The 288,358-nt window shown below is 42.3% G+C and overlaps 2 protein-coding genes and 1 pseudogene across 5 annotated transcripts; 1 reads left to right on the forward strand and 2 right to left on the reverse strand.

The window, feature by feature from the left end:
• Positions 1 to 91,224: 91,224 nt before the first annotated feature.
• Positions 91,225 to 92,554, forward strand: LOC117019118 (inhibitor of growth protein 3-like; annotated as a pseudogene).
• Positions 92,555 to 121,644: 29,090 nt separating this feature from the next.
• Positions 121,645 to 233,215, reverse strand: PRKCQ (protein kinase C theta). Of its 4 annotated transcripts, none has more exons than XM_033100803.1 (19): positions 233,030 to 233,215; positions 187,301 to 187,427; positions 183,588 to 183,787; positions 180,302 to 180,362; positions 177,352 to 177,450; positions 172,914 to 173,076; positions 171,733 to 171,764; positions 171,554 to 171,639; positions 167,181 to 167,310; positions 163,695 to 163,804; positions 162,830 to 162,947; positions 161,281 to 161,441; positions 157,894 to 158,067; positions 141,070 to 141,161; positions 139,447 to 139,509; positions 138,218 to 138,356; positions 132,944 to 133,132; positions 123,901 to 124,029; positions 121,645 to 122,910 (listed from the first exon to the last, which is right to left on the reverse strand). In XM_033100803.1, the coding sequence occupies exons 2-19, from the start codon at positions 187,416 to 187,418 to the stop codon at positions 122,752 to 122,754; spliced, it is 2,223 nt and encodes a 740-aa protein (XP_032956694.1). In that variant the 5' UTR covers positions 187,419 to 187,427; positions 233,030 to 233,215; the 3' UTR covers positions 121,645 to 122,751. The 4 variants fall into 4 exon arrangements, with proteins under 4 accessions (XP_032956694.1, XP_032956696.1, XP_032956695.1 ...); XM_033100805.1 differs by lacking the exon at positions 233,030 to 233,215 and adding an exon at positions 191,743 to 191,761; XM_033100804.1 differs by lacking the exon at positions 233,030 to 233,215 and adding an exon at positions 187,622 to 187,754.
• Positions 233,216 to 255,723: 22,508 nt separating this feature from the next.
• Positions 255,724 to 256,290, reverse strand: LOC117019120 (PRELI domain containing protein 3B-like). The gene has a single exon (XM_033100525.1). It carries the CDS (start codon positions 256,288 to 256,290, stop codon positions 255,724 to 255,726), a length of 567 nt encoding a protein of 188 aa, XP_032956416.1.
• Between the last annotated feature and the right edge of the window lie 32,068 nt (positions 256,291 to 288,358).

Raw genomic sequence — 288,358 nt, forward strand, 5'->3', positions numbered from 1 at the left:
GACTTCTGCTTTTCTTTATAATTTTACCTTCTAAGCATGCCTCAACACTATAGTTTATCCTGCCTGTCTTTAAAAAAAACTTTACATAAATCATATCGTATGTTTTCTTTGGTGACTTCTTTTAAACCTCAACATTAAATTCTTAAGATTCATACTTATTGCTTTATTAGTTGCAGTCGATTCTCTTTTCTGTATAGTAGTTTATAATATGAATATACCACAATTTATTTTAGATTCTACTGATTGTACTGTTTTTGGACATTTGTGGTTTTCCAGTTTGGGGCTATTATGAGAAATGCTTCTATGAACATCCTTGTATATGTCTTTCAGTGAAAAAGAGCACGCATTTAGATTGGACATGTAAACTGAAGTGAAATTGCTGGGTGGTAGGCACACGTACAGTTTTGGTAGCTACTGCTAAACAGGTTTCTGAACTGGTTGTACTAATGGTAGGCCCACCCGTAGTGTCCAGGAGTTTCTGTGGCATGTGTCTCTACAAGCACTTGACATTGCCTTTTTAATTTCAGCTTTTATGATGGTATGGAGTGATATCGCATCTTGATTTTAATTTGCATTTCATTCATGACAAATGAAGTTGAGAGACTTTTCACATATTTACTGGACATTTGGATATCATCTTTTGTAAATTACATTTTAAAGTGTTTGCTTATTTTTTTCGCTTTATTGAGGTCTAACTAACAAATAAAAATTGTATATGTTTGAGGTGTCCATTTGTCCATTGGTGTTTGTACCTTGATTTGTACCAGTCTTTGTGTCTGGTTACAAGGCTTTTTTTTGATTAAACGAATAGCAGATACCTTTTCCTGTTCTGTCACTTGCCTCTTAATCCCTTAAAATTTATCTGTTGATATTTTCAATGTAATCTAGCTTACCACACTCTTCTTTGTGGTTAGCACTTTTCATGTCCTGCATAGGAACTGTCTCCCTACCCTGAGGTTATAAGAATATTCTTGTATGTGTATTAGTCATTACTGAGTTAGGAGAGCAGAAATCACACTATGTATTTCAACATAGAGAATTTAATAAGGGGAAATGGGTACACAGGTGTCAGAGGCTGAAAGACAAGAAAGGAACCTTAGGCTGGACAGATACAATAGCTTCAGAAAACAGAAACGTGTACTGCCTCGAAGGCTAGGGGAACACAGGGAAGAGCTTGTGTCATCAGAACCTGAAAGCTCCGAGAAGGCATGGATGCTGTCCAGCTGCTGCTGCTGTCTCATGGTGGGGGTGATGAGATTGCTTCCAGGACTGCTGAAAGAAGCTGGAGGCTGGAACCAAATACTGCCAGGGTGAGAGTCTATAGGTGGAGAGGTGCTTACAGAATAACATGCAAAGCAGGCAGGAGGAAGTCTTTTCGTGTTCCTCCTGTCTCTTGGTCTTCGTCTCTCAACCCCTACTACAGACTCTACTGGGAAGCCACCTAGCAAAGGAGAAATGTGGAGTCCCAGCCCCCACATCACAAAGCAGAGAACAGAAGGTGGATTTGCAAGACAAGACAAGAGCTTAACAACTGGCACAGTTGTCTTCTAGCAGTTTTATTATTTGCCTTCTATATTTATCTACAAACTACCTGGAATTGAGTTTTGTGAATAGTGAGAGTAAGGGGTCTGGCATCCATTGTTCTCTCCCCCCACCCCCATCCTGATCTTATTAACTCAGTACCACTTATTGGAAGGTTGTCTTTTCCCTATTTCTTTCCAGTGCTATTTTGTCATAAATACAGAGAGTCAGTTTCTAGACTCTATTATATTCTATTGATTTATTTGTCTAAACTTGTACCAATGTCACCTTAATTAATGTAGCTTTGAAGTAAAGTTTGATACCTGGTAGAGCAAATCATCTCATTTTGTTCTTATACGATTGTCTTGGCTAGTCTTGGCTCATTGGATTTCCATTTGATTCTAGAATAAGCTTTTTAAGTTTCCATAATTATCTTGCTGGGATTTTTATTTAGGTTGCATTGACTCTATAGACAACTTTGGGAAGAATTGACATCTTTACAATATTGAGTTTTTCAATTCACAAGTGTGGTTTGTTTCTTTACTTATTTAGGTTTTCTTTATTTTATCTTAATATTTGACACTCTCCTGTTACATGTCTTACACATATTTTATTAGATTGATTTTTAGATATTTGAGTTTTTAACTTTTTATTTTGAAATAATTTCATAGAAAAGATGAAAGGATAGTACAGAGAAATCCCTTATTTCCAAATTCAATATCTGAAAAATATTTTGCCACATTTGCATTGTCATTTTCTCTCTTTCTCATTGTTTATAGATATATATTATTTTTCATTTTTTAAGTCATTTGAAAATAAATTACATGAATCAGGCCCCTTAATATTTCTGTATTTTCTAAGAAAAAACAGAATCTCTTATATAACCATAGTATAGTTATCAAATTTAGAAAACTTAGCCTTGATATACTTTTATCTAACATAGTCACTTCCCAATTTCATCAGTTGTCCTATTGACATCTTTCCAGCATAGAATCTAGTTCAGGGTGTTGTGCATTTAGTTCTAATTTTGTGTTACTTTAATTTGGCACAGTTCCCAGCTTTCTTTGTCTTTCATAATACTGGCAATTTTGTAGACTACAGGTCAGTTATTTTATGGGATGTTTCTCAATCTGAATTTGCCTCATTTCCTCATGATTAGACTGAGGTTTTTCATCCCTGGCTGGAATATTGCGTAAGTAATGTGTGTCTCTCAGCGTATTGCATCTGTAGGCACATGATGCCTACCTGCCTCTCACTGGTAATGATTTTGATCATCTGCCCAAGGTCATGTTCAGTTTTTCCACTGTATACATTCCATTGTCCCTCTCAAAGCTAATAAGCAGTGTGTGGGAAAACCATGAGGCCTTGAAACTATCCTGTTCCTCGTCACACTCGCCTCTTAATTTTAGCTTTCATTAATGATTCTTGCCCAAACCAATCTTTACTATAATGATTGCAAAAGGATGATATTCCAATTCTACCAGTTCTTCCACATTTATCACTTAGCATTCTACTGTCAGGAAGAGCCCTCTTTCCCCGCTAATTTATTTACTTGCTTGTTTCTCTGTTTTATGGACTCATGGATTCTGATTATATTAATGGGTTATAATCCATTACTGTCTTTTTTTTTTTTTTGATGCTCTAATTGTCCACGATTTGGCTGGTGTGAACCTCTTCAAGCTGGCTCCTATTGATATGCTGCCCTCTTTTGTTCTGAGCATTTCCTTATTTTCTGGTCCAGTAAGATAGTCTATGCTCACCTGTGTCTTCTCTGCCTCAGTCCTGGAATCAGCCAGGTCTCCCACTAGCCTTGGTCTTGGATCTGAATGGAGATGTATTCTTTGCTACTGGGGTGTCATTGCTTGTAGGCTCTTTCATCTTTTTGTTGCTCTAATTCTTAATTTTGGTTATTGTATTTTCAGTTCTAAATTTTCTATTGGTTCTTTATTAAAGAGATAATTTCCATTTCTCCACTGAAATTCTTAGTTTTGACTTTTATCTACTTAAACATATTAAGCACTTAACAGTTTGTGTTTACTAGTTGGCACCCCTGAGTCTATTTATATTATTTATTGTTTCTGCAGATTTTTTTTTTTTAAGATTTTTTTATTGGGGAAGGGAAACAGGACTTTATTGGGGAACAGTGTGTACTTCCAGGCCTTTTTTCCAAGTCAAGTTGTTGTCCTTTCAGTCTTAGTTGTGGAGGGCGCAGCTCAGCTCCAGGTCCAGTTGCCGTTTCTATTTGCAGGGGGCACAGCCCACTATCCCTTGGGGGAGTCGAACCGGCAACCTTGTGGTTGAGAGGACGCACTCCAACCAACTGAGCCATCCGGGAGCTCAGCTGCAGCTTAGCTCAAGGTGCTGTGTTCAATCTTAGTGGTAGGGGGTGGAGCCTACCACTTGCGGGACTCGAGGAGTTGAACCGACAACCTTGTGGTTGAGAGCCCCCTGGCCCATGTGGGAATCGAACCGGCAGCCTTCGGAGTTAGGAGCATGGAGCTCTAACCTGAGCCAACCGGCTGGCCCTGTTTCTGCAGATTTTTAATCACGTTGTTTTGTCTCCTCATGTGTCTTGTTAATTTTGGTTGTGTGCAGGATATTATTCTTAAAAAATCATTTGTAGAAACAATTCACGTGATGTTGTCTTCCTCCAGAGATTTATATTTGCTTCTGCTGGTTGCTTGAGGGCACCAACAATCTGTGATTACTTTAACCCAGTTTCAGTGACTGAGCTCATCTGAAACCGAGCAGCAGTTCCATAGGGTTACCCTTCCTTTTATCGTGTAGTCCTGAGAGGTTCCAATCCAAAATGAGGGATATTCACCATGTCTCACTCCTGTGTCTATCCCTGGACTCCAGTCTACAACTCCCTTTGCCAGGTGAGGCTATTAGAATCTCAGGCAACACCTCTCGAATGCACAAGCATCTCCAGGGGAAAAGCAGTTGTAAACATGCATGGGCTTGTCTTTCCTAGATGGTAATTCTTCACTATATTTTTAGCTTCCTAACATTTCCTAATACATTTTTTTTTTTTTTTTTTTTACATTTTTCAGCTGGACTAATTGTTCTGAGGAGGACCTTTGCTGGAATTACCTGTTCTCCATTTTTGGGAGCAACGGTCTTATTATTTCCATTTTATAGATGAAGCTATTGAGACTGAGAGAGCATAACTAACTTTCCCTAAGCAGATTTAAGGCTGGATAATAGACTCAGTGGTCTAGGATGATTTAGACTTGTTGTAGGGAGTAACACATTTTCTTTTTCTTTTCAAGACTTTTCAGGGTCTGTTTTACCTGTGGTGATGGGGTCATGATGAAAGAGCAGTGAACACAGCCTTTGTCACAGGCAAGACATTGCAGTTAAGAAGCTGGGAGTGAGTGAGTGTGAAGACATGGCAGGAGAAATAGGTTTAGTCTGTGGAGAGAGGACGTGTCAGGCTTAAGTATTCCTAGGGTAGACATTGTGTGGTTTGTATTTCTGGCCACTGGCTGAGTCATTTATACCCAGACAACTTCAGAAGTCAGCATTTCAGATGCATAAGTGAGGGGGGTCACCGAACGTGACTACTGGCAAATTTTTAATCTAATTTTTTGAAAATGGATGTTTAGAGACTTGGTAACATGGGACAGGAGTCCTGTGTTTCAGCTTCTAGTATGTTATGACCTGGGCAAGTTGTTTTCCTTCTCTACATGTCAGTGTTGTCATCTCTAGAGAGGATAATAGTTTATACTTTTTCCTATTTCATGAAAAGTGAGTATGGCAGATGTTACTTATTATTCTACCATGAAACTAGAACAATGTGTAACCGTTTGATTGTGTCATCCCAATGATCAATGCCCTTTAGGGGTTTCCTGTTGTTCTTGGGCTTAATGACAAACCGTAAGCGTAGCTCTCCATGTACAGGGTGGCCTGGCCCTGGTCCGCCTGCCTACCTGCCTGGCCTCGTCTTAGACCATGCTCCTCCCGTCATATTGTCTTTCGGTAGCTCCCTTGTCCTTGCCATGCTCCCTTCCCTGTAAGTCCTTCGTACTTGCTGCCTCCTCTGGTTAGAAGAGTCCCCCTTCCCTTCTAGCCCAGTTACTTCCTGATGCGTCTAGTATCATCCTCAGGGGAGTCTTCCCAATCTCACGACTAGCTCAGACCCCTGTGAAATGCACTCATCGGACCACATGCCTCTGTCCCACAGGGCTCCCAGGGTTGTATGTAGTTTTATGTTTATTGGTGTAAATGTCTGCGTCATGCCTGCTCTCTCACTAGACTTAAGTACCTGGAGGTAGGAACCGTGCTGGATTTTGCTCACCACTCTCTTTTCAGCATCTAGTCCACTGTCTGGGGATAGTAAGCACCCAACATTTGTCAAATAAATGAAGGAAGGAAATACTGTTAATTTTATTGTAACTATAGATTTTGCCAGTTTGTTAACTTATTTTCTGAAAAGTGGGTTAGGAACAGATGATTCAAACTGTGAAAAAATGAAAGATGGTCTTCAAGTGTCCTTGGCCACAAATAATTAGTATTCAGCCACTTCCACCATCTGGAACCTGGTTTCAAGTGCCAAGAGAAAACGTATGTAGAATTTAAACTGATTCTCCTGGAAACATCCGTGGCAATGTAATTGCTAAAATATCCAATGTCGGCTGTGTGGATGAGAAATCACTGTTCTTTATTTGTTCTTTTTTAAAGCTGCAGGCACTGGAGTGAGGGTCTACCAGGGAAAGAGGGGAAGGGACACTGGTGTTTTCAGGAAGTGGGGCGACCGCTCCTGCCATTTGCTAATCAGCCGAGGAAACTGACAGACTAGTTCTGGTTGCTGCTGCTTCTGGTGCACTTGAAGTGTCAGCATTGTCTCCACAACCTCAGATAAGCTAGGGTTGAGAACTGAGGAACGGTTTTGCCTTTTGGTTTATTTTCTGATGCCTGTGTGACGCGCTGAGAAGCCCGTTAGCCACTGAAAGACCCTGAAGGCAGCCTGCTGGGAGCGTGGGAGCCAAGAGGCAAGGAGTCAAACTTCAGACGTGGCCATGGAATAACAGTGCTCAGAGAAGGCCGGGAATCTAAAAGTTCTTTCCAGGTAATGACGCCGTTTCCGGGCAGATTGCACAACTAGCAGATTAAGCACAATGTTCGAGTCAGCCATCTCTGCGCTCCAACCCAGGTTCAGTGATGACCTGTTTCTCCCCACAAAGCACTTCTGACAGCAAATGGCGGGGGTTTGCCCCACACCCACACATTGTCTGACACCAGCCGGGTGTCCAGTGATTCAGTTTAATTCTGACATGACCTGCCTGGGGTTAACACAGACCCCACAGATTAAGGGCTCAGCTCAGTCCCAGATAATGTCACCACTTCAGACACCAGTGGCAAGTCCGGGTTGTCACCTGTACTTCTGACCCCACTGGCTGTCAAGTCGGGGAGTCTGCCTCCTCAGGTTTGATAAATTGCTAAACTGGCTTACAGAACTCAGGGAAAGCAGTTTACGAGCTATTACTGGTTTATTATACGGGATATAACTTGAACACTCAGATGGAAGAGATGCATAGGGCAAGGTTTGTGGGAAGGGCATGGAGCTTCCATGTTCTCTGGGAGTGCTACCCTCCCAGCACCTCCAACCTGGCAGCTCATCAAATCTCCTTGTTTAAGAGTTTTCACAGAGCTCAGCCTGCAGCGACGCTCTCCTTCCTGGAGGTTAGTGAGTGGAGCTCAAAGTTCCCACCCTCTAATCACTCGGTCTTTATAGTGACAAGCGCCATCCTGAGGCGATCTTGGGGCCCCACCTATGTCCCGTCATTAGCATAAACTCAGGTATGATCAAAGGGGCTCGGTGTGAATAACAAAAGACACACTTTTATTACTCAGGAAATTCCAACGGTTCTCCAGGGAGCTGTATCTCAGGAATGGGGACAAAGAACAAATATAGTTATTATTATGCCACAAATACCTTGTACCCTGTTTCCCCGAAAATAAGACCTAGCTAGACAATCAGCTCTAATGCATCTTTTGGAACAAAAATTAATATAAGACCTGGTATTATATTATAGTATAGTATTATTACATTATATATTATATTATATTATATTATATTATATTATATTATATTATATTATATTATTATATTATACCTGGTCTTATATTATAGTAAAATAAGACCGGGTCTTATATTAACTTTTGCTGCAAAAGATGCATTAGAGCTGATTGTCTGGCTGGGTCTTATTTTCGGGGAAACACGGTAGCTGTGTGACCTCAGACAAGATGTTCAACCTCTTAGCCAACAAGTCTCTAAATAAGGTCATTGTGTGGGGTGAACGAGGCAGTGTATCGTGAGCTCTTGATAGAAAGTGAATGTTCGGTAGAGGCAGTCGGGATACCAGTACCCCAAACAGCCACGGGGCCTCCCCCTGGGGGCGGGGTGGGGATTGTAGGGCCGGTTGCAGTGTGCTTTCTGCTCCCACACTTTGGGCATGCTTTTGTATTTTTAAAGCTAAATTTGGATGAACTTGGGCAATCTCAGAGGAAGTGCAACAGGGCAACAGAGAGGTGGTTGGGGAAGTGGGAGAAGCATTCATTTATTTGCTGAGGAAATACTGATTCGTGTCTGCCACGTGTGGGGATCTGTGCTTAGCAATGCGAATATGGTGGTGGGCAAGATACGCAACGGCTCCCTCCCTCGTGCTGCTTGTGATCTAGTCAGGAAGAGAGAGGTGAAGCAGTAATGATGTGCTTCGTGACCACTGTGGATGCCCTTAGGAGTTCGAAGTGCTCTGAGTTCGCCCGACAGAGGGGCTGTACCCGGGGTGGTTTGCTTTGGTGACTGGCTGATGGGGCTTGGCTGCTCAGAGATGACACACATCTCTGGTGTCACGTCAGGACTTGCCGGTAATAGTCTCCCTGTTCCCTCCCTTGACTTCACGCTGTCTACAGGAGGTGCCATAGGGTGATGAGTTTCTTAACTGAAGTCTGAGGGACACATCAGTTTTATGGCCAGTGTATTGAAATAGGTCTATTGGAGAGAGCCCCAGCACCTCTCTGCTTCAACTGGTTTCCGTTGGCCTTGTTCCACATCCTGGAGTTGCGGAGATTTCATTTCGGCTCCCTTGAGAACAGGGTCAGGTGGAGGAGACAGAGTTTCAGATTTGGACAACAGGCCTGAGGGCTGAGAGATTCTCAGAGAGAGAATAAGTGGTGAGAAAATATCTCCCATTCTCCTGAAGAGAGAGAAGTCAAACGTTTCCATGTAGTGAGTGCAGCCAAGGTTGCAGGTGTTTTCTTGGTGATAACAAGTGGGAATCTCTGTGTCCCATCAGCTGCCTCTTATATGTGTGATACAGATGATCATGACTGCTATAAAAGTTACAGATGAGACTGGAAGCAGCTGCCAACTGAAAGTGAAAAAAATTGGTGCCAGAAGTGTTCCCTGCTTCCCTTCAGGGGCCAAAGAACTGGCTGCCTGGTGTGTGCAAAGCTTTGCATTCTGATGGGTTGTCTCATGCTTCTCAGAACGTCTAGATGCATGTGGAGAGAGTGCTCCCCACTTTCCAAGGGCTTCCAGTCGCCATTTAACTTACAATTGTGCCTTTACGTTGTATAAGGCACTTCAAATCCTGAAGGAGGTATCAGGAAACCTGTGTTTTATTAGCAATTCTGTCCATCGCTCCACTGCGCTGGGCCTTGTGAGGACAACATGGAGACTGGACTCGAGTATGTGTCTGTTGTAGGTTGAATTGTATGCCCTCCCTGAAAAGATATGATGGAGTCCTAACCCCCAGGACCTCAGCATGTGACCTTACCTGGAGATGGGGGTCTTTGCAGAGATAATGACGTTCAAATGAGCTCATTAGCGTGCGATCTAGTCCAATGTGACTTATGTCCTTGTAAAACGGGGAAATTTGGACACAGAGGCATGCATAGAGGGAAGATGATGTGAAAAGACATAAGGAGAAGGTGGCCGTCTACATACCGAGGAGACTGGCCTCAGGAGGGACAAACCCTGCAGACACCTTGATTTTGGACTTTCAGCCTCCAGAGTGTGAGAGAATAGGTTTCTGTTGCTAGAGCTGCCTGGTCTGTGGTCCTTTGTCACAGCAGCCCTAGCAAACTAGATGATGTCCTTAAGCTTTTTCCCGTCATGGGCCCCTTTGGAAGTCTAAGGCTGACTCTGGACCCCTTCTCAGAATAACACTTAAATGTAAAAAATAAAATACATTGGATTACAAAGGAAAGAACATTTATTGAAATACAGTAATCGAAATAACAAACACAAACATTTGTGACATAGTGACATATGTGCCACTGCAATAAAGGATTACATAGCACAAGGTAGTGGCAAGTTTAAAAACAACCGAAAGTTCCGACTAAAGTTGAAGGGTGAATGATATTTCAAGATATCTGCAACAACCATAATGTGACACAAATGTACGATTTTTATTGGTGGCAGATGCAGATGTCACTAATGTGGTGTGTTGCCTACATTCATAGTTAAAATGCTGAATACCTGTTGTTGGCTATTGGAAGCCAAGGTTGTTTTCTCATCAAGTGCGTATCTTCCTGCATTCTATCCACCCCTGGACTGGACAATGTGTGGGGGCCTTTGGAGATCTGTGATTAGGTGACTCGGGATTGGTTCCCCTGACATCTGTGGCTACTTGCCTGGGTCCTCCTAACCCTCCAGCTTGGGCCTTGGGGACTTGGTGCCGGAGGCTAGTGGTCATGGCCACCCCTCCTCTTCCCAGGGTTTCTCTGTTGCCATGCCGCAGGCCTGTGTGGTTTCTGGAAGTTGCTTCCTTCTCCGTCGAAGGCACCGGAGTGGTCTTGCTGCTCCCTAAGATTTCTCTCTGTAGCTGGTCTGTGACTCCGCGAAGGACGTGCACTGAGTAGGAGCCACGAATCAGTTCCTCGAGCAGAGCCACCTCCGTTGCGACTGTGCAACTCAGCTGAGCCGTTCCTGGGGCCCTGAACAGGCAGGGAACAGCTGATTATCTCTCCCAGGAACTCCGTCCCTACCCTTGTGATGGAGCCAGCTGTCCATGAATCATGGACCTCCAGTCAGCTGGTCCCCTCTCACACATGGCCATTTCCCAGCTCCAGGCTCTCCAGGAAGACTCACAGGAGCTCATCTAGTCAATGCAAATACCCCACACTCCCTCTTCTCCACGCAGGTTCTTATCTCACAAAAAGGAAACCTTTTTCGATTCTTGCGTTTAAATGGAGGAATCACACCATAATGGAAACATTTTCTCTGTGGTGTGAGGAAGGGTCCTGTTCTTCAAATAAATACAGAGGTTATCTTATCCCAATTTGGAGGCATTTGGATGGAGCATCACAGTATTCTGTACGTTCTAAGACATGGCTTTTTCATGCTGCCATACCTCTGAAATCAGGACATCTCTGACAATTTCTGACGTCTTGTATTTGACAAAATAAGGCAAGAACAAAGAGAGCCTGCTAGGGAATTAGAGGATTTTGGTAATAACAGGACCAAAGCTTCTGCTGACCCAAGAGAAGCCTTTGATCACTTAGAGTGGACTGTCAGCAAAACACTACCTTTATTTTATGGGATTTTGGGCCTTTAAAGGAATCAGGTTCATGGGTGGCATATTATATAGATAAGGTAACAAACGCGATAATTCTTCAAAAAGAAGCATGCCATGGGAATAAAAGGTGTTGTTATTTATTTGTATGTGTGGGTCATAAATATGTTTTAGATCATAATTTAGAAAATATATGAAAGTGGAAAATACGTGTTTGTGGGTCTATTTAATAAAACGACCGAGCTTCAGAAGAAAACAAACAAAACACCCAATAAACAGAAACAACCCTCCCCCACAAACCATTTCTGTATATGAGACTGTCATTTGACTTCTGGCAGGATAGTTGCATGTTTACTGCTGACTTTATTTAACTATCAGCTATGATAAGCCATAAGCTCCATTTGGTTTCCTCCAAGGACCAATGAAATCTTTGCTTCTTCAAGGCAGGGCAACCTCAGGGCTTCTTCAACCTCAGGGCAACAGCAGAGCTGTTGGTGGGGTTAAACAGTATCCAACAAAGGAGAATACTTCATAGTAGTTATAATGTAAAAAAAAAAAAAAATTGAAATAATTGTAGATTTAAAAAATGCATAGGGAGGATCTTGTATTCTTCCGCCAGTTTCCCCCAAGGATAGCATCTGACATAGCCATTGTACATACCATCCCCAGGTGCTGACGTAAGTCCACAGAGCTTCTCCAGATTTCCTTGTTTTATGTACATTCGTGTAGGTGTGTGAATAGTTCTATGCAATATTATCACATGTATACATTCTCATAACCATTACCAAGATCAAGAACAATTCATCACCACAATCTCACTCATAGCCGTATATCCCGTCCTCCTCCCACCCCAGCCCCGGCAACCACTAACATGTTGTTATTTCAAGAATGTTACATGAATGGTATTATATAATGTGTAACCTTTTGATTGACTTTTTTCACTTGGCATAATTCCTTTGAGATCCATCCAAGATGTTGGGTGTATTAATAATTCGTTCCTTTTTAATCGATGAATGGTATTCCATGATATGGGTGTGTCACTGTTTTTTTACCATTTATCCACCGAAAAACATTTGGGGTGTTTCCTGTTTTTGGCTATTATGAATAAAGCTGCTAGCTGCATAGTAATTCTAAAGGTAAAAAGTGATACTGTTAGACCAAGGGTTTGCTGAGGGCAGACAGCATTTTATACACATTTTTATCCCCTAGTACTTAGCGTAGTGTTTGCACACGTATGCTTAATAAATGCTTGTTTAGTGAATGAATAGATGTACACCAGCCATTTCAAGGTGACAGCCATTTCAATGGTGGGGTAGTTAAAACCAAAGAGTTAGACTCGCACGGACTAGAAGTTGAGGCCTGAATTTGTCACCTCTTGATCTAATGCAAACCTCTGTCCCTTATCTGTAAAATGGGATAATAACAGCACTGCTTGTTTGAGGGCTGTTGTGAGAATTAAATGAGGAAACGCATGAAGCACTGTCTCTGTTACACAGTAATTGCACAATAAATTTCACTTGATGCTGCTATTCGTTAGTAGATCATGGATCTACATAAGATCATAATAATACAATAACTAGTAAAGCTTTATTGCTTTTATTGTGACATGCTTTATTCAAATGAAACTATTGCATTATATAGTGGATATTTATGCGTATTTGAATTCTGTGTTCGTGTATATGCAAACATTAACTATCTAAGTGCCTTCTTGTTCTCAATGACAATACTTGTTTACCATTACAATTCTATCTTATGAAAAACATCTAACATGCATCTGTACATTTCTTGACATTTGGAAGGACTGGAATGTTCTTTTCTGTGTAGCTGTTCAGGGGCACCTGTCAACCCTGGAACATGGCAGCTGCTCTATTAAAAGTGGGCTGAGCAGATTTTATTTTTTCCTTTTCATCATACTATAAATTCATTAGAATAAGCAAGTATCTTGGTTCCTTTCTTTCCCTCCTTTTCAGAAATCTGGTTGCTGGCTGAGCACTGAGAGGGGAGGGGATCTTTTCCCTTTTTGCCTGTCCACGTTCACAGCCTGTGTGCCTGTGTGTCACGTGTCTGTTCAGTGACCTCCTGGAAGGTCAGTAAAGCCCTGAGTCACACACAACCTCCCACCGGAAAGCATGAGGCAGCAATTAGAAACTATTAACTAGCTACGGGGGCAGGAGGAGGTAAGTAAAATTTCCAGCCGTTTGACAAATAAACACCAGTGATATTTACCATTCCATAAATGGAGCTGGAGTCAATTGGCTTTGACCTACCAAGGCCCTTCTGTGGGGGAGGTGTCGTGCTGGGCAATGCTGGGCTTATAAGGATTACTCTCAGTCTATGTGCTTGACCTTGGCAGGATGAGGTATCTGTAGGCAAGACTGCTAGGGAACGCTTCTTGGAGGAATCTGGCTTTGCACGTGTGTAAAATAGACAGATACGGGAGACAAACGATTCCAGAGTGTGTCCCCACTGCTACATCACACACTAGCCACACCCCACGGGTTCCCTTCCTGCTGTGGGATCTTTGCTCAGCTGCCTCTTCCTCCTAGAAATACCCTTCCCTGGAGAAATTCTGCTCATTTCTCAGGACCTACATCCAGTGTCACTTCCTCTATGATGCCTTCCTTACCTCTACCAGCGAGAATTATTTGGTTATTTTCCTCTGTGGTGACAGTCCTTTAATATATATATATGTTATATATATATATATATATATATATATATATATATGTTATTACAATATCATAGTATATTACATATAGTATATATATTATATAATAAATATATAATATGTGTGACTATTAATTTCACCAACTCATCCTAGAAAAAGTGCTACATACCTCCTTGCTGAATATCACTACGGTCACCTTCCAAGTACTCCCCTTGGGAAGCTACGCACCAATGCTGGCACCTAGTCCACCCTTCAGAGCAATTTCGGAACTCTTTTTCTGGAATGGCCATCAGAGCTGTCGTTGTATTACCCTTGATGTCCTGAATGTCATCAAAATGTCTTTCTTTGAATATTTATTTCCTTTATCTTCAGGTAAAAACAGAAATCATTGGGGGCCAGATCAGGTGAGTAGGAAGGATGTTCCAATATAGTTATTTGTTTACTGGCTAAAAACTCCCTCAAAGATGGTGCTGTGTGAGTTGGTGCATTGCCGTAATGCAAGAGCCATGAATTGTTGGTGAAAAATTCAGATCGTTTTCGTCTTTTACACGCAGCCTTTTCAGCACTTCCAAATAGTAAACTTAGTTAAGTGTTTGTCCAGTTGGTACAAATTCATAATGAATAATCCCTCTGATATCAAAAAAGGTTAGCAATATCGCTTTGGCTCTTGATTTGGATAGACGGAACTTTCTTGGTCATGGAGAATTGCCTGACTTCCATTGTGCACTTTGACGCTTTGTTTCAGGTCACATTAGTACACCTATACGTTTCAACACCAGTGATAACACGGCCCAAAACATCATCTCGCCTCTCTAAAAGTTCTCGGCAAACTTTGACTCTTCTTTGCTTTTGTTCATTGGTAAGTTCCTTCGGGACCATTTTTGCACACAACTTTCTCATGCCAAGATTTTAAGTTACGATTTTCCTGTTTCCCTACTGATGCTTACTTGGTCTGCTATGCTTCTCACAGTCAGCCGACAATTTAGACACACAATTCAATGAATTTTTGCAATGTTTTCATCAGTTCTGCTTGTTACTGGCCACCCTGACCTCTCTTCATCAGTGACGCGTTCTCTCCCCTTATAAAAATGTTTAATCCATTTGTACACTGCTGTTTTCTTCATGGAATTATCCCCATAAACTTGAGCTACATGTTCCTGATTTCACTTCCACTCGTGCCAAGTTTAACAAGAAATTTAATATTTGTTCGTTGCTCTAATTCAAGCTCAGACATTCTTGTGACGGCACACAAAAACATGCAACAACAACAATGAACGCCACTCTGCAAGACACCGCCGCATGATGACATGAACACAGCTGTGAGACCCTGATATACCAAGGTTATGAAACCTTACCGAGCTGTTCGTACAGTGCTGCCGATGTAAGCGCATGGTGGTAAGTTCTCGAACTTAATTGTCAGACCTTGTATACATTACACACACACACACACACCCACACACACAGGCAAACCTTGGAAATATTGCGGGGTCATTTCCAGACCACTGTAATAAAGCAAATGTCACAATAAAGCGAGTCACACAAATATTTTGGTTTTCCAGTGCACACAAAAGTATGTACTGTAGTCTAAGTGTGTAATAGCACCCTGTCTAAAAAAATACATACCATTATTAAAATACTTTATTGCTGTAAAAGAAAAAATGCATCATCTAGCCTGTGGAAAAAATGGTGCTGATAGGTTTGCTCAATGCACAGAAATCTTCAATTTGTAAAAAATACAATACCTGCGAAGACCAATAAACTAAAGTATGCCTGTGTAAGATATTTATAGGTAAGATTATAAGATGTATATGTATATGTATCTTCAGCCTGCTGATGAGAATGGAATATATTAATTGATTTTCGAATGTTGAACCACCCTTGTACACGTGGAATAAATCCCACTTGGTTATGGTGTATAATTCTTTTTGTACATTGTTGGATTCAATTTACTGATATTTTGTTGAGAGTTTTTTCATCTATGTTCATGAGAGATTTTTGTCTATAGATTTCTTTTCTTGTAATGTCTTCGTCTGGTTTGGGGCAATGTTGATAAAATTAGTTAGGAAATGTTCCCTCTGCTTCTATTTTTCTAGGACAGATGGCAGATAATTGGTATGATTTGCTCCTTAAAAGTTTGGTAAAATTCACCAGTGAAACTATCTGGACCTGGTGCTTTCTGTTTTAGAAGCTTATTAATATGCCCTTGGCAGGTTAATCATAGTTAATTTAAATTCCAGGTCTGATAATTCCAAAATATCTACCAAGTCTGGTTCAGATAATGGCTTTGTCTCTTCAGACTGTGAGGTTTGCCTTTGTCATGCCTTGTAATTTTTTGTTGAAAGTCAGATAAGACATATCAGGTAAAAGGAACTGCGGTAGATAAGCGTTTGATGTGAGGTTTTAGGTTTACCTGTCTGGGAGTTATGCTCTGATTGCTGTAGCTGTGGTGTCAGAAGCTAAAATTTCTCTAATGTTCTTGTTTCTGTGTCCCCTGCTATCTTAGATTTTCCTAGAGACTCCTTAAACAGGGTCTGAGGCTTGCAGTTTTTTTGTTTGTTTGTTTTTGTTTTTAGCTGTAATCCCCTGTTCTTATACTGGAGCCCTGTTGTCCTGGTGGTGAGGTGTGGGGGAGGGAAGCGTTGTCTAGTCCTGTCATTACTATCCTTACGTCTCAGTCTTTCTATGAGCCTGAATCGGGTATTTCTCTTCCCCCAGGTCACTCAGGCTTTGGTAAAGCCCCACCTGGTTAGATTCTGGTAAGAATAGTTCCCCCTCAAGGCATGCCTACTTAACAGAATGTTTTCCCTTCCTCTTGCTGGAAGCAAGGGGGGATTTCCTGGAGGTAAAACTCACAAAAGTGTGAGGAACCCTCCCCCCACACTCCCTGTCTGCCAAGACTGGGTCCTCTTAGAGTTTTAATTCTCAAGTTTGTCCACACTGAGCTTCCAGCAACTGGTCAACTATAGCGTCATGTGTTCCTACAGAGACCGCTCCAGCCTCAGGCTTCTGCTTTAGGGCTTCTGCTCCCCGTAACCTATGAGTCTCTGTTTTTGCCTGTCTGTCTCTCCAGTTTTGGGGGCAGCAGTTTGCCCTGTGACCTCAGTTCTGTGATGGATCTAACAAGAGTTGCTGGTCTTCAGTTTGTTCAACTTTTTTCTTTCTGGGAGGATGGTAGCAATGACTTCCAAGCTGTTTACATATCAGACTGGAAACCGGAAGTTGGCGTGGTTTTAGTCCATCTTAGTTTGTGGCTGAGATTTGTAGGCACTATAGGCTGATCTCTGTAAGTATTACTGGAAACTCCTTGGCAGCTACTTACTTCATAAAAGGGACCCCCAGACCTAGTTTATAGGAATCTGAGGCAAAGAAACAGTTAAAGACTAGACCTCACCTGTACATGACAAAGGTGTAGGGAGAAGAGCACACAACCTTGAAGTGGAATTTGGGTCTCCTATCACCATCCAGGCTTCCCTGGGCATAATTGGGAGGTGGTTTTTTGGGGTGTCTGATGACATTCCTTTGTGTCCCCATAAACTAAGAGTCAGAGTTTGACTGAGTTCTGGAATAGTGGCCCACTGTCCCCTCCCCCCCACCCTGACCACATCCAACAATTGCATTGGCAATTGATATGCTTGAGGGAAGAGACTTTCCCAGGAGAAATTATTTTATGATGTCTCAACCCCAGGGAGAGAGTAGGTAGAAGATGAAAAGTCTGCATTTGTGTGATCTAAGGACAGAGACAGAGCTGCTTCAGGGTCCAGGTGACAAAGTTTGAAACTCAGAATCAGGAAAAGAGGTGACAGTGAGGGGTACTTCCTATCATTGGCAGACACTTTCTGGATACAGCCAGTTGGGGTCGGGGTGTGGTGACACCACTAGGAGGGAAGCAAAATGTATTCTGGTGCAGGAGCTGTGGCAAGATGCCACCGTGAGGGGTGCATGGAGGACGCCGTATCAGCAGACGTGTTTCTGAGCACACGTGGGGACTTGTCTGAGGGAGTTGGCATTTGAGCATGAGGCTTGTTATGCGGATGAATAGTCCCTCGATGATGGCACACTGGAGGCCGTGTGAAGTGGTAGATTACCTTTGAGCAGGCAGTCCTTTCCTTCTCCTCAGAGCTCTTTCACGTCTGCTGTTATTTCTAGTTCTGCTACGCGCCTGCCCGTTTTTGTTTAACACCTTGACTTCGGTCTGTTCATCTGTGAAGAATGTGGATGAACAAACATACTCGTATAAATTGCATTTTCAAACTGAAGTGGCTCTTGATAATTGGGCTGGTACCATAAGCCACTGTGTTCTGTTTAGTTAAAGAGCTTACCAGAACAAAAAGAAGGGGAGAAGAAAGAGCCTTCTTGGGTAGCAGTCAATTTATCTTGTAAGTCACACTGATCTCTTGAGCAAAGCTAAAGGGACGTGTAGGCAGAAGCCAAGCCAAACTCACATCTGTGTTTTGGCTCCTTGAACTCGGTAGTGTTCCTTCCAGGGTAACTGTGACAGACCAGTTACCCATGGAAGCCAGCTCGAGAAAGGACGTGGCAGAATGAAGAGGCCACAGTCCATTTATTCATTGTTCCGTGCACTTTTCATTCCCAGGGACATTCTCCATCTCCGGTGAATGCTCAGGCCCGTTCCGGTTGTGAGTGACCCTGCATGACGTAGGTGGGCTTCCAGATGGATCTCTGACATGCACCTCAAAACAGATGCTCCCTGAGGTTTCCCGAATTTTTCGGTGCCGAGAAAGAAGCCAGCATTGAGTGGCTGTGCATGATTCTGATCTTCTTGAAGAGCTTATTGTGCTGTCTCCACTACATATAAATGATCTGTGTCATGTCTTATTTTCTCTGCCTCATTCTAAGCTCCTTGAGGACCTGTCTTGTTCATCACTGTGTTTGCTGTACAGCCCGAAACCCATGCTGACACATACTGATTTCAGTTCTTTCTCTGATACAGCAAAAGTACCGAAATTGTATCTATTGACGCCTCATTCACTGGACACACATGACTTTGAAAATCCGTATTTCCTGACCCTCTCTTTTGTAGGATTGAAACCTGTGGTCTTGCTAACTGGTGTGGTTAGCTCCCACCACTAGGGAGACGTGTGTTGATAACCTAAGGGATGCATTCCGCCTGTAATTTTCAGGAATGGTACGTGCTTTTAGTCATGAGGGCTATGCTGCTGCTATAGTGAACTCGCTCTCGCTCCTGCTTTTGTCTTTACTCAAAGGCATATAAGATTTATGCTGCTGTGTCCACACCCTCTGCCCTTTCTCCCTGACTATGATGTATAGGCAGGTGTGAGTCGGCTGACCACAGAGGGCGGTGGCTTTCCATATCGGGACAGAGAGAGAGACTGGCTGGCACGCACGGGTCACCTCATGGTGCCAACGTGCCCTGTGGAGGTGGCGTAACTGAGTCATGTGCAGTAAGTGAAGGGTTGTTGGAAGTGAACTTGAGCCTCTTCCCAGCACTGATCTTTCACAGTGATATGCTCTTCTTCCAAGCATGTAGGGCAGATAAAAGATTATTTATTGGCCTCAAGTTCTCTTCTCTTTGATGTCACTACTTCTGCTCCTTAAGCAGGAGTGGCTCAATCTTAGTTTCCCAAGAATGTGCCCAACTGTGGCTCTGGGTCTCTCCTTGGCTTGGACCCCCTTCCCCACTTGTTCCCCCGGCTAACTTCTGCCCTTCCTGTAAAGCTCGGGTCCTTCCTGAAACCTTCCCCGATTCCCAGGCAAGGTGCAAGCCTGAAAATATGGTAGCTTTTTTTGTTTTTGTTTTTTTAATTGTGGTAAAAAACATAAATTTACCTTCCTAACAGTTTTAAGTGTTGAGTACAGTGGAGCTAGCTATATGCACATTGTTGTACAGCAGACCTCCAGAACTTTATTATCTTGCAGGACTGAAACTATATTCCTGAACAGAAACAATGGCCCTTTTCTCCCTCCCCCCAGCATGGAATGGCAACCACCATTCTACTTGCTGTTTCTGTGACTTTGACTACTCCAGATACCTCGTATAAGTGGGATCATGCTCGTAAGTATTTGTCTCTTTGTGATTAGTTTATTTCACTTAGATGTTATGGCATATGACAGGATTTCCTTCTTTTTTAAGGCAGAATTGTATGTACACACCACATTTTCTTTATCCATTCATTCTTTGATGGATATTTAGGTTGCTTTCACCTCTTGGCTATTGTGAAAAATGCCACAGCGAACATGGGAGTATAGATATCTCTTCAAGATCTTGTTTTCTTTCTTTCTTTCTTTCTTTTTTTTTTTTTTTGAGATCTTGTTTTCAATTCTTTTGGATATATAAATAGAAGTGGGATTGCTGGATCAAATGGTAGTACTTTTTTAAATTTTTTGAGGGACCTCCATATAAACCACATGATGAATCTTTCTGTCTTTGTCTTCAAGACTCTGAACTTCTCAAAGGTGATACTGTGTTTTATGCACCTTACTTCTTCCATCATTTGACACAGTGCCTGGCACACAATAGGTGTTTAATAAATATTTGTATTTATTGAATAAGTGGTAGTAGATTCTAGAGATATGACGAGCTCAGCCCAAGATCAGTTTTACCAGTGAAGTCTTGCCCAGCATTGTTCTTTCCCTGTACATATGAAATGCGTATTAGCACATGCTAACTTGAAATGTCAAACGTGGCATTTCCAGAAAGCGACTCACCAATCCTCTCATGGGGTCAGGAAAGCTCTGAAACGAGAAAGAAACTAAACATCACATCTCATGCTGTTTTATTATTAACAGCCACCCAGAAGCCAGCACAAAACCAGTCTTGTGATGCAGAATGGAGGGCAGGTGTTGTGTGCTATTGGTTATACTTTCTCCTTGGGTTTGAGTTCTGGATTCCTTCCTGGATCTGAGTTCTCGAAGCCTTGGCTTCTTGAGGGGATTATGCCATAGGCAGTAGAGAAAAGCTATTATCGTTGAGAGAAGGGTAATGACTCAGGATTATTAAGGGCACATGACTTTTTGGGTCCCACAATTAGGGGGACCCTATTCTTCTCTCTGGCAACATCCAGAAAGGTGGGAAAACCACTGAGAGGAATGGCTGTGTGGTGCACCACAGAGGTGGGACCCTAGCAACTGAAGTGACCATCTTGTTGTAGATTCCTCTGTCTGAGCTTGGCACAGAAGCCACTGGCTGCCAGATTTCCATGGGTCATGCGAGTGTGGACAGGAGGTGAATGTTTTGCTCTGTGTGCCTTTTTTTATAACCTTGGCAAAGGGATTGAACAGGAAGAAGCATCCACAATTGGACTTTTCACTATCTCAGTGGAATGGTGACTTGGAGTTGACTTTGATTTAAGAAAATAAAGTAGTGTGATGATTCATGTACACCTAGATAGCAAGACGAAGATTTATTCCTAGAACATGTGTAAGGCATCTAGCATGGTTCCTAGATGTTTATGGGACTTGATAAAGATGATTTTCCTTCACCCTTACTTGTAGGTAATGGTCAATGCATACTCTTTAAACAGTTCAGATACATCCTTAAAAAATATTGGGAGTTGACCACATTTTTGGGAGAGTGTGTGTGGAAATTAATTTGTTTTAAATGCTCTAGGGAAGCATGTCATTTCTTAAAGTGAAGAATTCTTATTTAAACAGAATTTTGCTAATCTGGATTTTCAGATAGTTTATGACAACTTGACCCAATGGGGCACCAAGTCTGCCTTAAGGAGCTGTCCTCAAAGGTCTTGTGTGTGAATTGTCATGAGGAATCGGGGCAAACCACAGAGGAAATAGAGTTCTAATTTACCACTCACTCTATCTTGATAAGGGAAGCCAAGCTACAAATCACACCCTTTGTTATGATTAAATTCCAGGAAATGAGAGAACTGTTATTCCCGTACAAAGAGGTGGGCTGAGGGTCACTTGCTTTGCTATTTGATCTGATAAATGATTTATGACTGATCAATTGTTACAAGTTCCTTATGAGGCGGTTTAGCGATTGGATTGTTGCTTTGCTTTCTCAACTTCCTCTTGGGAGAGGGACAGAAAAGTATGCTCATTTTATTGTTTATGCAAAGCTAGCATACTTGTGATTTTTCCACACCTAACTTCCTTTCAGGAAGGAAGCCAAGGTGGGGCAGAAATCTTGGTTTTATAATGTTCTCTTTCTTGGCTTCTGAACTGAAGGAATTCTATGGAATTCAGAAAAGGCTTGGGCTGTTGGAATGGATTTTGGATATCACATTTTTCAGTACCTTCTTTAGGGATAAAAAGGAAGCTCAAGGTGGCGTGGCATTGTGACAATCCCCAGTGACATGTAGGACAGAGAATAGAATGGTCCTCCTTACAGCTGGTTCAGTGCATGTTGATGAAATCAAGCTTACGAATGGTCTGGCAAAGCACAAGTATTTTGTTTTTAAGCAGCTATTTACTCACTACCTCTTTTTTTTTTTATTAATTTATTTTTAATTTATTGGGGAGACAATTGTTAGTAAAATTACATAGATTTCAGGTGTGCAATTCTGTATCACATCATCCATAAATCACACTGTGTGTTCACCACCCAGAGTCACTACCTCTTTTTAAAGAAATCTAGCTTAATGTCTGTAAGGATAGATAGACCACTATAATCTTGTAAGAGTAATAAATATACCAGGGGCACCAAAAAATTGTATACACATTTTAAGAGATGTTATCTATGTATTACTTTTTGAAGTTGAATTGAATTACGGTAGCAATGTGTAGTATGACATTTGCTTTGCTCAAAAGATGGCGTTAATCAAATGAATGCTAGCGTCACCATACGACTGGCAGGACAGTCAAGGAAAATGAAGGAAGCACTGTTGTCGTTCGAGGCGCGCAAGATCATTTTGAAGAGGCATTTGAAATTCGAGAACGTTGTGGAAGTACAAGGACAATGGAGGCGTGAGTGTGCAACAGAACCTCCATCACACCTAACAATTGCACACATTTGTGATAAGTTTGAGACGCGTGGTGCTGAGTGTGACGTGCACAAGGGAAGATCCGGGAGGCCTCGCACAGCAACAAGTCAAGCAGTAGTTCCCGTAATCAGAAGTGCCTGGACGCTGATGGTAACCACTCTGAGCACCTCTTGTCATTGCAGAAATCAAACATGACTTGTATTCATCTTTTGTTATCGGTATATAGTATTACAATTTTAATACAGTTTTTTCCTTTCTTAAGATGTGTATACATTTTTTTGGCACCCTCTGTACGTGTATATGTATGTTTGTATGTACATACATGATATATATGCATGATGTATGCATATGCATATGTATGATACATATGCATCCTATTGGTTCTATTCTCTAGAGAACCCTGACTGATACACCCAGGATGTAGATGGCTACCAAGGTGGCCCTAAAGAAAAGACAGTTTCAATGCCCTGAGAACAGAGTGGCTTAAAATACGTAGTTCCCTCTCTCCCCTCTCCCTCCCTCCCTCCCTCCCTCCCTTCCCCTCCCTCCCTCCCTCCTCCACCACCCCCTTGCACCAGTTACATACTTGCACCATCTTGGTCATGACATAAGCTTGCATCATCCAGATCGGGAATCTGAGGTTCCACAGTCTCATGCTACAGCCTGAGAGGTGATGAAAATCCTTGCAATAGCTTTTCAGTGGAGAAAGTTCCTGAGGAAATAGCATCACATTTTGTTTCGGATCCCATTGCCTTCACAGAGAGCTCAACCTCCTTGACACACACCTCCCTAAAACTTTCAGAAAAGAAAACAACTTTGTGAATCTACCTCGTTGTAATTAAGAAAAGATTAGACATCTTTAATTTATGTGGGTGAATAAAAACAGGTCCAAAAGGTATGATCACCTTCTAAAAACAACTTGCTGTCTACAATTTGTCTTAGTTCTAAACTTCCTATTTATTGTGTTAACACTTACCCATGGCAGTAGCTTTATTATTTAATCATCGCTGTATAGGACGGTGTTTTTACCTTCCTGATCAACGTAAATCTTTCTTGTTTCTGGAATCTCCTAGAAAATCATTTTATAAACATCTTAAAAACTCTGGTCAGCCACCCCTATTTATAAGACATACAGAAAACAGGAACAAGTTAAAAACATATGGGAATACATCAGCAAAAATGCAGACTATGGGAAACTCTACAGGACAAACCACCTAACTTTTTCAACAAAATATTGCAAGTGAAAATAAAAGGTGTGGAAGAGGATGTGTTACAGAAAAGTGGCTCCAGCACTAGCAGAGCCACATACTAAACATGGAGATTGCAGTAGAGCAAGATTGGCTATTTTATTGATGAATGGGGCCATCCAGGAGAAGCCTGAGCTCCCTGATGGTGTGTAAAGTACAGATTATATAGGGAAAATCACAGGACATTATATGTTAGGGGGTTGGGGTCATGCTGGGAGCTGATTGGTGGGAGCTGATTGCTAGTCATTTCTTCAGGTCCTGAGGACAGTTCTGAGGTCTTTTCTGAGTCCCTCTGTCTGGTCTCATGGGAAAGTATCCAGGGGTTGTTCCACCTTAGGGCTCAGGAACTGAAACATAACTTGGGTCAAGATGTTACCTTTAGCCTGCCAGTGGTCCCCACTGTGTGACCATTAGTCAGGTCTGGGCTGTCTTCTGCTGCGTGGGGGTGGGGTTGCTGAATTATTGGGGAAAAGGCTAGTTCTCTGAGGAGCATGTGGGGGAGGGATATGATTTCTAGAGCCAAGATTTAAAATTACATTTAATCGAAGTCATAAGGACCCTTGGATTCACATGGGGATATGGAATATGTAGAGAGACGTAAGAGAGTCTCAATCACAATGTGAGAAACTTATTTGGAGAATGATTCAAATGAATGATAAAAAAACAACCCCCAATGTGTTTATGACATCTATGAGACAATTGGAAATTTGAACACCAACTGGGTTTTTGATGACAAAGAAACTTTTGTTACTTTTGAATTATAGGAAAGGTAGTCTGATTGTTTTATAAATAATTCTTTTTTAGAGATATATAAAAATATTTATGGATTAAATGATAGGCTGTCCGAGATCATTTTCTTTAGGATAATCCAGGAGAAGGAAGAGGACAGGTTATAGATGAAACAAGATTAGTTATGAGATGGTAATTGTTGAAACCCAGAGGTGGGTACATGAGCATTCACTCTACTATTCTGTTTTTACAAGAGTTTAAAATTTTCCTTACTAAAAGATTTTTAACATGTTCATAACTAATTTTCATAATCTACTGATGCATGAAATGAATTATTCTATATGACTTCACTTTCGTAAACGTAGTCTGCACAGCTTCAGAATGCCAGGCACTAGGGTTTTTTCCCATACGTATGTCATTTAATTCCATTTTAAAAACAGATGTTGGAATTAAGATTCAAAAAAAGTTAAGCTCTCTGCCTCATGCTACACAGTTAGTTAAATAGTGGGGTGAGTGTAAGCACATGTCTGTGACTTCACATCCTCTTTAGCTATATCGGGACCCTTTTTTATCCTGCCCTGTGTAGAAAAGGAAAGCTGCTCCTTTTCAGACCTGGAGAAGACCCCATCAATGGGGAATGTGAGTTGACTCTTTTTTTCAAGTGTCCACGTTCACTCGTCTCCCTGCACTGGCCACTATAGAAAGTCATTTACCTCTTGTATTGGAGCATCCCAATGTCCTGCTCCTGTCACCCCTGACCTTTTGCTTTTCCTTCTTTGTCTCATGGAGGTCTCTAAGGACGCCTTCTCCCCTCCCCCACTGCTTGCCCCCCAGTGGGCTGCTACAGACAGAGCCATGGGAATGCTTTGTCAAGAGCACACATTGTAGCTCAGCAGAGTCTCGGGGCCTGGGAAACGTCCCCTTCCTCTGAATCTGTCCTTCTAAAGGGTGAAGCTGCCATGTAAAGAAAGCCAGGTTCCTCGAATAGCCCCCGGAATCATATGTCCCTGCAGGCGGAGGCACGGACTCCATTTAAGCGAGGCCTTGTCTCAGAAAAGGGGGCAAGAAAATGACAAAGTAGCCCAAGTACCAGGTTGCAGGAAAGCACTGTGTGGCTGCATCTTGGCTGCAGCGACTTGGGGTTCGTTTCACTCTGGTGGCTTGTATTTGTTGTCCATTGTCATACCCTGGAGGGATTCTGGTGAGGCAGGGAAAGGCTTTGGAGGCTTCTGTGTGGCTGGGAAGCCTTAGCTAAACTTTCCCAAAGAGAACATAGAGTGAGGTGGAAGGATCCTTCTCTGTCTGTCAGGAGAGCAACATAAAACACAAATTCTTTCAAAGCTTCTTTTTGCCTGGCCTCTAGCCATCTATGGTCACCTTTCATGTGACAGATAGAGGGGCCCCTGTATCTCTAATCTGAATGTGCAACTGTAATGGAATGGCACAGTGGGGGCTGTCGGCCCTGGGCACAAGCAATGATGGGTATGTTGTCTGCAGAGACTTTAAAACATGAGACTAAAGGGACAAAATCTTGCATCTACTATCTATTATCACCATGTGCTGGCGCTTCTAAACAATGTCAGTGGCAAAATATACCTCCCAGAAAAAGATCTTTTGTCGGTATAAGTTCTAAACAATTGCTGTGGTTATGATTGGGTTTTCATAATGTAAGTTTCCTGTGAGCAGATTTTTATTACTTGTTTATTAATGCTAAATTGTTCTACACGTGGAAATTGATTAGGAGAACTCCTAGTTACAGAGTCAGCCTCTAACACTGCGGACTTTGCTACGTGCCTTCGTTTCAAGAGTAAGTGCGTGAGAGTTCAGAATCCTTCTTCTCATGTTGGATGCAGTTACTATTTCCAAGCCCTATAATATTTTACATTCTTATATTTAAACAGAAGATTCAAATAAACAGTGAGAGCTGGTGATTGCAAAGGCAGAGAAACAGAACTTGAGTTATTTCACTTTGTCATTTAATGTGACCACCTGGAATTTTTAATTAGTGTTTAAAATATAAACCAGTGAAACTGTGTGAACTGGGAGGTATAATATTTTTGTTTGGCAAGAGCACATTTTAGTGCATGTCTGAAATATTTTCCTGAATTTGATATTGCGGGAATTAAAACTTCTTTGTGATTGTCATTTCTTTGAAAACTAAAGAATGAACCAAGAAATCCAATGTCAGTGATGTGATTTAGTGGTTGCCTAAGTTATACCTTTTGCAGACGTTCTGATTTTATTGAAATCAGCTGATTGTTTTTATAACTGTACGAGTTATACAAAGTTTGAGACAAAAAAAAAAGTCATGTTCTGCATTTCTACTCTGGCCTTTATTATTATTTATTGAATTTCATGGTTATCACTAAAAATTAGTTTACAGAGGGGGGGTATAATAAATGTTTTTCTCCAGGTACAGAATATGTGTGATACCACTGTTTACGATTCCTCAGTGCGACGGCTCTCTCCTGCCTCTGCACGGAATGCCTTTCCCTGTCTTGCAAACTCCAGACCCAGACCCACGGGTCACCTTCTCTGTGAAACTTTTCTGATTTAATCATACCCAAATGATCAGTCGTCATTCCCTGTGTTTGGCTTTACTCTTCTTTGTACACTGGTTTAATCTTGCATGGAAAGCCTCGAATTGTAATGATTTATTTGTAAATTTCTCTGCTATTAGATGAGCTAATTAAGGGAAGGGATTGCAGCCCGTTCATCTGAATAGTCCAGTTCCCAGCCTAATCCCTGGCATGTTACAGGTGCTATAATCACTCTTGGAATGAAGGAAAGAAGGAAGAGAAGGAAGAATGAGGTGGCTCTTGGTAGCTACTAAATTGGGCTGGGCTTGGAGAGTGTATTCTTTATGCAACTTTTTTTCTGTCCCATGAGCTCAATAGCTCAACATCCCCCTGCACCCCAGTTTCTTCCCCCCCGCTGCCTGTCACACACAGCCCTTCCCTAAGGTGATGGGTAAGTGGGACAGGTATGGGTGAGGGTAGAGAGGAACGGGATTCCGCCATCCAGACGTCTAGAAATTAAACAGACTATGTAAAATTCTGGGTGAGGCCGTCACTCTTTATTGAGAACCTAAGTGAGGATGAGTTTACGTAGTTTCAGAGTGGAGTAACGGGAATAGTCTGCAAGGGAAAAGGGCAGAATGGTCTCCGCCAGCAACCCCTTTCCATTAACTTCATATTAGTTGACTGCTTACTGTGATCTGACAGCATTGTAGGCTCTATGGAAAATATAGGGAAAGAAGCATACATGTTCACTGTAGAAAAATTAGAAAATACAGAAGCGTGGAAATCAGAAAAAAAGGCCATAGTCCCATCACTCACAGATAATTGCCATTAGGACTTTGGTTTTTATCTTTTGTTTGTCTCATTCGTTCTGTGTCTCCGTGCATATATGTGTATGCCACACAAAGGGAACCATAATACGAGTACACCTCCTGTTTTGTGACCTAATTTTTTTTCATATAATAATGTATTGTCAGCATCTTTCCATGGTATTACATACTGGTATTACATGGTATTACATACAATATTCACAGTATTGTATTTAATAGCTGATTAGTATTGCTCTGTATGATTATAATTCGTTTAACCCATCCTATGAGTGGATATTTAAGTTTGTTTTAAACTTATTTTTAATGTGAAGAACACCACCTATGCTGTTTAAAATCATGGATGAATCACTGAGTAAATGCTTAATCATAAGGTAAAGTCTTGAAAGTGGAATTGCTAGATCAAAAGTTAAGAGTTGATAAGTTGCAAGTAGCAGAGGGCTTGACTGAGACGGTTCATGTGGGTTTGTTACCGTCATAAAAGAAGAAGCATGACGTGGAGGTAGGGGCTTCCCCGGTTGGTTCCTGCCCCAGTGAAGTCAGGAAGGATACCAGGCTCTCCCTTCCTTCTACTCTGCCATCTTTCATGTGCTCACGATACCTTCTGTCACAGGTAATGAAAGATGCCACAGCTCAAAGCAGTATGGACTCACATGGCAGAGCTCACGCAGGAAGGAAAGGGCCCGGGGCAAAGGACTCTCCCTTACAGTGTCCCCTCTGTTTTTGAGAAGAAAAAGCTGACCAAGAGGCTCCCAACAGACTTTCTCTTACGTTGCATTAACCAGACCTGGCTCACCTGCCCACTCCTAGGCCAGTCATTGGTAAGTGGGAATGGAAGTGCCCTGATTGACAGAGGTCAAGCTTGGCAAGCCTCTGGGGGCCTTGGCACAAACTGCCCAACCAAGGCGGGTTCCTTAAACAAAGGAGGCTGTGGGATAGGCTGCTGCCAGCTCCAGTAATGAATGCCTTTAGGGAATGTGCCGAAACCCAGATGTTCCCTATTTGGAAACTTCATCAGTGTACAATTCCTGCTTTCTTGTTTACCACTGCAAACAGAGTATTAACATGGAGTAGGTGCGCTTATAAAGTCTTAGTGAATGTAGGCCTTCTTGGGGCACCCTTTTAAAAAACATTCAAAAGAAGGGCTCAAGAGTTCGTCCAGAATTTCTGGGACATTCCAAAAGTTCCTGAGGCGGTGCTTAGCTTCTTCTGTAGCCTCTTACACTGAAGTCCTGCTCCACCCCAACTATTGTGAAAAATTTCAAACATGTGAAAAAGTTCAAAGAATAATATGATCACTGCATCTGTCCCTCGAATTCAGTAATCGTTAATATTTTGCCATACCTGCTTTGTCCACAAATGTATGGAATACTTACACCCGTGAATGACACTTCCCTCTTAAATACAGTTTAAATTGCAGTTTAAAAAGTTAAAATAATTGCAAAAACCGCAATTACTTTTGCACCAACCTAAGACATTTCCTAAAATACTGACATTATCCTACATAACTGCAAAACCATGATGGCATCCAAAGCAAGTAAGAATTCTTCAGTATCTTCTTAGAGTCAGCTATATTCAAATTTGCCCACTCATCCTCCAAATATATATAATATATCCCCCAAATGAAATATATATATAATATTTTTTGAACCAGGATCCAAACAATAGTCATGCATTGTATTGTTTTGTGTTTTTGTGTCTCTCTAATCTCTTTTATGTCAGAATAGTCTCCCCGCTATATATTTCCACCCTCCCCCCAATGGTAGTAACCTTTTGAAGCTGCCAGGCCAGGTGTCTTATAGAATGTCCCATGTTCTTGGTCTGCCGGATTATTTTTTGAGGTGTCATTTAACTTGTTTCTCTATCCCCAGTATTTTCTGTAAACTGATTAGATTTAGGTAAAACATATTTGGCATGAATAGGTGATACTCTGCTCATATTGTGTCGTATGAGCCAGGTGGCTCATAATGTCAGGTTTTTCAAATGTTAGTCATGACAAATTTGATCAGTCTGATGCTCCGAGAATGGAGTCCAGAGCAGTTTCTTTCTCATGCATTCTACAAAGAACCGTCACTACAAATTTGTGTGTATATAATAGCTTTACATGTACATAACTAATGGACTCTATATAATTGTATATAATAGACTATAACGCTAATATTTGGGACTAACAGGATGGATTATAGCAGAACACAAAAAGAAATGGCTTAAAACTCAGTAGTAGACAGCTTCAGTACATCACAGGGATGTCCTCACCAGCAGTCGTTTTACTTACATACCATTATTGGCATAGTCGACGACTGTGAACTCTGTTTTTTTTCTCAATTAAAGAGCTCTGGGAGCCCTTGCTTCCCCCCGCCCCCCAAATATATATATACTTGAAATTCTGAAGAAAAATGAAAAAAAATATGATGTGTCTTTATTATACAGAGCTATCCTTTTCTTCTAGGCCATTGTCAGGGGATTTTACTTTTTTCAATCGAGACAGCCCATCAAGTATGGATGTACGTCTATACCTATATCTATATCTTTATACAAATATATAGTTCAGTAAAAAAAACCCAAAACAGCCCATCAAAGTGTTTCCCTAAGCCAAAAGCCATTCATTCCAACACTCCATCCATAGCAACACGAATAGACCTCAGACTATTTAACATTCCTGTTTTTTAAAAAAAATATCCTTTTGAATAATTAACATAGGCATTGTTTAAAAATTTTAAATGTACAAAAGAGCTTATAATATACAATAAGCCTCCCTCCAAACCCTGTCTCTAAGTTTCTTTCCCCAGATATAACTAGTTACTAGTTTTTTATGTATCTTTTCAGAGATATTTTATTCACATGCAGATATCTATAAAATACTTTCTTAATTTTTGTATATAAATATTGTTTACTGTGCATTCTTCTCTATATCTTGCTTTTTTTGTTTTTTGTTTTTTTACTTATTATGGATTGTTCCATGTGTACATGAATAGAGCTGTTTTTTTTTTCTTTTTACCCACTGCATAGTATTCCATTGTTTGGATGTACCATAACTTATCTAGTGAGTTTCTCTTGATTGACATTTATGTTGTTTGTGACCTTTTATTGGTACAAATGGTGCTTTAATGAATATCCCTGTGCATATATTTTTTTTGCACATGTGCAATTACGTCTGTAGGATAAATCGTAAAAATGGAATTGTTAGGTTATGTCGGGAGACAGTTCCCCATGGGTCTCTCACGTTTCTACATGTCTTGTAAGCAGAGGCACTCATAGCTTTTGTTTCAGATTATCTTTTTCAGGACAGTTGTGTAGTAAGCAGTCTTGAGAAACAGAGATAATACCTCCTTCTGGAGCTAAGGCCAGGTTGTTTACTGTCCAGGATAATAAAGATAGGTCTCCCTCTGGCGTGATGGTCGGGTAGTTTTATTGTCTATTATAAAAGAATTGGGTTCCCTTAGCTCGGGACTCGCTTCCTATAATGCAACCCAATGAACTTGCACATATTTCCTGGCAGTCATTTTGTAGCCTCCTGGGAACTAAGGTTTGGGGAATGGGTGGAAATGCTGATTCTCTGGCAATTGCTATTGCTGTGAGTAATAAACTGTCATTTGTGACTGACCCGGGATTTTGTGCTAGCATCTGTGGAACTGTGTCAGGCTGACTTGTTAGCTTTCAAAGGTACAAAATCTCAGATCTGTCACAGATTTTGACAGTTTTGATGATTAAGATGGGATGCTGACAGAGATATAGCCTTCTAGAATGGAAAAGATGAAGGCCTCATGGGCTGATTAGCAGGATTTGACTTAACAGCAAAACACAGGAGGAAAATCTCTGAGTGTGGTTCCTGGACATGTCAGCTCAGTATGTGGGTACAAGCCAAAATCAATGAAGTTATTCTATAACCAGTTAGGAGGGGCCTTGAAAAACAGTAGTGAGAGAAAATCACCCAACAGGCAGAACTCAGGGTGTTATACCTGGTTGCCTACTTTGTGGTGAAGGAGAAGTGGCTGGAGGTTAAAATATTTGTTGATTCAAAGTGACAAATGGCGTGGCTAGCTAGTCAGGGCCCTGAAAGGAGAGAGATTGGAAGACAAGGGACCAGGGTTGGAGATATGAGGAATGGGATGAAATATGAAGGGAGTTTATCACATGTTAACACTCACCAGGGAACATCCACCATAGAAGGGGCATCAATGATTTAGCCAGTGCTGACACAGTGGACACACGACCAGGGTGACCATGGTGGGAGAGGTGAAGGCTATGATGGGCCCATAATTATGGACTCCTTCTTACCAAGGCTGATGTAGCCTCTGTGACTGCCAAGTGTTCAGCCTGCCAGCAGTAGAGACCAATGCTGAGCCCTTGGTTAGGATTATACCTTGAGGAGGCTGACTGGCCACTGGGTGGCCGGTTTACTACAATGGGCCTTTCCCGTCATTGAAGGCCACAGGTTTGTTCTAACAGGAATAGACATATGTGCCAGGTTTGGGTTTGCCCTTTGTCCTTTTGGGGCTTCGAGTAGCACTTGAAGGTCCTAGGGTCCTAGAGTACCTGGATATTCTTGTGAACATTTGTGTACAATTTTTGGTGTGGACATAAAATTATTTTTTCCATTGTGCCAAGACGGGTGATGTTTGGCAAGAGATTGAATACTTGTGTCTCACTTGAGGTTCGAGGACAACCTGACTGGCTGACAGTTCTATCTCTTGGAAGCTTACACATGCACAGAAAGTCAGCAGGAGGTGAGGTTTCCTGCCCATTTCTGGGGTTGTGCATCAATTCCTGCTAGCAGACCCCGGCCAGCCACATTTCTGCCCACAATCACTGAGCTGTTTTGGCTTGAGACAGAGACACTCATTTTGTGCTCATGTCTGACCCCTGTGATTTATTTGCTGTGGCGCTGTCATCATTGATGTCACTTACTCCACTGTGGAAAAATCCCAGGAGCCTCACAGATCGAGGGCCTGAAGGAAAGCATGTGCGAGGTCACTGACAATTTGTGTAAAGGGGAAAAATATTATTCCCAGCAGGCTATCCCTTCCAGGGGCTGTGGACTCAGCACAGAGTTCCCGCTTGCAGTGAAGCGGGACCGTGTCATGCACAAACCTGGTAGAGATTTAGAAGTCAGGGAGACTTTCCAAGACTACCTCCATGTGCTATAGGCGTCGTCTGCAGTCTGGCCTTGTGCCATTTGAGACCCACATTTCCTCACGTCCTAGCACGGCTTCTATCTAGTACAATAGCTGCTTGATAGATATTCAAGGGAGGAAGCCTTTCAACAAATATTTATTGAGTCCCTTATAGGTTCTAGACGCTGGGATTCAGTAGTGAATAAAAGGGACAAAAATTACTCATTCTCATGAGCCCTGGTAAATGGCCTCCCTTGGCACACTTTCTTCTTCTCTGGTACACTGTGATCTTTCTGTATTTCTATCAGTGAATTTGGGTTTTTTGCCCTTAGAGAAAACAAACAAACACACAAGCAAAAACCCCAGAACACCCTGTAGAGAGACCATTCTTATTCTGGGCAACAATCATCTGCTAAGAGTCTGTCTTCTCTCCTTTGCACTTACCTGGCAAATCCCAACCCCGGTTGAATCCAGTGATCTATTTCCTTTGTACTTGAACTTCTGAACGTTGTTGGAGAAACTCACAGTCTGCACTGACTGGCTTCACAAGAAATTGCAAACCTTAAAGGAGAGCTAAGCTCCACGTACAAATTCTATTTTGCTTTCTCTATTAGGCTTTCCACGGACCATTCTCTTTTTCTGACTATTCTTCTTTCTGACTTTCTCCCCCAGATAATTACATTATGGCTTTTAGGGGCACATGATCAATTTTTATAACACATCAAGAAGTGTCTTGAAGAAACTAACATTTCATCCTGGTTCAATTTTCTTTCCCTCTATCTTATCTTTTGCCGAGGGCCATAAAAATATGCTGTCTTCTTGATTTATCTCATTTTTTCAAGTTTTCGTCTTCCTTTTCATTAGCTTTAAAATTAACTTTTAACAACCTCCCCCCCGCAAAGACATTACTGTTTTTCAACAATGGCTTTTACAAAGAAATCAGCAATAAACTGATAAAATGGACTGATCACAGATCTTGGAGTCTTTCAGTTTTGGGTTTGAATTCTGGCTCAGCTGTGTGTTCCAGGGCAAGTTATTTAATGTCCCTGATCCTCAGTTTCCAAAATTGTAAAAATAATTATAGTAATACTTGTATTGCCTTGTTGTGAGGACTATACAAGGTAATGTTCATGAATACATTTAAGGCTAGTGGCTAATAAGAAGGCAGGAAAGAAAGGAAGAAAGAAAAGAGAGGGATAAAAGGAGGAAGAAAGGAAAAAAGAGCAAGTCTGTGGAGAGGAATTAGTTACATGGGTGACAAAAATGCTGATGCACCGTGACTGAAATGACCTGTTCAGGAATCATTCAGAGGTTTCTCCTAATGACGTCTTCTGAAAAAACAGAAAAGTTATCGAAAAAAAAATTATTTGGTGTTAGGGCTTTCTTCAAATCTATTCTGATATTCTTGTGGGACAGGCCTAGGCACCTATCAGCCTTTACTCTTCTGAAGGGTTCAAAACACTTCTTCAACTCTTCTGCTGATTGAAGAATAGTCATGTCAAAACGTCACCTTTTAGGAGTTATCTAAAACTTTTCTGATGCATTTTTGGGACACCAGCAACCCAGTTTCTTTACATTTGCTGCCTTGTGGAACTAAAATCAGATTGTCATGCTGGGTACATAGCACATGATGCCAAGGGAGGTGATTATGCAGAGTACTCAGTCGCAGAGGGGAAACTGAGCCAGTGCGGATGTCACTGTGCAATGATACGCGGGGTATTTGTCCTCTGGCCTGGGTCTGGAGAAGGCTTGTTAACATCCATCGAGCTGGTGTTTAGAATGACAGTGTGACACCAGTGCTCTAGTTTGGAATTTTGATAACAAGCTCACCTCAGCACTTCTTTGATCCTCTCCCCTCATCTCCTCTGCATGTCACTTGACTCCAGGCTAGTTTCCTGGGCAGATTGGGAACTCCTTTGAAAGCAAGGGTCTTCTATCTGGTTCATTCTTACATCTTTTTCCCCCAATTCTAATCTTGCAGTGTTTTGCATGCTATAGGCATCTGCTATATGAATAGTTTAATGTTCCTATTTTAGAAATGAGGAAACAAAAACTCTTCAAGTTGCACACAAGGATAGGTGAGGATTTGAGGCCAGAATATTAATCCCATGACTCCCCACTACAATGAAAAGAGCACTCATACCCATTCAGATAGCTAGTATCAACAAAACAAAGTGACAAGTGGTGGTGAAGATGTGGAGAAACTGGAAGCCTTGTGCATTGCTGGTGGGAATGTAAAATGGTGCAGCTGCTGTGGAAGAGTACGGTGGTTCCTCAAAAAAAATGTTAACAGAATTATTCATAAATTCCACTTCTGAGTCTACACCCAAAAGAATTAAAAGCCGGGACTCAAACAGATATTTGTACACTCATGTTCATAGCAGCGTTATTCACGATAGCTAAAAGTCCAAACCAAATATCATGGATAGAAGAATGGATAAACGAATTACGGTCCTATCAATACAATGGGATATTGTTCAACTTAAAAGAAATGAAATTCTGACACAGGCTACAACATGGATGAATCTTGAGGACATTATGCAAAGTGAAATAAGCCAGATGAAAAAGGACAAATGAATGATTTCACTTCGATTCGGTACTTAGAGTAGTCAAACTTATGGAGACAGCAAGTAGAATGGTAGTTGCCAGGGGCTGGGGTGGGGATGAAATGTGAGTTATTGTTTACTTGGTGTAGAGTGTTCGTTGGGGAAGATGCAAAAGTTCTGAAGATGGATGGTGGTGATGGTGGCACAGCAATATGATTGTATGTAACGCCACTGAACTGTACGCTTAAAAATGGTCAAAATAGTCAGTTTTACCTTATGTATATTTTACCACAAAAAAGAAAAGAAAAAAACATTGAGAAAGAACAGTTGATCTTAATTTTGGGGGTTCACAACTTTTTTGAGTCTATAAGAATGAATCTTACAAATATGCACATAGACATATACATAAAAGCTTCAGCAGGTAATTTTAAAATGCTGTTTTTAAAGTTTCAAAAATGAATAATATGTGCATTATTGAAAATGAAAAACATGAAGAGGAGAGAACACAGAAATCATCCCTCATCGCAAGCAGTTTACATTTGACCTTGTCTTTCTAAGTTCATGTGCGTGAATATACACACAATTGGACACACATTGTTAAGGAGTTAAGAGATCAGTGTATGTATCATGCTTTTCCACACATCATGAATATTTACCAAAGTCCCAAAGCTCTGTGTGTGTGTGTGTGTGTGTGTGTGAGTGTGAGACCTGGATTTCCAGTACTTCAGGGTGTGACATCAGGGACTTCAGTGGGACTCACCTGTAAGGTCACCCTTCAGGTGCACATTAAATAATATTTTCCAGTTACTCTGTGACCTGCAGGATCATCAGTCTCTCCAGAAAATCCAGGGAGAGGTTTGCTCTATGCCAGAGACAGGAAGAAACGCTGTGTAAGGGGCACCTGGGGCACAGACCTCCCAGAAAGAGGACTGAGCCCAGGCAAAGGCATGAGTATTTTGACAACCAGGAATACTACACCAATTCAATCAGGAAGAAAATGTAATCCTGCCTTTCAGGGAGACAAAAATTTGAAGACAAAAACGGCAGCAGTACTCTGAATAACGATGTTGACAGAGTTAAAGTCACATACTGCATCCCCTTAATGATCAATTGTAAGTGAGATACAAAGCAATTGAGTATGACGCTTCTAAGGGAATGAACCAGGTCATCCTATTAAAACATCAGCAGTGGGTATGTGTCCACTGACTTATTAACAGTGTATTTGTGTAGGACAGCCAACAGAGATGTGCGCATTCATCAGTGGTTGTTATCACGATGTAAACATGAACACATTTGCATGATTCCTTCCTGGAATTTCCTTCTGCCCTTCTACCACCAAGCCAATGGACAAGTCCTGACGTAGGCTGCTCAAAAGTGGCTTAACTATTCCATGTATGAGGTGCTTCTTTGTTAATTATAATAAAAAGACTCCATCTTTTATTGAGAGAGGTAGGTTAAGAAAGGTCCTTCCTATAAACTAACAAAAGGACATTTATAAAGGGGTTATTTTACTACCTCTGCTTTAAATGTACTATGAGCACTTAGAGCTTGTTTGTCCTTTAAATAGACACCAATAGGAGCCAAAATGCACCCTTACAGCAATGGTTAGACAGTCTCAATTTGTCTAATGACTCATGGACGTAGACCCGTCTTCCTCCCCATCCTCGTGGCAGTTGGTATACCGTTCCAAGAGAACAAGTCGAACAATTCCATTTTTAAAAGATAATTGTGCTTACGAGTTAACAGGAAAAAAAAACAAAAAACTAAAGTGTGTTCATTTTTACATTCCCTACTTTTAAGACAGGTTGTGCATTTCTAAATGTCTACAAAGACAAGATAGTTCAGCTGTTTTTCAGATGAAGATCTGAGATAAGGACCACAGCAGCATGGACAAACTGCATACATGTAATGTACAAAGGCTGACTCCTGACAGTGTCTTCTAGGTAGGACCATGTTGGCCTAGAACCTGTGCCCTTCTCTCTGCTGTCAATCCAGTGGGTACCTATAGGCATCTGTAATGCCCAGAGGGGATTTAAACAATTACCACATGTCGTTTTTAAGAAGACAGTCTTTCCTATGAATTTTAGCACAAAATGTACAAAATAGTGTACTATACTTTTGTGGAGAACTGGTAACCTTTTAACATCTAGCAAGACTAGATGCTGTAACATTAGGACTCATTTGTTCATGGCATGTGCTCTATGCACAGCAAAGAAAAATAAAATGCAGACCTAGGGGCAATGGTTAATCTTGCCTCATGGAGACACATTGGCACGGAGCCCTTTACATGTCCTTCTCGTCCTTCTTCTCTCAAACCAGAGCACACACAATGTGCCCTATTCAAAGAGGCTGTTGGACCATTCCATTTCCAAAAGATAATATTTCTTGCAGATTTTCACAAAAAGACATTTAAACAATGTGTTACTTTACTACCTCTACTTGTATCATTTATCAGGTAGTTTAGAACATCAAGAAAGATTAGATAGCTCAAAAAAGTACTTGCTCTGGTCAGCTACGTACACACCAGTGAATGAAATGTGCACACAGAACAATGGTTGGAATACGAAAATGTCTTCTTAATATGACCAATCTGGCCTAGAACCCTTCTTCTTTCTGATCTTTGCCTGAACGGTGCGGTAGCCTAAATTTGGGGGCTTTCACAGATCCCCTGGAGCTCATTCATGAACCTTCTAGAGGTACATGGAGTCGGGTTAAGAACCCCTCTTCTTACAATTTTTATGTGCTTTTCACTGATTCCACAGTTGATTCATTAAAGGAGAGAAGACCGTTAGCTAACTCTTTCACTGCTTTCCAAGTGGGGCTGTGCCTTGGAGAAGTGCATTTCCACTTATTGAGCTGTCATTTTGCCCTGGGTCTCCTCCCAGGAGAGAGAAAAGTGTTTGATTCCCAAGGTTCCTGGAATCTTTGAAAGAACTCTAAGCCACAGCCAGCTTTGCTTTGGCAAGTCATGCCATTCCCTTTCTTTCCCTCTTTCCTTTCCCATGGAACCTACTCCTTCCGTCTGTCTTTCAGATTCTGCTTTATGAATAGCAATTCAAGCTTTATTTTCTTCTTGAATGCACGCTCTCTGGAAAAGAGGCTTTTCACCAAGAATGTGGTGTCTCATTGCTGTCTTGCCAATGGGTTAAACAAAGATCTCCACGCTGGGTAAAAATTTTCCAGACCCATTTATACATGCCTTCCTTTCTCGCACTTAGCTAAAATCAACAACATATTCACGAAAGTGTAAGGGATGAGAAAATCCTTCCCCTGAATAATTGAGAAATAACTTTGACACAATTTGACAAAATTATTTCTATTTTGCATCTGGTATTCTGGAATGTACTACTTCAGACAGACACATGCAAAGCAGGTCCTACATATACAAATGTGAAAAGTATAAGTGAATGTCTCTGTTCAGGTTATTTATCACCCAACGTTAAATAATCTGAAGTTTGAACAACTCAGTTAATAATTCATGTGTGCTGAGTGCTTTCACAAAACCAAGAGCATAAATATTAATTGCCCCTTGTCTGCGGAGTAGTCCGTAAGAAATTAGGGAAGTCTCAGTTCTGCTGTCTACTTTTTCTTTAAGGGCGTTAGAGTGGATAGTTACTCTTATCTGAGCTCCCTAATGCCAGGAACAGTCAACAGGGAAAGAAACACCCACGAAATCAGCACCTGGACTGTCACAGAGCCAGCCTGTTTACACACTCCTGACATGGTGGCTGCCTGACGTGCAGGACTAAGCAAAGGTCTCAGACGGCTGTTCTCCTGACTGAGTGCTTGTTCCTTGTGCTTTGCTCACGGCATCCCAGCAGAATCAAAGCCAGAGTTAAACCCGTTATTTTACTCTGCTTTTCTGGCCAGTTTCTATTTTCTGTCTCTTCCTCCTCCCACCACCTCCAAGAGAGTTAGAGCTCTACACACAGGTGGAGGAGAATGCTGATCGTTGCTGCGCTTTGAAGGATATGAGAAAGTTTCTGCAGGCCCTCATTCGACTGAATTTCTCAAAGCTCTGTGCTCCAGAAGAGACACACCTGCAATTGTTAATAACGATTGCAACACTTGTGAGTTAATTGATAGTTTCACCTTTCACCAAGCCTCTGAGTTGAGACTGTTTTCCCTATCACTCCTTTTCACTACACTGGCCTTCCGTTTTCCTCGTCATCACGTAATCTTTGTACATAGGTTCTGGAACGCCTCCAGGAAATACATTTGATGAGAAGCTGAGTGGCCTCTGACTCTTGACAGAAGGCCAAAAACGCAGAAAAGACTTTGAAACAAAAGAGGAAGAAGTGTGCTGCAGACTGTACCTGCTGAATGATGATGAGATAGGAATGAACCACTGGACAGGTGGGAGGAAGCTGCTCAGACGGGAACTCTCCTGGGGGGTATGTTCATCTGTGCAGCAATAGCTCTGTTAGGTTCTTCCGTGCCGGTGGTGCTCACACAGTAGACAACATTAGGTCACACACTGACCTCATATTAGAATCATCAGTGGAGCTGAAAATGTCCAGACTATGCCTCACACCAGAATCTCTGTGGTGTGGGGCCCATGTATCAGTATGTATCTATTGGAAGTGTATGTGATTCCAATATGCCGGCAAGGTTGAGAACTACTGTTTGATGCAAATTTATAATTTATTAAGCACCTTTCATGTGTCAGGCATGTGTTAGGTATTGTGTCAAATGCTGTTATGGACTGAATGTTTGTGTCCCCCCAAACCACCCACATTCATATGTTGAAACCCTAACCCCCAATGGGATGGTACTAGGAGGTGGGGCCTTTGGGAGATGATTCGGCCATGAGGGTGGGGCCCCCATGATGGGATTAGTGCCCCTATAAAATAGACCCCAGAAGAGCTCCCTTGCCATTCATACCTTGTGAGGGCACAGCGAGAACACGGCCAGTGAACCAGGAAGTGTGCCCTCACCAAACTGAATCTGCTGGCTCATTGGGCTTGGACTTCCGGCCTCCAGAACTGTGACAAATAACTGTTTGCTGTGTAAGCCGCTCGTCTGTGTTAGTTAGAGCAGTTCAAAGGGACTAAGACAGATTCAGAACATACAAAGGGGAAGAAGAAAAAATCCCAGATCTGAAGGGGAAACACAGTCTGGGGCTACATGACAAAGATGGGAGAGGCCTCATGAATTTGGTCACTGGCTCTCCCCTGATGCTCATATGTTTGGGGACAACTTGACTGCCTGCTCCATAAACAGTCACCATGTGCTCAAACTTTGTGAGAAACATGAAACAACCTGCCATTCAACGACCCTGGAACACTTCTATAGAGGATCTCAGTGGCTTTTACATTTTCGGTGCCACTGTTCTTCTGTATATATTGATAGAACCAGTCTAGATTTGTAATTGGTTACTTTAAAATCATTGCATATTAATTATATATCCATTTTCGTTATCCATTCATCCACCAGTGGACACTTAAGATTGCTTCCACATCTTGGCTATTTTGAATAGTAATGCTGCAATGAACATGGGGGAGCAGATATCTTGTTGGAATACTAATTTTAGTTCCTTTGGATAAATACCCAGAAGTGGGATTGCTGGATCATAAGATAGCTATATTTTTAATTTTTTGAAGAAACTTTATACTGTTTTCCATAGTGGCTGTACCAATTTACATTCCCAGAACAGCACAAGGGTTCCATTTTCTCCACATCCTCACTAATGCTTTTTGACAAAAGCCATTCTAAGCAAAGTGAGGTGTTATCTCATGTATTTTTTTCCAAGTGCAGAAAGGTGTAAATTTATATAAATCATTCTGTATACATACGGTGATATATGAATATACAGTGCTTTCAGAAACAAATAGAAATGGACTAAAATGTTTATATGGACACATAAGTCCTTCACATTTGAAAAATTAGACTAACCATACTGGTTTTGATTTGCATTTTCCTGACGGTTAGGGATGATGAGCTCGTTTTCATCACCTGGTGCCCATCTATATGTCACGCTAAGCCTGTGTAACTGCAGGCTAGCTTCATGCAGCACCAGCGTGGTGAGGCTGGCCAGGGGATTTACCGTGTGCTTCTGCTTAGATTAGATACCCTCCATGAAGCTGAGAGTCGTGCGGTCACTTCAGCTGAACACAATTATTTTCTTGACCTTGCTTGATTCCTTGATCTTAAAACAGGTTATCAGGTTTAAGGCATTGGAAATTTGCCCTCTGCACATTTTATTTGGCTCTTTTCATTTTTGTTTTAATTATAGTTGAGAATATTTTGGCTGGTACAGAGAGAGCCAACTGAACTAATCGGTGACCTTGTCCTTGAAAATCCCCTACCAGGAGCCAAACCAGCAGAAAGCTTGATGCCTCTTGCCTGCTGCAGCCGAATTGGAAAGCAGAGACCCCTCCCCTGCACTTGATGTGAGCAAGGCAGGCCTCTAGAGTCCCTGGAGCCAGGTTCATGGACGCAACCACAGGCAGCAAAGCCCACACTGGTTTGTGCCACCCTGGGCTTGGGGTCAAGAGGGGTGCTGGCCAATTTTAGGTCACACAGCAAGCCTTCTGCCCTGCTGCTGGCTTGGTCCAAGCTGGGAATTGAATCTGGAATCCAGAAACCTTGCTTGCTGTATGACTCAAGGAAAGTGTCGTCTCTTTAGACCACAGTTTTCCCATCTGTATAGCAGGAAGGTTTTCTAATCTGTGTAAGTCAGGGTTCTCTAGAGAAAGAGAACCAATATGTATATATAAACACACACACGTGTGTGTGTGTGTGTGTGTGTGTGTGTGTATAATACAAATTATAAGGGATATATATATATTAATTACAAGAAATATATACATGAAAGGTTGGACAACAAAGTTTGCGAACTTTCCACTGTGTAAGTGCACGGTGGAAAGTTCGCGAACTTAATTGTCCCACCTATGTATATATTAATTATAAAGATTGGCTCATGCCAACTATGGAGGCTGAGAAGTCTCAAGATCTGCTATTGGCAAGCTGGAACTCAGGTGAGCGAATGGCGTACTTCCAATCTGAGTCCATGTCCTAAAAAAGGAGACTACTCATGTCCCAGCTGGGAGGCAGCCAGGCAGAGAGAGAGAGGAAGAGGGAGAGAGAACAAACACAAATTATGCTTTACTCAGCCTTTTGTTCTCTTCAGGTCTCCAGTGGATTCAATGAGACCCACCCACAGTGGGGAGATTGAGCAATCTGCTTTACTCAGTCTATCCATTCAAATGTTAACCTCATCCAGTGCTAGAGACTAAATATTTATTTGTGTTCCCCAGACTCTTATGTTGAAATCTAATGTCCAATGTAATGGTGTTAGGAGGTGGGGCCTTTGGGAGGTGATGAGGTCATGAGGGTGGAGCCCTAAGAAATGGGGTTAGTGCCCTGATAAGAGAGACCCCAGAGAGCTCTTCAGAGCCAGGTGAAGTTACATGGAAAAGACAGCCATCTATGAGCCAGAAAACAAGTCCTCACAAGATACTGACTCGACTCACACCGTGATCTGACTTCCAGCCTCCAGAACTGAGAAATTAAAAAAAAAAAAAAAAAAAGAAAAGAGAAAAAGACAAACCAGCCACTCTGAATGCTGATTTACAAGGCCAAAATTTAGTGGGGAAAAATATTTCTAATTTTTGAATCGATGACTTATTCAGGAAATTTAATGTATACATATATAGAAGAGATTGTAGGTGAATTTTGGAAAATTCATTTATTATATTCATGTGGTTTTGGTTTATTAAAAAGGCCTTTGTTCAATATACCTTAAAATATGTATTCTCTGAATTCTAAGTTCTTAGGCAAAATGTTGTCTTTTCAAATTAAAAACAAGTAATTACTATAGTGTTCTGGCAAAAGTAGCACACGCCTGTGGATTTATGGACTAAAGAACAAAAAACGTTCTTGCCAGATTGAAATCATCTGTTTCTTCCATAGTGAAAAAGAATTCTATGATAGACTGAAATAGTGTTCAAAGTAGTAGCTGCTCCTTTCTGGGCAAGGATTATAATTCCCAGCCAATGATTTAGGTTTGGCCATGTGACTTTGGCCAGCGAAGTCATTGTGGGTTTTCACTGTCCCCCTTTACTTCTGTCTGAAGACAGGCAATGTTTTGGATAATGGCTGCCACCAGCTTGGGTTTGGATGTGGAGCTGAGCCTCAGATGACCTGCAACAGACATAATGTGAGCTAGAAATAAAACTGTTTGTTGTTGTAGACTTTGGGATTTTGAGGTGGTTTCTCATCACAGCATGATCTAGCCTGCCCTGACTGTTATACGACCTGAAATTTTCCCTAAATTGTAACCTCTGTCCTCAAGGAGACCTCCCTAGCTTGAGAAATAAGATCAACTCAAAGATGATATGGTTGCTTACCACTGCCCTGAGGATGCAGCAAAGAAGGAAATGGGCTTAGCCTGGATTTCAGAGAAGACAAGCTGACTCTGATTACTCATGGGAAATCTCTAAGGGCATAGGCTTTGGACTTAGGCAGCCTGAGTTCAAATCCCAGGGCTACCACTCACCTGCTGAGTAGACTTAGGGAGTTACTGAACCTTTGTACGAGTCCATTCTCCTTTCCATAAACCTGGAGTAAAAACACTTACATTACAGGATTATGTGAAGGTTAAGTTATATGTTATAATATATAGTGCCAAAAAATATATACACATTTTGAGAAAGGAAAAAACTATTTAAAATTGTAATACTCAATATATACCGATAACAAAAGATAAATACAAGACATGTGTATACATTTTTTTGGCACCCCCAGTATATATAAAGCACTTAGCATAAGAGCCCAACACTATGGGTTTACAAGGTGGAAAGGCTCAACAAAAGGTGGTTATAATTAACATTCATGTATACATACGTAGAGGCATTTAAATAACTTAGATACACAGTCTGAATGCTGATAAAACATTCACAAATATAGAAAGAAATGTGGAAATTTAAATCTCTCGCTAGTTAGCATAGCTGATACATCATGTGTTTGCTCTAATTGCAATATGGCTAGATAGCAATTTAAAATGTTTGACAATTACTCACATTTGAGAAACGATGTTGAATTTAAACTGTTTCTGGAAAGGGAATACGTTCAGAAACTGTAAAATTGCTAGAGACATATTCAAACCAAGCCACCAAATCATTTCAGCCAATTCTTAAAAACACGCCTGCTAAGTGTATGGCTCTGGGTTGGGTAAAGACAGGCGAGATCAAAAAAATAAATTATGTGGCTCCTACCCCAACTAGTACTTTAAGTCTGGTGATAGAAACAAGCATGTGAACAACCAGTTCTGTAATGAGATGGAAAGATACCAGTGCTGCAGGGAAGCCTAAGTGACGTGCTCACGTGACCCCAGTTGAGTGTAACACGTTGGGTACATTCGTCTGCTCTGGCTGCCACACAAAATACCACAGACTGGACAGCTTAAACAACAGAAATTTATTTTCTCACAGTTCTGGAGGCTGGAAGTCCGAGTTCAAAGGGCAGCATGGTCGGTTTCTGGTAAGAGCCCTCATCTTGACTTGTAAATGGCCATCTTCTGTGCTGTGTCCTCACATGGCCTTTCCTGAGTGTTCTGCGAGAGAGAGAGAGAGAGAGAGAGAGAGAGGAGAGAGAGAGAGAGAGAGAGAGAGAGAGGGAGAGAGAGAGAGGAGAGAGAGAGAGAGAGAGAGAGAGAGGTGAGAGGAGAGAGAGGGAGAGAGAGAGAGAGAGAGAGAGCGCGCGCGCGCGAGCGCTAGGGATAGATAGAGAGATCAAGCTCTCTAGTGTCTCGTCTTATAAGGGGACTAATCCCTTCAGATCAGGGCCCCACCCTCATGCCCCAATCACCTCCCAAAGGCCCACCTCCAAATACCACCACATTGAGGATTAGGGCTTCAACAAGTGAATTTGACGGGTCGGGGTGGGGGGCGGTACACAACATTCAGTCGAAACAGATGGCATGGCACATACAGACACCAAAAGGAGAAGCTCAACCATCATTTACGAAGACACGTCTGGCTTTGCCCATCCCTATGCTAAGCTTCAGTTCTGCTGCAAATCTACAGCAAGAAAAATAACAAAAACCTGTCTTGTAACAGGGCTCTGCAGCCATTGAACCATGTGCTCAGTGCTGTGGGTTAGAGAGAATGGGCGAGTCAGGACCCTTGACCTCATGCCCCCTGCACCAGTCCACTGGGAGACACAAGTTATATGTGCGCGTCAGCATCAGATGCAGGTGTGTGGGAGGAAGGCCTAGGCCGAGCTCAGGCAGGGCTTTCCTGAGTACGTGATATTTCCACTGAGACCTGGAGCGGTGAAGAGGGAAGAGTAGAAAAAAGGGAATTCCAGGCACAAGGAACGGCTGTGTGAGGGTGGTGAAATAGGGGCGAGCTTTGTGTCCTTGAGCGACGGGAGACGACCGGTGAGGCTAGAACAAGGCAAGAGAAGGGCTGAGTGAAATGGGCGGAAGGTGGGAAAGGCCAGGGCAGAGAGACAAAATGTGAACATCTGTGTAGTTGCTTACCAGGTGCAATGGGAAGTCATCGAAGGACTTTAAGGAAAGACATAATCCAACTAATAGTTTTAAACGTTTGGTATGGTTCCTCAAAAAATTAAAACATGGAATTACCACTGATCCAGCAGTTCTTCGCCTGGAGATATATTACCCAAAAGAATTGAAAGCAGGGACTCAAACAGATACTTGTACACCATGTTCATAGCAGCATTATTCTCAATAGCCAAGTGGTGGAAACAACCCACATGCTCGTCAGCAGATGCGAAGGTAAACAAAACAATGGACTATTATTCAGCCTGAAAAAGAAATGAAATTATCACATGTGCTACAACATGGATGAACCTTGAGAACATTATACAAAATCAAGCCAGATATAAGAGGACAAACACTGTATGATTCCACTTACATGAGGTCCCTAGAGTAGTCAAATTCATAGAGACAGAAAGGAGAATGGCAGTTACCAGTGGCTGGGAAAGGGGGTAGCTGAGTAGGGAGAATGGGGTGTTATTATTATTTAATAGGTAGAGTTTCAACTGGGAGAGACGCAAAAGTTCTGGAGCTGGATGGTGGTGGTCGTTGCACAACAATGTACTTATGTTAATGAATTGTACATTTAAGAATGGTTAATATGGTAAATTTTATGTACGTATTTTTTACCAGTAAAAACGTTTTGTTATGGTTGCTGCACGGAGAGTTGGGGTGGGGTGGGTCGGGGGTGGGAAGCAAAATAGGGGAGCGGGAGAGACCAACCCCCAGGCTTTTGTATAGCCCTGGTAAGACAGCAGGATGGCTCGATCAGGGTGGAGTGGTGGAGATGAGAAGTGGATGGATTCTCAATTCACTTTTGAGGTTGACTCCATTGGGCTAGGTGATGGACTAGCTGGGGGTTGGCGTGGGGCTTGTAGGGAGGGAAGTGTCAGGGATGGTGTCAGCCTGGTGTCTGGAGTGAGCCATGAGAGATGGCAAACACTGGAGGAGGTACATACTGCAGCAGAGGGAATTTGGGAATTGGGGGGTTCAGATGTTCAGGTTTAGATACACTATGATTGAGATGACTATGGAAGATTCAAGTGCAGCTGTCAAAGAGGGATTGGAGCTCAGAAGGGTTGTAACAGGTAGGAACTGGAGATGACAAAGGAGATACTATTGAAAACCACAGGATCAGATGAGATTTCCTAAGCCAAGAGTGTACGAGTGAGAAAACAATGCAGTGCAAGAAATGCAACAAGCCGACGTCAGATCTGACAGGGTGACCTTAAATTCCAGTGAATCAGCTTGCTTTTCTCTTTAAGAGACATGAGCACTAATGAGAGTCACCAGTGCCTAGATATAAAAGAATGCATGGAAACCAAGTGTACAGAGCAGACTCTGAAGCCTGGTAATGCCCGCCAGTCACCTGGAGCCCTGATTCTCCCAGGTGCAAGATGGAGACTATCTGGGTGGCCTGAGAAGGGGTCAGGGCTGGAGCCCAAGTGCTCCAAGTACCGTATGTTACTAAACCAAGCCTAGCAATTTCTCTTTGCTTGGGGAGGCTGAACACGAGAAAGAGAGAGAACAAGGACCAACCAGGATGGCTAGAGGAGGGGTGTAGAGCAGCTAGATCCAAGATCTACCTCAAAATAGGAAGACTCTTCCTGTTCTGATCTACTTGTGTTTTTATACCCCTCCCCCACCCCTTTTCCTTCCACTAGTCTGACCGAAGATTTGATATTAGCAGGAAAAAAGATTTGGAGCATACAATTACTTTGCATTTCCTGGACATTATCGGTGAGGAGCTCATTTGGGAATAAATAATCATGATTTTTCTGAACATGTAAGAACCTTCTAAGAGCAAGTGTTAACTACAAATTGGTGTTTCAGTTGGGGAGAATTCACCAGTCCCAAACTTGGAGTAGGAAAGGGGCCTGTAATACTCTATGCCAGGGTCGGAACTGAGGAGTGGGTGTCTGCTGGTAAGAGGACACCGGATGAGAAAGAGCTGCAGGTTTTTTGGGGGATTGGGAGGTTGTGAACCGCGGACAGGCTGTAGGCCAGGCTGGAGCTTGCTTTCAGTGCAGACGGGAGGGCAGAGAAGGTCCTTGTTCCCGAGTCAAAAAGAATGGAGGAAGAAGAAGAGGACGGGCCCTGTGGACGAGGAGGCAGGCAAGTGGAGGTGGAGGAACCAACAGAGGGCTATGTAGGTCCCTGGGACTAGGCGAAGGGTACTGGGAGTTTAGCGATGGACGGAGGTGCCGGATACTGGGGTGCAGCATCCTGAGAGCCTCCTGGGAGGGAGGGAGAATCAGGGTGGCGCAGTGGGCTGTCCCGATGCTGGCTCCATACTGCTCTGCTTTGTGCTGGGCACTGGATCTGTGGTCAGAGCGTAGGCAGGACCGAAGTAGGCTAAGGATGAACAAGACCCACCAGGTGGAGTGTGGAGCGAAGGAAGGTGCATGTGCGAATGCATGCGCGGCGTGCGTGTTGCTTCCAGTGATTTGTACTGACGGCTGGTGGCCTTTTGCCCTGGGTTGATGAGGAGTCTCCTGAAGGCAGAAGCTGAATCCGGTGTGGTGTGTCGGTGCCCAGTCTGGTTTTCATTAGGAAACATGACCGTTGAATGCAGAGAGCGATCCGGGGCGCCAAAGTGACATTTGCAGATCTGCTGTCTGAGATGGCCGAGGCTCCCCCAGACCACCGAGGCTTCCGCTTCCAGGACCGCGTCTCCTGGGTCAGCCTAGTGGGTGTCTTACGCCCTGTTGCGCCCAGGCATGGTTCTATCAGGTCAGTTCTGTGTTGAATCAAGGCCCAGTGGGGAGTGAAAGAGAAAACTGTAGGCTGTGGAGTTTGTTGCTTTGAAATTTTTGACATACGGAGTAACCTAGGAGTACGAGTCTGGCTGATTGTGGGGCCAGGCCTCCTGTCTGCCTTTATCTCCTGATCTCATGGCCTCCTGGCTACATGAGGAAAGGGGTGTCTGGAGGGGGAGTGCCTTTCATACTCATTTGTGAAAATATTGTCTTTTCTTCCTAATTATAAAAGGACAGTAAGGGCATGCCATGCTCTGAGGTCGATCTAAGGAAAGGAAATTGCTACCAGCAGTCTGGTTTGATTCAAATTCAATAGTAGAGATGCCAGCCTGAGCAAGATCAAAGATTGTCCTTTTCCGTTTCCTTGCCTCGGCTCCCCTGTCTCCCATTCTATGCGTTTGTCCCCCATGAGAGTGGGAAGGCAGGCGTAGAGGTGATGCCTCTACTCAGGTATAGCAGGGTTTAGCCAAATCAAAAGTCAAGTTTTAGAAGCGGAACCTTGCTAGAGGGCTGCCTCCGAGGAACAAGCAAAGCATCTCAGTACCAGCCAGGATGAAAGAAAAGTGCAGTGAAAGCGGGCAGGGATGCTAGGTGCCGGTGGAGCAAGGTGGAGAAGCCCACCACAGGTCGCCTCGGCTTTCAGAAGGGCTTTCGGGGAAGGAGCTGTGTTGAAGGCTGTTACTTGCTTATTCAATATCCATTTTGATCTGAGAATCGGGGTTGGAAATGACCTTCAGTGTCATCTCATTTGTTTTGTACCCCTTTATCTTACTCACCACCATATAACCCTGTGAAATTGCAGGAGGTCAAGAGATTTGTCTCCAGTCCTTTAGAGTCAGATCCCAGAAGTGGGGTTGCTGATGCCAATGAAAGCAAAATAGGTAGTTTGGTTTCATGATAAATATAAGGGAGGGTTGAGAGGTGGGAGAAGACCAGGCAAGGGCAGACTTGTGCAAGCAACGTAATGATATGAAAGCTAATTGATAACAACTATTCCATAAAACAAATATGTTGTTTTATTTTAAGGAACCAGTAGCTCTGTGCAGAAATGATCTAATTTATCTCTAGCCTGCCCCAACAAATTAAAAAAAATGTCTTTTTCATAGACAGTGGCTAAATGAGGTCAGATAAATATGCCTGATGGTTCCGACGTTGGGTAGCAAAGAGAGGAGTAAAATTTATGTCCTCCTTCTGTCTCCTCTGAGTGTTATTCCCAGAAACAATTGAAATGTGAACAGGAAAGGAAATGATCAAGAACAATGAGAAAAAATTATGAGTGGAATTCTTGTGAAACAATAGAGGTTATCAAGTTGGAGCTGAAGATTACTAACACTTCACAGTGTGAACCATTGAGAACTGTTTATCATTTGGGTAATTGGATGATTTGCCCCAGGAAGAGTTTTCTGAAAAGAAACTCACCTTTCTTCCAACATGTTTGAATTTCTATCTATCTATCAAACTTATTAGGTGTTTTCGGCACTATGCTGAATACTTTATATAGATAATCCCCACAAGAACCCCGTGAGGTATTTTGTCTCTGTTCCGCAAATTAGAAAATGAGGTTAAAAATAGTTAAGTAATTTGTGTAAGGTCAAAGAGCTAAATGCAGAATAAGATTTGTTGGATGAGTCTGTGTGGTTCTAAAGAACCCTGCACACTGAACCACTTTTCTAGGTTGGCTTCCAATGGCTTATATGCCTGCACGACACGCAGACAGAAAATTTATCCCAACCAACACATATTGATTGCACAGACACAGGCAGATTTTATAAAAACACTTATTTGATGGCCTTCAATATAAGACTTTTTGCACAACCTATCCTTATTTATTACCCTGTCCTCTAAAAATTTACTTAAAAAGCCCTGTAAAAAGGTAATGATGTTAAAAAGCATCAGATAAGTTGGATAAGAGGAAATCGTTTTAGTGGCAAAGGCCAAGGAAATGCCAGTTTCCGTGGTCACTAGAAATGGAACCCTGCTAGATTGTGACTTATTCTATCAATTCAAATATATCCACCTTTCAAATCATGTCTTCCCCAGATATAAGCACGTAGAAGAAAGCCAGGTGAACCCCCTGTCTTAGATGACAGTCCTTTATCGGTTATCTGAATTGTAAGTTGGTTGTACTTCATAGGTTAGCATGTACTCTTGGCCCTTCAAACGTTGTAATGTTTTGGTGTTCATGTTCAAATCAACCTGAAGATCCATAATGTGTGGTTATTTTAATTCTGCAGAGGTGCAATTTATATCCTTTGTAACACAGTTCATGCTCTATCCAACTGACCTCTGGGATTACATATTTAGCAAGTGAGGAGATGAGGGGACTAGAAAACTGTAAAGCTTTTTAAGTGATAAAACATTTCTTAATTGTTAGAAATATATATATAGCAATTTGGTATGGGAGAAAATATTTATGAAAGTTGAAAAGACAATTTGTAAGATGAGGGTATTTCTAGAACTGTGACTCAGTGGGCATATGATTGTTAAGAAAGTCAGGAACTTGTAGAAATGTTTTTTTTTTTAAAGGGATATATACTCTTTCACTCAGTTTAATGTTTTTTTTTTTTTTTTTTTTTTTTTAAAGATTTTATTGGGGAAGGGGAACAGGACTTTATTGGGGAACAGTGTGTACTTCCAGGACTTTTTCCAAGTCAAGTTGTTGTCCTTTCAGTCTTAGTTGTGGAGGGCGCAGCTCAGCTCCAGGTCCAGTTGCCGTTGCTAGTTGCAGGGGGCACAGCCCACCATCCCTTGCTGGAGTCTAACTGGCAACCTTGTGGTTGAGAGCCCACGCTTCAACCAGCTGAGCCATCTGGGAGTTCAGCAGCAGCTCAGCTCAAGGTGCCGTGTTCAATCTTAGTTGCAGGGGGCGGAGCCCACCATCCCTTGCAGGAGTGGAGGAGTTGAATAGGCAACCTTGTGGTTGAGAGCCCACTGGCCCATGTGGGTATCGAACTGGCAGCCTTTGGAGTTAGGAGCACGGAGCTCCAACCGCCTGAGCCCCCGGGCTTGCCCCAGTGGAAACATTTTGATTCAATAATTTGGAGCTCTCTAGAAGTCTGGGAATACATCCTTTTCCAGCATATGAGGTCCATTGCACTGTGATGTGGGAACAAGATAATTCGGCATTGTTATAAAAATGATGAAATGCTCTCATAAAAATGAAATTTATATGCATGTCTAAATATTACCCCATACCTATTACTGTGTTGTAATTCCCTGCTATTTTTGTTCCTTGTAACAAACTGACATATAAATACACTCATGCATTTTTGCTGCTTCTGGTGGGGAAGAATTCTTTGTTTTATCTGAGAGAAATGACATGGATCTTGGCCAAATACCACCCACAGAAATACAGTTTCTTTCACTGTGTGCCTGCCTGCCTTTTTTCCACCCATACCAGAGCAGGGTTGCTCATTTATGTCTCTGGTCACATCTCGTGTGGAGTCTCAGGTACCAGCCAGAAGAGCTGGTAATTACACAGTCTGCTGGAAGGAGGCAGTCATCTGTGAAGGAGATTCAAATCAAGAGAAAAAGTTGCGGAGAATTGAACTGCATCTGAAAACCAGTGAGAAAGAACCAATTTGCCTTGAAATGATGTAACCATTTCTCTCAGTGTTGGCTAATTCTGCCCAGACCTCTCACCCATTCATGCAGAAGTGTTCCTTGAAGCAGGGACTTCTGTCTGGTGGAATGACAAAGAAACTCAGTTGGACATGACCAGGTGGCTGGAGAGGATGCTGCACCCCTCCCTGCCAACTCGCCACCATGTGGAAAGAGGGTGTTTGGGATACCGTCTGTCACTGCTGATCCTCGCCAACCATCCTCTGGCCTGGCCGAGGACCACTAGCCCATCAGTTTGAAGGCTTGGCATCTCTAATGAAGTAAGAAAACAAATGGAGGCAAGAATTACCGGCCAGCTTGGAGCGCTGGCTGCTTTCTTTTTTTTTACCCCTTCCAAGTTTTTGTGCTCTGTTTGAAATTAAACTTACATTTTCTTCCAAAATGAATGACAGGCAGAGAAAAAAGAAAAAGCCACCCAGAGTTGAAAAGTGGTAGCTTCTTACAGCTGACTTCCTGCCTTCGCCAAGAAGGCAGCTCGGTGTGTCCTCAGCTCACCCTGCCGGCCAAGCTCTATGCAAATGAGAAGCTGTTTCCACGTCTGCTCATCTGAGGCCCTCAAGTAAGAAAGGCAGAAGGAAAAGGAAAAAAACCACTGTCACCACCACCAAAAAAACCACAAGACCAATTAATTCCAGGAGATTGCAGCAAAGCAGGGGCCCTCGGTGGGGACACATCCTGTTTGCCATTTAAGCTGTCAACCCCCATGCCAGTAACCTCCCCTCCCCACCCCCATGAACCCTACTCAGTTGTGAAAGAAATTGGGGGTGACGAAGAATTCAAAACACTTGCAGGACAATTTTTCTAACCTTCGGTCACTTGGAATACTATTTTTTTAAGGCTAATTTGCTTTGATGGGAAAATAGGAAAAGCAAACCTAAGTCTTAAACGACGCCTGTAAATCTAGTTTAGAGCCAGACGTGAGGTCAGCTAAGTTGGTTTTTGATCTTGCAGGAACCATCTTTGCTTTTTAAAGGCTATGGCCTGGTAGGACCGCTGTCAGGCCGTGGGGACTGCGACAAGGAAAGTACCCCTGTCCTTTGCTGTTGTATCTCTCATACCCGTGTTTGATTTGAAGAGTCACCACTTACACAAACCTGATGATTATGTTGCCACCCAATTCTGGGTTTTATCCCAGGGCCAGTTAAGAAGTGTATAATCCATCCAGAAAGATTTCGTTTTGCTTTGGGTAAAATATATTAAACAGACGGCACTTAAAGGGAGGTAGGACCAGGAAATTGATTTCTCTTCAGTCTGTGCCGTCAAAGATGACGTGTTGGACAGATTCCTTAATTCATCTCTTTCCTGTCACTTTCAGCCTAAGAATAGTCTCTTTTTAGATAATGAAGACTCACTGTAAGGTCAATAATCTAGTCCAGTCTAAGTCAGAGGTCACCTGCACACCCATTCCTAAGCTCCTTTAGTAACTTTGCAGGTACTTGTCAGGTCGGGTTGTTACGTCAGTTAATCGGAGGGAATGAAAGCAAGTATTAGCGTATCTGTTCACTTATTCCTCTCATTCTCTTTTCATTTTTCTTCTGTACACATTTTCAAATATACCTACATTTTGGTTCAGTAGGGCATTTTCAGTGTGCACATAAATATATTTGAGGGAGGGCTCAAACTTTGTACTTTATCTTTGAGGGGGCAAAACTTAAATGTTTGGAGTACTCTGTAGAAGAGGCGGGCTTGAAGGCGAGTGAGGCTCAATTCAGAAAGATCAGCTAGGAGGCAAGGCAACAATCCAGGAGAGAGAGCATTCGCTAACAGAGGGAGAGAGAGTTAGAGTTATAACAGTTGGTCACTGAGGGAAAGAGGAGGTGCCCAGGGCAGGGGTGTGGCTTGGGCAATGAGGCAATGCTGTTGTGCCCAGTCTATGCCGGGACTCAGCCACGAGTGAGTGAGTTCACATTTATCAAAATCTCCAGGCTCCGAGGCCCCATCTGCTTGCCCGGCAGGATGTCTGGTCATTTCCTGGACCCCGCTGTTTAGTGATTGCCCTTGATTTTCTTTCACCCCAAAGCGGCTGCTGTCCTTCTACCCCATTAGTGTCTGTGCTGCTGTACGTACTTGCTCTGCCCACCTGGAAAGCCCTGCACCTGCGAATGCTTTTCTCTCTCCTCCGCCAGCATTTCCAGAGGGCCTTCTCGCAGCCCTCAGCCTCTTCGCAGATGGTGTCAAAATAAGATCAGCTACACCTTCATGCTCCAGGAAACCCTGTTCTCTGCATCTTCCACACTGGCCTGCTCCGAAGGCCAGATTTGTCCAAGGTATTTCTCACATGCTCATGCAAATGAAGGGGTGTGGCTGCCTGAGAGTCCTCCGCAGGTTTCAGAGACCTCAGACATTTCATGAATGTGACAAAGCCCAGGATCGCACTGCGCTGTTAGAAGGCTGGTCTAGCCAGAACTCGCAGAGTGCCCCTTCATGAGAGGGGAGTGAAATCCACGTTCCTACCAGCGTCTTGCTCTCACCTGACTCCAAGTACTGATAGCTGAGTACTTATGAAGGGTGTGATGAAGAGCAGGTGTGGTGGGTGAAAGAAGGGGAGTTCATATCTGAACAAGTTGAATTTGAAATGTGCCTAGTGGCTGTGGAGGTGGCAATATCCAGTCACTTGTTAAGTATACAGATCTATAGTATAGGAGGAAAATCAGAACAGTGTTGGAGAGGAAAAAAATTTTGCCTTGACTCTCTTAGGTTCTGTATTTGGAACCCTGCAAATTAAACTCAAACTGACAGTAAGAGAAAAACAAATTTTAATCACATATGACCATGTAGGAGCTTACAAAGAAATGTGACAGGTGGCTGGATGGCTCAGTTGGTTAGAGTGCAGTGCTCATAACACCAAGGTCACCAGTTCGAGTCCCACATGGGCCTGTGAGCTGCGCCCTCCACAACTAGATCGAAACCAACGACTTGACATGGAGCTGATGGGTCCTGGAAGAAGACAATGTTCCCCACCCAATATTCCCCAGTTAAAAAAAAAATGAGTTTCCCATGTTTAAAAAAAAGAAAAGAAATGTGACTCAAAAGGTAGTAGAATTTGGGGTTTGTATATCATCTTAGTAGGTAAAGGAGAGGAGGAAAAGGGCGCTTATGGGAAAACAGTTCAAACATTTAAACATAAAACAATTATCTAGAAAGAAACAATTTTATATTATCTATAAAACAATTATAGATAATATAAGATAAATAAATGGTCCTGTAAGAGAATGAATGAGAGCCACGATAATTTTGTGACTGTCTGAGTGTGGTGCGCTGACTCATCTCTGACTGGTCTCTGACAGGATTAGAGTTGCTTTCGAGGAGGGGATTTATGACAATTGAGTTCTTTTAGCAGGCCCAGCTTTTAAGCGGATAAGGGAGTTCAGGAACTCATGCCTTCAGCTCAAAATCATTTTTATGTCACAGTGGCTTATTCTGGATTCCTCCAATAGGAGTGCTCCATTTGGAGCGTTTTTGATCACCGAATGGGGAGATTGAAATCATAGATTCAGAAGAATGGACAAGTGACCAGGTATCCTCGGAGAAATAGCTGGTGCAGATTTCGGTTGGGAACTGTTTAAGAGGAGTCAAGAACCTCTTGTCAGATTAGTAAGGAAGCCATTAAAGACTACCGGGTCATATCAGAAGAGCCCGGAAGCTCTGACTGGCTAATGGTGGGACCATGTGACCTCACAAAGAATTATGACTTCAGTGTGGGTTGCAACACATACACATGTATCAATCCGTGAATTCATAATGATTTCAAAACAACAAAACTCATTCGATTCCTTTGGAGGAGTCTGTCACCTTTGATTATTCTGAAAACTAGTAAAGTAAAGGGGGGAAAATAAAGCATTTATTCAGCTTTTCCTGTACGAACTATTCTCACAGTGACCAAAGAGTTGATTAGGGAAATGTCTTCTTTATAGGAAAATCCAGCTAATAAATTCAGAAGGAATGATAGAGTATCACTCTTTTGAAACCTTTAATGAAATGGTAGAGCTGGGTAATTATCATCAGTAGTGTAATGCTAAAACCAGTTGGTGAGAAAGCTAACGGGGAAACTGCTAATGTATGGATCAAGCTGGCACCACCTGAAACCACTGATTAATTTTCAACATCAAAAAAAAGAGCAAGACACCATGAATTTCTTGATGTAATGTAATAGAAAGTACACAGAACTACCTATGAAATACCAAAAAGTGAAACCTGAATCCTATCAGGCCTCTAGATCTAACTGCCAGTGTACAGGCAGGAACTACAGAGGGCAAGAAATCATGTTACATGACACCTTGGGGGCTGCAAGTAATAAAATCTAGGATGTGGAAAATTCTATAGGACAAATGACCCTGTTACTTCAATAAATAAAATGCAAGAAGAATAGAGAGAGTGAACCTGTAGCTTAGAGACTTAAGAGATACAACAGTTAAACCGATGTGTCACCCTTATTTGGATCCTCATTTGATCAAGCCAGTTGTTTCACAAATTTTTTGAGACACTCAGGGAAATCTTCCCTCTCCCGAGACTGCAGTGAGCTCCGGTCTACGTCCTGCGACCCTCGGTCCGCATCTCTGCACTTTCCCCTTCTCTCCTCCCCCACTTGCCAATTTGCCCACCTTCAGGTGATTCGATGTGTGGGTCTCTCAGACGTGCCTGTGTGTTGTGCAGGGATCCTTTGCTAAATTATAGCCGTTCAATTTGTTGTAAATTTCAGAGGAGAGTTCAAGAAGCACTCCTCACATCGCCATTTCTGTGACCTCCCTCCCTTACCCCCAACCCCCGGGAAATCTTTATCTTTTCTCAATATATACTGAAATATTTATGGATGAAATAATACAATATCTGGGATTTGCTTCAGAATAATCTAGTAGTGTTGGGAAGGAAATTGGTTGGGGTAGGACGAAACAGAATTAGCCACGTGTTGATATTTGCTGAAGCTGACTGATGGGTGTTGGTCTTTTTACTTTTGCATGTGTTTGAACATTTCCGGAATAATTTAGATTGAGGAGAAAAGAGGCCTAGGCCTGCTAGAGCAAGAGGATTCAGTGCAGGGGATAAGCTAGGAGAAAACCCGGGATGGGTGGTACCATGAAGGCTCGTAGAAGAGTAAAAATTCCCACGGACCTGTAAGTTTGGAAAGAAACGTCAGCTTGAATGACAGGATAGAGATCTTAATTTTTGCCTTTTGCCTACATTTCCTAAATTATACCACTTGTATGCTTCTGTAAATTTCACATAGAACCACACAGACATGATTGTATGTAGTCATATGTCATGTCATGTCATATGTGGCATAATATGAGGATTATATCGAGTTCATAGACATTTCATGAGAGAAGAAATTGCATTTTGAGCTCCCTCCTTTGCCCACCTGGAGTGAATCAATCTTCCACATCAGGAGTGGCTGTTTGTCTACTTTGGGAGGGGAAGATATTAGCCAGCCTGGGGACTTTCGCTCACCATTCAGTGGCTATTTGAGTGTCCAGTTTCTATTTTGGCAGAAACTCTGCTAGGTGCTGGGAACAGACTGATAACAAAAAGAGACAAGGTATCTGGCCTTCATGGAGTGTCGATGATAGGAAATACACGTACTAAACAAATAATCACAAAAACAAAAATAAAATGTCAACTATGATAAGTGCAGATAAGGGAAAGCACACAATGCTTTTACTGGCTTAGAACAAAGGAACCTGACCTAGTCTGCACAGTTAGTTAGGGACAGCTTCCTTCCAGAAGTGACTTTGGAGCTGACGTGAAGGGTGACTAAGCGTTAACTAAGTCATCAGAATAGGAAGGGAGGGCTTTCCAGGCAGAAGCAAGAGCCTGTGCAAAGGTCCTGTGATAGGAAGGAGCCTGGTACATGGGAGGAGCTGAAACCAGTCCAGGGATTCTGTAGTGCATAGAGTGAGGGGGAAGGGAGAGGCAGACGGTTCAGAGAGAGGCAGGGACCAGATCCCCAGTTTCCTACAGGCATGGCGAGAGCTTCGGGAAGGCATAAGAGTGACTAGTGACTAGTGTCAGAGGTCGAGGAGGAGAGGTAGGGAGAGAGGAGAAAGCAGTGCTGAGAAAACACACATGTGCTGGGATTTGTGTTGGGAAGATCCTGCTCTGGCTGTTTGCATCGTCATTATTGGCTGTTCTCTTTCCTATTGTGTTCCCCAATTATCTTGGCTAATGAAAATAATCAGGGGCTCAAAAGATAGTGGCTGTTCAGCGCACTCACTGTTTGGCTGCCATAGGCCATTGGGTTCAGATTCTTTAAAAGGACTGAGTTTTTGCTCAGGGACCGATGGGGCATTCTAGGCAGCCTGTTCTGTGAAGGTGGTACATCAAGAATTAATGTTTGTCAGATTTAGCAAATCTCAATATGGTATGTCCTCTTAAATTTGAGTTTCAGGTAAATAAATCATTTCAGATAAATGTCAGATAAAGAATGAATACGTTTTTAATGTAAAATGGGATGATGAATCATTTCAGATAAATTGGTGTCTTATATTTTATGTGGCAAACTTAACCAGAATATCAATGTTAGTGCTCAAACTAAAATGAGTTTTGAGAAGTTAGAGGTATATACAAATGTCTGTCCATATCTATCCATTGCTGTCCATTCATCCATGTCCATCCACCCATCCATTCTTATGAGTTTCTACTCTGTTCTGGACACTTTTGGGGGGCTGAGCGTACTGTGATCAATAAGACAAGCTCCTTCCATTCATGGTACTTACATTGTAGTGGCGAAGTGTTCATCTTAGAGTGATTATAAAAAATCCTGTTAGAGATAGTCTTTATGTTTAACAATAGAGGAATGGGTAAATAAATGATAATATGATGAATTTTCGTGTAACCATTACAGAAATCACATTTTTGAAGGTTATTACGTGTCTTGGGAGATTGTTTCCAATATAAAATCAAATTCAGTAAAAGCAGTCTACAAAACCATGCACAATGCATGTAAATTTTATCAATTAAAATGACAAGATATGGATATACATGTGTTACTGTCTAGGAGATGACCAGTCGTGGTTATAGCAGAGTGAGGAATTATGGGTAACATTTTTAAAAATCTTCACGTTTTCACTTTCTCTTACACACTTTCTATAAAAAGTTATGGAATTTTTTTTGTAGTTGGAAGTTTTGGGTTTTTTTTTTCTTTTTTTCTTTTTTTCCCCAAGAGCTTCACAGCAGCCACGGAAAGACTGAAGACTGGTGCCAGTTTTGGTTGTCATTCTCAGGACTGCCTTGAGCAAGTCATGTCACTTATCTGGGCCTCAGTTTGTCTGGATTTAAACATGAAGAGACTAAGCTGTGGTTTTTTTTGTATTACTAAGAACCAAATTAAGGTTAAAAATGTGCTCATTTTTTATTTGAAGGAGCCCAGAGACTTTATCATTATATTTTTGGTGTATCTTTATAAAACCCTTCCATCACTGGTGAATTCTTTCGTCTTATCTAGCTGTTATATTGTCCATACAATTTACTTTTAAATATTTCTCTTTTAAGCTTTACTTGTAAATATTTCAGTATACATAGTGGTGTGCGTGTGTGCGTGTGTTTGCTTAATCCTCTATGGGGTTATTAGTTAACATTTGGAATATCCTAACTGGACGTACCCTGTAGGAGTGGTTGGTAGTATCGAAAGGCCACTGTAAGTCTTTAGTGATCTTTAGCTCTGATCAGTCCCACAGGGTTCCCTAATGAGCCTAATAAACATACAAAGGTATTTTTCATTGGAGAATTGAGTGGTGTTTAAAAATCATGAGTTGGTTAGAACTATTGGAAGACGCCCTTGCATGAGTAGGGGTTAGGAATCCAGTAATGCTGGCAAATTATAAACTTTTGAGTGATGTCTAAACCAGGTACACCAATTTGTCCGGTGTCCAAGTATTCATAGAAGGTTCTAGAAACTTGATCCCACTAGTGTGGTAGCTGAATACTATTGCTAGAATATTGTTACATCAGTTTTGAGTTAACATTTCACAGAAAGGTCCGAGCTCTGGTATTTCATTGAGCTTACAGGAATGGCTGTTTTTGTGCCTACTCACTTGTAAATATGTCTCTGTGTGGCAGGATTTGGTCTGGCATTTGCTGTCTGAATCACACATCTCCTAGGAGCATGTCATGGATGATGAGACCTGTAGTTCTTACCCACCTTTAGCTATTGGATGTGCAAAGAGTCTGATAAATTTGAAGGACTGAATTGATTCAGGTCACTTGGCCCGTTACCAGTAAATGTTATTTTTAGAACTCTTTTATTTACTTGAATTCTTTTTTAAAAAATTCGAAAACTAATACATGTTTTAAGCAAAAATTAAACGATGAAGAGGAATTTAAAGTATCACCAGCCCAACTCCTCTTCCTGCTAATTAGATATATTATGTCTTTTTTTTTTTTTTTTTTTTAAATAGAACTATGCCCCAGAACTTCTCTTTTTGGGTTTTTATGTGCAGTGATTCATTAAGAATGGATGCTGGGTTTGTAAAGTGTCACCTGAATGCTAAACATCAATAGACAGCCCAGTTCTGCTTCTCTGGAGAGAGTAAACGGAGACTTTGGCAAAATGTCTTGGAAATAACTGGCTTTTCGTACTGCTTTCATTTTGATGAGTTAATTTGTGTTTATTTTCATATTGAATTTCACTTAAATACATGGAAATTTAAAATACCAAAGAAGGGAAGAAAATACTACATAGCACACATTGTAAAGTGTTTTTCTACTAAACTCAAGTCACTTGAAAGGTAAGAACAGTCACTTTTCATCAGTAAAATCCAGTTCTGAAGTTGACAGTCAACCCTGGCTCATCACCGTGGGGGTTAAGCGCTATAATTGCACCCGGGACTGGCCCCCGTGCATGAGCTGGTCCCCAGGAAGGGTGGAGATGTGAAGCCAGTGCTGGTGACGCATGAGAACTTGGATTCAGTTTGCCATCTGACCGTGGCTAGTTCTGGGAGCTCAGATAAATCGTGGCACTTCTGTGTGTGACCAAGTCATCATCTGTGGTGGAACAGGACATGTCACATTATGTCATTTGAGGAGCAAATTCAGCAAAACCTGTCTTGGGGGACCTTAGAAAGGCCAGGCATTTGGTGGTAGTGGTGGTGATGGGGGGTAATATGCAGAGTGGGGAGAGTCAGAATTTTGGCAACTACCAGGGTGATCTTGGGCAGGTCGCTTGTTTTCTCAGCCTTGGTTTCCTCATCAGCAAAATGGAGGTAAGAAAAAGCGACTTACTTCACAGGGTGGTTGTGACATTGTAAGTGTACAGTTGGTGCACTCACTCATTCTCGATGGTTTTCTGTGCAGCACAAATCTATGGGTGCATGAGACATGTTTCCATCTTTGAGGAGATTATAGAGGGAAATAAGATTGTCTCTGAAATGGGGTTGTTCAGACATACTCATAGGGGTGTGTTGGCCGTTAAGAAAAAGGCTGACATATATCAAGTGTTTCATAGTAGCCTTTTCATTGATCTTTAATTTTTTGCCAGTGAGTTTAGGATTATAGAATTCTAGGATTAGACGAGATCACTGGTCTCAGGCAAAAATTGCATCTACACTTACCTAGAGCATTTCATTTGTACGCCTAATTTTATAAGACTTTTAGCATCTTGATCTACAATTTAATTGTTCTTACTTCAGTTCATTTTACTGATGGCAGACTGAGAAGCTATCATGAAAATTTTACCAAATAGTTCTTTTTTTATACTTAAATAATTTTAATTCAATGTATTGAGGTGACATTGCTTAGTAAAATTATATAGGTTTCATATATACATTTCTGTCATACATCATCTGTGTACTGCACTGTGTGCTCTCACTAGGAAGGACATAAGGACTATGACATATTCCAGAGGAACTCAGCCATAAATGCCTTCAGGGTAAACATCTGCGCCCTTTTCTGGACCAGAGTCTGGCCACGCATACCAGAGGAACACCAGAACTTTTACCACAGCTAGACATGCTTGGATTTTCCCATAGCGTGTACTCTTTCAGGCCACCGCCAGGAAGTCTGCACTCAGGAGAATGAGACCGTTTCCAGTAAAATCCAGCCTGGGCCACGGCTGGGATGAGGCTTGATCTCCCTTAATGGGCTACACCAGTCCCAGCACAGGCATCCATTCCAGACCCCTCGACACTGCCTATCAGAGACCGTGCCGTAGGGCAAGACAGGATGCGAAAACTTTATACAAGACACAGAGGCCATTTTAGGAACTAGCATTTGGAGTGGCCAGAGAGGAGAGTCAGATGAGTTCGAAATAAAAGAGGAGGACATGTGGCGTACTGGGAGCCTGGCTAATATTTTCACAAGGTTAAGATGATAAAATTTCGGCTTCTCTTCATTACAGGAGCACTTTACCCCTTTATGCTATTGTTTACTTTTTATTTGTATTGCAATGATTTGTATATCAGCCTATCTCTTTTATTAGATTCTAAGCACCTCACAGGTGGGATCAACACAAATCATAGTGTTAACTCAAATTCATGTGGTCATTCATGCTGCCAGTTATTACGCACACACAGAAGACGTAGCAGCAAGTATACCTGTTAATATTCTTGGTCGAGTAACTACCATTGGATACCCTGAGTCATGAAAAAGGGCTTAAGGCTCAAAGTCTCTTGGAAATGTCTCCAGGGTGTCCTGTACGGGAAAGGAATGGGAAAGGATAAAGTTTGTCTTAGAGCACACGAGCAGGGCAGTTCACTTGATTTCAACTGAAAGGTTCTATCGTGTGCAAAGAAAGATGGTATTTTGCCGAGCTCTTTTGGAGGAGGACTTTTGAGGACATACTATTTTGGTATATATTTTTTGGTACACATTCTATAATCCCCATCAATTGAGCGACAGCGTAAATGACAGAGGCAGCACCTCGACTCTCGTCTGCCTGTCCACCTGATTCCAGGAGCGTTCAGGATATTGGCTATTATTTTGCTTGATGTTTTAGGTCACTTTGAACCAGATGGGAGTTGAATTCTCCCACTTACAGCCTGTTCTCACTTTCTGATCACAGTGACAATATCAGAGGAATACGTGGCAGGCAGTTAAAATGAATTTGTCCCTGGTAAAAAGATACGTGGTTGTGAGAAAGCTACAGGCCAATTGCCTGCCAGTTTGATCTTAACCATGATTGAAACAAACTGGAAACCTCCACACCAGCCTTGAAAATGTCTTCTGTCTTTTTCTTCATGAAATGTCAATTTTATTTTAAAAAATGCCTGCCATGTCTGTTTCCATGTTTCCATTTCTCGCTGCTACTGTTTATTTCAGACCTTTGTTATCTCTTATGTGGAGTCTTGCAGAAAATGCCTGATGCTAGCCATCCCTTCCATTTTAGTTTATATGCTGTGTCGAACCATAACTCCACCTGAACACAACCCCAAGGAAAGCCTTCCGTGGCTGCCCCCAGGCTCAAGTCCATTTGTCTTAGCATGATTTTCAAAGCCTTGAGCAAGGCGGGCCCAAGGTGTCTTTCTGGCTTTTCCTCCTGGGATGGCCTCGTGACCCAGCGTCCCAGATACCCATGACATCTCACCAATTCCCTAATATGCTGTGTGCGTTCATGCTTCTGTGACTTGGTTCAAACTGTTTCCTCCACCCCGATTATTCTTCTCTTCCTCCTTTGCCTGGTGGAACCCGTTCACCCCTTACGGCACAGCCCAATGGAATGGAACCTGTACAGACTCCTTTTATCTTACACGACCGACACCAGCATTGGCTGGTTAACCAAACGAGTTGAAGAAGGGAATTAAAAAAATAAAACCACCGTGCTTACACATTCTCACTCAGGCATCAAGAACATTCATTTATTGACTCTTTGGTATAAAGCTTTTTGAGTATGGTTTCACTGATTCAAGTTCTCCATTGACTTTCTTCATAAACCGTAGTCAGAAAGTTTGTTTCCCAGTGTGAGTCCATATAAAGGAGTAAGAATTTAAAGGTCCTTGAAAAGCAGTCTGAAAGCAGAGTTCCTTTGACTTTTATTTTATTCACAATTTTTCACCATTCACACTTACTCTTAATTAAATAGCATTTAAAGATCAATTTGCGTAACAATGCCACTGACATGCACACTTAAACATGGGTGAGAAGGTATCAGTCTGCGTGGGCCGCACCAAGCCTGAGATTGGGTGGTTTAAACAACAGACATTTATTTTCTCACAGGTCTGGAGGCTGGTAGTTCCTGATCAAGGCAAATTTGGTTTTTGGTGAAGGCCCCCTTCCTGGCTTGTAGTCAGCACCTTCTCACTGTGTCCTCACGTGGCCTTCCGTCTGTGAGTGTGTGGAGAGAGTGAGCAAGCTCTCTGGGGTCTGTTCTTCTAAAGACACTAATCCTACGGGACAGGGTCCTACCTTCTGACCTCATTTAACCTATTAATCTATTTCCTTTGAAACCCCATCCTCAAATACAACCACACCGGGGTTGGGATTTCAACATATCAATTTTGTGGGGATACGAACATTCAGTTTATAACAGACGGTAAACTTTATGTATGTATTTTACCATGTGCTCTGTTCACCCATCACACCGTTTCTCTGGAGCTGAACCTGGGGCGTTCACCTCTTCCTCACAGTCCAGTGGGGATTCTTAAACTGTCCTCAAGAGTCAAGCACATCGTGGATGGAAATGCGTTCCCTCCAATGTATTGTTCTTTTCCATCCTTATGAATAAAAATACCTGCAGGGAAGTCTTAATGATGAAAGAGCTTGGTGCACTTCGAGCTACGCTGTAGCCGTCACACGTGATCATCGCTTTCTTCCCCACATCAGACTTCTCTGTTCTCCTTTCTCCACTCCCTCCTTACTCACCCAGCTTCTGTCTCGTCCTCCTAAGGAATCCCTGTGTCCCGGTGGCTGGGAATCCTTGAGACGTGTTGCTGCGGGATCCCCAGGCTGCTCATCAACTTGGCCTCCAAGCCAAGGGAGGGTTTATGGCTGTGACAGCGCCATCTGGTGGCTTCCAGGTGCCATGGGCGGGACAGACTGTCTTCAAAGGCAAAAAGTCGATGTTCCAGAGGAGCAGGGACCCCTTGAAACTCAGGCTTCTTCCCTTGTGCTACGTGTTGTCTGTATATATACGGTAAATTACATATAAATATATAATATATTTTTAGAGTAGTTTAGTTGCACAGTAAAATCGAGGGGAAAGTACAGAGATTTCCGATATGCCCTCTGCCCCCACACGTGCACAGCCTCCCCCACTGTCGGCATCCCCACCAGATGGGGCATTTGTTACGATGTTACAGTGTACACTGACACGTCATCATCACCCAGAAGCCATAGTTTACATTAGGGTCAGTCTTGCTGCTGTACATTCTGTGGGTTTGGACAAACGTCTAATGACGCGCCTCCACCATTCTAGTGTCATACAGAGTAACTCCACTGCCTGACATGCCTCTGTGCTCCATCTATTCATCCCTCCCCCACCCCACCCCCTGGCAACCACTGCTCTTTTCACTGTGTCCGTTGTTTTGCCTTTCCCAGAATGTCATGTATTTGGAATCACACAGTATGGCATCTTTTCAGATGGGCTTCTGAACTTTTCTCTGTGTCTTTTCGTGGCTATATAGCTCATTTCTTTTTAGTGCTGAATAATACTTCATTGTCTGCATGGACCACAGTTTATTTATCCATTCATCAACCTCATGGTTGCTTCCAAGTTTTGGTGATTATGAATAAAGTCTAGACATCCATGTGCAGTTGTTTTGTGTGGACATAGTTTTCAGCTTGTTTGGGTAAATAACAAGGAGTGTAGTTGCAGATCACATTGTAAGAGTGTGTTTAGTTTTGTAAGAAACCACCAAACTATCTTCCAAAGCGGCTGCACCGTGTTGCATCCCCAGCAGCAAAGAATGAGGGTTCCTCTTGTTCCACATCCTCGCCAGCGTTTGCTGTTGTCAGCGTCCTGGAGTTTGGTCATTCTGATAGGTGTGCAGTGGCCTTTGTTCTCATTTTTAAACCAAAACTTTAAACCGTTGAAACAGAATTTCTCCACTCACTATTTGTGTTATTGGGGAGAAGGAAGGGAATAAGCAAGTGCTTTTAAAGGAAGGAATTTCTCACCTGGGGGAGATCCTGGTACCTCGTATGAAACTTGGGGAAATAGAAATTCTGCTTAGAATCTGAACTGACGGCAGATCCTCCCCCCATCCTTGCAATTTGCAGACATGTGGAAGCTGTGATTTTTCTGTACAACTTCTGTAAAATCTACCAGGGGGGCTCCAGTTCATTCCAGGGCCCAATCCTCCTAGGAAGGGAAGCAAAGAAGAGAGATGCTGCCTTTTGTCATGTCAGCCTTTTGTGCCCCAGCTGAGTGGACAGCTTTGCTCTGTGCTGTCTGTGCTACGGCAGTGTCAGCCCCACCCTTTCGTGTGCTTCCTCCCTGCCCACCCCCGTCCATCTGCCAAAGACCTGTTTATTCTAGAAGGCCCCAGAATCTTCTCTGGGCAGCACAACAATTGCATTGGGTTCTTTCTCTGAATCCCTAGAGCTGTTTAAATTAGAAACTTCTGTGCCTCTACTTATGTTATTCTTCTGGAATTCCTTGTTCTTCTTTCACTTCCTGGTGAAATGTTATTCAGCTTTAAATGCACAATCAGTAGGTCATCTCTTATGTAAAGCCTCACCCCCTCCCTTCAAAGCAGAAAAATGTGCTCTGTTACAGCACTTCAGTCGCACCGTGTTACAGACAGTGGAGTGCTGGTAAACCGCCCAGACTCACAAACCAGAAACCCAGGCAACAAGAACCAAACCCTGATCTGTGGGTCTGCCAATTTCTGTAGTGTAAATACTCCTACCATGGCTGATGTCAGGCCACCGATCTGACATTTCTGAATGTGGAGTTGGGAAGATATAGGCACAGTTTTCATGTAGCCCGTCCAAGTATTTGGGACCCGAAGCTAGGGAGTGTCTCTTGTTCATCTTTGGTGACTAGTGCCCAGTCCTGTGTTTGGCACGTAGCTGGCATTCCGTGGCTATTGGCTATACATTCCATTATGTGAATAACTAGGTGGCCACCATGTCTCTCCATGGGCCTGCCGGATGGACAGATCTTTGGAGAGGGTAACTGTGACTGCCATGTAGCAATCATTACGCAGAGAGGACACCCTAAAGAAAACCACTTTACCCAATGAGATGCAGGACAAGTATTATGCACGTAACTGTCCTGATTCTGGGAGCAGGGACAGTTCTTTATCACGACCCTTCTCCACTAGTTTGCTTCTCAGGTCTAAGATGAACATTGATTTCAAATGTAGCTACCACAGGAACTGGTGGCACAGGGAGGTCCCATGGGCACTGCGAAAGGCTGCACGAGAGGAGAGGTGGGAACGCAGTGGCCACTTGCTGCAAAATGCATTTCCTAAAAACTGTGTTAGGCCAGAACTGAGCTTTAGGTCTCGCATAGTTTATGTGACATGGTTACCCTGGGGAAGGGCATGTACACCAGATGTCAGCACTTGGGCATGAGAAGGAAGCAGAGCAGACACGGCCCGGCTACGGACGTCTGCACAGCTGCAGCCCATTTTGTTCTGCCCTCTCCGTTGCTGCTTTCCATTCCTCTTTGGCTTTGTTTGGCTCAGTGTTCTGGGCTGTGACTAAAGTTTCATCATCTTTGGTGGCTAAGCAGACATTGAACAAGACAGGTCTCCCTGTGCACATGGCTTTGTCTGAAGCTGCATTGAGCAGGACAGGTTGGCATTGGACTGTTGCTTTTCTTCTTCGTGGTCACTTGGGATAAGGGGCTGCTTTGGAAAAGTGGCTCAAAGTGGGATAGGCTGGACATTCTAACAAGTGAGGTGAGAAACCAGAGACCTGGAATCTGGTCCTTGTAACTTGTCATCTTGAGCCATGAACTTGATAGTCACTGAAGCAATCTCTCACCTCAGTTTCCCTTTTTAGCCCGATCCCATTTACCTCCATCTCCATCAAATACATTTCTCCTCTGTCTTCAATCTCTCCTTACTTACAGGAGCCCTGTTTTCTCAAGACGTCCCCACAAAACGTCTTTCCAGATGTTCTGTTAAACATCTACATGTTAGGATGAATTCAAGCTATTGTCCTCCCTCTGTGTGTGACACCACATTTAAAATCTCCAAGCAGGGCACTTTCCCAGGAACAGTAAGATAAAACCCAGCATGTGCAGGTTCTGTGACCATGTCCCTATCTAAACACAAGGGATAGGAAGGAACTGTTTTGAGGTGACTGCATAAAACTCCTGATCTTCTTTACATGTAGGGAGAATGTATTATTTTCAGCTCTTCTTCGTAGCTCAGAAAGCACCAGCATATCCTGTCTTGGAAATTTGAGAGTATGTATGAAGACTGGGAAGCTGAAATTTTAGGACAGAAGTCTCTGCCGCTAGAACCAAGTTTCTAAAAATGTGCCATGTTATATAATCCAGGGGAAGGGATGGAAAAATACCAGCTGGAGGGAAGCTGGAGACTTTCCTGCCTCTGACTCATTCAGGCAAAAGCACTTGAATTAAGATGCATCTCAGAAAAGCCAAATAAAACCCGCTCATTCTCCGGGGCATCGGTTCACTGTGGGGAGCTGGAATGTCACCGTGGGACAGAGCCCTCCTGGGTGCAGTTGTGCTTCCTCTGGTGGCCCTCGAGAACTGTGCCCAGGGTCTTCTGTTCACTTCAGTTGCCCAGCGCCGTCCTGCTGCAGCTCTGGGCCCACACCCCTACCAGGCAGACCGCCTCCAACAGCTACAGCTGGCTGCCCTCATCCCCGCATGTCTCTTCTCTGCCCTGTGGCCTCAGACCCTGCGGCAGGTGGCACTTGCAATGTGTTGTCATTAGTTAAATCGTCTGGTGGACCCTGCCACTGTCGGCTAACCAACTAGAGCACCTTTAAAAGAAAGGAACCCGATGCTTTAGCTCAAAACAGTGCTTAGCACTTATGCAGTGACAACATTGGCGATCCTGTCGGGAATGATGAGGCTGACGGGAAGATGTTTTCAGCCCAGGGGGCCTTCTGGGCTCCCTCCAGTCACACCGGTCGCTAGCTAGCTGCCTTCTCTACCAGGAAATTTATGTGTCACGCTCTCGGCCCGGCTCAAGCCCTCGAACTGCTCTGGGATTTAGAAGGAAACTACCTGCCATTCCTAAATGGTGCCTTGGAAGGAACTAGTTTATCATATCGCTGCTCCATTAGGACGAACTAATGATTGGCTGGTGTATGAAGAGCCTCGAGTGGCTTACACATACCCCAAATCGAAAAAAATGCATTGTGAAAAGCTGGAGAAGGAAGGAGGACCTGCTGGTCAGGACCACCAGTGCCTTACTAGCCCAAAAGGATTCCAGGGTTACAAGTATCCCTAAGGGATGTGTTTACACACGCCTAAATCAAAGAGATGTGTTTACATACTTGTATGCCCCTAAATCATAGAAATGCATTGCTAAATGCCAGAGAAGGGAGGACTAGGAGGAGAGAGAAGAGAAGGGAGAGCCAAGGCCGTTCTACCCATAAAGATAAAAATCCTCACACTATGTAAGGAGAGGCTGCTTCCCTCCCTTGGGTCAGCCCGCTGCATGTCTCAGAGTATCCTGGCTTTTACCAATAAACTTTTGGCTGTTCTGTGCTGCACAAAATTCTGTCTCTTGACTGAAGTCTTTCTTCAAGAAGACGAAGAGCCAAGGTACAATGTCATTCCTGGTAGCCTGATGGAGGCTTTAAAAGACCGAGCGTTAAGTGGTTACTACCGAGTTTCCCTGAAAATAAGACCTGGCTGGACAATCAGCTCTAATGTGTCTTTTGGAGCAAAAATTAATATAAGACCCAGTATTGTATTATATTATATTATATTATATTATATTATATTATATTATATTATATTATATTATATTATATTCATTATATTATAAAACCCGGTCTTATAGTAAAATAAGATTGGGTCGTATATTAATTTTTGCTCTAAAAGATGCATTAGAGTTGATTGTCCAGCTAGGTCTTATTTTTTGGGAAACACGGTATAACACCTGGGTTTGTGGGGTTGAGGGGTGCACGAGATCCGCCATCCTGAGAATGGGGGGAGGGGAGGAGAGCTCCATGTGGAGTCTAGGCAGGAAGGAACTTTCCCCGCCAAAAGAAATGGAGTTGCCTCTGCTTTGTCCCAATGCTGACCCTCTGGCTGCAAGGATGGAGAGAGTGACAGCGCCCTCTGTTACCGCCCCCTGCTTCCCTGGGCGCTGCTGCTGGACACGCATGGCAGGAGGACGGGGGTACAGCCTTGCCATCCTCGAGCTCCTTGGTCTATCGGGCAGTTGGTAAAGTCTCTGAAATACAGGCTGTCCTGAGTCAGGAAAACCAAAAAGAGAGCCAAGAAAAAAGAAAAGAAAAAGGAGGTAGACCGCTGGCCCACGATTTCTTAGAGAATGTGGGTATCTAACTTCCCAGCAATGGCATGAGGCGTGTTCTTCACCCTGGTAGCTGCTCTGAGGGCCTCTTAGATCTTCAGATGTGAGAAGTCTTTGCCTTTCAGGACACCTGACTCAGTCTTGGAGAACATTTGATGTTTCAGATTGGGCCAAGTGTGAATGATGCCTGGGAAAACCGGCCAAGCACGCAGACTGACCAACACAGCTAGTGCCCTGTCCCCGGGAAGACTGATCAAGTCCTAGTTTTTAGGGTCCCACCGTCTGTATCTCTAAGCTTTCCCGGAGATTCCGATGTGTGGCCCGAGTTCCGGCCCCCGCTGTGGAAAGCCCGGGAAGCGATAGAGAATGACAGCAGGTGTTCCTGCTGTGTAGACAGGAGAGCAGCAGGTTAGCAGCCCTAACTCTTCATGCACTTGGAGACCGGTCGTGAGGCTCTCCCCAGCTTCTATGTCCTCAGGTGTCGCTGTTCTCGTCAGCGCTCCTGTGCCATGTCGACTGCACTACGGTCCTCCGGACGCCGTGTTCCTCTCAAGTCGTGGGAAGAAGAAGGAGCCATTGCTGCTCAGAAAGCTGTCCAGTGTGGAGTCTAATGAAAGGTTTCCTCCCCGAATTCACGCCTTTTCCTCTGAAACAGTCACACATAGTACCTCATTTTCGATCGAGGCACATACACTGTTTTCTTAGACATCATTAATCTGTAAAAAAAAGTTTGGGAAATGATATTTACAGAGCCTGGTGATGAATGGGTCACCTGAGTCAGTACACAGGTATTCTGGGAGGTGCCTTGTTCTCCTTCTAGGGTTGCATTGGGCCCTATGACTAATTTTTGCTAAATGTTGCCTTCAGCTATCTGAAAAGATGTCAGTTATGACCAGGGAAGGCCATGTAGTTCTAGAGACTAGAATTTCAGAGTTAGAAGGGAGTGTAGGTGTCATATGGTCTAATCCCCATTTGACATATAAGAAAACTGAGGTCTAGAGAAGTGAATCAATGACTTAAGTTCATACACAGCTAAGTGGGAGAGACAAGACTGTAACACAGGTCTTTTGACTTCGAATCCAGTGGCATTTCCACTATAGTAAGTATCACGCTGCTGTTCGGCTGTTCACCATCATCCCTAATCCACCTGGGACACACCGCCATGTTGACACCTGGCCAAGCCACACGTGGTTCCTGGCCCAAAAGACAGCCATCACCTCTGGTATTTAGCTACGATTGTGCTCTTGACTTGCATGAATAACTGCAAGCTTGTGAATGAAGGATTTAGGAAATATTTCTCACCCCCGAATTCCACCCGTTGTAAATGTAAGGAAGTGCTTCAACTATGAACAAAATTAAGGAATTATCTTAAGGCTTTTCGTAGAACACATGTGCTGTAGTTAAGAAAAGCAGAATCACATACATTACTTTTCACACACACACACACACACACACAGTATAGCTATGCATCACTGAGAATGTAACATTATTTAATGACATCCAAAGACTTGTCATGTCTTATGTTAGTTTATAACACAGATTCTTAAGTTTTATGTCCCTAAAAACTAGGACTTGATCAGTCTTCCCGGGGACAGGGCACTAGCTGTGTTGGTCAGTCTGCGTGCTTGGCCGGTTTTCCCAGGCATCATTCACACTTGGCCCAATCTGAAACATCAAATGTTCTCCAAGACTGAGTCAGGTGTCCTGAAAGGCAAAGACTTCTCACATCTGAAGATCTAAGAGGCCCTCAGAGCAGCTACCAGGGTGAAGAACACGCCTCATGCCATTGCTGGGAAGTTAGATACCCACATTCTATAGAGACTGATGAGTGTTGTTTTGATTTGCAGAGCTTTAGAGAACAATGAGAAAGGTTTCCATTCTTACCTGTCAGAACATCTAAGCGCTATCTGGGTTTAGTGTCTTTGTTTTTCAAGTTTGGGTAAGTCATTCCTAGCTGGTAGTAGATTTAGTACTCGTTAAGGTTGACATAACCTTGTGTAGCAGTGAGTGACGTTTTAGTGACCAACCCTCTGTGTCTACATTTCCCAAATGGGATTTCAAAAAGACGTTGACAGGCATGCATCTCTCGGATTTAGTGTTCTGACCCTCACTGACAACTCTTGCATCTAAGAGGTGGCGTGAGCTTCATTTCCACACTGTGTGTGTTGTACGCATCTAATCCTATCCTTCCAGCTCCCTCGCCCACTTTTGTGCTACTGGTCCATGTGGCCAGCCTTCTCTTTCTTCTTTCATGGGATCTCTGATTCTTCCTTTTTGGTTGTTACGTTTTTCTAATGGTGAGCTAGCACCATTTTCTAATCGTGATGGGCGGAACTAGCAGAATTCGGGGTATTTTAAGATGAGCCTTCGTGTATACACTTTAGCCTCCCCAGGCACCAGGGTCTTCCTGTGGGGCTTCATTAGGCACCGCTTGGCCTGTTTGATAGACGGACAACCTGACGCCCAGAAGGCAGGCTTCCCATGTCACTTTGGGAGAGGCCAGGCCAGGTAACCAGACTTTCAGGCTCTAATCACATGGCTCTGTGAGTCATTAGAATCAAAGGAAAGTTGGTAAACCATTATGATTGCCAAGCCTGCTTAGAATGTTTTATACTTCATCGGAAAGTACAGATGTGGTAAGCAGTATGCCTCTCAATTTTGAACCCAAGGACTTCCAGATCTTTGAAAGTAGGAGTAAGAACCTTTGGAAGTAAAGAGCTTTCTTTTGCTCAGTCATGGTAGGACAGAATCACAGGATTCCAGCCCTGCGGGATCTGTTGTAACCCTGTCCTTTTTTGGAGGAGGACCATGAGGCTGCCTGGAGGTGGCTGTAACACCCCACGGCACAGACTGTCAGTGCGTCAGCAGGACTAGAAGCCAAGCAGCCTGACTTCTCGTGAGAACTTCCTCATTACACCCCACAGCTTTCCTTCTAGCCACATCCTCATGCAACTTCATGTAACGAAGCATAGTGAACTGGACGTGTCATTGCCCAGGCCGTGTACTTGGAACTATTAAAAAATAAAGCATTATAAAGTTTTTATAATAAACACCCCCCAACAAGAATATGTATGAAGGCTTTAGGACTGGGGCCTCCTGCCTCTGGCAGACCATCGTGCTACGACGACAGCCATTGTATTTTCAGATTACAATTATTGGGGCATGACTGACCATACTGGATGGAATATACAGTCTTTGGCGATGGAAATGTTGGATTCAGGACGTGTGGATGGTTTATGGGCGGTGCTATAATAAGGCGACGTGAACCTGGGAGGTGTGAAGCTGTAGTAGATTGTTGCGCTGACTGTGGGTGTCATTGTAGCTGGCACCGAGACAAGGAGGCACGGGGAAGGTGGTAATAACAGTGTACATTTTGACACTGGAAAAACATCTCTTCACTGGAAGAAAGTAGAACTCCTGTCACCTTGCTCAAAAGGGGTACCTCGTGCTGAATGCAGGCATGCACCTCCCCAGTTTCACCTGGCCCCACCTGCCTTCCACCCCAGGCCCTCAGCTGCTGGCTCAGTGGTGGCAGCTGCAGCAGCTCTGGCGCCTAATCCCTAGTCCCGACCTGATGGTCTCGTGGTGGCCCCAGCTGCTCCCATCACATCCAGACTCAGATGAGACGCTGCACTGTGGGGTGTGAGACTTGGGCTCCCAGTTGCTTCCTGGGGGGACTCAGCCTGGAAGTACAGGTGAGTTCACACACCATGGGTCAAGGTATGGGGTGGGGACGAGGGAGGTTCAGTGCCCCCATGCAATGAGTTCTGACCAGTGAGACAGGTGATGGAAGCAGTTGGCATGTAAATCCCTCTGCCTTCCCTCCCCACCTTCCTCCTGCCCCCGCCCACGAACTGTTGTGGGGCAGTGATGCCATTTGACCTTCCCTGAAATGTCCCACGTGACTGAACAACCAGTTGTGTTGTCTTTCAAGGCCATGACAGCTGTTTAGCCAGGTAGCATACACCTTGTATTTGCTTTTCCCATGTTCTCACCTCCCTTCCCTTCCCTTTTCTCTCTGTTGCTCTGGGATGGCACCCACCTCCCCAGAAAGCATCACCATGTAAAATTTGCCTCCGGTTTTGTTTCCTGTGGAGCACAGGCTATGCAGGAGATCGTTGTAAAGTTGCACGAGGTTTGTAAGTATAACCAGGAAACCCTCAGCATGCCGTACCCGATTACTCTTTCTAACTCAATTTGCCCTCGGGTGTGAATACCTGGTTTTCTTTGTGATGGCATATTTGCTTCTCTATATATGTTTGCTTTGAGCTCCTCTTCTTCCTTGTTAGCCAATTATTTCTAGATTATTTACACCAAATCTCATAAGGAGCCAAACTAATTGGTTGAACCACTGACTGTCACACTTCTGGGGCAAATTTGAAGAGTCAAGTCACGTCATGAGTGCTGGCAAGTGTACGATGGGCAGTCCTTAGAGCTGTGGCCCTCTCAGGCATAAAGAACACTAGCCTTACTTCCTTACGTTACAGTCTGTTGGAAGGGCAGTCAGCTAGAAGGAGAAGTTGGGTGTGGCTTGTTCAGTAGAAACGACAGTGACACATGGAGGTGGGTTTTCAGTTATCACAGACAGGCTTTCTGGGTATCTTTTGTAGGCTGGCAATGTTTGTCCATAGCTACCTGGCCTCGCACGTAGTTCCTTCATGCTGTTGTTCTGTATGTGGTTCAACCTCCCATTTTCAGGGATCATTTAGGCTCTTGGACAGTGATGGATATCATGCACTAAGAGCCAGATAAGGTGTGATGTGGTGTAGAGGAGAATAAGATGCAGGTGAGAATTTCAGCTGTCGTGGTCCTTAAGAAGATGACAGCAAATCAAGGGTTACCCTTTCTGAACAGTCAACCAAGACACCTGAAGGAAGAGGGTCGTCTGGGGGGTGACCTGGCTAGTGGATGAGAAGTTGTTCCAGAACTGGGAAGCAAAGTAGAAAAGATCAAGTATCAGCAGTTTGAACAATGAGAGGAGGATGAAGAAAAGAGGAAACGAATGAAGGACACTGGTTAGGAGAGAGGCCTCGGTGGCGACACTGGCCTCAGTTCGCATTTGCAGCAGTGGGAAAGGAAGAGCAATGTGGGGCCTTGGGAGGTGCCGAAGAAGAAGAAGAAAAGCCACTCGCACTTACTGAGAACTTACTGTACGTCAGACCGTGCGCTAAGGGCTTTATTTGGGTAAGTTTATTTAACCGTCATAGCAACCTCATGAGGTTTTACAGATGAGGAAACTGACATATAAAAAGGTGAAGTAATTTGCCTAAGGTCCCACAGCTGGAGGGAGACAGGGTTAGGGTTCAGACTTTCTCATGTTGTACCAACCCTGCCCCCTCCCAAACCTTCAAAGATGCGGAAACTCGATGTATGTTGAGAAAAGCTCCCAGGTCATTACAGAAGATGTTTTTGGTACACATTTATATCGTTTACTCTCTGCTGAAGCCTGTGACCTTTCTGTTGAGAAACACAGGATATAGTGGCAACAGAGTGACACTACCCACTTACCGGATCATGGTGAAACGTCTGATCCACGCAGATCTGTTTCACAAGCATGACGGGAGGTTTAATGTTTTATACCAACTGTGCATTTAGAATCCCGTTCATTTGTTCATCTAATCATCCAACTCATACTTATTGAGCTCCCTCTGTATACTGCATTCTATAATGACCTTTTCTGGGCCCTGAACCCACAACAGCGAACAGGAACACTGACGTCCCCACCATTAGGGCCTCTTAGAGACGTGCCCTGGTAGTCACAAGCACTTCTGACTATTGAACACTCGATATGTGGTTAGTACCTATTGAGATGCACTGAAAGTATAAAATATGCACCAATTTTAAAGACTTAGTACGAAAAAGGTAAAATATCTCATTAGTAATTTTTATATTGATTACACGTTGGACCAATATTACAAGGTCTGACAATTCAGTTTGCAAACTTGTTGCAACGATGTTGCTGACTTTTTTTGATATCAGAGGGATTATTCATTATGAATTTGTATCAACTGGACAAACAGTTAACCAAGTTTACTATTTGGAAGTGCTGAAAAGGCTGCGTGAAAAAGTTAGACGACCTGAACTTTTCGCCAACAATGCGTGGCTCTTGCATGACGACAATGCACCAGCTCACACGGCACTGTCTGTGAGGGAGTTTTTAGCCAGTAAACAAATAACTGTATTGGAACATCCTCCCTACTCACCTGATCTGACCCCCACTGACTTCTTTCTTTACCCAAAGATAAAGGAAATATTGAAAGGAAGACATTTTGATGACATTCAGGACATCAAGGGTAATACAACAACAGCTCTGATGGCCATTCCAGAAAAAGAGTTCCAAAATTGCTTTGAAGGATGGACTAGGTGCCAGCATTGGTGCGTAGCTTCCCAAGGGGAGTACTTGGAAGGTGACTGTAGTGATATTCAGCAGTGAGGTATGTAGCACTTTTTCTAGGATGAGTTTGTGAACTTAATTTTCAGACCTCGTATATTAGACATAATGGGTTGTTAAATAGAATGTATTATTGAAATTAATATCACCTGTTCCTCTTACTTTAAAGGATGTGGCTACTAGAAAATTTAAGATTGCATATGTGGCTTGCTTTGTATTTCTGTTGAATAAGCTGGCCCGGAGAGAAAGCTAGATGCTGAGCACATGATGAGACGAGTGTTGAGCGCTGCTAAAGGGAAGTAAGACGTGCTGCTGAGGCTGGAGGCGCTGGCACATAACGGAGTCTAGACAGTCAGGGAAGGTTGTGTGAAAAGAAGCTTGTGTCTCCAATAAGTGGTCGGTTATGTGACGTCTAGTGTTCCTGCCAAGAGCAGCCGTCTGAACAGTGCAGCTTTTCTAAGGTATAGAGCATTCGTTCACTAACGGGTATTAACCCGTTAAACCCCTGGACTAGCTCAGCCCTGTTAATGACGGCCTGACTGCGTTTGGAGGGTGAGTGGTGAGTGGTGCTCACTGTGTGTGCGCATGCGTGTGTGAAAGGGGCAGCGCTGGGTTATGATTATGATGGTTAATGTTTACGGAGCATTTACTTTGTACCTGAGATGGTCTTCCTAAGTGCCAATGTATTATGTCACCTTGTCCCAGGAATGACTCTCTGAAGAGGTATCGTTATTATGTCCTCTTTTGTTTCTTAAAAAGAATCAGTTTAAAATAATCAGTATCCCAAAGAGGCATGTTTTTGGGGGACAAACTCTGCTCCCCATCACCTTTCATGCAGTGACATTTAGAGATAACCCTTATATGATAACCACGCCTCGCTCGGTACCTGACACTTAATACGTGCTCAGCAAATTGTAGTTTTATTATTGCTTAGAGCATCCTATTAGAGTGAATCATTGCATTGAAATCGCCCCATTTTGTAAACCCCAGACTCGTTAGCTGGGTAGCCGCACTGAGTGTGGTCACGTCACAGTGTTGAAATGAGGGGACACATCTGCGTTCAGTCCCCAGTGTGTCCCGAGTGTGAACCTGTTGGGTTATCTCAGCCATTTGTTTGCTGACTTTTTCTCTCTCCTGGAAACGCTCTCTGGGGGTCTGGTCTCACAGGAATTGGATTAATTTTCTTTGGGGAGGTCATCTCAAGTGGGTGACAAACAACTGATTTCATAACGGTGTAGTGCAGTTTTGGCGAACCGAGAGCAAACACAGAGACATTCCTTACCTGGGCTTGGAGGCATGACCAGGCCACCCCTCAGGACACATGGAGGCAGCTGTTGGAGGCGATTCAGGGTAGGGGGTGTCACAGCGTCTGATCCCTCCAAGGTGGAGCGGTGGGAAGCTTGAGCAAGGGAAACCAGCAAAATGTGACTCTCTTCTTGTCCAAAGTTGTGAAGAAGACAACCTTCTCCAAAACTCAAAATATCCAGCCAGGATTCCTACCAGCGAACACAGATCGGTTCTCTAATTGACTAATTTCTCTGGGTTCTTCAGAGAATCAGAACCAGTAAATACACGTACACACATACATACATATACGTGTGTATATGTATACCTATATACATGCAGATAGATATAGATATGGAGAGAGAGAGAGAGAGAGAGAGAGAGAGAGAGAGAGAGATTGAGATCGCTTTAGTATGAGGAATTAATTGGCTCACACAGTTAGGGAGGTTGAGAAGTCCCAGGATCTGCCTGTCTGTGAACTAGAGACCCAGGAAGCTGGTGGTGTAATTCAGCCCAAATCTGAGCGTCTGACAACCAGGGGAGCTGATGTTGTAAATTCCAGACTGAGGGCCAGAGAAGATGAGATGAGATGTCCCACTCAAACAGTGAGCAGGGGAAAAAGGGTAAATTGCTCCTTCCTCCTTTGTTCTACTTACGCTTTCAACAGATTGGATGAGGCCCACCCACCCCGGGGAGGCCCATTTACTTTATTTGGTCCACTGATTCAAATGCAAATCTCATCCAGAAACGCCCTCAAAGACATACGCAGAAATAATGTTTAATCTGGTATCCATGGCCAGTCAAGTTGATGCATAAAATTAACCATCACCATCTCATCCATCCATCCATCCATCCATCCATCCATCCATCCATCCAATATGCACTGGGCACCTATTATGTTCCAGATACAGAGTGTGATTCTGAAGAATCAATGAGGAGCAAACCCAGACGAGGCCTCTGCACCCCTGACACTGGTGGCTTAGAGGGACAGCAGACTTTAATCAAATAATCTGAAAGGCTCTGGACTAGAAAGATGACTTCTGAGGTCCCTTGCAGCTCTCTACAATTAAATGGTTCTCTTCAATCTCTGAACCTCACAGTCATAAAGAGCATAGTCACCAGTTCCCGGCAGGCCAAGGTCCCACAGTATCGGGAATTCGCCTGCCTGGCCGGCAGTTTCCTTGACTGGCTGGGGAGAGAGTTTCCTTTCGTCAACAGTACCACCCTCAGCGAAAGTCAGGTCCCGGGGTTCTGCAGGCTCCTTCCTCCACCTCGCTGGCCTCCCTCCTTTGCCGTGGTTTGATATTTGTTTGTCTTGGGGGAGTGGTTCCATCTTAGCTTTGAGTACCTCTTGCTCCACGCCACTGCAGAGCTGATACTGGCCTGTGTTGAACATGACACCTCTTTGGCTGCTGTCCTGGCTTCGTTTCTGCTCTTCACGCCATCAGCTTGTTGCAACCTGGTGCGGCGTCCTGGGGCTTGCTACGGAGCCAGAGAGCCACAGTCACTCACAAGGACTTAAGTGGCTTTCTTAGCCAACGGCCTTCCCTTACCCCTTCTCTTTCGGCTTCACCCGTTCGCGCACTTTCCAGGCCTCTTTGGTGGATTGCACGCTCAGTTTGGAGGGTCATTCATTTACAGGACAGGTGTTGAGTGTCTTCTGTGTGCCAGGCACTGGCTGGATGTTGAGATTCCACAAACCCAACGGTGGGACTTCTATTTCATTAGGAAGAAGGAAGAAGTGGAAAGGACCCAGGGTGGAGTGTGCACACATACATACAAGGGAAAAGAAAAGAAAAAGAAAAAAGGATGAAAGGATTAGGGATTTAGGGAAGTAGAAGCTTTGATACAGAGTGAAGTAGTTTGAGATTGTAAAAACTGGGAAAGACTGAATGAAGACTCAGGGTCAAAACGTAATATTAAGGGAAATTTATTAGAGGAAAGTTGGCCTTAGTCTGTCCACTCTGTGCAAGACAGAAAAAGGAATTTACATGAGTTTACAAAAAGAAACAAAAGAATCACATCCCAATTGTGTGGTGAGCAAATATTTTTAAGCTTAAATTTTTATCAAAGTTATACATGCACCAAGTTTAAAGAGTCAAGGTTCATAATGAAACAGTGTTTCCGCATCCCACGCTTCTCCTATCTTCTTCACAGAGGCAGCCCTTTCATTGCTTTTACTGTTTATTTCTACTTCTTTGTGTTTTTAGTCTTCAACACCATTTTTGACTTCCCTCAATGGAAGCTTTGGTTCTCTTTCCCACCGTGTGTCCACAGCTTTCCTCCCAGGTTTTGGTCAGATTCATGTGTAGTGTTTCCTCCGACTATATATATGCTGAGCCCAGTGCTATATTACATTTGTTATCAATGTCTGCATAACCAGTTACCCCCAAATTTAGCAGCTTAAAACAATGAACATTGATCTTACTGTTTCTGAGGTCCAGGTGTGCCTTAGCTGGGACCACGGGCTCAGGGTCTCTCACAGGCGGCCCTGAGGGCAGCTAGCTGGGGCAAGGATCAACCCAGAGGGCAGAGTATTTCCTGCAGTTATTTCACTGATGACTCCCTCGCCTCCATTTTCTCTTGTTGCTTTCTGTATTCCTGTTATTCAGGTATCGGACCCACTGGACCAATTCTCTAATTTTCTTTTCTTTCCTGTTATCCATCTATTTTATTTGCTCTTACTTTATAGGATAGTTCCTCATGTGTATGTTCTAATTCTTCTAGTGTTTTCCATTTCTGCAATCCCATTTTTAATTTTTAAGAATTCTTTTGCTTTTCTGTGTTATTTTTACATAGTACATTTTATGTTTCTTGTTTGGCTCTCTGAAGCCGTGAGTGATAGCTTCTCTTTGGGAAGGTTATTTCCCTCTTCATACCCAGGCTCTGGTTTCTCTAAATTGATTTTTCTATTTATTTGATGTGGTCTCTTTTTCTTATTAGAGATTTTCTTCAGTGGTCTGGCCATCTATGGTTGTTTCCTCGTATTTTAGAGTGGGAGATCATTGCGTTGAGAGAGAGAAGTGCGTGAGGATGGAATGTGTTCACTGAGCTTTTGAGAAGGCCAGGCTGGCTGAGTTTGGGAACGACCTTGGTTCCCCTGCTCGCCTGTCTCCTTGGCTTGGAGCAGAGCCCACAGAAAACTCAACCGATCTCTTGTCTAGGGGGGCAGGCCTGACTCTGAGTTCTGACAGGAAGGGTGGGGGGAGGTCCCTGCATATATATAGATCCATTTATCCCTTTCATCCATACCTCCAGTCTCCCCCAGATACTCAGATGCAAGGAGAAGTGATTTCTTAGAATACATGTGAAAAGGAAGCTGCCACTTAGGTAGAACAGTAAAGTCTGATTAGTTTATCTGTGAAGGTGCCTTTCAGCCAATTTTTATCTCTGGTGGCAGAAGGGGTTTAGCACAGACCAGCGTGACTGTGACGTTGACATGCTCTGGACCTGCCCCCGTCCGCCTCTTTGCTTGTGTTTGGAGGTGTGGTCTCCAGATAGGACGCACTGTGTCTCTCTGGTCTGCTTGCTGATTCCTGGGGCAAACAACATACTGCTGATGGCTTGAGGCCTTGAACTACATCAGTCATTTTTCTAACTTGCCACTTATCTTCTGGAATAGAGACGGGAAGAATTGTAACACAAATATCTGAAGATGTGGGAGAGACCTACCAAGTAGTCAGCTTTCCGGTTATGAGCGTCCGTAAGTGGCAGCATTACGCTTCCTGACTGAGCACATCGTGGGGACAGGTCATGCATGTCATGTGCCAGGGGAGCCTGCTTTCTCAGACACTCGTGAATATATGCACCAAATGATCACAAGAAGAATACACACTAGACAGTCCGTTAGATAAAATGAATATAGCTCAACAACCGACTGAAAGAAGAGGGAATTACAGCTGCAAACCCAAGAGGCGAGGGAAAAATATTGCCTCTAAGAACACGAGCAGTTTTATACTCTATTTTCTCAAGAACAAATGATGAGTGTGTCAGAATAAGAATGGCTGAATACTTGAGAATTTTTGTCTCCAGAAATATATCTTTCATTACTGCTTTTCATGAGCATTTTCTGAACAGGACAGCGCTATGGCATCCTGTCTGTCTGCGCCATGCTGAGTATATTTTGCAGAAGCTATCATTTTGCTTCCCCCGCTCCCACTTTTTTTCTTTTAGCTATCACAACGGGTCTAAATAAACCACTTCAATGTTTCCTTAATTTTCTCTATCAGTAAGATACATGAAAGCTTAATGGATTCCCCAAGTAGTAAGACCTTCCGACTCAAGGGACAAAGAACTGAGTAGATAATATCAAATAGCTACTGATAGTGATATCATTTCCGCTCTGGGAACATAATTATCCCACTTGAATAATACGTTAAAAAAATCACCTCTAAGTATGAGAGTCCCCACATTAATTCCTCTTATTATTTGCTAGACTTTAACACCTTAGCTAAAAACAAGTCTGTTTTCCCTCAAAAGTTGATATTTTTTAAACAAGCTTTGTTGAGCTATAATTCACATACCGCAAAATTTACCCTTTTAAAATATGTAATTTTGTGTGTTTTTTTTTGGTATATTTACTGAGTTATGCAACTACCACCTTAATCTATTTTTAGAACATTTTCATCACCCTCAAAAGAATCTCTGTATCCATTTGCAGTCACCCCATTCCCCCAACCCTCCGCCCCAGGCAACCACTAATCTACTGTCTGTCTATAGATTTGCTGAGGCCGGACATTTCATGAGAATGGCCTCATCTATAAAACATAGTCTTTTGTGACTGGCTTCTTCCACTTAGCATCGTGTTTTTGAGTTTCATTCATATTGTAGTGTGTATTAGCACTTCGTTCTTTTTTATCGCCAAATAAGTAGCCCATTGTATGGATGGACCACATTTGTATATCTGTTCATCAGTTGATGACTATTTGGATTATTTACACTTTTTGGTTATTATGAATGATGCTGCAATAAAGTGTGGTGTGTAAATCTTTGTGTGGACATATATTTTCATTTCTCTTGGGTTGATACCTAGGAGAGATACTGAGTCATGCTGTAATTACATATTTAACATTTAACTGCCGAACTGTTTTCCAAAGTCATCGCACCATCTTCAGTTCTTACCAGCAATGTATGGTGCTTCCAGTTTCTTCACTTCCTTGGCAACACTTGTGATTGTCCATCTTTTTAATTTCAGCCATCCCAGTGGGTGTGAAGTGGCATGTCATTGTGGTTTTATTTGCATTTCCCTAATGATTGAGCATCTTTGAAGGTCTATTGAGTATTAGTGTATATTCTTTAGAGAACTGTCTATTCAAATCCTTTGCCCATTTTTAAATTGGATTTTTTGTCTTTTTGTCGTTGAGTCGTCAGAGTTATTTATATATTCTGGATAATAAGCTCATATTGCATATATAATTTGCAAATATGTTCTCCAAGCCTGTTGGTTGTCTTTCACTGTCTTGATAATGTTGTTTGAAGCACAGTTTTAATTTTGATGGAGTCCAATTTATTAATTTTTTCTTTTATCATCTGTGTTTTTGGTGTCGTGTCTAAGAAATCATTGTCTAATCCAACGTCATGAAAATTTACTCCCATATTGTTTCTGAATTTTATAGTTTTCTTTCATTTAGGTCTATGATCCATTTTGAGTTAATTTTTTTGTATGGTGGGAAGTAGGGGTTCAGATTCATCCTTTCGCATATCCAGTGGGTATCCATTTGTTCCCAACACCGTTTGTTGAAAAGATTATTCTTTCTCCATTGAATTACTTTGACATCTTTGTTGAAAATCAGTAACCACTCATGTAAGGGCTTATTTCTGAATTCTCTTTTCTATTGATCTGTATGTCTGTTCTTATACTTGTACCACACTGTTTGACTATTGTAGCTTTGTAGTAAGTTTTGAAATCAGGGAATGTAAGTCCTCTAACTTAGTAGTTCTTCAAAAAATGATGCCTATTTTTAAATAAAGGGTTGTTTGTCATACAGTTTGTATATTTTTTTTTAGAACTTTTAGATTTTGAAAGGTTTGCGGAAATCAGTTGATATTCTTTTGTGGAGGTCAAAAGCTTCTACATACCCAGCTGTCCAACAATAAGAAAATTGTATACCACGGTTTCTCATCTGTTTGTAATGGGCATGTGAGTGAGCCTTTGGCTGGTTGTGGCGACCTTGAAGAGCCTTACTTCAGAAGTTTGATTTGTTCAACAGACATTTACGAAGCATCTCCCATGTCATGGTCTGTGCGAGAAGCTGAGGAGAGAAAGATAAATGGGACAGTCTCTGCATTCAGAATGCTTACAATCTAGCAAGGAACCAGTCAGAATGTGAGTGCTGACTTTCAGATTGTCAACTTAACTCCTTTAGTTTATAGACTTAAAAAGGAAGGCTCCAGAAAGAGATATGTGTGAAAGCAAGAGTGTCCACACAAGTAAATAACTGTGAGCACAGGGCCCATCAACAGATATTTGCCATGATTGCTCACTAGACGATGTGGAGGCCAATGGCTGGCACGGCTCACCATGGAAGGACGGGCTCAGAAGGCTGAGAATACGCTCCATCTCTTCCTGGAGGCTGACTCCCACACTTAAAGCTTCCTTTGTGCTCACGGCTCAGCCTCAGGCGATTGACAGCACTCTTGGCAGTCAGCTTTGCCCTGGAGTCTGCATTTGCCGGTTCTTTCTTTTTGGGCCTGGGTATCTTGAGACAGGTTGAATATGCACCCTGGAATTCTGCCAGAGTCACAAGACGAGGAAGGGCCAGAAGACAGAGGAGCAGGGTGAGGAGGTGGGGCTGGGGGGAGTGCAGAGGAAGTTCACCATCATGTGGTTTCAATGGCTCAAGTATGCTTAGGCGCCAGTGTTCGTTCAAACAATTTAGACTTTCAGAAAGCCTGGCTCTTCTTCTCGGAGTCATTTGTTTACTCCTGTCTGGTGGGCTTCTCTGGCCATTTCCCCACACTCATGAACCCAGAGTGCTCCAGGCGGAACCTTTCTTCCTGCTGGGAAGGTGAGCAATTCCAGGGGCCCACAGCCCCGCGTGAAGTCAGCTGTAACCCAGATCAAGTCATCCGCTGTGGCCAGGGGCTGGCTCTGAGTGCGTAATAAAGGGATGACCAGCTTTTGTGTGCACCTGTCTGCCACTTGGGGAGGAAATGAATTTGAATACAGACCCAGGTTAGGTGCACAGCAGAAATGAAAGAGAATATGTAGCGTCTTGGTTCAAAGCAGGAACTGGAGACTGATCACCTCAAATGGAATTGGGGCTCTGTTAGTATCACCTGGAGATGTTGGGCAATGTACGTGTTTTTTCTGTATCCTGATTTTCTCATCCAGCACTCCCAACCTGTCTTTCTTTTATCCGCAGTACTATTATACTACCTTTTAATATGTTATGCAATTTATTTGCTGTGTTTATTATTTACTGTCTGTCTTTCTCATCGCCCACCCATAAAGGGCAGCCACCTTTGCTTTTGTGGCTCTTGTTTTTTGATGTATCTTAAGACTCTAGAAGACTTAGGACACATAGTAGGTACTCAATAAATATTTCTGCAATGTGGTTAATAATAGTACCAACGTCACCTGGACAGTTAGGAAGGTTAAATTGGTTAATACTATAATACGTTCAGGGCAGTGCCCACCACCTGGTAAATGCTACACAAGTAAAGTGACCGCGAGTCCCATGTCCAGTTGGCCTGGGACAGTCCTGCTTTAGACTCATTTTCTGGAGTAATTACTAGTAGAGCTCTCTTTCAGAAAACGAGAAGACTTGTTTTAAATGCTAAGGGACACGGTTTTCCTACATGTAAGTGCTTTTACTTATCTATTTATGAAACTTAAAAAGAATTACCTGCTATTTACCAACTACTGTGTGAGAGGCTAAGAGCAGCGGCCATAGTTCCTTCCCTTCCATGACTTCCAGTCTGTGGACTCTCCCACTGGAGACCTTGAAGAACATGATGAAGTAGACAACCACACGACTCGAACACGAGTCTGGGAAGAATAATTGGATTTACATCCATGTTATTCTTTGCTGTTTTGTGAAGACGCTGTTTTTCGTTTATCAGGTTATACAGCAACCCAACAAGTGGAAATGATTACTTATCCTCTTTTACTGACGAAAAACAGGTTCCGAGAGGCCCAAGAACTCGGTGAATGTGCAGAGCACTGGGCCCAAGGCTCGGATTCCGCCACGTTGTCCTGCTGAGTAACTGTCTGCTCAGAGCTCCCAGCAGGTGGCCCGGCAGCGCCTGTGTGACGGGGACTCAATCATTCCGCATTGCTGTACGAGAAGCAGCCTTTTCCCTATGAATTCTTTAAAAAATACCGAGATTACACTGATTAAAGTTAGGATACACAGTTTGAATTAAAGGCAAGGCACAAGAATCTAATTATTTTGATTTCTAATCTTGTCTGGTCAATGGAGCACATCCATCCTCAGATGAAGTCTGAGACAGTCCTGTCTGGTGGTGCAGGACCTGCAGCTTTTCTCACATTCCTCTGCCTCCCCCTAGTGACTGAGTCCAGAATTACTATTAAATGTGGTAGTAATAGGTACTGTATTGCTAGTACATATTTATATTACTATCATACATATAAATAAAAATATTGCAGTAAGAGTTATTGCAAGAACACAGAAGCTACAAAAAAAGCCAAGCCTTATCTACTTCCGTCCTTTCCTCCCTCACGCCTAATCTCTGTGAAACTCTGTACTACATACCAAGGACACAAAGATAAAAGCGTGACCCAGCATTTCCCCACTTTGGGCGCTTTGACAACCCCTCTTTGTACCAAAAGAAACAAAGAGGATTTAAAATTTCAAAGAGGAGTGGAAGTAACTACTCTTCCTGTTTCTAATCTTTCCTGTATAAACACCACGTGGCACTGAGACTTGCATTAAGGGACTAGGACCACTTTTTTATTCTGTATCTCACTTCTGTCCTCTTCTAACCCCTTCCCACTCCTCTCCCCTCTTCTCCCCTCCTCTTCTCTCCCTTCCTCTCTTTTCCTACTCTTCTATTCCTTTGTGTTTTATCTCCTCCCATCATCAAGATTCCAAGGCCGACACCCTGAGGTTGTTGTCATGCCTGCAGAGATCACTCACCTGTGTGCTAGGACAGTTTCCAGCAGTTTGCAGATGGTAAACATGCAGAGGCAGGGCGGGCAGGAGTCAGGCTTCTCATGACAGGAATCAAACACACACCAAGGAATTTGCAATCAGCCACTTAGTCAGAACAAGGCAAGACTGCATTCTGTGTACGTCCTGCCCTCCACTTGGAAACCAGGACAGGAGGGAGGGGTTCTAGTGTGTTCTCTTTACAAACGGACCCGGTGGCTCCATTCTACCACCTAATACCCAGAGTGTAGCTTAGCATCCAGGCCTCCATCCCTGCTCTGCTGCCCCTGGGAGCTGCCCAGTGTCACTGGACCACTGTTCCTGGGTCACTCCCAGCCTACTGCTGTCATTATGGGTCTCAGATGAGACCTTTGAAAGCCACAGAAACAATGCTTCTCGCCATGCTAGTGGCTTGAGGAAACTTGAGAAAGGTATCATATGGATGTTGCAAATAGAATACCAGGTAATTTTTAGCTGTGTACCTCGTATTATTGTACCCAAACACACTGAAATGCAATCCAGTGTTTATCTCTCCTGCCAGAATGGAAACAGCCACAGAGCTTGAACTATGCACATTTATCTTTATGTCCCCAATGCCTGCAACATGGTTGGTGCTCAATAATTGCTTGTTTTAAGAATGAATGAGTGAATGAATGAATGATGAAACTCAGCAATACTTTATCATTCAAATCAGAAACACAAACAATTCATTTTTTTTCCTAAGTATGGTTTCTAGGCCAACAGATACCTGTGCTATAAAGGCTTTTGACAATGGTCTTCATGACTTTATAATCTTCCTGGTGAGATACAGGACATAAGGCACGTGTGAAGAAAAGATGGGAGATACCAGGCTCCAAAGGCAAAATAAATAAATGAAACAAGAAAATGCACAAAGGCAAACTGTCTAATAAAGAGTACCCACAGATTCTGATAACCTAGGGAGAGTTTCCAGCCACGATGGTCACTGTGTTAGTAGTAAGAATAAAAAATGCAGCATTCTACGCTTTCCACGCCAAGGTTAGTTAAAGGCACAATCTCTTAATGTCATTACAGAGAGAGAGAGTGTGGGATTGCATGGAAACTGAGGTAGGCAATAGCCAGAGGACTTACTCAAATTCTCACATCAAGTTAAGATACCAAACTCTGATGGTGGGTGGATTCTGTTTTCCCTGTTGACAGCTGAATAATGAGCAGATATGCTTATTCTGGGCAGTAGTTTTTCTTCTGGCATGCCTGCGCATTAGGCAACTGTTTTGGTTCTTCTCACTTGACTTTCAGGAGCTGTTCTCCTTGTTTGTGTCCTGGGTACTCCTTTGTCCCCCCCCACCCCCAACCCAGGGCTTTGCAGGCTTCCTTTCTGGCAGGTTGTCAAATTGCAGACTGATAAGAACTTAAATGTTAATTACCCAGTGCCATTGGCGTTTTAACCTGGAAACTCCCTAGCTCTGAAATTCTTTCCTGATCTAGGATGTCAACTCAATTCATTGTAGTAATTATTTTGCAGTATATACATCTGTCAAATCATTATGTTATATACCCAAAACTACTGTCAATTATATGTTATATGTCAATTATATGTCAGTAAAAGAAAGAAAGATTTTTAGTAGAAAAATGTTAAATTGGGTTGGTGGGAAGCAGAAATTTCGGAAGAGGGAATTGGGTGTTTTCTAAACTGATAGGGTAGGTAAATAGATAGAAATGAGCAGGGGAAGGAGAGACTTAGCCCCAGTTAGAAAGCCTCTCGCTGCAGCTCCTACCTGGGTCAAGCCCTGGCAACTGCCCAGCTGGACTCCAGCTTACACATACCTCTAAGAGATGTGTTTCCACATGCCGCTAAATCAAAGAAATGCATTGTTAAATGCCAGAGGAGGGAGGACTCGGCACTTCTGGGGGAGGAGGAGAGAGAAGAGAATGGAGAGCAGAGGCAGTTCTACCTACAGGGATAAAGAAAAGCCTTCATCCATGTGAGGTGAGCCCCTCCAGGTCTCAGCGTGTGCTCGCTTTTCCTAATAAACTTCTGGCTGTTCTATACTGCACAAAATTCTGTCTCTTGACTGAATTCTTTCTTCAAGAAGACGAAGAGCCGAGGTACAATGTCATTCCCGGTAGCAAAACCACTCCCAGTAGGTGACTCAGGTCTTTGTCCTGCTCTTTCCAAAAGGACATCACGTGACTGGACACAGGGGAGGCTGATGGCTGCTCTTGGAGGCGCTCAGCTTTGAACTGAGGCTGCAGGGTGCTGGCTACTTTGGGAGACTGCCCGGGTTCCCATTGTGGCCATGGGGACAACAGCAGCTCCAAAACCTAAGGCATCTGTCTGCTGTCAGGGGGCACCTCTGGTGGGAATGATGATTTCAGCTTGGTGGCGTTTCAGGTCAGGCACGTTGGCTGCCTAGAGCTTGCACCATTGGTGTCCGTGTTTGAGGGCAGCTTGGCCATTTGTGTTGGGCCGTTGTAGAGATCAACGCTTTTCATATTTTATCAAAGTGGAGAAAAAGCACAATGAGAACTATGTGCTTAGCAACAGACATGGGTTTGTGAAGGAGCGAAGTGCAAAGCAGGGTGTGGATTTCAAATGTACAGCACATTGAAAAATCCTTGGCTTAGAATTAATTTATGTTAGAAGGGCAGGTATCTGAGAGCATCCCTACATCAAATATCATTCTAAGATTACTCTTTTAAAACTCAGAGTTGTGTTCTAGCCCAGTCTCTGCCACCTACTGACCAGGTTACTTTTGGGGGGCATCTCTAAAGGGATAAATTTGCACAGCGGAGCCCCAGGTTCTTTTGAGCTCTAACCTATGCCTCCAGAATTTAGTTCTGAAATAATGTTAGCTTTCGATGTCCTCCAGTGGCTAAAATTATAATTGCAGATTACACAAACACGGAATTTCTGGTTGCAAGAAGAAACCTAACTTCTACAGTGACACAGAGATTAATTACCCTTTTAAATGAAATCATGCAGGTACCACAATTGCCACACAAGCCCTCAGTAAACAGTGCAAATTAGTGCCACAGAAAGCTTGTCCTCACTGTACCAGAGGAACTTTCATGTAAGTGTCCAAAGAAACCTTGACAAATGTATTGACTGCAGTATAGTAATGGCAAAAAATTAGAAACAGCCCAAATGTCTACCAATGGGATCGTAGCATGTTTGCACCCTGAAATGCTATACAGCGGTGAAAATTAATTACCTAGAGTTACAGCTCTCAACCTGTGAGTGGAACTGTTAGGTCACAATGTAAGTGCATCTCGAATGCAAATTGCCCTCCCAGTTTTAACCATTAACGCTATTAGGTTGGTGCACAAGTAATTGCGGTTTTCACAATTATTTTTAACCTTTTAAACCACAATTACTTGTGCACCAACCTAATAGCCGTGTACGAGAGGTCCCATTTCCTCACATATTCACCCGATACTTGGAATTGTCTGACTTCATTTTTTTTTGTCAATCTGATGTGAAATTCTATTTTATCTTTTAAAATAAGTTTTCTCCTCATTACTAGAGAAGTGAAATGTGGGGGAGGGGATGAAACTCCAGCCACAGCAAGTTCACAGATAAACCCGTGGACCCCTTCCTTCCGCCGCTCTAAAGGCCGGGATGTTGTCCCTAGAGGACCACCTGGAGATGACGGAGCAGCTTCCAGCGGCCTACGGGGCCACTTCACCGAGATGCACGAGCTGAACCCGCAGGTGCAGAGGCAGTGGCTCAGCTAGAACAGAGAGTCAGAGGATTCTTGATGAATGTAAAATCCAAACCAAACCAAAACAAAAACGGAGAGAACGAATGGCATCATCATAAAAGATTCCTGTAAGGCTTTGGGAGAGGCCGAGGAGAAGGTGCAGCTGGCAAAGAGATCTCTGAGTCAGTGAAGTGACAAAGCTGGGTCAGGACGGACTAAGTTTCACATGGAGCTGGAAGCTGATGATGCTGGAATTGCAGAAATATTAGCGAGGCGCTCTTTGGATTCAGATACTCCTTCACAGCCAGGAAAGGATCACCACACTCACTCACGTACTCCCACGGGAAAAAGGAAATATAATCCGATTTCCCACCATCCGACAGCAGATCATGTTCCTGAAAAGAAGCTTATGTCGGAGCTCTTCTGTCCACCCTGACGTCAGATGCCTGTAAGGAAAATCCACTAGGTTGTGGGCATAACAATTCCACGGCCTCTTCCAGCAGCGCTTACAGCGTGAGCCCCCTCCACCTCTGGCATCCTGTCATATTGGCTCATTACATCAGGAACTTGTGCAGGGGCAACGCCTGTGGCAACAGACGACAGTGCACGCTACAGCTCAGATGAAAGAGGGGCAAAGAACATCAAATGTAAATTCCAGTTATGAAGCCTTCAGCTGGGAGGAGAATTTCCAGTGCCCAGGGAAAGGGCTGGCTGGTCACCATCTTCAGTACTCGTGATGATTTTAGCACAAATTGCCAGGTCCTCAGCAGCGGACTTGCGCAGTGGGAGAAAGAGCAAAACCAGCAGGACTTCAAGCCAGCAGTCATCATCTTCCTCCTCCATTTCTCCTCATCACATCCCTCATCATCCACAGTGGCCTGGAACTCTCGCAACAAACAGCTGTGGTACCAGAATCTGATTCCCCCATCAGGTTGATCGGACCGATGGCCTAGAGGCATCACGGTGTTGCCCTGCTCATCAGGTGTCCTTTGGTGGGATGGACTGTGATAACCGAGGTCGCCCTGTGGAATGGTTCCAGGAGGGGCCCGCCGACTGACACAAGCACCCGCAGGGAAATGGTACTGCCCACAATGCACTGCGGCAACGAAGCGCAGAGGCAGATGGCACAAACCAACGCGGTCACTTCATTTGAGGAAGAAAACAACTTCAACTAAACATCTTACAGAGGACTTTAAAAAAAGAAGACAAAAGAAAGAAGAAACAATGCAGTTCCAGGCAACCACTTAAAAATGTACATAAGACAATCCTGTAGGATCTTGAACTTGAATTTTATGGGCTGTATTTTAATAATGTAAGGAAATTATTTATGCACTTCTCGTGTGCCATGAATATTATTCCAGTTAGTCTTGGATTATTTCAGAGGCCAACACACGCAGACATTTGTACTCCTTCACCATTTTCTCTATGGGCATTCTATAATTCAGACTTCAGAGAATTCCAATGATGAAGATTTTAGGAAATACATTTTATATTCAACAGGTATATCCTGCTGCATGTACTGTACTCCAGAGATGTTCTGTAACACTGTATATAAATGGTTGCCAAAAAAAAAAGTGCTCCTAAAAGCAATTTAAGACAATGGTTTTATAAGTGCCTTTATAATAAGCTTTGTTTCCTTGTGAAACTAATTCAGCAGGCTGGAGGACATGGTTCATGTGATAAAATGGGCTGGTATCCTCTAGAGTATTTAGGTACATAAACAGAAACGCCTGTAGGTAAAAACTATCTGTGCCAGTAGTCTTTATATATTTCTGCATCCAGACAGTGCAGTTCATGAGCGTGGGAGTGGGAAGGGCTGAGGGCAAAGTGTATTAAGGTGATACAGTTTTATACCAAATATGTTTATTTTTGTGTGTGAGTAATCCTTATAATTGGAATTGTATTAGGTGTTCAAATAAAGTTTTTTAAAAATTAAAAAAAAAACACGTTAAGCATATTTTTCTACTTTTGCCATGTGATGTTCCTCTGTGAATTGTCTGTTCAAATCCTTATTCTATTTTTCTACTGATTTGAGTGTCTTTGTCTTATTTATTTGTATGAGTTCTTTACAGATGGATAAGAAAGTTTCTGTGGATATACACTTTGATCCCCAATGTGCGACTTGTCTTTTAACTTTTAAAATGGCCTTTTTTTCATATAGAAGTTTTACACTTTAATGTAATCAAATTTATAATTTTTTTCCCTTTATGGCTGTTTTACCTTGCGTATGTTGTGTTTAAGCAATCCTTTTCCACTCTTAAGACATACAAATATCCTACAAAATGTTCTTTTGAAAGTTCAGAAATTTTTTCGTCTAAGTGTTTAATTCACCTGCAATTATTTTTTGTGTATGGTGTGAGATAGGGATCTAGTTATAGATAAAGAGAAAGTCCTTTTTGTCTGTAACTAGGAGCCTCTTTCTCGCCTCTGTCTTTATGGTGTTGGGTTGGAATGGGAAGTATCATTATAAACTTATGTTTTATAATTATATCGATGTAGACATAAATATATAGATGGGTAAATATCAAAATATTTATTTGCACATGCTTTTATTTTTTTACATGTTTCCTAGCCCTATCCTCTGAGAAATTCTAAAAGCAAGGACACCCCAGTAACAATGTACACAGTTCCCAGATCTTGATTTCTAAATCCCATTTTCCACTAAAAGGAACCAGGGCTCTTTGGAGACATGGCTGATTCCGTCGAGAGCAGGGAGAGTATACGATGAGTCTAGAACATCTCGTTTAGCAGAAAGTAAGGAAGTGTTCAGAGAATGATGGGGACGTGTCAAAATAAAACAGAAGTCAGCTTAAAGAAGCTCTCACTAACCACGTCTGGGGCAATTTGAGCATTAGTATAAATAATTATAATTAAGGATTATAAAATCCTTAATTATATAAAATCCATAAAATAAAATAAGAATGCAGGAAGTACGTACTGATAAATAAATGCATCAATAAATACTCAGATAAATATAACAAATAAAGGGGAAAGAAAAGTAAATACATAGTGGAAAAGCCGGCCAGATCACTAATTTAACCAACTAATCGTTAATATTACCAGTAATGGGACGAAAATGCATCCTGTGCTAAAATAAAGGCATTGCGTAAACTTTGAGTTTTGGATTTTTTCATTTATTTTTATAATGGCTTTAAATTTCTCCTTCTCTCTCTCTCTCTCTCTCTCTCTCTCTCTCTCTCTTTCTCTCTCTCTCTCTCTCTTTCTCTCTCTCTCTCTACACACACACACACACACACACACACACACACACACACACGAATAAAATAGGTATAGATGTATCAAGCTTGCATATACTGTTTTTTCTTAGTGCAGAATCTGAAATTCTTTTCATGGCTATCCTTTTTCTCCTCATATCAGGACCCCTCATTCCCTGTGTTAACAATTTAATTTGTATTTTCATATTTTCCATACTCATCATCCTAAATAGACCTATACATGAATAAAGGTATATTGTAGTTTTTCTAACCCAAACTGGAAACCTAGAACTTATTAAAAAAAAAAAGAGACATATTTGATGCATAAAATGAAAACTTTAGTTTGGCAAAAGAAAAAAAAGCTCCTTATAAATTGAGTAAAACAAAACAGAACAGATAATGTAATGTAACCCCGTAGAAAAATGGACAAATGATATGAACAGAAAATATACAAGATCAAATCAGAATGGGCAAGAAGCACAGGAAGAGGTTGTGGCTTATGTGCAGCTAGTGCCAGCAGCAGTGAGGCAGCACTTTATACCCATCAGACGAGCAAAATGAAAAAGAACGATGTTGCTTGTGGGAACAGGTTCTCACAAGTCATCATTGTTGGAATTGCTAAGTGCAAAGTGGCAATAGACATTCAACCAGGCACTTCCTCCCCTGAATATCTGTCTCTTGGAAATAAATGCAAATATACAAGGCTATTTATTACTATATTGTTGGTAGCGACCACTAACTGGAAACAAACCAAAGGCCCATCGATGGGGAAATGGTTGACAGAATTATGAATACTTACCATAGAATATGATGCAGCCAATAAAATAAGGGAATTAGAAATTTACCAGATGACTTGGAGGGATTTCCAAGAAGAACTGTTGACTGAGAAATACATACATTAAAGTGTATATAATGATTTTATTTTTATAAAACAGAGAAAACCTCAAGCATCTTAAAGCTTCTGTCCATGAAAGTCTTATTCTCCTGTGTCCCTATTTAGTCTTCTACCTCTCATCCGATCTCGTTTCCAGCTCCTTCCCTCCATGAAAACGGCTCCTGCCAGTCTCCACTGACCTCAGAGATGCCAAATCTAATCGTCACTTTTTAGTTCTTGTCTTATTAATCTCTCAGCAACGCAGGAGACAATTGACCACACCCTGCTGCTTGAAATGTTCTTTTCATTTCACTTTGGTGACACCACGTGCTCCTGACTTTCCTCTCTGCTTGGTCCTTCTCGGGTTTTCTTCATCTCCCAATTCAGTAAACCTTGAATCTTGGGTCTTCTTCTCTCTAACATTTCCTCCAATATAATCCTCCCTGGTGACTTGAAACAGTTTCGATAGGCTAAGACTCCGACTTTTTAAATTTCCACCCCAAAACTTTAATCTCCAGGATCATATGCTAACTATCGATTAATATCACCACCTGGTCATTTTGCGTTTCTCCCCAGACCTTTCTTCCCTGTTTAAATAAACACCACCCAAACCTTGCTCATGCCAGAAACTTGGGAATTGTTCTCAGCACCTCTCTTTTCTGCCTCCACGTGTAATCTATGACCAAATTCTATAGATTCTATCTCTAAAATATAACCCAAATTGGTTTCTTTTCCTCTTCCTCTGTAGTTGCCTCCTCCCCTGTCCGGACACTTGCAGTAGTTTCCTGCCTGATTCCCTAGGTTTACTCCTCTCCATTCCAAACAATTCTCCAGTATCACATGAACTTTTGTACATTTATATGTATCAATCTGATCGTGTTACTCCCATGTTAAAACTTTCAACAGCTTCCCATTGCAATGAGAAACAATACTCGCTTAATAATGCCTAAAAGGGCCTACGTGCAATGTCCTACCTGTGTCTCTAACTCAGGCTCCAGCCACACTGACCTTCATCCAGATTCTTCAATGTACCAATCTCTGTCCTACCTTCAAATTCACTATTTCTTCTGCTGGACAAGCTCTTTCCCTCCGTTTTGGATCTGATGAATGCACACTTATTCATCAAATCTCAGTTTAAATGTCACTTCCTTAGAGAAACTTTCCCTGACCGCTAAACAGATCTAAAAATCTGCTATTCTTTCTCATAGATCCCTCTTTCTTCTCCTCCCCCACCCCATTCTTCTTTACAAAGCACTTAACATGATCACTAACTATATCCATCTTTTTATTTTACCAGAATGCAAGCTCCATGAGGACAGAGACCAGTGTCTGTTTTGTTTAAGGTGTGTCCCTAGCATAATGCCTCAGTTTGGGTCCTTGTATTTGTTAGTCAACGCTGGTCATTGTAAGAGAACTTGGGACTCTTAGCGCCAACACAATAGAACTTCATTTTTTGCTCATGTTAAGTTCAAAATGGATGTTTTTGATGAACAGTTGGGTGGATGGAGGATTCTACTCCATGCAGTGTCCAGGGAACCAGTCTGATAGAGACACCACCGTACTCAACGTGTGGCTTCCATAATATCCTTAGATGTAAATATCTTGTGGAAGACAGCAAAAAGGGAGAGTGGAGAGTATTATGGGAGGTTTTTGTGGGTCAGGCCTGGAAGTAGCTTGCATTATTTTCTCCCACATTTTATTGGCTAGAGGCACATGGCCTCATCTAACTGCAAGGGAGTCTGTCAAATCTAGCCTAGTTGTGTGCTCATGAATAAGAGGAAAAAGGAATTTGGAGAACAGATAGCCTGTCTTTGCCATGGCACTCACTACATTTTTGTTGAATAAATTAGCAACGAACTTTACACATGAATGTGGGATTTATTTTCTTCTTCTTCATCTTCTTCTTCTTCTTCTTCTTCTTCTTCTTCTTCTTCTTCTTCTTCTTCTTCTTCTTCTTCTTCTTCTTCTTCTTCGTCTTCTTCTTCGTCTTCTTCTTCGTCTTCTTCGTCTTCTTCGTCTTCTCCTTCTTCTTCTTCTAGCTATCCAGTCAGTTATCCTCAGTATAGACATAACTCAAGATTCCCCCAGAAATATCTTCATTCTGATGATTACCCTGAGTCAGTAAGACTAACTGAACTTTAATTCAGGGAACTACACAGTGCAACTTACAGATATTTCTGTCAAAAGCAATTATAATGCCTTCTGGTACTTGAATAATTAGCTCTCAGGAATAAGTAGGACTCTGTTTTCTGGAGCAAATCATTCTCTGAAGGTTCTTTTTCTGGAGCAAATCATTCTCTGAAGGTTTTGAATAGGATATGAATTGTAAAACATTAAAAAGAAAACCCTAGGCATACTAATCTTTAGGTGGCTTTATTTAAATTTGGCAAGCTGTACACCTAGTTCCCAGATAACATATGGATGTTATAGGGTTCCTAGGTGAAGGGGGTCGTGTGGTGATAGAAGGAGAACTGACTCTGGGTGGGGAACACACAGAGTGATAAATAGATGATGTATCACAGAATTGTACGCCTGAAACCTGTGTAACTTTACTAACCACTGTCACCCCAATAAACTGAATAATAATAAAAACAGTTCCTAGGGTTTGTGTGGTGTTGGGAGTAACATATTTTGGTTTCTTTAAAAAAATTAAAAAATGTAGCATACATAACAAAGAATATAGGAAAAGGCAAATGTGCAGTTTAAAGAAAAAAAATCCATATATCCACCAAAAAAGCCAGTAAGTAGAATATAACTATGCTTCAGGAATCCTGTGTCCCCCTCAAATCTCCCAGAGGTGACCACTATCTGAATTTTATTTTAATTTCTTTCCTTTATTTTTAAAAATCAATTCTTTGCTTCTTTGACTTTTGTTTATGACTTTTACATACACAGAATCAAAGTGTATATATTCACCTGTGACTTAGTTCTGTTACTCAACTTTATGCCTTTGCGATTCAAAAATGCTGATGCGTGAATTGTACATCAGTTTTAACTGTTGTATTTATATTTCATTGAATGAATATGCTATAAATAATTGTCAATTTTACACGTTTTACTACATGGAGAATTCCAACCACACGTAAACATAGAATAGTATAATGAATCCCCTTGTACCCATTATCCAGGTTCAACAATTACCAAATCATAACCAGTCTTCTTTCATTCGTACCCCCGCCTAATTCATTCTCACCAGTATTATTTTGAAGCAAATCCTATATATCATCATTTCACTGTATCTAAATACATAAAATAGTATACATGTATTTCTAAATTTCTCTGAACAATGAAAAAAAAACACCCAATCACAATACCATTATCATACCAAGAAGATTAACAATAATTCTTAATACCATCAGATTTTACTCTTCAAATTTCCAATGACTCACTTTGTTTTTGTTTTTCTTTTTTGTTTTTTTTTTTTTAAGAAAAATCAGGATCCAGATAAGGTCCACACACTGTGATTAACTGATGTCTTTAAGTCTCCTTTAAAAAAAAATATTATTAGTTTCATGTGTACAAAACAATGTAATAGTTAAACATTTATACCCCTCATAAAGTGATCTACTACGCCCCCAATCTACTACCCCTTTGACATCACACACAGCCGTTACATTTCCACTGACTATCCCTTATGCTATACTCCATATCCCATGACTATATATATGTATGTGTGTATATATATATATATATATAAAATTATAGTTGACATTCATTGTTCAGCTTCAGCTTCAGGTGTACAATGCAGTAACCAGGAACCTACACTGTGCATGAAGTGGTCTCCCTAATAAGATAAGTGTCGGATACCCTACCAAGTGTTCTTAAATCTGTAGTTTTACCTCTTCCCCCTTTTCCTTGCAATTTATTTATTGAAAAAAACCTTTATCATACACAATTGTCCACTTTGGGTCTTGCTTGATTACATCTCCAGAGTGTACTTTGACATACTATTCTATGTTCTGTATGTTCTATAAATTATACTTGGATATAAAGATTTGGCCAGATGCAGATTTTATGTATGTATGTATGACAAGACTGCTTTATAGACAATATTCTGTTCTTTCATGGGACAAATAAAACATGGTTGTCTTTCTTTTGGAGATGTTAGAAGCTGTTGATGCTTAATGCCTAGATCGATGAATTCGTTAGATGTTACTATTTATCCACTCAAATGTTGGTGGGCATTTGGGTTGTTTTCAGGTTTTTGCTGTTGTGAATAATGTTGCCATACATATTCTTCTGCTGCCTTCTGGTTAATAACTTGAACAAGAATTTCTCCAGAAATGGGATGGCTGAGTTGTAGGGTATATTCAAGTTAAACTTGACTAGCCAATGCCTAACTGTTTTCCAAAGCAGTTGTGCTAATGTGTACTTTCAGCAGCAGTGGAGGAGAATTTTTGCTGCTTCACTTCCTTGTCCAACTTGTTTTGTCCATCTGGTGGATGTGTAATGGTATTTCATGGCAGTTTCCATTTTCACAGTATTGGAGAGAAGTAAAAGGAAATTTAGTGTAAAAGTTTTATGTGACCGAGGACATTCCTCACCATTCAATCTGAGTTGGCTTTAATAGGACTTATGTAAGAAAGAATTAAATCCAGATGTTTGTTGCTCTTTATAACTTCATAAAACAGGACTTAATACTGGTGTTCTCTGTCCACCCCCAAAGTTGGAGTACATATTTCTTTTTCATTTTATGTATGCCTTCTGGAATTTTGAATTGGAATTCCATTTCAACTCTTCCTAGAAGAACTTTCAAACCCCACAGTTTTGATAATAGCAGTATATTCTCCATGTGGGTTGAATTGAGTAAACCTACATATGGGTAACTCCCATTTTGTAGCATGGAGGACACATTATAGCAAGAATGTTGTTATACGGAGAAGCTCTCATTTTCATGGAATGGGAAACATAAGATTAAGGTAGCAAACCAAGATGAAGTTCTTTTGTTCATGCAATTACTCCAATGGCAAAATTACAAATCTCGTAATGTACAAGGTTTAGTTCATTATGCCTTTGGTGAAGTGTGTTAAAAGGCCAGTTGATACTATGACAAACACAAAATTTAAGAGACCTCGTTTAATTCTGGGCTCTCCTCCATTAGAAGAAATCTGCTAGTAGCTCGTTAACGGTGTATGACAAGGTTGTGGGACAGAGTACAAGCCAGTCCTTTAATACTGGCCACTAACTTCTCAATAAATGTCTTCATTTATTGGTCGGTTGATTTTGAGAAGATTTGCAATTTGTTCTCATTGAGGGATATTTATGGGATTGTTTAATGTGTTACCAATTTGGCAGGACATGCGCTTTTAAACTAATGTAAATCTTTAAGTAAATGAAGAAAGCTCCGAAGTTGGAATTTCAAGTGCCCGAGATCACAGCTGGTTTTCTGTTTGGGACTCTTCATCACACTGGCTGAGAGAGGCTGACAAGAAACTACCTTTTTTCTTCAATGCCTGCCATCTTCTTGGGAGGAAATCTAGGGCAGAGGGTGGAGCTTTATTTCTAGGTCAACAGCTGCCAAGGTTGACCCCAAACAGCTTCATGACAAGGGCGTTAAGTGTTTGGAAATGCATAGCAGCACTTTTGGTTTTTAAAAATGGCCCCGGAGGTGGTGGTAATGGACATGGTTGGCAGTGTGTGCTTGGGGGATCAGGGAAGCAAACAGGGAGTTGAATAGTTCCACCCAGCAAATAAGGGTTCTTCCCCAAATGCCAATCACCCTGCTGAGAAACATTGCAGACTTATTCTGGGGAGTCAGTGCTTTGGCCTTTGGGTTTTATAGAAAATCCAAAAGCTTTTAGGCAATAAGTGATTTTTAAGTCTCTACTTCATAATGAGAGAAGAGCCTAGAGTTCATAGCCCGACTCAGTTCTCCCGTAGTGATGTGTGTAACCTCGGCCTAGTTACTTAGCCGCTCTCTACTTCACTTCCTCATCAGTTAAATGAGGATAATCTTAGTAGTTATGAAGAGAAAATGAGTGAATGCATTTAAAGCACATAATAGGCACTCAAAACTGCTGGCCATGGTTATTTTTTTTCCTCATTCTTCTTGGGAACATTTGCCATTGCCCGGCAATTAACGCAGAAACATCACTCTGACATGGGAACTCTCTGGAAGAGTCCAACAATATTTTCTCTGGGATGAGACAAATTCCTGTGACGCCAAGTCAATGCAAAAATAAAAATAAAAAAAGGACAAAAGGGATCATTGTAAGACAACAGAGGACATCATAAATATAACTGACTTTCTGATGTTTGTCTAGGGGTTGGCAAATTCTAGTCCTTAGATGAAAGTCTGTTTTGTAAACAAAGTTACATTGGAACAGCTGTTTGTTCACATATTGGCTATGACGGCTTTCCTATAGCTGGATTGAGTTGTTGCAACAGCCGAATTGAGTTGTTGCTTCAAAGCATAAAATATTTACTGTGTAGTCCTTTACAGAAAATGTTTGCTGACCTGTGGTCTATCACATAATTTACCTTATGCTATGGCCACTTACCACTGTTACCTGGTGGCCATTTCTAAACATAGTTCAAAAAGATAAAAACAAAGGGTTTCTACAGGGACAATAATACTGATGATAATAGCTAACATGCATTTGCTTACTATGGCCAGGTGCGCTTCTAAGTATTTTACAGGTCTTAAACCCTTTCAAATAAGTACCTAAAATAATGCTTGTCAGTACCGCCCTCAAGTTTATTCAGCTAGCTACTGGCAAAATCAGCCTGTGAACCCAGGCAATAGCCAGATGTTGAGGAGAGACTTTTAAATGTGATCAATTTATGGTAAGAAGAATCTAGGAAACGATACTTGGGCAAAGGAGAGTTTAATTATCTTGGAATTTGCTTTAAGATGTAAAATAAATTCATTATCCTCAGATCAGTGTACAAATTCAATACAATCCCAATAAAAATATCAAATGGGAATTTTAAAAGTCAAATTTAAGCTCATTTAAAGTTTATTTGTAATGGTAACTATAAGAATGGACAAGAAGTTTTTGAAAAAGAGCAATTACCTTACATGATATCAGATCATCTTATAAAATGATGGTAATCAAAACAGTTGGTTCTTGGCAGAAGAATAGATAAACAGCTTGATAGATCATCATGAAGAACACTCAATGATCTGTATGGTAAAATAATACATGACAAAGACAGAATTTTAAATCAGTGGGGAAAGGATGAAGTATCCATTTGATAAGCAGTATTGAGTGACTCGGTTTTCCATTTGAAAAATCAGTAGGGCTAGCTCCCTACGTCACCCCATAATTAAAGAAATTCTTAATTGATCAGATCAGGGCTTCCTACCAATGTGCTTCTGCACTGCTAGAGCATACGTTGGTTACAAGTGGCTTGAGTTACTGATCCCTTCAACAGTTAGGCACAACTAGTGGTGTCAGAATTCCTAGGCTTGTTGCTGTTTTCCACAATCATTCATGAGCCCAACTGCTCAGGTACCCTAGTTTTCTGTGAAAAGATTTTAATTTTTTATGAGTTTCAACAACTCTAAAAAGGTTAGGCATCAGAGAGGAACGGGAAGACACAAACACACACACACACACACGCGCGCGCACACACACACAGAGACAGAGAGGGAGAAAGAGAATATCTCCTGAGACCTTCAGAATGTCCCACTCAAGGAGTTAGCTGAGTACTGTTTAGCGTTTGTGCATGAAGAAATTGCCCACGGAGGGGAGAAACCACCAGAAAAGACTAGAAGGAACAGTGTCCAGAGCTCACAAAGATCCCAAGATGGTGCCCGTTTACAGCAACTGGAGCATAAAACCTCATACTCCACGGAACAGTGGCTACAGTACAAAGAAGGATCTCCCCTCAGTACTGTGGGAAAACTAGCCTTAGACTAAACATTTTTCTAGTCTTGCCTATCAGCTTCAAGCAAGATCTGAAAGGATCAAACAGTTTCCAAATAGCTTTACCACAGCACGGGACAAAGGTCAAAAATACTCCCTGGAGTACAAAAATATCCAGGACCCATAAAAGAAGACTTTCAATGTCTGATACCCAATAAAAAACCTACCAGGCATACAAAGAGAAGGGAACATAAATCCCACAGTGAGGAGGAAAAAAATCATTTAATCAAAATGGATTCAGAAATGAAATAGAGAAAATTAATAGGCAAGGACACTGAATGTATTGTTATAACTGTATTCCATAAGTTCACCAACGTAGAAGAAATATTGAACATGTTAAGTATAGACCTGGAAGGTATTTTAAACATCAAATTAAACTTCTAGAGGTGGAAACTACAATGTCTGAGATGAACAGTCCATTAACTGAGATTAATGGCAGATTAGATATCTCAATAGAAAATATCTGTAAACCTGGAGAGTAGCAATAGAAATCATCCGAGATAAACCCTGAGAGAAAAGTGACCAAAAACAAACCAAACAAAAAACCAATAATGACAATGACAGGACATCAGTATGACCTACTGGATACCTTTAAATGGATATATATATATATATATATATATATATATATATATATATATATATATATATATGTAATTAGAGTTCTCAAAGGAAGGGAGGAGGCAGAAAACAATATTTAAAGAAATAACAGCCCCCAATTTTACAAATATGATGAAAACTTCAGAGTCAGTAGGCTCAATGAGTCCCCTAACACAGGGAGCCATGAAATCAACTGCACCAGGTCATCAGGATATCTCATGATCAAATTTCTTAAAACGAGAGAGCAAGAGAAATCTTAAACCCAAGAAAATACATACAGACACACACATTGAAAATTTGCAAGAAATATTGGCTCATTCACAAATCTCAGGTATGAACCCCCTAGTTTAGTTCAAGAAGGTGAGGGCATGAGGACAAGGTGAGAGGGACGTGACAAATCGTACTGCAAGGCTTTGGTTCAAGTTACTTCCATCCATAAAATTCCCTTGATGGTGAGAATCCTGGGGCCATACATTTGTGTGATTCTGGGCTTGGTGGGGTCATGGTACGGATGGAGCTCCTTTGTCGGTAATTGTCTAATGTTTTTCTCCTTTGAGAAAGGATTGGACCAGTTTATCGGCTACTTGGCAAATGTGCCTTCTGGGGGAGTCAAACACTGACCCTGATAAAGCAGTGTGGATTCTTGATATGGTCGACCAGACATATAATGAGTGCAAAATACACGCGATTCTTATTTTGGTTCCCCTGTGGGGTTCAGCCATTTTAGGACTAAACCCTGCCAGTAGGATCAGCTTCCCTCTTAATAAATTGACCACGGTGTAATTTATTCTCGGAGGAAATACAATTTTGGGGCACTAGAGGTCTCCACCTTACCATACAACAAACAACATCTCAGGAAAACCTTAAAAGAACAATTTCCACGGCACAACGAGTGGGTGTCTTGTCCCTGGGGGGTAGGGTGGGAGGGGGTTGAGGAGAGGGTAATCTGTGTGACCGTGGGGCAGCTCAGTAGGTAGTTTCTACTTTCTCTTGAGTGGATGTCATCTGTTGCTGTTTTGAAATACTGACTGAAATTTGAGTAGGCTTTGCTGGACTTAGATTTTCCACTTGTTTTTCAGATTTATATCTTTGGTTGGACACCCAAAGCTTCTTAAACACTGGAAAAAACCAATAACCACGCGGTCATAATTACAAGCATTTGCAGAGAAATTCTCTTCCTCTTTGGAATTTAAACTGACTTTTTCCAAATAACAACATCCCTGTTTTTAAATTGATTACATGCCCCGTTTGCAGTTGAAAGGACCCCATGTGAGTTCAGAGAACTTTTGGGTTTATTAAGAAGAAAGGAAGAGATGCACCTCTAAAATCTGTGAGGTCAAATCAGTCTTTGAGTATGAAAAATTCTCAGATTGATAAAATTTCTTGGTAATTGTCCTTGCCAGAGGATGCTGGCAAACTACCAAGAACTGACAGGAATGCTTAGAATTCTGTCAGGTGTAAATCCCCACGTCCTCTCTCCCCTCAGAAATCAGTCAGGGTGTTTCTGACTTCCTCAAGGAGACAGGAAGCAAAGCTAAGCCTGGTTGTTCCTTCTTGTTGCCATCAGTTCCTTCTCTTCTCTCTCTAGCCTTGGTGGTCGACTGCAGTAAGAGGAAGGGAACCCTCTCTACCGTTCCGTTCCCTACGGGGTGCTTTCCAACCCTTTCCCCACTCTTGACACTCAATTCAGAAGCTGTGAGTGCCCCTCGCTATCCAAACTCTCATGGCTACTAAGGATTCATAGCGGTTAAAGGGAGACTTGGCGACTGATTCCATTATAACTAGAATCGAATGTTTGAAAACTCTCTAAAAGCCTCTGACAAAGTGCTTGTATAGTCTGTGCTTGATTAGTTCCAGCTCCAGGGGACTCCCTACCTCCCAAGGAGCCTGCCTGTCTGCCTGCCTATCTAGTTACTATCCATCTATCTATCTATCTATCTATCTATCTATCTATCTATCTACCTACCTACCTACCATGTCTTCCTGAACATAAGACCTAGCTGGACAATCATCTCTAATGCGTCTTTTGGAGCAAAAATTAATATAAGACCCAGTATTATATCATATTATATTATATTATATTATATTATATTATATTATATTATATTATATTATATTAATTTTTGCTCCAAAAGACGCATTAGAACTGATTTTCCGGCTAGGTCTTATTTTCAGGGAAACGGTATCTATCATCAGTCTATCATCGATCTATTACCTCTCTTCATTTCTCTCTGTCTCTCTCTCTACACACACACACACACACACACACACACACACACACACACACACAGTGTATGTTAAATGTCTGAGTTTAAAGTAATAAATGCAAATAATTTTAAATCTCTAGCTGTTTCTCCTTAATATATCTCAAGCAGATATGTGTACTGCTATGTCTTGATTTTTAGCCTTTGAGGTTATTTTTGTGCTTCCTACTGATGAGAATTTATTATACCTTCTCTCCCATACACATACCCTCTGCTCACCCTCTATTCGCCCAGTTAGGTTATAACTCTCAATTTGATTAATTTTGCATGTATATAATTACTGGCATGTAATTATTACAGTGGATCTATTTAATGTATTATGGTTACCTTTGCATTTTTGAACAAATTTTTATTTTATTTAGGATTAAGAATTACCTCATTTATTAATAAGCTTGGTTTTTGGTGTATCTATCACTAATTCACCCCCAAATCTTAGACAGAACTGAAATCTCTTATAATGCGCTTACGTACACCAGATATTCCCATCTGTATGTTTGGGTTTTTTCCCTAAGGGAGAACCTTTTTATAGCCCTCTGTCGTCCTGCTATAGTCTGAACTGGTTGCTCTCCAGGGCTCCACTACAGCATAGCTACTGCCTTGCAACGTCTTTTTATAATTATTCTGGAAATTGTTTTTGCTCCATTGACTCTTCAGTTGGGTCCTCTGTTTTCAAGTTCCTCTGTCTTTGTCTTTCTTGCTTAAGTTCCCTTCCCCGGTATTATAACGCCCTCCCCCCTCACACTTTTTTTTTTAAATGTAAAATACATCCTCTTGATAAAGGGTGCAGGGGAGATAAATTTTTTGAGAACTTGTGGTAATGTCTTTATTATATCCTAACACCTGAATAACAGTTTTGGTTAGTGATGGAATTTTGTGTTTAAATTTGTTTTCTCTCAGGGTTTTTGAAGACATCATTCCATTGTCTTATAGCTTTCAGTGTTACTATGAATAGTCACATGTCATTCTGTTCCCTGATCCACTGTATGTGGCCTCTTTTTTCTCTATGGAAGGTTTTTGGATCTCTCTGTCTTTCTCTCTCTGTCTGTCTGTCTCTCTCTCCAAGTCACCAGTGTTCTAAAATTTCTTTACTATGTGCTTTAATGGGGATCTTTTCACCATTAATTTTACTAGTCATCAAAATAGTCTGCTAAAACTGAAAACAGTATTTTGGTTCTGAGTGGTTTTCTTGTACTATTTCTTTCATGACTTCCTCCCCTTTGATATTTTTGTTTCTCTATTTGAAACTCCTATTATTTGGACATTGAACGTCAGGACTGAAACTTTATCTTTTTTTCTAACATTTTCTAGCTCTTCTTTTGATCTATTTTTTGGGGGATTTCTTTAACTTTATTTTCCAAACTATTGGGTTTTTTAAAAAAATTTATCTTATTAATTTTTTAAATTTACCAAATAACTTTTCTTCTTCTGAATGCTCTCTGAAATTCTTTTTTCTTTATAGCATCCAGATCTTTTCATGGGTGTAATATGGAAGCAGTACTTTCTTTTGTATCTCTGAAGATAATAATAATTGTTATCATTTAGTTTTCTCCTGTTCCCCATATTTTCTCTGTTGTCTTTGTCTTCTCACGGTTTTTTGTTTTTTTCCTGTTAGTTTGGTTTCTGTCTTTTAAGTGATAGCTTTTCTTCAAGTGCTTGGTGATTCTTAGTTATCTGTTCACATTTTGGAGAAAGAGACTAAAATGATGATTGGGAATTTTCAGTGCCTGTGATGGGTTGTCACATTGGTGGAACTCACTTAAGTTTAAAGAGGCAGGAACCCAGCCATTTCCATGAGAGTCTTAAACAGCTGGGTCTATTGGCCTTGTCTCTTGAGCAGACCGGTTTCCTCAGAAAGGAATCCCATAATCTCCAGCTATCGGAGAAATAATTGTTCTGGAAATGAAGTGAGGGAAGGTGCTGGGGTGGCAGGGGTCTCCCCATTCAATATATGGACTTTAACTTAGTCTCCCACCTTTTGACATAATGACTTATCCCCAGTCTGAAGGTCCCTGAGTTCAGATCTTTTCAAGGGAGCAAATCTTACGTCTTCTGTTGGCTGCTAGATTCAGTGGTATCTTTGCTTAATGGAGAAGGTAACCCCAGAAGACGTAACAGCTGCCTTTAAAAAGTTTCAGCCTACCCTCCCATCTTCAGCTTCATCATACACAGCTGTTGCCTTCCAGGATCTTTTGTGCACTTCGAAGTTTTGCTTCTTTCTAATCTATGGAATAAATAGGCCTCAGATTTAGGATTTCTCTCTTTACTGGGCCAAGATTTTTTCAACTGCTTTCTAGCTTCCAAAATTTTAACATCTCTCATTTCTGTTATCTCTTTTCTTGCTCACTTTGTTCTTTTAAGTAATATATCTTTCTTTTAAAAAAAAATTAAGTGAGGTTGGAAAAGAAGTGGATGAAATGCTCTGTTCAGTGCATTGTGTTTTTATTCCCTCAGACAACATAATAGCTAAAAGAGTCTTTTTATTTTAGTTGAGATATAATTCACATGTGTCTTTCTTATGTTAACTACAGTTGCTATCATTTTTACTTGTGCCAGTGTTCTGCTTTCTCTAACTTCATGACTGTTCTGATGTGACGTAATTTGGTGTCCTTCCATTTTTTTGGTAACCTTCCTCTTAATGATCTTCAGTTCTTTGAGGTCCCTCTTAAATTGCAACCCTTAAACTCTTGGCACGGCCTGATAATTTCAGCATATGGCATTATTACTGTTCCTAGATTCTCTACTTTGCCACTAACCCACTACCAGGTCTTCTGTGGGGAAGCCGAAGCCTTAGTGTACAAGTCTGGAACTAAATAAATCTTCCCAAAAGAAAGAACACAGTATACTGTAACATAGCGTTCCTCAAATTAGGAGAGTGGTAGTGGTCTGAAGGTTCTTGGTACACATTTGAAAATTTTGTGTGCATATATATATATATATATATATACACACACACATATGCATATACACATATGCATGTTATTTTGGTCTGATATCTATATATGCATATGCACGTATGCATGTTATTTTGGTCTGATTATCTATCTATCTATCTATCTATCTATCTATCTATCTATCTATCTATCTATCTATATCACAGATGACTGCCTTTTAACCAAGTATTACCATGAGATGTCAGAGCTGCGTTATCCAACACGGTAGCTACTAGACACATGTGACTGTTTAAAGTTAAAGTAAAGTGATTAAGGTGAAGAAAATTTAAATTTCGTTTCTCAGTCGCAGCCACATTTCAAATGTGCGATAGCCGCCTGTGGCTGTTGGCCACTGTTTGGTACAGTGTAGATACAGTCCATTTCCATCACAGCACAGAGTTCCGCTAGACAGTGTGAAAGCCAGAGCTTGTGCTGCACTTGTTCACGGTGACGTGGGCACCGCTGGCATTACATTGCCATGTGCTACTATCAGAAAAGAGCTGAGGTGCCCTTAAGCACTTATGACAAATGATGGTCACGTGCCTCAAGACACATAACTGATACTTCTTTGATAGTTCCAGTGGAGAAAAGCGATGGATGGATTGAGTCCTCACACCTGACCATGCTCAAACTCAGAAGAATTTGCATTGTGGTAGCCAGGACACATTTTTATCAGGAGTGGTGGTTTAAGTTCAGCCTCCCAATGTCAGTATCACATAAAGTTCATATTGTTAATTTCAGTGTTATTATTTTTGTAGTTTTATTTATGTTAACTTTTACAAATCATACTGTTCCTTTGGTTTTATAGCTGCATACGCACAATAAGGTAGAGTTCATGTAATTTTTTTTTTTTTGCTTGTTCCTATTTACATTTGATCCCCATCTTTGGTGATCAGATAGAATTATTTTTCAAATAATACTGGTCTCTAAATTATTTCTGTGGGATACATTAGTGTAACAACAATACTGATATGTTAGTGGGTGCCTGTTGTCCGTTAAGTGGTCTTCTAAGTGCTTTGCATGTGTCGTCTCATTCACTTCTCATAACAAGTCCCTGTTAGGGTACCATTATCGTCCTCACTCTACACATGAAGGGACTGAGGCACAGAGTGCTGGAGTGACTTGTCCAGGGTTAACGCATCATGTAGTGGAGAAGCAGGGATGTGAAATGGCCGTTCTGACTCCAGAGCCCACCTGCTCCACCATGGTGATGATTTGCACACCCTCACAGTGAGAAAGAGCACGGGCGTTGTAATGAAACAGCTCTTTTTTAAGACTGTGGGCAAGATATCTCACCTTTCCAAACTTCGGTGTCCTTAGGATAAAATGGGGCAGTCATGCTGTCCTCAAAGGGTTGTTCTGAGGAGTAAGGGAAATAATGTACGCAAAGCACCTCACACGGCACCTGCTACTTGGCAAAATTTTTCCATAAGGAAATCTTTTACTCCGCACTTGCCAGCTAGAGGCTGGACCAGGAAGCACTTCAGTTAATGAAGTGAATACATTCTAATGATGTATTTTTTTTCAGCGTCCATAAATACAGTTTAATTGGAACACAGTTCCATTCATTCATTGACATATCATCTATCATTTGTTTCCTGTTGCAACGGCAGAGTTGAGAGGTTGTGACTGAAACCACATAGCCCACGAAGCCTAAAATATTTACCCTCCGGCCATTTACAGAAGTATACTCACTCTGGCTTAGATGACTCTTTTCATTCCTTGGGGAAAGGTCCACTTGCCCGGGTCATATTGCTGCCTGCATGATTCTGGAACAAAATCAGAGTTCTGTTAACAGAACCCTGGGGGATGATCGCTTTTGGGAGACACGTAACAGGTGGGCTTCTTGGGAATGTTATTGTAGCTAACCTGTTTCTCTGCTGCTGTATTTTATTGCCAAACCTTCATGAGCAGAAGTGATAGAGAAGGCAGAGAACGGAGAGGCAGGAAATAGATTCCCTGTCTCCCCCGTGGGGTGTCACCCCACCTCCTGATCAGGCCCCCCTTCGAGGGTGAAACAACCTTGGGGGTGCCTGCTCCATCCCTGAATATCTTTGGCGGTTTGGGCCTCCTCGTAACCACTGTTATTTGAAAAGACATCATGAGCAGGGAAGTATTCCTGACCGCTGTCAAGCGGCGTGGTCAGCAAAGGCCTCAGGCCGGAGGCTGAAGCATCATCTGGGCCCTGGGGAGTGGGTTGGTTTGAGTTGTTGACTCCAAAAGATGTGGGAGGGCCTCTCAGGCTGGGAGGAGAAAATGAGTCAAAGTTCTGGGATAGGAATACACATCAGGTATGTAGGGAACAATGAGTCAACAGAGTCTGATGCTAGTAACTGTGTGGTGTGTTTGTAATGGTTTAGTTAATTCTCTCTCTCTCTCTCTCTCTCTCTCTCTCTCTCACACACACACACACACACACACACACACACACGAGACACGCTCAGGACTCTGGGCTCAGGGCTTATGAGGATACGTGCAGATACAAAGCAGTCAGGACTGCGCCTCATTGCTAATCCTTTTGGAGACTGGACGTGTGTCCCTGAGGAATTGAATGCATCCAGTAGCTTGAGTTCCCTGGCGCGCTTTCCGCTTGGGGGTGCTTCCGCCTCTGCCAGGACGGCTCCCTGAGTGAGTTAGAGTGAGTTCGGTGAGTAAGAGGGTCGACGCAGGACTGAGTTGAGTGTCGCCTTCAAAACCAACTTCCCGGAGCTTGGAGGACCCTTCTGTAATTCCAGGATGTTAGAGCAACTGTAGGTGTCCTCAGAATTGGTTCTCGGTCACTATTCTAGCAGTTCCCATTATGGTGACAGACCACACTCTCTACGGCGGCTTCTGTGATGGCTCTCTACCTCCTGGCTTCTGCTAGTCATCTCTTTTGCTGCCTTGTGGCTTCTGCTTTGATAACTTCTCTCTTGGCCACCAAGAAATTCTCCAAGAGAGACAATCTGATCCCAAAGTTCCGTGAATCACTGTTGGACAGAGAGCACTGACGCTTGGGCCTTGTCACCCGCCCGTCCCGCGCACTGAGAGACGGGCACTGCTGGGTGCTCACCTCCAGTCCAGTTCACTCACTCAGCAGGTATTGGCCGAGCATCTGCCTGGGTGACAGGACTGTTGACAAAGGACAGGTGACACATGCATCTGAAATCGCTCATGCAGTGGGAACAACGTGATCTTGGCTCCATTACACGTGTGTGTACAAACAAGCAGAACTCGTAGGGTGAAACAAAGTAAAAAATCTTTATGAGTTTTGCCAACTTTATTATTTTTGTCCATTTCAACTTGCTCTGTGGGGCTAATTCTTCCAACCTCTGAACTCTCATGAGTCTCAAGACTTTTCTGGTTATTTTCAGGTGATTGACAATGTCCTCAGTCACTTACAGTTTCCCCTCAAGTCTCATTTCAGGAATTGAAATGTTTGGTTCCATGGAATAATCCAAACCCACTTAAAGTAAATCTTCACCCCTTTTCCAGGTCAGGTGGGCTGCATGTGGGCTGCTCGCCGTGGGCAGGAGGGAAGCAGTCGGCTTCTTTATGCTTTGTCACTTTTCCAGGCTTTAGTCTTCTCCTTTTCCAGCTTGATAACCATGGTTTTTGCCCCACCCCCGACGCCACCCACCAAGTTAGGAGAGGAGAGGTAAAGAGTAAGGAAGGGGTGGTGGGAGAAGTCTTTATTGATTTGCACTATGGTGAATGGATTCTGGCATTTTCTGGGCCTGGTAGGTGATTAAAGCTCATGCTTTCTGTCACCAGGGTCCTTGCTGGGCCCTTCCAGACAGATGTTCTGAATACGGACACCTCTGTTTGCACTTTTTTACATGTGCACAAAACCATCTGTGTTCTGGCTGGTGCTGTGCGACTTCTCCCCGTGCATGTAGGCACTGGTGGGCGAAGCCCCAGCAGAGCGGCTGCTCCTGGGGTCTGGCTAACAGGCTCTGAGAAAACCCTGGGCAGCCTCTCTCAGGGGCCCATATCTGGTACACGGAAGCACTCACGCCTCCCCTCATTTGTCTGCATACGTAATAATAAAGAGTCCATTAAATCAGTGAAACGCTCAGTCCTTATCTTCCTAAAAGAAGCACTGATTGTTCTTTTCCGATACCTTTGACTGGGCCCCAAGGAAAAGTTCTCATTTCTCCCGGCAAGACTGAGTCTGGGCAGAAGTCCCTGTGGGAAAGGACCGGGGGTCGCCGTGACAGGGTCAGGCGTCCGTGACACTGTCTCCCAGTGCTTATTTCCCTAGAAATGGGCCAGGTAAGGCCAGGTGTGAACCTGAACTGGGTAAGTCAACTTACCCCTCTTCCTGGTCAGTAACAGGGTATAACACGGTTGGAGAGATGCCGCATCCTGGAGGAGGCAGGGTCTCATGTGCAGACATCTGGGTGCAAATCTCCTCTGGGCTACTTCCTACTGTGACCGTAAGTCACCATCTCCCTGAGCCTCACCCTCCTCATCTACTGAGTAGGTATATTAATAAGCATGTGAATGATTTCACAGGGCTCCTGTAAGGACAGAATGATATGTGTAAGTCCTTTGTGTGTTCTAATAGCCAAAGCGAATATTAATATTGTGAGTCATGCAGGAAATTTATACAGGCAACATTTAACAAAGTCAATTAGGAATTAAATGGGCATTTTGGGTACGGTGGACGGGGGGACATAAATTTGGATGTTATTATTTTTAAGAGCCAACTCTTAGAAATGTGTCCTGGGTCCTGGGGGCGGGTCTCCGGGCAATGAGAATGCTGGCTCCACGGGCAGGGGTGTGCAGGGACCCAGGACGAGGGAGAGGACTGCTGAGAGGCCAGGAGGGGCCTCAGGCTGCCTCCGGGCTGCAGAGGGTGGAATCAGTGAGTGTCTGTCTGTGTGTGGAAAGTATTGCTCATCGACCTTTTGCAGTTTCTCAGATTAGAAGCAGAAAATGTCCGCGCTAGAAGGGCCCCGAGATATTATCTTCGCTGACCCCCTTATTTGGAGGCCCCAAAAGATTAAATGACTTGGTCCAGGTTTCAGTGAACGATAAGCAGAGCCGTTTGAGAACTCAGCTGTCCCCTCAGGGCGCTTGTCCCTTCTCCTCCTCCTTCAAGTGGGTGCATTTGGTTGACATCTGTGAGCACTTTCATCTGGAAGGAGGGAAGCAGAAGCATGGCCTTCCTATAACAAGAAGGAAGACACTGTGTTCAGAACAAAGGACCCCAGCATCTGAATCGATGCTTCTGAAGTCAGGGACCTGCTTCCACTGCATTCGACGGGGTCCTCCGCGTTCATCTCTGCAGCACGTCTAGTTTTCACAATCACAAGAGCCTCAATCGAGCCATGATAATTTCATAGCACGTCTGTCAGACTGTCACCTGGCTTTTGTTACTGCCTTAAGGTAGCATGACATCTCAGTCCTTTGGCCTCCTGCAATATTTTATTTTCCTCCCCAGGCTTCTCATGTCTGGAACAGCTCAGTTTCACATGCATTTGGATATAGGTTACGGATATAGGTTAGGTTACAGTGGCACAGTGGGAAACAAAAAAAGGCAAGTAAACAGAGCAGTCCATCAAAAGTTTAGCTTTAGACTCACGTTTAATTAGAAGTTGGAGACACTAACTGCCCTGATTGTTCTTTTGTTCTGATCACCTTTTCAGGTTTCGACCCCACAACAAAATGAACACAGCTTTCTCCACGGATTCCAGCCTGAGCTCAGATTGCACGCAGCTTCCCATCTTATATCACCTTCCCCGGCCCAGGGACAAACCAACTATCCCCACTTCCCCTTTGCTATTCCAAAATGAAGCTACAGGTCATCTTTTACCACACAGACTTCACTGTTTCTTCCCGCTAGGGGGCCTGTTACTTTGTCTTGGCGAGTTAATTTCACCTCTTTAAGATGATTCCCGTTTTGTGTTTCATCTTACTCAGGACTGGTCTGACGTAGAAGTGCCACATGCTGAGCCTGATTTTAAATAAGGGGAGGTTGATCACCAGCAGCCGGGTTGTAAGAGCCGTCATTCCCTGGGTGACACACGGCGGACAAGCCATGCCTCTCAGACAAGGCTCCGTCACCTCCATTTAGTAACTCGCTCTGCTCTGCAAGGCTTTGCGTGTGCGCCCCTCGTCGGGCCTGGGAGGAAGGGGAGGGCCAGGTGGTCCAGACGTTTTCTCATTGCCAGCCTCTGTAAATGGACTCACTTGTGAAGATGATGGGTTGAGAAGCTGCGGGGGAGGAATGAGGGGAACACTGCAGCTCCAGATATGAGCCCGCCCATTGTGCTTTTACCACTGCGCAGTGACGAAACACAAAAGGAGGTGCTGGAGAGAGAGACCTGGTTCAATTGTAAGTCCCTTGGGGGCAGTGATGACGGCCCTTCCGTGTGCAGTGAAAGTGGGATGTAGGTTCAGTCAAGGAATGTTGATGGTGTAGCATGGAGGCGGAGGAGACGTGGTCCCCCAGGCAAAGAATATGTATAGTTCAGTTTCAAAAGAGAGAGAGTTGGGAAAAGCGAGTTGTTGGGATAAAAGCTGGAGCTTTGTAATTAGAGAGACCTAGGTTCAAATCTGCCTTGGCTGATGACTAGCTGTGTGACGTTGAGCTGTAAAATGGGACTATAACTATGCCTAACTCATCGGGTTATTGTGAATATCTACTCTCCTCCTGGCACATAAGATGCTTAATAAGCGTTGGTTCTTTACTCAACTTCCCTTCTGTAGGCCAAAGCTCTGCTAGGGAATTTTGGAGCTCTTATCCCTTTCTAAATTGTTGAGGAAGCAGTGAAATGGGACATGAAGATCCCATAGAAGAAGCTCAAGAACGGGCTTCTCCTTCAGTCACTCTCTAGCCGTGACTTTAGGGGTGCCATTTGTCTTCTAGAACCTTCTATTTCTTCAAAAGCAAACTGATGGTTTTGTATAACTGACTATCCCCAGTCCTGAAATTTAATGAAGCATTACCTTTATTCCTTTAGGAGACCGTGGCTATGTGCCTTCACTTCTCCTATCTGGGAAGACGACAGAAGATTGAAAGAAGTAAAGCTCAGGGATCAAAGCTAGACAAATTCCATCTCTGAAAATGAAATCTGTACAAAATTAACAAAACATTTTCATCTCATTGAAAAAATCAGATCATCATGCACCACTATCAATAGACTATATATGTATATACAAATGTTTTAAATATATTTCTGTCACAAAAGCTATGACATCAAATGAACAAAGAAACCAATATGGACACACATTTCTTCTCTGAGTTCCTGCACACATCTGGGTGTGTAAGTTTTACATGTGTAAGTAACATGCAGTGTGGGTGCTGGGGGAAAAGTAAAGCTCACTTGCTAAGAAATGGTTGGCTTGTGACCCAGAGACCATGAGTTTGTGAGCCTGAGGGCAGAAGTCTTGTCACTTTCCTGCTTCAGAAGGAACCTCAGTTCTTCTGAAAAAGGCCAAGAATACTGCATTGGCCAAAAATAAAACTGGCCTCAAATTCATTCTAAAAATCAGTGTAACAAATATACTAAGAGTTTGAAAAGTAATTGGAGGTCCCCTTTTGCTAATTGCCCAGCCCAAGAGGAATGAATTATGTGGTATAGTCACATATCTTTGTTCTGGTGAGAGGAGTGGATGTGGCTCTTCTGTTTCCCCCAGCGGTGGAAGTGAGGGCCTCTCCTGGGGCAGAGATGGGTTTCTGGGCTCTCCTCAGGCAGGGGTCTGGCTGGTGTAGTCTTCCCATCAAGGAACAAACAGGAGGAAGCTCTTGGTGAACAGTGACAGAACCACAGGGTCTCAGCCCAGGTATGGGGAGGGGTGGCCAAGCGATGGGGAACCAGGCGCTTGAACTTTAATTCCAGCTCAGCTACTGTCACTCCAGTTTCTTGGTCAGTGCTTTTCTTCTCTTAGCATCTTCCATCTGTAGACGCTGAATCAGTCCTTCTGGCATTGATGCCTCAGGGAGCTACTGGTGCAAAGGGCTTAGCAGATGCATGTGCTCCTTTGTTCATTAAATAGAAATGCACACAAAACAAGCAGCCATATGAAACATGTACACAGCTAATTTAATATGTAGGTATTATTTACCTCATTGTATTTACAGTTTGGGTTGTTTTTAAATTAAAAAGAAAATTTTCCCAGCTCGATTGAGATGTAATTGACAAGAAATTGTGTATACATGAGGTGTACAGCGATATTTTGATACACATATACATTGTGAAATTTTCACCACAATCCAACTAATTAATGAATCCATGTCTTTACATATTTATGCTTTTCTTTTGTGGTAGGAACACTGAAGATCTACTCTGTTAGCACATTTCAAGTCTACTATACAGTGCTGTTCACTATAGTCACATTCCTCTACATCAGCGCTCCAGAACTTACTCATCTCGCAGAACTGCAACTGTGTACCCCTTGATGAGTATCTCCCCACTTCCTCCTTCTCCCAGCCCGTGGCACCCACCTTCTACTGTCTGCCTCCAGGAGTGTGTTATTTTAGATTCCACATATAAATGAGATCACGTAGCATTTGTCTTTCTTTTTCTGGCTTATTTCCCTTAGCATGATGTCCTCTAGGTTCATCCATGTTGTTGCAAATGGCGGAATTTCCTTTTTTAAGGGTGAATTCTATATCTATATCTATATTTACATATATATATAATACTTTATATATATTATATATACTTTATATATATTATATATAGTTTATATATGATATTATATATTATATATTACATATAAAATACATATATATAATATATATAAACATATATATATTTGTGTGTGTGTGTGTATGTGTGTGTGTGTGTGTATAGTACTTTCTTCATCCATTCATCCATTTATGGACTTTTGGGTGTGTCCATATCTAACCCATTGTGAATAATGCTGCAGTGAACACGGGGGTGCAAATGCCTTCTAGATACTGATTTTGTTTCCTTTGGATGTATTTTCCATAGTGTTCCATAGTGGCTGCACCAATTTACAATCCCACCATCAGTGCACAAGGCTTCCCTTTTTCCACATCCTCACCAACACTTGTTTTTTAACTTTTTGAGAATGGCCTTTCCAACAGGTGTGAGCTGATACCCCAGTGTGGTTCTGATTGGCATTGTCCTGATGATTAGTGGTGTCGAGCATCTTTCCGTGCGTCTGTTGGCCGTCTGTATGACTTTTGGGAAATACTTACTTTAGCCCTATGATCAGTTTTTTGATCGGAGATTTATTTTGTTTTGTTTTTTCACTGTTGAATTGTACGAGTTCCTTATAAAGCGTGGACATTAGCCCCATACCAGGGGTGTTGGCAGCGGAGGAGTGGCTGCTGGGGGGCTCCCGTTCTCCTTTTCGCTCTGCATGGAGAAGTTGGGGCCAAGGGGCCTCTTCTTAGGGCCGAGTGGTGCCAGTCTGAAAGATGGGGTGTCGCAGGTAAACAACTTCCTGTACTTTTCTGCGTGACCATCCTCAGGTTTTTCCCCCCACTGGGTTGTGGCAGCTCCTTAACTGTACCCCGGAGCGCTCCCAGAGCCACTTTCCTCCATGACTAGTTGTGAAGTCATTGTTTTTGTGGGGGTACCAGGGCTGAGAGCGCTGAGTCCCCCACCTCGCTGATGAGCTCATGGAGAAAACGGGGTGGATCTTCGCTCCAGAAGAGTTGCTTCCAGGTTTGCAGGAAACTCTTTTTTTCTTAATTAAAAAAATTTTTTTTTTTTTCCATTTGTGCCTCTGGTGCTGATGCTTTGAGGATTTCACGGCACTTTTTGGCATAATTTTAGTGGCTTCACCTGGCCTATGGAATGACCGTCAAATTCTCCAGCGCTGGAAACCTGGCTCTACTGTACTCTTCTATCTCGAATCTTCTGTTACTCCATGGGCTTCCACTCGTCCCTCGGTTTGCTGACCCCCGAAGGACAAGCCCCATGCGTGCAGTGTTCGCTGTAGCATGGGAGGTTGTCACCAGCCCAAGAGCAGCTGATCGCGACTGCAGATGAATCCAGCACTGGGCCTGGAAGAGAGTAGAGTCAGGACCCAGAGCCAAAGGCTCCCTGGGAGGAAACTGCAAGACGAGCCCTAACGACAACTTTCGGGACTTGCTCGAGGAACTGTCGCCGCTTAAGAAAACAGTTTTCAGTCTGTCGGAGAAAAATACGTGGATAAAAGTAATCACGTTTCTGACAACTGCATGTACCAAACTTCGGCTGCTGTTTTGAGTAGCACACCTGTTAGGTGGATTAGGGCATAGAGAGGAACATTCTCAGAGTTTTTTTGGGGGGCATCCAGAAGACAGACCAGGTATTTCCAGGTTACATAGTATGTGCACAATAAATATTGGAATGATTTTCTGATTGGAAAGCAAAAAAATGTCTAATGAGTAACAGACTGACTGCATGGTTTCCTAATCTCGTATTACAATGTTTTAGAAGGAAGCACAAGAGTGTGATTTTAAATACAGTATTAGAATTGGTTTTATTCAGGCTGTCTTTAGGCTAAACGTTAAGTCCATGACATCCGCAATGACACTTTTTCCAAATAAGGTCAACTTCTCAGGTTGCAGGTGGACATACCTTCTGAGGTGCCACTATTCAAACGCTACACAGTGAGTTCATTTATGTACTCATATCCCCACAACTCCTTTGAGCACGAGTATACAAAGGAATTGTGGGGAGTACAAAGATGAACTGGAGAGACTTCCTGCCCCTCGGGATTGCAGCCTAGAAAGAGAGGCAAAGCATACTCCTTTACAGCCTGGCAGAAAATGCTGAGTGTCCTGAGAGAAGCTTAGAGAAACACAATGCGACGGGAGCTTGGAGAAGTGAGAGATGCAGCAGCTTGTGTGGGAGCTGGGCGAGGAGAGGGGGGTGCCTCACTGCAGACCTGTGAATGGAACTGGATCTCGAGAGACAGGAAGACATCGAACACAGGGGGATGAAAACTAGCATCATCAGGGAGGCACCGAGTTGGGAAAGGATGGTGTGTCCAGGTAGTGCTAAGACAGTCAGACTGACTGGAGCACAGGTGAGTGAAAGGTAGAGAGGAGAGGTAAAGGCAGAGAGGCTGTCTGGGGATTGAATGGGTGAGTGGTCCTGAATGGGTGTTAGCCAGTGAGGGTTACACAGGGTTTTGAGCATGAGTGTGGTGGGATAAAACTTTGATTTGTGAAGAAAATATTTTTATAGTCATAGATAATAAGGATTATTTTAAGCTAAAGACATTTAAGATGCAACAGATGCAGAAAGAGGCTTCCTTGGAATTTCTTTTTCGGACTGAAAACAGAAAATGCAGAGAAACAAGGGCCGCTATAAATTCCTTCTTTGGGGCATGAGTGAGACTAGGAGTAAACCTACTTCCCATAAATTCCCTCTCTGGGGGGTTTTATGGCCCTGAAGAAGATGGAAAGACTACTCATACCTGTATGGACAAATATTATCACAAACTTTCTTATTTCCTGTTTGGTCTCCTGAAACCCCATTTGTCTTTCCTAAAGAAGCCTATTTGTTCTTCCCATAGGAGCCTTTGCTCTCTCTCTCCTCCCTTTTCATGCTATGTTAGGTAGTTCAGCCCCAAATTCTAACCACCCCTTTGAGTAATTCATCACTGAGCACTTCATCGTGTATGCACATTGTATATATAAATAAAAGCATGCTTCTCTTGCTACTCTATTTTTTGTCAATTTAATTTGCAGGCCCCAGGCACTTGATATAAGAGGGTAGACGAACAGTTATTCCTACCCTAAAGTTTATAACATATGTTGTATATATGAATTAAAATGGAGGGAGAGACTTAAGATGGGGAGATTGATCCAGCCATGATTAATAGGAAAGAAAGGAGAGATGGTTATGTATTTTGGAGACTGCAGAACAGAATCATGATAATTTAGTTGAAAAAAAAAATCAGAATGAGAGAAGGGGATGGTCAACTATTCAACCATGACTGAGATTCTGAGTCTGGATGACTGGGCCTGTGATGGTGCTATCAACAGAAATAGGAAATACATGAGCAAGAAAGATCGTGAGAAAATAGAATGAGTTAATGGAGCCTGTTTGAAGCCTGGCAGAGAGGTTAGAACTGGTGATATGGATTTCAGATGAACTGTGTCGAGTGATCCTTGAAGACAGGAGGTGGAAGGAGAGAACCAAGGGAAAGGGAAGGAAAGGAGGGAGGGGGCCTTGGAAGTGATTTGGGGCAGGAGAAGGAAAAGGGGCCAGCCGAGAGGGTAATCAAAGGTGGAGGGGATGAAAGAAGGAGATGCCGCCATCAAAGAAAGGGTCTTTCCCGGAATAAAAAGGTAGATGAGGACCTAGAACATTCCACAAGGGCCAGAAAGAAGGTAATCCTTTAAGGAAGCAGTGGCAAGAGAGAGGTCGGAGGGAAGAGCTGAATTCGGGTGTTGGAGAAGTAGAGACAATACATGTAGACCACTCCTTAAAGGAATCCCGTGAAGGGAAAAGAGAACAGTATGCAATGACTTAAGGGTTATCGGAGTTTCTCACCCATTTTGGGATTTTTAATGATTCCCAACATTTAAAACATCAACTCAGTGCTAGTTACATTTTGATGATAAACCACAACAGAACTAAGTTCTTGGGGGGGTGGGGGGGGTGGGGGAGTGTGACAAGAAGGGAATTAAACTGTTAAAATGCCACTTTCTTTTATTTCATCTTTACATATCCACCTCTTTGTTATTGAGTCACAACATTTTATCAAAATATACAAACAGCACAGATACTTGACAATGTATAGCTAGAATTCTAATTAAACAAGACTGACTGCTACAAGGTAGCATGCAGGGATCTTTCGTCTTGTGTGATGCCTAAACAGAGACTTATGAGTCAGCAGACCATCAGTAATGATACAATAAGGGATGGGTTTTCTTTTCTCGCAGAAGAATTATGCATTTCATTTCTTTTCTTGTTATAAGGTGAGGATGGCAATGAGGGACTGCCACTGATACAGAAATCAACTGACAGTGGATGGATGGAAAGGTCTTATTGGCAGGAGTACCACGATTCTATCTTTGTTGGACTCTAAATTCAGTATCTATGTTGACAAGATAACCAGAGTAGGTGTTCTAGCAAACCTTCCCTATCAGTGACAGAAGCTCTTCCCACTTCCCATTTTCCTCTTTCTTGTGAATTTCATTGCTCATCAGAATGAATGGATTTGTAAATCTTAAGTTACAAGCTGTGTTTATTGTGAAGAATTCCCATAAAAACCTATTCAGGGCTTTGTCCCCCTCCGCCCCCCATTTACACTTCCACAGATGTGCACAGAATACAGTAGGTTAGTGGTTACTTGTCTGCAGCTGAATGAAATCCATTACTACCCCAGGCAACGTGCTGTTTCAGTCTTGCAATGTTTGCTCCTTGAGTCATCAAGTAGTTCATTGATCAGCAGTTGGTGCCCAAGTGAAGAGCCATCATTTAGAGCAGGATTAAGTTTTCACATCTTTCACAGTGTGGAGATCCATCTTTCAAGTAAATAACTATGATTAGTAATGACCTGACTTCAAGAGTGGCTGTGAAAGATGACAAGGGAGAAACCATTGTCATTAGTGAAGCTGAGCTGGATTCTGCTGCAGATTCAAAGTCAGTGAGGGGCTGAAAAGCCTCAGCCTTTATATTGTTGAGTGTTTCTTTTCTTCTCCAAGTGGCGACGGAACCCGGGGAGTGTCACTGGAACCAGTTCCCAGCGTGGAGGAGTGTTGCTTCGCGTGTCTGGAGGGCCCTTCAGGAGGACATCAGCTTCTCCATCCCTGGGTTAATGAAGGAAAAGTTTCGGAACATGTTCTGGTCCATACTGTTGATCAGTGCCCTGTCGGCGCACGACAGCCGGGGCTTCTCGTTCAAGAATTCCTTGTCGAAATTGCTGCAGTCATACGGCGATTTCTTGATCAGAGTTGAAGGGGGGAAAAGAGAAGAAAATCAGCCACTGAGTGAATTACCTTTCCTTTTGCGATCTCGGCTATAACCTGTGTACGCCAATATCGGTGTCTGTGGATTAACTAGACTGAAGTAATACCGTGGTACTTCGGTTTTCGAATGTCTCTGTTGACGAACATTTCGGTTTACGAACGCCGTAAATTATATGCATCTATGGTATCGTTAGATAGTAAAATTCATGCTAAATTTGCAGTTTTAGGGGTTGATTTTAAAGGTCTGGAACGGATTAATCCATTTTGCGTTACTTTCTATGGGGAAACTGCCTCGGTTTTCAAACGTTTCAGAACTTGAAGAGTCTTCCGGAATAGATTACGTTCAAAAACCAAGGTATCACTGTACTTACCAATGATCTTTTATGGTTTTTATGGAACCTCCCTAAGATCTCGAGTCATCAGTTTATCAATAGTATAATTAAATGCATATAGAGGAATTCTATTGTATAAATTCACATAGGATCTAATGTTTCTAGCTAATTGGAAGCAGGATTGGCAACCTTTGAAAAAATGGGGAGCCCAAATTTGACCTCTGTCAAATTTGACCTTTTAATCTACAGGGGAGCAGAGAGAAGGAGTTCTGCAGATTATATATTCCTCTTCTTTTATCCACCTCCTTCACTACCACTATCCACTTTGACTTCATTATTAAACATCTCAATTGTCTTCCATACACAACACCGATTTGGGACAAACTCGCCTCAAGCCACCTGGTCCATTTGGTGCTCATGACAAAAAAAGGAGAGAGAATGAAAAAAACACTTATTCATAAATACTGTTCAGTATGGCGTACAGCTCAGCTTTCTAAGATTATCAAAAGTCACTTTTATATGGCAGCGTAACTAAGACTCGGGCCCTTCCCACCCTCCAGGGGCCAGGTAGTCTGCCTGGGAGCAGACAGAGACTGGCTGGAACCAAATGGTCCCCGGTGGCGGCTTCTTACCACTTTAGGCCTGAACGGTGGGTCAATCTCCTTTCTTTCAAGTTCTTCCCAGTTGATCTCTCGAAACAAAGGGTGCTGGCGGATGTCCCCCCTCACTCCCAGCCTTTTCTCAGGTTCCCTCACAAAGAGCTGAAAAGGAGCAAGAAGGGAGCAGTTACTTCTCCAGGGAGGAGCATTCGGCCTCAGATGCAGGTTGCATTTCTTAGTGTAGGAGCTGAGCTCGGAGTCACAGGAATTCGATTCTAAAAGATAAAGGCCTGGTTTTTTGGCCACTTGCTTTTCAAACCTTATTTTTCTACTTACCGTGATAAACTGTTGACTCCAGTCGAGTGGACTCTCCCTCCGACAAGCCTTCTGAATATTGTGGAGTCTGAGCTTTTGCTTCCTTCTGTGTGGCCCTAGCAATGCTATCTTTTGAGTTGTATAGGCCGGGTTGGAAACCAGCTGGGCCCTGTGTTATTTATAGGACCTCTGGCAAGTTACAGGGTTCTCTGAGTTAATGTCTGCACCGGGACAGTGCGTGCAGTGTCTTCCTTACAGGGCTGTTCTGAGGGTTAAGTGAAAGAACAACAACACACACACACCCCCACACTCATCCCCACACACACTCATACACACATACATTCACACCCACACTCACACACACACACGTGTACTAATTCCTGGTCTGTAAAACCTAACAACATAGAGGAAGTAATCAATTTATGTATTGTTTGGTTGATTGCTCATTAATCGCGTTTGGTCTGTTACAAAGCTGCCTTCTTAGGATTAGTCTTGGCACAGGAAACGCTCACGTCAGGTACAGTGTAAACTGGGCCCTGACAGTCAGATTTGGATAAACCGCTGAGTATTGAGAATCACTCGTGACTCCGGCAAACCGGCTGAACACGTAATACTTCATTCAAATCATCTTTAGTCATGTCTGACCTGCTACATTTTCTTCTTTGCACTATCCCCTCTCCTGTTACTTTTCCCCATGAGGGTAAAATGAACAATGGCCAAGACAGGAAAGAAACTTGGAAACTCTTCAAACTTCAACAAAACATGTCAAAGACATTACGGAATAAGAGAGTCCAAATTTGCAACCTAGAGAAGTCATGGGTCCCCTGAGTGTATGGAGTAGTCACCCCTCTTTCCTACATCAGCTAGATGTTTATTTATAAAGTAATTGCTAGTTGCAGGGTGTCATATGAGGCTGTGGGTCTTAAAGAGAAACCACCGTGAGACACAGTGATTTTCCAGGAGGTTCTGGCAGGACTTGATCTCCATTCGTACCTACATTGCAGGGATCTCTTGTTTTTACCTCTTATCGGAATAGCCGGTCTGTGTGATTTAAAACACTGCTTCACTTATGTGACCTTAGTACTTGAATATCTTCAAAGTCTCTATTCTACCAAAATAAATAAATAAACAACATACTGTAACGAGAGATTTTTTTCTTGCTTGTTTGAATTAGGAGAATCTTTTTAAAAGTCATTGGATGGTCCCAACTTCCTCTCCCGTTATTATATGGTGGCTGCTGACGCCTCCCAATGGAAACTTGGGGTTCCAAACCACTGCACAGCAGAAATAACATGAGACTGTCACCCAAGAGGCTTGCTACCCATGTGTCCTTGGACAAGTTGTCTGAGGTGCAGTTTCCTCACCTGTAAAATGCAGGGTGAGGGAAGGTGATCCCTATGCCCCCAGGGTTCTCTGAGCCCCCGGGGGGGGGGGCATTCAAGGCTCCCTGTAGCCAAATGCCAACACTCGTTTCGATTCCCATTGTAACTCTCTCTGCTGTTCAGCCGTGTCTACTCATGGAATGTGTCACCTGTCTTTCCTACCTCTGGCATTTGCTAATGAGATGTCCATCTCGCAAGAGGATACCTCTCCCCACATTCTGCTCCCATTTCCTTCTCATCTTTAAATCCTGATCCACCTTTCAGGGTTCAACTCACAGCCCCTCTTCCCTGTGAAGGTTTCTTTAATCACCTTGACTCATGGCGAGCTCTCCCTCCTTTTCAGGTCACAGTTATTGTCACATGAATGTGTTAGATGCCTTAGCTATTATCATCCTGATTCTTAAAAAGCAGATGTTGTTATCCCACTTGTCAGTTGAGGAAACCGAGGCTCACAGTAGCTAAGTAACTTGTTCAAGGAGACAGGTCCAGCCAGTGGGGAGCCTAACTTATCAGCAGCCCTTTCCTACTTCTGGTATTGGATAGTCTTCCTCTGCGCTCCATGGGACATCTTCCCTCCATTAGAGAAGTCGCCATATATACGAGGTCTGACAATTAAGTTCGTGAACCTGTTACAACGATATTGCTAACCTTTTATGATATCAGAGGGATTATTAATTATGAATTTGTACCACCTGGACAAACAGTTAACCAAGTTTTCTATTTGGAAGTGCTGAAAAGGCTGCGTGAAAAAGTTAGACAAAAACGACCTGAACTTTTCGCCAACAATTCATGGCTCTTGCATCACGACAATGCACCAGCTCACACGGCACTGTCTGTGAAGGAGTTTTTAGCCAGTAAACAAATCACTGTATTGGAACACCCTCCCTACTCGTCTGATCTGGCCCCCAATGACTTCTTTCTTTACTTGAAGATAAAGGAAATATTGAAAGGAAGACATTTTGATGACATTCAGGACATCAAGGGTAATAGGACGACCGCTTGGATGGCCATTCCAGAAGAGAGTTCCAAAATTGCTTTGAAAGGTGGACTAGGCGCTGGCATCGGTGCACAGCTTCCTAAGGGAAGTACTTCGAAGGTGACTGTAGTGATATTCAGCAATGAGGTATGTAGCACTTTTTCTAGGATGAGTTTGCGAACTTATTTATCTGACAGAGGGTGCCAAAAAAATGTATACACATTTTAAGAAAGGAAAAAACTGTATTAAAATTGTAGTACTCAATTGGATATCAATAACAAAAGATGAATACAAGTCATGTGCATCCTCTTTTTGGCATCCAGGTATATGTGACCATCTTCCCCACTGGAGTGCCAGCTGTGGAGGGCAGGCACCATTTATGTTTCTCTTTCTTTCAGAGTCTAGAAGAGTGCCATGCACAAAGTAGATGTTCAATAAATGTTGACCAAATTACTAAGCTGTCTTTCAACTTTATATTTGCAGATTACGTGTCTTCATCCCTCATCTTCTGTTGGCCTCTTGCTTTTAGCCAATAGGACGGCATATAGAAAAGGCACAAAGTTCACAGCAAAACATATTTTTCTGTAGACTCAAACACCAGTATGAGTCACCAGATGGAAAAGCAGAGTGATGTTTTTAGAAGCAGAGGGAGTAAGTGACTTGCTCCATATCCCTTCCCTTGGAAAGATCACAATAATTACTGACATCCACTTCTTAAGGACATTGTGGTGAAACAAGATAAGAGAGAAGATGTAAGTGTCTCAATACCACGCCAAAAACTAGCGTACGTTATTACAATGAAATACTTTAGTGAATTAAGTTAGATGTAACTTCCCTAGGCCAAGTGTGCACCATGCTCCATTTCCCATTAGATTTTTCCAGTAACATGTGGCATTTGTACCAAGAGAATCATGACAGACAGCCTTCTGAACCTGGGATATGTACCTGTGAAATTTTTAAAAAGTATTTTAAAAGATACAATGTATAAGGAGAATGTAATACAATCCTTAGTTTCAAGAGGCAAAATTCTTTCTAGTTTAGCACAGAAGAGTAAATTATCACCTTCCTGCCCTGCAGCAAATCAGCCCCTCCCTCTCCCCAGTCCCGAAGATGATTGGTCACCTCACAGGAGGTCATCGGCTCTGTGGCAGGGAAGTTGCATGGGGGGAATCAACGTTCATGAAGAAAGACTGGCTTTTGTCCATAAAAGCTGTCAGAAAGCTGGTTTACATTTATAGGAGATAGTACACTGCTTACATGAATGGCCAGGAAGTAGCTGGAGTTGTTTAAATCTATTCGACTGTCTGGGAAAGCAAGCAGTGTCGAGTTGCCGAGGATGGTCCCCAGGGCTTAGCACCTGTCATTGGACTCGTCTCTCCCTCTTCGTTCTCCCCTCAGATTCTTTCTACAAAACGGAGAGGTATTTCTGTTTGAGGTCATTCATTTTCCATCATTTCCCAAACAAATGGACAGGACATCCTGGATGAATAAACGAGGAAGAGAGAGGCGTTCCTTTGGCAAGAGTCAACTGGACAGCAGTGTCCCCACGGTAAGTCTTGATGGAGGGCAGCCTCCCCTGAGGCACAGTTGTTCAGTGTGCTCCATGCACCCCTGCCCTATGAGAGCTAAAACGGACAGAGTCTGGCTCTGACGCCACTGCTGTAACAGATGCCACTAAATGCTGCTTTGTTCAGCTTTTCCAGAAGACCCATTCATTCTGGGTTTCGCAACGTGAGTGTCTCAGAAATGATATACTACCTTGGATGTTTGCAAAAAAAAAAAAAAAAAAAAAAAAGTGAGCTCAAGGATATGGGGGCTGTTGGATGAAAGTTATAGAACAAGCGAGGAGCACAGATGAAGCCAGAAGCCGGTCTTACAGTCAGTAAATTGCATGAGAGAAACTCATTTTTATCATCCCAGCTGCTAGAACTGGGAGAGAACGATCTTCCCCACGGAACAAGGACATGGAATTTTTACGAACTCACATGAGAAAGAATAAGTCCAAACTCTTCCCCGTGGATTTGGAACTCCTTTCACTAACCAGTCCTTTTTCTCCCCTTCTTTATCCTTAATTGTCTTGGTTTCTGCTCTCTTCGACCACATTTATTTTCTACTCTTGCAAAAGATAGACCTTGGTAAAAGATATTTTTTGGCATTTGCTGGCATTTCGCCTTAGATTTTGTTTTGTTCTTTTAAACTTTTTTATTTTGAAAGAATTACAGTGTCTTAGTCTGCTTGGCCTGCCATAACAAAATGCCATACACTGGCTGGCTTAAACAACAGACATTGATCTCTCACAGTTCTGGAGGCTGGAAATCCAAGATCAGGGTGCCAGCCGGGTCAGTTTCGGGTAAGGACTCTCTTCTTGGTTCATAGTTAGCCACCTGTTTACTGTGTGATCACGTGGCCTTTCCTTGGTGATGCACTTGGAGAGAGAGCTGCCTCGTCCTCCTTTTAAAAGGGCAATAATCCTACTATGGGGGACCCAGCCTCATTAGGTCATCTGTACCTAATTACCTCCGAAAGGCCTTACCTCTTATAACCTTCACATTGGCGGGTTAGAGCTTCAACCTATGAATATTTTGGGGCAGGGTCACATTCAGTCTATACATACAGAGTCACGGTATGTTAAGAGATGGTATAGAGATGTGCTGTGAACCCTTCACCTAGTTGCCCCCAATGCTTATTTCTTATATAAGTGTAGTACAATATCAAAACCAGGAAACTGGCATTGGTACAATGTGTGTGTCTGGTTCTATGTCGTTTTATCATGTGTAGATCTGGGTAACCCCCACAACAAACAAGATACAGAACTGTGCCGCCACCACAAAGATCTCCCTTTATAATCAATCCCCCGCCTCCACGATCCCTAATCTCTGGCAACACTAACATGACTTCCATCTCTACAATGTTGTCCTTTCAGGAATGTTACAAGCATGGACTCATACAGTATGTGACCTTTTGAGGGGTTGGATTTTTTCAGTCAACATAATGCCCTTGAGATCAATGCACGTGTTCTGTAGATCATAATAGTTCATTCCTTTTTAATGCTGAGTAATATTCCGTATACATGACTTTTCATCTTTCTCCTCTAATTGGAAGAAATCCTTTCCTCCTACCCAGTCTATCTCTCCTTTGAAACCAGTGCTCCCAGCATCTTTTCAGGGAGTTATTTCTGCTTAACTCAGCCTCAATTACTCTTACACTCTCTCTTCTTGCTGGGAGCTCTTCCAGACTCTGAGGTGCAGCTGGGTTTGTGAAGCACAGCTGTTCAGCTTTATGCAAAATCAACAGGTGAAGGTGGATTGCTACTGTAGTGCCGCGGTCTCTGACAGCCCTAAAGCCTTTTCCTTATCTCCTTTTTCTGGTGGGTTTTGTCGGCTCGGGCCTTCTCAGTGCAGCCCTCATGCTGTGGATTGAATTGTGTCCACTCAAAATTCACTTGTTGAACCCTCCACCCCATGTGAGCTACTTGGAGTAGGGACGTAATTAGGTTACGTCCTTGGAGGAGGGACGTAATTAGGTTACGTCTTTATGGGTGGGCCCTGCTCCGATAGGATTCGTTTTCTTGTAAGTGGAGACAGCAGAGAGCTCCCTGCCTTGCGAGAAAGTGGCCTACAAGCCGGGAAGAAAGCCTTCACTAGAAACCAACCCTGCTGGACCTTGATCTTGGACTTGCAGCCTCCAGAACTGTGAGCAAATACTTTTTTATTGTTTAAGTTGCCCAGCCTATGGTATTTTGTTACCTCAGCCAGAGCCGACTAACATACCTCATGGTTAAGTTCTTGGAAAAGCCAAGTGTGAAATAAATGTAACAACTGTAATGATGTTGAACTTGCCTTGATATAAAGAAAATTGTTTACATTACGATCCTGCTCTCATTTTTACTTTCATCTTTTTTTTTTTAATTGGTTCATTTTGAAATCAGGTTTCATTTTATGTGTGTTTTGTTCTGTCATTGGAAATCCTTTTAATGGGTCGTTTGGGGAGCTAAGTTTATTGCTTGTTTGGATCACAGTCAGAAAGTGAAAGCTAAGTTGAACTGGCTCAGAGATTTAAATACCACCAGGCTTGGGTGAGGTATTTTATGGGGATTTGTCAGCACTTCAGATACAACATCTTGATTCCTCTGGGAGAGCTCTGAAGTGGCCTCCACATTTCAAATACTCTAGACAAATGGTCAGTTGCATGAGCCAGGTAGAAGTGTATGCCCTTTAAATTTAATTCCAGTTATTCGTCATGAGAAAAAAGTAGACTAGTGAAAAAAATGGGCCTGGTAATCTTTTCCCGAGTTTACATTTAAAATCCACTGATAACTTCTAATTTTAGAAGCTCTTACCCTGTGTCCCTTTTCAATACAGGAAGCACAAGGCTAAAAATTATTTCCCTAAATTTTTTTTTGTTTGTTTCAGTCTGCTGAGATATGAGATACCAGAAATCAAAACACACAGTTTTGTTCAAAACATCTGTATTCTTGGTCCACTTCTCTTCGATTTGTCAGCTTCTTGATCACACTGGAAAGTCTCTTTTATCCAGATAGTTGCTGGGACAGCTCAGTAAATGCAGTGGTTATTATTATTATATGTAATTGGCATGTCATAGTACCATGATTTATTTTCAGTTTTTATAACTCCTGTACTGTGGATGGTATTTTGCATCCTCAAAAAGGGTAATCCAAGACTCTTCCTGAAGTCCAATTTTTTTTTTTTTTTAATTAGTGAAGGGGTACAGGACTTTACTGGGGAACAGTGTGTACTTCCAGGATTTTTTCCAAGTCAAGTTGTTGTCCTTTCAGTCTTAGTTGTGGAGGGCACAGCTCAGCTCCAGGTTGAGTTGCTGTTGCTAGTTGCAGGGGGTGCAGCCCACCATCCCTTGCGGGAGTCGAACCGGCAACCTGGTTGAGAGCCTGCGTTCCAACCAACTGAGCCATCCAGGAGCTCAGTGGCAGCTCTGCTCAAGGTGCTGTGTTCAATCTTAGTTGCAGGGGGCGCAGCCCACCATCCCTTGCAGGACTCGAGATGTTGAACCAGCAACCTTGTGGTTGAGAGCCCACTGGCCCATGTGGGAATTGAACCGGCAGCCTTCAGCATGAGGGGCATGGAGCTCCAACCGCCTGAGTCACCGGGCTGGCCCTGAAGTCCAAATCTTGACTGATGGCTTTTAGGTGCTTCCTATTTGTCTGTGTTGGTTTGCCCAGGGAGCTGCCCCAGGTATTCATGGCTGATACCCCTCAGAGTTCAGTTTACACCTGTAGCACTGCACACCGATTCTCTGTTGATTCTGGCTATCACAGATGGGGCCTCTGATTTCGGCTCTAATGGTGAATTCTGGAGATTGCCGCTAAGATGGCGACAGTCTGCACTCTTAGAATTTCAGGGTGAAAAATGCATCAGTAGTTCCAGTGGACACAAGTTGGGAATGTGGCAGGAAAGCTGGTCTGCCTAAGAGACTCTGCTCAGCAGGCAACGGGCAGCGAGAGAGTCAGTGAGATGCAGTGCTGTTGGGTTAGCATTTGGTACAGGAGCTGGGCTGGGGAATACATTGTGTAGCCTGTATTTCAAGGGCTTCAGCCAAAAATGTCTCCAGTGATGGGTATTTCCCAAAACCCTACTAGAATGCCGCACCAAAGCCGTGGCTCTAACAACCCCCCAGATTGAAAGAGCATGAAGCCAGCCAGCCATGTAAGAACAGTTCTTTCTCCTTATTATTCCCTCATGCTCTCCCTGGTGTGGTCTGAAATGGAAACTTAGGGGAAGAGAACAAGGACACACAGTATGACCAGGACACACAGTATGACCACACTGCCGTCTCTACAGGTGAGCGGCTACCCTCCATGAACTTGGCAAGAGGAGAGGGAGCAGAGAAGTCTTTGCTATAGAGTTAAGATGGATGTAGTGACTCATCTTGCACTGAGTAGTTTTGTCAATGGAGGTGGTGGTTTATGACTTCAGAGTGACGAGTAATGTGCCTTTTGCCTCAGACTGAGCAGAAAAGTCATGCGTCCTGTCCAAGTTCTCAACCAGGGACAGGGAAGTTTAACGGGACTGAATAGGTTTAACAGGGACCATGGGAAACAAAAAGTGGAGTTTTAAACCACAGACTGTGCTTGTTCAATGGACTAATTACATCTCAAAGTGAGGGCATCCAAGAGTCATGGAACTGGTTCCTGGGCATTTCTTCGGTAAATTATGTGCACAAGGGTTTATGTTATCCTCATTTTGCTATCTAACGTCCATCTTGCTATCTAATGTTGGTGCATCAGTTAAGACACATGCCAAGCACCCCATTTTAATTAGGTTTGATACAATTGTTGTTTACTGTGTATAAATCAGAGCCTGGAAGTGGGTGGGAATACTGATGAGAAAAAACAATCTGATGAAGTCTCCTTGACTTCACTTCTTACCTTCACCAAAAGGTCCTTAGCCTCCTTCTCAAGCCACCGTGGGTAAAAGGGGCTGTCCATACGGATGGAGTGGAAGAGCTCTTCCTCATCTTGCCCGTGGAACGGTGACTGGCCAATCAGCATTTCGTAGAGGAGAACGCCAAAGGACCACCAGTCAACAGAATGGTTGTACTTCTGACCCAGCAAGATCTGTGTGACCGAAAGGCAGAGACGTAGTCAATAACAAAAACGAGGTTGGGGAGTGAAAACCCCGCGTGGATTTCTCAGCGCCACTCAGTAAATCATGGAGGATGATGACAGTAGGTGTGGTTTGATCCACGATCACACTGACAACTGCATCTTTTGAGAAAGTTGGATAGAAATGAGTGGGCAGTGCCAAAATTGAGTAGACGTTTTTGAGTTTCAATTCTACTTTTCCTCTGGCCTTAAGCAAAACAACTGACCTGTGCCATTAGCCTTCATTTTCCATCTGTGATATGAGAACTGGTGGATTCAGACGTAAAGAGCGGGTATGTAGCCAAATGCTCCAGTGCCTACGAGGGGACCAAACCCAATCCACGTGTTTTTCTCCTACTGTCCTGAGTCTTTGCATGAAGTTTCCGGAGGTAATCAAGCACCCAGAGAGGTCATCGGACCAAGCCCACTCCCTAAAGCCTAACTGGTCATGGTTGTACAGCTAACGGCTCACCATTTTGGTTGCCATTTGTGGTTGCCATTATGGACAATCAAACATTGTGACTATGCCAAGAGACAGTGTAGGTTACCAACGTGTTCAGACACAGACAGCAGATCTCTTAAGCGTTATGCACAGCTGGACAGCAGTGTTTTGAGTAGAGCTGGTCTGATGTATTTTTTAGGGAAGTGGATTTAAAGTTTGGAAGCCCACCTAATTTTAAAAAATATTTCTACCCTTTCACCAAGCCACTTTCCTGGCAGAAAAGGCTGGTACTTTGGACTTTCAGCCACTTCCGTGTTAAGGTCGGAAGACAGAAAATGTACATGTCACTCTGCTCAATGCTTGTCAATCCAGCAAACCGTGCTATCACCTTCTCTAAAACAGTACATAGGGTCAAATGGATGAATGGATAAACACAATGTGGTTTATACATATGGTAGAATATTATTCAGTCTGAAAAAGGAAGGAAATCCTGACACAGGCTACATACAACATGGATGAATGCTGAGTGAAATAAGTCAGTCACAAAAAAGACAAATATGTGATTCCCCTTGTATGAGGAACCTAGAGTAGTTAGCTTCATAGAGACAGAAAATGGAGTGGTGGTTGCCAGGGGCTGGGGGAAGTGGGGAGTTGTTGTTTAGTGGGTGTACAGTTCCCATTTCGTAAGATGAAAATGTTCTGGGGGCCTGTTACACAACAATGTGAACATCCTTCATACTACTGAACTGTACTCTTAAAAATGGGTAAAGTGGTATGTTTTATGGTCTGCATATTTTACCACAATTAAAATCCGAACATAGGAGCACAACAACAATTGTTAGATGGAAGGGGGAAATCCTTGTTTTTCACGATGGCTGCTGCCAGGATGGGCTGGGGCCAGCTGCTTTATTGCCCAAAACAAAATGAAGTATTGGAGTACAGAATTTAGAAAGCAAGACTGGGACCCTCTTGGGGTGGCCATCCTTTTCACCCTGCAGTTTAAGGCTTAGCTCCGTGCACGTGTGTGAGCACATCCATGTAAACACACACACACACACACACACAGAGGTCATTTTATGAGAGCATTACTTATGTGAAATGGAATCACCCCCCCTTTGGGATAAATGGTGGAATTGTAGCATTGATGGCATTACAAAAGAAAAATGACACTATAGTTCTAGACATTCCAGTGTTTTCTAGCAAAGCGCTGTGTCTTGATGCTGGTGGACTTTTCATGCAGCAGAGAAATGTGCAGAGCAGCTGTCTGTGACCCCGACCCCACCCCAGGACTGTCCTTGGGAAATGAGAGAAGCTTGAAGTGAAGTTTAGGCCTACTGTGAAAGCGTCTCTAACAAGACTCACTAAACAAACAACCACAACAACGAAGTAGCCATGATGGCCCGCCAAAATGCTGCAGTTCTCCTTCTGGCTTAGTCCCTTATTGTGTAGTTTCGGGCAGAATCCCCGGCCTCTCTAAGCATCGTTTGTGACGAGTGATAATATCTGGCCAGCTTTTCACTGGGGTTGTTGTGAGGATCCAGTGAGAAGTAGGAAAGACAAAGTGCTTTGTCACATGAAAATGACTAGATGTTACGTGATAAATATCAGTCTCGATGAACTGGTACCCATTTGTGAAAATAAAGAGCTAGTTGCCAACAGAATTTTGCAGTCTGCCACGGATTTCCAGGATAAAAATGCTCTCCACTAGCCTTAACTCAATATTTAAATGCTAAAGTTCACTTTCAAGTTTAGAAAAAGTTAACTTTGCCTTAAGGGATAATCTAAAAGTAGACCCACGGAGAACTGATGAAGAAAATGAAGACGCACACACATGCACAACGGGTTCTGGTCAATTTGACTAAAGAGCGGCCCAGTTCACAGGCAATTCCCAGGATGTGTCACCAGGGGGAGCCCGAAGCAATCAGACACTGCTGGAGTATCACATCTTTGTAAACAACTTCATTTGGCAGGACAAGTGAAGAGAAATTTGGAAGACGGGAGATAGCTGTGGTGGAAATGAAGCCTTCTAAAGCTAGGTGATGTTAAGAAAGAATTTCAGCCTTAAGTTAGGAGGGAGAAAAAAAATGTAGATTCATATTCAATTATATGCTGTTAGAATGTCTGCAAATGCTTTGCTGGTATGTGTGAAGGTTTCCCATACATTATGTGTTTCATTTATAAGATCCCCTGAGGTAGGTCCTGTTATCAGGACCTACCGAGGGCGGTAATTGGACTTCGGGAGGTTACAAGTCTTACTTCAGGTCTCCTAGTTAGTGAGTTGAAAGCTACGGCATGTTCTGAAGCCTGGTTTTTTGGTTATTTAACCTCATTATTTTAATGAAGCATAAATATGTTTGTACTATTAATAAAGGGAATGAAATTTAGTTATTTAAAAACTATTTCATCTTCAGTTCAACCTGATGATATTCCTTTTTATGCATATTTTATAACACACAGACTATATTGGCAATAATGTATGAGGTTTGTGTATAATAAATATATATGTACTTGGGATGCTTTTTTAATTGATGAGGGAGCATGGTCAAAACGTTTGCAAATATATAAGGAAGATGCACTGGCAGTTGGATGGTGATGGAGAGGAAACCCAGGTGAAAGGGCCCCACTGGGGTCCAGACAGCAGATGCCAAAGGCCTGGGGTGAGGTACCAACAGTGAGGAGGGGAAGGAATTGGAGAAGCATGGGGGATTAAAGCAAAGGGATTCATTCTGAGGACTGAGCGGGAATAGACAGAGAGGTCTCTGTGGTCTAAATTTAAAAGTTCTGTGTGTTTGGACTTGGGAGGGGTAAGGAAGAAGGAGGAAGCTTGGATAAGTCCTAGTGTTCCGGCTACATGGATGTGTAATTCACCAAGAACGGGATAAAGAGAAGGGTGGGTGGGAGTGGAGCAAGCTCAACAGAGACAGGAGTTTGGGACCTGTTATGTTTGAATGGCCTGTGACAGTTAGTTGGAGATTTCAAGCAAGAAAATGGACATATGGGTCCACAGCAGGAAGAAGTAGTTGGTTTGGGCTGGCCATATTGACTTCGGAGTTAAAATCATAATCATAAATACAGTTGCTCATGGAGAATGTTGATAGGAAGAGAAGAGTGTTGATAGGAAGATGGAATCACGTGAAGACAAGCATGCTTGAAGATGAGAGAAAAAGACTAAAGTTGCAAAGAGAAGTAAGTCACTGAAGCTAAATTCTGGAAGATGTCGAGGGAAACAGAATCAGGAAGGAAGGATTGCCAGAGAAAAGAAGTGGCATAAGCCATTTGTAGACAGGGAAGTTAAAAGCTGTAATTTCTTGTTGGCCGGAGGCCAATCTTGCATTTAGACCAGGTTAAATCAAAATTAAATACCACATCAGCCCAGGGAAAAACCACATACTTTTGAGAGTCAGGATGGCACAATTACTTTGGCAATGACAGAGATTTGCTGCTAAGTTTGTTTGACCCAGGAAATCAGAGGTCCATCACTGCCTATCAAACAACTAGCACCACTGACACATTTACTGATATTCATTCATTCTTCCGAAAGACTATTTGTTAGCACCGAGCCCTGCAGTCTGTCCTTGGATATAAGAGTGCATAAGATCACAGTAATCTACATGTGATTCTATCTTAACAAAATTGCATGTGATAAAATGCTATAGAATGATACACACTGTGTGCCAATATCAATGTCCTGGTTTTGAGATTGTAGCAGAATTATGTAAGATGTAATCACTGCGGGAAGCTGGGTGAAAGGTATATAGGGGTGATGTTTCTGTACTATTTTTGCAACTTCTTGTGAATCTATAATTATTTCAAAATAGAAAGTTAGTGAAAATGGAATAAGAAATAGCCCCTGACTTGGCTGGTAATGCAGAGAGATTCAAAGATGAAAAAGCAAGGATGGTAAGTATCGTGCTGTGGGGAGGACCAGGTGGTACGGGGGTGTCTGATCTCCCTGAGGTGGCAGCTGGGGAGGAGTCCATAACAAGGGGAAGGGAGGGGAGAGTTGGATGGGTGGATGGATGGATGGATGGAAGGAAGCCTTCCAGGCAAATGACCTTCTTCTGGGGGCTCAGAATATGAGATTGATGCCTTTATAAAATCCGCCTTCACACGTTCTCCCTTTATGCTCGTAATAACGTGACGTAAGTACTATCTACATTTTATAGAAGAGGGAATGCAGGTCCATGGACTCCAGGATCCTCTCTGTGCTCACACAGTGGCACTTGGGGACCACCGTGTAGGTTTTTCTGGTCCCCAGATGACACCACTGGACTTATTCAGGTGGATATTTATGAGCCTGTTCCGTATCCACCTGGGTCTTCGCCGCTGTTGCCTCTGGTGGGTCTGGGCAGAGTGGATATACTTTAAGGCCGGGGCTCGGGGGGCCGTGACTGAAGGGACGTGCTGCATCATTTAAAGATGACCTGAGTAGCATGAGTACTGTGCTCCATGAAACAGTCACAGCAGCCCCTGTGTGTGCCGCATGTATGAAATACTGGGGAAAACAAAGTCAAGTCCCCAGTGAGGATGCATCAGATCTTCTGAACAGCAGGGGAGGAAGAAGCAGTAGTTGGCACAGGTGTGTGGGGTCGGGAAGGGGCACCGCACGTCCCTACCTCCGGGGCGATATAATCAGGGGTCCCACAGAAGGTGTTCGTCCTGGCATCTCCCAACATGTTCTCTTTGCACATCCCGAAGTCCGCTATTTTGATATGTCCATCTTTGTCTAACAGGATGTTATCTAGCTTCAGATCCCTGAAAACAAAAGCAAAGCAAAACCTCACTTTAATAATGACAATTTTGTTAAGGTAGAATCGCCGTAGGAGGGGGCGGTCTCTTGTCTCATCACTCGTAGTCGGGCAGCCCTCACTTTGGCTACACCCTCTGGAAATGGTTTCCCTAAGTGAACCGTCAGCCTACTCTGTAAGCACCCAGCCTGGTCCTGAGTATCCCTGATGGAAAATTTCAGGACTGGATTACACAGCTGCTGTCTTCAGCAGTCGGTGTGGGACGTCACCTACCCCTTATTGATGACCCTGGATCGGGACCGTGAGCGTTTGCCGCAGGAGAGCATTGCCCCACTCTCTTAGCTGTTGTGTGTCTTCCCCATATGTCAGGTTCTCAACTGTCCCTTCTCACTGCACCGTGGTGCTGGCCTCCAGCAGCTCAGCCAGACTCCCATCTAGCTCCTTTTTTATATTTATTTCTCGCCCTTAATCTGCAGTGAGTCAGAAAGCAGGCCAATTAGCTTTTGAAGATTTGTATGTCAACGCTGTATTAAGAAGAGAAGTAAGGAGAGTGAAGTACAGTAGCTTTCGTCTAAGGAGGATGTGAAGGAGGGACAGACACCCATTCAGGAAAGAGGGTGCGCATGGCGTCTCGTGGACTCCCACAGGTTTCCATGGGTGTGTCTGAGTGTTCAAGGTGGAGCTCCCCTCTGCCTCCACCCAAAAGGAACACTCAACCAGCGTTTCTGGGTGGCCCAAAGCAGATCCACACAGACACAAGAGACACGAAGGGGACAGAAGAGAGGGAGGCAGCAACAACGAGGTATCAAAAAGACAAATAGTGATGCAGGGAAAGGAGATGAATGGAGGTGAGAGGGAGAAGAAGAGTAAGGACCGGAAAAAGGACAAAGTAAGCTCGGGACCTTAGTGCGTTTGAGACTGGAATTTCTTCCTTGGTTGTTACTGAATCATCGTTTGTGTTATCCCTACGGGCAGGAAGCCTGGGTGTGGAACTTTCTGCCACCGGGCCATTTCACGTCACTCAAATACCATGATTACATTAACGGGACCAGGTCATCCAGATATCTCAGTGTTTCTCTCCAAAGAGTAAAATTTACCTGTAGACAATGCCTTTGGAATGAAGGAACTGCAGACCGAGAATGATTTCAGCAGCATAAAACCTGAGGGGAGGAACACGAGGGTTCACATGAGAGCGTTAACGGAACCAGACCGCCCCCACTTTATCTAGCGAGTGGTCTGTGCACACGCACAACTCTGCTTCATCCTCGCAAAGGGCAGATGTCAGCCCTGACAGATGAAGCAGAGCTGGTATCAGAAGCATGCTCTCCCTGCTACCTGCAGCTGGTGCTTGTATTTTAAACCACAATGTTCAAACTGTCATTTTCCCCTTAATAACACATACACGAACATTAAATATATAATAATAGTATAGCATAATAGGAAAATAATTTTCCCTTTTATTTTAAACTCTGCTTGGAGCCCTTAGACCTGTATGCAGGGTCATTCCAAATAGACCTGCCTTATTTACGTGCAAGAAATGCAGCCTAACATGGGGAGGAAAGGATATGAGAAGATCGGGGTGATATGGGGCTCTCCATCTTCAGGGACAGACTGAAAGGAAATGAGTCTACACCATCACTGGTGGGATTACAGCTAGAGATAAGGAGAGCTTCCTGGTCGTGCGGTTTGCTGGATTTCACAGAAGAATGCAAACACCGCCCGCGAGGACACACTAGCTAGCGTGTATCTGACGGCTTGCGTGTCGTGCAGAGCTGGAAAGGACACAGGACCCAGTGAATCCTTTCTGGCACGAAAAATGCCTGACGGTTTCTCTGCTGTGGAAATCCCAGACAGTTATCTCTGGGCACTTGGCTGACGGCCCCTGAAGGCAATGAGGTCCGCGGCGTGTTCCTCAGTAGCTGGATCTCACCAAACAGCCATTCCGTCAAGATTTCTGCAGGAGCTGGTGGGCAAGTCCATCTTTCAATCCAACTCAACTTCAATAAAAGTGTTCCTGAGGGGCGAGTGAGATGATTGAAGAAATAAAGCTCATGTGTACCCAGCATTTGTGAAGGGACCTGCCGGCACAGTTTGTGTTTTAGATGTCACCGTGGTTCCACCACCACTCAGGAAACAGGGCCCGCGGGAGGAAGAGTGTTGGGAGTCCTGTGGGACTCAGCTGCCATCCCAGCAGATAAACGCAGCCAGCTGGTTTGCGTTTGCATCCAGGGTTGCTTGCTGCCCAAGGAGGTGAAGATTTATTTTTACACTAAGTGCCTCTTCCTGTTTCCTGGTTCTCATGCTTCATGCTTCACGCCGGGCTTCCCACTGAAGGCCTCCGCTAAAGCTTCATCCTGTGACCCGTGTAAGATCTGTGCTACATCTGACTGCTTTCTTTGCAGGGGGTGACTACTTGCTTCCGTGCTCAGATCGTTTATAATAGAAGCCGAATGAATTGAGGCATCTCCCGGAGAAACTAAACAGTTGATTTCAAAACATAGAGAAAGGAAACAAAGCTGACATGCATGTGAGCTTCACAAAGTGGGAAAATTGTTGCCTTGTGTGATTTGTTCCCTGGGAGTACCGTGTCCTGGGAGTTAGGCGTGCTAAGTGAGGAAACAAAAAGGCCACCAGGGAAAAGTATTCCGTGGGCATTGTGGGAAGACACAGAAACTACCAACAACGATGGAAACATCCCAAACCCTCCCAAGGAATCTTACGTTGCTCTGGAAAGATCAAACTTGTGGCAGCTTTGGATGTGGTACATTAAGTCTCCTCCGTTGAGATACTCCATCACGAAAAAGAGGTTTTCCTAGGGAAAAACAAAGCAGTCCCAACCTTTAGCTTCCTTGAAGAAAAGAACACAAGGATTACTTTTTAAATGGGTTTAGGTTATTTCACAGGAACCAATTCTGTCTTGAGATCACTTATGAAAAGACTGTCCAACGAGTTTGGCCGATCTACAGCATTTCTGAGCCCTGAGAAGCCAGCAGCCTATAGGACGTTTGCTAGGATGCTCGTATGCTAGGATTCCACAGATGGGCACAGCACGGCTGAGGGCCCGGCTGGACTCGTTCGCCTGGCAGTGGGGTGACATTGGCACTTAGTGTGTGCTAATTGTCTCCCTTCTGAAATTGCCAGTGTGTGGGATGGGAGACAGAATCCACATCGGGGATCTGACTTCAGGGGCAGGCTGAAGGCATCCCTGCGCTCAACACTCACTAGTAGTTCTGAACGTCTTTATAGGCATGGGCCTGTGGGAGGGATGAGCGTGGACATACTCACTGCTGCCTCAGCCATCAAAGATGGTGAGACGGAGTCCTGCCTTCAGGGAGCTTACAGTCAACAATAGCCATCTCTCTCTCTCCAGTCCAGGCTTCGCTTGTGGCAAGTCACGGCTTGCAAGCATGTTGCCCCTGTCAGAGGACTCCATGCATGTTATTAGAGCTGGTGCCCTTGAGTGACAGCTGTCAAAAGCAAGGCTGAGTGGTCTGCAAGGTGTGGTCAGACTGTCAGAGGTGGCTATGATTCCAGGACGCCTGAGCTCCTCCTCCTGCATGAGTCAGTACGTCCTCCGTAACTATACTCATAGCGCCCTGATTTTTAGAGTCCCCATGAACCACAGAATTAGTAATCCATAAAGTGTAGAGACATTGTGGCATGTCTGTGCATAAATTTGCACCTGCAAACCTCACCTGGGTGATTTTTTAACAGAATTAACCTTTAAGTTTCGGTGTGAAACTAACTGTGGCCCCAGGGTATACGAGGTGACGGTAGAAATGGCATCCTGTTCTGACAATGAGTACATTGCCTGTTATTTTAATGGAGGCCAGGTCTTCACAGAACTGGGGAAACCAACGTATTGTGGCCGTTCTCTCAGAAATGCAGGTAAATGTAAGCGTCACTCTGCTTTTTCAAAATGGACCTCTGACGGGAGGCAGTGGAGCCCACTCTTGGTCTTGTGGACAGGCCCCAATTCTCTGCTGACATAAACCGTAACGTTGATATTTCACACATACTTTGAGATGAATCATTTGCCTCATTTGCACACACCTGTTTTCTCATTAGCACCTGAGTCCTCGCGCTCTTGTAGCCATAACTATTATATGAACACTTTCCAACCTTTACCTTTTTACCCACAACTACGATGGCCCATACACGCACCGTGGTGGGATGGCCCAAGGATTCAGGAGAACGAAAGGTATAAAAGCTTAAAGTGACACCATTGATACCAGTGCTCAGATGAAAGAGTCCCTTCCAGTGTTAGGATGCTTACAAATTCCTATAAGGCTGACATTTCGGAATTTACAAATTGTCAGCTTGGACTTGTTGAAAGTGGGGGAAGGCGATTTGGCGCAAAAGGTGAACTCTGACTCCTACACATCCCCGGCACAGCAGGTCCATCGCTTCTTGTGTCTAGATCAGACTCTGCACCGGTGGCTGGGACTGGGAATCGAATTTGTGCCGCAAAAGAAGAGTCTAAGAAACTATGGGACTCGGCCCCTGCTTACTGCCACGGGCACTCCAAGAAGACCACGCTGCCCTAGTGGTCACTGATTGAACAGTAATGGAGATTTACAGCATGTTGGGTGCCATACTGAATTCCACTCAAAGACTTTCTGGTTCCACAGTAAATCTTTCGAAACGATCTGTTACAGTTCTCATCTTTATGTTAAGCTGGGGGCACTGAAAAAAGCCCATTGATTTTGGTTACTTATGATGGCATTTTGCTTCAGTTTAAGTCGTTGGTTTGGGTGAATACCAGCTAAAACATGGGCTTAATTTTTAAAGCCCAGCGTGGGTGGGCAGGAAGGGGGACCTGTTATTCCTCTGGAGGGTGCTGTGCTGAGATCTTTGCCCCCTCCTAGGGGTTCTGATAGCTGTTTGGAAGTCTCTGGGATCCACTCATCCAGGGAACCCGTGGGTCCACTCTGGGCCCAGTGAGATGGCTCTGTGATGAAATCAGCATTCACGTACGCACATGCAAGTCCCGGGGTTTGCGTTTTGAGTATCGCAGTTTGAAGGACGGATAAACCTTTTCCAAGTTGAATCCCAAAGCCCAGTCATAAAAAGTAAATGCAAATAGAATAGCCTCAAACTTTCGGAAACATCGGGCAAGGAGTGCTCAGAACCGAAGGTGACCTGCCCCTGACCTGGAACCCTGCAGGCCCACTATCGAAAAGACACGTCTGCCCACTGGAGAAACTCCAGATTGGGTCGCGTAGAGCCAAACCCAGAGGAACGCGGCGACAGGGGGTAATTGTTAAGGCCACGGACTTCGCCCTTCCTCAGACCTGAATTCAGATCTCCTCTATTTGTGACCTTGGAGAAAGGACAATGTCTTAACTTAGCTTTTACCGAGCCTCATTCTCTTCATTTGTGAAATGGAGGGGATGGTATCCCCACGTCCTAGCGTTGTCCTGAATATTAAATGAGATGATATACGTGGAAAGCTGGCTCACGGTTGGCACTCAGCATGTACTCGCTATATGCTAGCTGTTGTCATTATAGGAAACACTTTCAAAGCCAGTCAAAAGATAAAAACACACAGCAGCTTTTTCAGAGAAAGGACCAGCACAGTCTGGTGGCTCTTGAAACAAAGAGGGAAATGGAGTTGGCTCTCCTCCAGCCTGGTCTTTTTGTTCTGATCCTGACCTGGAAGAAAATGCAAAGCAGGCTTCGAGGGGGAATATGGACTCGCCAGTGTAGACCTCTCTTCTTTGGGTCTGGTCATATGTTAACTGATGCCCACGATTCTTTCAGGAGAGTGAGAATGGACACGTGATGGTGGTGGGGAACCGGATGCTCCATCTGCCCTAGACTTAGGTTTTTGTCACCCACAGCGTTTGTGGCGTGGAGATGCTGTCTCTGTGCTGTCACTAACTGGCTTGAGATCAGATAAACCTCACCATCCCCTGGCTTCAGTCTCAGCCTCTGAGAAATGAGAAGGATTGGCAGGACCCTCAACTACATCCCCCTTTACTGGCCTAAAGACTCCCTGATTTTCACCGTACATTTAATTTCCCCCCCTTTTCTTGGGGGAAAGATGAAATGAACAAACTGTGACTAGTGAGCACATTGCAAGACTTATATAGTGCTTCCCAAATGATAAATATTGGTAAGAAGATGGTATGCTTGTAAAATTCTTAACAGCAGTCTTTGACCAGAAGCACCGCATATTTAAAGACAAGTGAAAGGAATAGAGATGAGCCTTTCCTTTGAACCTCCAAGGCGGTAAGTATGATGGCTGGCTTCATTATGGCCCACTGTGACACCCAAAGAAGGTCCGAAAATACCAGTCAGAGGGCCTCCTGCCATCTAAGTAGTCTCCTGGTTCTGCCAATAGACCGTGGCTATTGTTGGGGCCAGCATCTCTGTGTCCGCATCCTGGCTGCTTTACCATACGCATGAATCCCACCACGGGCCCAGGGCTGAAAAGCAGACTGGGTTAGAACAGACTGTGTCTTAGCCCTGGTTTGAGTAGACGAGAATGGCATGAGAATGACTTCTGGATTGGTCTTTGCATTTTGTTTCTGAATCGTGCGTCTTATTCTTTTAGGAAGAACTCCCGCAAGCCTGCCCGGAGAAGAGTATTACCTCTGACTTTGGAAACGAATCGAAACAAAGGAGTGGACCTCAACCCCTAGGACCTGCGCCCCAGTCCAAGCAGTCGGTGAGTTGTTTTCACTTTGCCTACCTACTGGCTCCTTGGAAAAGTGAATTTTATAATTTGGAAGGTTGCCTTACTTGGCCAAGTTTCCTGCAGGAGGAAACACACTAAGGTTCTTGCAACCTCTGTTGGTTGCAAGGTGGACTGATTTGCAAAGTGAGTGTTCCCATGAGTCTTCGTGTACCTGGTCTTCAAGGTAAGTTCTCTGACTGTTGTTCCTTCATCCACTGATCTTATTAATGAAACGATGAAACACTGGGCATGTTTGCGTCCTGTCGGTGAAGTGCGTTTGAGTTGGGGTTTGACAGTATAATTGCATCAGGGCCACTGGAAGAGGTGATTCATTGACTAATGCTGCCCAACCTCTGGCTAGCAAGAGAGCATTGGATATACCCTTCAATAACATTTATTTATCGATCAGCTCTCCAGTTTACAAACATACCTGTGATACGCGTGCTGCTCTGTATGCCAGACCATAAAAACAAGAGAGTAACGGTTATTGCTTTGCTGTGATTTTCTGACAACTGAAGGCAAGAATCAATGCTGATATTCTGTAGCTAGATGGGTATTCACAGCTCTGTGGCTTTTTATTTTTTTTATTTTTGGTGCTTTTAAAAATGGTATTTGTTATATTCTTGCATAATCATTTAAATATATATTGAGTACTTTCAAAAAATTCAAAATAGCCTCGTGTTTTTGCAAAGAATTATGTGTGTTTGTGTACAAAGTACTGAATTTTCCAGTTTTCACAAGTATCTTTCATTACTTGGTTGGAAGAACTGTATAGATGGTTCCCCTGTGTTCTTATAAAAACATGAGATCGCTTTAGGGGGATTCTAAATTCCTTTGTATTCATTTTCTTTGTGAAATATCTATATGAAATGTAGCTGTAAAAGTAATTTATACTGGTAAAAAAAGGAAGGGAGGTAAACGCTGTATACAAAAATGGACATATTTAAATAGTCTGCTAATCCAAGCGCTGGAAAAAAATAGATTTTGGATAACATATATTATGTACTAATTTCAGTGGTTTTCAAGGCCAAATCCTTTAAATCATTCCGGTCTAAATTTAGCCAAGACATTGACTTTGATTCTCTGCCTTTGTGACTCTTTTTACTTACACTGTTGATGCACTGAATCTGAATTAGAAATGGAGGTGGGGGTCCCCTTCAGTGAAGGTTTGCATTTTTACTTCTACTTCCTGTGCCTCCAAAGCAAAGTTTTAGTTGAGAATAACAACCTGTGAGTGCTGCCTTTTTTGACATCCTGAGCTCTGTGGTCATGAGGACATGAAGGGACTTCCTGTCTCAAAATAGAACACAGAGCTGGGATCAGGGCTGCCCTAGCTGTGCGCTCAGAGGAGCGCCCAGTTGAGGTGGAGCTTGCATCCGGCCGGCATACCTGCTGGGCACACTGGATGCTGGGATCACCCAAATGTCTCACTGGTACACTTACACGTCCTGCATCGGTGTGGTCACACCAACACTCAGTTCCTTAGGTATGCTTGTAATTTAGAAGGCTGGAGCAATTCTGAACTTGGAGTACTTTATTCCTTTCTTCTGTATTGAGCTATAAATTAAAACATTCTAGAAAAACAGGTTTATTGCCTTTTTCATAAAGAATGTAGTATAACAAACTTAACAGATAATCACATATTTACTTTCTATATAAAAATGTAGAGATAGAGTGTGTGCGTGCGTGTGTGTGTGTGTGTGTGTGTGTGAGAGAGAGAGAGAGACAGAGATGGAGAGACAGAGAGAGAGAGAGACAGACAGATGGCGGGGGAAGAGGAGTAGGGAGAGGGGAGGGAGCGAGAAATGGCTCTCTGTGGACCAGCTAACTCATTTTTTAGGGCCTGTTTATATTTCTACTGTAAATTCTAATTAGTAAAATTCACTGCCTTCAATAGATTCGTCAGTATATGTCAGAAATAATGTTCCAGTTTCTAGAGGTTTGTACCTTGCAGTGAGAACTCAGCCTTCGTTGGTATTTACTGGCTTAATTGTCCCACAGGGTCTTCTTGCATTAATAACAACCAAATTATTTTTCTTCATCACAGAAGTACAAATAGGACCCTATTTCATGAATTTTAAAACTGTTTTCTTTGATATGATTAGGTCTCCAAATGAGAGGCAATGTAACAGTTAGGCCTATGGACTTTGCCGCCAAGCTGCCCAAATTCGGATCCTGGCTCCCCTACTTCGTAGCTGTTTGACCTTTAATGTGTCGCTGACCCTCTTAGGGCCACTTCATTTTCCTTAACTGTGAAATGGGGATAATAATAGTGTCTACTTCATAAGGTTACTGTGAAGATTAAATGCGCTAAAATGTGTGATGTGTGTAGAACACGGAGTGGGACTGACACACAGTAAATGCTCTATAAATGTCAGCTATTATTGTGTTCATGACAATACTTATTACATGTGATACACATGCCATGCATGGTGAGAAATATACAAGTATGTTCACAGGTACGGGAGGGTCTCGGGAACAGATTGAGTTTCAACATAAAGGGCAAGTTTTAAGGAATATGATTTCGAGGTGAAAATGACCTTCTCTGTGGAAGATTTTAAAGTTACTCAATTATCATTGATATAAAGAAAAAAGGTGCAAAAAGAAGGAAAAGAAAGAATATGCTCCAAAATCCTACATCTGGGTATCCTCGAACAATATAACTGGGAACAACTCTCTTCTTTTGTAATAGTTTTGTGTACTTTCCAGTGTTGAAAAGATGTTTTGGTGTAATTACTTTTATAATGAGGGAAAGTATTAATGAATTTTACTTAAAAGTTTTAAATGAGTGATTTTTCTACTCCCTTATGTTTAAATGGCATAGATTCTCACTATTTGCCAAGGGAGTAGATTATTCTTCTTCAGATTTAGGCTATGAAGAGCAGATTCCCCAAAGTACAAGGAATAGTTAGGGCCTTGTACTCTAGTCAATTTCATTATTAGTCACCCTATATTATATTACCTGGTATTATATTATATTATATTACATTATACCGGTCTTTATAAGACTGGGTCTTATATTAATTTTTGCTCCAAAAGACGCATTAGAACTGATGGTCCAGCTAGGTCTTATTTTCAGGGAAACATGGTAACCCTATTTGTAGTGTTGGCCTGGAAATTTACATTCAGTGTTGGGTATCAAGTCAGATGCCATCTTTCTCAGGTCACTTAAATTGAAACTGGCAGGTTTTTAAATAAATAAAGTATCTCCAAGGCACCGGGTAGTAGAGTCATCTGATCACATACTTTTAAAATCACATTTCATCAAAATAATGCAAATAGAATAATTCTTTCAAAGAAAGAATAGAAATATCAGAAAGATTTAAAAAAGGAAGCATCATTAAAATAAAAATCTATGTTCACAATATAAAAGAAATATGACTAAATGCAAGATTAAAGTGATAGATTTCTCACAGGACTGTGTTTGCACACACAAATATCATTTAAAGAAGTTAAAAGTCCTAGGGCTGTCAAAATATATCAATATTTATAATGTAAGATAGTTCTTTAAAAGAACATTTTGTGAAGGGATATTCTAGAATTAGTAAAGGGGAAATGTAGAGATGGACTCAGAAGTTATTTTGATATGATCTAACTTCTACACTGCTTTCTCCTTAGAACGATTACATTCCTTTTTAATAAGAGAATGAAAATAAGGAGCTCAGAAAATTATTTAGTAACGATGACTATTCAGTATAGCTAATGGTTGCCAAATGTGCCTGTATTTGTTGAATACAGGACAAGTTTATAGCATTAAAGAAATTAGCTAATAATAACTTTATCAAACCAATAACAATTAATTTTGAAACTACACAGAGAACTTGGCAAATGTCATGCAATTGAGCTCAGGAATTAATATAGACTCCCTCTCCAGAAAAAATAAAGTGGGAAAAGGAGGAAAAGAATAGTTGTAGTCGTTTTTTCCTACTATTATTTTTCCTTTGAAGGCTAGTAAATTAATGTGATGAATTTTATACAAGAGAAGATTTGCAATGTCTGAAGAAGAAATAAAATTAGAAGCAAAAGATTCATTACCGGTACCCCTTTAAGAATATCATATGTTAAGCATATGTAATAAATGCTGTAGCATCCAAGATTATGGTATAATATTGAAATCAGAGAGTAGAGTTCAGCTCTGTGTTGGAACATATCCTGTTACAGCCAATGGAAAGTTCTGGAAAGTGCACCCTGAGGAACAACGGAGAGCCAATCCATATCTAAAATTAAATGAAATAATGCACATATAGTATGTAGCCCTGTACCTGGCACATAGTAAGGACTCCTTAGTCCATGTTGAACTTTGTTACATGCATTGTTGTTACTCTGTCACACAGGAAAGGAAAGCACGTAGTTGTATGGAGGGCTCCACCATTTACAAGGTCTGGAGCAAGAATACAAACAGGTGCCCCATACCATGTGTCTAAAATTTTAAATGTTATAAATCAAGCCCATCAACTGTGAAACTAAGTATGTATATCGTAGTATATTCCTATGAAATATACGTCAATCATGACCAAGACAGCCAGTGACGAATTTAGAACTCCCCCAGTTCTTGCCCCAGTTAAGTGGTCTCATGGGGAAAGAACTCCTGCCCGCTCCCACTTCCTACAGCAGAATCTAGGAAGATGTTCACACATGCATTGAGCTATTTGGGTCTGGAATTCTGGGGTTCTGGAGCATGGCTTAGGAACAGGGATGGGGACAGAGAGGGGCCTGACTCCTTGCTCTGTGGGGAGAAGTGGCTGGAGGAAGGCCAAAGGAGGCTTCCCAAGTGAGAGGGTGGGGAGAGCCCCTTTTGCTTGAGTCTAAATTTAGGACATGCGGTGGCTAATTCTCCAGTTAATTGAGCCGTGAGTTGGATTTGAGGTTTAAGTACCTTGAAATCTCAAGGTTATTAACAATTTTGGGTTGAGAGTGTTATCTAGAGAAGAGCACTAGACTGTGATCAGCTAGGCTGATGTTTGGATCTCAGTTCCTTTGGTGTCAAAATAAGGGGATCTGCCTCCTTACATTGAAAAAATTCTTTGTCTATTGAGTCTGTCATAAGAAAAAGAAATGAGTATAACTAATCAAATTAGTAGCTATAAGCAACCAAGATGTACCCCAGTAGGTGAATGGATAAACAAACTGTGGTCCATCCAGACAATGGCATATTATTTGGCAATAAAAAGAAATGAGCTATTAAAAGCCATGAAAAGATATGAAGGAAACTGACGTGCATATTACTAAGTGAAAGAAGCCAATCTGAAAAGACTACATGGTTCTAAGTATATGACATTCTGGAAAAGCAAAACTGTGCAGATAGTATAAAAAGATCAGTGGTCAGGGGGCAGCTGGTTAGCTCTGTTGGTTGGAGTGTGGTGCTCGTAACAACAAGGTTGCTGGTTGGATCCCCGCATGGGCCACTGTGAGCTGCGCCCTCCACAACTAGATTGAAACAACTACTTGACTTGGAGCTGATGGGTCCTGGCAAAACACCCTTAAATAAATAAAAGTTTAAAAAACAAACACAGTCCTCAGAATAAAACACCTCCCTTCCCACCTGCGATTTTCAGGCATGGAAACAATTGTGTGTATGACACTATAATGGTGGATGCATGTCATACATTTGTCAAAACCTGTAGAATGTTCAACATAAAAAGTGAACCGTAATGTAAACTTCAGTGAATAATAATGCATCAATATGGACTCAGTGGTTATAGTACATGTACCACACTAAAGCAAGATGTCAAAAATAGGGGAAGCTATGGGGGTTAGGTGGGAGGAGGGGATATATGAGAACTCTGTACTTTCCACTCAAGTTTTCTATACACCTAAGTCTGCTCTAAAGAATAAAGTCTATTAATTAAAAAAACTCGTCGACACAGACCAGCCAGTACATTCAAAGTAATGCTAATGTATATGACTAGAAGAAAAACTTTCTTTAGAGTCTTCCTCATATGGAATTTATACAAATAGCAATAAAATAAGGACAAGAATATGGAGACTAATAAAGTTCTCCTAAATTCTCATAATGTTTATTTGCCCTATAAAGGTAGAAATTGACACAAAGGAGGTAGCCCTGTAGGTTCTATTTAAAATCTCCCTTGAAATGATGACTTCTAGAAACATGTTTTAATTTATTTTCGTTGACAGTGTCCACTTAAAATAGTTGTAAGTGCTCTTCTAGAAACAGGTTTTTTTCATAGCGTTTCCTGGAGAACTATTGCTTATTTTTTTTAACCTATTAAGCACTTAGGATGTAAGAGCTCATTCCCATTCTGGATAAACGCAGATGGTGCAAGGGTTGTGGAAGTCCCACGGTAAGTTCTCTGTCTTTGTCTTGAAGGCGAATCGCACCTTGCCAGTTTCCATCCCTGAGAAATTCCCATCAGACGCTTTCCCTTTAAACGTTGGTCCTTAGATAGTACCTCACAATTTCTTCTGTCTCTTACTGTATCTTTCTTGGTGCCCCCGCTACTGACATTTCCAGTCTCTTCTGTGTCTCCAGGGTCTCAGTCTGGTCGTGTGGCCCTCGTTTCTAGCCTGAGGCAATGTCCTACTTTGTTGGGGTGATTGCACTCACTGTGAGCACCCTCAGATTTCCTCTCCTGCTAACAGAGCCGCTCTCTCCTGCCTCCTCACTTCATCTCTCAGAAGTAACAACCCTCCTCACCCCTTTCCTTCCAGAATCTTCCGCCACAAACTTCTCCCTATTGTCTGGGTTCTTTCTCTGTCTCAAGCAGTTTCCATTATTCTCAGCCTTTAAATCCTGTGATCATAGCAGGCTTCTATCTTCTGAAACGTACTTCCTGAAAGACTTCTGTATAACCACCACCTCCACCTGCTGCCGCTCAGTCCTTATGTCTCTGTCAACCTGCCATACGCTGTCATCCTCCTGCTAAGATGCTTCTGTCTGTTCTTCTTAAACGAAGTCAGCAGTTGGCTTCTTCGCCACTCTGAATACACGGTCGGTCCTCACTTTCTTGAAATTCTTTCCTCTCCACTGGCTCGACTCCGCTGGTCTTCCCCTTACCTCCCTGAGGGATCTTTCTGTTGCTTTCCCCCCTCTTCCTCCTCCTGCTTCTGAAGAAGGGGCTTTTCTTTGGTGTGGTGCCTGAACCTCGTCAGTGGGTGTATGCCAACTCTCACGTCTTCCCGCCATTTCCACCACTGCCTGTTTGCCGAGTCCCACATCTGTCCCCTCCTCAGGTTGTGAGCCGTCACCCTTCAGGTGCTGTGTGGTTTTGCTTTAATATGGAACTGCATCTCCAAGTGCCCTAGTTTAGCAGGAGTTAGCAGCACGTGCTGCGTATCTTATGTTTTCTCTAACACTGCTAGCTGAGAAAAGGACATTGTAGTGCTGGAAGCTTTAATGAGGAGAGATGAAGAGATAAGAATGATTTGGGGACCAACGCAGAGAGTCAAGCAGCTGTAGTGGGCACAAGAGGCTGGGAACTCGGGGTGAAGGACAACTCAGGATTGCAGGGCAGGAGAGGTGGAAGCGGATATGCTGAAGGTGGACGTCCCCTCGTCTGAGGTTGTCCAGGACCAGCCTCTCTGGCACCTGAGGATTCTGGCAGATGTGTTATAGTCAGCCAAGATAATTACTATAGGATGATTTCTTTTTCTTCTACTCCCACACCCCGAGAACATTATCTAGCGTTCTGTGGGAAAATGAAGAAAAGGAAAAGAACAAACCATGCTTCTTGCTAATCAAGGAATGTATTATTTACATGGAGAAACAGAGTAAGTGCCTCTGAAGGCAGTCCCAGAAAAGGCCAAGCCACACAGGAACAAAACCACCTTTCTGGGTCTTGTAAGCTGAGACGCCCGAGGGAGCCAAAGGGAATGGTTATTAAGTGGGATTTAGTGGATCTGAAAGCCATTATGAAGGACAGAGTTTTGAGCAAGCTTTCCTATAATACTCTAGAAGCAGATGTAAGAGGCTCGTGCCTGGTGGGAAGCTGGGGACAATCCTCTGGGGGCTTTGAGAGAACAACTAACAGAGGAAGTTGCTGTGAGCTTACAAAGCAGGTGTGCAGAAAGGGCATGACACTTCCAACTCCCCAGGCAGCACTCGTGATCACCGAACACCTGAATGTTTGTTCCTTAATTCGTGATTATCTCGCATGTCTTTGGGGGGGAGAGCGTGCCACACAAATTTACCAGAAATCTTTAAATTGACTGTAAATCGAACATCTGTGCATCAAAGTGAGACGCAGTTTCTGAAATAACATTTTCCAAGCATTCTTAGTATCAGAAAACTGCCGGAGGACTTTGAAGAAAAGAGGCTTACCAGTCACTATGAATGGGGATGACACAAAAAGTTAATTCTTGTCTTAGTTCATGGATAAGTGTTTTGGCATGTGGGGTTCGTGTGCTTTTTCTTTTCTTTGCTAAAATTGTGATAATTGCCAGAGCTCCTAACTCAGCTGGAGGGTTTATGGACGAAAGCGTTCCTGAGATGAGGCAGTTTCTGAATGAAATGCTTGAAATTAAAACCCTTCTGGCAATCTTAGATGGATTTTTGCCTTCAAAACCATGGAAACTACCAGAATGACATACTTTTAAAATAACTGCCATGTGAGTTTTTCTTTTATTTCAAACAAAAATAAAATCTTGCAGTTAGTATGGCATTTTCTCCACAAAGGATTCAAGCTCCTCTGCAGGTGCTTTTTTTTTTTAAATTTTAAAAACAAAACAAAACAAAAGACATTTGTTTTTCTTTTTGGAGGCAAAAAGAGGACAAGGTAAAGAAATGTTAAGTGATTTGTTGAAAGTCACACGAAGTGTCAGGCGTAAGTTCCTAACCTGAAACCATAAACAGAGACAGGGATGACCCTGCTGCAGTCGGTCGGCAAGTCAAGCTTTGTGTGTTCTGTAAATGGAAAATGAAACTCAGGTTTCTTTTCCATCAAAGTACTACTGATTGAGAAGGTTGAGCTGGTTCAGATGGGGAGCGTGGAAGTCAGGGCAGTGGTGTCCGTGGGAATGAACACTCGTGTCGTGACTCCTGATGTGGCGCCGGGGGGTGCGTCTGTATGGAGACCTGCCACCCCACAGCGCCTCACCCCACCCAACCTGAGGAGGGGCTCAGGGGTGTTCTCATGTGACCTAAAACATGGCCTAAAAACTAAGGTGTGCAATGGTAACACTTCTTAAATTACTTGAATACAGATAGACTTGAATACAGATAGACCTTTCAGAATTCAAAAACACAAATAAAGGTAGGCCGTAGTTCACTTTCAGTTTCTAAGGAAAACTGCCCCCTTAAAAAACAAAAGAAAACGGTGTTCTCACAGTGTGAGACACATCTTTCCTTTCCAAACTCATTTTGGAACTAAACCCTCTTATTTTTCCATAGTATTACCAGAAATAGATCAGAGAAACTTTGGATACTTGAGTTATTGACTTTTTGTTTTTTTGTTTTTTTACTCTAGCACAATTAAAAAGAGAGGAAAATTATTTTTCTCAGTGTGTTTTCTTCCCCAAAGGTGAGCATTTAGTTACTACAGAGATGTCATGTCACTAAGACACTTCCATGGTCTGAACATGTAAGAGGCCAATAGTTGGACACAGAGACACAGGGTAGGACTGAACACTGTTCCCAGTTCCCAGTTGAATTGTCTTAGCAAAGTTCACCTTTCTTAGAAAATATGTACTGGATATATGGGTTTGAAATCCAGTCGTGGGAAAGTTAGCCAGCGTACATGCTGAATTTGATACGAAGCGGGATTGTGCAATTCAAGACATATGGACTTTCATGTGAGGCACAGAATATAAATATTACAACTAATAAAGAAATGTTAGTACAAAATAAAGGAAAGGGCAACAAGTCATTCCCTCCTCTTGCTAAGACACCAGCCTCTCATCGTGGTGATTTCTACTGGACTCTGATGCCAGTAACTTGTGTCACAGCCAGAATGAAGTACAAAGTCACCTTGATCTAACATGGAGAGAATGAATGAATTTCAGAGATTCTTTCCTCCTGAGCTTCATTGACATGCAGCATCAGATCCCCTAGACACTGCCTTGCACACCTACGCCCCGGGCACAGCTGTCACACACGGTGCCTGGTGACTCCTACTGGTCCCGTGCAGGGAGGGGAGGAGACAGCCCCAGAGCCCTGCTGATGGGTGAATGAGCTGGGACTAAACTTCAGAAGGTCAGTCCACAGCTATTGTCACTCTTTGTGGCTTCCTACGTGACTTTTCCTTATTTTCACACTTCAACAGGTCATAGGGCCCCCACACACGAAACTCAAAAGCCTCTAATGATTTAACCCACATGCCCTGATCAATAACAAGGGAATACCATCCTCAGAATCTGCCGAATTATCTGGCATTCAACAGGTGAGCTCTTTGCAGGCACAAAGCAAATGAATAACTTTCTCCAAAAAACAACAATTCCCTAGAAAAGTAAATAGGCATTATCTTATCTCACATCTTCACTAGTATGCAAAGGTGACTGACTGTCCCCTCAAAAAGGCCATTTCCGAATGTTCCTAGAGCAAATCATCGTTCATATCAATTGCTGCTTTGTACACTCACCTGAGGTATTTAATTGGTTATTTTCTTTGACAGGCAAGATCTGAATAATAAATTAGGACATCTCAAAAGCAACCCAGGGTCCTTCAGAAAGTGTACTGCAAGCTTTTAAACTTTTTCCATTTCTTATGTCTAAAAGGACTGACTTCCTTGAAATTTACGTGGTGAGCCAGTCCTACTGACACATGTGTGCACAGTCTCTGCCACGTTTCCCATGCACTGACTTCCGTTTTGGGTGAAGCACAATGGCTGCACGGAACCTTATGAGTGTCTCCCGGGGCAGGGAAAGAAGGGAGTCCTGCCTGGAGCCCTGACACATGAACAGAGAAGGGACTATACCTGTTCTCCAAAGTGGGATTCGTAATAGCCTTCCCCCCAAGACATGAAGACAATCATATATACAAATATTGAAACAAAAAAAACCAGCAGGGAAAAGGTGCCAAGTGGAGCTGGATTACATTATGCCCCTAGAAGCCTGGTCTAAGGTGTATTTAGCATTTATACTAGCTTCCCGGTATTTCAGGAGAAATAGTGACATGGTAAACAACACCGGGGTGCCCAGAAAATTCAGAAGACAGACTTGAAGAGTCCCTCACTTTGCCTTTTGGTGACATATCTACACCATCCCAGACCAACAGACATTTGTGATATCCAGGACAAAACTTCTAGTAGAAAATCAAACTCATAACCAGAAATTCCAAAGTACTCCCTGCCCCAGAAAATAAGCCTGCTTTCTCATAAGCAGTTTATCATTTATTGTCCGTTCATTCCTCCGTGCTTTCTCTCCTGTAGCGCCCCCACACCTCTCCTGCCCCAAACCCTTTCTGCCTATCCCAATCCCAGAACTCCAGTTTCTAAGTTTTCTCAGCCCTGGTGTTTAGAGTCTGCATTCTGCAGTGTAATATTGCTCACCACTGTTTGAAGTAGCACCTGGTCTCTTTTATTAGGGTATGAAATTCTCGAGTTCAGGAGAATAGTGTGCTCTACATTTCCATATCCTCCACAGTGCTTTGATTGCAGTATATGCTCAGCACGTGCTTTTTTTGTGGTCTGGTTCACACTATTTTTGCTAAGTGTATTTATTCATTCACTCCTTCATTACACATTTGTTGAGAACCCACTGGGAGCTGGAGAAATGAGGATGAAAGCCCTAGGTGCTCTCTACATTTTCTGACCAATTCCTACAGTTTCCCCACGAATACCCACTACGGCTACCGGCTGCTTAGTGCCCCTCTGTTATTCACACTTCCACTAGCATCAGGGCTTGAAATAGAGAAAAATCTCTTCACGCACTTTGGATCTTAACCACACGATCCCACATGGGTCTGCTTATTATTCTATGCTACATCTGATGGAGACGGGGTGAAGGAGCGTAGAAAAGTGAAACAAGGAAATCATAATGCTTGTGCATAAAGATTGACCTGCAAGGATGTTCACTTCAGTGTTATTTAAACCAGAACAAAATGTTATACATGTTCTAACTAGATAAGTCACGTTATAGAAAAATATTCACAGAGGTGAGGAAAAGTGTAACTAGGGTGTTAAAAATGCAGCTTACAGAACCGTTGATATTTACAATAGGTTGCTGTTTTATTTTTTAAAAATCTACTCGGGGGAAAAATCTAGAAGGATAAACTTTAAAGTGTGAATAGAGAATATAGCCAAGTTGTGGGATTAGAAAGGATCTTCTTTGAATGTATAAGCATTTTCCAAATTTTCTAAGATGATCCTGGATGACTTTTGAGTCAGGAACAGAAAAAGTGATGAAAATTGTTTTACGGATGTAAGAGACCAGGACAAGCCCCCTCCCAGAGCAGGAGAGACCTCTGACCAAATCCACCCTCTTACCCCACTGCTGGGGCCTCGCAGCCCGGGTGACGGCTGCTCGTCTCCTGCCTTCTAAAGGGAAAGACCAGTGCACGTGCGTTTTGATCTGTTTCCCAACTTCTGCCTCTTCAAGTAGACGAATGAACAGGTGTCACATTCCCCTCCCACCCCCGCAAAGTGACTGCTTTGTCAAGCAAGTCACAAACTGCCACGGATCCTAGTTGTTATGTAAGTTAAACCAAATTCTAAAAAAGCAAACAGACAAATCCAGAAGTCAAGCCCTTTCCTAATCCACTACATGGAAAAATTCTAAGTATTGTTTCAATGGTGTGGAGAGGAGAAGAAACTTGTTTGGGTGGCTAGAAGGTGGACTGAGAGGTAAAGAAGAAAAAAATGGAGACCTTACCCCACATCTCCCAGGGAGGGCGCCATGGGGGGCACCGTGCTTGGACAGGTGGATTTACTGGGGGGAGGAGGACAAAGGGTTTTCTGTGCAGAAGCCATACCTTGGTCTGGAACGTACAGAACATGTGCGTTAAGAACGGATGCTCCCAGGCCAACGAGAGAACTCTCTTCTCTACCATCGTGCACTCAACATCGTCGTCCATCAAAACCACGTCTTTCTTTAGGGCTTTTATTGCAAAAAATTGATTGGTTTTCTTGAACTCTGCTAGGAAGACCTAGAAAGAATGGAAGAAGTTACTTTAATCTAGAATTTGGATTCATGCTCATTAAAGAAGAGACTAAATCGTGAGGGAGATGCATGGAGTGAGAAAGGAAGATTCCTTCTCCAAACCCCTCCATTCCCGTTACGGAGACAAAATAGAGTGCTTCACTGGTGCAGGGTGTCACTTGACACTTTGTTACTCTCCTTGTACCTTTTCAAAGGGTTTCACGAAACTACTGCGCAATTGGATGGGTTATTCTCAGTCCCTGGAAAATTCTGTTTAAAAAGGTATGGCCTGTCTGCCCAGGGACCTGAGTGAGTTCATAATAAAAATCCACAGAGACAGATGTGTACTGAGGGAAGCGGCAGCTCGCAGTGGGGTGTAGGATTTGATTGTACTTGAAACGTCACTGCAAATGAGCATCAAACCCTACTCCAAGTTTTATCTGGTCTTTCAAGGCCAAAAAGGATTAGAACTCTCTTCCGCACTTAAAGCTCGCACACCAGCTTATCTGATGGCACAGACACTTAATCCCATTTTCGGGACCTACTACGTGTCAGACATTCTGCTTTGTACTATACAGGTGCTGTCTTATTATCTATTTAATTCGTAGCTCAGAATACTCTGCAAGGCAGATAGGAAAAATGAAACAACTAGGTTCAAAGAGTAACTTAACCTTCTCAAATTCGTGGAGCTACTGGGTGGAAAATTGAACTTGAGAGTTTACTTTTTCTACATGACGTCATGAATCTCACATGAAAGGACACCAGACAGCACTTGATGGAGAGTTTCTACAACTTTGGCCTTTGCAAAAGATACAGCCACAGACGACTGACAGGACACTGGCATTTGGAGGCAGGAAACTCCAGCTTGGCCTCATTTCACAGACATTTACTAGCTGTGGGAATGTGGGCAAAGTAGTTAACCTCTCTGGGGTTCAGTTTCCTAACGTGTAAAAGTGAGGGCTGTCAGCATGTTCTCTGACTTACAGGACCCCTGTGAAAATCCCATGGGATACCATGGGACGGTGGCTTGTGAACAATGAAATGCTCTCTAAATGACAGTCACTAACAGCACTTGCCATTTGTATCTTTTATTGACTTTCTGGGAATACTGAAGTCAGTGATGCTAAACCAGTAGTGAAATGCATGTGTCTATGTTTCAAAAGATAGAGTGCAGATGTACAGCTTTCGGGTAGCAAGACTTGATAGATGGGGGAAGAGCTTAGATGGGAATTCGGGCAAATGGCTAATGTGCATAGCATCACAAAACATGCAGTTTGTTCTCCTGGGGCTCAAAGTAGATAGAGAACAAGAATATAGAGGCTACCATTTGGGTGGGGAGCCATACTTCCTGTAGAGAGAGAAAAGAAAGAAGAAAAACAGGCGTTGGAGGATTGTCAGTGTTGTGTGTGAGGAAAGGAAATATGGCTGTTCCCGTGGTGCTCTGCTGCTTTTTCCTTCTCTCGTTGGGTCCCACGGTGCAGAGACCCAGGGCGCTGATGCCGGGGACGTAAAGCAGAGGAAACCTGAAGCTCTCACTTGCTCACTTGTCCCTTGAGATACTCACGAAGGCTTGTAGGTTTGTAGGTGTGGATGTTCAAGTGTAGAAATCCACACCGGAACAGAGAAAGATAAACATTGCATTAGCAATTAAAAATACTGTTTTGGTAATTGCTTTGTTCAATAAAACATCCCAAAACCAGCCGTAAAGTAAGACGTTGAAAAGGTAATTCCTATCTCTGTAATGTGTTTTCCATTTTTGGTAACAGGTTATCCTGGCATATTCATTGATGCTCAATTATAATGAAGACTGGTGGCAAAATTGCCTGTTACACTCAGATCAACACCAAATGGGCCTGCTGTGGTTCATATTCTTGTGGAAACGAACTAAAGGAATTAGTGGGTATCAGCTACCCTGTGCAGGGCAGAATAGGTTTTGCCACAGGCGATCCACCGGTGTTTGAATCCAAACCCCAATGTCATTCAGCTGTGACAACAATCAGTTGCATTTTAGTTTGTTTATTATTAAATAAACTGGGTAAGTTTTACAGCCAGAGTCTGGTGAACAGGTGGTAAGCACAATGCTGGTTTTGGATGCACAAATTCATGGGACAGTAGTCCCTGGCTACAATTTTCAAAGGCATCACATCCACAAATGTAGTACATTAGGTATCCTTCCTAGCTCAAATAACCTGATATCCTATTTCCCATGTCATCCCTCTTGACAATCACTGGCTTATAAATATTCTCCCGTCACTGATAATTGATTATAATTTCCTAAATGATGTCTTCTGCTTCCTCCTGCTCTCCTTGTCCCCTGTGATTGGCAGAGATAGCCCATAACGCGAGTATGTGGCAGGAAGAATTTAGAGGAGGGACTTTCTCCAGGGAGCTTTTCCCAGGACTCTCAAGCTATAGCCGTGTTGTGGGCTGAATTGTGTCCCTTCCCAAAAGCTTATCGGTTGAAGTCCTAACTCCCAGGACCTTAGAATGTGAGTGGATTTGGAGACAGGGTCATTACAGTGATGATTAAGTAAAAATGAGGTCATTGAGGTAGGCCCTGACTGGTGTCCTTCTGAGAAGAGGGGATCAGGACACAGGCACGCAGAGGGGTGACGACGAGAGGACATGGGGAAGATGGCATGGACAAGCCAAGGAGAGAGGCCGCAGAAGAAACAACCCTGCCGACACCTTCATCTGGGACTTCCAGCCTCCTGACTGTGAGAAATAAATCTTGATTGTGGAGGCTGACCGTCTGTGGTATTTTATTGTAGTTATCCTAGCAAACTAATAGAAGGGTGAGGATTTTTGATAGAGAAAAAGAATCACGTAAGAAGTAAAACAACACTCTAGGTGTTAGAAGGGAGCAAAACAACAACCCAAACTGCACCAAACAAGCAAAAAAACCTGTGTGAAATAGCAGCTTGCTGAAGCATCTTCCCATTTCTCAGGTGGCCAAAGATTCCAAACTAATAAGCTCATGGCATGGACACCTTTGAAGCGAAATGGCTTGGGAACAACCATTCCCAGCAAGCAGAGCCTGCTGGAGTCCCTGAACCCCTCTTTACTCCCACATCCCTACCCTCTCATGAAACGTGCAGGAACATGCTCCCTGCTCACCCACCCACAGTTCTGGTCCCCCGAGTTTAGTCCTCCTGGCCAGGAGCTTGGCTCCTCCATTTTTGGAAGCTGGTTCGTAAAATTCTACAGTGCAGTATCATACCTTGCCAAAACTGCCTTTCCCCAACATTTTGTGCAAGATAAAATCTTCGATGTTTAATTTCATTTGTAGAGATGGCCTTTCTGCGTTCAGTTCGGGTTCTGGACGATGGCACGTTTTCTCAATCCCGTCCAAGGGAGACTCCCAGGAGATCCCCTGAGGCTCTGTAAAGGGCAACCAGTGGTTAAAAGGAAATGAGGCACAACGGAGGGTCATTGTAGCTGCTTGGAGAACACACTTGTCCATTCTAGGCTCCAGTGCAATAATGTGGAAAAGGGGCTCCTGCTGTGTATGGTGGGGGCCCCTCCTGCCTGTGGGCCTGGTGTATGGGGCTGGACTGGGCCTCTTGATCTGCCCAACAGACTGGGGAACATTTCAAGCTGGGAAACATTCCAGTCAGCAGAAGACTATGCGTAACACAAATGAGCACCTCTCTAATGTCAAATCATGGCCGAATAGGGATTTCAGCCAAATGTGAGGAGAATGGTGCTCAGGTCCTCACGTGGCTCACACGCACAGTTGCGTCAATTTCTCTGAGTTACCAGAGGAGGGAAGAGGAAATGGATGGCAGATTGTTCAAGATCCGAATTACATCGTTCGCCACCGTCTTCAAATCAACCTGCTGCCTGCTTGCCTCATCTCTGAGACACGTTCTACTTCTCTGCCTGGACACCCTCCTCAAATCTAATCCCAAGCTTTCTTTAAAAAATTTTAAGTTGATTTATTCCTCACCCCATGCCGGAGGAGGTGTAGGGAAAATTTTTTGGACTCTTTCCTTCTCTCCCGTCTGTAATTTTTCTTTTTTTATTGCAACGTGTTTGACATATCTATCACCTTGTGTTAATTTAAGGTGTACACTACGTTGATCTGATAGATTTATGTGTTGTGATATGATTGCCACTATCACATCTCATAATTATCATTTCTTTTTTGCGGTTGGAGTAATGACATTTATTTTTCAATCTCTAGGTTTATCCTTCATAATCTCCCTAAATCCAAGGAAAGTAAGTATTTTATAATGTATTCTGAAACTACTCAGTTTCCAGAATCAGGTGGTCACATCTTATCACGAGTGACCTTCAAACAGTAGGCTGGATAAACTTCCATCTTGTCCTAAATGTGAAGGACTTTGGGCCTTGCTGTTCTTCCCCTTTCTACTCTTAAACTTCCCAGAACAGTCTCGAGGGTGCAGCAGAAGATGGTCTTCCCATCACTGAGCTTTATGGTGGATTTATTTCTATATAATGGTTTAACAGCGATAGGAAATTACATTTTAACATTCTAAGGAAAGATTTAGAGCGGTTTCCTCCGGACCCATCCCATTTCCTCCCCCAACCCCAAACCTCCCACCCTTTTAATAAGGTTTCCTACTGGGGAGCATTTTGGTTTCACTTCGAAGAAGTAGGAGCCTCTTAGTTGGTAGCTAGGTCTATAACCTCTAAACAGCAAATAATAATCTCTCAGACCCGGTAAAGGAGAACGTCCATACAGAGGACTGGGGTAATCAACATTAATTACTGCCATTGGTTTCTACAGGGACCAGGATAGCTACCTCGTTTCCCCGGTGCTGATACATAGGGCAGACTTGCTTCACCTTTTATGGAGCATGGGGGACCAATTTCAACGGGACCTTCTCTGAAGATGTGTTCAGAATCTCTTAAGCAGCGAGCCTAGATTACAAAGAAAGAGTCAGACCACCCACCACCACTGATGCAACAGCTCAGCCTGCTCTCCATGGGGACAAAAGCCATTTAAGGTTTCTACAGACATAGGACAACCAAAGGTCTTCGTTTCCTTAAGACTCTTTGGATCCCATATCCCGTGAGAGTCTGTCTATTGTATTTTATGCTCAAGCAGAGTGTATTTCACTTCCTTCATCCTTTTCCTGGGGGCTAACTGATTTCTCCCATGCCGTCCACTTCTGTCACAAATAAGAATAGAAGATCATTGGATGGACAAATAGCATCACCGGTTCCTAAAGATGGTTTGTTCTTGGTATACGAATTTGGCATGCTAGGAAATGGCAAAGCAAAAAGTGGCCTGGACACAGTGTTCTGAGGGCATTCTAGGGATGATTTCAGCAAATAAGTGTTTTCCCCAGGCCATTACGTAGCTCTAGTGTAAGGTACAGAGCTGGTGATGAATCAATCCTCCATAATTTTAACGAATGTATTTGTGTCTGCCCCTGCTCATCCCACAAAGAATTTAAGATCTTATAAAGATCCGTACAATGCAAATGCCTTAAATAAATATCTCAGAAAGAGGATCTGGGTGTGAAGGTGAGAGGGGAAAGGCAAGTGCTCAGAAATAGACACATATCGTCCCATTCAGTTGTTACAGATCAAAGAGCAAAGGGACTAGGGTAGTCCTCGTGGAGATGAAATTGTGGGAACTTGTCACCTAAAAGCCTTTCCTACCTGTTGAGTGCTCTCAATCATTGCCAGTGCTTCAGCCATTAGCTTCTGGTTGATGCCACAAAGGTTGGCCACCTTTGTTTGGCATCGGTGATGTACGTTCATGCCACATGCTGAAAGGAAGACAGTGACGCCGTGAGCCAGAGCACCAGAACCAACTCCCAGGGCCGTGGCACATGATCTATTTCCGGTACACGCATGTTGAAGGAACAGCTGGCAAATCCCCGTGACATCTTCCCAGCAGAGGGAGACACTGAATACAAACCAGTCAGGGCAGTGCTTTCATGCTGACACCGCTCATGTACCTCCCCTTCCCAAAACCTACATGCATAGACCAGATGGTCCTGGCGTGATGCTGGGACGTGATCCCCACCAGAGATGAAACCAGGGAGGGCAGTCAGCTGTCAGGATGCATTTAGACTGGATCTTTGCTGAGAGGAAAAGACTGTGTTGGCTGTCACTGGTGGGAACGTGCAATGCTGGACCTGAAGCTCATTCATGCCCACTCTAGACCAGAGCCCAAGCGTCCTCTGGCCCACACGGGGTGGGCTGCAAGGAGCGGCTCTCCCCTTCAGGCTGCAGCCCAGGGGCAGCCTCAGTCTGCGGCACTGAAATTGAGATGGTGGGGTGGTCTGTGTGTGCTCCGGGCTGGGGGGTGGAAGGAGGGAACGTGGCTGGAGCGCTCCTTCTCACACTATGGGGAGAGTTGGACCAGCTGAGCTCAGTGATGGGTGGAGGCGTCTCGCTCTGACACTCACGATCCTGTGGGAGTGTTCTGATTCCTTAGTCCTGACAACAGCACGATCGAGGTCTGCCCTCCACTCACTGTGACTGTGTGTGCCCCCTTGGATCGGGGTGGGGGCGTGCGTGCATCTGTGTGTCTGTGTAAAGGCGACTATTACATCATGTCGTGAGTTTTAGTAAATTCACATTCTGCTTATGAAACATCACTGTTACGGTGGGAAAAAAAAAAAAAAAAAGCTAACAAAGATTTCCAAATTCCAGCTTAGCAGATCTCAGTCCTACTTAACTCTGTAAAGGTAAACCAATAGGGACTTAGGCACTATACTGGAGGTAGGCACGAGAAGCCCTGCAGTCACGCAGTTTGAATCTTCTTTGCTTATTAGCCCATTTGCATGCAGAAAACTTAGCACAGTGATTGGCATCACACAGTTGCTAATCATATACAACTTCTCTTTCATCTTCATGATTTATTACAGTGGAATATATATTAAAATATTGAGGTGAAATTTTAGCAGCCTTCGCCGTCTACGTTTAGCTAGCTCACTCTTCCCCAGCTAGTTCATAACAAAGCACAATAAAACAGCATTTTGTACGTGAATAAGCATGAAGCTATTCCTTGTCCCAGTATATGTGCATCGATGTAGTCATGAGAATCCATTCAAAGTGTGATCTTGAAAACAGTAAAGGCTCGCTGCCCTTCTGAAGCCTGGGTCGTTAGCGGGGTTCATTGCAGAAGGCTTAGGGCGGCAGGCCGCCAGGATTTAGCACAAGCAGCTGGAGAGTTTTACAGGCTCCTTAAAATTGTAGCCAGGTCTAAGCTTGTCTGTGACGCAAGGTCGTGAAGAAAGGCCCCCCCCCCGCCCCCACCACTTGGACAACGTCAAAGGCTTTGTTACTAACCTATCAGGTGATACACGGATCTCTGTGAGTGCCAGTGGTCCCTTTTGATGACTATTTTCATGGGGATTACAGCGGAGAGAGAAAAGCAGACAGGTCAGGGTGAAGGGAAGCCCTACTTAGGAAGGTGGCTTATAAGAGAGCAAATTAAAGAGAGTTGCAGCAAAGGATGAGGGAAAAAGAAAGTGGGGAAGAGAGTGGGAGGTGACAAAGATGAGGACATGAGGTGAGGAAACTCGACTTTGGGGGTGTTAACAGTGAGAGTAGAGAATGACACGGGAGGAGAGGGAGGGGAGGAAAGGGAAGAGGAGAGGGGATGAGGGAAAAGAGGGAGGGGGGCGACTTGACCTGCAGGAGGTGGGAGAGTGGGCAAGAGAATGGAATGGAGAAGAAAGAACGTTAGAAAAGAGCAGAACAAAGCAGGTCCGTGAGCCGTGAAACAATGCCAAGAATCCTTGCGGAAGTTCTAAGCTCAGAGGGTAATCACGCTGTCGGGACAGGCTGGGCCTCTGCCTGTGGGGCACCCGGGGTTCCAGGGACAGAAACCCTGAACTGTGAGACCCTCATAGGGGCAGGAGGCCGTCAGAGGGGTTTTCATAATTCATGTCTTGTGTGTACAGTTAGGATGTCTGAAATTACTTGTTGCCTGTGCACTGGTAAATATATTCCGTACAATGCCGGGCCCTTTGGACAGGCGTGGAGAGGAAAGCACGGAGCAGTGTTCGTGGGCTATGGAGGGATCCGTAAGGTGAATTTTGACTGCATGTGAGTTTTGCTTTCAGTAATGATTTGAAAACCTGCCCCCTCCCGCCTCCATTAAGATGTCACTCCCTCTGGCTCCCCAGACACGGGATGCACTGGGACAAGGAAAGGGGGGGCCGCTCCTGAAGGTGATCTTTCACCTTAAGTCAGCTGCCTTCTGTCACTTAAGAGATAAGACGATTAGCCAGTGACATAAAATAAAAGGGGGCTGCCAAGAAAAATGGCTTTTATATTTAAGAATTCAAAATAGGAAGGTCTCTCTGCGGCCGGACCCCCTCCTTTGTGAACATGTTATCCGGGCCCCCTCCCCACCCTCACCCCACTCAACAGGCAGAAGTGCTTTGTCATTCTTGTTGGAATTTCTGCCTTCCTACCCCCTAATCCTGGCTTAGCAGCATCTCAGTTTCTAAAGGTTATTGCCTTAGCAACTAGGAATTTTAGAGCAAGAAAGCCTTTTTTGCTTTTTCTCAGGGTCGGTCTGAAGAACTTGACCAGTGGACGACTGCAGAGGCCGAGCCCCTGCTGTAAGGAAGGGTCCGAGTGGCAGCCGGGCTCAGCCCCTTCGTGGGCATTTCGAGCTGGCAGCCTGTTTGGACACAGACGCTCTAGCTTAAGTCACAGAATTCTTCTGTGCAGGACCTCCCATCAGCCAGGGGGACAGGCGGGCTTGCTCCTTGATGGGACTACAGAAGAATGTCACCGGCTGGTGCAAGGGGGGGGTGGGGGCAGGGCACAGCTGAGCTGCCAGAGTCAGGGGCCAGGCTCAGGGAGACAGCAGGTCAGGCAGAGGGAAGGGACCAGTCAGAGGAGAAATGCTTTCTCATTGCTCCCCAGGAACTGGCACTACAGAAAGCAGCTGCCCAGGAGCCTTGATCACTTAATGGACCGATTTTGCACTTACCTGGCTTCAAGGATTAGGGTGTTGATGGGGGTGGTGGTGAGTGTGGGGGGAGGGGATTAGGGGGTTATACTTTAACCGTAGCTCTGTCACCCGTCCCTCCCGCTCCTGCTCGCCTGTAAAGCTGCAAATCCACTGCCGGGGCTGGGGCTTCTATTGGGCCCACACTCATTTCCCACTAGACTCACCGTCACATTTCAGTCCTTGCCTGGCCAGGCCCCACAGCAGGGTCCCACAGTGCTCACAGAAGGTCGGGCTTTTGTAATTGTAGACTTTAAATCTGTGCGGCATGTCAATTTTGAACCTCTCCTTGTGGAACTGAAAAGTAAGGAGAAAACAGGTGTGATGCTGTGTATCTCTGGCTTCCCAGCTTTTGACGTCTGAGCAGATACTTTCGCATCACTAGCGGAATAATAAAACCATTGGACCGATGTGTATTTTAAACCACAGTTTTTACTTGTCAAGCTTTAGAATCCTGTCCAAAGAACCTAGAAAGCTATGTAGCTCTTCTGGGTGAGGGGCAAGCACGTGCTATCCAGTAGCCAAGTGACCTGCAGACAGCTGAAGTCTGAGGAGTCCCCACAGATGGGCTCACATTTCAGGAAGCAGGGACTAGGGCTATTTATTGAAAGGGGAGCTAAATAAACATTGCACCTCCCTTCCTATTTTAATATAAATATTTCCTTTTAATATAAATATTTCACCCGGAACTGGTGCTTTAACCTCTGGAAGATGTTATAGAAGGCCTCCTCTAGAGGACACATTGCCATGGGTTTATTAGCATAAGAGCCTAAAGTGTGAAGCATTTCACACCTATTGTACGTGAGCTGAGGAGCCCAGAGGTAGATAACAGGTCTGCTGGGTGCCGTGGACACATTATGTCACATCTATAATCTTTTACACATGCGATATCTCATATAGTCCTCAAAAAACCCCATTTGAAGCAGCCTCTACCAGTATCTTCCTTTGATAGAGGAGGCGATTAAGCACAGAGAGGGCAAGACACTTGTCTAGGTCACACAGCCGTCAAGCAAACTGGGATAGCTATGAGCCTGGCCGTTAGAATCAGAACCCATTCACTTTCACTGTTACTCTTCTCTCTCTCAAAACGAAAGTATGATTTAGGGGATGGGGAGAGGGGAGATGAGAGAGGGATGCTGGTGGTAGATATGTTACAGATTTTTAAAAACAATTTTCCAGAGTTTAAATCTTCTCCTTTCATCAAACTTATCACATGAACAACAACAAGATATCAGGCAGTTTGAATCCTGGCAAGAATACCAATATTCTTGTGCAATAGGAAAATTTCTGTTTATTTAAGATTTATGAGTATAATGTCTGCATGTTTTTAATGAAACAGTTCATTTGGGAACACGCCTTATTCATGAGGATGACTTATTCATGCAAGTGATGCAGTCTTTGTTCCTTCCCTCTGAGGCTGCTGGTCTTTAGAATGGCTGTTTAGAATTGTTTCAAAGTTGCCCAGCACTTACTCTAGCCATTTTCAACCAAGAAAAAAATAACTTTCAAAACTCATTTCGTATCAACGTTTCCGTGTGAATGTGAACAGCCAATGTCAAAGTCCAGGCTAGAAGGCATCCACTTGAAACCTTGCACCCAGGCCCAAATGGTTCAAGATACATGTGGGAAAGATTATAGATCGGTACTTTCCACTGTGACAGTCACTGAGTCACATGGGCCAGTGAACAAGGGCAAGGTGGTGACAAGATGGGCTGTAAGTGTAAAAACACACCCTGGATTTTGAAGACTTTGTATGAAAAACATTATGTAAAATATCTCAATTTTTATACTGATTATACATTGAAATGTTAAAATTTGGGCAGATGGGATTAAATAAAATATAATGTTAAGATATTTCACCTGTTGCTTTTTTCTTCAATGTGGCTACCTAAAAATGTAAAATTATACTTGTGGCTCATTCTATTTCTGTTGGACGTTAGCCACTGAAGTTAATAGTCATGCTTACAATTTGTGATTCCGAGGCATCAAGTAAAGGGAGCAGGAGGGTGGGTTGGGAGGTGGCAATTTGATTTAAACAGATAAAAATATTGGTGGGGGAGATTGAGATCTGAATTTTAGTCCCAGCTCTGCCTCTTATAGGTGGCTGACCATAGACAAACTACTTCAACCTCTTTGAGCAATAGCACAATCAATTATAACATGAGATTATCCCCTTCTGGCTCTAAATTTTAAAGGACATTCTACTTTGGGAAAACTCGACCAATCTGCTTTTTCTGGACCTGCCCTTTTGCTGGAGAAAATCACATACCTGGGCAGGTTGACATCCTCAAACTCAAAAAGACTTACAACTGTGCCCAGCAGTCCTACTGCTTTTCTCTAAATCCTTGCTTTCTCATCTCTAAGATAATTATTTCACAGATCCTCTCTCCTCAAAGCCAGTGTTGCCTTCCCTTCTTCCTTCTCTCAACCCTTAGACTTCACTGAGGACATCAGTTGTCCAAGAGAAGCTCCCTCACCTGCCCGCCCCCAAATCGACAACCATCTTCTTCTTCTCCCTTCCTGTTACAACTGATGAACTGTCCACCTGTCCATCACAGACCCATCTCCACACGTGCTTTGGACCTCTTCCCCTCTTGCCAAGACTGACTGCTTTGGTTGCCCCTCTCTCCGATTTCATTCATCTGTCGTTGCTCTCGAGCTATGAGAGTATTTCCATCCTGTGTGTCTCACCTTCGAGCTACTGTGCTACTTCCGTGATCTCCCTCACGGTTAATCTTCATGATAATGGGAATACTTAGGTTGTCTCCATGTCATTGTCTTCCAGTAACCTTCAGTGCTGGCCAGTGAGGGGATCACCTCTATAAATCCTCTGAAATTTCTCTGATCAGGGCTCCAAAGATCTCCATGTGGCCCTCATTTTTCTCAACATCTCAGCTGCACTGAATACAATTGATCCTTTCATCCACTCTCGGTATATGAAGAGCCCTCTCTGAATCCTGTTCTCAGTCTCTATCACAAGCTCCTTCTCTTCTACCTAACATCTAATTTCGATTCCTTTGGGGTCAGGAATGGCTCTATACTCCCTCAATAGGTAATTCTTTGTCAGCTTCACTTTCTACCTACATGATAGTCACTACCAAATTTATAGATGTGATCCATTGGCTCATATGAATTCCAAGCGCATATAAAATTGTCTGTTCGATACCTGCACTTGGATGTCCATAGGCGTCGCAGACTGACCTTGTCCGAAACTGAAATAATGCATTTCTCCCCCCAGACCTCCCCGCAGACCTCCCCTCCCAGTCTTATTCATGTTCTCAGGGTCCTGCTCTCTACCCCACTGCTCAAGGCAGACACTCAGCCATCATCCTTATTTCCCTCTCTTTCATTCTCCGCATCTTGTCTACTGGCAAATACAGTCTATTCTGAGTATCGAAATCACCTGAAAATCTGCTCACTTTGCTCCATCTCCACTGTCATCACACTTCTGCCCTGGTGGGACTCCATCACCTCTGGTTTTTACTTTTAAACCGCAACCCACCATTTCCCCTACAGCGGTCACAGAGTGGGCTTTCCATTGCCAGTCAAATAAACTCCAACCCCTTTTCCAGGGTCCAAAGGAGCCCCACCTGCCAAGTCCCCGAACTTCCTGTCCCGTTCTTGCCCTGTTGTTTTAGTCACGTGTTCTCATTTCACTTCCTAGAACATGCTGAGTTTTTCCATCCTCGGAGCCTTTCAGTCCATCTGGGGACTCCTTCCTCCTGCTGTTCACACAGCTGGCTCCCTTCACCGGCATCTCTCAGGGTAAAGGCTCCCTCCGCCGGGAGAGTCCCTCACCTCCGGTCTAAGGGGGCCATTCAGTCAGTCTCCATCACAGCCCCGAATACAAGTGGGAATTATACACAGTCATTTGTTAATTGTCTGTTTCCCCAGCGTTACCGTAGAGTCCATAAAGGCAGGACATGTGTGTCTTGTGCTCTGCTGTACACTGTCCATAGCAGAGTATCTCCTGTGATTTAGCGACACAATATTTATTGAATGAAGATGGAAAGCGTGGGAAAAGGAAGGCTGCCTGTCTTTCTAGCTCAGCTCCCCTTCTCCATGGGGTAAAATCTAACTTGTCCTTAAACTACCCTATCCGTCAGAGTTCATTCTGAAAGGAAGATTTATCTCTTAATATAAGAATTCTACTACATCTGTTATCATCTCTTACTGACCTTGTAAATGCTGATATCTGTATTATCATTTGCTTCTACTCTTTAACTGTCACTTCTAGCTATAGATCTCACAGAAATTGTCCTCGTATAATTGATCCAAACTATGCTTTCTGGCCACTTTCTAATATGTTTTTCTGGAAAAGGCAGAGGCACAAAAATTCTTATTGTGCTTTTCTTATTCATGCCCTAGTTTTGGATTTCAATAACAATTACCGAAGAGGAGAGGGGTTCTAGGGAGATCATCAGTAAGCCTATGGATTCAAGTTCAGGCATTATTAAAAAGAATGAGTGGGCTGTACAATTTAATGTCAGCCCAATGGTAAACGGGCATTTCAGCCGAAGAGCAGACTCTAAGTACATACCATGGTTTCTCGGCTGTTGATAGCTGATCCTGTGCACTTGGCTATGACTTTATCAATACACTTCTTGTGAATTGCTGCGTTACATTCTGAAAGGAAACAATGGCAGCTTCAGATCTGCAGAAGTTGAGGAACAACTGAGTAAAAAGGATGATGAGAAGACAACAGAAATCCTTACTTACGTCGACACTGATAGCCCTGTTTGTTCAGACCCCTGCAATGAAACACATGTTTGGTTTATATGGATATTTGAACCAGGAGCAGCAACACAAACATCCAAAAGGGGATGCGATCTCATAGCTTCCTGCTATCACAGAGCATTTTATGATCAGCTAGACCTGGTCTATCATTTGCCAAGAGTGTTAACCTGTGTTTTTTATTTGAAATTGCTTTGTTAAAAGTCTGATGATGATATAAATGAGGAGCTCTTGCTCTCCCTCTCATCTGTGTATTTTCCAAACAAACATGTAGAGGTTAAAATGCCTCATGGGCTCCTAGTAGCAAATTTCCATGTCCTACACTTAACAATTCATTGTCTCACTAAGCTCACTAATGATCAGCAACGACATTTCTATAACATTTTATTTCCTGTTTCTGAGTATCTGAGACTATTTGCAACGAACAAATTCAGAAGCTTAAGTCCAATTCCTGAATAACACTCACTATTAGAAAGGAAGGAGGTTCAGGTCATTAGATGAAAACAGGTTGATGGAAATCCACCCAAAGTGTATTTGACCTTGGATACCCTGGTTATGCTTGGATACCCGGGGTCGTGCATTCATGGATTCTGCAGTCGCCCAAATGGAAACATACCTCAATAGGAGGCGAGGAGGCTGAGACCAGAGATAGGAGTTGTTTCAAGTGTCCACTCTACCACAGCCTATGCTGAGTGGTTACTGAGGCTTGAACCCATCTCTGTTGGAGCTCTGTTCAAACACCCAGGAGTGCCATAAGCATCTAAACCCATGAGCTCCAATGGGCAAGTGTTGTCTTTTGAGGACATTACTGCTGGCACACTTGGGCTGTCGAGGTGGTGGAAGTTTCGACTGTGAAACTGTGCTTACAATAAGGATTGTCCCTCCTCTGTGCCTCCCTTCTTCTCCCCGCAGCCTTCTTTAATCAGCAACTAAAGGCTTTGGAACCCTTTCCTCATGGAACTGGCTTCCTTGCTGTACAGCAGCCATGTTATGAAAATCTTTTCTAGAATCACACCCTTTAAGCTTTCTCCATCCAGGTGAGGCCACAGAAAGCTCTCCTGTAGTACTTATTCTGGCACAGTCCCCTCAGGTGGGGCCCGGTGGGTTAAGGGGATGCGACAAAATGCATAACCTAAAGCTTGGAGTGAAATGTCAAGTTACTGTACCAGACAAACTCATGGCAGACAGAGCAAAATGTGGGTTGTGGGAAGAAGGTGGCGGTGAACTCGTGGCACTTGACATGATGGACTTTGGCCTGTTTGATAGCTCCTCGGCGGTGATGCAGAGCAAAGAAGCCTTCAGCTTCAAATTCACTCATGTCCTTTGTGTCTGCAGAAGAGGACAGAAGAGGACAAAGAGAAATTCTGTGATAATGGCTGTCACAGCTGGGTGGGGAGAGTGGGGAGCTGGGGAAGGCACAGAGATGGAGGAAGGAATTAGACAAGTGTTGAAATCAGTAAAATCCCAAGTACTCACTGATATGTGGGATACAAAACTGAAAACAACAAAAGAACAAGACAAACAAATGAAGAAACAAAAACTCATAGACACAGACAACAGTTTAGTGGTTACCAGAGGGTAAGGGGGGATGGAGGTGGTAGATGAGGGTAAAGGGGATCAAATATAAGGTGATGGAAGGAGAACTGACTCTGGGTGGTGAACACACAATGTGATATAGATAATGTATTACAGAATTGTACACCTGAAATCTATGTAGCTTTGCTAACCGTTGTCACCCCAATATACTTTAATTAAAAAAAAAATCCCAAGTACTTATATATATTTTTTCAAGTACTTATTAAGTTTGGTGCAGTACTAAGCCTTTTTTTCTTTAACTCTTTAAAAAGAATCATCATAGGTGTATTATTGTAGGATTGAAACAGTGATTTTGTATTATTGGCTCAATCCTTCACTCTTTGTGTGCTGAGTTAGCCTCTTTCAATTTAGAACCAGAGGCCAGAACTTTCAAGGTATTTACCAGCCTCTCCTTTTCACTGTCAGTGATGAGTCAGCCAGAAAAGGCAGGAAGTGGCAAATACTTTTTTGCCTGTAATTCTAAAGAACAATGTGGTTATTGACAGCAACTTGGAAACACCTTTTCTTTTTTTAAGTTTCCAAGATGCTTTACATCTGGTTACAGAAAGAATACAGTAGACTGGAGGGAGCTGGCCAATTTGTGAGTGAGGGCAAAAGAACTTGGGGAAGTTGTTTATGTTCTGTTTCCTGATGTCCAAAGTAATCAGATGCACACTGGTCAGTGTGGAAAGGGCCAGAAACTGATAGTTCACTGTAATGTATGGGTATCGCTGCAGGCGTTTTAAGCAGTTACTGTCCACAGGGCCCTGTTGACATCTTCCCAAAGCTGGTAGAATTCTGAGAATACCAGTGATATTCTGGCTGAAGTCCAGGTCCAGAGACAACACACCATAGCAAGGAGGTTACGGTTAAACAGCATAGTGAAAAATGCACCATGCCAGAGAGAATGAATGGCACCATAAACAAGAAAGGAATAAAAATCATCATCATCACTAAAATAAGCACAATGAAGTTAATGATGATGCCGCTTAGAATTTTAAATTGCTTGCAGATTCTTGGATTCCTTATTCTATTTCTTTTATCTTTACAAATACAAAAAATGGAGGTTTGGCGAGAATATGGGATCATATGTCACAAATCTCAAGAATTAACGATATTTAAATTACTTCTATTCTGGATAAGCAGGCCAGAGGTTTGACAACAAACTTGGGGAACATATTCCTGCCGAGGTACCTTCTTTTTCACACCCCTAATGGTGGCGGGGCTAGAAACATAGTGAGTAGACAGAAGTGGGGCTGTGTAGAGGGAGAGGAATCCCTCTCCCCCAGAAATGCAGCCAAGTCCCAGGACACATTTCAGGACCAACGTCTTCTCTACAGTGATCCACGGGTCTGTTTTATGGCAACTCCGGACCCCGGATAACAGGCATCCCCATAATCACATAAATAGTTCCACAGATGGAGCATAATACTGCCTCATACTTTAAGGTTAGGTAATTCAGGTCTTTTTATTTGGAACTAGGCTGGAAATAAATTAGGGTTGGTGAATAAGGGGTGAAATTCAGGGTCACTTTGCCCGCAAGTTCTGGAATAAGTGTGGAGATCTATTTACAACTTGTGACTGGTGTAGTAGATCATTTGTCAGTAAGATTTGACTCATTTCTATTTTGGTCCAGATGAAACAGTATGAAATAAATAAAGCATAAAATTACTTTTAAATTCAAGGGATGGAAGTGATGTATTACTATAAAAAATAATATATATATTCTGTGCATGAGACTATAATCCTGTGATTTCTTTTAAAAATGTCAGAAAGTGCTAGAAATGAATTTATTCTCTTGCTGCTTCTTGTGGTATCCTTTATCCTCTAACCATTTCAATCATTACAAGAGAGTCAATTTATAAAAACTCAGAATTTCTTGAATTCGTCCGGTATTTACTATGTTTATTTCTGAAGTAATTTCCTCCTCTGTTTCTTAGCTTGAAGAAGTTCATTGGTTTTTATATGTTTGGTTACTTCTTGTCTAGTACTGGCTCCTAATCTCTTTATTTAGTTTAATCTATCACTTGTTTGTAGTCAATCTAACCACACACGTTTCCTGGGCAGCGATGAGCAAATTGCTACATGGAATATTCTAAAGAAATATGAAATGTTATCCCTAACTTTTGAGTGGCTAATAGTCAAGTCAGGGAGATGTGGCCCTCACGCAAAGAAGAGTATGCGATGGTGTGAAATAGAGTTGGAGGTGTGTACACCCATATTTTTTAGGAGGTAGAAAAGGAATTACAAAAGAGACCACAAGGAGGCAGCTGAAAATTTAAGAGGAAAACTTGAACAATACCACTTTGGACAAGCCACGGGGAAAAACAGGGTTTTTTTTTTTTTTTTTTTTTTTTTTTTTTTTTTTTGGCATTGACTGATCTAGAGGTGTCAAGGGAATTGGAGGCTAAGAATCAGGAATTTGTCTTGAGGATTCATACTCTTGGAGAAAGCCATTTAGCAGATTGGTAGAAATATCAGCCAGACTCCTAGGGTTTAAGAATTGACGGAGTAGTGAAGAAACAGGGACTAATAAATATGAACTACTTTTTCAAGAAATGTGTCAGGAAAGGAGAGGAAAGAAAAGCTGATGGAGGTAAAAAGCTGAAAGAGAAAGATCTTTTTCAAGATTGGAGAAGATGGTTTAATTCAGTATGTCTTGGCAATGAGTGGGAAATCAAAGAGAAGGAACAGCTGAAGATGCTGGAGAGGAAACATGGTTGATGGCACGGAGCTGTAGGGATGGGAGGCAGGAGACCAAGAAAGGGAGGGACTTTCTCTGAGGCAGAAGAGTGGGCAGAAAATGCAGGAAGAAGCAGCTATATTCTAAGTGCAGACAGAAGATGGAGTCTCTCCCAGTTATATTGGGGACAGGCCAACCTCCAAGAGTGAGAAGAGGAGGATGCCCTCAGAAACCAAGGAGCCTGGGAATGTTCGGAATAGCCATTGTATGGAAATCAGAAGAGAATAAAAGGAATTTTTAAATGCCAGGGTGAGTCCTACCGAAAAGGTCAACAAACCTTCATTAAGTACCTCCTACATACCTAGTATGCAACCTGGTGCTGGAGTTAGAGACAAGTAAGATTGGTTCAACCATTGCTTTCCTGAAAGGAGTTTAGAGTCCAGAAGGAAAGATAATTAATGTAGTAATTGTCTAAACAATTACAGGGGTATTCACAGGATGCTATGGGTCCATGGAGGTGAGGAAGCTACACCAGCAGGGGTAGGTCAGTGGAGGTGAGAGAAAGAGGAAAGTTGGACATGGGAGGTACTAGCAGAGATGATTTCTGAGCTGGGTTCTGAAGGATAAATAACTTACTAATGTGTGGGAGAAAGTATGGTGGGGAAAAGCAAAAAGTATTCTCTCTAGATGGAAGAGGCTAAGTAAGGGTACAGAGATAAGTTATCTCAGGATGTGTATATTGCCAGAGTGTGGCATATGAAGCAGAAAACATCAGTGGTCACATCTAGAAGACATATAGGTATCAGATCAGTTTGAAAATTTTCCTGCAGATAATTTATAAACACTGGAAGGCTGTAGGCAGGGATGGGGGTAGGAACAGATGTATTGCATGTTCAGAATGGAATTTTTCATAGTTCATTCTGGCAGCCAAGTAGAACGATGGGGATTTGGCATGAGGGAAAGATGATGTAAACAGGGGATAAAATTGAAAATGACTAAGTAAACAACATGGGCAGACACTGAGGGATTAATATGGGAAGTTGAAGGAAAAGGAGGCTATAAAAATTACTTCCAGGTTTCTGCATGGATGAAATAGTAATTAATTAAGACAATGAGTACAAAAGGAATAGATTACTGGTAAAAATGGAGCAAAGGCTTGAAGAAAGAGAGGGGCATATATGTGGTTTGGAGATCAGAACATCTCTGGAAGAAGAGGGTGCTTGTGAGAGCTGAGTACTGGCAAGGGCTCATCATGGACTCCAGGTGAGGTCAGAAGTTAATGTTAGAAGTAGGCAAACAAATGAGTGTGAAAGAGAAACTAGATTAGGGTAAAGTCTGGTACTTACTGTGTGAGAGAGGACAGAATTGACATGGGAGGAGGATGAGCTCTGAGAGGAGAAGGTCTGATTGAGTCCTTGACGGGTTGGAGAATTCTGATTGATGACCTGTAGGGTGATTGTAGGTTACTGAATGGATAAAGAAAAGTGTAGGGAGGTGTGAAAATATGAGGTAGGGTATCAGGTGGTGTCAGTGAGCACTGAAAAAGTGATTCCAGCACAGAAATCAAGGAATGGGGATTTTAAAAGAGAAAGAATGGAGTGAGTTGTGTGTAGAGAGCCATGAGCCATTTACTTCCCTGGAGAGTAGGAAGGAATTGAGACTTCTATTAAAGAGGAGTGTAAAAGACATGCTCACATCTTAATTGTTATCCAAGATTGAATTCCTCATCCCCCCTCATTTGCCTTCTCTTCCCATATCTCTCATTTCTACCACTCCTATTATCATTTTCCTAGTCTTAGCGATTTTAAGAGATATCATCAACATTTTTTCCTTCACTCAACTTTCATTTTTAAAGAATTATAAAAGCACCTCAACTATGTCCTTACAATGGGCATACCCTTTCACCTACACTGCCCCCAAATCTTACTCTTATCTTATTTTCTTTTATTTCATTCCTATAACCACACCTCCAGACCAGATTCTCATCACAGTCTATATCCAGGCTACTTCTTTTCCCAAATCAATCCCACATTCTGTCACAAGCAATTGCCCCCAAACACTGCTTTCATTATATCAAGTCCTGCTCAAGAATGTGACTGTGACTCCTTGCTCATGGTGACTTCCCGATGTCCACACACTCTTCTTGCCTGCCTTCCAAGCCAGGATCTGGCTTTGATTCTTCATTCTGATTTTAGCAGGGGCCCACTAATCTATCTACACTGGTCTTCTCACAGTCCTCTGTCCATTCACATTTTTGCTCAAGCCTACATTTTTTTCCTCCAAGATGTTACCCTTCTTCTTTGCAGATCTCAGTTTTGCCTATCCTTCAGTGCCTGCAGTGTGGGATTTTCTGGAATGACGGTAACCCATAAGTACCGCTTGGTTAATTAGTGTTTATGTGGTTTAGGGTTTAATTCTATAACTGTCTAATCTGCACCACGTCTCCAATTTGGGTTGAAGATCCCTAACTGTAAGAACTCTTATATGTAGTGATAAACATTCTTAAAATTGAATGATATCCTATACTTCTTGTCATTGACAAGGAATTTTCTAGTTAGGTTATTCCATAATGTTGCTTGTTAAAAAAATTATGGTTTTTTAATATGTAAAAATTTAGAGATGGAGCTTCAATTTGGGTCTAGATATAAAAATTTTTCAATGCTACAAAGTTGTATTAAAAAAAATGTCCTGGGCTTGCATAATTATTGTTTTTAAAATATCATTGTTTTTTGGCCACCTGAATTTTTTCTCTCATTCTAAGACAAAATTGAAGTTTCATAATAGTAGGATGAATATCCATGGAATTATTTTTCAAAGCAGTGGTCTTTAAACCACTTACCAAAAAATACTTGCATTCTGATGGAGGACTTTCTTCGATTTACACTGGGCCACATTTTGAATGAATGGGAGAAGTATACTTTTTCTTATTCAAGGAATTAAACAGTATTCGTATTATCAGTTAGGCCCGTGCTTGCACTTTTTATGGAAACTCATTTATTCAACTGTCCTACAATCACTCTCTATCATTTGGCAGACTCAAAAATAGTATAATGACATGGACCATATATTTAGAGCCTCCAGAGACAAAAGAAGAAAAGTTCAGATTGTGGTGTTCCCTTTTTAGGAGTTTTTTCTTCTTTTTAAAAAAAGGTTCATTATGGGATATTTCAAATATATACAAAATTGAGCAAATACTGCAGCCAACTTCCCAGTAGCTGTCATGCACCTTTGACAATTATGAGTTCACGGCCACTCTTCTAATATACTCCATTCACACCCCCCACGCCACTGGCCCCATGCTAATGGGTTATTTTGAACAAATCCCTAGTATTATATTATTTTATCTGTAAATATTTTAGTATGTATCTTAAGGAGGAGGACCATTTCAAAAATATAACCACAGTATCATCATCACACTTAATTTACAACTATCTGGTGAGTGTTCAATTTTCCCTGATTATCTCATAATCAGTTTTTTCCAGTGTATTTAAATCTGGACTGAAAGGAATTGCCCATGTGAAGCAAAATGCAGAAAGCAGCATAAATCTGTAAACTAAAACTTGTTTCTTGGTAGTAATTTAGAAAATTACTAGAAAACTAATTTAGAAAATAATAAAATCAGTTGATCATCAGTGAGTTCACATATCCATTCTGAGGCTTAGGATTTTATGAGTAGTAGCATTTGATTCGTTTAAACAGAAAGAACTGATAGGCTGTCACAGGCACAAGCGAGCACACACTTGTAAATATACTTCTGTGACCCATGTCTGTGTGTGACGTGGAACGGAAACTCTTTAGCAATGCATTTTCCTTCCTTGTTCCTAAAAGGATTTCGAGGTGACTAACTCGAAGGCGCTGGTATTTTGCACTAGCATCATGGGAACTATTTATTGGTTTCTTATTTATTTTGTATTCTACTGATGTGCGATAGTTTGTTATGTCACATCATTTACACACAGTGTGTAGACTCAGCGTGGCACATAGACAGAGCTTGTTTTGAATGTCCATTAAATTCTCAAACTGAAATGCAGACCGACTATAAATGCACTGGGCCTATGCGTCCACACAATTGAAAAACTAATGCTATCAATGTTTTACATTTCTGTGTTTCTCTAGCCCAGATACGTGTCATTTCAACTAACGTTTGAGCACCACTGGGCATTTTAAGAACATTCCTTGGGCTTCCATTTTCTCCTAATTGTTTTCTCTGCTGTTGTAGAAGGTACTTGGAGTTGCACATAAGGAGAAGGGACATGTCCTCCTCACCCCCCAACAGGAAGAAGAAATGTCACTTGCCACTCATTTCCAGAAAGTATCTTGCGTTCATTAGCATTCGGCCTTGAGGTTTCAGCTCTAACTGGTTGAGAGAAGGAAAGAAAGATCAGTCAGCATGTGAAACAAACGCTGAGTTTAATGACGTCATTACTGCAGAGTTTGGTGACGGCAGATTTCCAATGCAGAATACAAGCATTGCTCCCTTTCATTTTACTCATACACATTGTCATAATAGCATAGCATAGCATAGCATAGCATAGCATAGCATAGCATAGCATAGCATAGCATAGCATCCGTGTTTATTAAAACACCTCAGCAGCTCATTATTTTTCCTTGGAGATCAAAACTTCTGGAAGGAAGACACAGAATTCCAAAATGGATTCTGTCCAATTTACTTGCCCAGGGCTGCTGCTTATCCAAAGCATTGTAAAGGATAGATTCAGGTCTGAATCCCCACAAAAGAATGACGATACTGGGACTAGCTCACTTGGGGAACAAGGAGGTCTCTAGAAGGAAAGAGGAATTCTTTACTGAGGGTGATTCCACACAGGCCTCTAGGCTAATCAGGGTATGAAATGGGGGTGGCCTTCTTCTTTCACAAGGAGAGATTTTCTCCTTAGGAAAGTGCTGGATAATATGCCAAGGGAAATTTTAATTTGATTGGTTTGAGAAGGGATAAAATAACATATTCCAGTATCATTATGTAGAAGGGACCATAACAAAGTGACATTTTAAATGATGCAGGATATCTTGTGATGTGACTTAAGGGAAAAAATGGCCAATCCAAGACAACCTGACAACTGTTGCTAATATATTAAGTCATAACACTGTATTGTTACTATGCCAAAAAGAATACAAAGGTGAGTCGAAGGTCCTTATTGATAATTACATCCATGAATTAACTAGAATAACTGAGAAGTAGTAAGAAGTGTCCAGTTGAGCCCAGGATTGAACGTGAATCGTGACTAAATAATTGACTGGCAGTGTGACCTTATGCAAGTCACTAAACCCCCAAAGATCACGGAAAAGCTATTATCATAGCAATACTTATGTCACAGCATCACTACTATTAGAATTTTATGATAAAATAAGCTGTACTTCTTGGTCAACTATAAATTCTCACGCAAGCTGAAATAGATTAATGAAAAGAGAAGTGCTTTTGATATCAAGTATATACACCGTTGTTCTCTGGTTTGTGGAATACACAATAAAGATGGACGCAAAGAGGTAACTAGAAGAGCTAGATAAGGGCTCATTCCCAAAGTGGGGAAAATGGGTACCAGGTGACCACAAAGTTATCAGTATTCAGGACTTAGTGGTGATGGAGAAAATTAAACCAGTTAGCTGCTGGGAAAACAATATCCATATAAAGTCACGGTCCATCATGTTTTTGAGGGTGAATAGGACATAATGATACAAACAATGACATCCTTGGGAAAGCAGGAGGCAAGTCTCCATGTGGTGTTTAGAAACTGGATGATGGTGTCTGTGGAGGTGAAAGGCAACCTTGAGAAAATAATTTTTTTTTAAAATAGAGAAATTAATTTTCGGAAAGCAGATTTCAATAGAAGCAAGGGCAAATATAAGTCCAAAACAACCTGCTGGCCCTTAAACACTACAAATGAAAGTAAACCAAGGAATAACCTTAAAAAAAAAAAAAGATGGAAAAATGTAAAAAGGTTGCTAGTTAAATGAGGATGTGAAGGCCACCTAGTGTTATGACTGAATAATCATGAATAATAAAAAAAAGTGAAAAATCTGATAAGAATAAAATCAGAAAAAAAGCCTAGGCTAGAAATCAAATGCATTTGAGTTATAAATAGAAAAGCACCTTGATCATCGGTGACACTTAACAAAAGAATTAAAAAAATTAGTTATCTTTTCATTAATTGAGAAGGAAATCAAATAGCATCCTACTTTAAAAAATTAGGAATTTGATGACTTTTTTTTTTTTAATGAGGCAGAAGACAGAAAAGAAATGGGAATGGGGGAAAACTGGGGAAGACTTTCTCTAGTTAATCTCTTCTTTTTCTCAGTTAGATGCTCCCGTTTCAGGCCCAGCTGCCGCTTCACCCTCCTCACTCACCAGGTCTGTGTAAACCCTTTAACACTAAGTTACACACCTGGGACATTATTCAGTTTTTTCACATCTTCCTACTTGCCTAAACAGTGATCCAGGAGGAATTCTGTTTTCATGCTCCCCTTCCCCAAGCTGAACATGGAAATACTCAATAGATTCTGCTGAACTGAGTGATCTAAACACATCTAACAAAGCATGGGAACTTTGTTTTTTTTTTAAACCTTGGTATATGCTTATTGTTAAAGATGACTTTAGTGACACAAAGATTTACATACATACACACTTTCCTAAAAAGGACATAATTTTTTTAAGGTCACAAATACAAAACAGATACAAAATTCTGTTTTTTTTGGCTTATATTATTCCCATTTTGAAACCTGTGTCTTGAAAGATTTTTCGGTGGAGTTATTAAAAATATGAACTATTGGAAATAAACAGAGAGGTAAGATTCTCTCCTTTTTGCATAAATGATATAAACGTTTGAAAACATTTTCTGGGGCTCAGATCATTTAAAAGCAGTTTTTACTGGTTTATATATGTATATATTTTCATTTTGTGGGCCCCAGAAATTTTCATTAGAATTTTTTATGCTTTCATATTTTACTCTTCCCTTTAACATTTCTAAACATTTGCTACCAAAACAGTAACAACCTGTTTTCCAAAACTTGGTGTAGTAATTGTAACATGGATTTTGTACGATGTACTTTTTAGTAAAAGGAAGCTAAGTGAATACATTATGGCTAGAACAATTTATAGGGATAAGCAAACTAATTTGGAGAAAGAAGACCAAACATTAAATGGATCTTTGTTCTATCCTCTCACTTATGGATCTATCGCCTTATCTACCTTATCTTAGCATAAGATATCTTATCGAGATATCTTGATAAATAGACAACAGTAAGGGTGAGATTCTCAAGTTAGGGGAAATTTGTGCTATTTCTGAGCTTACTATTAGTTGTAAATCAGTAACAGTGCTTCATAGCCTAAGAGATCTTCTTCACCTTACACAGGAATCAGAGATATGAACAGGTCAATACGTTCCACAATGAATAATCATTGTCATTGTCAAGTCACCAATAAGTAAGTGGTAGGGAGTCTGTTTACTCAAAGCTAGTGTATCATCATTTTAGGATGACGTTGCAGTTTTGAGCTAGTCTTTAGCTAATCTGGTACTTACCACTTCATGATATATACTCGTTAAGTAAAGCTCTCAGCTCAGATATTTACCCATATTTCTGTCTTTCCGTTGTTCTTTCTGCATCTCTCGGCCAGGGAGTAGAGCTCGACAGTAGTTTCGGATATTAGGTCCACATTTTTGCCCTTCACAATGATCTGCATTACCCTTCCCTTGTTGATATGGGCGTCAAAAGTGCTGTCCCAGGGTGGGTACATGGTTGGCTTTTTCTGGATGTACATCTGCCCATTCTCTAAGAACAGAAAGAGATGTTCTCGTTACTCCTTTAGCCAGCTCTGGGAGAAAAATTCAACTCAGCTGTGGCACCCATTCCCTCTGCTCTGTAGGGTATATAATTCTGTCGGGAAGACAAAAATAACACATAAAACAATTAGAGACAATATAGGATAGAATGAAACAGTTCCAAGGTCTGCATGCAAGGTAATGTATTGAAATGTGAAAGTCAATCTATTAATAGATAATTTAGGCAACAAAAATATGACCATGCCTTGGACTACCAGTGTTCATTTTTTATTCAATAGTTAGTTGCTTCACTTTGAGTGTGAACACCTGAGCAATATAAATAACTCAGGCTAAGCCTGGTATATTTGGTAGGATAGAGTGACCCAGATCCCATTTTTTACACATTTTACACTTTTATGCCTTTTAGGAATCCTCTTTTGTTAATCTCTAAGGTATGGGTACACGACGGATTAATTTCACTGACATCTGGTAAAAAATAGTTGATACAAAACTACCGTGTGTTCATCTGAAAGACACAGAGGCATAATTGAAGGGTTATAATGAGTATTCCTTTAAAATGATATATGTAAAAATTTTTCATTTGACATGAATACACTAAGAGGCAAAACCTTTCAAACACAATGAGCCATTATTTCCTTCTCTAATTCTCAAAGGAGGGTCCATCTTACATGTACTGTGCACCCTAAACAGAAACTGACAAGTAACTAACTCAGAGAGGTGGTGGTCTTCCTGCCTGGGGCCGGTGGCGCAGGCCACAGACCTGCAGGTGGGGAAGGGAAGGTACGCGGGGGTCCTGGAAATGGTTCTGACAAGAAACGTGGTCCGGATGATGGAGTTTAAAGGGAGCATCCCCAGACCACCAGGAGACTGGGAAAGAGTTCACTAGTGGGATCAAGTGGTGGTGTCCCATCTTTCAGCCAGATTGGATTTCTACAGTCTTTGTTCTTTAATCATTTCAGAAGCAGAGAACTGCAGCTGTATTTGAGTGCTTGTTTCTTATGATAACGAGCAGGTTAAGTGGCAGATTTTGATGAGGCAAAAGGGAAAAATCCACTTAAAGCAGGGAGACAAAGTAGTTCTGACCCCTGATAGCCCTTTCTTCCCAGTGCACAATGCTAAAACAGAATAGGCATTGAGCATTTGCTAAATTATTATTCGGGGGTAGGCCAGGATTTGAGTAGCCAAAACTTCAAATTTTAGGTAAAGCTGGCTACTAGAGGTATAATCTCTGATCATATGAAGGCGTAGGATAGGAAGGGGAAGATTTTAATGTTTCGTTTAAAAGAAATTCAACTGGAGATTGGACTTAAAAAACAAAAAACAAAAAAATGGGGGCAGCCAGTTAGCTCAGTTGGTTAGAGCGAGGTGCTCTTAACAACAAGGTTGCCGGTTCGATCCCCACATGGGCCACTGTGAGCTGCGTCCTCCACAACTAGATTGAAACAACTACTTGTAGTTGATGGGTCCTGGAAAAACACACTTAAAATAAATAAAAGTTAAAAAAACAAACAAACAATGGCAAAATTAACGATCATGATAACATTTTACTTCCATGGACTTGTAGCCTCTCCTTCTCATAATTCTTTTCAACATAACCATTTTCCATGCCCGGCAAAGGACAGAAATTTCCACAGCAAGGCATTTTTCATACTTTCATTCACTAGGTTTGCAATCACCTAAAAGAGGACCAGAATTTGGGATCCTGTCTATTTACAGTGAGTTTTACATTTTCAAAGGCTCCGGAACGCACAGCACTGTGTCCTGTTTGTCTCTGTTCTGTTGCCTTATCACGGAAAACATAGCCTCACACCCTCAAGGTTGAAACGTGTTTAAATTCTGTAGAAGTAATACTTGAATTATAATGTTGAGAGAGATTTCTTTTCAGAACAAAACAAAAACAAAATCAAAAGCAAAAATCTCCAAACTCCGCAGGCTAACCTTTTGGAAAAACAAAGTCTTCTTCTTTTCTGACAAGGTCTTGATCCACATGGCTGATTAGACCAAGTTCAAAGGCAAGGCCAAAAGAAGAAGAAATTTTAAAAAGGCTCTTGGGAGGCAAATGTCAGGGAGACCTGTGGTTGTAAAGAGAACTGGATCCAGGAGACCCATTAAGCCTAGAGTGGCTTTGAAAAACTCAGACATTTTACACTTCAAAGATTTCTGTGACATTTGAAAGGTTTTAGCTTGGGAGCAAGTGCCATTCTTTTAACTAAAAGGGAGCGAAATCTGGGCAGAAGGGAAATCAGGATAATTCAGTGGCTGGAAGGATGAAGTCGGCCATGAGACCTATTCTTTTAAGGGAAGGAATGCCCAACATAGGAGGGTTTGGAACCCCAAGATCCTGAGCTGGAAACCCCTAGCTGGAGGTTCTCAACTGCGCGATCAGGGTCCCCTGGAATCTGTGAGTGTCACACCCCTAGAGGCCTTCTTAGGACTACCCTGTGTGAAATAGCTCACATCTCTCTGTCCGCAATGTTTCTCTCCCCGCTTTACTCTGCTTCCCAGGACGGACCATATTCCATTTTGGTTCGTTGTCTGTCTTCCTCCCCTAGCGTAGAAACGCTAAAGGAAAGGCACTTTTGCTAAGCCAATATGCCATGGGCGCCCCATAGATACTTTCTGTATAAATGAATGTAATGGCTCCTGTTGTTCTTGCAAACCTGCACGGGGTAATCTTACTTCTCTCCAGAGTGTCTGCCAAAATGAGAAATGTATGGCAGGATATAGGGAAGGTAATGAGGCCGGGAAAGCCTTGGGATGTAACCTTCCTCCTTCCTTTGCTTTAGAAAATCTGTAAGAATCTTAAAATACAGAGGCAGGGAGGAGGAGAATGGAAGCCAGTTGAAGTGACCCTGGAGAGATTCCGGACAAAAAAGAGTTATTTTAATTGAATGATCTAAACCTATACAAGGAATCTTAGAAGACTGTCACACTTGCCCTCTTACCGTGAACTGCCTATATACATTTCAATTTGACAGAACGTGACTATTCTTTCACTCATCCAGGGTCTTTGTAAACGCAAAAGTAAGTTTTCTGAAATTTGGATTCTAATGGCTAATATATATTCTTTGTAACATTCGTCAAAGCTTAGCCAAAGAAGCAGTAAGCCAACTTTAGAGGTAATTCTAAGATTATGCAGACTTTATCTATAATCACTGAAAACAACCAGGCTTAACAATATAGTTCTCCTGTCCTGCTTTAGCTCACTACATTTTCCCCCCCATTAACTCCTCACACAACGTCTGCAAACCCATGTCTCCTTTCCTTTGTTCCCTTCATTTATGTGGAAAAATAGTGCAGTGAAACAGACATGAGGCAGCAGAGCTGGCTGTAGTTCAGACACGATCACTAAAGCCATATGCTCTAGGAAATACTTGGTTTCCCCTGGCATCTGTTTCCTGGACTGTGAAGTTAGGTTGAACCAGACGACCTTGAAGAACCCTGAGAGGCTTCGCTTCATAGTTCATAGCAGGATCTCCCCAAAACCCCCACTCAGGCTTACCTGATTCAACATATTCTTTGACAAGCACAGCACAGTAAGGGTTCACAGCCTCTCCCTGACATGGCTGGCAGGACCCACAGTCAAAGTGGGATAAACCGATTCGAAGAAACGGTGACATGGTCGTTCCCTGTAAAGCGACAAAAGACAAATGCTATTTGGGGGCTATAAACTGTATTACTTTTGGTGTCCCATCCCCACTTAACTAGTGCTTTATCGCAGACGCCCAGTGCTTCCAATGGTTCAACTATCCATTTGAACAAATGCTTTGACTTCCCCTTCTGCAAAATACATTAGTGGGTTCAGCCCCAAACACAGACTGACTTGCCAAGGGAAGAGTCTTTCTAGAAGTCTGTGTGATTCAACCTCGTCCGCCAGAACGGTAATTCCATTCTTAATTTAAGGGAGTCTTTAATAGCTGCAGAGAGAGGCAAACGTTTTCCAACAGTTTATTTCTTCTATTATTCAAGCAGGTACCTAGGAACCCACACACAATAATAAGAAAAATGAGTGTATGAAGAGTGCGTCTATTTTAGTCACACCAGTTAAATATGACACCAGAAAATTCTTACATGGGCTATTTATGTGTGTGATGGAATTGGCTCTGGAGCACTTAACAGCTGATCCCTATTTACTTGAGACATTTCAAAAAGGTTGCTTTCTTCACAGTCATCTATATGTGTATGTGTATGCATGTATACATATATATAAAATAAGCCTTTGAACATCATGAACTACTTGAAAAACCTTAAATCGAAGGATAAAATAGTGCTTTCTTGTGTCAGGAGAAGTAAAGTACTTCATAAAATCCAATTCACTGATAATTGCGCTTTCCTAGAGATACAGGTGAAAATCATGGTGTTGGCTACAAATTCCGGGATTCCAGTCTGAACCTTCCTCTGCTATTCTTTCCTTTCCTTGTTTGCTCTGGCCACCACTTACCTCAACTACACACCCTTTTTTTTTCTTTTTCTAAACTACTTTTCCATGAGGTCCCCTTACTTTGAAATCATCATCTGATATTTAGTGCAGAAGTTACTTCCTTGCTTATTCTGTCTTTTTGAATCATTTTCTCCTCCTGAATTTCCCCAAACTTTCTCAAGTATGTTCATAAGAACAAAACATTAGCTGACTTTTCTACCTTTTATAAAGAAAGAAAACGGCTTAGAATACTAGGAATCTAGACGTGAGAGTAACGTAGCTGGAAACCTTGGGCCCAGAATCCCGAATCTAGCAGCGTGATGAAAGTTCACCAGACCTCGGGAATGCCGGCGGTTCTTTGGGGGTTTTCTGAACCCCGAGAGAGACAGCTTAGGGGCTCTTAACAACTCCTGTTTTCATGGATTTTAAGAAAGTCCGAATTTCCTGCAGAATTTAGCAGGAGATGGTTACGGAGTCCTCGTGATTTGTTCTTGTCTCTGAAACACATTCTCTGTAAGTCACACTGTTGAATCAGCAGCTAGGTGACTTTCAGGTGTGTCTTTAGGGGGCCCCCTTCACCCTCTGAGCTTAGAATTCTAGCACAAGAGCGGGGGCTAATAACTACGAGTTCTCCAGAGAGAACTTCTTTGAGACCCCACCGGCCCCTTTCCTGGGCGACATAGCACGTAGGTCTTTTGGACAAATCTATATTTCTGCAGTAATCAGGAAAAATCGTCAAGAACTATCCTCATTAATGGGAGTATTTAGTATGTGTGGACTTTTTGAAGATTTCCTCAATACAAGTAAACATAAGCAAGTCATTCTTATTTGAGTTTGAAGGGATCACTGACTCATAAAGCCTGAGTTACAAGCGCTCTGACCTTTAGTGAGGGATGTGTCACTCTGCTATTTCCAGGCTGGGTTCAGAGTTAGGTGACAGCAGTTCCACAGGCACCTGGGACAATCTGTCTGGGAATGGAAAGAAACCTCTAGGGTACCCAGGGGTTCTGTGTATGGAAGAGAGGTGCAGCGAACCTCCCTCCCCCACAGGGCTTCTTAGACATCAGCTGCCCTCCTCATTCATTAGCGGTCCGGATTCACTTGCCATTTCACCAGATTCACTTGCCTACGAGCATTTGACAGTTTACCTAATGCACGCACCTGTTTGAGAGCCGAGCCATCGTCTCTCATTCTAACCGTCTAGTCACGGTGACATAGTCTGCCACTTTGACATCTAGTGGGCAGAACTGAAATTGTGTGCTTAACCTCACACATCGTGTAATAAAGCCTCAAGCTCCGGGGTGTGTTTTTAGGTCAAAGGTAGCATTTTCTCCTTGAGCTACTCAGAATTCCTGCCCTCCCCCCGGCCCCCAACAGCAGTGTGCTCCTTATGAAAAATGAAGCAAACACACAAAATTGGAACATCTCCTCACAGTCCCACCAGGAAAAGCAAATTGCTGGTACTATTTCGATGTGTTTTCTCTAGTCTTTTTCATCTACGGGTTTTGTATTTTTTGTTTTACATGTTGTGCTCGTACGTGTGTATGGGATTATATTTAGCTTTTTAATTTAACATTTTACCATAAAATTGTCCAAGTTCCTACATCATCTTTGTTACAACCTTTAAATTCTGGCATGACACTGTACGGAGGGACAGTTCCAGGATCTGCTGTACTAAAGTCTTGTAGTTTCACATGTAGGCTGCTTCCAAGTTCCCCACACTAGAAATAATGCTGCGATAAGCATCTTTATACAATTTTTTAAAAAATTAGGACTATTGCATCAGACTAGGTCACTAGAGTACTATAATATTACTAGGTCAAATGGTGTTACTATTTGTATGGTCTCACACATTAAAAAAAAGAAAATAACAAAACATAACGGCAAAAACCTAATGGGAAATATCGATGGTGAGTGCAACAGACAACGAGTTAGCATCACCATTCCATAATGAGCGATATACAAATTTGTATCGATAAATACTACCGACGACCCAAGTAAATAAGTGGTAATAACACAAACTGTGCAAAACACAGAAAGCATAGCTGCAATTAGTTATGTGGAAAATTGCTCAACCTTGTGAGCAATTTAAGAAATGCAAAATAAAACAAGATACCATATAACTGCATTTATATGACCTGCTTGAAAAGACAAAATGATGTGGCAAAAAATATATCAGTGGTTAGCAGGGGTTTGGGGAGCGGCCAGGGTATGGCTCTAAAGGGACAGCATGAGCAAGCTGGGGGGGATGGGGGAAGGGAGATTGAACTGTTCTATAGCCCGATGATGGCAGTGGTCACAGAAATCTAGACTTAAATCAACAGAATTAGACACCAAAAACAAAAGTCAATTTTATCATATGCTAATTTAAAAACTAAATTGAAAAACAAAATGCTTTTGGCATTTTAAGGCATGGATTATAGATCCAGAGGTTATACACATAATATACAAAGAATATACATTAGGAAACTGGGATGTCATATAATAAAGTATTCAATTTAGATTGTAAGGTATTCAAGAGGAGCTTCAATTTCTAAAGGGAAATGGAGCCTTAAAAAAACAAAACAACCTTTGCTCTGTAGTGTTTAAGCTCTTTGGAAATTTTGCATTTTGATGCAAATAGCTGAGGAAAAAATAACATTAGAATTTGATAATGCCTTTTTTGAGGTACTACTGCCATTCAATGCTTAATTTAACTGTAATGACGAGAGTTAAAATATTTAAAATAGAAAATAGAAAACAATAATAGTGTTTTACCTGTGCAGTTAGCAAATAGTTTTGAAATGATCTTACCTAACTAACACTGGCAAGGACCACAGGACTCGTGCCCTTTATACAATGTGGTTTGGAGTGTAGATTTCCGCACCCCTTTTGAGAACCCACGTGTGTGCGCATGTATATCTTGAGAGCCAAGAGTATGTGCCGTGAACACAAGAGGCAGAAATTAACATGAAAGCTTTTCGCGGGCTGGCTTTTTTGTGCTCAGAGCTGATGGTAAGAGAGAACGGGGATTTCCCGGGTGCTAAAATAGAAAGGAGAATTGTTTGTGTACAAAAATACATGCACGGGAATAGCATCTATCAGGCTGTCCTCCCCCGGTCTCTCTGTGGAGCGGAAATTTCATAAATCTCCTCTTGACTGGCCGTTGGTGAGGGCCTCACCCTTTACAACAAACAATGCGTGGATAAGACTGACTGGCCAGGCTGTTCCTGACCGTGCAGGGGCCAAGTCCCTGTGCACACCTTTCATCTGAGCAACAAACTCTCTCCTGGACAGCTCCCGGGGCCCTCAACCTGCCGGGACCAAGCGGAACTCATTGTCCCGCCTTTCAAGTCTGCCTTTCCTTTATTTTGCCAGCTCAATGACTGGTGCCATGACACTCAGCTGAGCACTCTGCTTACACGTCACCCCTTCCCGCAGGCGCCACCACCAACTTGCTTTTCTCCGTCTCCACCTCCTGCCCCCTTCACATTGCTTTAGCTCAGTTCTGCGCCTCTCTTGTTTGACGCATTGCAGCAGCTAACCCAGTGTCTCTCTCTGCGGTCCTGGTCACCTTCCTTTCCCACTCAGATTTCCAGGCTGCAGCCCGAAGGGCCGTTCTTTGGACTGTGCAGAACTGCTGCCATTTCTCCAACTGTCATGCTGTTTCATAGCTCCGGGCCTTTAGTAGTGCGGCTGCCTCTGCCTGGTCCATCCTCCATCCGCCCCACCCCTCATCTGTCAAGTTCCTGCTCCATTTCTACCTCCTCTTTGAAGCCTTCCTTCCCCCCACCTCTGTCATCCTCCCTCCAACACATCTTGGTGGGATTTACTTGGCCTTCCAGGCTCCCGTGGGTCCCTGCTACGTTGCAGGACAGCTCTTGTCACCTTTATTTACCTCTCCAATGCCATTTCAAAAGTCTGAGTATGGTAAATCTGTCACTCCCATTCTCTGTCTTTGTCTCTTTTTCTCAGTCCCTAAATTTGGGGGACATAGAGCCTCCCCCTGGATTTCTCCTATTTAATCCTTAGGGTACCACATGTACTTAGAAGAAGTCCCTCTAGTTTCATCAGCTTTTCATCTAGCAAACCCCTCCCCCCAGAGTGGGTGCAGTTGGGTACCTGACTTCCTGGATCCTAGCCGTGATAAAGGATTTTCTCTGTTATCACTTTCCTCTGGACATTTCCCTCAGCTTCATGGGGAGGGGGTGCTCACACAGCATATTTGCCGGGAACCCTTATTAGATTTATTGGTTCACGTCGATCCTCCCACAAGACCACGGGGCTCTGAGAACGGGGACCATGTCCCAATCAGCCATGAAGCTCCAGGGCTGATCCCTCTGTCTCATATACAGCAGATGCTCAATGCAGTGTTGCTAAGTAACTTAATTTTCAACAGCAACATTTTATTTTACATGATCTCTTAATCTGCATGCCTTTCATTTTCCTGCAGGGAGTGCACTGTGGTCCAGTTAGGCAGCAGACAGGTATTGGGAAGTCAGTACAAAGGAAGTGTCCCAGGCATTGCTACAGGTGGAGGAAAGGATGCTCGCTCAGCGGCAGGAGTGAGTTCACCTCGCTAAGCCTGTTTCCGCATTGGAATATAGTGATGATACCATTACTCGTCTCAAAGCGCTATGAGGACGAAATGGGCAAATACATGGGGGTACCTTAGAATGGGGCTGGTACCTAGTAAACACTCAAAAATGTTGTTTGTTATTATCATTACAACTCTGATATATTTTCTAATAGACTTTATTGACTTTACTGGTTGTACCACAAAAGGGCAGGAGAGAGTCAAGCATATCTGGGCTGAGTTATGTGACCTCCCTCTGTTCCCTGCCACCGAGCTCCCATAAACCCCACATGCGTCTCTCCTACAGCACGTATTACCCTCTAATACAGTCATCTGGACGCCGGCACTTAGGATGAATGATCAGACCATCCATGCAATCGTCTGTGCATTTGCTATCCCAGCTGTGAAATATCATTATAATAGGAACTTTAAATGTGTTGAGAATCTGTACTTTTCCAGCTCAGTGTTTTCACTTTTAAGTGTGATTGCATTCATCTTTAGCAGGTAGCTATGATGCAGGGAGATGGTCAAGTGTAATAGCTCGGCAGTGTGTTTAAGGTCACACATAATCAAGTACTGAACGGAGAATTCTGGTCTCTTGACTCCCCGGGCGCTGACTCTCCTACTTACTGACTCACCTGCCACAATTCAAACCCGCCAAACGCTTTCACAGTGATTTTCAGGATTGCTACCACATAGCAAAAGCTGATGGGGGAAAATTCCATAGAAACAGAGAGCAATGAAAGTGCTATATACTCCCATCAGCTAAAAAACATCCAGACTTCTCGCCCTCTGCAGCAAATAAAATAAGAATGAACATGCTTCTTTATTAAAAAAAAAATCTGGACAGCATTTGTATTGCTGTAATCTACCTGGAGACGTCAGTGACGTCTCAGGGAGAGTCTCACAGACTTATCAGAACCTGTAACATGTACCAGAGAGAACACAAATGAATCGGCAGTAAACTTGGGAATGAGGAAAAAAAAGCATTCAGTGGTTTCCAAATGTGTCAGTTCAGCCAAAATTTGGTAAAGTAAACAGCAGGCAAATTTTGGCAAATTAAGATCTACCTATAGTATTTACATTTCTTTGTGAGATTGAAAGGTTTCTTAGGTAAAGGTGACTGCTGAATAAAATGACCTAATGCTGTAGAAAATAACTAATAATAATAATAATAACTTGCCTGGCAACATGCACAAAGAAAGATGGTAAGCACTGAACACTCATATGATCGAAAAGTGTATTATCCTGTTGCTAGGACTTCTACCAAGTAGTATAATAAAAACAGTCAGGTTAAATATTAGTCTCTCACCCACAAATATGGTCTCAAAAGTGAATTAAAGTAGTAAGTATGAACTGAAGATGGTATTTTAAAAGAACCACTATAGAATATGCTGTAATGACAAAAGAACAAGCCTAACCTTCGACCAGCTGTTAGAACTAGTAAAGAAGGGGGGTTTGTCCACAGAGCTAGCACTGCCCTCCTTCTTGGGAACATTAACAAGCCCCTCCCCCATTAGGGAATGAACTGTGTCCCCCAAATTCATATGTTGAGGCCCTAAGCCCCCATGTGACTGTATTTGGAGATGGGGCTTTTAAGGAGTAATTCAGGTTCAATGAGGTTGTAGGGTGGGGCCCTAATCGAATAAGACGGGTGTCCTTATGAGGAGAGGCGGAGAAACCAGACACCCCCACCTGTCTCCTCCCCTCCCCCACCCCCCGCCTCCCCGCCGGCCATGTGAGGACACAGTTCGAAGGTGCCATAACCAAGCCAGGAAGAGAGCTTCATCAGAAGCCAACCTTGAGGGCACCTTGGTCTTGGACTTCCCAGCCTCCAGAACTGTGAGAAAATAAGTGTCTGCTGTTTAAGCCTGTTGTTTAATACCAGTCTGTGGTATTCTGGATGGCAGCCTAAGCAGACTAATAAAACACACCCCCTCCTTCATCAAAAAACAGTGTAGAAATAAAACAAATATTGAAATATAGAAAATAAAGCACCTGGCATGACATTATTAATATTCTGACACTAATTTTAATGCCACGTGAATAATCGTTCCACTAAAGCGTGGCTCTGATCGAATACACAAGTACTCAAGCAAACTGTCCGAGTCCTCAATGAGTTAAATCGTGACTGCCTAACCTGTTACTTAAAAGCCTCCAGGTGTTGGCTTCCATTGCCCACACAGCATGATGGACTCTTAGCCCCTCTCAACTTCTCTGTTTGCTGAACACATCTGCTCACCATCTCCACCGCCCTGTGCTGGGAACGGTCTGTCTCCACGCGTGCACAACTGCCATCCTGCAGTCTTTCTCATCTTTCATGGACCGCACTTATGTACTGCCTCATTCAGAAGTTCTTTCCTGCTCCCCATGGGAAGGAGTGATTTATCTGACTGATGAATTTTAGCAGAACAAACTGTACCTGCCCCGCCCAGCCCCCTCCTCTCTTTTGGGGGGATCAGCTGACTTCGGAGAGTCTGTGTCTCCACTCTTCTCTGCCATGCCATAAGCAGGGTGGGGCCGGCCCGCCTCAGTCCTGGGCGGGTGGCCATTGTCCAGCATCGCCTAAGACTGTGGACTAGGAGCAGCCCGTTGGCAGGAACGCGTTGGCCCCACCCCCCATCCAGCCTCATTACTTCTCCATCTCCCCGACTCCTGATCTATCTTGCCATTTGTTCCAAGCACAAGTGTCGCCCAGAAGGGTTATTTATGGGGTGCCCTACAATACATAAAACCCTGCAGAGTTTGACAGAGCTTCTATGATTGTTCAGACTTCTCACCCATCCCCTGAGGTAGGCATAATTAACTCCATTCCACAGATAAGAACGGAGTGGGTAAGCAGTGTGGGTTAGGTCACACAGCTCGGTTGCTAAGTGTCCCTGCCCAAATGAGTCAATTATTTCTTGTTAGAAAATGCCTTTTAAGATTAGGTCAGCGAGGAAGTGAAAACATGGACATCTCACCATAGATGATTATTATTGAATTAATCAATTGTATGAGTTTCAGGAGTACAAAACAATGTAATAGTTAGATGTGCTGACTTCTTGCTTAATTATCTAAGGTTCTCATCGGACATTTTGTCAGTACCTGTGCTTTAGTGATCTCTCTTTCTTAAAGATCTTTCTTTCTACCCCGTGACTATAATCTGAAGAGTTTAAAAGTGGGTAATATAAATGGAGTTGAAGTTTTTTGGAATAACTGAAGCTCTCTTTTGGAGGGGAGGTCAGCGCCGCTGCCGGGGGTAATCTTCCCGGGACGTCATCAGCTTGTGCCGTCTTACCTCCGCGCTCTAATGCTACTACTGATGGCTGCTTGGCCTCAGTGAGGACTGCTGGGCCGAGTCTCGAGTGAAACTAACTGCTTCATGGACAGTTGGAGCAAATCAGTCTCCTTGGCACCATTTTCCAGCCATAGTTGGGGTAGTCACTTACTGAGTCCAAAGATAGATGCTGCTTCGTAGAGGAAGGAAATTTAATTTACAGCTCTGTTTACTGTGTCAAAATGTACTCTTAGAAGACAGTCTTCCCTACACACACACACACACTCACACACACACTCACAAAGGAAAAGAAAAAGGTAACTGTATGAGGTGATGGATATGTTAATTAGCTTGACTTGGTGATTATTTCACACTATACGTATATAAATTATCAAGTTGTATACCTTAAATATATCCATTTTTAACTGGCAATTATAGCTTATAGTTGGGGGGAAAAGAGACAGTTTTCTTAGTGACTCTACCGTCTTATCAAGCCAGTAGCTCTAATGAGAAACGGTGCGTTGTGATCTTCCTAACACACTAGAGGAAGAGTTGTTTTTCCTGCCCATGAGGGACCCAGAGAGGAAAGCACACATCTGAGTCAGGGATGGTACATCAGAGCCAGGGCCCAGGGCACCCGGGTCCCACGGCACCTTGGCTAAGAAGGCAAAGCTGACATCCCTGGACACACGGTCCATTGCCCTCTGGCCTTCGCATGGCAGTTTGCAAAGAGGCATGGGGACCCAGGGACGAGGGGGCACACGGACGAGCCCACAGGTGTGTACACACAACTGCTGTGGTATAAAAGCCAGCTTTTACCAACTGCATAGTCTCAGACAAATGCCCTAATCTCCTTGTGACTGTGTATCCATACCTGGGGAAAAGAGGAGACCCACTTCATGGAGCTGGCATGAGGATTCAATGAAGTAATTCATGGGGAATGCTTACAACAGTGTTTGGTGACAAGGTAGCTATTATTATCACACAGGACTTTTCCGAAGGATCCTTAGAAATTCTCAATGATGAAGATGAGTTACGGATGATGGTAACTTGCTCAGTGGATTATCCGACCTGGCCTAGAATACAGGTAAGGTAATGGCTAAGTAAATGAAGTGACACACACGTCTCTTTTTTGCCATTGCTCAATAAGCATTTCTAAACCTGCCTACTATGGATAAAGCACGGTCGGTGCTGGATACAAAAACATGACATAGTGTCTGTTCTACATAAACCTGGGGATCTCGATGGAATAGACCACCTCTGACTAGAGGGGAATAGAGAGGGAGGTTTTGAGAGCCTAGACCATACTTTCTTTCCTTTTATCTTGTGAATAAGTGACCTGGCCAGTTAACGTGGCTAGTTAACCGGGACTTTGTGTTAGAGCGACCAAAAAATGGCAGAGTGGGCTGTCACTCCTACCTACACCAGTCACAAAATCCCTGTCCTCTTGGGCTGCTCTAACACCACAGCCCACTTTCTCCGGAGGGTGTGTGATACTGTGTAAAGAAAATACACTAGTTGGTAGTTATCACTGCAGCAAGTGGAAATAACAGTGTTTGGTCCATTGACGAGCTAACAGTTTTGTACAGAATATACACAGAGTCGTGCGTGCTGCCACGACAGGCCATGCCGGTCTGGGTCCCGTCACATGCAGAGTGCTAAGGGTGAGGGGACAGGGTGACCGGCGATGAGGACCAGGAGAAAGAAGAAAAAGACGGCTGAGGGTAATGTGTGCGTGTAGGTCGAGGTGAGTAGCACACGTCGTCTCATTGCACACAGAAATGTCCCCACCTTGGAAATGAGTGGGTTGTAAAAGCCTTTTAGTAACTGGAGTTTAGAATCCACAGAAACTGTGAAACTAGAGATGGTTTGCGTCCCTGGATGGCCCTGCTAACTATCAATCTAATCTGTTCATTCAGAATGAAGACAAAAATTCATTTGTAAAACTCACCACCTCCTGTGGTCATGCTAGCTTATGAGTGCCTCTGCTTGTTTTTCTTCCCAAGACATTTCAGATTTACTGGGGTTCAGTAGCCGATTTTGGGTCTAATTTCTCAATTAAAAAAGCACAAATTACTCTGGTTCTCATGGAACGCTAGTTTCACCGTGTGAGGAGAGACCACCCGTATTCTCACAGTGGACACGCACCATTCCGCAGGATGGGCCGCACTAGCTCAGTGGTTCTCAGCGGTCCCGGAGAAGGGGCAGCCTTGTCTGGGAACTCGTTAGAAAGCACATCCTCCAGCCCCACCCAGACCCAGAGTTAGAAACCGAGGGGCGGGGCTCAGCAATCTGAAGGTTTAAAAAAAAATGTTTTTTTTTCCATTACAGCTGACAAACAAGATTATATTAGTTTCAGGTGTACAGCGTAGTGGTTAAACATTTATACAAATTACAGAGGGGTCCCCCTGACTAGCCTAGTACCCCCTGGCACTATATGCAGTTAGTACAGTGCTAGTGACTGTATTCCCTGTGCCGCAATCTGAGTTTTCACAGGTCCTGCCCGTGACTCGCTGCACACTGAAGTTCGAGAAGCACGGCACTGGCGTGAATGCCACAAGGCCTGTGCCTTTTTTCTTTATTTGCTCAACATCTAGCACCATACCTGGCACTTAGCTGGCTCTACACCACGGCTTCTCAACCAGGGTGCTCTTGCCTTCAGGGGACACTTGCCAATATCTGGAGACATCTGTGGTTGTCACAAATGGGGGGAGAGGGTCCCCCAGACACGTAGTAGGTTGTGGCCAGAGATGCTGCTAAGACACCTGCAATGCACAGGACAGCCCCCGGCAGCAAACAGGTGAAGAGTGCGGAGGTTGAGAAACCCTATTCTGAATAAATATGTGAAATGTGGTGATGCGAAGAGCGTTTCCCGTATTCAGCCCTCACCCTCTCTCACCACTTCCCCGCATTTAGTGAATTCCAGCCCCACAACGAGAAGGGAATATGGTGACTTGGGGCACTGTTCTCTCTTTTTTCCGTATTTCTTTCTCATGTGGGGCCATGAGTAGCACAGTAACCGACACGTAATCAGCTCACCAGCAGCGTCTTTTGAATAAGTAAATGGATAAATCAATTATGAATGAATTAATCACTGAACAAATCAGTTGATCTGTTCTTTTGTTGTTGTTTTTGAAAGCTGGAAGGACTCTTAGTGGTCAAGTGGTCTGTTCTCTCATGTAACAGAGAAGGAAACTGAGGTTCAGAGAAATTAAGACAAATGGTCCAAGTTACCTACGTATCTAATTAGTGGCAGAACGTTAGGAGGACCCAGGTTTCCTCATCCTTATTCATGCATCTTTGCGCTTGATTTTACTTTCACTCAGACAGGAGTATGATTTGAACAAATGCACAGAATATTAGTAATCCTTACACTGGTTTAAACAAGCAGATGTCAGACCCCTGGCTCACTCAGACTCAATATTTGTGATGTATACTAGTTTTGCTAATTTTGAGCAGTGTACCAGCCTCAAATGTAGGCAGGCATTTAGTTAGTGAGTGAACCTAACTCATTTCTCGTTATTCATATGCCAAAAGGGACTTCTCTGTATTCCTCCTGTATTTACAAAATGGGAAGAGATTTAAAACTTTGCTTCATGAAAGAAAAGCATGGAAAAAAGAAGAAAAAGTACTTGGTCATGGGGGTCTGTCTCTTGCAAATGCCAAGCTTTAATTTTACTGGGTGAATTTTTAGTGAGCTATTAGGTTATTTTGTGATCAGAGCAATCCTTTGAAATGTACTTTAGCCTGTTCTTATAAGACAACACTCTCTTAAGAGGCCATCACAGTATTTATAAGTGCAATTTCATTGTTCTCCAGAGCTGAAGGCAGGCAGTGTGAATAAGTATCTTCATTTTAACAAGGAATCCATTACAGATTAGAGGCAAACAACTAATATGCATAGAGTACTTGACAGTTTACAAATAGCTTTTCCAAGATGGGGGTGGTAAAGAGGTTGCATCCCAATAGATATGGACATTGTCTTTTTCTTTCTTTCTTTTTTTTTTAATCAGTCCTTCATCACAGAGTTTGAGAAGCATCAGTGATTTTTCAGTACCTATTTGTGATTTGTATCACAATAGTTGCTAAATTGCAATCTATTCTAATTTTCTATTTATCTTTCTGTATTCCCCCTTGACTGTAAGCTGTGTCATTTCAGAAGCAATCTATAGTTTTTTTTTTAATAGACTTCATTTTTCAGAGAAGTTGTAGATTCACAGCAAAATTCAGAAGATACGTGTTTCCCCGAAAATAAAACCTAGCCGGACCATCAGCTCTAATGCATCTTTTAGAGCAAAAATTAATATAAGACCCGGTCTTATTTTATTACAATATATGACCGGGTCTAATATAATATAATATAATATAATATAATATAATATAATATAATATAATATAATATAAGACCGGGTCTTATATTAGTTTTTGCTCCAAAAGACGCATTAGAGCTGATGGTCCGGCTAGGTCTTATTTTCGGGGAAACGGGGTATAGACAGTTCCAGTACCACCACATCCCCCAATGCACAGCCTCCCCCACTGTCAACATCCCCAGCAGATGGGACATTTGTTACAATGGATGAACCTACACTGACATGTCGTCATGCAGAGTCCACAGTTGACATTAGGGTCACTCTTGGTATTGTATATCCTATCAGCTTGGACGAATTGTGTAATGACATGTACCCACCATTATAGTGTCATACAGAGTAGTTTCATTGCCCTAAAAATCTTTGTGCTCCATCTGTTCATCTTCCCCTCCCTCCAGCCCTAATAGATTTTAAAGTAAAGATGAAAAAATAGAAATAGTGTGGTGTTGGTGGCAGAAGAGTTGGATAAGACCATCAGAACAAAACAGATCCAAGTACTTATGAAAGTTTTGTGTACAATGGAGACGGTATTTAAAGTCAGTGGGAAAAGAAAGGGTTGCTTAATAAATGGGACTGTGCCCATCGGGTGAAACCTCCACTAACGCTAACATCAAAATAGAACTCAGATTGATGATACTCACGTAGAAATGAAACCTCTAAACCAAGAAAGGTCCTAGATATGTAGATTAATGATTATATCCTTTTGGAACTAGGAAGGACTTCTCAAATAGGATGCCAGAGACAAGCTGCACGAAGGAACACATTTCTACACGATTTTACCTAAAAAGTTATGTGCGTTCAACAAAATATAAGACAAATGATAAACTGGGAGATAGAACTATAAAATATGTGGCAAAATATTTAACAAATATGAGAAAAACTGTTAAATATCAATAAAAAGGGACAACTATAATAATGAAATATTATTTGCCTAATTAAAAATAGGCAAAGTCTAAGTGCAGGCATTTTACAAAAGAAATATTATAAAAGGCCAATAAAACAGGAAAAAGTTCAACTTCACTAGAAATAAGAGAAATGTAAATTAGCAGTTCCATAATCCCTTCTCTGCAGTTCCAAAGTCCAAAAAGCTCTGAAAATAGAAAAAAATGTATTCTGTAGTGCAAACTCATTTTGTAGCAAACTCTGAAGTGAGCTTTTTATGGCTACTTATCACACTGGACGTCAGTCTTAACACCCTCCCCTGCGACATACAGCTTTTTGGGAATATTTTGTAACGTATAATGTGTAACTCATTACCTTTATAAAGTATGAATTCTGAAACAGAATTGTTTCAGCCAGGATGTTTTGGATAAGGAACCTGTCCGATCTATTTTTTCCCCATAGAAATGTTCCCCATGATGTTGAAACCACATACGCACATTTCTTTCAAGTATTAAATGGTATTATGAAATCACTTACAGTGGATTTTCAATAGCTAGACTAAGAGATACCTCCTAAGCTCCCATTTGGGGTTTTAGGAACACATCCGAGGGTAGCCATGGCAGTAGAATCGAAGCTTCCTCTTCCTTCCTACTCAGTAGTGGGAGCAGGTCCTCCACCCAGCTCCAGGTGGCTTGAGGGCCTCCCGTGGCCAAGGGCTGTGAGACATTAAAGTCCAAGAAAAGGGCTCTGGGGAAGTAGATAGGAGTCAGGGAGGTGTGTCCTCAGGTGATGCTGAGTGGGGAGGGCAGAGGTGAAGTGGGGAAAGATGATGGACGGAAACAGGCTCCAGGTGGGGGTGGGGATGAAGACACAGGACAATGGGGAGTGATTCCGGGAAGGTGAACTAGGAGGGGAGAAAAAGGAGAATGAAGGGAGGAAAAGGAACATGTACAAGTGGTGGTCTCCTACAAAGGGTATTTGAAGGTCGGGCCAGCCTATGGCACAAACCCTACCACCCACAGAGACTGAGAGCTGGTAGCTTCATTTTCTGGCAGCTGGATGTGGCTAATGGCTGGAGAGCCAAGCGGATGGGTAACTTCCAGGTTGGGCTCACTTGCCTACCACTGGCTACAACCTGGAGGTTGTGGCGTTGAATCACCTTGGTGATCACCTTGGTGATGCCCCGGACCACCTGAGCCTGGACTCTTATTTAGGCCACTGTTATTTTAGAGCCCTGCGACAGCAGCCAAACATACAGACTAATACACTTCACAGGACTTTAGTACAAAACAAATAATATAACTGAAAGAGTTTTCTGAACGATAGAGAATTACCCTAATAACAAAATATAATTTTATTATTATACTCTAAAATGTCCTCCTTCTCCTCTTATCCCCTTCCTCCTCCTGCAGACTGAATAGCCAATTCGCCCTGTCCTGCTCACAGAAAAAAAAAGAGGATGTCACAGTGGTCACCAAATGGGCATCCGGCCTCAATATCCTGTGCCCTCCCCACTGACACCACAAATAAATCCGATCCATCTTCTAGGCACAGATATTTTCCTGAGGTTTAAAAATTTGAAGTTCAAATTTGTTTGCCCGAGTAAGAACTTGGGAGAGAATTCAGAAGAAGATGCATGGTGGGTACCTAGCACCCCTGTCACGCTCTTGGGCTGCAATCAGGAAGCAGGAAGGCTGAATTCTGGGGGTGCAACCCCTTCCTCTTTGAGACAAAACAAAAAACTATAATACCTTAGAAATACCCGACCCCTAAATCTCAACCTCTCCCAACCTAGGGACTCAGAGAGGGGTGAGCACTGATGAGGCTGGAACCAGCTCAGACGCTACGGGACAGAGAGAGGCAGGCACCAGAGTGCACGGTGGGGGCAGGGTGGGCAGGGGTGTGGATTGATGGACAGGGATGAGCATCCATGGACTCTTCCGGGCTCTTCACTGGGGGCATTTGTGAATGACTGCTGGGAAGCGGGAGATTCTTTTCCTTCTTACTTTTGTTTGTGTTTAAAACAAATGTTTCACCTTGTTCTGAAAAGAATTGAAAGCAATAATCTATTTTGTTAATCTGTACCTCAGTTTACTTCTTGGGGAAATAAATGAGAATGAAGAACAGGAAAATCTGACATACGTTCAAAGTGCTTTCACATACATTTCCTCCATCTTAATGCCACAGTTTTGTGGCATATCCAAGTTGATACTCTTCCCCGTATTTTACAGGTAGAGAAAACAGGCTCGGAGAAGTGAGGACATTTGTCCAAGGTCACACTGCTAATCATGGCAGAGAGACACTGGAGCTCAAGTGTCACAGATGCTAACCTGGGCGCTCTCTGCTGTAGACATTTTCTTCCTTTCTCAGGATCTGTTCTGAAAGCAACACAGTACTTTGATTTCCTGTAAGCTCAGTTCTGTTCTGTTGATGATTATTTTCAATTACATCTGACTGTTTTATGTTGACGTCTTTGTCAAGAAACCTCTGGGTTCCCACTGAGTTGGCTGCAGCCGGTCCTGACTGCAGATGATGCTCTCCAAAGACATGTTCACCTCAGTTGCTCCCAAGAACGAATCCACCTTTGTCTCGTCGGCACAGCTGGGTCAGGGAGAGGAGGATCAATACCCGCTCTTTCTGCTTCCTTTTCCACGGCGGTGCCACCCTTTCCCACACTTCCTCCTCTGGGTCCTCTGTAGTTCAGTGCTTCCTCTCTGGTGATGGGTTGGGGATAAAAGATAAGTGACAGAAACAGAACATGTGCCTTCAGGCAAATCAGAGAGAAGAGAGGGAGGAGGGGCTTTGCTTCTGTACAGGGTGCTGTCCAGGAAGGGTGTGCATGGGGTCTCCAGGGGCAGTGAGAGTGGCCGGAGGTGTCTGCCAGCTCCCCCCAGGACCTGCCTTCTGATTCTGGCTAAACAGCCCTCCTGTGAGTCTCTGAGATGGAGTCGCTGCTCCAGGGTGAAGGCCCACTGTGCTCTAGGAGCCACCCTCTGGGCTGCCAGGACTAGGGCCCCCGGTGGCAGACTCTGCGGGCAGCAGACAATGGCTGTGTAAGTCTGGCCCGACGTGACCACAACCAATTCCAGTCATTTCCTTGCTGGGCCTCCAGTAAGCCAAGGAAGTAGAGCTGGTTTCTGATTGGAGGTAGGAGGCATTCTGTAATAACAGGAGGCACCTCTTAGCAGAGAGATAAGAAATATCGTATAGAGGCTGTTCCATTGGGAAATGCTAAATATAGTTCTGACTGCTTAGAGACTCTTTCCTGTACTGAAATTTACCTCTCCGGATATCATTTCCCCCATCGACCCTGGTTCTGTCTCCAAGGTTACTCTCAGTAAGTTGAGTAAGTGACTTCTGAGGCTTCTGCCTCAGAAGGTCCTCTCAGCTAGCCAAGGACAGCTGACATGCTCTTCTGCCTTTTCTTCTCAGTAGTAAATCCCCCGTCTCCCTTTAGTTACCTTTTCTTTGTCAGAGTTTCTAGACCCCTTGTCTCGATCACCTTTGCAGGTACACAATGACGTTTGTCAGTATGCTTTTTGTTGTTGTTGTTGCCAGGATAATGAACCCATATTTAATTTCTATTGTGGTGAAATATATTTAAAATATTTCTAATGTGGTAAAATATTTACAATTTACCATTTTAAAATTTACAGTTCAGTGACATTAGAGATATTCCTAATGTCGCCCAACTATCACCACCATCCACCTCCAGACCTTTTTCATGTTCCCTAATAAACTCTGTGCCTGTTAGGTGGTAAGTCCCCTGCCCTTTCTTCCCTTAGCCCTTGGTAGCCACCATCTGACTTTCCTTTTGTAAGAATTTGACTATTCTAGGTATCTTACTTCAGTGGAATCACACATTTGTCTGTTTGTGTCTGGCTTATTTTGCATAATGTTGTCAAGATTGATCCATACTGTACCATGTATCAGAATTTCATTCCTTTTTATAGCTGAATAATATTCCGTTGTACGCATAGACCACATTTTGTTTACCGTTCATCTGTTGATGGGCTCTTGGGTTGTTTCTGTCTCTTGGCTCTTGTGAATAATGCTTCTGTGAGCCTGGGTGTACAAGTGTTTGAGTCTCTGCTTTCAGTTCTTTGGGGTATATCCCTAGGAGTGGAATTGCTGGATCACATGGTAAGTCTATGTTTAACTTTTTGAGGAGCCATCATACTGTTTTCCACAGCAACTGTACCATTTTCCATTCCTACCAGTAATGCCTGAGGGTCCCAGTTTCTCCACAACAGTTACTTTCTGTTTTTCTGACAATATCCATCTTAATAGGTAAGAAGTGTGTCTCCTTATTGTTTTGATTGGCATTTCCCTAATGATTAGTGATGGTGGGCATCGTTTCGTGTGGGTCCCAGTGCGTTTCAACAAAAGAAAAACATGTCTGGAGTAATCAGTACTCTCCAGATACTGTCAGATTAACAAAGGATTATATTCTGCGATCCCCTGACAATCCATCAAGGCAGACTCAGAATAAAGTGACTTTTGGGGAAGCTGTATTCCAGTAGTTACCTCATACGGAAGTCTTAACGGAAACTCCTGAATCCTCACCAGCAGAACATTCTAAAGCCTTATTAGCCCCACCCTGCCCTTGACCCGTTAGGTTGTCGAATGTAAACGAAGGCTTTTACCAAAGTTAGGTCTCTGTGTGGTGTTTGCCTAGCTTTCCTGTTCATGTGGTCGTTTCGAAGCTGCGTTCTCTCGACACTTCTAGTTTTGTGTGGTCAGCTGCTAATTTGGCCTGACTTCTGAGTCTTCACTGAAGACATTTATTTCTACAAATGCTGATGACCAGGACAGAATCTGGTATAGCCTCCTACGACCTACCCCTAACGACCTCTCTTTCTTGAATTTGAATGAATTATTGCTCCCTAGGTACCTACCAGCTCGTTATTTTTCATGTTTTTAACGGGAGTGTTACGAGATATCGTGTTAGGTATCTTATTGAAGGCAAAATACTCTCTTACTGGTTTAGTATTTCACTCGTAATTCTACAAAATGGAAATTAGGTGGGTGTGGCATGAAGCTTAGTAAGTCCACGCTGAGTCCTGCCGATTATCCCTTTTTTTTTAATAACTAAAACAGGATGTTTCCTGCTGTAGTACAAGCCTGTTTCTCTCCTTTAAGTGAAGGTTGGAAAATTGCGGCTTAGGATTCTTTTTTCAATTATCCTTCTTCTATTGATGCTATGAGGTGAAATCACCGCCAGTCCTTCTCTTTTCCATAGTAAGTACTATCTGCTCTATAGTCTTTTCTCCAAAATGTATTCATATTCAAATTTCAAATGATTTCTCCCCACTTTCTGGGTAGTGTCTGATTTCTGTATGAACCGATGTCACAGAGCCACGGGCATTTCTGGACTGTTAACTGCCCGGGCCAGGAAAGCAAGCATCCCTTTTCAACACATTCCTCGATTCTGTGTCAGAGGCAGGAGCCTGGGCTGTGCAAAGGAACCGCCGTTCTGACTGGCCAGTTCTGGTGTTCTCACAAAGAATGAGGAAACCCATACAGAGCTCAAGGAGGAACCGGTAAACTTGGGGGAATTATTTCACCTCTGCGAGTCCCAGCTTCTTTCCCTCTAAAATGAGGGCGTAGAGATTAATCCTTCCAGTCTGTTTTAGTCTCACCGCCCTATAGTGGGTGATGGCTTCCAGGCTTCCTGAGACTAATGGCGTTTACAGACAGAAACCTGCAGTCTTGGAGAAACACCCTTGCATTGTGATATTATGGGAATAACAGCAATGGTCTGTTCAATGATAATGTTCACACAATGAATATTCTTCTAGCATGGATTGTAGGTGTTTCATCCTCGAAATACTCCCATTTCAGTGGAAGCAGTAAAACATGAATACAACGGCACTGACAGAAACCATGGAGATGTGGTAACCTAGCTAGCATCCATAATCAGAGTTAACAGTTCTCACTCTAAGACTCGTAGAATTTGAGGGTAATTCAGCATCTGGAGTGGCAGGTGCACTTTGCCGCCTGACATCGCGTGTCGTTAGATTGTACACAGAGGCAGATATCAGCAAGTCAGGAGATGAGCAGCATAACGGTGAACTTGATGTTCAAGTTCCCTTGCCTGCTTTGTGCTTCAAAGTCCTTATCTAAAAACCTAGACGGGAGCTTCCTTAGGTAATCCTAGGAATACGTTGGAAAAGTATGTAATTCATAAGGTGTAAGGTATTTCAAAGTCAAGTTCACATTTGTCTCACTGTTCCTGCCAAATAAACTAATATAAAGGTTACTTTTTCTGCTTGGGTTCAGAAGGTCTCAAAGCCAGAGGGAAGCCCCGCTTGGAATGTTCCTTCTGTGGGGGTCCAAGAAAGGTCAGGGGCTAGGAAGTCAACGTGTTCCCTCCCAGGGAGAGCGCAGCCCTTTGAATGCCTGGCAGGGAGGCAGCCAGCTCTTGCCACCATCCTTTGAAGTTGTTCCTCAGCCCACAGTTCCCCTACTTCTTTGTGCTGGGTACTTGGTGTGCTCATGTCCTGCTGTGTTTACTTTTAAAACGGAGAAAAAGCCACACAGGTGGAGCCCAGGCATCTGAAAGTACTGTCAGCGTGGCACGTGCTTCCTACCACTTTCTGCTGAGCCTACTCTGGTTTCTTTCTAGCTCCAAAGGGAAGAGAAAAACGAAAAGGGGAAGGGCGCTGTTGGGAAAAGGGGGACGGAGGACAAAGTAAGCACTAGGTCTGTCATGACTAAACTCACCAAGTTCATTCTCAGAATATGAGTTCATACATCATCTTAAAGCCAACAGTAACTACTGTCAGCCTTATCTATTAGAGAGAAACTAACCGCTGTTTTGTGGTTACATCAGAAAAGCAAACACACCTCCAGACACTTAAACACTGTCATCAGTGATGAAATAAACTCAAACCTAAGCAAGCAGATTCCTGACAAGGCTGCTCTGTGCCCAGTGGAGCTGTTCTCCAGAGAAACCCACCCCGGGGCTGGAATGAATACCAGCCTGGGGAGACCTGGGAGTCGGCCATACTCTTTCCATGGACGCTTCTCCTGTCACTCATTCTTCAAGCTCATACTTCCTGGTTGAGATGACAGTGATCTTGTTGGACTCAGGCTTTGTGTAGGCATTTTCCAGATGGTTTGCATGTAGCTTCAGAGCAGATTCCCACTGTCCTTTCAGGTGAGTAAAATTGATTATATCATGTGTCTTAGTGCAATAAATTGGAAACCTTATTAAATTAGTCCATCCCTCACCCCTGATTCTTTGGAATATGTGTTCAGTTTCACAAGGAAGTGACAAATTGACATTTACCTTTGGGAAACATGTTTCATTGAAGGTTTTGCTAAGTACTATACCAAGACTATTTTAAGTCTTAAGGGGATGTGTTTAAGTGTGTAAGTTGCAGATATGCATAATGGAAATGGGAGTTAGATATACATAATGGAAACTGATTGAGCATCGACTAGACTGCTTCAAACCCATCTAAAAAAATGCCCGCAGTAGCTGTGCAAGGTTTCTTCTCTTTACAGATGAAGAAACTGGGCAAAGTGGTTAAACATTGACACAAGGATTTCTAGCTAAACAGGAAAGGATTCAGCATCTAAGGCCCTTTCCACTACACCGGCAGGTAGTTTCTATTTTTAAAGGTGGGTGCTCCTAGACAACCTATTTTTAACTATTTAAGTTGCTTTACGGACCTCTGAATTACTAAAATGTAATTAAAACAATGCAACTACTCTAAAACTTCACTAACTTCTCTTATAATTTGCCTGAAATACAAAGAAGTCACAATATTCTGTCTATTTTGGGACAAAAGCAAGACAACCAAAATGTCAGTGCCACGTTAATTTCTATTTCATCATTATGTGCAGGACTGATACAAAGATCTGAGGCACTTTTACACTCCTCTCCCCCTTCCCCTGCAAAGGGGTCTAGTGCTGCTCTGTTTGTCTCCAAAAGCAACTGTTGCTTAATTGCTAAGCGACTCTATTCTTCAGGAAGGTCCTGTGTGACCCTTAAGGATCCTAGGAAGTAAAGGAAGGGTACGATATTTGTCTGTATAACGTTCTGTTTCGCCTTTTCTTTAGTTTTAGACAGTCCCCCAACTGTGTAAGACCTACAAAGGATTTTGCTTTCCGGGTTTAGTATGGTATACATAAAGCCTTCCTTTATATTCCGGTTGATTATGGGCTTGGTCGCTCTGAAATATGGAGCGTAGGTTTCTAACACTTTCAGGAGCCTATTCTTTAGGGAAGATGACACATTTACTTTCAGTAAATTGGGAATGCTATATTATTTTCGGTGCCTAATAAAATATTCACCAACTTTCACCAGTCCAATTTTTCCGAAGAGATGATAAAATAGGCTTGACATTATTTTCTACATAATAAACGTAAGCTCTTTGCTTTCTCGATTTAGATAGTCAAGCTTCATTGAATAGAATGTAGAATTTTACAAAACTTGACTTTTCTCCCTGCGTATGTTCCTACTGTTTCATATGAAAGACAAAAGAAATTCTCAAGACAAACAACTATGTATTAAATTATCATCTCGTGGGGAGCGCAAGAGAGAAAGTTTGGGGAAAACAATACTTTAAGAATCAAAAGAGAATGTGAAAGGAATTTTTTCACAGAAGTTTTACGAACGAGGAAAACCAATCTGATGGAGGTTAAACTGTCTGTCACAGAGTCAGTCTTGAGTTTAATTCCTGCCACTTTATATCCATTCTGGAAAGTTCATGGATGGCTTTATGTTTCCACTAAAATCAGCATCACTGAAGATTCTTCATCAGATTTGCCCCTTTACGGACCTTCCCACTGTCAGCTGAAGTGCTGATTGGCCCATTTTAATGATGCAGTGACCACAGAGTATAATTAATGGTAACAGCAAGGTACTATAATTCCACAGTGATTACCTCTAATTGATTTAGGCCAAAGGACAATTGCAAATTAAGGTAAATGAAAACTGGAATCTTGCTTGTGGTTTGGATTCATTTAGTCTGTCAGTATTTGGATTTCTCAGATAACTGTTCAGCCTTTTTCCTTACCTAAGCTATTAGAGATCCAATAGCATAGTGGGTGACATCAGCTTTGTCTTCCTGAGTGACAGGGGTTTGCTATTATTTTCCTTGTGTTATTAATCTGTGGGGGGAGGGATTATCAGGAAGTTTGAAACAAATGACCGCTTTTATAATGCTGGGATGCTGAGAGCAGCAGATCTCTAATTTAGTAAATAAGGAGATTCTTCAATTCAGTTAAACATAATAATTACTGCACATTCCCTAATATGTGAATCCGGAACTAAGGAAATGAGAAAGACATATTTCATGCACCTGGTCCTCCTGAAATTTAGGATTTAGAAAGGGAAGAGAAGGGAAACTACATGAGTTTGTATCATGGGCCAGAGCAGTGTGCTAGCCCTGCTCGTCCTTTCTCATGGTCTCGTTAAATCTTCACAGCAACCTCTGAAGAATGGGCGATGCACCCCATTTTACAGAGGAGGCAACTGAAGTCTAGAAAGATTTGAGAATTATTCAGCCCGCAACAGAAATGAATTTCTGATACAGGCGACAACATGGATGAACCTTGAGGACATTATGCCAAATGAAATAAGCCGGTCTCCGAAGGACAAATATTATGTAATTCCACTTACATGAGGTCCCTAGAATAGTCAAATTTATAGAGACAGAAAGTCTCTAGAATACACAGGTGTTACCAGGGGTTGAGGAAGGGGTAGGGGACAGCGTTTCTGTTTGGGAAGATGAAAAAGTTCTGGAGATGGAGGGTGGTGATGGTAGCACAACTAGGGTTTCCAGGCAGGAATTCCCGCCCGTTCTCAGGATTTTTTTTCACTTTTCTTTTCCCGAATCCCGAGATATAAACTGTTTTCTGTTCTCCATGATGAATCGTGTTTCTACAAAGTGACGGCCGATACTACCAACAACCTGGGTTCAAGGAGGCTATTTTCCCGATTTCCCAACTAACTTTTCTCGGGATTCAGAAATGGAAAAACGAAAAATATTCCTGAGAATAGGCGGGAATTCCCGCCCGGAAACCCTAAGGACAACCATGTGGACATACTTAATGCCACTGAACTGCACACTTAAAAATGGTTAAGATGGTAAATTTTATGTTCTGTATATTTTGCCACAATTAAAGACAAAGGTTAAAGTAAATTGTCCAAGAAGTCACAGCCAGTACGTGGAGTAGTGATGTCAGGCAGAGACGTCTGACATCAAATACCCAGCGTTAGTCTCACGATGTTGTACAAACCTTGATACATATTACTTTTGTTACCTGATATCTGTTTTTCTGTATCAATTAAGAGTAAACCCTTTAAAACAAAAGGGCAGTAAAACGGGGTGTAGATGGGAGTGGGTAGCGGAGTAAGGACCGCCTCCCCCTCTCTCCACCCAGGCTTGGGGTAGAAGTACCTCTTCAGGTAAAGCAAGGTGGGGCTGTTGAGAGGAAAGCTGGGCTTGGTGCATGGAATGTAAGCAAGGCGAAGGGAAACCAGGGCTGTAGCAGCTCAGGGAAGACATTATACTTGATTCTTATCACATTCCGTTAAGCTGCATCTTTAAAATCTTATCCATCCATCCATCCATCCATCCATCCATCCATCCGTTATTCATTCATTCCCCACTCTTACTGTGTGGTAGCTCTATGCAAAGTTCAGTTACAGGCATGCAAAATTATCTGTTATTGGTTCTTGTCTTCCAAAGGCCTAAATTCTAGTTGGGGTGAGGAAAACAACCTCTGAATAGTTAAGCAGCAAGACTTGGGACCAGATGAGTAATGGATAATAGGTTGTATACAAAATAAGTGTACTAGGTCCTCAAGGCAGGAGGCATCCAAATGCTTAGGACGGTTTCTGGTCAGGGAGAACGCAGACCTTGGGTGGGCATCCTCCAGTGGGGTTCATCAGAATTCCTTCAGGTAGGATTTAGGTAGGAGAGAGGAAATAGAGGGGATTCTGGAAGGGCAGGAGGCTCAGGATGAGACAATGTCCAACACTGGACCGCAGCAGGAAGTCTGAGCAAGAGATGCAATTAGATAATTCAGATATGGCTAATTTATTATTTTTAAGGTCACTGGCATGACAGCAAGGAATCTGAAAATCTCTTGGTCAGAAAAAGTCTTGTAGAGTTCTGTCGTGTTAAGTATATTCACGTTGTTGTGCAACTAATCTCCAGAACTTTTCATTATGCAAAACTGATACCATTAAACAATAAGTCCCCATTTTTGCCTCCCCACACCACCATTCTCTTTTCTGTTTTTATGAATTTGACTACTTTTGATACTTCATGTAAGTGGAATCAGCCAGTATTCATTTGTCTTTTTTTGTGACTGGCTTATTTCACTTAGCGTAATACCCTCAAGGTTCACCCGTGTTATATCATGTCAGAATTTCTTTCCTTTTTAAGGCTGAATAATATTCTGTTGTATATTTAAACCACATTTTGTTTATCTATTCATCCATTAGTGGATACTTGCGTTGTTTCCACCTATTGGCCACTATGAATAATGCTGCTATGAACATAAGTGTGCAAATATCTCTTTGAGACACTATTTTCAATTCTTTTGGATATATACCCACTAGTGGGACTACTGGATCATACAGTAATTCTTTTAAACAACTTTTTGATGAACTGCTATGTTGTTTTCCATAGTGACGGTACCATTTTACATTCCCAACAACCGTACACAAGGGTTCCGATTTCTCATCCTCACCAAAGCTTATTCTGTTTTTGTTTTAGATAGTAGCTATGGTGATGGGCATGAGGTGGCATCTCAGTTGGTATTCATTTGCATTTTTCTTAGGGTTAGTGATGTTGAACACTTTTTTATATGTTTCTTGGCCATTTGTATATTATCTTTGGAGAAATGTCTGTGTAAGTCTTTTGTCCACTTTTTACATTTTGGTTGTTGTTGTTGAGTTGTATATAGCTATTAGTTTTTTAAATTGTTTTACAAAACATTTCAGGCATACAAACATATAAAAAATAACCTAATGGATGTGCTTATGCTTACAATCCAACCTGAAAAAGAACACCCAATGAACATATTTGAAGTTGCCAGTACCCCCACTGATTGCATTCTCTTTCATACTCCTGGTACCCGCTAACTGAATTACTATCCAGACTGGGGTTTATCATTCCCACCATGTTTATACATGAAAGTATCTATCTATTTATCTATCTATCTATCTATCTATCTATCTATCTATCTATCTATCTTATATATATAATATACTTTACTGGCTTTAAAACTCAGCATAAATCATTGTTTATATTCTTCTGCAACTGTATTTATCACGTTTGGAAGATACATTCTTGTTGATACATGTAGTCTGAATTTATCCATTTTCATTGCTCTATAGCAATGGTTCTCAAACCTTTTGGTCTTAGGGTTCCTTTACCTTCTTAAAAATTATTGAGGATGCCAAAGAGCTTTGGCTTATGGGGGTTAAATCTATTAATATTTGCCAAGTCAGAGAGAAACACTGAGAAAATTTGGAAACAATTCTTTATTTATTATAAATAACAATAAACCCGTTATATGTTAACATAAATACCATATTTTATGGTAAATAATGATATTTTTCAAAACAAAAAAATAATGAGAAAAGTGGCACTTTTTAAAATTTTTGTAAAGCTCCTTAATGCCTGGCTTAGTAAGAGGACAGCTGGCTCCTTGTTATCTATTTCTATACTCAGTCTGTTGCTATCCTAACATGCAGTCTCTGGAAAATTCCACCATACAGAATGAGAATGTAAAGGTAAAGAAAACCTTAGTAGTACTATGAATTTAGTTTTGACATGAAAACTCCTGGAGTCTTAAGGACCTTCAGGGTTCCCTGGACCCCACTTTGAGAAAACTGCTCCTTAGTATTCCATTGAAATAAATATAACCTTTTTTTCTGCTTTCTGCTGATGGTCAATTTTGTTTGTTTTATAAATCATGCTATTATGAACATTCGTATAGAAACCTCCTTAGGCACATATTTGAGAGTTTTTCTAGAATATGTTCAAAGTAGTAGAAATACAGGGTTTTTGTGAATACACAACTTCAACTTTTGTAGTTATTTCCAAATTGCACCCTAAAATTTCAAATCTGTACATGTGTCACTAAATAGTTTCCCATTACCTAAGACTTCAGTCAAAGTTATCTCTGGGAGGCAGGAAATGTGGTTATAATTTTAAAAACTGAACTATAACTAATAGTATAGAATCTTGTCTTGTGTGGAGAAAGGTCTCCTGAACAAAAAGGTACTGGTTAGCCATGGAAACAGCAAAAACCAGAGCCCCAGAGACAGATTCTGGCAGAGCTCGTTCAAGTGTTTCCAGGGAAGAAACACCCCCGTCTCCCTCCCCATCCTCTTCAATGCCAGTTCGGCATTGTGACCTTCGGCAGTGACCTTAGGCAGTTACTTCACCTCTCTGGGCCCAGTGTCCCCCTCTATAAAATGTTAATATTTCACGATTGTGTGGATTAAAACACACCATCTTCAAGAAGGATACAGGACTCCTCAGGATACATCTCCTGAGGATACATATCCTGAGGATACATCTCCTCAGGATACAGGACTTATACACAAAGCAATAAAGTCCAGTTGGTGCCAAAGTCCATACAGATTTCTGAGGAATCATAATTCTGAAGAGAGAAAACTCCTAGCAGTAGCTTCAGGGGAAAACTGGGGCTCAGAGCGGGGAATGAAAGGGCCCTGGAACTGGAAGAGCGGGGAGGTAGGTTGGAGAAAGGGAACAACATGAAAGGCAGGCAGGTCCCTTGTTTTTATAGCTTGGTCAGCAATACGTAGAGGGGAGTAGCTAGCTAGCTTCAGGGGCCAGGAAATGGGGCGACTGCTGACATTTGTATCCAGAGCCCTGAATTTAGAAGGCATCTGATAAGACCAGGTCTACTGGATATATACTGCGATAGAAAGAGGCACAGCTCACTCATCTCCTCTGCAGAAATTTTGTCAACTCTTTCCCCAGAAAATGAAAATGAAAGTTGTATTTCGTCACAGAAAATGAAAATGGAAGTTGTATTTAGAAGATGATTGTAATATCAGACATTTCTTCCAATACGTCTCTTATTATAATTTACTGTCACTGGGAAGAAAAATGATTTCCATTAAAAATAACCTTGTGCAGTGCTAGGGTGACTCAATTTAATCTCATGAGAAGTAAGGATCTGTTCCTGTCACCTTTAACTGACATTACAGCAGCGTTGTTATTTGTTTGTGTCGCTTAGTTGTGAAACCTCTGGTCTTTCTAAATGGTGCCCATACAAGCTATTTTTAGGAACTTCTATTTCAGAGAATACAAATTCAGATGAATAAAGCAATCCTCTGAAACAGACAGCTAAACAGAAAAATATTTACCAAACTGTAATTCTGTGCTATCATTTGAATGGAGGGAAAAGACACCCATCGCCGTGTATATATATATTATAAATAAGCATCCAAGTAGAATTTAAGGGGTTTCAAAGGCTGCAGCCCATTCGAATTACTGTAGGGTCATGCAACATACCAATTTTATAATGTTAGAGTAATGTGTTATAAGCAGTTACCATATGGTGGTTACAAAAATAAGGAATGGTTAAAAACGACCTCTTCACCCATAGGCCATTATAGTAAGAATTATTACCTTGTTGTTCTTCCCTTTTTTCATATTGTATGGATCATGTTTTAAAGACAACAGATAATATGAGATACGTAGAATGGACAAGTCTACCGATAGCTCGTTGCTTCTTCTGCAGGTGTGGCTCTACCCTTCTCCTCCTTCCTCTGCCTTTTGGTGTCCCCGCCCACCTCTTGCTTTCTCAGGGATGCTGCTTTGCAAATCCACTGGCTCATTCTTGGTCTTCTTCCTTGATATTATACATAACACTGCCGGCTCCCCATCTTCCCTGCTGCTGTCCTTCCATCACTTTGGTCATCTTCAGCCTAGTGTTTTGGTTCCGCTTTCTTTACCTAAATATGTATGGAATATGTCCAGTGTGACTTGATTGCTTTCTGGCCAGTCTCATCCACACTGATGGCTGCAAGGATCCTCTACTTAGTGATAACTTCAAAAAACACATTTTTCTTGAACTATCCTCGTGCTCCCATCAGTCCTCTCTTTTCAGCTACATATCAGACTGAAATGTAGAACCAAGTGGTTCCACTGAAAGGTGGAACCAAGTGGTGTTCCACCAGCTCTTCAAGCACAATCCAAACAAATATGAATTTCGCCTTTTCCTCAATGCCTCTACCTCTCTTCTCTTCCTGTCTTGAACAACGGGATTGCTATCTGCTGAGTCTTCCGAGCTAGAAATATTGGAACTAACTGGGAGTACGCCTTCATTTTCATTCCTTACATCCAACTATGCAACAAGTCTTACAGATTTTATCTGGTTATTTCTTTTGCACTTGATCCCTCCTCTTCAGTCTTTTAGCTTGAGAACTTCAGCTATTTTCTCTAGATTATTGCACTGAATTTCTAATTAGTACCAACCCCCTGGGTCTCTGCATGCTGCCTCTTCTTCTTGCACATTAGCCCTCAGAGCTGTCTTTTTAAATCTCTTCCATGTTGAAAAACATGAAACGGCTTCACTTTGCCTGAAGTCTGGACTCAAAATCCTTGTGATCTCTTCATTATGGACAAAATTCAAAACTTTAAAGAAACTCAGTTGTGGCTAAATATATAGGTTAAACAGGACATTTACAAAATGTTCTGGTTTCTTAAAATGTGCTCATCTCAATAGTCTTGAATTTGGTTAAAAGAACCTTTAGCAAAACAAATCTTCCCTCACACAGTGATAAAGATGAAAACAGGCAGGTGATGCTAATGAAAAAAAAAAAGAGCTTAGTAAACACACGGAGATGTGTGCAGAAACCCACAACTGATTTAATTTGCAAAACCACAGCTTTAGCTCAACTAAAGTAAAGATGACTTAGATAAAATACAACCAGAAAACGGAGATAAAAGCTATGGCGTAAATAACTTAAGCTGATGGTTTAGCAAGCAAACATCACGGGTAGAGTCTGAAGGCCTAGGCAGCACCTTTGGGGAAGGATGCAGATGGATGGGCCCCGGGAGCCCCTGGGAGCAGCACGTTCTTAGGGGAATCCCTGCCTGCTGGAAGGTCGTCACCTAAGGGAACGTGTCCCTTTCAGTTGTGAGGATACCGTTACCTTGATATACTAGGAGGAGAAATAAGATTTTTAGGTTGAAGCTGAATTTTTGAGGTTGAAATGGAAGACCACTGGTGTTCGTCAAGGCTGTTTTAGAGCCATCGTTAAACAGTGGGTGCCAGGAGGCTTTCGGTGTAATCTTGACTCCAACCCCAAGCAGCTGTGACACCCCGAGAGCCTGCTCAGCTCCTCTGTGCCCCAGTTTCCTTCTACTCATCTCAGCAACAAAGTGAAGGATTCTTTTTTAAAGGGACAGATCCCTACTACTAATAGGAATCATAATCATCAATAGTCAGATTCCACATTTTTAGTAACAACTATTTACTGACCACCTACGAAGTGCCAGGCAGGTACTACAAGGCCTCATCCTCAGGAAGGAATAAGACAAAAATTATGTGTTATCTGGGACCAGGGAAGGACAGACTATGCCCTTTTTAAAAAATCACCGATGACTTGTCTGCACCCTCCATTTTTTTAAGCACAATTTTTGTGGCAGTGAGTCCATATCAGATATTTCCCCTCTCCCTCACTCTCTATAAAGAGAAAGCATTTAGTAATGGAAGTGCAAGGCAGGTTCCAGAAATCTGTCCCTGTAGTTCCTCTCTCCCTTTGTAGTTATTTCACAGCCCTTGTCGTCATCTAAAGAATCTCATTTACGTGCTGTTTCCTTTTTTCTTATCTGCATCCTCCGAAAGAAAAGCAGGCTTCCTGGGCCCTCTTTTCTCTCCTGTACTCACAACACCCAGGTCAATCACTGATCGATGAGTCCTTCAGGGCTCGATCAGTAAATGTTTATTGACTGAATCAATCACAACCTTCTCCTTCCCCATAAAGATTCCCACTTTCTCTAGGTTACTGATTAATCCATGCTGATGTGTGAAGGAAATCTCAGCAGTACTTGCATTTTTAAGAGGATCTTGCTCCTGAACTCGTGGTTGGCAGAATTTCAGGTACTGACAACTTTCTGGCAGCGTAACGGAGGGTATTTCGAGATCAGGTGAGAAGTTAGCATTCCAGTGGCAGTCAACCTTTGATTTACTAGGAAGTCTACTCCAAGAAGAGAAAATTCCTCTGTACTGTTCTGGTTTTTCACAGCTTCTTCCCCTTTTTCTAAAAGTGCTGGCTGCCCATGAGGGGTCCACGAGGAACAGAAGGATAAGGCTAAAATGGAAGCCATGCAAGTGTGGATATTCTGTTTCTGTCCCTCCATATAATAAATCACGGATGCTCTGTGTGGTTCTTATTATTTTCCTATTTATTCATTTTCAGGGCTAATGTTTATATATTTAAGAAATTGCTCAACCTTTGAAAATTGTCCATTTGCTCAAATATGAAGCATCTATCGTATTGCAGATTTTATTTTGCAAACCAACCCAAAAGTAATAAAGTACAGATTTCTTGAAATTTTAAAAATTATTCTTTGGACAATACTGGCAAAAGAAATGTTTTCTTGAATAAGGATAGGCCTTTGAACTTTTTGGAATCTTGTGCTTTAGAAACTTGTCAATAATAATAATAATTCTAAATAATAGACATAAAAAGTTTCAGAAACTTACTATGAAACTTGTTAGTGATTCAAAGATATGAAGACAGCCTGACTAAAAAGCAAATTACAAAGTTACATCAGGCATATACTGAAAAACAATTTATCTCACAGCATAACAATATCTTATTCTTCTAATTTCCAGAACAACCCCATGAAGTTGAAGTTCAAAGTTATTACTTGAGAATGTTAATCTGGCTGCATTTCTCATTCATTTTTAATTAAACAAATCTTTCTTCTTAACAGCTCTTTGCAAGTTACAGCAATCCGTGTGTGTGTGTGTGTGTGTGTGTGTGTGTGTCCATATATGATAGAATTTGCCATTTTTAATCTGTTTACTCTATTGTTAAATACAGCATTAAATACATGAAAGAACTAACGAAAGAGTAAAGATATAAGAGGAAAGTTCAAGGAAGGTGTAATGAGAATTTGAGATTAATAAAAAGGCGGGAGAATGAATTGGGATTCTAAACTACATTGTTCAAGTTGACTTAAAATATACTTTTCCTTTACAATATTGTCGGTTTGAAAAATAGCTGGCAGAAAGGAAACACACAGCGCAGTGAATCTGGTGTCTGGCTTTACTGGAAAGGAAACGCGCAGGCAGAAAAGAAGTAGGAATCCACGTAGACGTTCAAGGTTGAGGACGAGAGGACCAGGGAGAGAAGCTGGGCCGTGTCTGTGGGCTTCATTCAGGCATTTCTGCCTGCGAGGGCACTTGGAGCCAAAGTGAAGCACTGCGGCGGTCCCCAGTTCTGCCTCAGCAGTTACCCTGAAACTTCAAGAGTTCCATGCACTTTTCCAGGCTTTTTAAAAGTCGCTCTAAATGCCTGGAAGAATTTGCAAGCTGCCTAGGGTACAGAGATCCACCCTCCAGGGCCAATGACAAATGCCTTAGAAGGTTCCAGAAAAGCAGTGTAGGTATCAGCAGGGCTCCTGGCTTGATGTTCTCTGTTACTAAAATGAGTAATACATTGCACAGCAAAACAAGGAAATATGCCCCAAACAGTAATTGAGATGTAGAGGGAAGTAAGTGTCAAAACTCACTTCTTAGAATTTATACCAAGGTCAGGTAGTATTTTTAAAAAATGAGTCAGTAGATATAGTATATTGCGAAATTCAGGCTTGGTCCTGGAGCGTGTCGAGAACATGGACTACGGCCTCCAACTGCCAGAGTTCAAATCCCAGCCCCGCCGTTTTGTTTAGCAGCTCTGTGACTTGGAACATGCTACTACAGTTTCCTCATTTGTTCAGTGAGGACAGAGGACTGACGTGAAATGCCTGACTGGGTGTAAAGTGATCAGAGCAGTACTGGTATACGGAAAAAGCTCAGTATCAGATAGTTATAATTATTAGTACTAAGTTTATGGACTCAGTACAGTCAAAAGGATGATTGTCCTGTTTTCTTCTTCCACTGCTTAGCACAAAAAAGATTTTCTCCTGACAATCACTTCCTTTAGAGTTGCGTTGTTAAAAGAAGGCTATGGGTTCCTTCAAGCTGGGTGTTCCTGGCTGGGGCTCAAGCCGCTACCACCCCACCTGTCCCCAGTCACACCATTTCCCCTGCACCTTGTCACTAGAGTCAAGTTCATCACAGTCAGCTTCACTTTCATGTTTTTCAGTCAATTTGGCTCAGGAATAAAGATACCCAACCAAGAGAAATAAGCAGCATCTCGAATTGAGGAGTGACAGCCCCGTGGGTTTTCCCAGAAGCCTCGAGTTCCCTTCTCACCACTTGGCCCAGCTTCTCTCCTGCCCTCTTAGGTGGGGCAGTCAGTCAGTCACCTGCTAAGAGCCACATGGTATCTGGAGGAGGGAGATGCTGTCTTGTTTGGGTTCTGGGTGTCCTGCCTGGTAATTTCTTGGGGTGCCCTTAGGGTGTGCTTTCCTCATATCTCTGTGGGTGCCGCGTGGCCAGGTCTAACGTTAGGCGGTCTTATCATCTCCCTGTTTTCTTCTTTCTGAACCATGACACACATTTGCTCTCTCTCTCTCATCTAATTGAATTGTCTGTTTTACTTGTTGCGCTCGTTTCTTGTCGTTCGTTCATCTAGTGTGCGCTCTCCCTGCACTTTAGCAGTGTGGCACCAACCACTTTGGTTCCCTCACACAGCTCCCTCGGACCCTCCTCTTCATCACACCCGCCTTCTTCCTGTTTGGGGTTCTCTGGTCTTTCCCCCAGGCACTCCGCTGCTCTGTCACCTGCCTGTACTACACTGACATTCAAGAAGTACTTCTTGAGCACTTGTGTGAGGGACTCTGGAGAGAAAGGCAGGGCCAGACTGGAGAGAAAGACACCCAGGCCCTGCCCTCAGGAGCTCGTGGTGTGGTCGGGGTGAGAAGGGGGGTGTTGTCACTGCCGAGAGGCTTCCTGTGCAGGATGCCACGGCACCAGGGGCAGGATGTTTAAATACAGCGCTGGGGGGCCCTTCTCAGAGCGGGTGATGTCTGAGGGGTTAGCAGACTGAGGACTCGGGCAGGAAAAGCGCGTCTCATTGTGGTCCCATTAAAGCCCGACCAGGTGCTCAGGGCGTCATGAGACAGAGGCTGGAGAGGCAGTGAGGGACCGACGGGGAAGGACCCGGCAGCCACCTGAAGCATCTGGATTTTATTTTGTAGGTGATATAGAGCAACCAGGAAGTTTTTAAAGCAGAGAGTCGCGGTCAGATTTTCGTTTTGGTCAGAACCTTCTGTCAGCAGGGTGAAAGTGGGTGAAAAGAGTGACTAGAGGCTCCCACTCAGGAAATCAACTTGAGGTCACCTCTGTGACCTGTCATATCAACAGCCTAAATATCTGGGCTAGACCATGTTCCCAGAGATGGCTGCCACAGCACCTGCCATTCCCCAGCTGTTTGCAAGGCCACTCGGCCATGTCCTGCCGAGGACTGCTGTCTATGCCCTCCCCGTGAGCTCGGCTGGCCTGTGACGTGTTCTAACCAGTACATGACAGAACTGATGCTCTGTGACTTCCTAGTCTGGGCCTAAAGACACCTGAGCTTTTGCCTTTCTGTGTTTGGAACACTCACTCTTAGGCGTGTTCCGAAAAGAAACCCGAGGTAGCCGCAGAGAGAAAGAGGGGGTGTGGGGCAGTCCCTGTCTTCTAGCCATACCCACCAAGCACCATATACATGGGGGAATCTCATCTCAGCTCTGACCTCAACCTCATGAGAGACCCCAGGGACGCCATGAGAAGCAGCGTCAGCCCAAATTCCTGATCCACAGAATCAGGACCAAATAAAATTGGTGTCATTTTAAGCCACTAGGTTTCGGGGCAGTTCGTTACACAGCGATTCATATGCCAAGCAATACTCTGGGTCAAATAAATACACGTCAAATAAATAGTAAACTGCCACCTTGCCACTTTCAGAGCGATAGCATTCGTTTACTCTCGATACGTGTCAAGTTGTACTTCATCCCTAATTACTTAATACCAAATCTCATTTTGAGACTATGTCACACTTCACTGATTAGCGCTCAAATTTTTAAAAAAGGGGTTCTTAGAAAATGTAATCCTCTGAGTCTGTCTTGAAAAAGGCTAAGAAACTGTGGTGTGTGGATTAAAATTCCCTGGAGTTGAGTCTGACCTTTCCCATTGTGGTAGTTTTAAGACACATATCTGAACAAACACGTTTCATTTTTTGGAGCTGCAGAATGTCTGCTGATTCTTTATAATTTGCTTTCTTTGTGGCATGGTTAAGTGTCTTGAGATAACAACAGTTCTCAAATAAGTAGAGATCATAATCTCTCTAGGTCTAGCTATTTAGACCTACAGTATTTTTCAGGAGAAAATAGATTTTTACATGTTTAAATAAACTTACATTCTGTCTGTCCTGAATACTTCTAGTCTGTTCTCCAAAGGCAAGGGGCTCGTCTCCCTTTCATTTCTATTGAAATGATGAGATTCAAGTGTGTGACGTGTTGACATTCCTCTCTAACAGCTCTACCTATGTGAATTTGTTAATGGATGCGTTTTATTTCATTCATTTCTAAAGTTATGAGGTAGTTTATGTTTAGAAATATTGGCAGTTTTTTTTTGACAAGTAAGTTGCATTTATTTTATTTTAATAAGTAACAGGAAGCATTTTCCTGTTGCTCAGATGCCTTCCTGAAGTGTTTTCAGTCATGGATCTCAAGTGTACTACATGTGTTAACTAATCTCAGTGCCGTGGAAGTAGGAGAGAGTCCCAGTAGTAAAATCTTCCTTTTTACTGCAATGGGGGGAGGATGGTTAAAGTACCTCATGCTGTACCCTCAGCTAATACTTAAGCTGCCTCTGCTGCGGAACCTGCAATTCTGCAAGTTATTTCTGACTGGATTATTTCATCAACGTTAAAGGATTTTGATGTAGATGCCTGATCACTGCTTTGTACACCTGAAGCTGAAGCTGAACAATAATGAATGTCAACTACAAGTTTGTATGTATATGTATGTATGTATGTGTGTGTGTGTGTGTGTGTGTGTGTGTATGTGTATATGTATGTACTTACAAGAAGCGGAGTACAGCATTAGGAATAGAGACAGTGGAAATGTAATGGCTGTGTGCGATGTCAGAGGGATAGTGGATGGGGGGAGTGGGGTTCACACAGTGTGAGGGATATAAATGATAAACGTCTAAGTATTCCTTTGTCTTGTGCACCTGAAACTAATAATAATAATAAAAAGGATTTTATAAAACTCTCTAGGATTGGCTCCGTTGTATGTGAGGGGTGGAGTAATTCAAATTCCTCTTAAAGACTTTACGGCTACTGTTAATATCACCCCTTCTGTACCTGACTACGTCCCGAAAACAAATCCAGGCCAGTTTATTTTTCGTTTTGAATGACTAATGCAGAAGAAGTGAAACTTTCCTAGAGGTGAGAAGATTCCCTCTGGCTGCTATTCATCATCATCTTATCTTCCAGAAACAAAGTCCACTGAGGAGATCAAGTTCTTCTGTTTTGGAGAACCAGCCTTTTGAGAAGACCTGGTTGTTATAACATGCCTTGTGTTACCATCACCACTGACACAGTAGACGGAAAGATGTTTTGTTGTTATCATACGAAAATGTGATTTTGGAAAACCAGAAGTGATTGTAGCTGAATGACTCAGGGTGTGGATGACTGCCCTTTAGTTAACGGGTGAAGGGTTACGCGTTCCACTGTTGGGTATATTCTCTAATCTACACGGGCTAGTCACCAACACTCACGAAGGGCTGCCTACCACCTGGAATCCTTAAACTGTATCCAGTACTGTACCAGCCCCAGGTACCCAGCAACACGTGGAAACCAAAAGAACACCTGCAAACAGCTACAACACAGTAGGATCACGAGGGATCCAACTCCCTCATCCCATGGTCAGTATGGCAGCACTAGAATGAGAACCTTGGTCTCCTGGCTCCCAGTCCTGTGACCTTTCATTCTGCCTTCACTGGTGGACGGCTCTGAAAGACGGGCAGGGCCATGGAAGAACAAGACAAAGAAGGGGGCGTGATGCCACCAGATCGTATGGCCTCTCTGCAGTCTCTACTGAAAGGGACAGTCTGATTTGGCTTCTTCATATCCTTGTGTGCCAGCTCCCATGTTTCCCTGTTTATTGTAGGGAAACTGGAGAGCAATGAGGTACAGACACTGGCACCTTAGAACCTGGGAGGGGAGCAAGCAGCAGATGATAAAGTCAACACACCAAAGAGGAACTATGTACTTGGCCCTGTAAACCACTCTCCGTCAGATCCCTAACACTCACCTTGAGAATATGGATAAAAATTGGAGTGCTTAGGGCTCTTAATATTGATGATTAGGCCAGAAAAGTGTAGGTCATACTTAGAATCCATCACGTTGGTGACTGGAGAGAAATAAAATATACTCCCTGACTCTGAGAGGCTTCGCGAGCTTCCCTGAGCCTGCAGTCTGAGCTCTGTGCCAAGAGTTAAAGAAGGAGAAGGAAATAGAAGACCTGACACGTGCCCGTAGGCCAGCTTACTCAGGAGATAATAATTGCATTAAAATATCATTACTGAGCTCCGGTTAGGAGCTGGATAGAAACCTCAAGTTCCCTGAGATGTAGGAAAGCATGAGGGAGGGTAAACACATGAGAAAAGATATAACACAAAAAGACGCTTTTTTTTTTTTTTTTGCTAATTGCTAAAAGGGATTCTGGTTGCATTGAACAAAGGGAGGAATGCACTTAGAATTTAGGTGGCCACCTTATTTGCCAAAGGAAAGCAGGATGCTTTGGATGGAGAAGCCACTCGGGTTGGAATGCAGAGGACGTTGAGTCTTACAGTAAGAAGCGTCTCCCTTATTTGCAGGCAAAGGTGACCATACTATTTGGTTGCCCTTACCTGAATTTGTGCTGGTACTCGCCGTGGAGGGGCATGCCACAGTGGAACTCACTGTGCATTTCCCCCGAAACATGGTGACATTCATGAAGCCAAATGCACTCTGAAAACTCTAAAATCCTATAGAAGTAACGGGGGCTTGTGCAGTACAAGCCGGAAACCTAAGCTCCTGTTTCCACAGTGTTTTAGCTGTGGCTTCATTGTTAGGAACTCACACTGGTGCCCATTTTATTTTATTATTGCTGGGATTTGTTTTTAATCTCTTTTGAAAGATTATGTTTTTACCCGGTTGGTTTCATAGCTGTGGTTATTCTACCTTTAAATGAGTCCTCTAAATAACTTCCCTTTATTTTTAAAACATTTTTCTTTGAGTGCTTTCAATTATTTTATCTTTGGCATGCTTTTCTCATCCAAATTCTTGAATCTAGTCTTTTACTTTGTATCTTTTTTACTCTTACCTGCTTTAATGAGTTTTAAGATAATTATGATTTTGTTCTGAAGAATCCTTGCAATCTTTTGTTGTTTCATTAAAATTTTTTAACCTCTTTTATCCTTTAATATTTTCTTCTTATTAAAATAATTTTTGAGTTCTCAGTATATCCACATTTAATGTCTACCTATTGCCTTATCCTTTTGCTTGCAGGATATTTCAGAATATTTTAATATTACCTTTTATTTCCTGATCATTCTGAGTCTTTTTTCCTTTTTATCATTGGCATAATAATGGTCAGCAAAGTGAGAAACTGAGGATGACAGAGGGAGAAAAAATCACACCATAGACAGGGAGATGTTGTTTTTCCCTTGTAGCAAGTTGCCTCTTGGAATTTTACAATGCTGTCCATAAGCTTCAAGTCTGACTTTCTAGGAGAATTTCTCTATGTGATGCTAGAGAACCACGCAAAAAGTGCCCGGGATGATAATCATTCTACCTGTACAGACCTTTAAATGTCTGGATTGGCATTCTTTTCTCCTATCACTTAGCACGCAGTTCCTTATTTATTACAGGTTCTAACATTTATGACTTATTTATTTATTCCACTAATATTTATTGAACACCTGCTATACGTCAGATACAGTGCTAGATGCTAGGGATTCAACAAAGAATAAGAGAGAATGTGGTTTTTGCCCTCATGGAGTTTCTAACCTACTGGGGAAGTCTAAAGTAAGCAAACAATGGTGACATATTCTAAGTGCCGGGGTGTTAACAGTTATTGATTGGTTACTACAAGCACTTTATATAGATGATTTCATTTGTGCTTCAAGAACATGTGGGAGGAAACCAAACCCTAATATGAGGATAAAGAAAAGCTTTCCAGAGGAAGATGTCTACGGTGGGGACAGAAGATCTGTAGGAATTAGCCAAAGGAAGGAGAAGTTTAAAGATTGGATAGAAAGTTGATGAGGCAGAGGACACATGGAACTGCTAAGAACCCAGAGAGGCCAGACTTGGAGTGTGATGTCTGTGGTGCTGGAGAGAGGAGGCTGGAGACAACAGGGGAGTGCAGACCAACTAGAAACTTCCAATTCATGTTACAGAGTCTGGGTTTTATTCCAAGTGCATTGGGTAGCCATTGGAGAATTTAAAGCAAGGGAGTGACATGCTCAGAGCTGGGATCTAGAAAGACCCTTCCAGCTGTAGTGTGGACAACAGTCCACAGTAACCGAGACCAGTTAGGAGGTTCTGGCAGTAATCTAGAAGAGAGACAGTGGTGGCCGGTAAACAGAGCAGACGCAATGGGGGTAGAAAAGGGTGGATGGAACGAGGAGATAGTCAGGGTGGAACTAATAGCACTCGGTTTGGGGTGAGCTATGGACATAAGGAGTCGAAGCAAAACATTCAGATTTCTGGTTATGTGAGACCAGATGATGCCAGAGCCAGATATGGAAGGAAGTGAGAGGGGAAAGTTTGTGGAAAGAGGAAGGAGGAAGATGCTACATGTAGTTCAGGGCATTGTCGTGCTCCCATTAACCTCTCTGTGGAAGAGGGTCAGTAGGGCCTTGGGTAGGTCACGGTTGGGTGGTGCTCAGCGAGGAGATGGCTGGTGAGCTCACTGAGGGACGCAGTTGTCCATGGTGTTAGAAAATTGAAGAACATCAACCTCCCAGGGGACAGAAGGGAGACGAGGAGCTTGCAGAGGAGAAAAGAGGAAGGAAGGAGAACGGGAAGGGAGGAAAACATTTCTCCAAGTAAGCGGGAGTGCTCAGTACATGGTCTGCTGCAGAGAACTCAAGGAAGAGAGGAGTAGTTAGCAAGAATCGGCCAAACGGAGTGTGAGTGCCATAGTTTCCCACAGGTAATACAGGCAAGGCCAGATGGCTGTGGCCATGACAGGGCGGCTGGTACAGAGGACAGTGGGAGGACTTTGGCTGGGAAGAGGAGGAAAGAGAGAAGGAAATAGCTGGCGGGAGGCATAGAAAGATGGTCTTTTTCTTCAAAGGAGGATGGGGGTTAAGCATGTTTAGTGCAGGGAGAATAGGACCAGTAATGAGGGAGGAAAGGAAAATACAGGTGAGAGAGGAGGTAATCAAGAGAAGGAGATTTCCAGCAATGAAGAAGAAATGAATTCCAAGGCACTGATGGAAGATGAACATTAGACAGGAAGTGAGGCTCTTTTTCTTTCCATTGTAAAAGAAGGGAAGGTGGATCCAGATAAATCTTGATGTGTAGCCCTGTGGCCAATGATTAAGTTGTTCTTACAAGGAAAGCTTCCATTTTCTCAGTGAAGCAGGAAGCAAAGGCAGTGTGCTAAGAGTGAGGGGATACTGGTGGCGGGAGAAGGTCTGAAATAGCTGTTGTAGAAAATGAAAGAGAGCTGAAAAGTCTGAGAGCCTGGCTGGAGGTGGAAATCATGGACTTATAGCATCATGAATTTGTATAGTTGCATACTTTTTCCTGTGGAGCTCATCAATCTCTGTCTAGACCCTAAGAAAGTAGGCAGTTGGATTCAGCTATGGTCCCAGGGACCCCAGCTTTAGAAAGGGAAGCCCATCGTCTTACGTGGCACTATCAATGCTTGTTTTCTCCCAGCATTGAGGGGAAAGCCTGGGGGAGGAAAGGGTGGCCATTTTCTTCTTTGTCAACTCCTGGTTGAATGATCCCTGGTCTGTGTAACCTGTACTATTTCTTCCTAAGCAATCATTCTAAATCACGTAGGCAGGGGCCACCCTACCTAGAGGGACCTTTGTTTATTTTTTTAGGAGCCCCCGTCCATGGTTTCGCTAGTCCATCAGGGGATGCTTGAGTAGTAGTTACCCCAGTGATTTTGCACTAGAGAAAGATATATAAACACAGGGTGAGATAGGAAAACACAGTGGATTCAGGAGTAGCATCGCCCCTAGACCCCTGACATCGGGCAGCAAATGACATGACGTCAATGGTGTAGCTGCTGTGGAAAACAGTACGGTGGTTCCTCAAAAAATTAAACATAGAATTACCACTTAATCCAGCAATTCCATCTCTGGATATATAGCCAAAAGAATTTAAACAAGGGACTTGAAGAGGTATTTGTACACCCATGTTTATAGCAGCACTATTCATAATAGCCACAATTTAGAAATAACCCAAATATCCATCAACAGATGAATGGATCAGCAAAATGTGGTCTATACACATAGGGGATTATTATTTTAGTCTGAAAAAGGAAGGAAATCCTGACACAGAGTGCAATATGGATACACCTTGAGGACATTATGCAAAGCGAAATAACCCAGTCACAAAAAGACAATACCTGTGTGATTCCACTCATATAAGGTATTAAAAGTAGTCAGACTCAGGGGCAGCCAGATGGCTCAGTTGGTTAGAGCGCGAGCTCTCAACAACAAGGTTGTCGGTTCAATTCCCGCATGGGATGGTGGGTTGCACCTCCTGCAACTAAAGATTGAAAACGGCGACTGGACTTGGAGCTGAGCTGCGCCCTCCACAGCTAGATTGAAGGACAATGACTTGGAGCTGATGGGCCCTGGAGAAACACACTGTTCCCTAATATTCCCCAATTAAAAAAAAAAAAAAAAGAAAAAAAGTCAAACTCCTAGTGACAAAGTAGAATGGAAGTTGCCAAGAGTTGGGAGAGGGGGGTCGTGGGGCATAGGGAGTTCGTGTTTAATGGGCACAGTTTCAGTTTTGCAAGATGGAAAGCGTTCTGGAGATGGTGGTGGTCATGGTAGCACGATGTGAATGTACTTCATGCCACTGAACTGTATACTTAAAAAAGATTAGATGATAAATTTTACCTTATGTATAGTTTACCACAATAAAAAAAACTTAGGGGTAGTAGATTGGGGAGGGGGGGTCATCACTTTGTGAGGGGTATAATTGTCAAACTATTACATTGTTTTGTACACCTGAAACTAATTTAAAAAAAAATGTGGAAAAAAAAGAAAGTTCATTGGTAGGTCGTCCAGCTCTATGGTTTGATGATAAGTGCTGGGTGGTCAGATAAATTGGCCCTACCACTAACCAGCTGTAAGCGCTGGGGAAGCGACTTAACCTCCCTGAACCTCAGTTTCCTCATTTGTAAAATGAGGATGATGATGATGATGATGATGATATGTCATTTATAAAAGCTTTGCCAAGGTTAAATGAGATAGTAATGTTTGTCAAATAGAAATACAATTCTGAGTACAATGTCTGGCACATACATCCTAAATAATGACTCAATAAAGCTATGTTTTATTATTTTTGATGGCCCTGATTACTATCATTATCAATATTATTAGCTTAGTTCAAAAGGTAGCATAAACCCGTGGCCACCTGCAGAAGTATGTGCTGCCCAAATAAGTACCTTTCAATATCTGCTACTTTGTTCCCAGAGCGGAAGGCTCCAATCCCGGCCTTGGGTGAGCGCTCCCTAATTTGTTAAACTTCTGATTCTCCTTTTGCCCCAAGGATTGATTGATTTTTGCCCCGAGGATATTTTTAGATGACAAGACAATATGAATCCGTGTATAAATGCTTGACATGTTAAAGTAATGAATGAGGTTTCCATGATTGCAAAGAAATACCTTTTCATTCACCTTTCTGGCTCAACATCATGTTTTTCTATGAGTTTTTCATGATTTCTGCCTTAGTAGCTAGAATAGTTACAAAAAAGCAAAGTCAGATGCATTGCTGCTTGAAAATGAGATGCTTAAAATTTCAAAGTATTGGATGTAAACAGAAAGAGTGAGTTTAACGCTATGCATGTCACCACAAGACTAATTTCTTTCCTTTTAATGACAGATGTGACATGGGGCAAAAAAATGTTATAAATATGGAATCACATGATACATCTGTGTTCTCCGGGATTTTTCATCATATAACAACTTTTTATTTTAGACTATTTGGGGAGATTACTTGAAAAAAAAAGATTGAACCCTATAAAGAGGAAATCACCTGACATCGAATACATCCTTATTAACAGTCACATTAGATTAACCTATCAGCAATCGTTTCAGGGACAAATAACATAATCAACAACTCTAAAACATGAAATGTGTTAAAAAGGGAAGCACTCATTCTAACTCCTATTTTAAAGCAGGCAAATGGCCTATCATTACATAGTGCATTATGCGGAGATTTGTGGAGCTTTACTTCTGGAATGCCAGTCACAGATTTGTACCATAAACCCACACACTCAAAAGAAAATCCTGGATGCAGTGCACAGGCAGTTTTAGATTAACCACCAAATTCATGATACAGCGGAATTCTGCCTTTTCTCCAGAAGAGAGAGAATATATTACAGTGGAATGCGGGATCTTTATAGAAATGACCAAAGGCCCATGGGCTATTCAAGGGAGCCTCCAGGCACCTGCTACCAAGAAGAGAAATCAAATATTAGGGTTGAAGGGGATCGCTGAGGTTATAAGAAGGACTGAGGTGTGAAGAATTGAGCAGTATGCCGGCATACCTGAAGGAGGAGTGGGACATCAGCTAAAGAAATCAAATTTCCAGTAGTTGACTGCATTTTCAAAGCGGACTCAATAAGGGGCTGTAGGGACGCGGCGCTGGTAGGAGAGAAGACAAGAAATTGGCCCAAGAGCTCCTTGCCATCCTGAGCCATCTACTACAGCACCAGACAGTGGTAGAAATGCACATGACAAAGACGAGAGAGTCCTCCCTGGACGTTTACATTTTACAAGTTTACAAGAAAATCACGGGAGGCTGAAACAAAGACCGGTGATGTGGAACAACAGGTTACCCTTGAAATCAGAGATAAAAGTTTACGAGCAAAAAAACCCAAAAAAAACCCAAACGAAACTTAATTTAGACTTAATAGCGGAGTTGGAAGAGTTTCACAGCTGAGGCTTTGAAGGTTTTAGAAGCCCTTCCTATGCTGTGTCTTTAAATATATGTACATTCAATCAGCAGAAGAAAGAGATGACAAGATCATTCTGTGACAGACACCTGCATCAAACAATGGCACTGATGGCGGAGGGATTTTAAACAGCTGTGCATACACTTCAAAAGTAATTTGCAACCAAATTAGTAAACGTCACCCTCCTTCCCACTAGACACAGCATTTTTAAAAGAGATCAAGCGTCCGCGGTAAGCCTGCCATTTTATAAGAGTTACCAAAGATAAGTTAGTTAGGGGAAAAATGGTGAATCACAAGGTTGCGGTGTGGGGTGGGAGAGGAGGCACCCAGGACCTTGCACATAAGGCTGGCCTATGAGACAGCCCCTCCAGGAAAGGGCCGGTGGTGGTCACAGCTTTTGGAGAACAATGCAAGGGACCAGCAGCCAAGTGGACCTGCCGGATATGGGTTCAGAAAGGGCACTGGCACACGCGGGAGCTGCCCACTGCCTGGGGTGGTGGTTCTCACCACTGACAGCGAGCCGCAGCGAGTGTTCCTTCTTCTCTCCATGTCACCACCCCTCCTTGTCAGCTTGTGCCATTTCCGAACCATCTTTTATTAGCAACTTTGAGCAGGACAACCCCAAGGACGGGGCAGCTCCCTGCACAAACAACCAGAACCTCCTAGTTGAGCCAGCCTTTGTGTCTCTCTTTATTCATGCCTATGGGGATGCCAGGCCTTTTGCACGCACAGTCCATTTCACACTGTCATCTCAAAAATTCAATGAAATAAAGACATTTAACTCCACTTACTACATACGTGACCCTCAAAGCTGAAAAACAAACAGTTGTCCCTTAAGGTTACAGGATTGAGCACCAGAGTTTTTCTTTTTTTTTTTTGCCATCTATCTCAGACCCACTTCACCCTACCCCAGGCCCTTGAAAAGAAACTCGGTTTGTTTGGAAGTGTGAGTGTTGGCAGCCCCTTCAGCTGCTAGCAGTAGATTCCAAAACACAAGTTATTCTCTGTGGACAGGTTGACATCTGTGTCAAACATCTCTCTTTACTAATGTTTGCCAAGAATATAAAACTTTCCACCTTCTTCCCCTCCTCCCTCCCACCTCTAATTAGTTCACGTGAGAGATAAAAAAAAAAAAAAGGAAAGAAAAAAAAGGAGGACCCCCGCCCCAAGCCCGGTGGCCTCCTCACGGGCCAGGGTCCACAGCATCCTGTGCAATCCGCACGCAAGAAGCCCCAGGAAAGAAGTGACCAAAAGTTTGCTTCTCTGGGGTATCTTTTAGATTTCGCTGTCATCCTGCTACCCTCTTCCTGGAACATCTCACCGCCGCCGGAGCCGGGGGGGCCTTCCCCGCTGGACCCGCGGTCGTGGACCCGCGCGGACAGACCGCCTTCCCTTCCCCGGCCTGCGAAGAGCCGGCACGCGAGGACCTACCTGCTGGGTGGGCTGCCTGGGTCCGAGCGCGCGGCTGTTCGGTGGTGGCACAGGCACTGGCGGGGCCGCGCGGTGGGACGCCCGCGGGCGGCGCCGGCCAGGGGGCGCTCGTCACCCCGCGCCCAGACAGCTGGAGCAGGTCCCCGGACGCCCGGACGCTCGCCCAGGAACCAGCCAGCTGCGAACACTGCCGCTCGGCGCCTCCTCTCCTCCCGCGGCGCCCGCCCCTCCCTCCAGCCTCACTCCTTACTGGCCCTTCTCACCCCGCTGCAGAGACCAGAAGCCTCGGGTGGGACACCCCTGGGGTGGGATGCTGAGGGAGGGCCCAGAAGGGGCGCTCAGCAGGGGCCACAGGCTGAGGGCGAGGAAAAAGGGGCACGAGACCACATGACTCTGCAGCTAGCCAAACTGAAAAGCGAAAACGATCGTTCAGTGGGGAAGCTCTCTCGGTGAACAGAACTTTATGTTTTGTCGGTTTTTACACTGGAAAGAACTTGTAAACATCGTTCATTTACAATTACCGGCTTGAGGAGGTTTGGGTGCAATTCTGTGCGATGCATAATCTTTCCTAGATTGTGTCTGACCTAGGATTTTTATTTTCTCTACCTACACACTGTCGTTTTATTTCTATGTCCAAAGGTGCGCTGCTCTAAACCTGACAGTCCTTGAAGTTGCAATGTAATGTCTTTACCAGTGCGTTTGTCATTTGAAGACTTTTGTGTCCTGTTGGTGATACCAATGATGAGGGTAATTGGGGCGTTGTTCCTGTACTCCATAGAGCTCATTCTTTTCCATTCAGGTTAGAAATTATAGGTCTGGCTACCAATACTGTCACAGAGCTATTCCCTCTCAATTATGACATTAAATTATTAAAATGTATTTGGTTAAGGCTTTTGTTGCTATACAAATTAAGACCAGATTAGCCTGAAATAAAACAGTAATCCTTTTTTTTAAAATTATTTTTTGAGAGAGAGAGAAAGGGAGACGGAGACAGAGATGAAAAAGGTAGAAAAGAGCCAAGCTTTGGACCAGTAGGCTTCTGATCATTGAAGGATAGAGTGTCAGCTGAAAAGGACCTCAGAGTACAGCTAGTTTAATTTAAAGATGAAAAACGGAGGTCCAGCAGGGTTTGGTGACTTGATTAATTCACATTGCTGCCTGTGCTGGGAAACCAGATGTGAGAGTGACTCTTTCCCTTCATCTTATATGCACTCGGCAAAGGGAACACATGCACCTTTTAAAGATAAAAAGATATTCCATTAAAATGAGCCTGTCTGCCCTATCGTTAATATCTAACAGCGCTGAACTGACCTTCAGGCCGGGATGGTTCAACAGAGATGCTGCCACCTCTTGGAAGATTCCAGCCAGGAGGTGTGAGGGGGCACAGAATGGCTCACCAGGCATCGCCAGAGCCCGGCACATAGTAGGCACTCACTTTATATTTGCTATTGAGATTTGGCAGAAAAACATATCTATGGCTAACACACTGGCAGAGCTAGAACAACAACCAACCCCTGGCCCCCTGAGAGGCCCAGCTTCTCTACAGACTGTAAAAGAGAAACCTCCTACTTCAAGATGCCACCCTCCTGGCTCTTCTCCAGCCATCCTCACACGGAGCCTGTCACATGAAGAAGAGGGGGCAGACAGCCAATGGCTGCAGTGCCTAGGAGATAGGAGACCCACTGATCCCTCATTGCTGGGGGGTTCACTGACTATCTGAGAAGGGGGCTAAGTACATATAGGGCTCAAGGGAAATTCACATGTCCTTTTCATTTAGTCAATACTCATCAGTGGCTTTTTAAAAAGTTTCAAGTAATGGTGATTATGTACTGAGTACTTATATACTTGTCACCATGATGACCACTTTTGATGTACTGTTCATTTAATCCTCGCAGTCTTAGGAGGTAGATGTTATATCATCTTCACCATCACCATCACCATCACCGTCATCATCTCCATCTCTATTCTAGAGGTGAGAAGAGGGAGGCTAGAAGGACTATACAGCTTGCCCAAGATCACACAGTTAAAGTACTGCAACCAGGATTCAAACTCAGACCAATCAAGCATTGTTGAATATTGCCCCCCGCCTACAGCCGTACCTTCTATTTCATGCTTCTCTCTCTTTGGACAGCTGGCCTCGGAGACCCACGCTACTCTATTTTATAACCACGAAGTCCTGTAATTGAAAAACGCATTCATCTGAAGACTGGATCTTTTAAAACAATATTCATCCTATGTCTAAAACGGATTTTTTCTTTTTGGTCTTGAATCTCATCTAAAAGAAAAAGTCCACATCTGTTCTTGATACGTGCTAGGTGTTAGGGATACCTCTGGACCCTTTTACCCGGCATCCTGTCTCGCCAGCCTTCTCCTTCACCTAGCTACAAGGCATTCCGTTTGCTGTCAGGTATTGTCTCATTGTTTTATAAACACGGCTGATGCTCAGAAGTTCTCCACACCTTTGTTTCCTGGAAGAGGAAACGGCATTTCCTGGAGAGGACTGTGTGTGGGTGGTGAGGTTCCACTCATTACGTTAAACACACCCGCACTTTCAGTCACTCATTTCTTTTCCTCCTTCGGTTTCTGGCCCAAAGTTTCCTGGAATCATGCTGAGCACAGACCATGGGGCAGCTGCATCAGTTCACTGTAGCCGGGAAGACACGATTCTTGCTTTGGATCCAGAGCTAAGGAGTGGTTCCCAGCAATCTGACCCCCAGAGGTACCACGGTCCATCTTCATTCAACTTGGAATTTGCAAAAGGGAGTCTAGGACATCACTTGGCCTTTATTTTGGACCTAGAATTGACTTTCAGTGAAGGATTTAGGATAGAGATTAAAAAGAAAATGTTCTTATCATGAGACTCAATTTTGAGAAAGATGGCATTTGGGGAGATAAGGATATGACAAGCAGATCATTTAAGCACTGGATTATATAACAAGGATACTTCTATCTCTGCAGAAAGTCACCACTCGGAGAAAATCAAGTTGGACTGTTTCATGAGGTATTTGACTACGTGGCCGTCCATGTCTCCATATGCCTGGCAATGATGTTTTTAAAGTGGTCCACCTGAATCCTCAGAACAACCAGCATGGAATTAGAAGACAGTGATCCATCCTGACCAAAGACTTGCAGAAGATGTGGAGTCTAGTGTAAAATTACTCAGAAATTGTCAAAATTATTCTAGGATCTATGGGTCAAAGTGACAGAGGTGCAGACATAAAACAGGTATTTTTAAATTGACAGCTTGGACAAGGGAAAGGGAGGTTTGTTTTTTTGCTTTTTTTTCCTCTTCAATCCAACTTAGACATCCAAGTGGGCAAAAAGAATAATTAGAAGTTAGAATTTGTTATTGTCAGAAGAGAGCTCTAAACCCAAAGCAAAAATTGGTCTTCCCCTTGTGAAGTAAATAAATCTTGGTTACTGTTGATAATAGGATAGCCACTCTTCCAAGCCATGAGAGGGAATGGAGAAAGGTAAATGCACACCTCCCCTGGGGGTAAAAGAGGAACAAGGTTCAGAAGAGAGATTTTTGAAAAGTTCCATTGTTATCATACATGCTTCGTAGCATTAAGCTAATTTAAAAACCTTAGGCAAGGTGAGGAAGGTAAATATTCTGTCTTCATTTAAGAAAGAGATAATAAGTGAACATGACATTAGCTAATATTTATCGTGCATTTAGAACTTATGTTAGGGCAGGGAGTTAAATACTTCATATCAGTGATCTCATTTGATTATTTAAAAAATCCCTCGAGATGGGTAATATTCTCTTCATTTTACAGATGTGACAGTTCGTTCTTACAGGTCAATCAAGTCACTTTGCCAGGCTCATCGAGCCAGTAAGTGGTGGGCATGCTTTGACTCCCACTCTGCTGACCCCTAAATCCGTGAGTTTTGCCATCATATAGACAGAAACAAGAGAAGACCTGAAATTATAGCCTGACTCTTGAAACAGTTAAAAAATTGTGTATGTTTGTGGATGTCCCAATTATTAAGGTATTCTAAGAAGAGTCAACATATATATAGATGGCCAATTTGTAAATTATAATGTATCAAAATGCTCACTTACTAATACAACCATAGAAAATAAAGCAAATTTAATCTTGAATGATACAGAACAGTTAGAGTAGATTTTTTCCTGAGTGTGAATTATTATTGCATTATGAAAGAATGAAATTGAGCATGCAAGTCTTTCTCTTACTATCTTTGTTAAAAGGTAGGGGAGTTATAAAAAGCCAATATTGTAGTCTCATTTTAACTGTGGCTTCTGCAATCCTAAAGATGCTGATTATTTTTTTAAGACATCACTGCCAATAAAGAGACACTAATGATCATATAAGTATATGAATCAGATCGTGAATAACATTTTCAGTGTTGTTTTAACATAGATACAAGTTCACACAAACTTGCAGTGTGTTTGTAAATTCTAAGGGTAGAATCGGGACAGAAAGGGAAGGTCCAGTATTTCTAAGGATCGCAGATGCGGTGCTGGATTTGGTGAGTCCGGTGATACCAGCATGATGAGTATGGCCCAAATGGATATGAAATTGTGTCTGAAATTTAAGAGGAATTCATTAGATAGAGTAATCTGTACAGACCACTTTTTAGTGATTCTGTTCTACCAGCAGGAAAGCAATAGCAACCCCAAAGTCCGAAAGCCTATATGTTTTGGTGAGAAATCCTTCTCAGGAAGGATTAATAAATCTGAGAATTGATCTGTGAATACAGGAGAAAGAAATCAAGATAAAACCTTTTGTCATATTTATAAATTTGCTCATTGCAATTCTATAATATGACAGTGCAGTTGCCCTCAGATTTGAAAATCTATCATGAAGGCTCATTAGAGTAAACTACCATATATATATATATATATATGGTACACACACATATATATATATGTATATATATATGTATATATATATATCAGTCTCTTTTTCGAAAAGGCAAATGTCACGCCTGCTCCTCATTACTCCCTTCTCTTTCAGTCCATACCCCTCAAACATATATTATTTATGTTTTTTTTTTGCCATTAACACACACACACCCCACACACACATGCAGAGGGAGGGAATTTTTCATTTTATGAAAGTGTGTTGGACTACATGGTATTCTGTCAGGTTCCTTCCAGCTATAGAATTCTGAGAATAAATATCAGTTAAAAGAAAGTTCTGTCAGTAATGAGGAATGTAATATAATTTGCCTCTAGTTGTAGTCATTGCTAATTTAATATATTCACTGGTATGAAAACAATGTCAAATATTCTCAAGGAAATCATATACTGGTGGCCAGGAAAACAAATCATTACTCTCTTTTTTGTCTGTAGCTTTCCTGACTGCACCATAGTTTCAACCATTCACCTTACAGTAAAACATTTGTGCAACAAAACTCTAAGGAATTTCTTTTTCTCTCAGTGGTTAGAACAGAGGCCTAATGAGACTAGGTACCATTTTTGGCTCTTGTGGGAGTTAGGTGAGCTCTGTTGCATGGTCACCTTTTATCCCCCAACCTAAGCATCTTACCCCTGAAATGTTTGTTGTTAGCCCCAAATGGCAACCCTTGAGACTGGTTATTCCTTTAAACTTATATTGGCTTATATGTGTAAGTAGATCTAACCTGACGTTTTCTTTTTTTTTCTTCTCTTTTTTTCCTGCTTGTCACTAGGCAGAGTCAGCAAACAAAAGAAGGAAAGCTCTATATTTGGGGTTCAGCATATTTTCAGAGAGCAGTTGTTTTATCTACATCTCACACACTAGAGCACACACACACACACACACACACACACACACACACGGGAATCAGAGAAAAGTAAAAAGAGAAGAAAGATTACCCATAATTCCACAATCCAGACACTTGACATTTGGTATATTTCCTTGCATTCTTTTATCTATACATAATGTTTGCAATTATTTCATTTAACAAATAACTTCTACTTGTTGCCTGATTGTAAAACAATGAGTAGTCATCATAGAAAATTTGAAAAATACAACAATGCATGTAAAAGAAATTTTAAATCCCTCATAATCTAAAAATATAAAGGTAACTATTAATACTTTGCTGTCCTATCCTAGTCGTGGCTCAGAGCATGTATCTTGAGACTGAAGCTGAAACTATCTACTCATACAATTTGTAGTTTATAGTTCACAACATCATTTTTTTAATTGTTTGTTTGATTTTTACTTGATTTGTTGATGTTTTATTTTTTAAGAAATTACAAACATGATTTTAGGAATGTTTTGGGTGCTCTAATTGCGACTAGCTCTTTTGCTTTTTTGCTAAAGAACAAAAATTTACTTATATGCCCACAAAATACATTAAAATAGTGAATACTGATTCTGTTTAAGTTTGCCCTTATAACTCCACATAATGGCTTAATTTTTTTTCTTCAAATGTAACTTGTGTGAAGCCATTTCCAGTGCATTGTGAAAGAAACCCACCAACTCGCTATTTACTAATTGGATCATGCACTTAACTGGAGGAAAAGCTTTAGGTCCAGCTAAAGCAATTGATACTGAATTGTAAGACTAAGTTTGGGTGTTACATGAATTTGAGAGGGCTGCAGAAATTCGGATTCAGTGTAAATCACACTAAGAAATTTTCTCTCCAAGCAAAAGGCAAGAAAGCTGTTGCTTGAAGAGCTTTACGTCATGTGACCTGCCCTGCCCGGGGGACTTAAAAAGACTTAAATACTTAAGAACACAGAAAGGCTTCTGGTTGGAACTCGGCAAGGTGCAGTGCACTGTAGGGGCACCAGCTTTGTCACCCATTTTTCCTAGGTACGTAGTGAGCACCAGAGCTAAAGAAACCAAACAAGAAATCAACTGGAAGTCTTTCAACGCGGGTTCTTGAGGTTATGATGGCCTTTTGCATGTTCCATAGAGCGTCAAACCACTACAAAGAAATCTTTAAAAAACTATTGTACAGTGCAATTTGCAAATTCACATTTCCTCTTTTCCTTGCAGTTTTATTTGGATAAAATGGAGATCTCTTCTAAACTAGGAGTCTTCCTTTTATTTCTTGGCTAAGAAAGAAAATTCCCTAAATACCATGACCTTTTTTGTAACTCCCTGGACATAGTGAATCCATTATGTGCATTATGGGAGGAAGGAGAATTCTCATGCAAATTAGTACAACTTTGGGAAACTGATTGACAGTATTCACTGAAGCTGGGCATGTGTGTGCCCTGTGTGCCAGATATCCCACGAAACATAACCCACAGAAATGTATACATCTGTGCAGTAAAAGTCACAAACAGCATGCCATCGCAGCACTGCTCGCAGGAGACAGCCCACGTGGCCCTCCACTGTAAAATCCCTAAACTGTGGTCCGTCATCAGCGGACACAAAGTGGCAATGACTGTGAGCGAAATACTGCCACAGCCATGAACAAACCTGACCATCATAATGCTGAGTGAGTAAAGCCAGGTCTAGAAGAACATAAAGTGCATGATTTCATTTACATACAGTTCAAAAACTGTATGTAAAGTTTTTGAAGTCAGATGAATTTATGTTATGACAAATCAGGGCAGTCGTTAGTGCGCGTGGGGAGGCGGGTGGCGTGGTGTCTGGGACATGGCGTTCTGATGGTTTATGTTGAGCTGGTGATATTTATCATTTGTCAGAGGCAGTGGTTACACAGGTGTGTCCACTTGGTAAAACTTCATCTAGATGTACCTTTGTGGCTCGTGTGCTTTTCTGTATGTGTCAGCCCCAATACAGAGGTTATTTAAAAAGGGGACGCAATAGTATCATATTTATAGAGCCCTTTCTGTGTAGCCAGACGGTTGGTGGCCCAGGTAACAGAGAGTTCATGAGTTCAGTAAGTGCAGACCGTGTGGCAGATGTGATAATTCTCTCTGTCTGTATCGAGTCTCCGTCTGTGTCTGATTCTCTCTCTGTCTTTGTGTTTTTCTTCCTGTGTTTGTCTCGCTCCCTGTCTCTGTCTCTCTCTTCCTCTCTCCTTTTCCCTATTCAGCATGCCAACAACTTAAGCTTAATGACAGTGCGACTTCAAACAAGTCATTAATACCTTCTGAATTCTTTTTTTTTCTCATTTGATGAGTGAAGGAGTCAGACAAAATGGTGACCAGGACTTTCGGACCCCTCCTGCTCTGATTCTAGGCATCTCGGATTATTGCAGGCTTCGGATGATGTCCTGTTTTCACAGCAATCTCTCTCCCCTCCCCCTCTCCCCCTCTCACTCTAGGACACACCTGGCCTCTCCTGCTCTGAGCGGTGACCCACTGACATCACCTCAGCCATGGGTTTGTGCATCCTTCCGCCTGCACCTCCCCTGCTTCCCGAATACCATCCTCATACAGAGTAGATAATACAAAATATCTGTTCTATAGGCAAAATTCAGTGAAGAAAAGTCCGAATTCCACAGTATAGTTGGTGGGTAAATGCCTGAAAAACTAAAAAAGGTAGGATATTTCCTAACTTGGGGGAAGGGAAGCTCATGGCAATTTCTAAATGGAGTCCAGTAAAGAATGCACGAGTACAAATGGCAGCAGTTATGGCCCACCCACGTGTTTTTGGTGGTAGCTTGTAGTGTCCCGAAGTCACTGCCACAGAATATACATAAAGGCAATGAAGAATCACACGGAAATTTTTTTACATGCATCAATTAGAGATAAGGGTTTAATGACAGAGGCCCGGGGGACTGATAAAGAATATTGAACACGGAGTGCTGGATGATAAGAACTTGTCTGCTTGTCTTCCAAATTGTTCAGTTGTACTTCACTGTACTTAAAGAGCTGAAAATACTTATTTCCAAAAATATGTTGCTAAAATGCAAAAGCTCACGCCTTTATTAGCTTCATAGAAATATCCTTTTGAAAAAACCCACTTCCTTTTGTTATCGTTTTTTCAGAAATTCCTTTGCTCCCAAAAAACTGATTCAACCCGTGGTTTATTCTCCTGAATGATTGGAACCGTGACGGTTAGCTCGTGAGGTGGACCCGCCCCCGCTGTGATGAGGACTGCACTCTTTTTCATCACGCATGCATCACCCAGACAAAACTGAGTCTCTACAACTGCTAAACCAGGATCGGTGCTGGGATAGGGATCTTTCAAGGAGCAGTCACCCCAGGGGCCAGCTATGCTGAGAGCAGAGAAGGACATAGTGTGAGAGAATGGACGGTACAGAGGAAGGTCTGTGGGCGCAGGCTAGCGGGGACCGCAGGCTCCCTGCCCACCTGTAGCCAGCTGTTCCTCAGCCTTCCCCTCACGGACACCCTCGACTGCTGCACTGTGTCTTTCACGGTGGCTGGCCTCAGCTCAGACTGCAGGCCTGGGGGTTTTCTGGTGTTGCTGAGCAACTAAGAGAAATGGAGAGAATGTTTCAGCTATGTTTTTAGAAAACTGTAAACGTTAATTTATTTGGTTTCTGACTTGCATCTATAAAGAAGCACTATCACCATCTTCTTTACCTTCCACACTAGTGGAATCCTGATTCTGAATCTCCCTATGACAAAGTGCCTGCATACTATAATACCATGTTTCCCCGAACCATCAGCTCCAATGCATCTTTCGGAGCAAAAATTAATGTAAGATCCGGTCTTATTTTACTATAATATAAGACCGGGCATAACATAACATAACGTAACGTAACGTAACGTAATATAATACAATAGAGTAATATAATATAATATAATATAATATAATATAATATAATATAATACCGGGTCTTATATTAACTTTTGTTCCAAAAGACGCATTAGAGCTGATTGTCCTGCTAGGTCTTATTTTCTGGGAAACATGGTAGGTGCTCAGTACATTTTACAACACATCTCTGCTTCTACTGACCTACCTCACAGGTACAAAGAGTTTAAATAAAACACGTGGAAGTTTCTAGGGAAGCACGCAATCTATCCCCCCACCCTTTTCTGCTGTATTGAGAGTGGTGCAGTCGAGGCTGGTGGACTTCAGAGCAATGGAACACCAAGTTCACCGCTGACAAGCCACGTGGATGTGTGGGTTCCCATCATGTCTCTGGGCCTCAGTTTCCTCAGCTTTAAAATGAAGTGATGGGTTAGATAACGCTGCTTTCAATTTTAAAGATCCATAAGGTACCAAATAACTAACTCTGACAAATATTTGTATTATTAGGATTATTTTTTTTACTTTGGATCGTTAAATGTGATTTGTTTTCAGCTGAGATTGACAACTAAAAGTTACATTTTCAACTTACTAGAATTTATTGCCACCGAGGCAGCAGTAAATAAAATATTTCCATTGCCAGTGACAGGTACCCAGTATTTTAAAGCCTTCCATCTCATTATTCACTTTAATGTTTTCACTAAAACACATGTGGTTTTCAAACACAGGAAAGAAAACAAGGTAACCTGTGGTTATAATTTCCACTAGAAAATAGAAAAAGAGTAGCTTCGAGAGAGTGTTGTGGGGAGTTCCTTTAAACATGAAAACCCGTGTTACAAAAGTTTTTCTTGAGAAGAGCACTGTTAGTAGTTGTTGCAAGTTTCAAAAGTTGTTGGAAAACAAGGCCTAACTGCATCTGTTGTCACAAGACAGAGTTGTGGTCGCACAACTGCAGAAGGTTCCGTGTCTTGGATGTCTCCAGTCCTCCAGCATGTTTGCGGGAAGCCACTCTCTTTTAATTCAAATTCTGGGAAATCTGGAGAAAGTGTAGTTCCAGGTCACCCTTCCCATTTCCAGGTAGCTCTAAGTATCCCTTATCAAATCCTGTCTTGAAGCACTTGGCCTGACCAAAATAGTTCTTCCTCTAGCATTTCACCTTCACAGCTATTTTCAACAAGGCATTCTGTCTTCCACTGTGATCAGCTGAGTTTACTTTATATCTGAAATGAATTACTTCTTCAATAAATATTTAGACAGCACCAACTAGGTTCACGATGTGAGCACATGTCCAAATTTCACAGCCTATCAGAAGGAAATGCAAGAAACAAACAACAAAAAAGTCCTATGAATTTCCTGAAATGTTACCTACCATCTGAAGCTATTAAGAGATGTGGAGTAAGTTTTATGTAAATTCTGTTTTCACAAGACACTGTTATTTTAACTTTGGAGATCCCCCTTCAGATGTTGTGTTACCTAGTAGTGAGGGAAAACCACTTTTGACTGCATTTCATGCATTGATTCAAGAAGCCATATCCTAAAGCTGCCAGAGAAAAATGCATAAGTCGAGGAATAAATAAATGCACGGTAGGTTTAAATTTTTTCTTCCGGCTGTCTTACTGATCACAATCAAATGAAGAACATGGTAAGTGAAGCTCTTTAGTGTGTCAGGAGGAACAGATACAAACGATTTTCACCTGTGAGTTCAGTTTTAGAGGGAACAGCAACATATGTATAATGAGAAAGCCGGAGTGAGCGGTTCTACATCTGTCAAGCTCTTATCTGCAGAGATGGTATCAGTGTGCGTGTTTAGACACAGGCACAGATGCGTACAGTAAAACATGCATTTCTATCCTCCTAATTGGCACTCCCGCCTCTGCTCCGGCTCCACGGCAGCCTCTCCTCCCTCACGTCACTCACACGTGCCGCTGCCCCGCCCCAGCCTTCGAGGGGCTCCCTTCTCACTGACGACCTGCTCGCACCCCACTCTCCACGCACCCCTCTGACTCATCTTCCTCACCAGCTCCAGCCACATGGCCTCGTCATGCTTCTCAACAGGCCAGACAAGCAGCTCGGTACATCAGCACAAGGCCGTCTTTGGGTCTTGGCCTGGACATCCGTTTCCCTGGTCACTCCTTAAAATCGCAGCTCCTAAGACCCGCCCCGGTCCAGCCTCGCACAGCATTCTCTGTGTCCCCTTCCCTGCCCTCCCTGCTCCCCTTCGCAGTTTGTTTCTCCTTTCTGAAACATGTGAGCAGAGATACGTTTTCTGTTTGGTTTTCTGTCATATCCTCAACAAGCTGGTACACGGCAGTGCTTCAGACAGTATTTAGTAAATGGATGAATTAATTACAGGCAGCAAATCACAATACATTGGCCTATATATGAAATACATTCACATATATTTAGGGAAAAGACTAAATAGCTCTAGATTTAATTAGTCCTCCAAGATCATGTGAAGTTAATACATTTACAAGTAAAAACAAAGGAGAAATACTTTTTAAAAAATTAATTACTTTTTTAAAAAATTGGGGACTATCGGGGAACAGTGTGTTTTCCCAGACCCGTCAGTCATTGTCCTTCAATCTAGTTGTGGAGGGAGCAGCTCACTGGCCCTTGTGGGAATCAAACCGGCGACCCTGTTGTTCAGAGCTCCTGCTCTGACCAACTAAGCCATCCGGCAGCACCCCCATGCTTTATTTTTTTAAATTTACTTTTCTTCCAACTTTATTGAACTATAGTTGACAATTAAAAATTGTATATATTTAAGGTATACAAAATGATGATTTGATATATGTGTATAAAACAATATTTCAACTAGAGTCACATGTTGTATATTACCAGATTTTGAGTAACTGTGGTTTAATGAGTCTTTTCAGATCCTAAGAATTATTTAATACGTTTACAAATCAAAACAAAGAACAAATTCTTTACTTTAAAGGGAATATCTTCTTTCATAAAGTTGGAATCAAATCCCCTCCATAAGCATCAGTAAGTCAATGAAAATATTTATTCATTGATAATTACTCAATGGTGATGAGTCAAGGAATCCCTGTTGTCAAATACTGGTTTTCTGTTGCTGCTGTAACAAATTACCATAAATGTAGCAGCTTCCAACAACCCCAATGGGTTGTTTGTGGGCCAGAAGGCAGGTTGAGTCAGTTGATTCTTTTGCTTGAGGTTTCACAAGGCAGAGATCAGGGTGTTGACTGGCAGGGCTGGTCCTGGGGGACTCTGGAAGAATCTGCTTCCAGCCTCGTTGAGGTTGGTGGCAGGGTCCAGTTCCTCCAAGCTGTAGAACCGAAGTCCCCATATATTACTGGCTGTCGGATGGGAGCTGCCCCACTCCTAGGAGCCCCGCTCTAGTCCTTGCACGTGGCCCCCACGTGGCATGTCCAGCCAGTGTATGCCGCGCCCTTCCTACCCCTGGAATCTCTCTGTCTGCCACATCTCCTACCTCCAGCCAGAGAAAATTCTCTGCCTTTAATGGCTCATTCGGTCAGATTGGGCCCCACCCAGACAATGCAGGATAACATCCCTATTTTAAGTCCTGTAACTTAGTTACTGTGTTTCCCCAAAAATAAGACCTAGCTGGACAATCATCTCTAATGCATCTTTTGGAGCAAAAATTAATATAAGACCGGGTCTAGTATAATATAATATAATGTAATGTAATGTAATGTAATGTAATGTAATGTAATGTAATATATAATATAATATAATATAATATAACACCTAGTTTTATTTTACTATGAAATAAACCGGGTCTTATATTAATTTTTGCTCCAAAAGACGCATCAGAGCTGATTGCCCAGCTAGGTCTTATTTTCAGGGAAGCACGGTACACCTGGGACTTAGGGAGCAGACATCTTTGGGAGGGGCTATTCTGAATTGTGCACTACAGGTGCGCATTCTTAATTGATAGTTTCAGAAAAATATTACCTCCTAGAATTAAAGGTTTAGTTACCCAGAAAAGGAACTGCCAGTGAAGGATCTTAAAAATAGGTTGCTGCCGAGACTAGAGTGCTTCTCGGTTTTCATCAGGCTACAAGTCTGGGTTGAAAGAGAGAGAGAGACAGAGAGACAAACTGGTGGCTTCCTAGACTAGATAGATACAGCATTGTACCAAAGTCCTGGCGCAAAGTCCAGGCAACTTTGCATATTCATGGTTTTGATTGAATCAAAATCTATCAAGAAAGAACAGCCCCTGAGAGACCAATTTGTATGTCAAAGAAGCTTATAAGAGATTGATGTATAAATCAGAAATTTCATTAATAACATTTTAGTGCAGTCTTTCACACATATTTATTAAAGCCTTTTGGTGTCAGGAACTATTTCCAGTACTGCTCACAATCTAGTAGGGGAAGAGATTGCCATCAGGTAAACAACTAAGGGAACGAGATCACTCCAGATAATAATAAATGCTGCGAAGAAGGTACAACAGGGGAATGTGATAGAGAGAAGGCGCCGGAGTGAGGTGCAAAGCCTCAGTGAGAGAGTGACATTTCAGTAAGACCAGAATGGCGAGTGTGTCAGCCGTATGGATAACTAGGGAAGAGGGACAGAGCAGCTGAACTTTCCAGGCAGAGAGAACAGCAATGTCTAACCCAAGCTCCTAAGGTTCAGACTTCCAGTATTAAAATAGCAGAGTAAAAATAGTACTGCGTTTTTCCTCCTATCAAACATCGCCCAAAAGCAACAATGGAAACAGCAAGAACCACAAGGAACCTTAACTACATCTAACCCATAGCGGACGCAGAAATGCTCAAACGCTAGCTGCAGGCAGACGGGATGCCTGTACGTGTGGACCTTAGCCGGGAGAGGTGACATCTAAGAAGTGACTCGCACACGGGACTTGGATGCTGTGGGTAATTCCTACTGGCCGGGAGCATGGCTTTGCTGCCGCACCACAGAGGACCCCTGCATGCAACCAGTCCAGGAAGAACCGCTTCTGCATTGTGCGGAGTGGAAGAAGCTGAACGTAGAAGGAGAGCCCATATTGTGTGTCTGTCTTCATTTATGTGAACTGCTCATCTGTGAGGATGGAAGTTACATTAGCGGTTTCCTGGGGCAGGCGCTGGAGATGGAGACTGACTACACAGACACACAGACCTTTCTGGAGAGTTGGAAATTCTCTGCATCTCGATTGGGTGATGGTTCTGTTACACATTTGGCAAACGTCATTGACTTGTACAATTAAAATGTATGAATCTTACCGCAGGGGAATTATTCCTTAATACATGTGTTTAAAAATAATAAAATAATTTAAATCTGATGCCTATTCTTGACCAGGAAAAAAATGTGGGAGACATTATCCCAATGTATTTTAGGAGGCCAGTGACACTTTTTATTTTTTTAAAAATTTGATTGTGGTCAGAGCACAACATGAAATCTACCCTCATAACGAATTTTTAAGTGCATAATACAGTATTGTTAATTCTAGGATCAGAGTTTTACAGCAGGTTTCTGTAACTTATTCATCTATAACTGAAGCTTTACACCTGCTGAATTGCAGGTCCCTGTCCCCCTCTTCCCACCCCATCCATGACAACTACCATCTTACTCTCTGTTTCTATTTTAGATGCCCTATAAGTGGAATCGTGCAGTTTTTGTCTTTCTGTGACTGGCTTCTCTTAGAATGATGTCCTCCAGATCCATCCATGGTGTCACATGTGGCAGGATTTTTTTTTCTTTTTTTTTCAAGGCTGAATAATATTCCATTGGGTGGATATGTCACATTTTCTTTATCAGTTCATTTGTCAAATTTGAGGACATACAGAAAAATCACAGTCCAATCTTATAAATATAGATGCAAACTATGAGCAAAACAATTCCAGTAATATTTAAAAACTACAATCCATCATGGCTTACTGGGGTTATCGAAAACTGCAGGGTTTGTTTAACATCAGAAAGTCAATCGATGTAATAAGCCACCACATTAAGTGATTAAAGGAGAAAAATTACCCTCATTTTAAGAAATGCAGAACAACATTTGATGTATGTGGACATCCATCATGATAAAACTCTTTAACTTAATGATGGAAGAGTACTTCTTTAATCTGATTAAGAGTATCTAAAAAAACCTAGAGTCAATATAATAGCCAAACATTGGAAACTTTCTCCCTTGATATTAGGAACAAGACAAAAATGTTTGCTTTCACCACATTTCAACATTATACTGGAAGTTCCAGCCAGCAGAGTAAAATAAGAAATAAACATATTAAGGATTGGATAGGGAAGAAAACTTCGATCATTATTTGTAGATGAGATGATTGTGTACTTAGAAAACTAAAAAGAATGTAAAAATCAATTATAAGGTTGAGAGTTTAGGTTATTGTACATAAAGTTAATATATAAAAATTAATGGATTTTAATATAGCAAAAATAAGTTATAGCTAACAGTTATTATTTTAAAAGTTAATAGGATAGATGGGGTAAAGACTGACATTTATTTTTTTCCAGTTTCATTGAGGTATTATTGACAAATAAAATTGTAATGTATTTAGAGTCTACAACATGGTGATTTGGTGTACATATACATTGTAAAATGATTCCCATAATCAAGTTAATTAACACATCCATCACCTCTCATAGTTATGTTTTTTATTTTGATTTTTTGGCAAAAATTCTTAAGATCTACCCTCTATCAAATTTCTAATGTACAATACTGTATCATTAACTGGCGTCACTGTGTTGTGTATCAGATCCTCAGAACTTACCCATTTTATAACGGAAAGTTTTTGCCCTTGGACCAACCTCTTGCCCTTTCCCCCACAGCCCTCCCCTGGCAACCAATTTTCTACTCTCCGTTTCTATGAGTTTGACTTTTTTTTTTTTTTAATATTCCACATAAAAGTGGAATCCTACAGTATCTGTCTTTCTTTGTCTGGCTTATTTCATTTAGCATAATGCCCTCCAGGTTCATTCATGTTGTCACCAATGGCAGGGTTTCCTTGTTTTCTAAAGCTGAATACTATTTCATTGTGTATACATACAACATTTCCTTTATTCATTCACCTGTTGACTCTTAGGTTGTTCCCATATGTTGGTTAACGTGAATAATGCTGCAGTGAACGTGGGAGTACAGATATCTCTTTGAGTTAGTGATTTTTTTTTTTTGACACATAGTCAGAAGTGGAATTGCTGGATTATATGATAGTTTATTTTAATTTCTTGAGGAACTTCCATACTGTTTTCCATTACAGCTGTACCAATTCATAATGCCACCAACAGTGTACAAGAGTTCCCTTTTTGCTACATTCTTGCCAACATTTGCTTATCATTTTGATAATAGACATCCTAACACATGTGAGGTAACATCTCGTTATGGTTTTGATTTGCATCCCTGATGACGAGTGATGTTGAGCATCACATCATGTACCAATTGGACATTTGTTTCTCTTCTTTGAAAAAATGTCTATTAAGCTCCTTTGCCTATTTTTTAAATTGGGTTATTTGGTTTTTTTTTTTTTTTTCCCTACTGAGTTGTAAGAGTTCTTCATATATTTTTGGTATTAATCCCTTATTGAATGTATTTGCAAATATATCCCATTCCATAGGTTGCCCTTTCATTTTCCATTGTTGATGGTTTCCTTTGCTCTGCAGAAACTTTTTAGTTTGATGTAGTCCCACTTATTTATTTTTGCCAGTTTTTTGCATTTGCTTTTGGTGTCAAATCTAAAAAATCATTGCCAAGACTAATGTCAAAGAGCTTACCTCCTATGTTTCCTTCTCGGAGTTTTACAGCAGGTCTTACATTTTTCTTGTTATTCCATTTTGAATGGGTTTTTGTGTGTAGTGTAAGCTAGGGATCCAATTTCATTCTTCTCCATGTGGATATCCAGTTTTCCCACCACAATTTATTGATGAGACTATACCTTCTCATTGTGTATTCTTGGTGCCTTTGTTGAAAGTCAATTGACCAGGTATGCTTAATTTTATTCCTGGCGCCTCTATTCTGTCCCACTGGTCTATGTGTCTGTTTTTATGCCAGTACCATAACTTTGGATTACTATAGCCTGTAGTATAGTTGGAAATCAGAAAGTGTGATGCCTCCAGCTTTGCTGTTCTTGCTCGAGATGCTGTAGCTATTCGGGAAGCGATCGGTAGGCTCCCCGTCGCTTTGGTACATTCGGAGCACTGTCTGTTCTCCCAGCCCGTGCCCACCCTGCAGTCCTGCAGCTGACCTCGCTTTTCGGGGTGGGCTGAGAAAGAAGCAGGCCTGCTTGGCAGCATCCCACACAATGGGGAAGCTGGGTACTCACTCACAGGCTGTCACCCACCCCCTACTCCCAAGTCCCCTGCCCGGGAGGAATCACAGGCCATGGAAGTCTCTCTTATTCCTGAGCTGTGCCACTTTGGGGGAAGGGTGACACCAATAAAGTGAAACGATTCCTCTTACCCTCTTCAGGGTATCCAGTCTCAGTATTTTTGCTCCAAAGTGTGCTAGAACTTCTCTGCTGGACTTTTGGACTTCCACGAAGGTGCTCTTGTCAAAGGGCGATTGTCAAAATGAGTGTTCTCTGCTGGGGGGAGGTGGTAGAAAACTTCTATTCTGCCATCTTGTTGCCACCATTCTCTAGAGGCTGACAATTGTTAATCAAAATCTTCCTCTCTTTCAGGGCACATGGCTAGACTACCTCTCCCAGGCTCTTGTGAAGTTAGCTTTGGCCATTTGACTAAGTGAACAGAGGGGAGCAGTATCAGGAATTTTGTTTAAGCACAAGTGTCAGTGAATTATGTGGGTTCTTTTAACCCCTTGCCATGAGAATGGTGTTTCCCAGATGGGGGCTGTTCCTTGACCCAGATTCTGGATTAAACGGAGTGATAGCTGACCTACAGCCAGAATGTAACAGAAAAGAGACATGAACTTTTGTGCATGTAAGCCATTGCGATTTGGGGATTTCTTGTTACCATGGAAGCATCAGTATCTGACACACCTGATCACTCTCTTATTCTTGAAACATCTCTTCACTTGGATATCAGGATACCAAACACACTGGATTTCTTCTACTTTGACTACTTGCTTTTCAGTATCTTTTGCTGACTCTACTGACCATGCAATGTTGGGGTGCCCAAGGCTTACTCCTTGGGGTCTTTGGGTCACTTCTACTGATTCATCTCTGAGGTATTTTGTTGTTTCCTGGTTTTTAATTCCATCTAGATGCTGATGAATCTTACATTTATTTCGCCATCCAAGATCTTTCCTTGAACTTCAGAGTTGAATAATCAGATCGTCTACATATCCACTGACATGTCAAATAGCATCTAAAATGCACCTGTTCAAAACTTAATTTTCTGACATTACTCGCCCACATTTGCTTTTCTCCCAGACTTCCCTGTTATGGAGCTGTCAACTCTGTTCTTCCATCCCGCAGGCCATCATCTTGCAATCACCCTTGACTCTCCCTCGTGCATCCCACATTCCTTTAAAATCCGTCCAGAATCTACTTCTTCCCACATCCAGTGTCATGGCTCAGCCAGAGGACTGCACTAGAACGAAAGAGGCATAAGGGGGCTAAGGGTTTATGTGAGGAAGTGCATGTAGTGAAGTTTACGGTGGAATTTATGCACGACAAGGAAAGAAGTGGGGATGTGACGGGGAGGGGGGCAGTAAAAGATGGTGGCGTGAGCGATGGATTGAAGGTTCTGTGTTGGCAGAGTTTACAGAATTGTTGGAATAAGAATACAAGAAAGGATGATCTAGAAAGACAGAAGACGATGGCCAAGGAATGGAAGGCTTCTCGTTATTTGTGATGACAAGTTTTAGAGGGGGGCCGTGGTAGTGAGTGAGTTACGAGAAATAGTAGAAGAAGAAAGTCAAGGAACTAAGAACATTGTGAATAGAAGGATCATTGATGTGTATATGGGTTTATGACAGAAACCATGCTACAGAAAGTAACAAGGAGAGAGGAGCTAAAATATTCAAGGGTTTAGGGAGAGTGTCCCCATGGAGCAATGAGGAACTGCAGCAAGGAGAAGAAATTGTGCCAGGGTTATTATCTGATGGCATAAAATTCAAATGAAGGGAGTTGTAGGAAGGAGGAAGAGAGGATTATTTGGAAGCAAACATGGGGAATAAGGAGAGCACCAACCCAGCCTCGGGATGGGGTACCAAGAAGGGCATGGGAGATAATGCCGAAACCTCGTGGGAAGGGTACAGGTAAGGCAGGTTCTCAGAAGAGATCCAAGGCAATGAAAAACACGTGCACAGAACAGGTCAAGGAGGAGGGGAGTTCCCTGATGATTGACTGGAGTTCCAGTGGACACAATAAGGAGAGCATTGGAGTGGGGGAAGCTTAAAAATTATCTTGGCCAGAGAAAGACTTTTTCAAAGTCTGACCCCGACACCCACAGGGGGCTGAGAGGTTTGATGTGGGAATGAGTCAAAGAGAGGAGCAAAGGTGAGTCTTGGAGGTTTTGCTTGCGCGTCTGGACAAGTGGTGGTACTCCTTTACTGTGATGGAAAAGACTAGGGGTACAAAATTCAGAGTTCTGGGTTGGCCATGTTACTTTGCAGAAGCCTGAAACATACATTTGGAGCTGTCAAATCGGTGGTTAGATAGATCTAGGACTTCAACATATGAATTTTGGGGGAGGGGGGACACAGCAAAAGGTAAATGACTAACTGTTCCATTAGGGGCCTCTGGGAGAACGTCTTCCAAGGGGAGATAATGTTGTGAACAGGATCTGGAAGAATAAGTAGGCTTTCTCCAAGGGGAGAAATAAACACAAGTCATCCAGGCAGAGGTAACCGCATGAGCAAAGATAAGAAGCTCTGCAAGTTCCTAATGGATTTAGAAAACTGTGGAGACGTCTTACTCGAATGGAGTAGCAGATGGGTGTTTGGAGGTAGGGGACATTCAGACCTAGGTGGTGATGGCAGCAGTGACAATAGTATTTTTGGAGAAGAAAACTGTAAACTCAGTGGGACAGCTTGAGTAATTTGATCGCGTCACCACCCATTGCCCATCGTATGTAAAAGAGTTCTCTGTAGAGTCATTTACTTTGCTTATTTGGTTGTTAAATTACCGCCTGTGCCTGCTGATGGGTTTGCAGAGAAATTCACAGATGTTACTGATATTGTATACCTAGCCATGTTGGTTTTGAACAGTGACTGGTTTTGCCTTTTGGGAAAAAAATACTGGCTTGCACAGCATCCCTGGGAGAAGACATTATAAGGTCTCAACATTTTTGTTGGATGCCTCAAGCTACTGATTGAAATCACATTTTGCTACGTACATTTGCCCTCCTTTCTAACTGATGGAGACACGTCAACTGTGGGAAAATATCATAGATTTTCTGCCATTTTAAGACAAACAAAGCTCTTGAAACTAAGGCTACACATAATGTTCCTGATGTGCTTCCATGTTGCTATTTTTCTGTAGGTAAAAAATGACACCTGGTAATGTCACTCTTAAGTATTTTTCCAACTTGCACAAAGCCTTTTTGTGTGTGTTGTTTTAGAAATCTTTTTATCGTTAGGGCATTCATTAAACCTTTTTTTTTCCAAAACAAGTATAACTTATAAAAATTATACAAGGCAATTTTTTATTGAAATCAGTATCTAGCAACGTTTTGTTTAGCTGAAATGTTACTTCAGTTGCAAAAACCTTTTCTGGTTACAAAAATATAATCAAAACCCTTATTGAATTTAACTTGCTTTTACAAATGCCCTAAGAAGTCTTAATCTAAACAATATTTTAAGTAGAAAAACACTAATTTTAAATAGTTTGATATACTATTCCTGTGGTTTATGTGCATATATTACTTGGTTTCTTTTATAGGAAACCTGACTGGAAGTTTATCACATTAAGCATTGTAAAACAAAGGCCAAAGCTTTACCTTTTAACAAAAAGACTCTATATGCAACAATTGCAAGTATCAAAAATCTTATTTATTTGTTGATAATTGACTGCTACAAAATATGAAACAAAATACATTTACTGGATTTTTTTTCAGAGTGCAGGCACCCAAAATGAGGATTTCCCATAAATAACAGCTGCAGAACAATTCATGTAGTGGTTAGTTTAGGTCAATGCTTTTTTTCCTCCCTATTATTCTTTCCTTCTTCCTCACGGCCCCCACACCCTGCAGTGGCACCACTTTATTAAGTACCTGGGATTTATGCTTCAGATCAAGACATCTGTATAGCTCCTCATGTAAAAAAGATGTTCTGTGGTTACCATTAGTTCAAAAAGTCATTATATTCAAATAACCTGAAATATCATACTTTAGGGGTTACAGAACCAGGATTTTGACACTTGGCAATTTATAAGTTAGGCAAATGTGAACTACTAGAAGATGTAAGCAGCTGTGCTTCTGTTTAAGTTTACAGTGCTGCAAAATTCCAGTAATGACTTTATTTTTTTCAGTTAATATAACCAGCCCATTATATAGCATACTAAGTCACACAATACAAATCCAAGGAAGGAAATTTCTTTACTAAGTTACAAAACTTTGGCAAATTGATACAATACTCTAATACAATAAAATCGTATCTTTGTTGGCATTATGTGTTACTTTAGTGGTATTGTTCATTCCAAAAATGTCATTTAAGTACCAAATTAAAACAGTGTGGTTTTTAGTGGTGGTTTATAGCAGAGCAAGTTATATTATTACAAATCAATGTCTTTTAAAACTCTACAATTTCTCCTTTTAAAGTGAGTTCCCTCTTGAAGTTTGCTGCAAAGGGCAATTGCACATATTTAAGAGGTGGCTCTGCTTTGCTCTGTGGTTGGTTCAAAGCCAGGTAGAGTTCCAATACATGCAAAGTGTTGAAATTCTACTTTAAGGAGATTTACTAGGCTAATACCAATTTCCAAGTACTTTTCAAAAATCGTTAATTTTTCACATAAATAATGGGATCCTCAAAACCGGAGAGTCATTTCAAACAACACTAATCATTTCGGATGATCCCTTTTATTTAAAACCCTGTACCTCTTGGTTTTGATCGAAAGTCACATAGCCTGTCTTCAGATTATTAAAAAAAAAAAAAAAAAAAAATTCGACCTAAAACATAGTTGTATTTTTAAATTAAATAACAAATAAATATGTTGCCAGCTCGCGAGACCTGGGGTACTGGGCCTTGTACATGAACTTTCATCATTGTTTCCCTACAAATGCTGCCACCGCCACTGTTGGTGTCCTTATGCGCCCTCTTGCCAAAGCCATCAGTTCTTCGGTCTCAGCATTTAATCTGTGTGTTACCCGTTCCATTGCTTCTTGGCCCTTGTTAGCATTGGAAGATATCGTGCTTGCCATCAGTCCTTCGAGATAACTACTGGGACTGACTCCTTGCATAGTGATTGTGGGTCCTTGAGTCAAAACCGTTGTTTCTGGGGCCTGAGGATGTGGTTTGTATATAAGTGTCTCATCTACTGAAACCATATTTGTAAGTGGAATATTAGTGGATTTGAGTTCCATTGTTTTCTCTACAGAATATTCTTGCAGAATATTCTTGTATGTTTTGGTTCTTGCTGCACCAGTAAGCAGCCCCCACTCAGTGCTAAGTCTATGGCTGTGCAACTTTCCAGAAGGATCTATATGTCTGTCCAATACATCAGCTCCAGCCACACTTGGGTTCGTGGGGTTTGGGTATTTCTGCATTGCAGCTGTTGTAATAGTTTCCCGTGGGTGGTCAAAGACGTGCTCCGAAGTCCAGGTCTTCATGGCGCCTGCGCGATGTCCGGCGGCTCAAAGAGGCAAAGAGACCGAGCCTTTTATTCAGTATAAACATCACCACGATATTATCAAAGACAGCAGGCTTATTAACGAGTACTAGGGATTTAGCTAATTTTTATCAATTTTACTGTCTCTGCCTAAAGAAACCTAACTATTAAAATGCTTTTTTCAATGATAAGTTGTGGAAAATTTTCGGCTGAATTGCTGGATGTAGTAGAATTGGGATGATCATTTACTAAATGCTTAAATAACCGAATCTCAAAGAATTAAACTCAAAACAGAATGGGAAGAGCAAGATAAAAGTTATTCTATATTTCAAGATTGCTTGAAAGAATTTTTTAAATGATTGAGAAGATAGAAAGCAGACATCCCAAGTGATTTGAGTAGAATCACATGAGACAAATAAAGTGTTCAGTTTGTTATTTTCTTTTTGAGTTGGAGGAGAAGCAGTGAAGCCAAATCCACGGGAATTGAATCGACCACCCCTAAAAGACCAAGAAGTTATCCTTGATGTTTCCTACAGACATTTAAAGATTTAATGGAGACATTTAAATCCTAACCAAAGCTATTTCTATAGGAGGAACCCACCATAATTGCTGAAATTGTAACTAGGAAAGTAGCAAATGCTCTTTCACACAGTGGTAAGTCTTTTCATAGTATTTCGATAACATAGAAAATGAAACTTTAAAAATTTTAAGCTTCCTTTAATTGGTCACGTACTATAGGCATTTTATAAACAAAATTCTTATAACAGACTCTGAGGTGGGTATCATTTCTGCCGTTTTACAGAAAAGGCGATTAAGGGCCACAGAGTCCATACAATTTGCCAAAATCCCATGGCCAGAAAATGGCCGAGTGTGGGTTTAGGGGCAGCTGCGACTCCAAGCCTGTGTTCTGAGAGCCTTCCCATAGTATGCAGTTAAACATTCATTCCAAAAATATTTGTTGAGCGAAGGAATTTTTTTTTACATAGAATTAAAAATATAAAATAAAAAGAAAGAAAAAATAAAAATAAAATAGAGGCAGCTGAGTCCATCCTCCTGCTGCAGATTTTAAAACCTTTTTCTCGCTCCATTCTCGCCTGCCTAATTATTTTATCATTTTTAACTCTTTGGTGCATTAGGTGGTTGAGCTTTGAATGCTTCGTAAACATCTTAGAAGTATCCTGTAAATTTTAGGATCTAGGGGTCATGATTTCTGTAAAAATTAATGACTTTGTTCAGAAAAACCACTGGTATCAAACCGAGCTGGAAGCTTCCGGCTCAAAATATAAGGCCTTGCCTTTTGCCTCCCTTGTATTCAAGCCTTATTTAAAGGCTTTTCCACATTCACTTTTCACTCTTCCTAACATTTGGGGGAGCACTGTTTGGCTCAAGAACAGACTGTGCTGTCTTCTTTGTGTTCTCCTATATGACCTGAGATATTTTCTTATTACTCCTGGTCCACTGGATTCAAGGGTTATTCATAGCAGTTTGAGCCAACAAATAGTCAATAAGACCCTACTGCTTGTGGAATTAACTAACATCTGGACTTCTTACTCTGATCTTTGTCTTTCTCCATGGTCCAGTCCCCTCCTGTCTCTCCCAGTTTATCTCCCTTTATTTCTGTAAGTGTCCTCTCTCCTAAACTAGTTGACTAATTATTTCTTGACCATGTCAGGTACATTCCCAGGCTGCACTTTTCTTCTATGAAAAGTCTCATGTCAATCACCCATTGCTTTTAAAGGCCCAGGGGAACCATGTGATTTGTGGCTGGATCTGTATAATTATGAGAAAATTTGGGTATTTTTCCTGTACCTAATTATCCCTATTGAATTTCTACAAATGCTCAAATTTACTTCTAGACAACATTTGGCTTCTAAACCGAGTCATTGGAGGAAAAAGGGGATGATTTCTTACCATGATTTGGTTTGGGGCTTACAGATACCTTTACTTTTAAGATATACAAACCTCAATACACATCTGAATGAATGAGACCACGACCATCTTTCTTGGTGTGAGTTGAGAAAAAAACTTGTGAGTGCAGAGAGAGCAAATGGTTCCTGCAGGAAGTGTGGGAGATAAAACAGCTTCTGTACCTGTTAATGTACCTGTGATTAATTAATGGCCTTTCTCTTGCTTTATTGTCTGAGGTAATTTGATGATTTCAGTGTAGAACACAGCACACAGTTTAAAAATGCTTCTGGGAAAGTGGAAAAAGGTATAGAGAAAACAAGACCAGTGTTAGTCGCTGGAGAATCTGCCAACGCGACCTGCCTGGGGGTTTCTCAGGGTCATTGCTCTTACAAGAATCAAAAGGCTGCATGTGTGCAATTTGTCAGAAGCACACTAATTCTCTTTCACATGTGTACTTCCCATTTTAAATGTATTATTTGATTTAATATTAAATAGTTATTCTTCATAGATTCTCTTAGGGAATAATTATACAATTGTAGGCGTTAAAGGTAGACATAAATGAAAGTCAAATATTTTAATTTGCAAATGCTAATTAATTCTGCATAACTAAGCATTATCATGTGAAGATTGATGGAAACTTCATAAACCAGACAGTTTTTCATGCAGCTGTGATCAGTGAGTTTCCAGTAGCAGAGAAAAACACAATTTGCATATGCAAACTAGTAGGGCATGAACAATGGTTTAATTGTTGATATTTAAATGAGGAGTAATTAATTAGCATTCATATAGCATACTAGCTTTCACTTAATTAATTGTATAGATCCAAATTTCAAAATAAAAACAATGCATATTTGGCTCCCATTTACCAAATTCAGCATAAACTGAGAAATCTTAAATTGAGAAGCTGTCAGATGGAATTCCCCTCTGGTAGGACCCATTTCTCTCTCAGTATTGCTTCGACTAAGTATCTTGAATATGGCAGAGAAATCTTCTTATCCTTTCTGAAATAAAATTTGAGAACTTTTAAAAACAAGAGAAAGTAACTATGAAGAGAAAACCCAAACTCCCAAGGATAACAATGGAGCACCATTTAGAGTCCAAATCTCTGAGCCAAGTGATACCTGCGTGGAGGTTGAGTTGAGTTGTGTTCCTCACCTGCAGGACAATGGGTCCTGCCTCTCTCTCCACACTTGATCTGACTCCCAGTTCATTTGCCAAGGAGAGATGCCCGGCAGGGCTCCGCATTCACCAGTGCAGCCGTTTGGCTCAGATTGCGGGCACCGCACTATTTTCCAAACAAGGCCTCCCTGGTACCTCATTTAGGAATCCTCCGAAGTGAACCAATACCGTAAACTGGTTTCTTCAATGGCCTGCCTGGAGCGAAGGCTGGAACGTTCAAAATTACATCTCCTTTAACTCCCTTGCAATCAGGTTTTTAGGAGACAATTCAGGTTCTGTTGAGCAGAAACACTTGGGACTTGAATCTGAGATGGGCTGCGAGTCTTTTTCCTGCTTGTATGGGTCCCAGCAGAGCCAGTTGTGGTTTTGGAACTCAAGTGTGGAGGCAGCTTTTATCCCTTGGTTGGCAGCCTCCTGATGTCGGATTGTAGCAGAAGAACAGCTCAGCTCTCGTGGCTTCCAGGCACTGCAGAGCAATTTAAAAGTTGTTCTTAGAAACACAGCTCAGAGTTTGTGTTCTACAGTCTTTCTAATGATTCTGGAATGTGTTTAACAGCATACAATAAAAGTCTTTTCTTAAACCATGTAGCACGGAGTCTGTTCTCTGCAACTGAACAGTTACCCTATAGTAATTACCGTGTTTCCCCGAAAATAAGACCTAGCTGGACAATTAGCTCTAACGCGTCTTGTGGAGCAAACATTAATAGAAGACCTGGTCTTATTTTACTGTAACATAAGACCCGGTCTTATTTTCAGGGAAACACAGTAGTATCAGTATCCCCAAGAAAATGGGGCAATCTGGGGCTGGTAATCTTACCTGGTTGAATTTAAAAGCAACAAGGATACCCTACGTTCAGAATATGGGTTACCTGTTTTTAGCTGTGCCAGAAGCGTAATGAAAAAAACAATATGATAAGCTCAGGGTTTAAATTCTATTTTTAAGAAACAGAGAAGCAAGGAACATCTGTGAATGCCCGGAGAACTTCTCTTATGTCTTGTACCACAGGCTGAAGCAACTGCAAATCAGACATGGTCCGCCTTTGTGGGTTGCTGAATTATGGCAGCGGTTGTGCATTTCTAGCCTCACACCATCTTTTTTGGTGTAAACAATGCTGGCACAATGCTGGGAAAAGAAGCATTGGAGGAAGAGGTTGGGCAGATTCAAACCCTGACGAAACTTCCTCAGCAGCAGGAGCAGGCCCTCGTCCCCTGTCGCTTCATGGGAAGATCTCACCTGGGGCGATGACCTAACAAGAAGATGCCTGCTCTCCTCACAGGACCTTGTTGTCACCACCTCCAGATTCCTGATTTCTCTATTCCTGACAACGCCAGAGTCGGGCTCCCAGTAAGACCCAGGGAGAAAGCATAGTCTCACCCAGGAGGAGAAGGCTCGCACACTTCATGGATTGCAGGATTTTGCTAATTCGTATCAGCAGAAACCAGGGAAAAATGGGTGGCAGTGGATTTTAAAGGCCATAAACCAGGAAGAAAAGACTAGCACTTTAGATTAGGCTGAATTTATCAAATGGGGGCACGTACTGGAGATTCTGGATTCAGTGTGTTAACACGAATAACTGAGAATGGTTCTCACCGTTTGCTTGGAGGGTTGACTGAAATGTGGACTCGGGAGGTCGTACCCCACACTCAAGGACTTTGAGATGCCAGAAATTCCTTGGCTTAAGGCAGAAGAAGGAATCAAAAGATTTAAGGGGATAGGAGCGCTGGAGTGGGTTTATCATTTCTAACTTGCTCACTCACCTGTGTTAGTTACCGATAGCTGCTGCGACCAATGGCCACATACTTAGTAGTCAAACAACACAGTGTATTAGGTTGTGGCTCTGGAAGTTAGAGGTTCTGAAATCAAGGTGTCGGTGGGGCTGTGTTCCTTCTGGAAGCTCTGGGGAGGACCTATTCCTTGCCTTTTCCAGCTTCTGGAGGCCAGTGTATTGCTTCACTAATTCTTTTCCCTCCATGTTCAGAGGCAGTCGTGTAGCATCTTCAAATCTCTCTCTCCCTCACACACATGTATCTGGTTTCAGCATCACCTCTTCTGTAACTCAAACCCTCCTGTTTTGCTCTTCTCAGGACCCTCATGATTACACTGGGCCCCACCAGTCATCCAGGATAGTCGCCCCTTCTCAAGACCCTTAACTTCATCACACCTGCAAAGTCCCAAGCAAGGTAACATAGTCACAGGTCTGGGGTTTAGGATGTGGATACCTTTGGGGACAATTATTCTGTCTCCCACACTCCTAGCCATGTCCCCTGAGAAGGGCAAGAGAGTTTGCCCTCCACCAAGACACTGAGAAGTATGCTACGGAGGAAAAGTAAGGGTCTTTAAAAGGCGCTGCAAGACAGGCCTCTGAGGCTGAGGGCTTTGGGAAGGGCTCCCAGGAATCCCAGAACATAAATGGGATCTGGAAGCCAACCGAAACTTAGTCGTTGGGGGACTGAGCGGCCAAGCTCTGTTCCTCCAGCTTGTTTCCCAGCGCAACTTCTGGGAGTCCTGGGAAGAAAATGGTTGAAAATAAACATCAGCAATCAACATGAGAAACCAAAATAAAACAGCAACGACTGAGAGAGGTATCTTTTGAATCCTGGGCAATGTAGGGCATCAGTGTTGGCAGTATGGGCTCTGGGGCCATGTCGGGCGGCCGGACCAGCATAGCTCCTGCTGGGGTGGTGGGTTCCTTCTGGAAGCTCTGGGGGAGGACCCTGGGGGCAATGAGTGCCATCACAGTGACACTGTTGGTTGTAGGGGCTTAATGCATAGCAGGGGATGCAAAGTACCCTGAAAAGATGCAAGATAGGTAGGTACGGGGTGGACTTTTAGGAGGACTGAGAACGGGAAAAGATTATGGCCGGAGAAATAGTACTTCTGCTAGCTAACACCGATTCCTTTTTATGTGCCAGCCTCGTACTCAGCCCTTCACATACGTTACAGAATTTAATCAGTATTTTCTCTGTGGGGAGGTGTTAAGTGAGACTTAGGAGAGGTCAATAATTTGCCTGATGATCCCCAGTTGGGAAGTCGGGGAGCAGAGACTACCACTGGGTCCTTCTGTATACAGTTCAGCAGTTTCACCACCTTCTACCCCATAAACATGTCCTATATTTCCTTCAGACTGTGCAGCTTACGGAAATCAAGTTACGCTGCATGTACAAACTGGAGCTGGCAAAGGTGAAATAATGTGCCAGAGGACACGTGGGCTCTTCCTACAGGCCTGGGACAAGAATCTAGGTGTCTGACTTCCAGCCTAGGGTTCTTCCGGCAACAGTATGCTGTCTGATTACAGTCTCCCTCAAGAAGCAAACAAAGCTCAGGAAATGAGGTCAGCCTAGTCTACATGTGATAAAACAGACCACAGATCCCCCCAGCCCTGTGACATCCTGGATACACCTTTACCCTGAGATGAGAAGAGGCAAAGACCTGGGTGTAACGTGTCCTCTGGTTCCCCACCCACCGGCCTCACATAACACACGTAACACGTCTTGAGCTGGCAGCTGTCACATTTGATATTCTCCCAGGGGATTTGATATGGCCCAGAAAGTGCCACTGGGCATCACGAATGAAGCAGACAACAAATATCCATGTGGATAAACTTTACAATGCTATGTTGAGAAGACACAGTAAGTTTAAGTAAATTAAAGATGAGTACATTGAATGTGATGTAACGTCAAGTTGGGAAAATGTAAAGTGACAGTAGCTTTAAGAATATATGCATGTGTAATTCAAGTATAAAGCAATGCCTAGGGATGGTAACCCTCAAAGTGGAGGGGGTGGTTCCCCTAGGTGCAAGTTGGGTAGTGGGATGGAAGCATAAAGGGACGGGAAGGATATGATAGCAGTGTCTCAAATTCATGGCTGCAAACTGGAGGAAGAGTTTCGCTCTTTCCAGGCAGTGTCATTCAGTGCTCCGAGAGCCATGTCTGGTATTGGGATCAGCAGGGGTGGGGAGAAGGGTGGAAAGTCTTGGCCTTGGCCCAGCTATGTCTAGATAAACTGGAAATTTGCCCTGGCAGTTTTTTTCCCCTCTACTGTGCAAGGCAGGGCCAAGTGATGTCATTGGGACACGCAGATGTCTCTCTGTCCTCTTCTTTGACTAGTGCCAAGAAAAATGATCTTTGTAATCAAGTGACACTCCTTCCCCAACCCAGATCTAGCAGGCGACCGCTTCTGTACCTGTGGCCACAAGCCAGACTCCTGGAAACTCAAGAAAACCCTTTGGTTTAGAGAAGTCATGTTCTTTGCAGCTTTTAGCTGTAAAAGGGTGTGCTGGTTTATCTTCAGGACAGTAGAAAAGCTGGTTTGCATCTCAGTTGTTACCAGGCACCAGCCCCCCTCCCCACACACAAAACAAATTAATTCCTTCCCTCCTACCTTCTTTTACTCATTTGTGTATTCATTCATGTAAGGAGTAGATATTTATTATCTACTCAGGGACTACAGAAACAGAGTAAAGACACAGGTCCTACCTACAATTAAGGATAGACAACACAAGCGACCAACCAGGGAACAGACAGCTGTAGTACAGTCTTGTGCAGCCGTAGAGGTAAGAAGAGAGGGAGATGGGAGCCCAAAGAAGGACCACCTAACAGATTGGAGGAGGGCTTTTGGGGGAAAGTTTCAGAAAAAGGGCCACATGAGATAAGTCTTCAAGGATAAGTAGAGTTAGCCAGGTGGAAAGTGGGCAGCAGCGATTTTGGACAGAGCAGCAGGTGGAAAAGGCCAAAGGGCCATGAGAGAACATGATGCATTCTGGGAACTGCTGGGGCAGGTGTCCCGGCAGCGATGATATGGGGACATGGGTTCTAATCAGGACAGCGCTTGTCCTCAGTTCCCGGGAAAGCAGGCCCAGGACGAGAGAAGCTCCCGTACACAGACTACCTATTACATGCCGGGCTTGATACTCTGCGTTTCATACACATTCACATTTAAACTCCGCAGCTTCAGTTTACAGACGAGGAAGTGGTCTAGACAAGATTTGACCCTGATTCGCCTGTCTTCTAATATCTGCCATTTGCACCCTTGTCAGTCACACGGGGTTATAAGGTCCGCCCTGCCTACTGCACAGGTACGGTGATGACCAAACGACAGGAAGTAGGTGAAAACACCTGGAGAACTAGAAAATGCTTTCTATGTAACGGTTTTTTAAAAATGGTACAAACCTTTAAGAAGAAAACTAAAATCCGTAATGACGCAATGAAAATTCCCACTGTACTTGCAGCTGGTGTGAGGGCATGCATCTGAGGCAGCAGAGGAGGGAACGGACAGCTTACACTAAAGTACATACTTCTTTTGTCCCCAAAGCGGACAACGTGCCCTGCCCTCATTTACTTATGAGCAAGCACATCCTTAGAGGATCTATTAGGTTGTGAGCCCTGCCTGCAGTGTGCGAACTCATCAGTGCTTATCGTGTAGCAGGACTTCCTAAGGGCAGGGGCAGAAGTCCCAGGAACTGGGAAGGGAGTGGACATTGCACCGTCTAAGTTCATATGAATAAAATAAGGTTTTCAAATGAAACCCAGGACGTAGAAGGATATATGTTCTTTCAGTGTGATGCCGCCCGGAAATTATACTATAAGCAAGACTGGCTTCATAATTTGTGGAGTCTAGTGAAAAATAAAAATGCAGGCTCACTAGTTCAGAATTAGTTGAATTTCACGACAGCAACAGGAGGACGTTAGAGCTGCCCTTCGGAGCGCGGGTCCTGTCCGACTGAAGGTGGTACACCTACGAAGCCGCCCCAACTACCAGTTACCAATTTCCCATGTGATCGAGTGCAGGGTACGGGTGGAGACTACACTTGGTAGTGCAAATGATTTGGATTAGGCCAGTGAAAACAAAAAGAAAAGAAAAGGGACAAAGTGAAGGTCGATTTGGACGGTTTCGTTTCCTTAGTTCGTTTCCTTTTCAGGTCCCAAACAGTCCCTTCCCTCTGCTGAGTCGAAGGTTACCAGCCTCTTTGTTAATCTATTTCAATGACACGTGGCTTTTGTTGGAATATCTTCCCTAGTGGCTAAACTAGAATGCTACTGCAACAAAAGCTAACCCTTTTTGCCTGGTTCTTAGGGGAAACCAAACAGCTATGTATCCAGTGCTTGCCTAGCAAAGTCTCCATAATCTGAATTTACCGTACCTGTTTTCCAGTTCTTGCAAATATCCACTTTCTAGGGTTCCCTCCCCGCCCCAAATAATTATAGCTGTGTTTCTTAAATTCTTTCCTAATGCAACTCCAGAGACGGAGCACCTTGCTTGCCAGGAAAGCAAGAAAGCTATCCTCCTCACTAGGCTTCCCACACTCGCTGACCCAACACCTCCCCAGCCCAGCAGGAATTCTTTTGTGGATGAATATGACCCTCCTGCCAACACAGTGAGTTGGTTGGTATCCTTTCAACCCCTATTTATGAAATGTTAGGAGCTGTGCTTGTCAGGTGTTGTATATGAAACGATGAGCAAAGTAATTTGTGTAGCTGACAGTCTACTGATGGAGACGGACATAAAACAGATAGGCACACGAATAAACATGTGATGACTATCTAGCACAGCGCAATGAAGGAAAAGAACAGTGCCGTGAATAAGGGTAAGTTGCCGTCACGTGGCTGGAGAGGCCCACTTGGGGAAGAGTTAATTCAGGGGAGACTCAGAGACGAGCATGAACTCTAGTGAGGTGGAAAACTGGTATGAGGGGTGGGGAGCGTCCAGGCAAAGTGTGAGGATCCTAAGGCAAGAATTTCTTTTGTGGATTTGAGGATGTGCGAGTTAGAATGGCCAATGCACTGCGAGTTGGGGATGGAGATCAGAGAGCAAATAGGGTCCGGAGTTTATAGGTCAAAATAACAGGATGTGCGGGTGCTGAGGAAACAAGAGTGGACTGTGCTGCGTATTCAACTATTGCTTCTTCGCTTGTGATTTTAGAAGCCTTGCTCTTTACTGTTTGTAAATAAAATGTCGTGCTGTAAATAACATTAATGAAAGTAAGTTCGTAATCTTTCCTTGAATGAACTCTATGGAGCTCAATTTAGAAAAATGAAATTCTATTTTTGGCTTAAACTAGTTACTTAGCAGAAACCCATTATATTTGCTTTATGAGGGTTGAAAATTTCTAAAAGGAAAGGAAGAGCTTAATTTTGAGAAAGGTAAACTAAGCTTAACTAACTGTGTTTTTTTCCAGCAAAGATTGGTTGAAAAGTCATTTTGCTTTGTTTTGTTTTAAACTAGGAAAACACATTTCCACTTGCAAATACTATACGCCACATATATCATAGTTCTTTAGCCTTTTGTATCCTGAAAATAATTTAAAGGGTTTTTCCAGATTAAAAAGATTGAGAAAGTCTGCTCTGGGAAGGCTGTCAGTTGTCATCTTAGAAATTTACCTTTCAGTGTGTCTGAAAGGCCACAGTTCATAGGCATTTACTTCAAAAAATTTAGTTCTTTTTATCCCTGATCATAGCAGGCTTTTTCTCTCATTAGCATAATGAATGTTCTCAATGCATTTTTATTTGTGAAATTAGAGGCTCATGAATTTACCTGTTGGAAATGGGCGTTCAGTGATAGAATCAGTGGTATTCAAGATATATGGGAAGCCTAAAATATTTTGGAGAAGTTCTTTGTACTCACAGGAATGAAATATTTCCCTAAATGGACCTGGGTCTAGATGTTCGTCCAAGGTTTTCTAATTGTCTGCTGACAAATGTAAGGGTAACAATCCTGTTTCTGCAGAGTCGTGTCTGCTTCAAGTTCAAGGTTTCATGCAGGATGTGGACAGATCTCTACAAGGTCAGAGAGCTAAAGTTACAGAACCTTTCCCACCTGCCTGCTGATAAATGACTGTACACAAAATGTCTGTATGTGCCGCGGTATTTGATCTGTAACTTGATTTCATTATAACCAGCTGGTAGATTTGTGAGGAGGTAGCCAAACCTCACCCACTTCACACTTTTCACACTTCCTTTATCTGTCAAAAGTAACCAAGAATATTGCGTGGTCAAGTGTAAGCGGACGTGGCTCCAGATTTGCAATAGCCAGGTTTGTCAAAGGATGGCATTTTGCAAGGCACGTGGGACCTAGAAACCAAGGACAAGAGATCTGACATGTTAGCAATGGGGGTGATTGTGCTATTGAGCTATAGACTATAAAACGAATAAGGAGGAAAGTGGAGCCGAGAGGGTGCTGAGAAAACACGGTGGAATCAAAGATTGGTAATGAGAAAGAATTGTTGCCTGCTCTTTAATGTTTTTCTTCTTCGCCTTTCTTTAGTAGTGTGACTCCAAATGAAACCTCAAGAACCTCCATAAGGAGACCGGCCCGCTGATGGCTTTATTGTTCACTCTGGTAACTTGCTTCTTATTTCTGCAGAGCAATTGTTATTTAAGGCCGACTTTTCACCTTCATGCTTCCTTTTCTTCCGCAGAGATAGGAAGTACTAAATGAATATAAAAATATTTAGCAGCACTTTTTACAAAATTTTGGAATTGAGATTTGCTGCAAACATCTAGCGTAGAACATTTGCTATGGAAATGAATTTGGGGTGAACCAGGGTTTTACTTTATATTGAAAATGGAAATTCAAACAGCTTGTTGTCCACATTAGTGTGACTTTATTATTCCAACCTATTCATTAACATAATATTGCTATTCCTCCTTTAGGAAAATAAAATTTGCAGGAACCTTATTGCACATTTCAAGAATTTCAAGAAAGACCCATTGACTCTCCTTAGAAAACATCAAACAATAGTTTATACCCCAAGATTATTTGAACCCTTTGCCTGGAAACCCATGCATTGCTATAATCACCAATCCTGAACTTATAATTATTTCTTGGTCTTTACCCACTCCTAATCAAGCCCCATGTTGAAAGACAAACCTTAAATCAGACTTCAAAATCTCAGAAATATCCCGAGTCCCTCTTCTGAGATGCTACAAAGACTTCAGTAAGAGCAAATAAAAGTATATTCATAAACTTGTTTATATTAATGTTTGTTTTTTACATTAGGTTATCATTTTCTTCTTTGTAAAACCATCAACTAACTTATATTGACCATTAATAAGTATTGTGGCTGAGCAGTTGATAAGCACTGAGTACCCATTATGTGATGGGTACTGTCATTATACCCATTTTACAGAATGGGAAAATGAGGCTTCAAAGGATCAAATACTTTCCCTAAAGTTATAAAACTAAGAAGGATGAGGGCCAGGATCTAAAACCTGCTGATTTATCCTCAGAGCCCACCTTTTAAACCACGGTGTCTCCCTTCCCATCCTTTTAGACATGAATGGTTATCAACCATGTGAGGTATATTTTGTAGCCTTTTCTTCTTATCCATTTTCTAAACTATACCAGGAGAAGACCTAATGTGATGTGTAGCATCCTGACCCAGCCCAAATGCTTGTTGCTGTAAAGCTGAGAATGGATTCAACTCAGTTTCAGAGACTTAATTCCTAAGAGTTGTGAATCATCCATTCTCCTTGTAAAGCATGCAATGACTATGAGGAAGAGATAATGACGTTCAGAGTAATCGAGTCGATCAATAAGGGAGGAACTTGCTTTGGTTTGAAGCAATTTATAAAGGGATTTGTGCACCTCATTTCTACTGTTCCACCAAAGTCTTGATTCATTGCTGTAGGTTGTATAACTAGTCACATTAATGTAGCAAATGATGGTAAAACGCTTAGTAATGATGTCTAACTGAGGCATTTCTAGGGAACCTTTGTTGTTCAATTAGAGGTTAATGGATGAGAGTGCAGGGGGCCCAGGGTTATAAAAGGCGTTTGCTTGCGTATTAACATGTTTACACCTCGTTCAATACAATAGCTTTCTAAGCCAAGGATTCAAATAAATCGACACCATTGTGGTACATGAATTTAAAAGGGGCAATTATTCATGAACTAATTTTATTTTAGCATATACTTAGGAGCGACCAATTCTTGCTGGGATAATAAAAGGTGCCCAGTGAACAAAGGCACTGAGTACAAAGGATGGTGTCTGATCGTTCCTAGGCCTCCGTCTTTCCCCATAGGGTGATAGGTTTGGAAATTTCCCTCTTCTTGTATATGAAACACCAAACCATTAAATTGCAAAACATTTCTGTATTTATCATTTCTAGTTGCAGTACCATTGAAAACAAATAAAGTTTGTCCTCTGATTGTGTTTGTACTGTTTGTTTTTCAAAAGGTCATATTAAAATTTACGATTCAGTTTGAATGCTTTTAGTTGCAAATACTAGAAAAACAAACCCAGACTATCTTAAAGCAAAAGGGACATTTATCGGCCAGGGACAGAGCAGACTTAACTGTTTGATAAGAGGTCAGGTTCTAGTCCGAGATGTTTCTCTGCACTTTGCCTTCCTCTGTGTATCAGCTCATCCTCAGCTGCCTTTTCTGTCTGTCAGGGCCTGGCTACCACTTAGAGCTGGGCCATATGACTCCTGAAAAGGGAGTGGGTGACTTCTCACCGCCATCTGGCATCAGTGTTGAGCTTCTCGTGAACTGGCCCACACCTGTGAATCCAGGTGGCTACGGGAATGATATGTGCTGACTGGCTAAGAGCTGGGGCGCCAGAACCAAGAGGGGAGAGCGGACTACCCTGCTCGGCTCAGACCCGTCAACCCCCCCCAGCGCCCCCGCCCCTACATGCCGAGAATGGGTTCAGACACACTCAAATTGTAGGGATGCTATACATAGAGGGAGGGTCGCATGGATGTTATGGAGACAACTCCAGTGTCCTTTGTAGTCGACACCAGTCACCTAGTTCCTGTGTTAGCAGAAGCCATATACGAGGTCAGATCATTAAATTCATGAGCTCATCCTAGAAAATGTGCTACATACCTCACTGCTGAATATCACTACGGTCACCTTCCACGTACTCTCCTTGGGAAGCTGTGCACTGATGCCAGAGCCTAGTCTACCCTTCAAAGCAATTTGTGAACTCTTTTTCTGGACTGGCCATCAGAGCTGTTGTGTTACTCTTGATGTCCTGAATGTCATCAAAATGTCTTCTTTTCAATATTTCCTTTGTCTTCAGGTAAAGAAAGAAGTCATTGGGGGGGCTAGATCAGATGAGTAGGGAGGGTGTTCCAATATAGTTCTTTGTTTACTGGCTCAAAACTCCCTCACAGACAGTGCCCTGTGAGCTGGTGCATTGTTGTGATGCAGGAGCCATGAATTGTTGGCAAAAAGTTCAGGTTGTCTAACTTTTTCATGCAGCCTTTTCAGCACTCCCAAATAGTCAACTTTGTTAACTGTTTGTGCAGTTGGTACAAATTCATACTGAATAATCCCTCCGATATCAAAAAAGGTTAGCAACATCGTCGCAACAGTTCACAAACTCAATTGTCCGACCTCGTAGGACAGTTGTGTCGGGACACTGAGTTGCTGGGCTGCTCGGTCAATCTTACCGATGACAGAGTCTCTCTTTTTGATCTAACTCAGGCTCCTCTGAGCCCTCTTCTCAATGAGGCCTCCAGCTTGGCCAATAAAGAGGACAGACCCTTCATACCAGGAAACCTGAACAAACACTGGCATAATTTCTAATAGCTCCAAGTACCTAGGATGACAGTGGCCCACCTTACGTTCTGGGAAAGCTCCAGGTGGCCAGAAGAATTTACTGTTTGCTCCAGTCACCACCTGAAGATAGGACCCTTGTCTCCAGCCTTTGTGGGAGGGCAAAAGCCTGACTTGGACAAGCACCAGTTACCAAACCCATGACCTGATCACACTGACCAACACTTTCCCTTCTTTTTGTAGATTTCCACTTCCCTGACCCTGCCTCAGCCCTCCTTGTTCCCCTTCCTTAGTCCTGCATTCTCACTTGAAAATTTCCAGTCACCTCTGCACAGATGGAAGATAATGTTGATTTGTGCTGAACTCTCTTCCCTGTTGCAATAAATCTGTTTCATTGCCTTTCACTATTGTCCAGGCTTTGTTTATCTTGGACATCATATTTTTCAAGAATGACTTCCGAATCCCCACTCCTTCCCTGTCCTCCCTTGACTATAATGTCTCTGGGTTTATATCACACAGATTTTATAGTAATACTTATTTCTTTGTACTTTGAAGAACTGCGGAAGCCAGTACTCTATCACTACCTTGAAAAAGTGACTGTGTAGATTAGAGACACGATTTGAATTACTTGTTTCTATAAGTGGTAATGTATGGTTGTGAAGAAATACACAACATATGTATAACGTAGCTGATGTTACAGTTTAAAAATGATTCATGAGGCTTTCATGTCCCGCATCCTGATTTTTGGGTTTACTTTTAGAAGACTAAATCCCACTGAAATAAGTCTCCTGAGGTTTGCCTAGAGTTGGGAGAATGTCTCCTTTACTGGAGAAGCAGGGAGGCGAAACTGTCTCCCTTCTAATGGCCTTGGGAAGTTGTAAAGTTCAAGATATTAAGGAATGCCTAGACAGATAATTTGTGAAATGCTTGCGTCAATTAAGTAATTCATTTATTCTGTCAGTGATCTTCAGGCAAAGGCCACCCCAAACATACCAGTAGTTATACACATTGCATTAAGTGAGGACACACACCTTGGGAGGAAATGGGGTGTCCCAGTAAGAGAGTATTAAAAAGAACCAATTTTGGGGTTAGTCTGGGTTGCAGGAGAATCTAAGGAAGTAGAGGTTTTCTCTATATTGGATAATGTCTCAATACATCCTGCATACAGGGAGGGAGACCTAAATGAGAATGAACCTGTGAATTGGTCAAGAAGTAGCAGTCACTCCCTTTGGTCAAGAGAGGAGGCTGTTTGGTATTGTAGGTGGCACAGTGACCTTGATTTTGTCTGTGCTTGGACAAAATTATGAAGTTGCTTCATCTCATTTGACCATGGCCTCAGAGTAAGCGTGTTTGAGGTTGGTATTCCGTGAAATTGTTTATGTCTAATTGGAGAATAACAGCCAGCTTCAGAAGGTCAGGGGTTGCTCGTCTTTCCTTTCTCAATTCATCCAACATCATTAATGCTTACTGTGTGCTGGAATATTATCACAAATTAGAAATGGTTCCAGTCTTTAAGGAATTTACAATTTAGTAGCAAAACAGAGAAGAAATAGACAAGTGACATTTATTCACTAAACAAGTGTGGACTGTGTGCCGGCTACGTGTCAGGCTCAGTTTTGGACACGGGACACAATGAATAATCAATAGACATAAAGAAAGATATTATCAATTCTTTCAGTTAATTATGGAATGTAGAAAAAGTAGACAGAGTTAGAGAACAACACCTGTGAGAGGCAGAGATGGACTGTAGTATTCAACTGGGTGAGAAGGAAGCTTTACTTCCATATTCCGTGTAGGTATATGGAACCGTTAGGTGAGGGAAATACATGACCATTCAGAAACAATTTGGGCATATTTTACTCATTTTTCTTTGACAGTATTTGAGCCAGGGGAAAATAAAATCTGAGTTGTCTTATTTATGTTTGATACTAGAAGTCAAGTTGGATATGTTGAGTCAATATGGCTTCCCGCAGGTCCTGTGTGTGGCTCCCATAGGTAGTTCCCCACATGGCCTTCCTGTTGTTTTCTTCCTTCCAGCAGGCCAGCAGGGCTCCTGCTGCTTCCTTTCTCTATAAGGACCTACCTGATTAGATGAGACCCCCCCGAAGATGGTCTCCCTTTGGCTGAACGCAATGTCAACTGATTTGCGACCCAATCATGGGAGTGTATCTGCTCACATTCTCAGTCCAAGCCCACAGTCAAGGAGAGGGGTTCACCCAAGGCTTGTTCACCAGGGGGCAGGAATCTTGGGGACCACGTCAGAATTCTGCTTACCACAGTCCACTCTTTGGCTCTCGATTGTTCACGTGCAAAATACATCCACCCTCCAAAAGTTCCCACGAGTCTCATCCCACTGCAGCATCGACTCAAAGTCCACAGTCTTACCTAGATTTCCCCAACTCAAATCCCTAGTGGCAATCGGTGCGGGAAGTGGTGGGGTGGGGGTGGTCTTGGGGGAGCAGGAGGCCCCTGGGTGTAATCCGTGGAATGCAGCTGTTAGGGCACAATTTCTCTCCATCTGTGTATGTGAAACTACAGATACATGTAAATTACTTGCTCCCAACATACAGTGGTGGGACAGGCAATGAATAACAGTTGCAGATATTTGTGATTCAAAAAATGGGAAAAGGAAGGTAAAAACCTACCTACATGTTAAAGGCCCAAATCTGGCCAAACACATGGGAATTTTCTGATTAGATTTTGAAGCCTGGGAATCATTTTTCCTGGCTCGTGGGTCCTCCCTCTGGACTCTTGGTTCCGTCATCCTTCCTTTTTCATGCAAGGTAGCTCATGTTTGCAGCTGAGTGGTTTTATCAGCCTGCTTCCTGACAGAGAACTTGGGGGAGCCCACCAGTGTCTTTTTATTCCTTATTATCCTTGTCCCTTTTAGCTCAAGCTGGCAGTTTCTGCTGAAACAGTTTGCTTAAGAAGTTAGTGAATCTTTGGTGGATTTTTACTGATTTGACTCCATTTGATAAAAGCCACAGCTACAAATGTTTTCAAGATGATCATTTTCCCATCTTAGGCACTGGTGAGACGGCTGAAGGAGAACCCGTTAAGCTTCCTGAGAAGCCTCCTGGTTTGAAGAACATATTTAGTCTCTTGAAAGAGCCCTCCGTGTGATTGAATACTCTAACCTTTTCATCTTTCTGAGGTTTATTCATGCATCACTTGGTTGGGTGGTCTCCAGTCCTGGGCTATTATGAATAAAGCTTCTGTAAACACTTATTTGCCAGTCTGTGTAGGCATATGCTTTCATTTCTCTCGAGTAAATATTTAGGAGTGGAATTGCTGGGTCATCGGGAAAAAAACACGACAAGAAACGGCTAAACTTTTTCCAAAGCGGGTGTAAACTTTTTGCACTCCTACCAGCAAGACATGCAATTTCCGATTGCTCAGTATTTTGAATTTTAGCCATTTTAGTGGGTGTGTAGTGATATCTGTGATTTTTAATTTGCATTTCCCCAGTGAGGACATATTGAGCATTTTTCTTATGCTTATTGGCTGTTAATACAAATTCCTTTGTGAAGTATCCATTCAAGTTGCTTTGGCCGTGGTTTTGTTTTTTTATTAATTTCTATTAAATATATTGGGGTGAAATTAGTAAAATTATATAGGTTTCAAGTGTACATTTCTATAGTACATCATCTATATATGGCGTTGAGTGCTCACCACCCAGAGTCAGTTCTCCTTCCATCACCATGTATTTGACCCCCTTTACCCTCTTCTACCCCCTCCCCACCCTCTGGTAACCAGTAAACTATTGTCTGTGTCTCTGATATTCTTTGTTTGTCTTGTTTGTTATGTGGGATGTAAAACTGAAAGCAACAAATGAACAAGACAAACAAATGGCCATGTTTTTAATAGATTGTCTTTTTATTACTGAATTGAAGAAATTTAAAAAATATTCTGGCTATGGGCTTTTTTTTTCAGATGTAGGTATTACAAATAGTTTCTCCCAGTCTGTGGCTTACCCTTTCATTTTATTAACAATGTTTTTCATGAGACGTTTTTTATTTTGATGAAATATAAATCAATATTTTCTTTTATAGTTAGTAGTTTCTGGGTCCTACTAATAAATATTTGTCTACCCGCAGGTCATGAAGGTATTCTCCTATGATTCTTGTAGAATTTTTATAGTTTTAAATTTTACAGTTAGCTCTCTAATCCACCTTGGATTAATTTTTGCATGCAGTGTGAAGTACGCAGCAAGGTACATTTTAGTCCATATGGACATCCAGTTGTTTCATCACCATTTGTTAAAAGACTTGCTGTTTCATCGGTCTCAAGGTAGTATCCTCAGTTAGGAATTCCTGTGGCGCTCACCTGGGCACACATCCTTCATGGGGATCTCCACAGACTTTGACTCCACTGGGGCCACTATTTATGGCTGGGCCAGCTCTTGTGGTTTTTATCATGACCAAAGGAAGCACTTCAGCCAGAAATCGTTAGGGTACTTTGAGGAATCAGATTTACTACTCACAGCTCCTGGAGGGTATAGGGCATATTTGAGAGGCCACACAGTGAGGTCTTGAGAGGGAGGAGGGGAGAAAGGGAGGAAGAGAGAGAGAGAGAGAGAGAGAGAGAGAGAGAGAGAGAGAGAGAGAGAGAGAGAGAGAGAGAGAAGAAGGAGAAGGAGAGGGAGAGGGAGAGGGAGAGGGAGAGGGAGAGGGAGAGGGAGAGGGAGAGGGAGAGGGAGAGGGAGAGGGAGAGGGAGAGGGAGAGGGAGAGGGAGAGGGAGAGGGAGAGGGAGAGGGAGAGGGAGAGGGAGAGGGAGAAAAAGAAGAGAGAGAGAACCTGGGGCTCTGCCTTTATTAGGGTCCAATGGCACGTTGTCTGTGATTTTGTGGTTCATTCTTAATATTGACTAAAGCATAAGAGTGGACATTATGGTGTGGGAAGGGATACTAATGTAAGCAGAAATGTTTTTAAAATTTTCATTTCTGATGGTATAAAGAAACAACTAATTTTTGTGTAGTGACTGTATGTTATAACCTTGATAAACTCAGTTATTACTTCTAGTACTTGATTTGAAGAATCCTTAAGATTTTTTTAATTGATTTAGTTTTTAGAGTAGTGTTAGGTTTAAACCAAAATTGAGCAGAAGATGCCAGAGATTTCCCGTACAGCCCCTGCCCCACCCCACACACAGCCTTACCCATTGTCAATATCCACCTCCCCCCCCACACCAAGAGTGTGCATTTGTCATTACTGATGGACCTACACTAACACGTCATTATCACCCAAAGTCCATCATTTACATCAGGGTTCACTCTTGGTGTTGTATGTTGCACATTCTGTGGGCTTGGGCATGTATCTGTGATTTAGTGTCATACAGAGTATTTTTACTGCTCTAAAAATCCTCTGTGCTCCACCTGTTCTTTCCTTCCCCATCCTCAACCCCCGGCAACCACTGATTTTTCTATCTCCATCGTTTTGCCTTCTCCAGAATGTCATATCGTTGTAACCATATAGTATGAGGCCTTTTCAGATTGGTTTCTTACACTTAGTAATATGCGTTTAGGGTTCTTCCATGTCTTTTCATGGCTTGATAGGTGATTTCTTCTTAGGTCTGAATAACATTCCATTGTCTGGATGGACCACAGTTTATCCATTCATTTACTGAAGGACATGTTGGTCCCTTCCAAGTTTGGGCTATTAAGAATAGAGCTGCTATAAACATCTGTGTGCAGACTTCTGTGTGCGCATAAGTTTTCAGCTCTTTTGGATAAATTCCAGGGTGTGAAATTGCTGGATTGTATGGGAAGAGTATGCTTAGTTTTGTAAGAAAATGCCAAACTAGCTCCCAAAGTGTCTGCACCATTTTGCATCCCCACCAGCAATAAGTGAGAGTTCCTGTTGCTCCACATTCTTGCCAGCATTTGGTGTTGTCAGTGGCCATTCTAACAAATGTATAAAGGTATCTCGTTGTTTAACTTTGCATTTACCTGATGACGTCTGATGTGGAGCATCTTTTAATATAGTTATTTACTGTCTAATATCTTTCTCCCCAGTTTCATTGAAATATAATTGATATATAACATTGAGTAAGTTTAAGGTGTACAGTGTGATGATTTTACATATATATATATATATATATATATATATATATATATATATATATATATAAATGATTTCCACAAATAAGGCTAATTAACACATCTATCACCTCACAGTTATCTTTTTAGTGGTAAAAACTTTTGGGATTTATTGTCTCCTCAACTTTTAAGTATATAATACACTCTTTGTAACTATAGTTACCATACTGTACGTTGGATCCTCAGAATTTAATTCATTTTGTAATTGGAAGTTTGTACCCTTTACCACCTTCACCTATTTCCCTCACCCCCTTGCCCTTGGCAACCACCAGTTTGCTCTGTTTCTATGAGTTCAGTTTTTTTAAGATTCTACATATAAGTGAGATCATACAGTATTTGTCTTTCGCTGTCCGACTTAGTTCACTTAGCATAATGCCTTAAAGTTTCATCAGTATTGTTGCAAATGGCAGGATTTTCTTCTGTTTTCAGAGTTGAGTAATATTCCATTGCATATGAGTTGATTTTCCTCAACTTACGATGGGGTAATGTCCCGAGAAACTCATCATAAGTTGCAAATATTATGTCAAAAATGCATTTAATACATCTAACCTCCCAAGCATCATACCAAGCATCATAGCCTAGCCCAGCCTTCCTTAAAGGTGCTCAGAATTTTATATTAGCATACAGTTGGGCAAAATTATCTAACACAATGAATATGCTGTAACGTACTCGTTGTTTATCACTGAGTATGTGGCTGACGAGGAGCTACAGCTTGCTGCCACAGCCCGGCAGCATGAGAGAGTATTGTACCAGGTATCACCGGTGTGGGAAAAGACCAACATTCAAAGTACGGTTTGTACTGAATGCATATTGCTTTCACACCATCATAAAGTTGAAAAATCCTAAATTGAACCATCATAAGTCAGGGTTGAACCATCGAACAACTGTTTGTATATAACACAACTTCTTCATCCTTTCATCCGTTGATGGACACTTAGGTTGTTTCCATGTCTTGGCTATTGTAAATAATGATGCAATGATCATGGGGGTACAGAAATACCCAGAAGGGGAATTACTGGATCACATGGTACCATGTTTTCCCGAAAATAAGACCTAGCCGGATAATCAACTCTAATGCGTCTTTTGGAGCAAAAGTTAATAAAAATATAATATAAGACCCGGTCTTATTTTAATATTTTAATATAAGACCGGGTCTTATGTTAATTTTTGCTCCAAAAGATGCGTTAGAGATGATGGTCCAGCTAGGTCTTATTTTGGGGGAAACATGGTAGTTCTATTTTTAATTTTTTTTTTGGAAAACCCATACTCTTTTCGATAATGGCTGTGTCAATTTACATCCTACTAACAGTGTACAATAATTCCCTTTTCTCTACATCTTCACCAACACTTATTTCTTGTCTTTTTGTTAATCATAACCATTCTATTAGGTGTGTGGTGATATCTTATTGTGGTTTTGATTTGCATTTTCCTGATGATTAGTGATACTGAATACCTCGTTATGTACCTGATGGCCATTTGAATATCTTTTTTGGAAAAATGTCTATTCTGTTCCTCTGTCCAATTTTTAATTGGATTATTTATTGTTTTTGCTGTTGATTTATATAAATTCCTTGGATATTAACCGCTTAGCAAATATATGGTTGGCATATAATTTCTTCTATTTCATAGGATGCCTTTTCATTTTGACGATGTTTTTCTTTGCTGTGCGGAAACTTTTTAGTCTGATATAATCCCACTGTTTAATTTTGCTCTGTTGCTTATGCTTTCAGTGTCATATCTAAAGAATCATTTCCAAGACCCATGTCAAGGAGATTTTTCCCTATGTTTTTTTCTAGGAGAAGTATGGTTTCAGGTCTTACATTAAATTCATATTTCATTTTTAGTTAATATTTGTGTATTGTGTATGTAGGGGTAGTTTTATTATTTTGCATGTGAATACCCAGTTTTACCAACATTTATTGAAGAGGGTATCTCTTTCTCATTGAGTATTCTTGGCTCTCTTATTTAATTTTAGTTGACATGGGTTATTTTTGGGCTCTTAATTCTGTTCCATTGGTCTATATGTCTATTTTTATGCCAGTATCATACTGTTTTGATTACACTAACTTTTTAATATAGTTTGTAATCTAGAAATGTAATGCTTCCAGCTTTGTTCTTTCTCAAGATTGCTTTGGATATTTGGGGTTTCGTGGTTCCATACAAATTTTAGGATTGCATTTTTTCTATTTCTGTGAAAAATTGCCATTGGAATCTTGATAGGGATTGTATTGAATCTGAAAAATTGCTTTGGTTATTATTAAAAATTTAAAATGTCAACTCTTCCAATCCATGAACACAGGATATCTTTCTATTCATTTCTATCTTCTTCAATTTCTTTCACCAGTGTCTTAAAGTTTTCAGTGTATAGATCTTTCACCTTCTTGGTTAAATTTATTCCTAAGTATTTAATTTTTTTGATGCTATTATAAATGGGATTATTTTTTAAATCACTCTTTCTGATAGTTCATTATTAGAGTATAGAAATACAACTGATATTTTGTATGTTGATTTTGTATCCTGCAACCTTACTGAATTTTTAAATTAGTTTTAATAGTTTTTTGGTGGTCTTTAGGGTTTTCTATATATAATTGTGTCATATGCAAACAGAAATGTTTTTACTTCTTCCTTTCCAATTTGGATGACTTTTATTTCTTATTCTTGCCTTATTCCTCTGCTTAGGACTTTCAGGAACCTGCTGAATAGGAATGGTGAGAGTGGGCACCCTTGTTTTATTCCTGGTCTTAGAAGGAAAACTTATCCTTTCATTGTTGAGTATGATGTTAGCTATGGGCTTGTCATATATGGCCTTTATTATTTAGAGGAAATTTCCTTCTATACTCAATTTGTTGAGAGTTTTTTATCATGAATAGTTTTTGAATTTTGTCATGTCACATTCTTTTTCTGCATCTATTGAGACGATTATATGGTTTTTATCTTCCACTCTATTAATGTGATGTATCATATTTATTGCTTTGCATATGTTGAACCAGTCTTGCATCCCAGAGATGAATCCCACTGATCATGGTGAATGCTCATTTTAATGTACTATGGAATTGGTTTGCTGGTATTTTGCTGAGAATTTTTGCATTTATATTCATCAGGGATATTGGCCTATAGTTTTTCTTTCTTGTAGTATTCTTATCTGGATTCCATATAATTGTAATGCTTGCCTTGTAAAATGAATTTGGAAGTGTTCCTTCACCTTCAGTTTCTTGGAAGAGTTTGAGAAAGATTGGCATTAATTCTTTAAATGTTTGGTAGATTTTACCTGTGAAACCATTTGGTCCTATGCTGAGCTTTTCTTTGTTGGGAGATTTTTGATTATTGAGTCATTCTCCTTATTGTAATTGATCTGTTCGTATGTCCTATTTCTTTATGATTCAGTCTTGGTAGGTTGTGTGTTTCTAGGAAAGTTATCCATTTCTTCTAGGTTATCCAGTTTGTTGGCATGTAATTGTTCATAGTAGCCTCTTACGATCTTTTGTATTTCTGTGGTATCAAATGTAATGTCTTCTTTTTCATTTATAATTTTATTTATTGGGTCCTCCCTCTCTCTTTTTTCTTGGTTAGTCAAGCTAAAGTTTTGTCAGTTTTGGTAACTTTTCTTTAAATAGTCATGCCTTTTTAAAAAAATTATGTATATTTACCCATATATTTAACATTTCTGGTGCCTTTCTTTCCTTCTTGTAGATCTGTGATTCCATCTGGTGTCAGCTCTTTGCAGCATGTATAACTTCCTTTAGCATTTCTTTTAGTGCAGGTCAGCTGGTGACAATTCTGTCAGATTTCCTTTATTTTCAATGTCTTTATTTTGCCTTCATTTTGAAAAACCCTTTCTCTGGATATAATATTCTGGTTTGACAGCTATTTTACCCCCCTTCAGAACTTTATCTATGACATTCCATTGTCTTTGGGCTGCCATTGGTTTTTTGAAAAGTTATTTGTGGTGGAGGAATGATAGCTGGAGTACAGACGACTTTTTGAGCAGTAAAATACTCTGCATGATAGTGTAATGATGGCTGCATATACATATAAGGTTATCCAAACCTATAGAAGGCACAAGACCAAGAGTGAACCCTAATGTAAACTGTAGACTCTGGGTGATAATAATCTGTCAATGTAGGTTCATCAGTTGTAATAAATGTTCCATTCTGGGGGGGCATGTTGATAGCTGGGGAGGCAGTGCATGTGTGGGGGCAGGTGGTATGTGGGAAATCTCTGTACTTTCTTCTCAGTTTTGCTGTGAACCTAAAACTGCTTAAAAAAATAAAATCTAAAAATAATTTAAGCAATAACAAAAATGTTAGTCGTATTTCTTGTCTTCCATATGTAGTGTGTAATTTCTCTCTGTCTTCTTTCAAGATTTTCTTTATCTTTAGTTTTTACTAGTTTGCCTTGATATGCTCACAGCCAAGTTTGTTTTGTTTCGTTTTTATCCAGCTAGGGATCAATGAGTTTGTTGGATCTATACGGTTATGTTTTCATTAAATCTACACTAGTAAAGAAACTAACGTTTAAGTCGGTGTTAAAGCTTTTTAAGATGTTTATAGTGGGAAATGTTTTAGAAGCATGATATAGTACTAGATATTATTCTAAGTAGAGAGATTAGGAAGAAATAGCATGTAATCTATCTGATGCAATGTATAATTTATAAAGTAAAAATATATTGACATGAAAAGGATAAGCCAATGAATTTTTATAGTAAAAGTATTTTCTTTGACTGAATTATAAATTTATTCTTAGTGTAGCTATATGCATTCCACACAATAGATTTACATGCATTCCACACAATAGATTGTGTGATGATTCAGATTCTTGCTCTGACAACTCTTCTCTCTTTTGTTCCCTTCCCTTCCCTTTCTTTCCCTTCCCTTACCTTTCTTTCCCTTCCCTTCTCTTCCCTTTCATTCCTTTTCCTTCCCTTTCCTTCCTTCCCATTCCCTCCTTTTTCCTTTCCTCTTATCTTTCCTTCTTTTTTCTTTCCTTTATCTCCTTTCTTTTCTTTATCTACAGGCCATTCAGAACCTGGCGTTTCTAATATATCTCATAGGTATTAATTTTGAAAATAGAATAAAAATACGAATTCTAATACTGAACACTTAAACGAAGCTTGGAAGTAAAGCTAATATACCTTAAATCCATATTGAGTTTCATAAAACATAGAATTCATTGCAATAATCTTTTGCATATTAAAAAACTCAAAGAATAAGAAAACAACATTGATTATAAATCAGAGATATTGTCTATTCAAATTCATCGTAAAGACAAGAGAGAAAAATATTGATACTGAGAGAAAAGTTCATTATACGTAGAAAAATTATTTATACTAAACCAATTCCAAGAAAATAAGATATTTTTTTCCATTGTCCTTTTCTCTAGTCTGTATAATTTACCTCAGATTAATTCATATTTCTGAAACGTGGCAGTCATGAGATGTTTATGAACAAAGAACAATTTGGAGTAAAGATGACATCAGTGTGGCTTTCGGTATATGCTATATTCTTACGTAAAGTATTTTTCCAGTCCTTTTTTAGATTTGGGAATCTAATTTATAGCAGCAGCTGAAAGCCTGATCTCTACCTGTGGGTCCTTCTTGAACTTCACAATCAAGCATTCTTTCTTGGCTGCCAATTAATCTTGGGCAACCTTCTTTGTTCTGGGCCACCTATCCTCTCCCTCTGCACCCCTAATCACCACCGTACTTATCCTCACTGCATCTCTGAATCTGCTGCTCCTGTGGCCTGAAGGTCCATCGCTCCCCCTGCCTCTTCTCTGCTCAGTATTTGACCTCTGCAGGATGTGTTTCTCAGACTCCCCTGTCAATTGGCTTCCCATTGGGTGCAGCTAATTGATGAGAGATTGGAGGGAGAGGGAGAGGAGAAGACAGAGCATTGCCCACAGTCGTAGGTGGCATGTCAGACGGCAGCTGTATCTCCTTGCGACTGCAGCTCCTACCAGACAGACCTGAGGTGGTTCTAGTTTCCATTTGGTGGTGCTGGTCCCAGGTCTCAGGTGGCGCTGCTTCTTCCTTTTGTCCCCAGCCTAAGGGCAGCAGTGGCTTCCTGCAATTGCTAACCTCTGGGTTATTTGCTGCCTCATTTTGGCGTCTCCGCTCTTAACATCCATGTAACCAGTTCTCCGTAATAAATTCCTATTGTTGTAAATATATGAAGAACTTTTGTTTGTCTGGTTAAACACTAATGGATGCAATCACTTACAAATTGCCTTTTCACTGATTGTCTGTAACAGGATTTGTTATCATAATTATGATTCTTAGTGGCAGGCACTAACCAACACAGAAATTCAAGGCTTTCCTTTAGTTCTTAGAGAAAATGAAAAGCAACTCCATAGACTAATTTTTATGTATCATAAGAGCTACTTACTAGTGATCTAGTAGATATATTATTAAAGGTTACAAACATTTAATAAACATATAGCAAAATGCTTTTAATAGCATTGATGAAAAGACTTCTAAATATTGTGAATATTAATTCATAGTGGTGTGCCTATATATGTTGATTTATTGATATAATTATTTACAACATGAGATACCATCTCCCTGATTAGCTTGTGAACTTCATATCTGACCACGGATTAAGTTTTAAATTTAGAAAATAGAATTTTTTTTAGGAAAATGAAAGCTTCTGAAAAACAAAGGTTTCTGGAACTATTACCAAACTCACTGGAGACTCATTGGAGAAGGGAGGCCAGGAAGCTGTGCTTTTAACAACCTTCCCAGGTGACTCTTCTGAAGCTAGATTCTCATTTTCATTATGGGTGTTTAGGAAGAGAGCATGACAAGTAGAAGAGTGAACACAAATACCATTTTCCAAAGTCCCAACTGACTATTTGATTATTGCTTATTTCTGAGAAGTTTACAGGGACTGGAAATAAACATTGGACATGGTATTTGAAACACCCAAATCCACTTAAGACATTTATGGTGCAGTGAGAGGGGCCCGTTATTTCCTTGAAGCTGTTATCTTCTGAGGGTGACTACAAAAACACTTAGTCATTCTGAGGTGTGACTATTTCTGTCTGATGGACAGGAAAGGGGGAAAATTTTACTCACATCAATTAATAAAGAAGTTCTGGAACGATCTTATATTTCCAGAAAATAAGTCAACCTAGTAACACCACGAGTCTTCTTTGTACTTGTTTTGAATTACCTGCAGCTCAGATGTAGTCCGGGTGTGAAACAGGGGTCACAAAACACTGTTTTCTGAATGTGAATCCATCTTCAAAGTTCCTGTAAGCTCTTCCTTGGGGTTTTCCCTATGTGCTCACCGTGGGAGAGATTGCTAGCTGCCCTTCAGCGGCCACTCTCCCCATGTACGTTGGTGTTAGGACTTTCAGATGGGCACACTGCTGCCCGAATATTTCCCAGTCTTACTTTCAACTGGGTGCAGCCATGTGATTTAGCTCTAGCCAGAAGGTTAAATGTGGAAATGATACATGTAATGTCTGGGCTTATAAGGGGAAGGGCCGTGCTTCCCACTTTGTCCTTTCCTCTCCGCTAGGGGGCGGGATGCCGATGTGGCGGTAAGGGGGCGGGGTGGGGCTTGCCGAGAACTAGGAAGAAAGAGCAGCTGGAGGGGTGGGGCCGGGGCTGGGAGGTCTCCAAAGTGCATAGACGCTGTATCAGCTAGGATTTTGCAAGAAAGAGAAATAAGCATCTATTCTACGTGAGGCAGTGTTACTGAGTCAGTTGCACACCGCCACACTCGTACTCGACCCTGGTAATATTGTTATTTTAGTCACCACTCCATCTACTCCAGCAGTGTCGAGGCCACACAGAGTGCCAGGGCCTGTGAGGCAGCTCGACTGGCACTGGATGGTGGAGGCACCTATATACTGCTGTGAAAGCAATTCCCACAGATGCCACAGTTGCCAGAGCCTACTCCACCCAAAGCTTACCAGATGCTGCTTCTCTATGACATGTAGGACTTTCTGGGTTACTGCTCAAGCCACTGGAACTATTGGCCACCTCTCAGACAAGGTGAGCTCTGTCACAATCCTGGGATGTTCAGGCTTATCTCAAGTCAGTCGATGAGCAGATAATCATTGAGCAATTATTATATTTGGATTTCTGCCAGATTCAACTGATAGCAAGATATAAAAGAGAAGACTGAGTGTTTGAGGATCTTATTTAGGGGATAGGATATGCAAGTATTAAGTCAGATGGCACATAAGAGCTCTTCTAGTCCAATCTCCCAATTTGCAAATGTAGAGAAATGAACACTCAGAGAAGCTGTGATCTGCCCAATTCCGTATCCTATTTGTGTTGTTTTGTTTCCCAATACTGTCTCTTTTTCATCACACTATATCATCTGTCATTCAGAGTAGGGCTTCTCAAACTTCCCTGAGTATGTGAAGTGCCTGGGATCTTGCAACACAGATTCTGACATTCGTTCTGGGGAGGGGCCTGGGACTCTGCATTTCTAACCAGTGCCCAGGAGGTGGGGAGGCTGCTGTTCTTTGTACCCGACTTTGAGCAGCAAAGATTCAGAGAAAGTCAAGGTAAAGCGCTAAGGAAATATTACAAATAGTCATCTTGGGAGAGTTCCTAGCAGTCTTCCTATTTCTGGGGGTTGGGAGGCAGACAGGCATGGAGGACGGGCCACAGATGAGCAGAGTGTGGGGACAGCTTTGCGTGTAGGACAGGGTGAAGTAGATGGCATGCTGCTGACTTGCTAGTTGTCAGCAGCGTGCCATCTGTACGATGTGATCAGGCCCCACCCTCCTCTGTTGAGAGGAAACTCCACCCTGGGATCACTATGAAACTGAGATTGGACTGGAGCCACACTGTAGAGAAGCTTGAGGGAGAGCATAAGGGGTGGGTCCTCCGAGAGCTCAAGCAGCTAAGGGGTTGGGTTGTCCTAGTTACCTTGAATATATGCCCACTACTGATTTCCAAACCTACTGGAAAGGTTTATAAATGTTCAGACTCCAGAAATTAGCTAGTACACAGGGAGGGTGCGGCCACTGTCAGCTCCAACTGCTGTAACAAAATACCACAGACTGGGGGCTGAAACAACAGTCATTTAGTTTCTCACAGTCTGGAGCCTGGAAGTTCAAGATCGAGTTTCCAGCAGGGTTCGATTTCTGGTAAGAGCTCTTTTCCTGTCTTGAAGGTGGCCACCTTCTCGCTGTGTCCTGACATGGTAGAGAGAGCAAGCAAGCTCTCTGGGGTCTGTTCTTATAAGGACATTAGTCCTATCCTGTCGGTGCCCCACTCTTGTGACCTCATTTAACCTTAATTGCTTCCTTACTCCATCAGAGGTTAGGGCTCCAACATATGAATTGGAGGACAATCTGAGATGTTGATCATACTAGGTAGAGAAGACTACCGTGTTTCCCTGAAAATAAGACCTATCTGGACAATCAGCTCTAATGTGTCTTTTGGAGCAAAAATTAATATAAGACCCCATCTTATTTTACTATAAGACTGGGTATGTAATATAATATAATACCCGATCTTATTTTACTATAAGACCCAGTCTTATATAATATAATATAATATAAGACTGGGTCTTATATTAATTTTTGCTCCAGAAGACGTATTAGAGCTGATTGTCTGGCTAGGTCTTATTTTCAGGGAAACATAGTAGTAGTTAAGCTTAACAAGCCCTCCTGAAACTGCCTCAACCAGTTTTCCTTCTAGAGCTCATTGGAAATACAAACTGTGAGAACATGAGTATGAAGTAATGCTGTTCGGAAATATGTTTTTTTTTTTTTTTTTTTTTTTTTTTTGCGAAACTCAGTATGTGTCTGAGATTGATATCTTCTTTACAATGTCTTCTTTATCCTTAAAGGACTTCCCCTTTATTCATAGCTTGTCTGTATAGAAAAATCAACCTGCATTTTCTCCTTGTTGAGGCCTTAGGACCTTTTCTTTCCTTGCTTAGGAGTCTGAAACAAATTACACTGTGCAGGCCTTCTCATCGCCAAGGAACCCAACTGAGAGGACCCTTTGCGACCTCAAAGGGAAAGCAGGCTAGATATTTAGTTAGCTCATGAGTAACAGATTGCAGTAGTGTGTATAAAAATCATCTGAATTTCTGGGGTTTTAATGAGATAGCTGACTTATGCTCTGACTTCCGTGGCACTTAACTGTAATGCTGAAACGCACATTATCCCTGTCACCTGGCTTGGTCGTACAGGTTTGAACTGTGACAGTAGTGGGGGTAGTAGGAAAGAATATCAGAGACCTGAGAGCAGCTGCAATAGACAGTAAGCACTTCAGAACTTTCTCCCTCAAGTTTTATTTGCTTGTCTGCTATTTATTTGCAACAGAATTGTAATTCTGGAACTTTGATGATCAAAAGTTGCAATTTATTGTACCAGGGACAGCTGTAAATGTTTTACATAGATTCACTACCACCAGGCTGTGAGACATTGATAATCCTATTTTACAGAGCAGAAAACTGAGGCCCAGAGCATACATCACTGGCCGATATCACAGCTAATAAGTCTCTCTGGCCTCTGAGTGTGAGCCGCCGCTCTTGGCCAGCGTGCCATGTGGCTGGTACAGCTGCTGCTGCTGGGTGGGGGCTCACGTGCCCAGTTACTGGGAGGTTATAGGCTGAGCCCGAGGGCACTGCCAGCCTCGCAGAGAGCCAATCCGAGGGACAAGTCTGTGTTGGCTAACTTACCGCAGGTTTCACTGAAGGATAGCTGTGACAGCCCTTGTTCAGGGCAAATGGTGGTGGCTGGCCCATTTGTGGTTCTTCAGTGTGTCTCAAATCTGGCTGCATATTAGTCACATGGGGAGCTTTAAAAAAATCCCATTGCATGGTCTATGCAGGGAATCTGGTATAATCTCTTTCGATGGGACTCAAGCATCGGACCATTTATGAACTCTTCAGGTGAGCCAAGGTTGAGAATCCTGTTCTAGAGCCTTCTGAGGCTCAGAACTTTAATGGTTGATGCAAGTATCAATGTGTCCTGTATAAAAACACTTTGAATTATGTGAATTAATTCTGCAACCTTAACAAGAGTCTGGAAGGTTATAGCAGTTGTGAAAAATGGGCTATATAGAGGAACTCTAGAATTTATTTTCGTGTCCTGAGGTCAGAGGGACATAAATCCTGTTCTCAAGTGTGCAGCAAGCAGTGTTGGAGAGAACAGTGCGGAAAAGTCTGTCCGGGATTCATAGGCTTCTCCTCTCAGCCTAGAATTTCCCTTAGTAATGACATTGACAGTCTGCCTAGTTTGAAATCTTGTAAGTCGTGAAGTCACTGCCACCTAGTGTTGCTTTTTTTCTTTTTTTTTGTCCTTTCCTTTTTTACCTCCCTTTCCCATCTTTCCATTTTTCCTTCCCTCTCTCCCTCTCTTCTTTTCTTCCTTCCTTCTTTTTCTGAAATTAACTGATGTTTTACC

The sequence above is a fragment of the Rhinolophus ferrumequinum genome, assembly GCF_004115265.2.
Source record: "Rhinolophus ferrumequinum isolate MPI-CBG mRhiFer1 chromosome 5 unlocalized genomic scaffold, mRhiFer1_v1.p scaffold_110_arrow_ctg1, whole genome shotgun sequence".
NCBI classification, from domain to species: Eukaryota; Metazoa; Chordata; class Mammalia; order Chiroptera; family Rhinolophidae; genus Rhinolophus; species Rhinolophus ferrumequinum.

Coding starts and splice junctions, on each gene's coding strand:
- PRKCQ (XM_033100803.1), bottom strand. CDS start 187,418: ATGTCACCGTTTCTTCGAATCGGTTTATCCCACTTTGACTGTGGGTCC. Junction 180,363..183,587: donor ACGGAAAGACAGAAATATGG/GTAAATATCTGA, acceptor TCTCTCAACCAG/TTAGAGCTGAAACCTCAAGG. Junction 162,948..163,694: donor TGATTGAGAGCACTCAACAG/GTAGGAAAGGCT, acceptor TTTGTAATCTAG/GCTCGCTGCTTAAGAGATTC.
- LOC117019120 (XM_033100525.1), bottom strand. CDS start 256,290: ATGAAGACCTGGACTTCGGAGCACGTCTTTGACCACCCACGGGAAACT.